The sequence below is a fragment of the Tamandua tetradactyla genome, chromosome 9 (genome assembly GCF_023851605.1).
Source record: "Tamandua tetradactyla isolate mTamTet1 chromosome 9, mTamTet1.pri, whole genome shotgun sequence".
NCBI classification, from domain to species: domain Eukaryota; kingdom Metazoa; phylum Chordata; class Mammalia; order Pilosa; family Myrmecophagidae; genus Tamandua; species Tamandua tetradactyla.
The window spans coordinates 34622681-34841515 of NC_135335.1; the positions used below are offsets into that span (position 1 = coordinate 34622681).

Sequence of the window (218835 nt, forward strand, 5' to 3'; positions counted from 1 at the left end):
TTCTTGCAGAGCTGGTCTCTTGGTCACAAATTCTCTCAGTGACTTTTTGTCTGAGAATGTTTTAATTTCTCCCTCATTTTTGAAGGACAATTTTGCTGGATATAGGAGTCTTGGTTGGCAGTTTTTCTCTTTTAGTAATTTAAATATATCATCCCACTGTCTTCTAGCCTCCATGGTTTCTGCTGAGAAATCTACACATAGTCTTATTGGGTTTCCCTTGTATGTGATGGATTGTTTTTCTCTTGCTGCTTTCAAGATCCTCTCTTTCTCTTTGACCTCTGACATTCTAACTAGTAAGTGTCTTGGAGAACGCCTATTTGGGTCTAATCTCTTTGGGGTGCGCTGCACTTCTTGGATCTATAATTTTAGGTCTTTCATAAGAGTTGGGAAATTTTCAGTGAGAATTTCTTCCATTAGTTTTTCTCCTCCTTTTCCCTTCTCTTCTCCTTCTGGGACACCCACAACACGTATATTTGTGCGGTTCATATTGTCCTTGAGTTCCCTGATACCCTGTTCAAATTTTTCCATTCTTTTCCCGATAGTTTCTGTTTGTTTTTGGAATTCAGATGTTCCATCCTCCAAATCACTAATTCTATCTTCTGTCTCTTTGAATCTATCATTGTAGGTATCCATTGTTTTTTCTATCTTTTCTACTTTGTCCTTCACTTCCATAAGTTCTGTGATTTGTTTTTTCAGTTTTTCTATTTCTTCTTTATGTTCAGCCCATGTCTTCTTCATGTCCTCCCTCAATTTATCGATTTCGTTTTTGAAGAGGTTTTCCATTTCTGTTCGTATATTTAGCATTAGTTGTCTCAGCTCCTGTATCTCATTTGAACTATTGGTTTGTTCCTTTGACTGGGCCATATTTTCAATTATTTGAGCGTGATCCGTTATCTTCTGTTGGCGTCTGCGCATTTAGACAGATTTCCCTGGGTATTGGATCCAAAAGTTTGGAAGATTTTTCTGTGAAATCTCTGGGTTCTGTTTTTCTTATCCTGCCCAGTAGGTGGCGCTCGTGGCACACGTTTGTCAGTGGGTCCCACCAGTAAAAGGTGCTCTGGGACCTTAAACTTTGGAAAACTCTCGCCGTCCGGGGGGTTCGCTAGCCCTAGCGGCTTGAGCCGGCCCGGGGTCCGAACGCAGGGAGGGTTGCTGGTCGCCGCAGCCCGGGAAAGAGCCCGTCCGAATTTCCTAGTCGGCCCTGGGCGACAAGCGTGGCGGGAGGGTGCCAGCGGCAGCGGCCCGCCCGAGAGAGTGCATGTTCCCCTGGAGTCACGGGTTTGGAAGGGGCCTCCCCCACCCGTCACCGTTCTCCGCGGCCTGGGGATTTCCGATCCAATTCTCTCAGTTGGTCCGGGGGGCTGCGCGTGGTGTGGGCGCCAGCCGCCTTGGTTTCAGGGGACCGCCTCTCCAATTCTCCCAGCTGGCCCGGGAAGGGGGAAGGGAGTAACTCCGGCCGCTTCCCGCCCCGCCCAGTGAGGCCCGCGCGCCTCGGCGATCTCACCCGAGCTGCTTCTCTCAGCCAGCCAGCCGTTCCAGGATGGGGTACGCTGTCTTTTTTATCTCTGTTGTGGCTTTGGGCGCTTTCTGTATCGTTTCTACTCCCCTAGTAGCTGTCCTGGAGAAGAAACTAAGATCCGCGCGTCTTACTAAGCCGCCATCTTCCAGGAAGTCTGTAAGTAGGACCTTTTGATGAGGAGTTTTCAGTTGAGATATGGCCCAGCCCAATCAGAATGGTCTTTATAGAAGAGTGAAATTCAGAGAGATAAAGAAAGACACAGAAAGTAAAAAGCTGAAAGCAATGAAAGCCAGAAGGGAAGAGACCAGGAGGTGCCACCATGTGCTTTGCCATGTGACTGTCAGCAGGCAGCCCCAGAATGCCACAGTCTTGGGGAGAAAACGTCGCCTTGATGACGCCTTGATTTGCACTTTCTTTTAGCCTCAAAACCTTAAGCTAATAAATTCCCATTGTTTAAGCCAACACATCCCATGGCATTTGCTTAAGGAGCCTAGGAAACCATAACACCATTCTCCTGTGATGAGTAGTCGGGGTGTCTCAGAGCCTGGTGGATTTAAAAATCAGATAAGGACAATGTGAAGCAAAGAAGGTGGAAATCTTATTGCTTACTTCACTTATGACTATAGATATAAAAATTCTCAATGAAACATTAGCTAATCAGTGGTATATATATTTCTAATATATATATATATATAGATATAATATATATATATACCACTATCCAGAATATATTGGAGAGCCTAAAGTCCTTATAGAAATAAATAGAAATAAGAGATATAAGGATAGGAAGAGAGGAGATAAAATGGTCGTCATTTGCAGGTGATTTAATCATCTACCTAGAAAAAAACAGCAGATATGAAAACCAAACAAATATGGATTCAGCAAAGTGCCATATACAAGAACAACTTAGTCAATTTCATTTCTGTATACTAGCAATGACCAAACAGAAGGTACTATTTATTTTTAAAATTATGCCATTCATAATAAGAATGCAGATTATAAAGTATATAGGAATTCACTTAACCAAGAATACCTTCAAAACTTTAAAACCCAAATAAACTAGATAAAAGATGAGCTGAAGTATTGCATGCTTTTTGATGGGTCAGCTTTGTTTTTTGTTTTTTTTTATTTGCTTTTAAAAAGGGAATTTAATAAGTTACAAGTTACAATTCTAAGGCCATGAAAATGTTCCAAATTAAGGCACTCACAAAAGTTTACCTTCATTCAAGAAAGGTTGATGCCATCTGAAACACCTTGTTAACTGGGAAGGCATGTGGCTGGCATCTGCTGGTTCTTTGCTCCTGGGCTCTGGTGCTTTCAGTCTCTGTTTTCTGTGTGGCTTCCTCACTTGACACATGTAGGCCTTCATCACTTGACATATGTAGGCCTTCACTTATCTCCTCTGGGGCACAACTCTGGGTTCTGGTTTGCTTAGCATCTCATGGGAAGTCACAGGCACATCTGTAAAATTGATATTTTACAAAAATGTCAATTGTCCCCAAATTAATCTGTTAATTCAGTGCAAGTACAATAAAAATTCCAGCTGGATTTTTAAGTACTCTATACAATTACTCTATAACGTATACAGAAGAATAAAATATACAAATAGTGAAGTCAACCTTGAGAAAGATAAGTAAAGAGGAGTGCCCTATCATGGTTGGAAGCTGTATGTACCCCAGAAAAGACCACGTTCTTTGAATCCATCCCTGTTGTGGGTGAGACCTTTTAATTAGCCTATTTCAATTGAGATGTGACCCACCCAATTCCTGGTGGGTTTAATCCTCTTACTGGAGTCATTTATAAGGGGATAAAACACATGAAAGAAAACTCAGAGATGTGGAAAGAGAAAAGCCAGAGAAGCTGCGAGATAGAACAGCAGAAGGTGAAAGCAAGGAAACCCAGGAGAGAAAAATTGGCAGACGCTGCCACGTGCCTTCCTATGCAATAGACGAGTCCCAGGTGCCAGTAACCTTTCTTCAGGGAGAAGGTATCCTTCTCTTGATGCCTTAATTGGGACATTTTCATGGCCTTGGAACAGTAAACTTGTAACTAATAAATCCCCATTGTAAAAGCCAACTCATTTCAGGTATATTGCATTTTGTCAGCTTTATCAAACCAAAAGATTCCCCCATCAGAAATGTAAACATGTACAAAGCTGTGGAATTAAAAACAATGAGGTACTGGTGAAAGAACAGACATTTGGGCCAGTGAGACAGATTAGAGCAGTAAGAGACAAGCCTAAGTGTAAAAACTGTATCTTTTTTCTTAACTATTCACAGAGTTTGTATTCAACCCCACAATCAATGTTAGAACATTTTCGTTATTCTAAAAAGAAAACCTCCATACGCCTTATAACCCCCTATTATTGACACTTAGCATTGGTGTGGTACTTTGTTACAATTGATGGAAGAATGTTAAAATATTATTAATAATTATAGTCCATAGTTTGCATTAAGTGTATTTTTTCCCCACATACCACTCTTTTATTGACGTCTTGTATTAGTGACATACATTTGTTCTAGTTCATGGAAGAACATTCTTATATGTGTGCTATTAACCACAGTCATCATCCACAGCAGACTTCACTGCGTTATATATGTTTTATCCTCTCGCTTTCCTTCTCGGACATACACAACCCTAAACTCCCCCTTTCAACCACAGTCATGCCCGTACTTCTGCACTGTTATTTACACACACAATTAATGTGCTACCATCACCTCTATCTATTTCCAAACATTTACAACCAACCTCACTAAAAATTCGGCACACATTAAGCATCAGCTCCCCATTCTCTACCCTCATTCTATCTCCTGGTAATCTGTACTGTAGATATTAACATACCATACAATCATCCAATTTTTACTATCAGTGGTTCACAGTATGATCATATAGCTGTGGATTTGCCGTCACAATAGTTTTGAACATTTCCATCACTTGAAAAATAAAAATAAGAACGAAAGTTTAAAAAGAACACCCAAAACATCCTATGCCCCCCCCCATTTATTTTTTTTTTGTCTTTTTTTTTCTTACTCATCTTTCCATAGACTGGACAAAGGGAGTAAGAATGGATCTTAATCTATGATAGCATGCATTATAAATCAGTGGGGATTTTTAGGGCAATGAACTATTCTGTGTGATAATGTAATGGTGGATACTTAACATTATGCATTTATCAAAGCCCGTAGAACTGTAGGACACATAGAGTGAGCCCTTATAATGTATGGACTTTAGTTAACAGCAATGCATTAACGTTAGTTTGTCAATTTTAACAAATGTACCACACTAATGCAAGATGTAATAAATCGGCAAAGTTGTTGGGGGGGGTGGCATAAGGAAACTCTAGTTCTGCCCAATTTTTTTATAAACCTAAAACTGCTCTTAACAAAAAGTCAGTGCAAAACAAATTAAGGCACGAGCAAAATAATTAATTTCATTGCATCAAAATTTAATATTAACAATCTCTAACAGTGACAAAGGATTAATAATAATATTTAAAGAACCCCCATAAATTGGCAAGAAAAGGACAGCAACCCAACAGAAAAATGGAAAAGGGTGATGTACGGAAGAGAAAAGGGAACAGGCTAAACGTCTACGAAGACACCCAACTTCTTAGTGATCAGAGAAATGCTCATTAAAATATTAATGAACTATCACTTTATACTTATTGCGCTGGAAAAAAAAGAAAGAAAAGGAGGATAGAGCCAAGAATGTGACGGGAAGAGGAGCTGCGGGAAGAGGAGCTGAGGGAACGCTCCCGCGCTGCGGGTGGGGCTCTTTCCCGGAGAGCGATCCAGGTGTACTTGGGCAAATGACCAGGACCAGAAATTTTGCAGCCGCCACGAGTCCACCAGGGGGCACGCGCCTGAGGGCGCTCCTCGCAGCGTCGCTACCTTCACAAGGTGGGGAGTTGGGCGCAGCCGGTGTGTCCATCTGGGGCGCGTTGGCGCCAGCCCCTGCGGATTTCCACGCCGCAGTAAGGAGGCGCCAACTCGGCACACCCCATTAACAGGCGTTGAAATGCTGGGGAGAGACTTCATTTCCGGCCTCACCTTCCTTACCTGTAAAACGGGGTTGATCACAACATCCTCCCTGAGTTGCAGGGAGTGGTGAAATAGGAGAGTGCAGAAAAAGGACTTAGCCCATGCTCCCTCAACGCACAGGGGAAGAACTACTTATTAATGAAGTGATGGAAGCGACCCCTTCCCCTGCTCTCCCTCAAGATGAAAACTTCTCCCTTACATCTTACAGCTCCAGCAAGGGTTAAGAAGCTTGGCTGCCAGCCTGGGAGCAAGAGCTGAAATAAACTACCAACTCAACCTCCCCTTTATCTGTGAGCAATCTCCTCACCCCTCCCCTTCTCCAGCTCTGGCTTACGGAAATGAAACCCCTCCTGGCCGAGGCAGCCCTGGCTGCATCCTAATGACTTTCCTTGCCTAGGAGATTGGGGGACCCTCCTCTCTGGCTCTCTCTGGCTTCCCCAGGTCTAGAGTCTATGGAGACCGTGGGGCTGCCCTGGAGCTGTCAACTCTGATGCGAGAGAGAGATTGGGTCATTCCAGCTCCTGGCCCTGTGGTTTGGGGAGAAAGGGAACAAGGCCTGGGGAGTGGGGTCTTGGATCTGGTAAGGTGGGTTGGGGGCAGGGGGTGCTGGCCACAGGGGCTTCTCCCAGTGGGTGTACCCTAGACACTCTAGGTCTGTGAGAACCCATCTTGGGTTAGTGCAGGATTTTTCAAACCACTGATTACAAACATTTAGTGGGTTGTGAAATCAATTTAATGGGCTGGAAGCCACATGTTTAAAAAGAGCACCAGAATAGAAAATTCTTGACCCTGGAGCCCACCGTGTGATCTCAAGTGGGTTATTTAAACCTTCCAGGCCTCAGTTTCCTTATCTGCCAATGGGGTGAAGAATAACACCCACATCATCGGCTCTTAGAGGGATGGATGACTGAAACAGAAGAGCCTAGAGAAATGCCTGTAAACCCCGTGTGAGGGTGGCCCCTCTTTCTCTGTCCTGGAAAGACCACCGTGTAGAATGTTATTTCTTCCCGGAGAAAAGCAGTAGCAAAACCATGAGGGCCCCATTCAAAGATTCGGTGTGGGTCCTGCTTTAGGCAAGAATTCAGGGGTGGCCTTGGGAGGGCATTCAGTTTTAGCAAATTTACAAGGGAGGGACAGAGCTGCAAAAGGAAAGCAAGAATCACCAGAGGCAGATCAGTGTGTGCGCAGGGCCCGGCAGTTTACAACATCCACTGGTTCTGCTGCAGCTGCTAGTGACATTGCACCCACTTTGGAGGTGAGGGGTGGAGGTGGGCGGGTGGTGGTGAAGGAGGGGGTGTGTGAAACATGCATCGCTTGGTGCACTGAGTTGGCAGCCGGCCAGGACACAACCCTGGGGCCCCCTCTGACTGACCCTACCACTGGCCACTGAGGCCCACCCCAACAATGGTCTCATTTTGGAGGTAGAGGGGAAGTAAAATAATAATTCCCCAAATTCCCAACTAATTGGCACCCTAGGGAAGGAAATAAACTTGAAAAAACACTGCAGCCTTTTTTGCAGAAACAGGAAAGCAGATCCTCAAAATCATTTAGAATTGCAAGGGTCCCCAAATAGCCAAAACCATCTTGAAAAAAAGAAGAAGAAAATTGGAGGACTCGCACTTACTGATTTCAAAACTGACTGTAAAGCTACAGTAATTAATACAGTGTGGTACTGACATAAGTATAGACATATAGACTAATGAAATAGAATTGAGAATCCAGGGATAAACCCACACATCTATGGTCAGTTGATTTTTGACACGGATACCAAGTCTATTCATTGGGGAAAGAATAGTTTCTTCAACAAATGGTACTGAGAAAACTGGAAATCCACATGCAAAAAAATGAATGGGTTCCTCAATATATACAAAAATTAATTCAAAATGGATCACTGGCCTCCAATGTTGCAGAGCAGCTAGAATGAAAAATCTGAGGTGATGCTAAGGTAACCCATGACAAACTCTGGGATCTGTCCTGTAACCACTTGTTGAAGAGTGCTTTGAAAATGATTGCTGTTTTATTTCTTTGCTTTGTATATATGTTATATTATACAATTTTTAAAAAGTTTTCAAAAAAGCAAAAAAAAATGGGTCAAGGACTTTATATTGTGTTTGTATTGTTACTGAAATGATTTAAGGCTTTGTGGTGTTGGAATGAATGTATTTTGTATATGGAAAGAAAATATCTTTTGGGGGTGGGGGGTCCAGAGGATGGAATGTGCCCGTTTGAAACTGTTTTTGTACCCCAGAAAAGCCATGTTCTTTAATCCCGGTTTAACATTGGTGAGTGGGATCTTTTTGATTAAGTTGTTTCCATGAAGATGTGACCCCCATTGAAGGTGGAGTTGCTTACTGGAGTCCTTTAAGAGGGAACCATTTTGGAAAAAGCTTCAGAGCCGACAGAGTCCACACAGCCAGAGACCTTTACAGATGCAGAAAGAAAATGCTTCGGGGCATTTTAAAGAAGCCAGGAGAGGAAGCTAGCAGCCATCACCACGTGCCTTCCCAGCTGAGAAAGAAACCCTGAACATTATCAGCTCTTTCTTGAGTCAAGTCCATCTTTTCCTGGATGCCTAAGTTTGGACATTTTCATAGTCTTAGAACTGTAAACTTGCAACTTAATAATTCCCTTCTTAAAAGCCAAAAAAAAAGTTCAAGCACTCCTGGGGATGAATCTGGCCCTGACAGCATGGGATTAACAATGTCTTCTGGACCAAAAGAAATGTAATAAAATAAGGCATCAGTGGCCAAGAGAGATCAAATAGTCAAGAGATTATTCTGGAGGCTACTTCTATGCAAGCTTCAGTTAGATAGTGCTAATTGCCATGGTTTGCTAAACCCCAACCAACATCACTCCTGTTGACTCTCAACAACACCTAGGTATTTTAGAACTTCACCTACTGTATGGGACCAAAGGAAGAGAGGTTTCCGTTGTCCAAAACCTAAATTCTCTATAGCACGTAATCTAATTCAACTTGTCCAACCCAAACAACCCAAACATCCATCATGGAGCCCAGAATAGTAATGAGGTCTTGTAATTCTGTGTAGCTTAATGTAATGCCCAGATACACCCCAGAGTATGTTGAGCAGATAATTAAAAAGTATTGGGAAAGTCCCTTGAGGAAAAGGAGAAAAAAAATATGACACTATTAAGCTTTACCACTGGGGAGACCCCTGATGATGTCTCAAACATTAGGGACTCCCAAGTCAATGGCCAAGCCCTTGACCTTGTGGCTTGCTCTTGTGAAGCTTATTTATGTAGCTGAGAAGCTATGTCTACCTATAGTTATGCCTAAGAGTTACTTCCAGAGGACCTCTTTTGTTGCTCACATGTGGACTTTCTTTCTCTAAGCCCAACTCTGCAAAGAAAATCATTACCCTCCCCCTTTGTGGAACATGACATCCAGGAATGAAACTCTCCCTGGCCACATAGGCATGACTCCCAGGGATAAGGCTCACCCTGGCACTATGAGACAGATGTTCTTCCTGACCAAAAGGGGGAAAAGTGTAACAAATAAGGTATCAGTGACTGAGAGAGTTCAAATAGAGTTGAGAGGCTATTCTGGAGGGTACTTTTAGGTAAGCTTCACCTAGATATTGTTAATTACCAGGGTTTGCCAAACTGCCAACCAAAACCATTCCTGTTAGCCCTAAAGAATACCTAGGGCCCTATCTGAGATTTTACAAAAATTGCACACACTAAGATTACTTTCAAGAAACCTACAGCCTCTAGATGGGTTCCTGTTCTAGTTTGCTAGCTGCCAGAATGCAATATGCCAGAAATGAAGTGGCTTTTAAAAAGAGGAATTTAATAAATTGCTAGTTTACAGTTCTAAGGCTGAGAAAATGTCCAGTCATAGGCATCCAGGGAAAGATACCTTGGTTCAAGAAGGCCAATGAAGTTCAGGGTTTCTGCCTCAAGTGAGAAGGCACATGTGAACACAGTAACAGTTTCTCTCTTGGCTGGAAGTGCACATGGTGAACACGGTGTCATCTGCTAGCTTTCTCTCCTAGCTTCTGGTTTCATGAAGCTCCCCGGGAGGCGTTTTCCTTCTTCATCTCCAAAGCGCTGGCTGGTGGACTCTCTGCTTCATGGTGCTACAGCATTCTCTGCTCTCTCTGAATCTCCTTCATTCTCCAAAATGTTTCTTCTTTTATAGGACTCCAGAAACTAATCAAGACCCACTCAGATGGGTGGGACATGCCTCCACCTAATCCAGTTTAACAACCATTCTTGATTAAATCACATCTCCGGGGAGATGATCTAATTACAGTTTCAAGCATACAATGCTGATAGGGATTAGAAGAAGAGGCTGCCTTTACAAAATGGGATTAGGATTAAAACATGGCTTTTCTAGGGTACATACATCATTACAAACCCACACAGTTCCTAAGACAGGTAAGTCCTGAAACCAGAGACACCAGCCTCTCCAAGAACATCAACTAGTTGCATCCCCCATCTGACATTATCCACAGCCCTTTCCAATATGTAAATCTCTTCTATAGCTATTATAATAACAAAGTTTCCAACGTACTTTGAGATTTACTACTTTTTTGTATATATATGTGCTGGTTTGAAAGGATGTATATCCCCTAGAAAAGCCATGTTTTAATCTAAATCCCATTTCGTAAAGGCAGAATAATCCCTATTCAATACTGTTTGTAATTAGATCATCTCCCTGGAGATGTAACCCGATCAAGAGTGGTTGTTAAATTGGATTAGGGAAGATGTGTCTCCACCCATTTGGCTGGGTCTTGATTAGTTTCTGAAGTCCCATAAAAGAGGAAACATTTTGGGAGATTCGGAGAGAGCAGCGAATGCTGCAGCATCACGAAGCAGAGAGCCCACGAGCCAGCGACCTTTGGAGATGAGGAAGGAAAATGCCTCCTGGGGAGCTTCCTGAAACCAGAAGCCAAGAGAGAAAGCTAGCAGATGACGCCGTGTTTGCCATGTGCCCTTCCGGCTGAGAGAGAAGCCCTGACTGTGTTTGCCATGTGCCTTCTTACTTGAGAAAGAAAGCTTGAAGTTCATCAGCCTTCTTGAACCAAGGTATCTTTCCCTGGATGCCTTTGATTAGAAATTTCTATAGACTTGTTGTACTTGGGACATTTTCTTGGCCTTAGAATTATAAACTAGCAACTTATTAAATTCCCCTTTTTAAAAGCCATTCTGTTTCTGGTATATTGCTTTCCAGCAGCTAGCCAACTGGAACAATGTGTTATATTTCACAATAAAAAATATTAAATGAAAAATAATAAATAGTAATAAAAAAGAATACCTAGGGCTTGGACAGGGACTCCATAGTTTCGTGCACTAAGTTTGCTTTCCTGTAACATATAATTCCTGAAGGGTTCCTAAATCAGATAAATCCTGAAACCCAGACAGACCAGCTTCTCCAAGATTATCAATTAATTACATCCCCCTATTTTTTAGTGTGGACACCCCTTCTCAACTTGAAAAAGTCAAAATGGGCATTGCCCAAAGACCTCTATAGATTACAAGAAGGATTAAAGGAAAAAGAGGAAGTATAACTGAGAAAATGGGATTTAACAAATGAGTATAACTACTGAATCACTCTATTAATATTTCTTCTGGCCTTCCAAGCAAAGCTAGAAGGAAAAATCTATATGGTGGGATGGTAGCCCATGACAAACACTTGTTGAAGTATGCTTTGAAAACTATTGCTTTTTTCTTTCTTTGCTTTGTATCTATTTTATATTTTGTAATAAAACATGTTAAAAAAACTGGGTCAAAGGTTTGAATAGACATTTCTCCAAATAAGACATTCACATGGCCAGTAAGTGTATGAAAAGATGCTCAACGTCATTAGCATTAAGGAATGCAAATTTAAAAAAAAAATGAGATACTGCTTCACCTCCATAGGCTATTATTTAAAAAATTGAAAATCACAAGTGTCCGCGACAAAGCAGAGAAATAGGAACCCTCATACATTGTGGGTTTGACCTGACAAAATGGTACAGCCACTGTGGAAAATAGTTTGGTGGTTTCTCAGAAAGTTAAACATTGGATTATCCACACGACCCAGCAATCCCACTCCTAAATTTCTACCCAAAATAACTGAATGCAAACTGAATGCGGGCAGATATCAGTACTATAATATTCATCACAGCAGGTTCGCAATTGCCAAAAGGTGGAAACAACCCCTGTGTCCATCAACTGATGAACGGATAAACAAAATGTGGTGCCTACGTACAATGGACTATGCATGTAGCTGGAAAAAGAAATGAAGTGCCAGTACTTGCTGCAGAACCTGTAGACAGGTTAAGCAGAAATAAGCCAAACACAAAAGGACAAATATTGTGTGATTTCTCTTTTATGAAATACTTAGAATAAATAAATTCATAGAGGTAGAAAGCCGAAGAGTAGTTATTAGGGGTGGGAGGAGGGGCAAACAGGGAGATATTGCTAAATGATATGAGTTTTGGTTTGGGATGATGAAAAGGGTCTAGAAATTGATAGTGGTGAAAGTTACACTGTACTACCAATGTATTTAATGTCAAAGAATTATCCACTTAAAGTGGTTAAAATGAGTTTTATGTTATATATATATTTTTACTACAAATAAAAATTAATGTTTTTAAAAACCCTCCCATGGCTCTGCGCCACCCCCACCCCCTTGGCCATACTCCTTCCTGTCTCTTTTTTCTCCCTGTGCCTTTGTCTAGTTCACTTTCAGTCACTGTTTAGGGTTCACTTAGATTTCACCTCCTCCAGGAAGCCTTCCCCTAAGCCCCAGGTCCGGTCCCATGTCCTTTCTGGGCTTCCAAGGCCCCCTCTCCTTTTCCTGTGTGTACATCAGCAGCTGCATCGGCAGGTTCTGGGTCTCATCCTTCCCTGATGCCCCTGGCACAGAGAAAAGTGCCCAGGGGGTATTTGTTGAGTGACTATGTGACCGATAGCCTGAGTAAGTATTGAAAGGGAGGTTGGTGGGTGGAGGTGGGGCCAGAGTGGGAAGGCCACAAGGCCTTTGTCTTTTATCAACCCTGATTGAAGAGTAGCCTGAGGCCTGCAGTCCCCAGAAAGGGCCCCAGGGAGCCCCTGCAAAGCCTACTTCTTCTCCCCCTGCCCTGACATGGGCTACCAATGCACTCACTCCTTTGTCTCATCTCTCAATCCTCATCTTGGTTTACAGGCAGCCCAAGACTCCCACTCCAGAACAGCTTCCCTCCTGGACAGCACTCTAACCAAAATCCTTGTTAAAGTTCTGGACCAGAAGCTGCCCTGGGCTGCCACCAGTTACCGGATGCTGACTCAGCCAGCAGTGTACTGGGGGTAGGTGCTATTATGCAGCCATTTTACAAAGGGGAGTTTATGCAGTGCCCCAAGGGGGGGCGTTGTTATCTAGTGGAGAAGCACCCTGAGAGCCTGTGCCTCTGAGTGGGAGATGGGAATTCTAGTCCTGGACACAAGTGGGCTCAGACGTGCCCCCCTCCCCCGGCCACCGGAGCCGCCACCACCCACCCCCAACACTCCCTGGTCCGGGAGACCCTAAGGTCAGGCTGGACCCAGCAGTGTTGGATCCAGCCCAGTGGCCCCCCAGCTCCTGGCAGCTCTGTGGTGGGCCCTTGCTGGCCACCAGCTCCCAACCAAACATGACAGGCTCTGCCCTGTCCCTATGAGGCTAATGCTGGAGCTGAGCAGGGCTGGCCACCTTGGTGACAGGAGTCACTGTCCTCACCCGTAAGTCATCTATCCAATATGCTCACAAGTATGTGCTGACCCCTAGATAGAGACACGAAACCCAGCAAGCAAAATCCATGCACTGTGTCTGATGATGACAGTGAATAAAGCACGGAGGGCCTCTCTGAGGAGGCAGCATCTAGACAAAGCCCTGAAGGAAGTGAGGGTTGAGCCCTGTGGATGTGGAAAGGAAGAGCCTTCCAAGCACAGGCCCTGGGGTAGGGGCATGCCTGGAGTGCTAAAGGAGAGCAGAGGCCCCATGTGACTGCAGTGGGGGAGCTGCGGGGAGAGAGTAAGGAGGTGACAGCGGGAGCGGTATGCAGACAATGCCACAAGACCAGGGAGTTGGATTTTACCCTGAGCCTGGGGGGAGTCACGGGAGGGTGCCAAGCAAAGCAGGGACGAGGTGGGACTTCATTTTTTGTTCGTTTTCTTTTTTTAATTGTGGAAATACATGTATAAGATTGTTCTAGTTTGCTAGCTGCCGGAATGCAATATACCAGAAATGGAATGGATTTTAAAAGGGAGAATTTAATAAGTTGCAAATTCACAGTTCTAAGACCATGCAAGTCTATAAAAAATGTCTATAAAAATGTCCAAATTAAGGCACCAAGAAGAGGTTACCTTCACTCGAGAAAGGTTGATGAGGTTCAGAGCTCCTCTCTCAACTGGAAAGGCACATGGCAAACATGGCACATCTGCTGGCTTTCTCTCCAGGCTTCTAGTTTCAAGAAGCGCCCCTAGGGGCGATTTCCTTCTTCATCTCCAAAGGTCTCTGGCTGCGTGGGCTCTCGTGGTTCTTGTCATTCTGAAGCTTTCTCCAAAAAATGTTTCCTCTTTTAAAGGATTCCAGTAAAGTAACCAGGATCCACCTGGAATGGGTGGGGTCACATCTCGCTCTAATTAACAGTCACAACTGGGCACGTCGCACGACCGTGAAGATAATCTAATCAAGTCTCCAACCTAAAAGGGCTGAATCGGGATTAAAAGAAAAGGCTGCCTCTGCATGATGGGACAGGATTAAACCATGATTTTTCTAGGGTGTATAATCCTTTCACACTGGCGCAAAGCACATCTTTCCCATCTCACCCGTTCCCAAACATACTATTCAGTGGGGTTAATCATATCACAGTGTGGCAGCCCCCTCCCTCACCACCATCCGTTACCAGAACTTTCCCATCTTCCCAAACTGAAACCCTACACCCTTGATGCACTAACTCTCCACGCCCCTCCCCTACCCAGTTACCCGTGGTCCACCTTGTGTCTCTCTGCGTTGGCCTATTCCAGCTAGTTCACAGGCATCATATCACAATGTCCGTCCTCTGGCTGTGTGCAGAGAGCCGTCTGTCTTGGGGCAAGGTGGCAGCAGCGAGGTGGAGGCTATTGCAATCCTCAGGGGAGCAAAGACGGTGGCTCGGCTCCTGTTGGCAGCAGTGAAGAGGATGAAACGCGGTCGAATTCTGGATACCTTTTAAAGATGGAGCCAACAGGATTTCCTAACAGGTCAGGCTTGGGGTAGGGGAGAAAGAGACACGTCCGAGATGACTCCAAGGTTTTTGACCTGGAAGGATGGAGAGGCTGTGTCTGAGTAGGGGAGCAGCAAGTCTGGGGAAGGCGGCCAGGGACTGGGTCTGGTCTGTGTTCATTAGAGATACCCACATGGCACCCAGGAGGACGTGGCTGATGCTGTCATCCCTGGGGGAGCAGCCCGCTCAGCTCAGGTGGGGGAGCTTCCTGGGCAAGTGACACACCCAGAGGGGCTGCAACTCGCGATGGAGGCATCAGAAACCACTGCCACCACCTGGAGAGATGGGGTGCTGGCCTGAGACCCAGGACCCTCCCCACACAGGCTCAGGGGCGTGTGGGGAAGGAGGGAAGGAGGGAAGTCTCCTGAGGACTGCTGGAATTCTCACCTCCTTGGAACTTTTCACTTGTCACCCTCATCACCTGTCGGCAGTTAATTTCAGGGGGAAACAGGCCGCTGAGTGAGAAGGGATTCCTTCCCAGTCCTGTCCCATCCTTCCCTTCACGGAAACCAGTCTCCCGTGGGTGCGCCACGACACCTGCTAATCTCCCATCAGTTCTCAAGCTCAGAGGCTCTGCAGCCCTGAGCCTTCTGCAGGCAAAAGTTATTTGGCTTAGAATTTAATGTCGCTTTATGTTTGGTCTCTCTCTTTTACAGCGATCTTGTATTTATGGCAAATCATGATAGAGATTGAAAGTTTATTTTTTGAATACATTTAAGCTGAAAACGGATTCAAATACATTTTATTGTATACCTTTCCTTAAAATGATTTAAGGTAATAAAATACCCAAGATAGTCAGTCAAACATAAAATATAAACGTTAATATAAAATATACAAATATTTGTAAAACCACAACATATTTAAAAATATATGAATATATTTTACATTTAAAATATAAATTATATACGCATATAAGTACATTTTATATTTAAGACATAAATCACCATATAAGATACATTTAATTACATGTAAATATATAATTTTATATATAATATAAAAATGGTAAAACACAAAAACATATACTATATTCAACAAAAGTATACAAATTCAAAAATGTGCAAAAAAGGTGGCAAAAATCAACACGGTGACTTAGAAGGCTTGGCCTTTGGGAACCAATTGCCCTGAAAAACAGCGCTGTGAGATTTTGCTTATGTTGATCCTTTTGTCAGAGGTAATTGCCGGGTCTGTTTTCACTCTTTGTAACATTTTGCTGCCTTATCTTTCTGGTCCCCGGGGCCTTTTCCTCTGGGAAACGGGGAGGGGCAGGATCCTCCATTTGCCCCCCCCCACTCCGCACCTCCACATCTCCACCCTCAGATCTCGCCAGGCTCCGAAGCGGAGGTCTCGTTGCCCACTAGGGGGCGTGTCCACACCGGCCAGCCTTGCACCTTCCCGGCACTTCCCTTTCTGCCCCGGTCCCCGGGCTTAGGAGCAGCAACGAATTTTGCCTTTTTGCCTAGGAAAGCTTTACCACGCCACGGCTGCCTCTTGCCTCTCGGTGCAGGATCTCATTTACCTGCCTCGACTGCCTAGTGGGGCAGGTACCAGCACTGTCCCCATTTCACAGATGAAGAAACTGAGACATAACAAAACCAGCAAAGGTCTCGTGATAAACGAGGGGCTGCTCCAGGTTGATGCAAAAATAGTGGGCACCGGGCTGGCCCCCCACCTCCACGGAAAAGCTTCCCAGCCTGTTAGGGAGCAAGCCAGGCCCCCCAGACCCTGGGGATTTACTCCTTCCTCAGAAAGGCTTAAATCAGACGCTTGGGAGAGGCAGTGCTTGAGGCAAAAGCCTGGCATTTCTGACATCAGAGGCGGAGGCCCCTCCTTGGACCTCTCAATAATGATAATAGCTATGGTCATACTTACTCTGGGCCAGACATTGTTCCATGCGCTTTATGGGAATCAACTCCCTTACTTCTCATAACAGCCCAATGATGTAGGCGCTTTTATTAGTCCCATCTTGAAGATGGGGACAGGGGCACAGAGAGGTGAATGGACCTGGGCCAGGTCACCCAGCAGGTCAGTGACAGAGCCGAGAGTCAAACCTAGAGAATTTGGCTCTACACAGGCCAGACGTGTATGGGCCAAGGGGCAGGGCTGTTGTCTCTTTTCCTGTTGGAACCTCAGGAGACACCATGGCAGAAGGGCCAGCTCCTCCTAGCTGTTTGGCATCTTGGCCAGAGCCAGGGAAGCTCCCCAGGGCCTTCTTAGCCCCCTGCCGCCCACTTGGTACCATCAGCCCCTGGTAGCATGCCACTTCTGCTAGCACACCCCCACTGATGAGAGGCTCACTCCCTCCTGGCAGCCCTGCTCTGCTCTGCTTGAGAGAAGCCTCCTTCTCCTCCTCACTCTGTTAATCCAACCTCCTGTGGGGCCGAGGGTTGCCCTCTGGACCCTCAGACCTGCCTGACCCCCACTGCTCAGGGCAGCACCAGGGTCCTTCAAAGTTGCTCTGCTTGTAGCCTCTCCTGCCATTCCGGACACAGTGGACTTCTCTGAGCTCCAAAGTCTGCGACTGTGGCCCAAGGGAGCTCAGAAGGTAGTTTTAGAAATTAACATGAAAACAGCCCTGCAGCCATGTGTGAATGCGTGCCACCGAGCTGGTGGGTCTCTGTTTCCACCCAGCCTCACCTTTACCCCCACAGGAGACCAACCCGGGTTTCCGGGGTCTGACTCTTTTAAATTTAGCTGCAGGAAAAAGCAGTTTGTGCAGGCCTGGAACGCTGAGACAATCAGCGACAGGAAAAAGTCATCCAAGGGGAGTTTTCAATGAATTATGGAGGCATTGTTCTTGCTTGCAAGGAGCCAGGCCTGCTAGTCCCAGCCCCTCTGACCCAGCCCAGGCCTTTGGGGCAAAACATTTGCCTGGAGCTGCCGTCAGGACAACACAATGTGGGCGTCTGAAGACGGTGGGGGGAGGAGGGGATACTGGAAATTCCCTGAATCCCAGCGATGGAAGAACCTTTCTTGAAAATCAACAGCAAGGGAAAACTAGCTGCCAGCCCAGGCGGGTGGCCCCAGGGAACAGGAGGAAGTCACAAGTGATATTTTGAGATATTTTCAGTCTGGTGTGATGCCGGCTGATTTTCCAAAACACGAGGGAGGACCGCAGGCTGATGGGGAAGGGGGGCAGAGTTGAGGTTGGACTGGGGCTGACCCGAGGTGGGGCCAGGCACAGGATGACCCAGTTGGAGCACTCTGCGGCTCTAGCCAGCCAACTCGCAGTCCTCTGTAGGCCCTGGAGCCCCCTTGAAGCCTTGGGAGGCCCAGGGGGATGCCTGTTAATCCAAAGACTGTTCCGGATCTTGTCTTGATGGGAGAACTTCAGAAGAATGCTGGAATTCCCCTGCACAGAAAGCCTGCTCGGTGGCCAGGCAGATCCTGCTTGCTCACCTCTCCTGACAGGGAGCTCACTACCTTTAGTGCAGCCCACCCCATTTCTGAAACAGTTCTGACTGGGAGAAACAGTAACAATCTTAATCGAGGGGACACACCAGTCAAGAAAACAGACAAAAACTCCTGCCCTCATAGAAGTGACATCCCCACGAGGGGATACAGATAAAACATGAAGCAAGTTTTATAGATTATTAGAAATCACAAGTGTTAGGGAGAAAATAAAGCAGGAAAAGAGGAGGAGTTGCTTAGGATGCAATTTGAGAAATAGGAGATGAAGGAGAAAGCTTCTCCTGACTCTGAGCTGGGATTTGCCTCCCTGGGAGCCCCCTGGATTAGCAATGGCATAGAATTAGTGGGTAGATTGGCCCTGTTTGGTCTAGGCCGGTGACCCCCAGACTGAAAAGCGCACAGGAATTGCTGGGAATCCTGTTACAATACGTGATCCATTCGGTCTGGGAATGGGACCTGAGAGCCTGTATTTCTAACAAAGCTTCCCAGAGAACTTGTTCATCCATTCATTCCACCAGCCAATGCCGCTGGCTGATCCACGGACCAGTTCTGAGGAGGAAGGGGTGAGGATCTTTGAACTCTCCAGCCACAGTTACCTTCTCTTCTCCCTCCTCTTTTCGCACATTTGCAAACAGCAGCTAACCAGGACCCTCAGAAATGACCCACCCCTCCCAAGCGCCAAGCCCTTTCCACATCCATCACACGGTCTGAGGGTGGTAACAGCCCAGACTATTATTTTCTTATTTTCTCGGACAAGTGAGGAACTGGGGGTCCGAGAGAGGAAGGAGCTATGGAGCTCTCCCCAGAACCCCCTGCTGTCAGTGCCCAGGTGGGCCTAGACGCCCGGCCACCAAGACCACCTTCCCCTCGCCCCACCCCGCACCACATCTCCTTGTCATCTCTCATCCATGTCCCCTCCTGGAGCCAGAAATCAGCCAAAAAGACCCTGCTGTGCTCCTGAAGCACTGTTTTCACTGCCACACTAAATGAGGGTCCTGCCAAGCCAGCACCCTCCTCCCTCCCTCAGCTCCCATCCACTCAGACTGGATCCAGGGAAGCCAGGAGGGAAAGGAGGCTCAGACAGCGTGAGTTATGGGCTCAGAGAGGCCCATTAGTCACTGAAGCGAGGGAAGTTAACTTGAGCTTATTAACTCTAAACGTTTATTATTCACATTGATCACCACAGCAGACAGCCCCCGCCACCCCCCACCCACCCAAAGCCGCCCGTCGCATTCTTATTTGCAGACTGAAGATCTGGGCTGAAGGTGCTTTCCCTGTTTCTGAGTCCCCAGGAAATGCACTCAGGGCTCAGGCAGGCTCAGCTGCTCTTTCGGGGCCCTGATCTGACCCGGGAGATCAGGGAGTCCTGGGATGGGTCCCCAGCTCCCGGCTGGGATCTGGGGACCCATGGATGGCACAATTGGCACCAGCTCCAACCCCAGGGCAATGAGGCAATGGCAGTGGGGCAGACTGGTGGTGAGGAGCCTGCTGACCTCTGGGTCTGCCCGGCTTGACTTCTGGCTGCGCCCCTCAGCAGCTGAGAGTGATCTTGTGCAGACTCAGAGACTCAATTGTGTCATCTATAAAGTGGGGGTGCATCCGTTCCTTCCACAGCTGTTTACGGAGTGCCTTCTACATGCCAGGCGCAGTCGGCCCTATGTTCCAGTGTAGGACCCTCTGGCCTCTGGGGATTTATATTCTGAACATGGAGTCAGATGGAAAGCAAATCGAATTAAATAAATAAACAAAATAATTTCACATCGGGGTGAGTGCGATGAAGAAACCCAAAACCCAGAGTCTAATTGGGAGGGCATTTGAGGGGGTGGCCAGTGAGGTGACATTTGAGCTAGACCTGAATGATGGAAGGGACAGCTGTGGGGAAGCCTGGGCAGGGGGTGGGGTGGGGGGGTAGCCAGGCAGAGGGGAAAGGCCCAAGCTCCTGGGTCAGGAAAAGCTCAGCGTGAACAATAATGCGACAGGAGTCCAGCTAGAGAGACAAAGCGGGAGAGAAATGGAGGCCAGATCAGGTAGGGTCTTGCAGGCAGGCCCCATTGCAAAGACTGCATTTTCTTTTAAGTGAAAGAGAGGAATCGCTGGGTGGTTTTTAGGTTGAAAAGGTCATCGAGGATATAATCCTGAACCGTCCTCTACAGCCCCCAGCTACTATGATGTTGGAGGCTAACTACTACCCCCTTCTCCCCACCCCCGCCCTCAGCTGTCAGAAGGCACCTCACCTGGAGCTATGCACCTCCTTCTCCAGAGAGCCCGGCCGGGTGGGGGTGGGGTCAGGCTGAGGCCGCTCTCCAGCCAGGACCAGAGCCTCGCTTGGCTTCTTTCTCCTGTGTCCCTCACTCCCCTGCTGAGAGCTCCTCTTCAATAATTCACATGCCCCTGGATCCCCGACTCAGGCTCAGCTCCCAGGGAGCCCGACCTAAGACACGCAGATGAGATGAAATGACGACTACAAAAGCCGAGCCTGCCGCCTGCCGCGCAGGGTGTCCTAGGGCGGCCAACCCAACTCGGTTTGCTCAGGACTTACCTGATTTCAGCACTGAAAGTCCTGCGTCCCAGGAAACCCCCTCATTCCTGCTCACCCTAGGGAACTGCTTGATAAGGTATTATCATTCATTCATTCATTCATCAAATGCTTCCTGGGTGTCTCCTTGCACCAGGCTCTGTCGGGGATGGGGGATGGGGAGGCACCCAGGGCTCCGCCTGCAGGGAGCTCACAGGTCAGACGCAGGAGGCAGGTGCAGGGTTGGTGGGTACACCTGCACCCGTGGCGGCTGCTGCGGTGGGTGGGGGTTCTCTTTGAAGGAGAAGATGCTGCACGGGGCATGGGGAGGGGGTGGTCTGGGCAGAGCACCCACCTTGGTGAGCTGTAATCTGGATGCACCCTGGCTTTGGGTCTACAAAGGCAGAGAGACGTTGTGAGAGGCAGTTTCCGGGTGGTGCCACTGGCTGTTCTCTGAGCTTCTCTGTGCCTTGGTTTCCCCATCTAGGAAGGTCTCGCCAGCTAAAAGCAAGAAGCCCGGAATGTCTGCAAAGTCAAGAACTCTTTGAGAGAGTTCTTTGAGAGGAGCTTTAGGAGGCTGAGCTGTCCTGAGTCTCTTGCATGTGTGTGTGTGTGCACGCACGCGCGCGTGTGTGTGTGTGTATGTGAGTGTTCTATGTGTACAGGGCGTTCTCCTGCAGGAAGGGTCTCCTGCATGTGTGTGGAGGAGTAGCTGTGAGTGGAGGGAGTCTCCTGGGGGGGGATTCTTTTGTGTGTAGTTGGGTGGGGTGGTACCCCATAAGTGTGGGAAGGCAGGGAATCCTTCTTCCTTTGACAGGGTGGCCTCTCACGTTAGGTGGTTGAGGCAGGACAGGGAACTGTCTCTGAGCCGGGTACCATACTGGTCCCTGAAGCTCTATGATGACCCAGACCAGTAGGCCCATTAGCTCCATTTTCCAGATAAAGAAACTGAGGCTCAAAGAGGTAGAGTGATTGGCCTAAAGTCACACAGCCAGTGGTGTGTGGTTGGTTCCAGTGCTGTCAGGCTCCACAGCCACTGAGCTAGACAGTACAATTAATTCAAGATGATAAGAGAGGCATTATTACATCTGTTTTACGCACCCCTCTGTTATTCTTTAATAGCCTCTACACTTTCCCGTATTACAGAGGGATTCATATTACAGAGGGACTGTAGAGCCAGTCTGCCTGGGTTTAGATGCCAGCTTCACTGGGCAGAAGCTGTGGGACTGGAGGCAAATTAATTAACCTCTCTGTGCCTCACATTCCTCCTCTCTAAAAGAGGAGGTCAGAATAGCACTTTCCCCAAGGAGTTCTTGTAAAGATGAAATGATTTAACATATGTAAAGCACTTACAACAGTGCCTGACATGTCATAAATCTCAGCTGTTATGGCTGTTTTTAGTATATGGCTTAGTAAAACACAAGTCACAATAGTAGAACATTGGAAGCAACCTAGGTGTCCAGCAATGGGGGAATTAGCTAATCAACCACAATTTGTCTATTTCAAGGACACCATAGTACTTAGGGCAAGGTGCTTTCAGTGGAAAGATAGGCAAATAGACTAATGCAACAGAATAGAAAGTTCAGTACCAGTACACGTAGAATCATTTGAATTATGATAACTGAGCACAGCAGGGAAAGGATGAGGCTTTCAATAACTGGTGCTGGGTCAACTGGCTATGCAGGTGGAGGGGAAAACAGTTATTGATCCCTACCTCACACCATACACCATTTCACTGAGAAGCCATCCACGTGGAGAATACTGGCCACGTGTACATCTGCACGGCACCGTGCATTTGAAACACGTAATACAGTAAGAAAACTTGAGAGCCTGGGGTGATGAAGCCACTGGCCACCAACCTTCCCAATATGTGCATGGACTCTGATGGGAAGCCAAAGTGAATCTCGGCAATGTCGGCAGCTTCATGGGAACGAACATTTTGGTCATGCTGGGCATCTCATGCAGTTGAGTGAAGGACATTATTTTGAAGGTAGCTCGCATGTCTCACCCGACCCAAGATAATTGCAGGAGAAGGAAGACGAATTTCAGGCAACAAGCCGTCAATAAGAAAGTTCCAATTTCCTTTGGAGAAGAAAGAAAACATGTTTTGTTGTCCCCCTGACCGTGAGATGGAAAAGAAAAAAAAATAACCAAGGGAAAAGTCACCCCACGCTTTCCTCGAGGCCGTGGGCCCCTACCATTGTGGCGCTGTAAGGAAGTCGGAGGTTGAGGGAGCAAAACATGTTTTCCTTCAGCAGGACATCTGTAGGAACTGTTGGAATCAATTATTGGAAAACACAAAAATAAAATAAACTTCAAGCCCATGGCCCTTCCTTCTGGGATCAGGAAAACAAAGGCCAGGGTTAGGGTCAGCACAGAACAGAGGGCAAACGTGCCAGGGAGGAGGCCAGGGTGCAGGGGAGGGGGCGGCCCTGGGAGGCAAAAGTCTTTCCGAGCCTCAGTTTCTCCCCCTGCAAATTCTTGATCTAGCACCCACTTCACAGAGTTGGGGGTAAACGTGCCATCTACTTCCTCCATAAATGTGTGTTTGGCTCCTACTCGGGGCCAGGCGGTGCAGGAATGCCGGACACTCTGATACGCCATCTTCCTCAGCAGTTGCACAGGGACTCACACACAGACGTCTAGTTTAATCTTAATTTAATGCTCTGCCAGCGCCATCTTGAAATTCATAATAATTGTTGAATAAGGGATGCCGTACTTTCCTTTTGCAGTGGGTCTCACAAATTATGCAGCCCGTTCTGGGTGTGAGGCGAGACCCGGTGATGCTGTCTGATTGCTCGCTAGGTATGTCTGGGTTTCTCTGGATCCCACTCAAGGGCGCTGGTAAATGGGAGTTGAAATGAAAGTGAGAGGAGAAGCTGGGGGATTATGGATACTGCTTCACTACCCACCCAGGGGCGTCCCAGCCACAATGAGCTCTTTGCACCTTTGGAGATGCTGCCACTGCCACTGTTTTGGGGGAAATCATCTTCATTTTGGTTTGGATAAAACCTTTGTAAAACACAGGAAAATGTCTACCAGCTAAAAGATGCCAAATCCTAATTGATTGTCTACAGTGTGGCAGATGCTTCTGCAATCATGGTACTTAATTATAGCACCTAACATTTATTGAGCAGTTACTGTGTGCCAGGCATCTGGCTAAGCACTTTAGGGCCATCGTCTTATTTTGCCTTCCTAATGGGCGAGGGTGGCAGATGCTCGAATGACCCCATTTTGTAGATGAGGAGATGGACACTCAGAGGGAAAGGGACTTGCTTGGGGCATGGAGCTGGTAAGTGGGGGGTCGGGAGTGGTGTGGGGGAAGGGGCTAGGGCTCAAACCCCAGTGTGTCTTCACGCTCCCATCCCAGACTCAGAGCTGCCAAAGCTCTGCCTGCAGCTTACCACGTGTAAATCTGTGAGTGCGATTCAGACACGGCTTCTGCCACACGTGCAAGTCCCCTCCCCGTATCCCATCACCTCATTAGAGACCCCAGGAGCTGGAGAGGGAGGCAGCTTGCAGGCAGTTCTTGTAGGGAGAGCAGTGTGTGTGTGTGTGTGCGTGTGTTTTTCCTGCAGCCTCCTCTCCGAGGACTTAGGTGCAGCCGCTGTGTGGGGGCCGTGGGGCACTGGGCGGGCGCCCAGAGTGGCAGCGTGTTTTAATGGTATTCCTGGACTAGACCTGACTCATTTCTCTAAGTGTCTGAGCTTCATGTGGGGGGAAAGCTCACCCCCAGTTATTGATGGTGCCATGACAAAGGGTCACACTTGGCTCGGCCGTCCCTCTCTGAGCATACTGCACAGATGCACGCATGCTTATTAAGCTAATTAATATGGTCTTTCCAGAGCCGCTCCCTCCCTCGTCCTCACGGGGCCTGCAGGAAGAAGGGCTCTCTACTCTGGAGAGTGAATGGGGAAAAGAAGGAGTCGGGTCTTGCATAAACTTCCATCCTTCCCAGTGTATCAGAGAAGGTAGTATTGTCATTCTTGCTGTGCAGGTGGGGAAACTGAGGAACACAGATATTGGAATGTGTGCAGAGGAGGTGAGGAAATGGCCAAAGAGCTGAAGCAGCTCGGCTTGGAGAAAAGCAACCTCAGGGGAGTGACCCCATTACTGTCCCCAGGTCTCCCTAGCATTGTCCCCACGGCAGCAGGAGCAGAAGGGTCTGGGTGTCTAGAGGGCAGAGCAGGAGCCTGGGGGGACTGGGAGCAGGGGAGGGGATTGGGGGTGGAAACCACATGGCAGGATTCTCAGACACCCAAGCTATTCCACAAGGCCTGAGCTCCCTCTCCCTGGGAGGATACAAGCCAAGGAGGGAAGTCGGACTAAACTTGTCAAGTCCTTTCCAGGGCTGCCACTCTCCCCAGCTCAGCAGGGCACAGCCACAAGCCTACCCCTTAGGACACTACTGTGCATTTGTTGAATTATTAATAATTAGCCTCTCATCTGATGAATCAGTTGGAACTGCAGTCCTTTTGGCTCTCAAAGGGTCCCAGTGCTTCCCTCAACCCCAGGCTCCACTCACCTTTTAATGAGGCCTTCGAAGCTTTAACCCAGTGTTTTCCAGAATAAAAAAATCCCAGTGCCAACCCAGGACAATTTTAACTCAGTGGGCTTGGGGCGAGGCATGGGAATCTGTATTTTTAACTAGCCCAAGAGATCCTTCTGATTGGGAGGTTTGGGTTCCAGTGTGGGCTGTGGACATGTTCGTGGGAAGAGATTTTTCAGAAAGTCAAATCATCCTTTTTCATCTGTGCACAAGTTTCCTTTTATCGGGGGGATGGAGAAAGGTGTAGGCTTCTGAGTCAGTCCTGGGTTTAATCATAGCTCCACTACTTGTCGGTGCAAGACTTTACTTCCTTGAGCCTCAGTTTCCTCATCTGAAAAGTGGGGATAAAGATACAACCTTTCCAGTGTGCTCAGCCCCCAATGCACTAAGTGTTGGTTCCTTTATAGGGTCAACATGTAATCCCCACTCTCTTCATCTCTACATCCCCGACTAACTCCTCTTAGGAGCTCGTTTCCAAGGAGAAAGACTGCCAGTCCCTGCAGGCTTGGAATCCTTTGCACTCCCTATGGAGGTGAGTGGAAGTTTGGTGATAAGCCCCAGGGATGGGAGATTCTCCCAAGACTCTTTATCCGGCATTTAGCAGATATCATCAGGAGCCCTTCTGTGCTGTGCATTGTTTTAGGTGCTGGGGAAGGAGCATCTAAATGAGCAAGACCCTCCTAGAGCTCACACTCCTGGAGCTGACACTCTAGCTGGAGAGACAGGAGGAAAATAAGTAAGTAAATGAGATGTTTCGCGATTTTGGATAAGTGCAAGTGCAGAAGTGAATTGACAAGGGGCTGGGGATGGAGAAATGGGTAAGGAAGCTTCTGAAAAAAGGTGACCTAAGTAGTGAGAGGAGCCAGCCCAGCTATCTGGGAAGGAGTTTTCCAGGTAGGGGGAACAACAGGTGCAAAGTTCCTGGGACTGGCATGAGCAAGGCAGAATCAGGGATCAAAGGGATGGCCAGTGCCAGTGCAACTGGAGCTCAGTGAAAAAGGGTATGAGGGCAAGAAGAGGTGAGTGAAGGACCCTGTCTTAGAGACGGTGGGCAGGAGAGCAGATTTATTCCAAGCACACCTTACAAGCACTTGCTGGGTGCCAGCTGTGCTGGGACTGTACATCATGGTGTCCTCACAGCAGACCTTGGGTATCAAGAAAGAGGGAGGGGCCATGTCCTGATGGGCCAAGCAGGGAAAAGGCTGGGCTTCCAAATGGTGCCAGCATTTGGACTCACAGGCTGCAGGGTCTCTGCCCTTCCCTACCCCCAACACAGACTTGGAAATGACAACCTGTCCCCATGACCCAAGTCGCTCCATGGTTAACAGGGCAAGCCCCCTACCCACCCAGATTTCTCCCCCCAGACATACACCTTTCAGAGCTGAATCCCACCAGCACCCGCACCCAGAGGGAACAGGAATCACCTGTGCCCTGCTTCAACCCTTCTGTGGCTCCACATTGCTTTGAGGAGAAAATCCAAGGTACTCTCGAAGACCTGCAAGTCCCTGCATCACCTGACACCTTGTACCACTTGCCCTCCAACCACCCTCTCTGCTCCTTGCTTTTGTTCAGATAGCAGAAGTCCTTTCCCAACTCTGGACCTTTGCATCTGCCATTCCTTCTGCCTGGGACACTCTTCCCCCAGATCTTCACATGACAATCTCCTTCTCACTCCTCCAGCAGCTTCTCCTTAGAGAGCCCCTCCCTACCACCCAGGCTGAAGAGCCCTCTATACACACCCACTCTCCATCCATCAACCATACCATTCTCAGAAATTAGCTTGTTTATATTTATTTGTATAATTGCTTGATCTGCCGCCCCCAACCATGACCTTCACTCCGTGAAGTATTTTGTTGGTGTGGTGTTCACTGCCATATCCACAGGGCCTGGAACAGTTCAGCATACAGTGAAAACCTGGTAAATATGTGTTGAATGAGCAGATAACCTCTGTAAATGCTCAAATAGCCCCCTAACGCAGGCACTCTCACAATCCCATTTCACAGGTAGAATAACTGAGGCCCAGAAAGACTGAGTTGCCTGTCCAAGGTATACAGCTAGCAAGGAGCTGAGACTTCAATCAAGTTAGTCTGACTCCAGATCCCAGGCTTGCACCATGCTGTACCTACTTAGCTCATGGCCAGCCCTTCATCCCCTCTGAGTTAACTTCAGGATTCTCATCTGCGCAATGGGTATAAAATCCCAGTCCTGCCTTTCTCTTGGGATACTGGTGAGCTTCGGAGGATGTCATGAGGCAGACTCGCCTTGTCACCTACACATGTCCACCAACCCAGGAAGGGTGGCTCTTGGCCAGACCAGCCCTCGGAAGGGTTAATGTGGCCCCTTTGTCCTGTGGTTGCCATGGGGATAGTTCCTGTCCTTCAGGAAGCAGGGAGAGCAGTTTCCTGTTTTGAAGAAGGCTTGAGGGTTGTTTCCCTCCAATCAGCCTGCCCAGAGAGGGGCAGGAAGCCTAGGGCCGGGCCGCCCCTGCTGTTGGGTGTGCGGTGGAGCCATGCCCACGCCCAGCCAGCCAGGAGGGGCTGTTGTGGAAATGCAGCCTCGGGCAAAAGACAAACAGGCCAGTGCAAGGAAAAAAAAAAAAAGACTGGCCGGAAGAGGGTGGCCCCTTCCTCCACAGACCTTGAATCCCACCCAGTGATAAAAATCCCACCCAGTGATAAAAATTCTGAGCCGGCCCTGCCCAGCCACAGACTCCCTTCCCCCAGAGCTCAGCCCTTCCTCAGAGAGTCACGGACCTGTGATCCCTCCTCAGCCAAGGCCTGATAAACAAAGGCCAAGTTCTCACCCGGCCCATGGGACCCCTGCCTGCCCTTCTCACCCCGCACACAAGACACCTCAGCCTATATGGGATACTGGCTCCCAGTTCCCACCCTCACCCCAGGACCAAAGCATTGCCCTTGACCGGCAGCTCCTTTCCTGCTCCCCTCTCCTTGTGTCAGTCCTTCTGGGTACAGGCCTGCCTCCTCCTGGAAGCCCTCCCAGCATGCATTAAAGTCCCTGCAGCCCTGGGTCAGGAACATTCAGTTCAGGCCTAATCTTCTTTCATTGGACCCTTCCAGCCTCTTCAGGTCATCCTACCTCCATTTGTGTTCCTCTGACTCACCTACCACTCAATACCATCATGGTCTTTCCACGCAGGTCTGACCATGTCTCTCCCATATACTCTTTTGGGAGAGACATGGTCTCTTTTTTGACTCCCTATCAACTGTGGGATAAACTCTTTGGCCTACCTCTGGGGGAGCTTTGCCCCACACAGCCCCCATGCATTGACTACAAGACACTTCTCACCATGCCCAATCCTGCCTTCCTCTTCTATCCCTCCAGGCACTTGCTCAGGCTGTCCCCTCTACCTAGAATGGCCACCGCTACTCCTCCACCTGGAAAAGGTCACTTGGTCTTTAAAGCCCAGCCCAAATGTCACCTCCTATGGGAAGCCTTCCTGCCTGACTTCTGAGCCAAGGCATGATTCTCATTTCCTCTAACTGCCTCAGCTCAATTCAAGCCCCTACTGTCACTCCAGAATCCCACTCTATCACTGTCAGCTGACCCCAAGTCCTTTGCTCTGATGGGACTGTGAGCTTCTCAAGGACAGGAAAAGTAAAGAGGGAAAGGCAACTATTTAATCCTCCCTGAGACCTAGGAAGAGGTCTCACTATTTCCATGTTATAGAGAAGAAAATAGAGGTGCAGCGAATGGCCCTGCCCTGGACCACAGTCAGTGCATGGTAAAGCTGGGGGTCTCTAGGACCTCCCTCCTCCTTCTCCTGCCTGGCCTGGGCGATTGCAGGGTGGGTGGTTACAGGGGGAGATGCTTGAGCTGAACTTATCTGCAGTTCCCCCCACCAATCTTGGTGGCGTGGGAAGGAAAGGGCAGCCTTGTTAGAACTCCATCCACCCCGGCAGGTGTCTGGCTTAGATTTGTCCTCCCCTGGAGCCAGGAAGGCAACTTGATTATTTTCCAAGGGGAAGATAAGCTCCAGTGGCTGATGATGTCACAGCCATGGCACTGTGGGGCAAACAGTGCAGGACTGCTGGAACTTAGGGTCAGCTGCTGAAGAGGCTGCAGGGCTGGGGTAATTTTCCTTTTAATAATATGGTTGTTGTTTTTTATCTTTAACGACAAAAGGCAAACCTGCTTCTTCTGGAATACTAGGCAGGAAGGCTTCCCAGAGGAGGTAAGGAGTGGGATGGCAAGGCAGCCAGCAGTGGGGCCCCAACTTTACAGAAGAGCTCTGGTCTTGGAGGGAAACAAACCCTTGGTTGTCACCCACTTGCCCTCCTGAGCTGGGGTAGGGAACTCCACACTGCCTCCCTGTGCTTACTGCTGGGCCCAACCCCACCACCAACCCTCCCAGCCATCCCAGGATACAGCAAGTGCTTAATAAATGCTCTCTCCTGTCTCTCACCTGCCCTGATGGTGAGGCTTGTGTGCCTCAGTTCCTGGGATGAGTTTTATTTGCTCGTAAATATTTATGGAGCACCAACCATGTACAAACATTTAAATAAGCATGATCATTTATGGAGCACCTCCTGTGTCCCTCTCCCCTGCTGAGTGCTTTCCGTGTTCCATGATATACCTCATTTAATGAGGCAGACTCTATTATCATTTCCATTTTACAGGGTCAGTGTGCTGAAGTGGGTTAGAGAGCTGGCCCCACCACTTACAAGCTGTATATCCCTGGACAAATGTCTTAGCCCCTCTGCACTGTGATAGACTTCTCCGTAAGATGGGGGTTCTAATAATGGCTCATGGGTATGTTGAGAGGATTAAATTTTTAATAAATGTGAAACACTTGAGTGCACCTAATAAGGCCTCAGCAAGCATCAGCTATGCTGATTTACAAATAGGGAAACTGAGGCTCGCGGACACAGGTCAGTGTTTTTCCCAATCACTGCATTCTACTGCCTGTTTGCAATGTCTGGTCATGGCCTCTTCTGCATGGGCCCACAGAGCTTGGAGTGCTTTTCTGGTCTTGGATAACGTGGCCACATCCAACTTTGGTGCCAGCTTAGCACTTTGCTGAGGCTTTGGGCAGGCAGGAACAGACGGCTGGGTTTTAGCTGTTTTAATAGATTTTCAGCAGTTTAAACCTGATCCACGTGCAGGGATGTAATTAATCCTCCTTCTTGATCTGTTTACATTGTGTTATGTGCATGTGTGAATGAGAGGTATGGGGGACATGGTTTTTAGGGAAGTCTGGGGGTCTTAAATGGCCCAGTGACAGGAGACTTTGATTTCAGAAGCCCCAGGGAACCCATCATTCCCACAGCAGGGATCTGAGGCATTGGAGTAGGGGATGCAATGACTGTGGTTCCCCCAGTGATGCTCTCATCAGACCGATGGGTAATGAATTGACTCTTGCGTTGCCGACTTCCTCAGACAGTGTGGGAACTCTGGAGAGCTCAGAGTGATCCTGGCCTGTTTGCCCAGTACTTGACTCAGTGCCTGGCATACAGTTGGCACTCAATGTAATCGAGGAAGGAAGGAATGCCCAGGAATGTCCTGATTCTGCCACTGTGACCTTGGGCAATGGCAGTATAACAGTGAGTAACACAGGCTTTGGAGAGAGACAGACTTAGTTTTAGTCCCAACTCCACTAGCTCTGAGACTTGAGCGAGCCTCTCAATTCTTTGACCCTCGGTTTTCTCATCTGTAAAATGGGCATAATGATAAAATCACTTCATATGGTCATAAGAAGTATGCAAAGGGCTTGGCACAGAGAAAGCACTCCATGGATGTTAGTTACCAACATTCATTGTCATTTCATGGCTTTTGCTTTCCACAACCTCGTGTCTGGTAGAGGACATCCAAGTTCTTTTTATCCCAAGTTCTTCAGGCTTTGAGACTCAGACCCGGCTGTTTCTTGGATGTATCAGAATTACAGGGACAGTTTCCTGGCTCACCTCTTCTGATGCTCCTGCAGACGTGAGCTGGTTTCTCACCATGAAGTTGCTGGTTGCTACAGGACATTTTGATCAGCCAAATAGAAAGAAAGAAAGGAAGGAATGAGGAAAAAAAAAAAAGGAGAAGAGAGGGAAGCCCTGCTCAGGGAGGCCTGACTCGTGCTAGGAATCTGTCCCCCACCCTGCCAGGCTCCTTCAGGAAAGGGAAAGGAACCTCTGCCCTCAAAACATAAAGCAAGAGAACACAGCCATTCAGGTGAAACAAGTGTTTTTTCAGGCTCCGTGTGTTCAGATTTTGGGCCTGGATGTCAGGAGATGTGGACTCTGACAATGGCTGGGGCCCTGACTCACCATAGGGCTGCAGGCCCATTAGCGTCCCTCTGGGCCTCAGTTTCCCCATCTGTCATATGGGCATAACATCTATCCTTGTGGCTTAGAGTTTGCTGAAAGGAAGAACCAAGATGATGAGAGTGATTTGGAAAATGTGAAAAACTGGGCAAACATTTTTGCCATCATGAAGAAGACAGCATAGCCTATAAGTTAAGAACTCAGACTATGTTCTCAGAGAGGATGGAGTGTGAGTGCTGGCTGGGTTATAAGGGCAGGTTATGTACCTTCTCTTGGCCTCAGTTTTTCCACCCAAGAAATGGGGGTATAATAACTTCTGTATAAGAGTAGTGGGGAGAATATACATTTGAAAGGCTCAAAAACAGAGACAGTGAAGATCATTATCCCCACACAGTTGCTTCTTTTTTGAATATTTATAGTCATTCCAACCTCCTAAAGTTAGTATCTGTGGCTCAGTTTCTTAAGGACAAAGCAAGGCCAACCTCCAGTATTAAAATCGGATGCTTGTAAAGCCACACAGTCTTTCACATCCATTTTTCTCTTATTAGAAAAAGCAAACAAAGGGATAAGCGTTTCAACTTCACAGCCCATCACTCTGCACCACCATGTGCCGTCAGCTAAACAAGTTTGGACCTGTGCTTTTTCCCAACTGGCTGTGGTGCTATTATTTTTTAAATAGGTTTCGCTTAGTTGCAAATCCCAAATTCAATAGTAGTGGAAAGGGTTTAGCAAAGAATTGAGGTCTATTCCTGTCCTCTCGTCTCTCCTACACAGGCTCTAAGGCAAAAGGTACCATTGGCCATTGATTAAATTATCTGAGCCTCCCTCTCCTTTCCCTGCTCCAGGAGTGCTACGTTCTTTTATTTTTCTTGCTAACTCTCAGAAACAATCTCAACTCTTGAAAACCATATTTTCTTTTTTCCCATCAAATACTGAAGCTATTTATCTACTCACTTCCCCATTTGGATCCAAATTCAAACCCAGACACCTCTCCCACCTACTCTACCACCAACCTCACCAACACTTCCACCTTTTCTAGTACCTCCTCAACTAACTCCACCACCTCTGTCACCTGTTATCTCCACCATCTATATCATCTTTACCACCTCCACTACCTCTAACCCACCGACACCTCCACCACCTCTACCTCTACCACCTCCACCACCTCCACCAACTCCACTTCCACCACCTCAACCAACTCCATCTCCACCACCTCCATCAACTCCATCTCCACCACCTCCACCAACTCCATCTCCACCACCTCCACCAACACCACCTCCATCAACTCCACCTCCACCACCTCCACCAATTCCATCTCCACCACCTCAACCAACTCCACCTCCACCACCTCTACCTCTACCATCTCCACCACCTCAACCAACTCCATCTCCACCACCTCCACCAACTCCATCTCCACCACCTCCACCAACACCACCTCCATCAACTCCACCTCCACCACCTCAACCAACTCCATCTCCACCACCTCAACCAACTCCACCTCCACCACCTCCATCAACTCCACCTCCACCACCTCCACCAACTCCATCTCCACCACCTCAACCAACTCCATCTCCACCATCTCCATCAACTCCATCTCCACCACCTCCACCAACTCCATCTCCACCACCTCAACCAACTCCACCTCCACCACCTCCATCAACTCCATCTCCACCACCTCAACCAACTCCACCTCCACCACCTCTACCTCTACCATCTCCACCACCTCAACCAACTCCATCTCCACCACCTCCACCAACTCCATCTCCACTGCCTCCTCTACCTCTACACCTCTACCACCGCCATCCATCCCAATATCACCACCCACCCAACCTCCTTCCTCTCTCCTACTACCTCCTCCTCTACTTCTCCCACTTCCACCACTTCTATTACCGCACCACTTACAACTCCACTTCCTCTTCTGCTACCCCCTTCACCTCCAATACCACTTTTACCACTTCCCACACCACCTCCATGACCCCCGATAGATCCATGAAGTTTATTAAGAGCCTGTTAAGTAATGCAAAATATGGCCATAGCTTTTCTGTTTCAGAGGCAAAGGTTTTTCTCTAGAAAAGGCTGGAAGTCTAAAGACTCTGTGGCTCAGAGATGGAAAGGACACTTGACAGGATCAAATTTAATTCCTTATTTTGGGGGAAACTGAGATCTACACTATGCCCTTGCCTGAAAGTATCCATCATCCAATTCCATAGGGTGGGCATTAAAAACAATGATAAAACTTGTAAACTTGGTTAGGTATGTGAAAGTACCAGGGGAGTGCGAACATGCTGTATAATATTTTTCATAATGACAACAGCAAATGAATCGGTTCATGTAAAAATTCATATTGGGCCTTCACTCATGTTATGTATTTTTAGTGAACATCTAATATGCACCAGGAATTCTGCTGAGTGCAGGTCCCCAGGTATCTAGAAACCTACCAACCATCCAAAAATGTATTGATAAGGAGACAGAGCTCTCACCTCATTGGGAATCTGGGGAAACTGTGATATCCTTTCTCTATGTCAGCACACCTTGGCAGCACATCTGGCCAAAAAGAAACAAGGAGGTGTTTCTCCAGCTATACTGTGCATATAAATCATCTGGAGATCTTGTTCCGGTGTGGATTCTGATTCAGTAGGTCTGGGGTGGGCCTGAACTTCTGCATTTCTAAGAAGCTCCTGGGTGGGGCTAATGCTGCTGCTCCATGAACCTCGCTTAAAGCAGGGAGGTGCTTCATTCATGCAATGAAGACATCTGATTACCTGGGACCAAATGGACTAAAGTCTGCATCAACGATCTCTAGGTTCAGGGAGACACAGCCAAGGCTTTGAAATGCCTCGTTTCCATTTGGAATTATGCCTCGGTGCCAAGACCCTAGCATTGCCTCTACCTCTCTCAGTCCCAGAAAACCCAAAGTGATCCCAGATGGTGGTTTGAACCAATATCTTAAGGTTTTATTCCAACACATATTTTTAGAGGATCCACTAAGGGCTGGGCCCTGTTGCTAGGGGTCAGGGCTGCAGGGATGAGCTGGGCAGATGCAGTCCCTGCCCTCCCAAGTCATCAGCTGGCAAAGAGTCATTTCTAGGCTTTTCTTCCCCATTTGATGGAAAGGAAACGATGTGGAGGGGAGTGGTGGTAGAGGGGGAAAGGAGTGTGCTCCAGGTTTTCCTCCCCTAACCCCTACATCATCCAGCCTAGAGCTTTGGATATAGTAGATACATCGGCTAAATTACCCAAAATGAATTAGAATCTCCCCTTCCACACAGCGTGCTGGAATTGCTGAAAACCCAAACCCTGGCACTTAGTACACTCACAACAAAACTCCTAAATGACTGAGCCACTTGTTGAGCTGGGTGTTGGGTACACAGAGATGGATGGGCAAGGACAGCAGCAGGGTCAGGAAATTCCACGCTCATACTTGGCTTATTCAGTTTCCTCAACTGGAAAATGGGAAAAATTTTTGATACCAGTTTCAGAGGGTTGGGGTGAGGCTCAAATGAGTCAACATGCAGGGACAGTGTTTGGCACCATGCCAGGCGCACAAGAGGTGCTCAATAAATGTTAGCTGCTGTTATTTATGAAAGATGTGATCCTGACCCTCAGCACGTCACAGCTGCTGAAGGAAGTTCTTGATATGGCATTAAAAGTCATCAGTCTCCTGGCAATGTGGGACAGAAATCCTACAATGAGCTGAGACTCAGCATCAAGGGATTGAGAAAACCTTCTCGACCAAAAGAGGGAGGAGTGAAATGAGACAAAATAAAGTGTCAATGGCTGAGACGTTCCAAACAGAGTTGAGAGGTTATCCTGGGGGTTATTCTTACGCATTAAATAGATATCACCTTGTCAGTCAAAATGTAATGGAGAGGCTGGAGGGAAATGCCTGAAAATGTGGAGCTATGTTCCAGTAGCCATGTTTCTTGAAGATGATTGCATGATGATGTAGCTTTCACAGTGTGACTGCGTGATTGTGAAAACCTTGTGTCTGATGCTCCTTTTATCTACCTTATCAACAGATGAGTAGAACATATGGAATAAAAATAAGGGGAACAAATGTTAAAATCAATTTAGATTGAAAGGCTAGTGATCGATGAAAGGGAGGGGTAAGGGGTATGGTATGTATGAATTTTTTTCTGTTGTCTTTTTATTTCTTTTTCTGAATTGATGCAAATGTTCTAAGAAATGATCATGATGATGAATATGCAACTATGTGATGACATTGTGAATTACTGATTATATGTAGAACGGAATGATCATAAATTGAGAATGTTTGTTTCCTGTTGTATTTTTTTAAAAAAATTTAAAAATTAATAAAAAAGAAAAAACAAACAAAAAAAAGCCATAGGTCTTTCCTTTCCACTTCTCCAACCCTCTCTGAGGCCCCCCAAGAGCTCCTAGGCTTCCCCCATCCCAGCATCTGTATCCAGGTAGAGGTGGCAGAACTATCTGCCTACGTCTGTTCAAACCAGTCAGTCCTGGGAAGGTGCCGGCAGGTGTGCCTTGAGTGAAAAAGAAAGGCTCCTTGTCAACCAGGTCTCCTTTTCCATGTCACTTCCAGGGAAGCCTTCCTCCACTGCCCATGCTCTACTCCAGTGGTTCTCAAACTTTGGGTTGGTAAAAAGTCTGGAGAGGGTACTGAGAATCTGCATTTGCAACAATTTCCATGCCGGGGGAGGCACACCTGGAGAGCCACTGCTCTACCTCATTACCTTGGTTTATTTCCCTCAAGGCACTTATCACCATCCGAAATGTTATTTTTCATTTATTTGTCTTGCGTCTCTAGCGACCTCTTTCTATCTAAGCTCTTTGAGGGCAAGAATGTGAGGCTGTCTTGTTCCTATGCACAGTGCCTAGCATAGGACTTAAATGTCCGAGGTTGAAAATAAAACCCAACTCGCCGGCCTTCCCCGGCCAGCGGCCTCATCCCTTGAACCTCGCGCGGCTCACCAAGTCCCCACGGCCACGGCCCCTTTAAATGTTCACAGGGCTGCCTCGCCCCTCGACTCCTTGGATCCCTGACTGAGCAAAAAGAAAAAAAAAAAAAAAAAGAAAGCAAAGCTTCCTCTTCGGAGCGGGAGGAAACGTCTAGGAGGGGGAGCCGGCAGCGCGAGCAGCAGCGCGGCGGCCAGAGCGCAGCGCTCCCCACGCGGAGTCCAAAGCAGACGCGACGCCCGGCGCTGCCCCGGCCGCGGCCCCGCGCTCGCGCCCCCTCCCTTCCCCGCCCCCTCCACCCGCGCGGTCCCGCCCCCGAAGGCTCGCGCCCTACGCCCCCCATTTGCCCTGCGCTCCGCGCGGACTCCCGAGTGGACGCGTCGCCGCGCGCTGTCCGGGCCGCCGCCCCCGCACGCTCTGCGCTCGCGCCCCTGCCCCTCCCAGGAGGCTCGCGCCTCGCGCCCCCACTTACCCTGCGCGCCGCGCGGAGTTCGGCGCGCGCCGGGGGGCGGGGCGGGCGCGAAGGGGTGCGGGCCCCGCGGGGCGGCCATGGAGTAAGGCGGCGCGCGGGATCGCGCTCGGACTGACCGACCGACGGACGGACGGACGGCCCCGGGCTCCGCGCGCTGGAAGATGAACAGCGCAGGTAGGAGGGTCCGCGCGCCCTCAGACGCCGAGGAACGCGCGCGAGGGTTCCCGGCCGGGCGCTCCAACTTGGAGCCCGTGGGGTGCCGGGCGCGAGCTGCCGAGAATCCCCCGATTTACCCACCCTACGAGGCCTCGGCCGAGGTATGGGCGGGGTCACCTCGCCGAGGAGACATCCTGGTCTCGAACGCCCCCCGAGCGAGGGTCCCCTCAGCAACGGAGAAAGACGTCCCCTTCGCAAAAGCTAGTTGGCCGCGCGTTCTCCACACCCCGAACTCCACACCTCGGGGTCCCCGCGGAGCCCTCGTGCGCCCACCCGGCCTCTGGGACCCGTCCGGAGCTTTCCATCACACCGGGGTCTGTTCCTAGTCCTCCGGGACCCGGCCCGCCCTTACGCAATTCCTCGTTCGGTTTTCTCTCCCCGGCCCTCGGGACTTGGAGCTCACTCTCCGAAGGAGACTAAAAAGCCCTTAATTATTTTCTCCGCAGCACACCCCACCCCTCGCAGAGCCCTGGCCCGGGGCCGCCTTTGTGCCTCCCCTCTCCAAGGACCCAACGCCAAGCTCTTGGCCCAGGCTGAGCCACTCTCCGGGCGGGCGCCCCCCACCCCCAATCCCTCGGGTCCCTGCTCAGGAAATCTGATTCCCCCCAGCTCCTCCGCCAGTTCGGGGATTCCCTGAACCCAGAATGGGTTGGGAAAGAAGCCTTAGTGATGGCTCCAGAGGAGTGCCATTGAACAGATTTAGAAACTGAGACTCAGAGACGGGCGGGGCCTGGAACCCATTTCTCAGTCAACGGGAAGGGCCGAAAGTTCCCTCAGAAGCTGAGTTTGCAAGGAAACATTTCCAGCGAACTTCAGCTGCCTGCCAAGAAGGCATCGCCACTCTTTTCTCTATTTCCCTTAAAATTTAGCAGAAGGCAGCCCCCACCCTGACCAACCCCTGTCCAAGCCTTACTCCAAAACACACATCCCTAAAGAAACAGGAAGCCACCATTTTGGCTGTCCTGGAACCATATCCTACCGTCCTGTGAGTATGTGTGTGTTTTATGGGGTTTCATTGTTGTTGTTTCTCTTTTTAAATGTTTTTAGTGAAAAAAAAAAATCGTTGTCTTGGGAGTGAAGTGCGGGCGGGAGACATTGGCTGGACTGATCTGACAAAGGAGCCTCTTGGGGGACGTGGGAGTGTGGTAGCCGCATCCTGTGTCCAGGCCCTTTTGTTATGGTGCATGTGGACCCTTGGCATTTAGTGTGGGTCCTCAGATCCCAGGAGCAGGGTTATACCGCTTTGTGGGCATGGAGAAGGCTGGAGGAGGGTGGGAGCCTCCCAGCCAGCTGCACGCTGCTTGGAGAAAGGGGGCCTCCGGCTTGAGCAGCCACAGCCTGGATGGAGCCAGGCTAGTTTTTTCCGACACCCCTAATAAAACTCGGTTTTAGAACAATGGTGAGAGAGTTTCCAGTTTCCCACCCGGTTCCCTGCATGAGACTTGGGTGAGCCCTCCTTCCTCTGAGAACTGGGAGTTGGAGTGAATCAAAGGAAACTTACAGACAGGTTTGGTCCCAGGAAATCTTAGCAGTTACCGCTCTTGGATCTGGCTGTCTGATACTGGTTTCCAATATAAGCCCAGTTACTCTTTCAGTGTGGCCACGGTGCTAGCACCCTTTTGTAATGATTCCCCGTTCAGTCATGTAGCATAGTGGTTCACAGATTTGTGGGTTTAAATCTCAGATATTTAGTCATGTGACCTTGAGTAGGTTTGAATCTCATGATATTTAGTCATGTGACCTTGAGTAGGTTTATTAACCTCGCTGTGCCTCAGTTTCTTCATCTGAAAAATGGGAGTGATAAGAGCTTTCTCATTGGATTTTCATGACTAAAAATAATTCATGTAAGGTGCCTAGAACAGTGCTGGGCACATTAAAAGTAACCAAAATAAAACTAACTTACTATGAATCAGGTATGACTTTCAAGAGTTTTCCTTGTATCAGTGTATTTAGTTTTCACAGTAACCTTACGAGGTGAGTATTATTTCTGTTCCCCATTTTATAGATAGAAACACTGAAGTTTTGGGATTTTGTGGTCACTTACTTAATATAAGGGGCTGAGAGAGGATTGAAACTCAGACTGTGCAGTTTGAGATGCTTTTTTTAATCCAGTGCCTAATATTTAGTAGGTACCCAGAAAGTGTTTGATTATTGACTTTGCTAGGCATCTTACATCTATTATTTCCTTCAAACTTCTTAACAACCTTATGAAAAAAGAGTATTTCTTCTATCTTACCAAAAAGGAAACTGAGACTCAGAGAGGCAAAATGATGTGCCAGAGCCACATAGCCAGTGAGTAGCGGAACTGGGATAGAATCCAGAGCCCTTGTTCTTCCCAGTAGCATGCTGTCTTCCCACTAGGTGCCCTGTTGTGGATCACTGGATGAGGTTAACAGCAGCCTAATTAGAAATCATCAGGCTTTGGCTCGTGCATTCCAGCAGGTACCCATGAATGAAAGTTAAATTAAGATGCAATTGGAAGGTGAAATTGGAAGATAATTACTCTTGGAACATATGGTTATGAGAGTTTTAGGGGGAGTGTAGTGAACTGTGGTGGAAGCAGATTCCAGGACTGAAGTATTGGATATTTCGGGCCATCATAAGAAGAGCCATATATATAGTTGGCCAGAGCAGAAGGTGCTTGCTGACTCTTGGGTCCAGTGCTCTTGCTTTACAGATGGGGGAAACCGAGGCTCAGGGAGGAGAGGGGACTTGCCCAAAGTCACATTTTCAGTTAATGGCAGAGCTGGGAGTGGTCAGGATTCCTGACTCCCAGTCCAGTGCTCCTCCCAATATCTCCTCTAATTGAATCAGTATGTAGATGACAGGGGAGCAACAAGCATGAATGTGTGAGTGACAGATATTTAATTAAAATAGAGAGGGAAAATACAAACTGATAGCAGGGGGGATGGCTGGAGATAATTTCTATCACCAGAAGCTGTTAAAAATCTCTTCCCCCTGTCATTGTGGTCCCCCCTCCACCCGCTACACCCTCCCAACCCATCCCCCAGTTAACTCTTAGCATCTTGGCTTAAATGGTGTTCTCCATTTGAGTTGACTTAAGACATAACAAATTTCTAGGAGGTGCTGGCAGTTGGTAGCTCAGGGTGAAGAGGGTATGACTTCCAGGGTCTGGGATTATAGAGAGAGGGGGGATGTTCATACAGCAGGTAGAGCGACTCAGAAGAGTGCAGAGGGCCCACTGGCCACTTCCACTCTGGGTTTTTAGGCGTTCAGAGGATTTAGCCTAACCCACAGGGAGGAAATCCCAGCTCTGATTTGTCCTGTAATTTCCCCCCCTTCCATACCCTTAGTCTGCTATCTTTATCATACCCCCAAAATGTTTTTGCTTTTGCCTGCCTCTGGGCCTCTGCACATGCTATTCCCTTTACCTGGAATGCCCTAGCCCCAACTTCTTTGCTGATTGTGAAAATCCTCTGTGTCTTTCAACCTGTATGTTGATGTTATCTGATCCCTCAGTCCTTTCTAGGCAGGTTTGGTTTGGGACCCAGGTAACCTTATACACTGAGGTCAGGGCTATATCTTTTTTTTGTTTTTGTTTTTATTTTGAGACAAGGAGAGAGGTGGGCAAACCTGGAAGCTCATACTCTCTTGATGTTCTTAGCACTTCACAAGTATCTCCTCCCCAGTTTCTGGTCTGACTCCTCATTTCATTGGAGGTGCCAGGGCTCCCTTTTTGGTCTCCTCTTTTCTCTGACCACAGTCATTCCTTTGGTTATCTCCCAGGCTTATGTCCTAAATTCCATCCATATAGTGGTTACCTCCAGCCAGACCTCTGCCCGGAGATGGGACATCCAAGTGCCTTGTTGACATTTCTTCCTAGATATGTGGTAGATAGCTCAGCTTTAACATGTGAAAAACTGAAATCCTGTTTTCCATCCCCATCCCCTGCATCCTTTCCCCTCTCGATGGCAACTTCACCCTTATAGTTGCTCAGACCCAAAAACTTGGCATCGTCCTGACTTCCCTGTTTCTCTTATACCCCATGACCAAACTGTCAGCCAATGCTGTCAGCTCTGCCTTCATATTCAAAATCAGACTCCTTCTCACCACTTCTCTCTCAAGCCTCCATTGCTGGTCTCCCTGCTTCCATAGCCACTACCCAACTTTATTTTCAGTGCAGCAAAGAGTGTGTGTGTCCTTCCTCTGCTCAAACCCCTGCTTCCCACATCACTCTGAGGAAAACCAAAATCCTCCCATGGCCCACAAGGCAAATTCTACACCCTCCCTACCACCCCTCCGACTTCATCTACTTAACCTCCACTCCTCCTGTATCCCAGCCATCCTGCCCTCCGTGCTGCTTCTTGAACATACCAGGTGCAACTCTGGCTTCCCTCACCTCTTTCAGATCTTTGCGCAAATGTCCCGTGAGTGAGAACTCTCCTGGTCACTCTGTTTAAAATGGCAAAAGACAAAATGAACAAACAAAACCAACATCCACTCCTAATCTTTTTCCCTAGACCTTATCATTGCCTAATATCCACTATGTAATGTACTTGCCCTTTTTTATTGTTTATCTCCCACCACTAGAAAAATAAGGTCTGCAAAGGCAGGGTCTTTGTTTCATTTTTTGATGTTGCCAGACTCTAGATGAGTGCCTGGCACATAGTAGGTGATCAGTAAATATATGTTGAATTGGATAAAAGTAAACTGAATAGGAGTGAATAAAGTCAACCATTCACTTCCTAGTCAGTTAGTACTTCTGACCCTCATCTAGATCTATCCCTGCTGGCTACCTGTTCTTTCTGGTCTGTTTCCCTGCATTTTACCCTTCTTTGCCTCATTTGACGCTGGCATCCTGATTCCCCACTATAAGGGTAAGTGAAGACAGAGATTCAGGAGACTGGACCGGGAAACCCACTTTCTACCCAGGCCCTGCTCTTGACTCACTGGGTGACTCCAAGCCAGTTGCTCGCCCTTCCTGCACCTCAGTTTTGTCATCTTTTAGTAAGGGGTCAGCAAGACCTTTCCAATTCTGGCATCCTTTGATCTAAAAGGGGATGCAGGAAAAACACCCTGAGCTTCAGAGCTGGACACACGAGATGGACGCTGAATATTTGTCATTCTTAGGGGATCCTCTGGGAAAGGCATTTTCTTGCAGAATCACGCCTCAGACGCCCACCATAACCTTTCCCGAGGAGACGGTACCCACAGATCGATAGCTTGATTGGATGAAGGATGGGGTGGGGGGGGGGGCAGTACAGCCAAGGTAATGGTCGTTTTTCATGGCCGTCTGTTCCTCTGTCGGGTCTCATGGTGTCCGTGTTAAATGCCACCTGTTTAGGATGAGAAATGAGAGTCCCCACCCTGAAAGAATAATTTCATGCCAACACCTGACACCTGATGTTGAGAGCTTGAAGCCACTGTTGCATAATTTATCAATGTAGAGCAAGACTCATACCAGGGAAAGAGGTGGGGTAGACGAAGTTATCAAAGTGGTAATAGCTATTGTTCATTGAATGCTTCTTCTGGGAAGACCTGCTACTAAGCACTTTTAATATAGTTTTTTTTATCTCCACAGTAACTCCTTGAAGGTAGGTGCCAGGGTCGTACCCATTTTATAGATGCAGAAAATGAGGCTCAGTTTCATCACTTGTAAGTTGCAAAGCCAGGATTTGAACCCCGAGCCAACCAGGCTTGAAAGACTTGCTCTGTTATACCCATACTACCAGTTGAGTGAGGCTTACCTGTTTAGGCTTCAAATTTTTGTGTTTGTTTCCAACTAATTTGGACAGATATTTTTCTAAACTCTGACATTCTAGATTGCTTATGGAAACAAGGAGCTGGAAATTACCTTCATCATTTTGTGAAAACTCTCGGTTATTGTCTGGGTGATGGTGGCTGGCCTGGACTTTGATTTAGATGAATGCGAAGTGGGCTAGGGAATTGATGCAGTGATGACTTCTGACTACTACATACTTTAGCCTTCAAAGTGTTTTATAGTTGTGCCTCCCTCATCTCCCTTTCTTACTGTCAGCTACCCATTCTTACAACTGGCAGGGTTCCTGCTCCAGGTGATTCCCCATCCCAGCCATGGGCTGGGAAACCAAGTAGCCAAGTTCTTTAGACTTATGTTCAGAGTACAAGTAAGGATGCTCTGAAATCTTGGGCCCTTTTGGGAATAAGGTGCATGAACTTTATTTTTTATATTATTGCTACTCCTGGCCCTTTTTGTTTCCTTTGGGGCCTCAGCTGAATTTTACCGCTGTCTTCCAGTTTCGGGAATATGATACTGATTTTGGTTTCTGACCTATTGAAATTGAGGTGCCAATGGGACTGTCCCATGGTGCTGTATAAAAATAGAAGATGTTGTGGCCAGAACGGTAACCACCAGTGTGCCGACTGAGCACTTAAGATGTGGCGAGTCAAATTGAGGTGTGCTGTAAATGTGAAATCCACATTGGATTTTGAAGATGGCATATGAAAAAGGAATGTCAAATAGCTCAGTAATTTTTTATACTGATAACATGTTGAAATGGTAATTTTTGGAGTTGTCTAAAATATATTGTTAAAATGAATTTCACTGACCTTTTTCTTTTTTTTGCTTTTTTATGTGGCTACTTGAAAATTAGTAATTACACCTGTGATGACATATGCGGTTCACACTCTATTTCTGGTGGACATCCCTAGATTAGAAATTGAACCTTGGATGGAGGTAGGATGTATATAGGGGTTTGGGGGCCTTTAAGTTAGATATAGGCATTAAGAACTAAGGACAAAATTATGACCATGACTGTGAGGGGGGGGGAACAAGGAAAAGGAGTGACAAGTTCATATTATCATTCAATTGGAAGAGTGAAGGAGAAGGAGCCAGTGAATGACAGAAAGGAGGAGTACATGAGAGGTAGGAAGAGGATGAGGATAAAACAGTGTGGTGACAACCAGTTTTCATGAATGAGATCAGCAGTATTATTTGCTGCAAGGATATTACTGGGGTTGAGATGCATGGAGAGAAGAGTTTACTGCCAGAGACCTGCAGGGCCTCTGCTCCATCTCACCTTCTGTCACCAGCTGAGCTGGCATTCTGGAGCCCCTTTGTGCCAAGCTCAGGCCTCACTGGGGATGAAGCTAGGAGATGAGATTGAGTTGAAAGGGAAGCCCAGAAGTCCTAATTCATGGGCATTGGGGAGCTGTGCAGCCTTTTTGAACTGGAGGTGCCAGGATGAGGTTGCATTCCTAGAATAAGCTCACTTTGCCTGCAGGGTGGGAGGGGGCTTGGGGAATACGGGCAGGATGCAGAGAGGCCAGGAAAGACACATGCAGGTGTGGTAGGCCTGGCTCCTGGCAGTAGAGATGCTGAACTTGAAAGTTGGTGATTATTCTCTTGATGCTTCCACTTATCCAGATCCTTCCCATCCTGCAAAATTTAGCTGAAATTCCACCTTCTCAGCCACTTAGCTCTAGCTTCTTCAATTCCTGTTGTGTTTATAATTTGCATCTTTTACTCTTCCATCTTCAATAGATGTTCAGTATCCACAAGATATAAGATCTTTTGCAGATGTAGACATATAATGTCTCCCATGAAATTTGGATGCAGGGCAGTTAGCTGGTCACCAGCCCCATAGCATGTGGAATTCCCTTCTGACTCTCAGAAGAGTTATACGTCACTGTCACAAACTTTTGGGGTGTCACTCTTGAAGGGATGAGATAATGACTCTTGAGGGATCATATCCCAAGGGGGCACAGCTCTGTCCTTCGTTTGTGCTATTACTGGGTTTTCGGCAGAGGTATTCTTCTCTTCTTGATCCGGGAGCCCCTTTATGTACAGTGTTATGTGTTTGGATAGTAGGTATCTAATAAATTAGCTGTAGAATGGTTGTAAGCTCCACGCAGGTGGCAGGGATGGTGATTGTCACGTTCAGCATTATCTCATGAGTACCTGGTACACAGCAGGTGTTTAATAAATGTTTTTGTCATTAGACAACAGCAGTCACCTGAAAGCCCTCATTTAGGGAGCATGAGATTTTGTTCAGTTGTATTTCATTGGCCAGACTGTGTATAAGAAGGGTCTGTTCACATGTTGACAGAACGAATCTTGAGGGATTTTTAAATGCAGTTTTATTGAGATATGTTCATACAGCATGGAAACCATCTGAAGTATGCAATCATTGGCTCACAGTATCATCGCATGGTTGTGCATTCAGTCCCAGGATCAAATTTAGAATTTTTGTTACTCCGAAAAATAAATAAAAAGAAAACCCTAATTCTCCCATATTCATTCCTCCATATTATTGACCCGTAGTATTGGTGTGGTACATTTGTTACTGTTGGTGAAAGAGTATTAAAATATTATTGTTAACTGATAACCCATAGTTTGCAGTAGGTACATTTTCCCCATACACCCCTCTATTATTAAGTCCTTACAGTGGTGTCATACATCTGCTCTAGTTCATGAAGGAACTTTTTTATATTTGTACAGTTAATCACAGACATTGTCCACCACAAGAGTCACTGCTTTACGTTCCCACGTGTTTCCTTCTGGTGACATGCATGAGTCTGAACTTCCCCTTTCCACCACACTCACACTCCGTCCAGCACTGCTACTTATTCTCCAGTAATGGGCTGCTGCCACCTCTGTCCATTTCCAAACACTCAAGTTCACCCTAGTTAGACATTCTGTATCTATTAAGCAACCACTTCCCATTCTTTAGCCTCATTCTGTCTCCTGGTAACCTATGTTGTATATTTTATGTCTGTGAATTTACATATTACGATTAGTTCATATGAGTGAGATCATACAGTATTTGTCCTTTTGCGTCTGACTGACATCACCTAACATAATGTCCTCAGGGTTCATCCATGTTGCATGTATCAGGCCTTCATTCCTTCTCACTGCTGAATAATACCCCATCATGTGTGCACACCACGTTTTGTCTCTCCATTCATCGGTTGATGGACCCTTGGGTTGTTTTCATCTTTTGGCACTTATGACTAGTGCCACTGTGAACATTGGTGTGCAAATGTCTGTTCACAGCCCTGCTTTCAGATCTCCCAGGTGTATCCCAAGTAGCAGGATTGCCAGGTTTGTGAGACAACTGTATACTGAGCTTACCTTCAGGGATTTTGAAGATTATGGTGGAAGGATAAACCTAAGACACAGCGTGGTAGCTTGGATTCACACAAGTTAGGGGAACCATCTTCAGTATTCCCTTGCAGCTGGTATATGCAGGAGAATATGAATGGAAATAAAATTAATTCTACTTTTTTGCCCTTCTTTTCTCTATTTTTGTCCTTTAGATTCACCCAAGCCACCCGTTGCTCCCAAGCCAAAGACTAGCAGTCCGCTCACACCGTTGGCGTCACCCAAATTCCCTTCATCACCCCGATCTGATAGTCTCCACAGTCCAAACTCTGGGCCCAGGGGGCCGAAACCCCCCATTGCCCCTAAGCCCAGGCTGGCCGCCCCCAGCGAGTGGCGAGCCAGTGTTTACATGAACAACAGCTTAAACGCCTGCAGCAACGGGAAGCTGTCCTTCCTAGACCGGGCGCTTTGCGAGGGGCATCGGTCCAGCCCAGGGCACCCCGACTCACAGGTACATGAGGACTACATCGTGGCCCCCAGGGCTGCGCTGGGAGAGGATGGGCCCGTGAACCGGGGCTGCACCGCGGACGAGGTACCCGGGGAAGAGGAATCCGGGCAGGGAGGCGAGCAGGGCGATGCTGAAGGGCCAGGGGCCGCAGAGGAGCCGGCAGCCCCAGCCGAAGTGACGCCGAGCGGAGAGTGTGATGAAGGCATGGCCCACACCCCTGTGGGGGAAGAGGGACGTGAAAATGACCCAGGGACAGAGGAGCCCATGTTCCCCTGTGAGGAGGAGGAGAAGCTGGTGAAGGAACACAATGTGTACAACCTGACAGACCGGGGGACTTGGGATGGAGAGGAGGTCTTCCAGAGTGAGATCATCTTGACCCATGTCGAGTTAGGGGAGCCAGCAGCCCCTGGTGAGACATCTGGGGCCCCCGAAACTCCCAGGGAGGCGGAGGAGGTTGGCGAGAAAGGCTGTGCTGATGCGGAACCAGACCCGCGTGCAGATTCTGACTGTCCCCCCGAGGCGGATGCTGAAGACTCCAGCGAGGACCCCCCCGAGAAGGAGGAGTTGGCCACGGATGGCGGGGAGGCAGGTGTGTCAGTGGGAGACCCTGACGTGTCTGAGAAGTACGAGGATGTCACGGGTGGTGGTCAGGCTGATGATGGACAGCGGGGCCAAGATGAAAAACCCGACCAAGGAGAAACGACAGTCACCCAGGAGGTCGGAGGAGACCCTCGAGACAACGAGGACCCGGTGAAGGAGGAACCTGCTGAGGAGAGCTGCCAGATCGTTCCTTTCGAGAATGAAGGTGCCGATGGCTTTGTGGCTCCGCTTGCAGGAAGTCCCTATGAGTTCTTTCCAACAGAAAGCACCTCTTTTTGTAGCGAAAGCTATTCTCCCTCTTCTGAGTCAGCAAAAGACTTAGAGTCTGAGCAGAAATCGAAGTCGGGGGCATGTGCCTGGGAGGACCCGGTGGCTGGAACGTCATGCGGTCAGCACGATTCCCCGGAGGATGGAACCTGCGAGGGTCCCTCTGTCCCTGACGTGGTGGTCTTCGCAGAGGGCGATCCTGATGAGGAGGCAGCAGATGACGCTCTCACAAACCCCTATGTGATGGGAGTTGGCCCGACATGCCAGGCAGACGGCGCGCACCCCGGAGGACGGGAACCCTCCGAGACACAGGTTGGTTCAGATGTCGTAGACGGTTACGGCACGAAAGAAGGAATGAACTCTGATGCTGAGAGCAGCCTGCTGCCCCTCGACAGAATAAACCTCGTCACGAGGACCCGGCCCCACTCTGGGAAGGTGGCTGGCTACGTCCCAGAAACTGTGCCAGAAGAAACGGGAATAGAAGCCAGCTCGTCAGCCGCTGGCAGTGGAGGAACCATTGAGGAGGCAAGAAAGAAGGCTCTGTCGTTGGAAGGGAAGCCCCTGGAAGCCAGCAGGGCCTTGCCGGCAAAGCCCAGAGCCTTCACTTTGTACCCTCGGTCGTTCTCCGTAGAAAGTCGGGAGATCCCACTTTCCATGTACCGTGAGCCAGAGGGGTCTGGGCTAGATGACCACAGAATAAAAAGAAAAGAGGACAATCTTTCCCTGCCCTGCGTGATTGGCTCCTCTGGAAGTTTCTCCCAGAGAAACCACCTTCCCTCCAGCGGCACCTCAACGCCATCTTCCGTGGTCGACATCCCGCCCCCGTTCGACCTGGCCTGCATCACCAAGAAGCCGATCACGAAGAGTTCTCCTTCCCTGCTGATCGAGAGTGACTCCCCGGACAAATACACCAAGAAGAAGAAGTCGTCCTTTAAGCGGTTCCTGGCGCTGACGTTTAAAAAGAAGACAGAGAGTAAAGTGCACGTGGATATGCACGTGTCTTCCTCCAGGTCCTCTTCTGAGTCCAGCTACCACGGACCTTCCAGGATTCTGGAAATTGACCGCAGGAGCCTTAGTAACTCGCCCCAGCTGAAGTCTCGGACTGGGAAGCTCCGGGCCTCCGAATCCCCCTCCTCACTCATCTTCTACAGAGACGGCAAGAGGAAGGGTGTCCCTTTCAGCAGGACGGTGTCCAGAGTGGAGTCCTTTGAAGACCGCTCCCGACCTCCCTTTCTGCCCCTGCCACTCACCAAGCCGCGCTCCATCTCGTTCCCCAACGCTGACACTTCGGACTATGAGAATATTCCCGCTATGAACTCAGACTATGAAAATATCCAGATCCCGCCCCGGAGGCCTGCAAGGGCTGGGACTTTTACAAAGCTGTTTGAAGATCAGAGCAGAGCTCTGTCCACGGCCAATGAAAATGATGGCTACGTGGACATGAGCAGTTTCACTCCCTTCGAGAGCAAACAGCAGAGCACAGACCAGGAAACAGAAAGGTACCGTGAAATCGCAGTTTCTTTCTTGCTCGGCAGGTGGGACTATGTGAGAGGTGGTTTAGGTGTGGATGAGGGAAAGGACTTGGCTTCTTAGCCTCAGGCTCTCTTTCTTTCCAGCTGTGTGACTTGGGACGAGTGGCTTTACCTCTCTGAGCCTGCATTCCTTCACCTGTGAATTGGGAATCATGCTGTCTCCAGGCAGAGTGTATCAGATGACAGCAGATAACCCATGCAAAAGTGTAAAATGCCAAATGTGGTACAAGTGTAAGCATTTGTATTTATAGTATATGGGGGCTATTTCTCCCCTCTCCTAGGTAGATGGCTTTGCTATTTCCCTCTGGGAAAGTCAGCAAGAGAGAAGGTACTGGCAGTCTTGCCAAACTAAATATCTTTGCCATCAGGAAAATACCCTAAATTGAGATTGATACGTTTTTATTGTGTAAATATACACTGCATTGAATAGAGAATGAGGAAAGACAGTTTGTTTAAATTGTTTAAAGAGCTAAGGGTGCCGTGAGCTAAATTTCTGAATGGAAGCCTTTAAGAGGTACATCCAAGCTGATTTGGGGGTGGGGAGGGGTGGAGACTGATTCATGTTGGAAGTGAGTGTGAAACACTGAGGTTATTGATAGCCCTGGAGGTTTCCTGACTCCACCTTCCCAAGAGGACTCAATGCCCTTATTGATCATCCCAAGGGGATAATTGCCAAATCTTGCTGTTCCTTGTACATTGTGGATGCAACTTAAAGGCATGTGATTAAGCCTCAACCATTTGTACACTTTGGGGGCACCTGATCTGAATTGACGGAAAGTCAAAATTGTTGTGATTTAAAAGGGGGTTCTTTCCCCAGATGTGCAGTAACTAAAACCAATTCTGCATAGCTGTTGCTTCGAGGAGTTCCTTGGAGGCCTGCAGTAACTATAGATAAGAATGCTTAGCAATTAGCAGTAGCTGTTGCTGGAGTATATATAAGTGCTAGAAAGTGTTTGGATGGTTTATTCTTTTGAGTATTTTGCATAGTTCTCCACCCTGCCTCCATCTTCCTCCTACCCCAAATCTGAGCAGTGCTTTAGTTCTTTCTAGGATAAAAGGATTTGTTTGCTGAGCCAAGGTGAACACCAGTGCGCCTGAAGGGCAGAGTTTAATTTGGTGAATGTGAATTTGTGTAAGCTTTAAGAGGGTGTGGGAGGCAAAGCCAATGGGTTTATTGCATTAATAGTTATCAGCAGGGTTTGACAAGACCAAATCCTAGCTGAGTGCCTCTTGGCACCCCTAAAAACAAAACTAAGCCTTGAAACCATAAGCTCTCTATGCTGAAAGGTACCTCAAAGGGTGTATGGTCTCTAACAGGTGGTCACCCATTCTTTTCTTGAATTCCTAAAGCCACAGAGGTACGTCCTAAACTCCCTCTTCTGTTGCTAGGTACTTTATTATTAGGGAATTTTTCTTTCTACTTGGAGCAAAAACTATCTCCCTCTTATATCCACTCGTGCTGGTTCTGCTCTCTCAAGCCCGGTGAGTGAGCTCATTTCCTCTTTTATGTGATAGACCTTCAGACTGAACTCTGTTTTCATAGCATCAGGGAATTTTAGAACCGGAAGGCAACTTTCAGACATCATCCGGTCCTGTTATAGAAGAGGAAACTGAGGTACAAAGAGGGGAAGGGACTTGCTTAAGATCCCTCAGAAAATTAATGAAGAAATTACTGTTAGGACTCAGATTTCTGACTCTTGGTTCATTAATTTGCATTGAATTACATTAAGGGACTCCAGGTCTGGTTGTGCAGGTTGAGCACTGTACAAATCCAGGGGCACCATTTACCTTTTAATCTGTGGATAGAGCCCCCTGGAGTTGTGCATTGCACAGGCTGCTTGATCGTATGCCAGGGCTGTATTACCTCAATCTGTAAAAAGTTCCCTTAATCCAGATTGACATGACAAGGAGATAAAACATCCAAGAAAATGCTAGTGGCTCCCACATCTTGACTCTTTACTATGTGCCAGGCACTGTGCTAGGTGCCTTCGCCACATCATCTCACATTCGATGCTTAGACCTGAACCTGCTCACTCTGAATTTCAGAAGCTCTGCTGCTCCACTCTGATGATATTTCACTGAAGGTTGGACAGACTGGATTAGGTCTCCTGTGCAGGAACCCAATCCTTTTGGACATCAATCAGTGAGCATAGCTTTCCTCCGCTTTCCTGCAGGAAACACATGGAAGCGAAAAGGAAGACAAATCCCTGCATTGGGCTGGAACAGGTCTGGGCAAGAAAGGTTTCAGACACTTCACGTTGAAAGGCAGGAATGACTGGCAGCTGGAATGGGGGCCCATTGCCTCATCTGAATGGGTGCTTTGAGTATAGAGTGGAGGGGCTGCTGCTCTTTTGAGGCTTGTGCCCAGGGGTGCTCGGGATCCAATGGGATGAAAGGGTGGGGAGGCAGTTCCTTCCTCCTTCCGCTGCTTGCCCTGCCCCACACCTTGCACCGAGTGTGAGGATCAGAGGCAGAAACCAAAATAAATATAAACAGTCCTGACAGGGCACGGGACAGTGCTTGGGAGGTGCAGGTTCTAAAGCCTAGTCACACACTTGTCGTGGAGCTTTTGGAAAAGGCTGGGCCACGATCTCTTTGTCTATAAAATGGTAAGGTTGCAGCAGATCTATTATTTCTCAGCCATTAGCCCTTCTTGGAACCCCTTCTACCATTTTTGTTGCACCACCTACATGATTGTTACCTTATTATTTTTCTTAAAACAAATCCGTCTTTTTTGCTTAACAAAAATTTAGAAAGGAAACTTTATGTCAGTATTAGGAAATGGAAAACCAGTATCGTTGGCCATAAATAGAGGGCAGTTATAAAAATAAGATACTAAGAAGAATAAAATAGCACTGATAAAATCTAGCTTGAGGTAATTACTTGCCAAGGCTGTGAATTGGAGGGCTGGTCTCTTTGTTAAACAGGGAGATGGTGATGTTGGAGAGGTGTTAAAGACGCTTTGGTACCACACCGAGACTTCCTACTTGACCTAATCAGAAGGATTCAGAGGACTGAAAGGGCACAGCTCTCTCATGGTGTGATTCAGCATTATTAAACCCAAGTCTTTTTTCCACTAAAAGTACCTCCCTTTAAGAAACACAAAATATGTGATAGAATTCAAAAAGCCCTTAGAGACCCCTAAATCAGCAATCAGCAGGGTTTAATGGAAGGTTATGAAGTTTCTCCTATGTAGTTACTTCCTTTGAGATTTGTACAGTAACATTCTTACTAGCAATCTCATACTTTATAAAATAAAATTATATAAATTATTGCTATGTACATTTTCTCCATGGTTCACAATAAAATGTTTTGTTATCCTTTGGTTTAAAATGTTTCCCCCCGAACATTCTTTTTTTCTTGAATTGGAAAAGGAAAAAATTTTTTCAGTGGTTATCTAGTTCAACATCCTTAACTTTTCAAATAGGCTGTTTTATGCTATGCTCTCAGTCAGACAGTGCTCTTGGAGGGATTTGTACGTATTTGTGTGTGTGTGGCAGAACCCAGTCTTTACTTCTGAATATCTCACAGGACCTCAGTATGTGTTTGCACACATGTTGAATGAATCGGTGATTTTGAGCTTCACAAAAGGGGAAAGAACTAACATCGATTCAGTCCCTATCTTGGGCAGCACAGTGCTAGGTGCTAAACATACAATACTGATTAGATACCTTTTTTTTTAAATGTAAAACAGCATGCAAGCTGGCTTGTGGGTGTCTCATTTTAATTCTCATAATTCTTTGGTTTTGTTTTCCACGTGATGGTTTTATTTTACTATACATGAGCACAGATCCATGATGCTACTTTTTCCTGACATCTTACTGTGAAAATGTTCAAACCTACAGACAGGCCGAAAGAATTTTACCATTAACACCCGTACACCCACCACCAAGATTATACCGATAACGTGTTACTGCTTTGATTTTTTTCTCATATCTCCCTCCATCTCCTTCCCCATGCACTAATCCTTCTAATTGTTTGCATGCGTTTACAGTGGCTTTTAATATTTACAATAGGATATTGCAGCCAAGGGAGACTGAGAGGTGGTACAGCACAGTGGTTTAGCACATGTGCTTTCAAGCCAGGTTTCCTAGGTGTGGTTCTTTGCTCCCCCACCTGTTAGCTGTGTGACCTGGGACAGATTACTTACCCCTGTATGCCTTGGTTTCTTTATCTGTAGGTGGATGATAATCATACCTGTCTCCTAACGTCATCAAGGCTAAATGAGTTAATGTCACACATAGTAAAATGATCACCAAGTATTAGCTATTATTAAGTAAATGTGACAGAAGCAGGATTTGAATCCAGTTCTGTCTGATTCCAGAGGTGTCGGTGAGAATCCTGTCCCATTCGCTGTGGGTGACTCTTTCTCCTCCCCTCTCCTAGCTCATATGAGTCATCTTCTGCATGGTTAGAACATCGCATCGGTAACAGTGGCTTGTTGGATGTGGGAGCTTAAGCTGTGGGGCTGTGAATATCGGCTTTGCCTCTGAACTCCCAGCTGAGGTTGGTTGGGGGTGCAGACCACAGCTTGTGCAGTATTGACTTGGGATCATCAACAGCCTCTTACACCATGAGCAGCAGCACCAGGGGTTTTATGGTCCCAGGCTCCTAAGAGTAGAATGCCTGTCTCTGTGACTCTGACCGTAGCTCTTATCTCACTTGTATCTCACAGTGAGTTAGACAGGGTAGGACTTTCCAGCCTGCTTTCCAGGTAGGAAAGTGATATGAACTCTCCCCCATTGCACAGGTAGTGAGTGGCCACACTGAGATTCAAACTCTAAGTCGGCCTGTCTCAGTCCAGTGATGTGTCTGCTAAAATCCATTTTCCATAATTGAAAAACGCCGCATTCTGTGGTGTTCTTGCAACAGCTGTTTTGGTGTCTCCCTTGCAGGAGACAGGGTGGGAGTGCAGCCACCACCAAAATGCTGGCTTTGCTTATTGGTCCAGATGGCTCAAGGGAAAGTAGAAGGAAGGACACCTTCCTTTCTTTTCTGAAGGCTGGTGGGTTTGATGTTCTTTTGGCAACACATCAGTGATTCTTATAAGCTTTCCTAGAACTTGCTAATGAGGTACTGAGATCGGCTTACCTCCCCTGTGCCACAGTGGGGAACTGTTTGCCTCCTGTGGCCAGCTGTGCCAAGGAGCACCCAGGACCTCTTGGTTTGAGCATGCCATCTGTTTGGATCCTCCTGTTCATTAGGGGAGCGTCAAATGGTCAGACCCACCCAGAAGGAGCAGCGCCTGTGTGTATATAGCCTTATAGAGAGAGCTTTGGATGGTCCAAGTTCTAGCATTTCAGGACTGCACTGAGTGGGAACCCACCTGCCCCTTTCTCCTCTCTCAGCCTGGGGCTCTTAGAGAGCTGTTTGTTTTGGAATGCAGTTCAGATTACCTGCTCAAGAGTTTGTTGGCTAGGCCACCTTATATAAGATGCATATGAGGATAAGGAATGGGAAAACCCAGGTGATTGAATGTTTTGGCTAACTGATGATGACCATACATTTACTTCTCATGAGAAACAGTTATTTGACCAGTTCTGGGCAAGGAATTGTACTGGGTGAAGTGTGGGAGGAGAAAAAGGTGGACTTGCAGTCCAGGGGTGTGCTGGTTTAGAGCTGTTATACACCCCAGAAAAGGGCAGGTTCTTTTACTATATTCCTGTGGGTGCAGAGCTATTGTGGGTGTGACCTTTTGATTAGGTTGTTTCATTTGATTTGTGACCCACCCAATTCAAGGCGGGTCTTAATCCTTTACTGGGGTCCATTATGAGAGTATAAAGGGCTCACAGTGAAAAAGCCCAGAGAGCCTAGAGAGAAACACCCAGAGAAGTTTGGAGAAATTTTAGAGAGGAAAACCTCAGGAGAAGCAGGAAAGGACCCGTGGAAGCTGAAACAGCCTGAACCTAAAAGCAATGAAACTTGGTAGTGAAGGACCAGCAGGCACCAGCCTTGTACCTTCCCATGTGACAGAGGAACCCCAGACGCTAGCAGCTTTTCTTCAGAGAAGGTATCGTCCTGTCGATGCCTTAATTTGGACATTCTCATGGCCTTAATACTGTAAATTTGTAAACTAATAAATTGCCATTGTAAAAGCCAACCCATTTCTGGCATATTGCATTCTGGCAGCTTTAGCAAACTGAAATGAGGGGGTAGAAAGAAGGCTTAGACCTACATCACTGAAATGCAAGATAGATCCAAAGAATAGAAGGCAGGAGCAGGGGTGGGTGGTAGGGGAGTGGTTTCCTGAGCATGGAAGCTAAAGGTAAAGTAGGCTGTGGTCATTTGAGGTGGGAGAGAAAGCATTTCAGCAGAAGGACTGTGTGAGGAAAGGGATGGAGACCATTCAGAGAAACATAAGGCTATTGCATTTAGAAGCTAAAGCTGCGCTGAAAACAATCTTTGTTCAGAAGGTACCTCGTCATCTTTATTCTGGAAAACAGTTCACATCATCTGCAGAGGTGGAGAATATAGAGAGGGGATTGAGTTAAAAGGCTTTACTGGAGGTGCATTCGAACAGTTGTAGAGGAAGGCCAATATAGGGGACCTTCACTATCTAGGAGACACTTGTGATGGGTCTTGACAGATGAATAGGAGTTCATAATGGAGACATTCAGTCCAGGAGGAGGAAAAAGTTTGTTAAGAGTTTGGAGGTAAGAAAGTACCTTGAAGTGTTCAGGAGATGGTGCTTGATATACATGGCTCTGGAATGAAGTTGGGAAAACAGTTTGGACCCCAACTAAGAAGTGTCTTGTAGTTAGGTTTAAAGAGTTTGTACTTGATTTCCTTGACAATGATGAATCGGCAGTGATTGCTAAACAGGGATGTGACATGACTGGGATCCTGCATTGCCATGGATATTTTGTTGGCAGGGTGGCAGGTGCAAGGGATGGAGAGAGAGGAAGCTGGGAGATGATGAGGACCAAACCAGGGAAAGACAGGAGTTCTGTCCCCAGGATGCCCACTGTAGCCCCGTTCTGCCCCTGTCATTTGATCTCTGTGGCTAGTTTGTGTTTGCCTTTGCAGTTCTATTTTTCTTCTTTATTTTATCTCTCACAGTCTTTCTGGTCCCAAATAAACAAAAGATTTGGAGTAGTTTCTATTAAAAGACATAGTAGAAAAATAATAATAATTAATCCTTTAACATAAAAGGTAAAGGATACAGCCCGTTTTGGTTTGCTAAAGCTGCTGGAATGCAATATACTAGAAATGAGTTGGCTTTTGCAGTGGAAATTTATTAGCGTACGAATTTCTAAGGCCTTGAAAATGTTCCAGTGAAGGCATGGAAAGGATGATACCTGGACTCTGAAGACAGGCTGCTGGCATCTGGGGTTCCTCTGTCACATGGGAAGGCACACAGCCAGTGTCTGCTGGTCCTTCCATTTCCAGGTTTCATTGCTTTCAGCTTCTGGTTCCAGTGACTTCTTTTCTGAGCTTCTCTGGATCCTCTCTTAGCTTCTCTGGGGCTTTTCTCTATGAGCTTCTCTTAAATTCATCTGTTTTAAAGACTCCGGTAAAAGGATTAAGACCTACCTTGGGGCCACTCCTCAATTAAAATAACCTAACCAAAATGTCCTATCTAAAACAGGTCTGCACCCATAGGCATGGTTTTAAAGAACATGGCCTTTTCTGGGGTATATAACAGCTTCAACCACCACACATCCTGGATATTAAAGTTGGGGGTGGGGTACAGTTGTAAGGGCAATCCAGACCAAGAACAGAGACTGCAATGAAAGTTCTGAAAATCAAGCCCAAAAATCTAGCATAAGAATCCCCTCTCTTCCCTGTCAAGCCCGCAACATAAGAGTTTGAGCATAGAATGCAGTAAATATTTTGCTGATGTGATTCCCTGAGAGAGTAAAACTTGAATTTTATTATTATTATTTTTTTACAACTGTAGACAGTGCTGTAGTAACACATATACACATCATTGTAAAACAGAGGTGATTTACATCTTCATCTATAAATCCTTGGGTGGGAACATGGAAGAGTTGCAGTTGCAACGAAGCTTACAGCTAAATAATTCCTCTGATGCTGGGAGCTGTGTGGCTTGATTTTTGGCACATCCTGGCTGTGGTATTCATTGGTATCTTTTTATCTGCCTGTAAGCCAGGAGCCTTCCTATTATTATTACGTTTTTGACGAATGAACTCACGCAGGGCTTTCATTAAGTTTCATTGAAAGGACCTGGAAATGCCATAAAAATTATTGTAATCTCAAAACCATCACATACTAATGCACGTGGCTGTGCTGCTTGTTGAAATTGACTGATGAGAATATTCAGTTTTTAATTTTCTGACTTAAAATAAGACCATCTGCGACTGTTTTTTTTAGCAATAATTTTTAATTAAATGCAATAAAATTTACAGGGAAGAGCCCTAATAAGAAAATTGTGTCAGGAACACACTTATTGTAACATTCCTTGTGTAATATGAAGGCCCCCAACTATTTTTTTTTTCCTTGCTGAGCTATAATGTAGAAAAAATCCTGATTAAATGTTAATCACGATGTGGTTTTACCTTCATAAATTCGGGGTTTCCCACAGTGAGAAGTGTGGAAATAATTCTCACTAATAAAAGACAGTCATGTTGTGAGAGCTCTTGGTAAAATGTCAGTGGCAGGTCTCCTTGACCAGCTGAGCCCTGGAGGAATGAAGTCTTTGTTCCCTCCTGAATCTGGACAGTGCTCAGAGTATTTGGGCCTCACTTATATCCCCCCAACCCCGCCTGTCGGGTGGGGGTAAGGGTATTATGCAGAGCATGCAGCCAAAGAGAAGAGTCACCTCTGTGTTCCATGCATTCCTCCAGTAAATAGTATGAAGCTCCTGCTTTTTGCCAGGCACTACACAATGAGCTGTGGAAATAGCAGCAGACAGACTGACAAGGTCTCGGCTCTCACAGAGCTGACATTCTACCAGGGAGAGGCAAACTGCGAACAGATAAAGTAATAAGTAGAGGAAATAATTATAACTCGTGAAAAAGAAGGAAAAAGAGCCATGTGCTAGAAAGGGACATTTTAGACAGGAAGGCTTCTCTGAGCAGGTGACATTTGAGTGAAGCCAGAGTGATGATGAGACACCGTCAGGGGGAAGGGCATTCCGGGGAGAGGGAACAGCAGGGACAAAGGCCCTGAGGCTGGAGGCCCTCATGGGATTTGGGGTGAGGCAAGGAAGCCAGCTAGGTCTGAGTGCAGAAAGGACAGTGGTGGGAGATGAGTGAGCAGGAAATTTTAGTAAAATATTTGGATTTTATTTTAATGACAATCCATTGGAGGGAAATGCTTGGATCCAAAAATGTTTGAATTACCTGAACTTTTCAGACCATTTCATGGGACATGCATGCTTAGGGTCAGAGATAAGGAAATAATTTGAAAATGCAGCAGAGAGTATCTGCTATTCAGAATGGTTCTCAGGGTATAAGGAGGTGTAGATTTAAGTCCCAGCTCTGCCGCTGGCTATGTGATTTTGAGTATCCAGATATCACGCCGCCCACCTATGACTACTCTGAAATGGTTTGGAGTGAGTGGTTCTGAGTTCCCCATCTGAGTGCACTTTATAGAAAATAATGACAGTTTGGGGAACCTAGAGGAGATTGGCCAGGCCAGACCCGAAGGGCATGGTAGGCAATAAAACTGGAAAGATTCTTGAAAAGAAATGTGCTGAATTTAGACTTGTACTCCCTATGTATGGAATTGATTCTATCCTTTGAACAGTAGGGAGCTATTGAAGGTTTTAGAGTAAAGGAGTAATACAGTCACTGAGCTGTCAGGAGAAGTCAAAGAGATAATGCCCATACAAGGGCTTTGTCAGGTATGAAAAAGTCATACTGTTGATCTTGTACTGTGCTGGAGCAAGCAGGCACTGAGGCTTTCTTGAGCGCTCACTCTGTGTTAGGCACTGCCTTAAACCCTTTACATGTATTAACTTGGATAATTTTAACTGATAGAGAGCCTTTTGTTCTCTACACTCGACAGGTAAGGAAACTGAGGCTCAAATAGTTTAAAGGGTTGAAGGTTACATGGCTGGTTGGTAGCAAAGCTGGAATTCTGACTCACATGGTTTCCAGCACACATGCTCCCATGCAAGGCCCTTTCTCACCTTCTGTGCATTATTTCATTTCATACAAAGGGATGCTCACCTATCCAGTTTTATATGTTTTTCATAGATAAGGAAACTGAGTTTCAAAGTTGTGACATGACTTGTAAGCCAGTGACCGATTGAGCTACAACTGGAAGGTAAGTCTCTCTGTGTTTGGCGTTTACCCTCTTTCTGGTTTAAGAGTGCCCCCGCTGGAATTGACACTGTAGGTGCCAAAGGTCAGGGCACACAATGGGGTCTGAAACTTCAGAATAGAAATGTCCTTATTATAGATGTTCAGAATCAAACAGCTTACGATGACTGTCCACTTGCTTAGCTCCACGTGGCCAGGGCATGATGTAAAAACTACATAGGAGAGAACAGTGCACAGTAATGCAGTAACAATCAAAAGGGATAATATTATGCAGGAGGTTAGTGCTTCCTTTGATTTCCTGGCTAGGCTCAGGAAGGGGCCCTTGGGAATTTATCATCCGTGCTCACGGTACTCCAGGTCAACAGGACAAAAAACTCATCATAATTTCTGAGTGATGAATTAATGTGTTTCATCTGGCTCCTTGAGAATGCCCCACGACTATCTAGCTTCTTAGTGATGAAGGCAGCACTGAGCTGTGTGTCGGGGAATTCTGAGCTTGCAGCCGAGAACTGTGGTGATTCCCTGTCTTGGAGAGAACTGCTTGTTTTTTGCAAAATGAATGTCTTAGAGTTGAGATTGTTTTTCGGGATGATGTGGCTGGTATCTATGTAAACAAACCCATTCTCTACGTGCAACAGAGTTGGTCTGGAGCCCTGGATAGGGCCCAAGGGAAGTTTCTCCAGGTCAGGGCATGGCCCAGGAACTTGAAATTTCAGTCTTGCTTGTATGATTTTAATTAAAACAAAGCACACACACATACACATACACACAGAGTCCTGCCTTACATAATCTGCACAGAAACCTTAAGCTCTGCTGTACTCTGTTTTAGTGAGACTTTCTTTACACTGATAGATGGGTCTAGTGGGTCTGTCCTGTGAGGTAGTGAGCTCCCTGTCATGGTCAGCAGTCAAGCAGAAATGGAAGGAATTCTAGAATCTATAAAGAGGTTGTTGTGGCTTTCACAGGCCACAGCAGGAAATGAGGTCTCCAAGAAGACCATCGGAAAGTTCAATATCTGCTGTGAGATCACTTCCAAAAAGTACCTTGTGGTACAGTGAAATAGGATTTTCATGCCTAACACTCACTTTGTCCGAATTCTCTGAAGTGCTGAAATACTAAACAGCTGAAAAGCCAGCTCTGAGAAGGATGGCAGCCCCTGGACTCAGACTGCCTGGGGAGAGTGCAGAAGTCCTCCTTGGTCAAGGGTCTGGCTGAATTGTGGATGGGAATGTTGCTTATTTGGTTTTCTTTGGTACTCCCTCACACACTTAATCTTGATGTTGTCCAAACTTTCTCCTGCAGCAGAAAACCTTTTTCAAATGAAATCTTACTTGGAACCCCAACATAGAAAGCAAAGTTTTGACATTATGATTTTCTTTATAGGTTCAGATTTATAAAAGTTAAGAAGTTCATTCATGAGATTGGCACTTTAGGAGTTCCAGACCATAGTGCTGTAGCCTAACTAGGGGTAATGATTATGCAAAGTGGTGTAGTGTGGGGGTCGGGAACATGCTCTCTGGAGTCAGATGACTGCGTTCAAATCCCCGTTCTGCCCCTTACTAGCTGTGTGTCCTTGGACAAGCTACTTAACTTCTCTGTGCTTTAGCCTCCTTATCTATGAAAACAGGGAAAATGGCAGTACCTACCTCAAGGGGTTGTGGTAAGGTTTACAAGTGTTAACATTTACAAAGAATTTAGCACAAGCCTGGGTATTGTGTGGGTTCAGTACACTTTAGCTAGTATTATTAATACTGTGTCCATGAAGTTCAAAGCAAATATTTGTGAGTCCTCATCCATAGGAGCCCCGAGTGTCTCAAGAATGCAGTTTGAAAACTGTTTGAAAAACCTCATCCTATATAGTATGGGCAGGCTCCTTTTTATAAATTTTTTTATAGTAATACATATATAATGCAAAATTTCCCATTTTAATCATTTATAAGTGAATAATTCAGTGGTATTAATTCATTCACTGTGTTGTGCTACCATCACCACCATCCCTTACCAAAGCTTTTCCATCACCCCAAACAGAATCTCTGTACCCACTAAGCAATAATCCCCCATTTCCCTCACCCCCTGGCCCCTGGCTACCTCTCATCTCCTTTCTTGCTCTATGAATTTGCTTATGCTAGATATTTCATAGAAGTGGAATCATACAATATTTATCCTTTTGTGCCTGTCTTGTTTCACTCGGAATAATGTGTTCCAGGTTCATCCATGTTGTAGCGTGTATCCAAATTGCATTCCTTTATATGGCTGAGAAATATTCCGTTGTGTATATTTAGCACATTTTGTTTTTCCATCATCTGTCAATGGACTCTTGGGTTGTTTCCACCTTTCAGCTATTGTGAATAATGTTGCTTTGAACATTGGGATAGAGATATTTGTTTGAGTCCCTGCTTTCAGTTTTTTTTTGGTCCTAGTAGTGAAATTACCAGATCATAGGGAAATTCTGTATTTAACTTTTTGAGGGCCCACTGACCTTCATCTTTCAGTAAGAGTTATCTGTCAGATGCACACATTTATTTATAGTCTTTTTCATCAATTATTTAATCAGTTCTTTACACAGGCCTGTGTTGGCACAAGAGGGGAGTTGGAGAGATGGATGGTGGTCCCTGCTCACCTTTTAAAACCAGATCTCTTGTTCTGTCAGGGAGAGGAACCATAGGTATGGCACATGAAGAAAGTTGAAGGAGTAAACAGCCCCTAGGTCCTAAGCTCCTGGGTTACTGTGCTCCCTGCCCACCTGATTTAGGAGGATGGGAATGATGTGACTGGGGTGGGGGGAAGCCATACCCAGCAGCTCCCATTCTTTCCCAGGTGTGGCACTCACCGTTTCATATTGTCACCTCATTCATTGTCACAATTGCCGCGCGACAGCAGGCTCATCAGCCGGTTTCACAGGTGAGAAAACTGAGGTTCCAAGACCTCCTGTGACAGGACAGGCTCCTGGAGGCAGATGTGCTCCATCAACGGAGGGAGCCAGGTGGAGAGCCTCCCTCACCGTGGCTGCCCAAAAGAGCCAGGGAAGCCCGTCAGAGAGGCTGCCAGAGAGGATCCTTTGGTAGTTCAGAAAGCTGGAGTAGAAAACCCAGGAGGTCATGAGAAAAGAACCTTGATGTAGCGGCTACATACTTGTACACTGCGCTTCATGATTCACAGGGCTTTTCCATCCCCTTCAGCAGTGTTGGTTCTCCCACCAGCCACCCTTTGAAGTAAGCCCTTCACGCAAAGATCCAAAGAACAGCAGCAGGGATCAGGCAGAGTTGCTTTCTGTGTGGGGTCTTGAGCCAGCCATTTTCCTGGATGTTTCTCAGTGTCCTTGACTGCAAAATGGGGATAATGAACAGTGACAAGTATGTGTTAAGAATAAACCACACCAGATGATAGGCACAGGTTTTGGCCTGTAGTAGTTCTTAGTGGAATTTCATTATTGCTCTGATTATGATGATTTTACCTAAAAGGAAGAGGGGCAAGAAGGCCCCTGTAAGGCTGAGCGCTTGGCAGCTCTGCAAGGAAAGTCATTACCAAGGAAAATCATGGCTTGAACTGAGACTCTCATAAAAGTTTCATGCAATAAGTTTGCTCTCCTGAAACCTCTAATTTCTGGAGGGTCCTTAGGTCAGATAAATCCTGAAACCCAGATGGACCAGCCTCTCCAAGAGTATTGATTGATCACATCCTCTGGCCTTTAGTGTGGACACCCCCTCTCAACATGAAAACATCAGCACGGGCATTGCCCAGAGCCCTCTATAGATTGGGAGAAGGATTAAAGGAGAAGGAGGAGGTACAGCAGAGAGCATAGGATTTAACAACGAGAGTGACTGCTGAATCCCTCTATTAGTATTCCTTCTAGCCTCCAGTGTTTAGGAGCAGCTAGAAGGAAAAATTTAGATGATGGGATAGTAGCCCATGGCAGACTCTGGAATCTGTTCTTTAATTACTTGTTGAAGTGTGTTTTGAATATTATTGCTTTTTTTGTTTGTTTGCTTTGTATACATGTTATATTTTACAGTAAAAAAAAAAAACACCCAGCACCGAGGGCTTGGGAAGTGGCCGTGAGGGTGAGTGATGACAGGCAGGCTAGGACTGTAGGCTCATGGTAAACTTGTACAGGATCACATGGCTTGCAAGTGGCAGAGCCGGGGTGAAACCTAGGGGCATCAGCACCGAAGCCACTGTACCTTGTGGCCCCTGAGAAGTTGAGGTGAGCAAAAGCTTGTCCTTAGGACTGACCTGGGGCAGGGTGTGGCAGGTCCCGGGCCACACCTGGAGCCCTGCTCTGGTTGATAACAGAAGAAAGGAGGGTGATGTCATGCAGCTAAGAATTGTCCTGGGCCTGCACTTCCCTCCCGGGAAGCTCCTTGTAGATGCTACAGCTGTTTTCCAGGGAGGTCCCTGGTCCAAGCCCAAGTTTCCTTGTGGGCCTGAGGCCAGGGGTCAAGGCTGGGTTCAGAGCCGTGGAGTGAGTCACTGGTTTCGCAGGATCAGAAGGTTTAGGCCACAAGGAGTGGCCTTCCTTGTCCTCCCCGAACCCACATGACTGGGCCCTAGGAGGACCTGAAGTCTGCATCCAGAGCCGGCCACCTTCAAGCCCTCTGGTTTTTGGTCTCTCTTTGACCCGCTCTGTACCCTAGCCTTGGGAGAGGGAGACTCAAGGTAGCACCTTACAGAGGAGAAAATTGAGGCCCAGAGAGGAGAGAGAGAAGTGCTGGGATTTGTTTCCTTGGTTCCTCTTTCTGCTAGACAAGCTGCTGCCCTTAAACATGCATAAGACATTGGAGAGGACAGTGCTGAACCCAGGAAAGGGCGTGGCACTCTAGTGGGGGTACTGCCAGACGTTGTGTTAAAATATTGGAAAAATGTTGGGAAAATACTCTGGAGTAGAGAGGCTTCTTTGTATTCCTCAGACCCTAGTGGTAAGCACTGCCTTTGCAGACCTCCTCCCATGCCCACCCCAGAAGCTGACCATCGTCTCCTTTGCCCGCCTGTCTTGTGTATATAACTGTCTCCTTTCATCTCTGTGTCCCTGGCATAGGACTTAGCACCCAAATGATGCTCTGTAGAAGTTTGTTAAATAAAGGAATGCGTTCTGGAGGCCAGAGGGCACTGTGTTATCACAGAAGGACATGTCCCACCCTGACAGGACTTTGATTCCATAGACTCTTACCAAGCCCTTTGGGTGTGCTGGGCACTGGGGCAACAGGAGAAAAAAGCCAGCCGATAGCCCCTGCCCACGTGGAGCTTACAGGCTGTTTGGTGAGACAGACCGGAGATGCCTGATTGCATCATTTGTTATTTAAATTAAACCGATGTGTGCTCTAGAGAAGCGCAGGGAGTTCTAAGAGCTTCTCACAGGGGCCCTGTCCTAACCTATTTGTAGCCAGAGAAGACCTCTGAGGAAATAATTCTGGGGCTGGGCCCTTTAAGTGTGAGAGGGAATTAACTGGATGAGGGTGGGAGTGTGGGATTGGTGGAGGAGTCAGGAGCGTAATCTAGGCATCCCAGCTCTTTTTTGGCATCTTTTACCAATGTGATCAAATCCAGGCTTCCGGCAATGAGGGAGTCAGACAACAGAATTCTTCAGGATCCTGACAACATGTAATTTAAAAATATATCCATAGACTCTGACCATGGAAATATTTGTAAGCCTCATGGATAGAAAGCAATATTCAGACCAATTTAGTGAGCATTCACTGCACATCTACAGAGTGCCAGCCCTTATAGAATTGGGAGTTGAGACTCACAGATGTGGCTCAGACTTGTGTCTTGGAGGGAAGGCAGAGCCATAACAGCTTGTTCCGTGTGATATTAAGTGTAATAGGAAAATGAAGGACATTCTGCCAGCATGGACAGAGCAGCCAAATGCTTTGGAGGAAAGGCTTTCCCGAGGAGATTTCAAGGTTCCACATGGTCATTTGAGTTGAGCTTGAAGGGTGAGTGAGAGTTTGCAAGAAGAAATGTGGGCAGGGCCTTCTGCAAGAATGGACAGCTTCCCAAAGGCACACACGGAGGATGGGTCTGGAGTATGTGAAGACTGAGAAGCGCAGCGGGAGGGTGGCCTGTGACAGGGAGTAAGGCAAGGTGAGGGTTTAGTTGCGAGCTTAAGGCTTTGAAGGACAGAGTGAGACGCCTGGCCTGGGACTCGCTTTCTGCTCCTGGTGCCTTTGCTGGACCGTCCCCTTCCTTTTTTTGGTCTTCATCAAAACGATGTGGGGTTCAGCCTGAGACTCCCTCCCCCACAGTGGGAGAAGGGGAAAGTGTGTGTGGAATGATGCCTTTTGAGGCTGGGGTCTGTGCTACCTCCCAATTATCCCTGGAGGGGTGACCACTCAGCTCAGAGGGTGCTTTATTCTCAAGTTGCCTTTAATCGACAGTGCCTTGGTGACAGGCACAAATTACTTTCCTTTGAATAGGCCAATTAGAGCTAATAACTGAGTGTGTGGGGGGGAGGGGGGTAGTATATTTAGGAGCATTGGCCCAGAGCTAGCCTTCCTTGGGTTTGTGGCGTGGATTGGAGATGCTTTTCAGAATCCTGGAATTTCAGTTCCCATCCTGCCTGCCCCATCCTTACGTCTTTGGTCTGAGGGCTAGCTGGTTTTGGATAAAGTCCAGCCTTGTGTGGACCCTCCTCCCTGAGATGGAGTTATCCTGGGAAGTATTTGCAGGCTCTCTGTATCTAATGTGAATGACTGATTTACAGTTTAGTTTGGACTTAGAGCCTTGGCTCTCTCTCTGAAAGTAGGAATTAGTCTCCAGAAGGATCCCATTCTACACCTGGGCTCTTTGGCGCTGCCTCTTGCTGTGTGATAGATTTGCTTCCACTTTCTGGGCCTCAGTTTGGGCTCTTACAAAATGAAGGGTTCAGGCTAAGTGATTTCTAAAGGATGTTCTGAGCCTAGGTTGACATTGTTAGTTTTCTTTTGTTGCCATAGCAATCTACCATAAGCTTAGTGGCTTAAAACAACATCTGTTTATTCTCTCACAGTTCCGTTGGTCAGAAGTCCAGTGTGCTCACTTGGGTGCTCTGCCTGGTTTCAGCTGAAATCGAGGTGTCAGCCACCTGGGCTTTCCACTGGAGGCTGGGGAGAATCTGTTCCAAGCTCATTCAGGTTGTTGGCCAACTGCATTACCAGGCGATTGTAGCGCTGAGATCCTTGTTTCCTCTCTGGTTGTGAGCTGGGCGCCGGCTGCCGCACCTAGAGGCTGCCCACGTTCCTTTTCATGCTTTCCGTGTTGCTCCCTCCAGCAACAGCGAGCCAAGTCCTCAGACTGAGTCCCTCTCTGCCTTTCTTTTCTGGCACATCTTTCTGACGCTAGCCAGAGAAAATTCTCCGCTTTTTATGTCGTATGTGATTCGATTGGACCCAATCCAGAGTGTCCCAATCCTGGATCCTCCCCCAGTCATAGAGGTCTGTACCCTTAAGCGTACCTGCTAAGTCCCTTTTCCCACGTAAAGCTAAATAGTCACAGGTTCCAGGGATTAGGGTGTGGACATCTTTGGAGGGCCATCCTCCCTACCACAGTCCACCCTCTGACCTCAAAGACTTAGCATCCATCCCAAGTGTAAAATACTTTCACTCCATTCTAAGGTCGCCAAAGGGGCATCACCTAAAAAAAAAAAAATCTCATCTTAGTCTTATTAGCTCAAAAGATCCCAATCTCATCATCTAAAGCAAGTATAAATGAGACTCTGGGTATGATGCATTCTGGGGCATAATTTCACTCTATCTGTGGACCTGGGAAACTAAAGAAAGTAATATCTACTCCTCAAATACAGCATAGAATAATAGTTATAAACATTTCAGTTCAAACAGAGAAAGTGGGAGGTAAGATGGAGTCAAATGACATTAAAGGGGGCCCCACATCCATCTCCTAAAACTGTGAGGAAAAACATAACAATAAGTGGCTTTCCTAGCCCCTCATCCTCCTCCTTACCTCTGCAGGCAGTGGCTGATTATAAGTACACTCGTTATATTCTGGCCCCATCTTTGGGGTCTTGACAGTATATATCTTCACAGCTCTGCATCAGTTGATTAGAAATAAAAGGGAATTTAATTGAAAAACAGCAGAAAAGGTTTCAGTAAGACTTAGAGGATGTTCCCTATGAAAAGGGTTTGTTAGCACCGTAAAGGAAAGGAAAAGAAAAGCACGTGCTTCCAGTACCTCTCTTTTCCTTTTTTCAACACCAGGAATTGGGAACTGCGTAGGCTTTGGCATTAGATTGACTACTCTCTAGCTCTGTGGGATTAGGGAATTCATTTTACCTCTCTGAGCCTTAATCCTCTCATCTGTAAAATGGAGATTTTACTGTTGTACCTCATAGACTTGCTGTGATTCGTGAAAGGTGTTTAGTAGACTTTCAGCTCTTTGCAAGTAGTAGCTGTATTTGGAGGCTGGGTGCTACTTCGTCTGTGAGGTGCCCACCTGGGAGGGGTGGTTCCCAGGACGCTTGGCTGCTGCTTGGGTTTCCTGAAGCTTCTGGAATGCAGTATACCAGAAATGGTTGGCTTTTACAATGGGGGATTTATTAGCTTTTAAGTTTACAGTTCTAAGACTATGAAAATATCCAACTCAAGGCATCAAAAGAACAATACCTGAACCCTGAAGACAAGCTATTAGTATCTGGGACGCCTCTGTCACCTGGGAAGGCACATGGCCTGCATCTCCTGGTATTTCTCTCCCACTTTTCGTTACCTTCAGCTTTCTAGTTCCAATGGCATCCTCTCTCAGCTTCTCTGTGTGTCTTCTCTTAGCTTCTCTGGGGCTTTTCTCTATGAGTCTCTTAATTTCATCTTTCTGCTTCTGTGTGTGTTTTATCCTCTTAAAAAGAACTCCAGTAAGAGGATTACGACCCACCTTGAATGGGGTGAGTCACATCTCAATTGAAATAACGTAACCAAAAGGTCCCACCTACACTAGATCTGCACCCTCAGGAATAGGTGGAAAGCACACGGTCTTTTCTGGGGTACAGGACACTCCAAACCACCACAGCTCCCGTGGGCACCTCCTCCTCTTCCTTTGCAATGACCCACCCTTGTCCCCCATGACAGTGATTAATTGACAACTGTCTTGGGGAATACGGGGCCATGGAGAACACTACAAAGGCCGGAACTCTAGCCACCTAGGAGGAAATAGTGCTACTGGGATGTCCAGTGGGAGTGAAATTTGGCCAGTCCATTTTGGTTCAAAAATTTTATAAAAGGTAATGTGCTCTCTAAAAATTCAGGTCTGCGGTGATCTAAATCTCACACTACTGTCCTCCTGTTTTCCAGGCCCCTCCCCAGATACGTTATGCACGTATGAATGTACGTGGGTGTTACTATCCCCGTCTGGGACCCTCCACTTTCTCAATACACTGATGGAAACAGTTGGATACACTGTTCTGGACCTTGGTTTTGTCACGTTAGAGATTGTTGTTCCCTCTAAGGCATCTAGTTCTGCCCATATTCTTTTTTTTTTTTTTTTTTTTGGACAGGAATCTTTTTTTAAAAAAAAAAACATTTTTAATTGTGAATATACAAAAAAGCAGTAAATTTCAAAGTACGATGTTACAAGTAGTTACGGAACAGAGTTTGGTGTGGGTTACAGGTCCACAGTTTTGTTTTTCCTTCTAGCTGCTCCAAGATACTGGAGACTGAAATCTGAAATCTGATACTCATTTGTTAAATCCTGTCTTCTGTGTTGTAACTCCTCCTTCTCCTTGGATCCTTCTCCCAATCTTTAGGGAGAATTTGGGCTCTGCCCAATTTAATATTTTCATGTGGGAAGGGGTATTGATAATGTGAGATATAGGGATGGAACTAGTTATGCTCTGCAATGGCTGGCCTCTCTGGGTTTCAGGATTTTGGAACCCGTTTGGAGGTTGTACGTGTCTGGAAAGTAGTTACAGTGCATGGAGCCTTTGTAGAATCTCAGGTAGAGCCTTAAGTGTTCTTTAGGGTTGATGGGAATAGTTTTGGTTGGAGTTTCACAAACCCTGGTAATACAGCAATTATCTAGTTGCAGCTAATATAAGAGTAGCCTCCAGAATAACCTCTTGACTCTGTTTGAACTCTCTCATCTACTGACACCTTATTTTGTTACACTGATCTTCCCCCTTTTGGTCAGGAAAGCATTGTCAGTCCCACAGTGACAGGGCCTGTCTTGTCCCTGGGCGTCAGGCTCACGTTGCCAAGGAGACTTTCACCCCTGGATGTCATGTCCCACATAGGGGAGAAGGTAATGAATTGGGCTTAGAGAGAGGCCACATCTGAGCAACAAAAGAGGTTTTCTGGCAGTAACTCGCAGGTGTAACTTGATAGGTAGACTTAGCTTCTCTGTTACATAAATAAACTTCATAAGAGCAAGCCTCAGAATCAGTGCCCCCATTCTTTTTAACAGCTGCAGGGAAATCTAATATCTGGTCACCTATTGATGTTTATTTAGGTTGTTTCCAATCTTATGTTACTCTCAAAATGGTACAATAATCGTGCTGTATACATATTTGCACACATAAATGAACATGTCTGAAGGTTAAAAAACAGACAAACAAAATCAGTCCCATCATCCTAACATCGCTCTCTGCGTTGGGTTGTGTTTTAGTCGTGTCATGTGACTGTGTAGTTACAGGTGTGTTTAACATGGACATAGTCATTCTATGTATAAAATCTCCTATCTTGCTTTTTAAGCATTTAACTGCATGTTATAAATATTTGTATTATCAAATCAACTAAATTGATTAAAATGGCCCTGAGACAGTATAGGCTTGCCTCATTTTATTGCACTTTGCCTTATTGCACTTCACTGATACTGTATTTTTTAACAAGTTGAAGGTTTGTGGCCACCCTGCATTGAGCAAGTCTTTTGGCATCATTTTTCCAGCAGCATGTGCTCACTGTTTCTGTTTGTCACGTTTTGGTAATTCTCACAATATTTCAAACTTTTTCATTATTATTTTATCTCTTATGGTGATCTGTGATCAGGGATCTTTGATGCTACTATGTTTTGGGTTCCATGAACCATGCCCATAGAAGATGGTGAACTTAATCTATAAATGCTATGTGTGGTGAACTTAATCCATAAATGCTATGTGTGTTCTGACTATTCAACCAACTACAGTTGAAACTTTCTGGAAAGGATTCAGTATTCTAGATGCCATTGAGAACATTTGTGATTCATGGGAGGAGGTCATAATATCAACATGAACAAGAGTTTGGAAGAAGTCGATTCCAACCCCCACTGATGGTTTTTGAGCGTTGAAGCCTTCAGTGAAGAAGTCACTGCAGATGTCGAAGAAATAGCAAGAGAACTGGAGTTAGAATTGGAGTCTGAAGATGTCACTGCATTGCTGCAATCTCATGATAAAACTTTAACAGAGAAGTGGTTGCTTCTTAGGGATGAGCAGAGAAAGTGGTTTCTTGAGATGGAATCTACTCCTGGGAACATTGTTGAAACGATTTTAAACTTAGTTGATTAAGCAGCTGCAGGGTTTGAGAGGATTGACTCCAATTTTGAAAGAAGTTCTACTGTGGTAAAAGGCTATCAAACCACATTGTGTGCTACAGAGAAATCTTTTGTGAAAAGGAGAGTCAATTGATGAGACAGACTTCATGTCTCATTTTAAGAAATTGTCATAGCCACCCCAGCCTTCCGCCACCACCACTCAGATCATCAGCAGCCATCAGCATCGAGACAAGACCCTCCACCAGCAAAAAGTTTATGATTCGCTGAAGGCTCAGGTGATGGTTAGCATTTCTTAGCAATAAAGTGTTTTTAAATTAAAGTATGCACATTTTTTAGCTATATTGCTATTGTACACTTAATAGACTACAGTATATTGTAAACATAACTTTTATATGCACTTGGAAACCAAAAACTTGTGTGACATGCCTTACTGTGGTATTTCTTTATCGTGGTGGCCTGGCACAAACCCACGATATCTGTGAGCTATGCCTATACTGCACCCTGTTCTGCCGATGCAACAGGGGCAAGTTGATCATATAAAATATTCAACCAAATGTTTATACCCCAAATCCAAATAAGTGTGCCCTTTCATTATGTAGTTCCAGGGTTGGAATAGTTTGCTGCTTTGTAAAGAATGCTCAGGTGAATGTATTTGTCATTAAAGCTTTTTCCGGGTTTAGGTTGTTTCCATGGGAGAAGTGTCGGGGTGGAAGGGTGATGCCTGTTGCCAGAATGCTCTCGAGGGGATGCAGTGATGATTGTCTAGGCCTGCCCACTCGGACCCTCCAAAAGCTGCGGTACCGCCAGCAGCAGTGAAGGTGCTTGTCATTATACTAGGGATGATTGTGAGCATGACTAACAGAAGTGAAATTTGGGGAACAATCACCATAAAGTGCTGCCATGTGAAGAAGGACTCTGTTTCTGAGCTGCTTCTCTGGTGCGTTTTCAGAACGGCTGTTTAAACGCTGCTCCGCCATGGTTTGGGTCAAATTATGGAGGGTTGTGGAGTGGAAACAGGTTGATGTGAATAATTCAATATTCTGAGACACAGAAAGCATTACTGGAGGGAGAAAGGAGATGAACAGGCTTAGTTTAAGAGAAGACTTTTTTTTAGGATAAGATTTCTGGTGAGATATGGAAAAAGTCAGCTGCTGAAGGTCAGGGGACTAGCTGACAACTGTCCTTTTCTCCCTTATCTGGAAAGGACATGGCTGGGGGAGGGGTTCCAGGCCCATCTCCTATGGATCTGAGCAGAGAGTAAGTGCTGTCACTATACAAGGCTGACCCCACAGGTGTGATTGAGGGGTACCTGCCCCCCAAGTAAACCCACTCCTGCCTGCCTCCCAGAGTTCCCAGTCGCCTGAAAACACCTGCTCTTGGGGGTTTTGACCCTCCCCTCTCCTTGCCCCTATGCCGAGGGGTCTCAGACCCTGGCCTTCCACAGTCCTCTTTCCCCCAAGAAGACTTGGGCAGTTGCTGAAATCCAGATGCTTGGCTTCTGTTTGTGCTTGGCACAGAGTTGGGCCTGACAGTTAAGTCTGGGATGTGCTTTTGTTTTGGAAAGGCATCCCGGCTCGGGCAGCTGCAGCTTTCTGGGACCCAGTGAAATATAATTATACGTCCCCATGTTGAAAATGCCAAGTTGTCCTCAAACCAACTACTGGTTCCCAGCCAGGCCCTTTCCACCATTTCCCTGCAAGGAGTTGAAGGGAGTTTCTCCTTAGCCTTAAGCCTCAGGGTTTTGTCCCTCACCTCATCAGCATTTGACCAGCTGCTTAGTGGCCGGAAATGATTTTACTAGAGTGCAAGGAACTTTAAAGTGTTGACTCCTTCCTGTTCACCAGTTAGGTACATGTGCAGCAGAGGCCAGCCTGCTCCCCACCTGAACCCACCGCGCTTCATCTTCAGCTCGAGAGGCCATGCTCTCTCCCTTCCCCGCCCTCCTCCTTTCTGGTGCTCCACCCCTAAGGCCTTCTGCACCTGTCTCCATTCTCCATCCCTCCACTCCCCTTTATATCCCTTAGAACCAACCAAATGGAATCACATCTTGTTCCCTTAATGCCTCCCGAGCTTTCCTGCCACTGATTTGCCCCTGCGATGTTTTGTGCCGAAATGCTCTTTCAGTTTTTCTCCTCATCCAGGTTCTTCCCAAGGGTATAATGTGTGGTCTCTTTTAAATACCACCTTCTCCCCTAAGCCTTCACTGTATCGTTTGGCAGCTAGTGATATCTCTTATATCATTTGAATGTTCCCATCAGTTTATCTAACCTTCTCTAATAAAATATGCAACTTTTCTCTTTGTTCCCTGTTTTGTGGCTGTGTGCATGTTATTGTGATATCGTTTCCCCTTTAGGCCGTAGACTGCTTGCGAGCAGAGCCCCCTCCCCCTCCTCCCCGTCCTCCCCCCTCCCCCATGGCTAACTCAGTAACATGCCAGAAGGGTTGGCTGGGAAGCTGTGTGTTGCTTGGTGGACAGACAGATGGATAGATCGACAGACCGGTGGCTGTCATCATCATCTTGTCTCAGACTGATTTTTCCATTGAAAGCACCATGCTCTGCTACCTCCCCCCATCTTCCCCTACCATTAAAGTAGAAAACAAAAGTATACTTTCAAGTGTTGGTTATAGTTATCAAGTAAAGTCTTAGGTTTCTTGTTCTTCATTAAAAATCCTGAGCATTGAATGCTTTATGTTTCTCGAAGTAAAAAATAGAGTCTAAATCGAGTTGCCTTTTTCTCATGTTTAACATTTTGCTTGATTTATGTTTTACTTTTTGGATGTGGCTTTTGATGAAAGGAGGGTTTCCTGTCTAGAACTTAGCACAGTTCCTGGCATATGGCAGGATCTCCATTAAGACCAAGCTGTCTTGCACTATAGATGACAGTACAAGAGTGCCAGGGTCTCTGTGGCTTGGGGATTGCCTTACATGTGCTAAAAGTAGGGTTTGAACTTGGGAGGAGAGTGAGCCTCATGTGCTGTGGCCAGATACCCTCTCTGCCATGGTCTTTTCCTCTCAGCCTGGTAATCGGCTCTGGGCTCTCTGCTTGCCTCTGTAGCCCTGCTCTTGGGGGCTGACAGCGAGACCTGGCTCACACTGCTTTCGACCCCAGGATGTAGCAGCAGGTGTTGCATGCACAGCACCGTCTGGATGTCATGTAGCCCCACTCAGAATGCCAAGCTCTGATGGGCTGTGCTGGGTCCACCCTGCCTCCCACTCTCGGTGAGGTTACCGCCAGCCCCTCCCCATGAGGGTCCTGTTTCCAATGGACAAATCACCCCAGCCCGCTGGTTGAAAGGAACCCAGGATGCTAAGGGTCTGCTCTCAGTTCTGCATCTCTGCCTGCCCAGAGGACTTTCCTAACCTCCTTTCGTCCTCACAACAGCTCTGGAAGTTGGAGGAAAGGGATTCCTGTTCCTACCAGATGGGTGGAGAAACTGAGGCTCAGTAAAGAGAAGAGACTTTCCCATTGCTAGGTAAGCTGAGATTTGAACCTGACTCTTCTGACCATCTCAGCTACAGCATTTCTCAAATTTTAATATGCCTAAAAGTCGCCTGATAAAAATGCAGGTTTCTACCCTAAATAATTGAAAACAGGACTCAAATAGTTACTTGGACACCACTATTCATAGCAGTGTCATTCACTATAGCCGAAAGGTGGAAACAACCCAAGTGCCTGCTGACAGAGGAACGGATAAACAAAATGTGGTCTTATCCACGCAGTGGAATATTGTTTAGCCCTAAAAAGAATGAAGTGTCTGCCTTTCATTGTCTGCTAAACCCAAGTAATTGCGGGTTCACTATGAAAGTCTTTCAAAAGAATTTGTTCTCAACCTGCGTAGCCAAAAATCTTCCTCATCAGTCTGTCCTTTGAGAACAATGTCCTGTCCGTGGATCAGGAAAACAGAGCTGCGTCTCATCCCTGGGGAGGGGACGGTGGTCAGAGATTGGAGGCTGCACTTCAGAGGGCTGAATTTGTAGGGGCAGGAGAGTAGTAAGCAAGGAACAGAACTTTAGAGCTCCGACCTGGGAAAAGAGGGTCCAACGAAGTCAGGGCCTCCATGAGTTTAGGAGTCCAGGAGCTCAAGCAGGTGCAGCTGTCAGCAGGTAGCCCTAGAGCTGGCCACAGTAGGGCTGGGGCTCAAAGATGAAAATCGAAACAAAACGTGATGCTAAATGAAAGAAGCCAGACATAGAAAGACAGACACTGTATGATTCCACTGATATGAAATACCTAGGATAAACAAATCCACAGAGAGAGAAAGTAGATTAGAAGTCATCGGGGCTATGGGAAGAGGGGATGGGGAGTTATTGCTTAGGGGGTACAGTTTCTGTTTGGGGTGATGGAAAAGTTTTGGTTATAGGTGGTGGTAATGGTAGTGAACAAGGTGAATGTGATTATCAGCACTGAATTGCATACTTGAAAATGGTTAAAACGTGGTTTTATATGTTACCAGAATAAAATTTTCTTTAAAAACCTCAAAGGTTAAAATGAGAAACTTTTATGTTATATATGTTACTATAATAAAAAACAGTAAATATTTTAAAATTTGTATTTTGAATATAGTTTCAAACTTACATGACAGTTACAAAAGTCATACAGACTCCATACAGAGAACTTCCAGCATACCCCTACCCATCTGATACCCAAATCTGCCAGTTTTAACATTGTGCCACATTTGCCTTACCCGTCCATCCATCCATCCGTCTGTCCATCCATCCGTCCATCCGTCCGTCCATCCGTCTGTCTGTCTGTCCATCCATCCGTCCATCTGTCCGTCTGTCCATCCATCCGTCCATCCGTCCGTCCGTCCGTCCATCCATTTTCTGAGCGTCTCAGTGTAGGCTGTATGCATCATACTACTTGAGTACTTAATACTGCCAAGCATATTTCCTAAGAACAGGGATATTCATACGTAAACCATCTTAAGTATATTATCAGGTTCAGGAAATTTAACGTTGGCATAAAGCTTACATTCTATATTCCAGTTTTTTCATATGTCCCAATAACATCCCTCTGTACCTTTTCTCCTCCCTTGCTAGATCCCATCCAGGATCATGCATTTAATTGACATTGCCTCCTTAGTTGCTCTTTCTTTTTTTTTTTTTATTAAATTCTGGGAACATATATGCAATGTAAGCTTTCCCATCTTAACCACTCTCAAGCCTACCTTTTGGTGGGATTAATCACACTCACAATATTGCCATATGCTCACCACCATCCATTACCAAAACGTTCCCATCTCCCCAAACAGAAACCATACAAACCCATTATGCATTAACTGCTCCAGCCCCCTGACCCCCTACCCCAGGCAGCATGTACTCTGATTTCTGTCTCTTTGAGCTTGCACATTCTCTGATATTTTTCCAGTTTGTTAAGGTTGCCCTATGCCAGTGCTCTCCTTTGGAGTTTGTCCATGTAATTAGTTTAGAGAATAGCTTGAGGTTAAAGCATAGTGGCCACCCTGATCCTTTCTGTGCATGCTTCTTGTCTTGGGCATGTTCTTGTGGCCCTGCAAATTCCCCTTCTTATGTGGTTCTGAATGCCCCCTCTTCCCTAGCGAACAGTTGTCCTCAAGGTTCTGGGCACTGAGTTGTATGTCCCACAGCAGCAATTCCTTGCCTCGGGAGGCATGACTTTCCCATCAGTTTATCTAACCTTCTCTAATAAAGTATGCAGCTTTTCTCTTTGTTCCCTGTTTTGTGGCTGTCTGCATGTTGTTGTGATATCGTTTCCCCATCAGGCCTTCAGCTGCTTGCGAGCAGGGATCCCCCTCCTCCCCCCGCCCCATGTCTAACTCGGTTGTGTAGGAGAGCTTGTTGAGCTGCGTTCTACATGCAGGGCACGGACTGGGACTGTGAGTCCTTCAGGCCACCACCAGACGGATTGGGCCAGATGTACATGCCCCCGGTATGTGCACGAGGGCTACCCTGCTCCCTCCTCACTGGCCAACCCCACACGAAGCTGGTGAGCAGTGGGAGAATGGTCAGCCAGGTGCCACGAAATCCTACCGCCAGCCTTTTTTCTTGATTTAGTGCTTAACCGTTAACTGTACTCCTTTAACTGTTTTCTGGAGCTTTGAGAAAGATGTTTCAGACAGTTCTTGTGTGTTCAGTGCTTCTGGGGGGACAGAGCCCTGATGTGTCTCACTCATTTGGGTTGTGGCTCAGGAATCTAGGTTTGTCATGGAAAACGAGCACCTTGGGATTCCTACTGCCTGAAGCATCTTGCTTTCCAGTGAGACCGAATTAGTTTAAAACCCTGGCTACACAGTTTACTAGCTGTGTGATTTGGGGTTAGTTGCTTCATGTCTCTGAGCCCCAGATTTTCTTCTGTGAAATCGTGTTAATACTCCCTACCTCCCAGACTTATTGGATAACTAAATTAGATAGTGTATATAAAGAGCTAGCCCAGTGTTGCGTGCAAATAAAAAATAAATACCAATTTCTCCTAAATAGGGTACCTGTCTTCCATATCTTTGCTTGTATCATTTTTTCTTTCCTGGAAAGTGTTTCTCTCATTGGTCTTCAATACTTTCTAAGGTGTGCAAGGAATTCCACAACCCTGTATTTTGGAGTAGCTGGGAAGGACAGGTCTCTACCTCAGGTAGGGCTCTGTGTCTCCTAGGAATTGAAAGTTAATAGAAGTTCTGCCTTAGCTCACTCAGAAAATATTTGGAGCATCTAGATTTAATTTTGTTGTTACCGATGTTTTCCTTTTCTGTCACTCGTGCATATCAACGAAATCCTCCTAATAGTCCCTACTCACCCCCCCCCCCCCCCCCGCCCCGGTCATTTCCCTTTTAGCACTGCTAAAGGCAGATAAGAACTCTCTCATTCCATACTGTGGATTGGAACCTACTGCAGGAAAGGTTTCATCCAGCTGCTGTCTCCTGTTGTCCTCAACATGCTGGCCACATCCACTCATAAATGATTTACTCTTGCAAGTTAGGATGAAAACTAGTGAAGCCCCTTTCAAGAGATTACAGATGGGACATCCAGACTCTCATGGACCCTCCGGTTTCCAACAAGATGGTGCTTGAATATCTCCAGGAACAGGGATATCTCCGGAAACAGAAAAAGTGAGAAATTTTTTCCCCATGCAAGACTATTGCATCATCACACAGTTTTGTCTGTTAGTTTCTCTTCCAACTCTGAGAAGTTTGGGAAGTCTCTGTAAACCAGGGAGTTTGGGAACAGGTGGTACAGGCAGGCGGAAGGTAGCCGAGCTCTGATTCCTGAGACAGGGATGGGAGCTCCCTCATTCAGACCTATGGAGCGAGGTCACTTGGTGAGCTTTGTATCAGAAACAGGATGCCCAGTGCTGGGGCTCAGGTCAAGGAGGAGGGTCAGGAGCTGTGATCACAGTAGCATATTATGTTTTATAGAACTTTCCAGCTTGGAAACTGCTGTAATACACTTTATAATCTTATCCTGAGAAGCTGACTGGGATCAGAATTAACATCAAAATCTGGGACAGGCTAAGACAAAAGTTGGGGGCCAGGTGGCCCAACATGTAGAAAGGGGGGTGCGGGGATGAAGAGCTGGGCTGGATATAATGCAGAGCTGAGAGCCCATTCCGCCAAGCTCTGTGGTTCATTTAAGTCAAGTTGTCTCTCTCTTATACAACTCTTCCCGATTTGATGATACTTCAAGCTCATTTCATACAAAATTTTACTGTTGAATCATTAATGAGGGGCAGATTTATCATTTTAATTGAATGTGTGTTGACAGCTTAGATCTCCAAGAGGAGGAAAGTATTTCATACCGGTGTTGGGATGCAGGGTTTCCTCCATGGAGAGCTGGAAGACGGGATTTGGGAATATGGGGCCAAGGGAAGAGGGCACCGTGCCATCTCGGGACCCTGTATTCCAGCTCATTGCCTGGTTTCTGAGGCTTCCTTTCATGTTCTGTGTCATGGGTGGTTTTCTGAGCCTTCCGTTGTTGTGGTCTCTGTCCTGGACATGTGGGAAGAGGGCTGCGCCAGCTGGCATTGCAGCCAAACTCTCAGAACCCTTATTTCAAAGCAATTAGTGGCAAAAAAAAAAAAAAAAAAAACACCCGTAAAAAATGGGGAAAAAAAAGCAGATTTAGTGCACAACTGGTACATACTTCTAGATACCCAGCCACAGGACCCCCCAGAATGATCACATGATACCCCAACTCCATGGGGAAGTCACCTCACATGCCCCCAAACTGGGCTCAGAGTTGGGACCATTGTCCCCCATGGCTCCTGCAAGGGAAAAAAGAGGCGTTGTCATACAGAGGAGGGGGAGTGCCTTCTCAGTGACAGGGCCAGAGGCTTGCGATCCAGACCCCTCCTTCCCCCTGTTTTGCTGTGGAGTCTTGGGCAGGTCCCCTGACTTCTCTGGGCCTATTTTTACCTCCCTCTATTGGAGGTGATGCCTACATAACAGGTATGCAAACTTTAGAGTGCTGTATAAATCTTTGCTGGGCAGTAAGGAAAGCCTGCCCAGCCCATTCTTACAGGCCTAAAGGAGGCTGAATTTAGGATCACCTCTCCAGAGATAGCATGCATAGTTTCTTTTTTTTCCTTAACTTTTTTATTGGAAAGTATAACATGTATACAAAGTAAAGAAAGAAAAAAAAAAACAATTTTTCAAAGCATTCTTCAACAAGTAGTTACAGAACAGATCCCAGAGTTTGTCATGGGCCACCATTCCACCATCTCAGATTTTTCCTTCTAGTTGCTCCAAAACACTGGAAGCTAGAAGGTATATTCATATGGTGATTCAGCAGCTATACTCATTTGTTAAATCCTCTCTTATCTGTTATAACTCCTCCTTTTCCTTTGATCTTTCTCCCAATTTGTAGGGATCTTTGGACAATGCCCTTTCTGACTTTTTCATGTTGAGAAGGGAGGGTGTAATTAATTGATAATCTTGGAGAGGCGGGTCCCTCTGGGTTTCGGAATTTATGCGACCTAGGAAACCTCTGGGAATTATAGGTTCCAGAAAAGCAAACTTAGTGCATGAAACTTTTGTAGAGTCTCAGATAGAGCCCTAGGTGCTCTTAAGAGTCAACAGGAGTGGTGTTGGTTGGGGTTTAGCAAACCATAGCTATTAGCACTCTTACTAATGCTTACATAAGAGCAGCTTCCAGAATAGCCTCTTGACACCATTTGATCTCTCTTGGCCTCTGATGGCTCATTTTATTATGCTTCTTTCCCCACTTTTAGTCTGGAAAGCTTTGCCAATCCCATGGTGGCAGGGCCAGTCTCATCCTTAGGAGTCATGCCCCATGTTGTCAGGGAGATTTTTACCTCCTCATGTGCGGGAGGAGGGTAATAGTTTTCCTTGCAGAGTTGGGCTTAGAGAGAGAGAGAGAGGCCACATTTGAGCAACAACAGAGGTTTCCTGGAAGCAACTCTTAGGCCTTGTTAGGGCAATCTTAGCTTTTCTCCTACAGAAATAAGTTTCATAAGGGCAAGCCTCAAAATCAAGGGCTTGGGTTGCACAGGTGGTTCCGTGGTGGAATGCTCGCCTTCCGTGCGGAACACCTAGGTTCAATGCCTAGACCAAGCATCCCCCCGAAAAAAGTAATTGATTAATTAAATTTAAAAAAACCAAGGGCTTGTCCCCAAGGATTGAGAGTATACCCAGGGTTTTCCAGATGAGAGAGTTTAATAATTCTATATCAGTCTATCTATCTATCTATCAATATTTTTTTCCCTTTGGCTCCTCAAGGGACTCTACCAATACTTTTTTTGGGGAGTGGATGGTCCGGGAATCAAACCTGTGTCTCCCACATGGAAGGTAAGTATTCTACCGCTGAACCACCCATGACGCCCAAGGCCTTTAATTATCAGCCCACCATAGTCTGAGATGTATCCAGATATTACTTTAAGCTATAGAGAATTACAAGGCCTTGTTCCCATTCTGGACTCCAGGAGTTTGGGCTGTTTAAATGAGCTATCCAGACAGGTTGATTTAGATTATAAGCTATAGAAAATTTAGGTTCTAGACATAATAAACCTTTCTGCCTTTGATCTCATTAAGTAGCTGAAGGTCTAGAGTACATACATTATCATCTTTTATCCTGCATTCTAAATTCCCTTAGACCTTGTATTCCCCCGACTAGAATGTAAGTTTTATGAAAGAAGGGACTTTGTGCAATGCTTTGCCTGTAGAAGGTGCAGAAAATAATTATTGAATGAATGAAATTTAACTGGAATCAAGTGCAGTATTTCTAACTATGTATGTTTAATTGGCTGTGGAAGGACATAACCCTGTGTTCAAAGTTTTTATGCAGTCAGCTTGTATCTTTTGTTTGTGTTTTTGTGTTAAACCTGTAAACAATTTTATATAAATAAACACTGGGCCTAAAATTAAAAAATAAATAACTAAATTACCTTAGACCCTGCCAGATTGGTTGGTTGGTTTTTTTTTTTTTTTAACATTTTTATTGTATCGTATAACAGATACACAAAGCAAAGAAAGAAAACAGCAGTAGTTTTCAAAGCATTCTTCAACAAGTAGTTTCCCAGAGTTTGTCATGTGCTACCATATGATTCTCTCAGATTTTTTTCCTTCTAGCTGCTCCAGAGCATAGGAGGCTAGAAGGCAGCTATAAGGCTTAAATATTTTTTTATCACCACAATTGACTTTTTTCCTTCTTTTTTTGTGAAAAATAACATATATACAAAAAAGCTACAAATTTCAAAGCATAGCACCACAATTAGTTGTAGAACATATTTCAGAGTTTGACATGGGTTACAGTTCCACAATTTTAGGTTTTTACTTCTAGCTGCTCTAAGATGCTGGAGACTAAAAGAGATATCAATTTAATGATTCATTTGTTAAATCTTATCTTCTTTATATAACTCCACCATCACCTTTGAGACTTCCATCCCTCTTTTTAGGGGTGTTTGGACTATGGCCATTCTAAATTTTTCGTATTGGAAGGGTCTGTCACTAGTATGGGGTAGGAAGATGGAACTTGCTGATGTTCTGGAGAGGCTGGGCTAGGTTTCAGGACTTACCTGGACCAGGGACCCATCTGGAGTTGTAGGTTTCTGGAAAGTTACCCTAGTGCATGGAACCCTTGTGGAATCTTATATTCCTCTAGGTGTTCTTTAGGATTGGCTGGAATTGTCCTAGTTGGGGGTTGGCAGGTTATGATAGGTAGCAATGTCTACCTGAAGCTGCCTTAAGAGTGATGTCCAGAGTAGCCTCTCGACTCTATTTGAACTCTTTCTGTCACTGATACTTTAATTACAATTCTTTTCCCTCTTTTGGAGATGGGGTTAGTTTTTAACTCTAATTGCGGCCTGGTCTCTTTTTTGGTTACTTTAGCTGTTATATATAGCTATGCTAGCTTTCAGGGCTGCAGCACTCTATTTCTGGGTCTTAGGTGTCGTAGAGTTACTCAGAGTTTCAGGGAAATACCAGCTGATGCACATACGCTTCAGTGTCTCAGAATCTAGAAATACATTTACAACTTCGGACTAAGCCTGACTGCTATAAGGGCTTACACTCTGGGCTCCAATTTTCTTATAAATATTTTCTGAAAGAGACTTTTGTATATTTGTTCTTTTGTTTCTGGCTTACTTTGCACAACATATTGTCCCCAAGGTTTACTCAGTTAATTGTGTGCTTCTCGATGTCCTTCCATTTTGTGGCTGCACCATATTCCATCTTATAAATACGTCAGTTCGCCATTCTGCTTCTCAGTTATTGTACCCTTCGGTTGCCTCCATCTATTGGGCATCATGGGTAATGTCCAAAATAAACAAACCGTGTCTCTTTTTTTAAGCCGTTTTATTGAGATATATTCACATTCACATATTATACAGTCCATCCAAAGTGTACAGTGGTTCACAGTATCATCACATAATTGTGCATTCATTAGCACGATTATTTTTACAACATTTTCATTACTCCAAAAAAAAAACAAAAAAGAAACAAAATCCTGAACAGCTCACCCTCTTAGACTTTTTTCTTTTTTACAAACATGTCTTATATCTAGCTTGGTTATTATGGTAGTTAGGTTCAGGTGTCAACTTGGCCAAGTGAAGGTCCCTAGTTCTGTTGCATGGACATGAGCCAATGGTACGTGAACCTCATCTGTTGCTCATTACATCTGCAGTCGGCTAGGAGGTGTGCTTGCTGCAGTGATGCTTGATTTAATTGGCTGGTGCTTAAATGAGAGAGCTCAACGTAGCACAGGCCAAGTACCTCAGCATACCTCATCTCAGCACTTGCAGCTCAGCCCAGGCCTTTGGAGATGCAGAAAGAAATTACCCTGGGGAAAGTTGTTGGAACCCAGAGGCCTGGAGAGAAGGCCAGCAGAGATCGCCCTGTGCCTCCCCACATTAAGCAAGAACCTCAGTTGAAAGTTAGCTTTCCTCTGAAGAACTAACAAAATAAGTCCCCTTTTATTAAAAGCCAATCCGTCTCTGGTGTGTTGCATTCTGGCAGCTAGCAAACTAGAACAGTTGTACAATCGGCAGCACTCTCAATTTTAGACAATTTTTGTTGACAAAGAACCGACAAACACAGCATTACCACCCATGAAATCAAAACTACCCCTTATCACTTGTTTCCCCCCCCCCCCGCCACACACACACATAAAGTTTCTTTGGTGTCAGACAGATGAGAGTCAAATCCTGACTCCACCACTTCATAAGCCTTAGCTTTGTTGTCCTTTACATGGGAACAATGATAGAAACTCATATTGTTTCAAGGAGTCAGGTCAATGATACAGGTAAAGTGCTTGTCACCCGGCCTGGTGCACAGGACGCCCTCTATAGCTATATGACTAACAATATACCAAGAAAGACTTCGAGATTTTAAAATTTGAAGATGAGATTTTGTTGTGATTTTGGGGGGATCTTTGTCTCTTCCTTCAGAACCTAGTGTATTAGCTTGAACGTCTGCCCTTGCTTTCCTACCCATTGTCTCATTTGATCTCTCAGCAGCCCAGTGGGGTAGGCAGAGCAGGGATTTTAATCTCCATTTTGTAAATGAGGAAACTGAGACCCGGAGCAGGGATGTGGTTTTCTTTGAGGTTACAGGATGAGCTCCAGGCAGAACAAGAGTTTCCCAACTCTAAGAAAAATACTTCTAATTCCAGACTGTTTTGAGGTTGGAAATCTCGAGTCTAAAATGCATCCCTGATGGGTTGTAGTCTGGAGATCTGGGCCAGTCCTGGGTTGAGCTTCCAGTAAACATTTTAAAACAACAATGACATTGCTGATATGGTGTAGACACTGTTCTAGGTGCGTTATATGTAACTCCCCAAATCCTTACAGCAGTGCAGTGAGGGTCGTACTGCCATTGACCTCATCTTACAGATGAGGAAATGGAGGCATGGAGAGGGAGAGGAACTTTCCCAAGGTTGCAAGTGGCAGAGAAGCAGGTTTTGAAACCCCAGGCAGGCTGGTTCCAGAGTCTATGCCCCCTACCCACATTCTGACCTTCAGGGACGCCCTTCAGGGACTCAGTGTGTGGCAGGCAGAGTATGGAAGGTATCGGGGTGTGGAGATGAGCAAGACCTGGCTCTGCATTTTGACCACAGACTTGCTATGTGGTCCGGGGCCTGCCTTTGCTTGTCTGCAGACTGAGGGTATTGCACTGTCCAGCCTTGGCGAAGGGTGGTGTTTCTCTAGGTCCCAAGGAAGGTCTGGGGTGTGGAGTGGCCGGCTGAGCCCCGGGCCAGCCATTGTGTGGTGGGCTCTGCCGGCTGGGGTGTGGTCCTAGCACTGCCAGGCCCTCCCCAGGGAGGAAGTGTCCTGTGTTTACAGGAAATGCAGGACAAGGCCTGGGAGGTGGGTGGAGGAGGGGCGGTCGGCCGCAGACGTGTCTCGGCTTTGGTGGGGCCAAGGGTGGGTGCCCCTGATTCTAACCCCAAGGACGAAACTTTTTGTTGTTGGCCAAGGGAAAAGTCCCACTTCCCAGGCAGCCCTTTCCTCCCTAAACCTCTTCCCTCCAAGACTGCCACACCCCGCATACCTCAGAAAGCTCCAGGGGTCAGCGCACCACACACACACACACACACACACACACACACACACACACACACACACACACACACACACACACACACACACACACACACACACACACACACACACACACACACACACACACACACACACACACACACACACCGCTTCCCCTGGTAGGCTCCTGGGAATGCTAGAAAGAGCAGAAACATTAGAAATCAGATTTCTAGACCTGGTTGTGCTACTCCCTTGGGCAAGTCCCTTCCCACCCAGGGCTCAATAACTCCCCCCCGCCCCGCTCCCGAGAAATGGGTGGCTTGCTGCAGCTGTAACTTAGATGCATGGCTGAGCGCTTTGTCCTCATGGCACCCCGTAATCCAGCTTAGAAAAGTAAGATGTGAAAAGACATCACTCTCAAGCCAGCCATTTTCAACCCTTTGATGTGGGCAGTCAGCGACAGCCTCACTTAACACTACAGAAATGTTCCTTAAGAAGTATGTGTGAATTGAAATTTTGTGAATAGAAGTCCTATGTTTATTTTTAAAGCCTGACTATTGGAAAGGGAACTAACATTCACTGAGTCCAAACCAGATATCTGGCACTCTATTAGTTGGTCTTACATACTCAACTTCACCCTCCGTGAGATTGCCACTTGCTGGCTTACGTAGCCTTGAGCAAATCCCCTAACTGCTCTGAGCCTTAGCATTCTCATCTGTAAAAGGAGAATGATAGTTTGCTGTTTCCTAGTCTGCTCTTTGCCCTCAGGAGTTGCCTGAGCCCTTGTCTCCCCATCTCCCATGTGGACTGTGGCCAGCCTACTCTCTGCTTTCTAAGCCTGTGTATCTCCCACCCGTCTCTGTTCCCGTCTCTAGTGTCCCTCGCGCACCACCACCCTGACTACCCCTGCTGAAACCTCTCTCTGGTTGTTTCGCCAGCCCCTCTCCCAACCTGCCTTCCCTCATAGTGGATTCGAGCATCTCTCCTCTCTGTGCCTTTGCATAAACTTCCCTGGCAATGTTCTCTACGACCTTATCCTTTGACTATCTGCTCTTCAACCTTCACAGCTCCCTTCATGCCAGAATCCTCCCCGGGTCCTTCCTCTACATACGCACACAGATGTAGGGGCCCCTGTTCCATCCCATAGCATTACCGACCTGTCTTATCTTTATCTGTTTGTTTCCCCACCTGGCTGTGAGCACCTCAAGGTCAGATAAGGGGTATTTTTTCCACCTCAGTATCTTCAGTTCTAGGCATGAGACAGTCAACAAAGGTTTACTGAATGTGCAGTATGTGCAGTATGTCAGATGAGACTATGCAAGCTGCAGATGCTCTGTCTACTTTAGAGTGCTGTGCCTGTGGTGGCAGATGGATGGCCTGGATCTTCAGGTATGCCTGCTCAGTAAATCCTGCATCTGTGTCTGTTCATGGGTACAGACTGGGGTGCAGCTGGAGGTGTTTCCCCCTACTGAGTCAGTTTTAAAATCAGGAGGCATTTGTTGGCTGTCTGTTAGGTATGTGTAAACAGAGCACTGCCAGCTGGTTGGAAGGAGTTCACAGTTTAAAGAGGAAGAGAAAACCTGTGAAAAGCTAAGACCACAGAGGAGTGCCCACGGGCACAGAGGTGCCTAGAATGGAGCTGGGTCTCCGCAAGCAAGTGTGGTTGAGCAGATTCCAAAGCTGTTCAGTTTGGGAGTCTTTTATAGAGAAAGAATAGCAATTAAGAATATAAAATAATATATAGGTGTTCATCAAAAAGTTGACCATGAAATTACTACATGCCTGACAATTCCACCCTTAGGTATATGCCCCAAAGATTTGAAAGCAGGGACTCAAATGGATACTCCCTACCAGTGTTCATAGCAGCTTTATTTCCAATAGCTGAAAGGTGGAAGCAACTCAAATGGCCATCAACAAATGAATGGATAAACAAATGTAGTACATACGTACACTATTCTAAATAACTATAAAAAGGAATGAAGTTCTGATCCATGCTACAACGTGGATACGTGGATAAACCTCAAAAACATTATGCTAAGTAAAATAAGCCAGACATAGAAGGACAGATATTGTATGATTCCATTTATGTGAAATATCTGGAATAAGCAAATTTATAGAAAGTAGATTAGGCATTACCAGGGGCTTGGAGGATGGGGTATAGGGAATTTTTGCTTAAAGGGCACAGAGTTTTTGTTTGGGATGATGAAAAGTTTTAGTATTGGAAAGAGGTGACGGTAGCACAACATTATAAAAGTAATTAATGCCACTGAATTACGCATTTAAAAATGGTTAAAATGACAAATTTATATATATATGTGTGTGTCACCACAATAGAAAGAATAGAAAAAATAATGCAGGGCCTTGAAAGATATCCTCGCAAGTATGGGGCCTGCAGCTTAAGCTTCAGTGGGTTCATGGTTGATCTGCTTCAGTGTTCAAGGAAGGCTTCCTGGAGTAGGAGGTGAGATTTGAACTGGGCCTAGAAAGCAGGTTCATTCAGCCAGGGAGACTCCACTAGGCATGGTAGAATCAGATGCAGCTCCTGCCCTTGAGGAGCTCCCCATCTATTTAAGGTGGTTTTATAGAATCTTAGTGGCCTTTGTAAAAAGGGTAGCCGTCTTCTGAAAATGCTTTATCTCTTCTTGGGATAAAAGAGGCAGATGGACCTTAGCTTATAAAAGAGACAGATGGTCTTTAGCTTGGTAAGACTACAAGATCAGCATTGTGGTGTGTGTGTGTGTGTGCGCGCATATGTTTTGTGTTTCTGGGTCCCGTCCTTGTCTTTGTGACCTTGCCTTGTCCATGAGCATTAGCATGTGTGTCGCTACCTGGCTCTGTGTGATTGCCTGTGTGTCCACACATGACCCACAGGGCTCTGTGAGTTCCATAAGACCGTGTCCTCCTGTGTGCCCAGAAGCACTGTGGAGGCTGTGCATGTCCTGACACCCCTCATGCATTTCCATGCCTGTTTCCCTGGCCAGACAGAGGCATGCACTAGAGCTGGAAATCCTGACTGAGTCCTCTCTGCCCTAGCGTTGTCCAGCACAGAGAAGACAATGACCCAGACCGATGAGTGTATCCTGCTGTGGGGAATCTGTTTGGGTAAGATCAGTGGAGGAAGAAGGGTGGACATTGGGCAAGGCATTGAACTTCACAGATGCTCAACTTTCTGGGCTGAAAAGTGGGGAAAAAATGGTGTGACATACTTTGCTCAGTGCTCAGGAAATGTCACCTACTGCTACCAGCAGAAGCAGTATAGACTTGCAGTTAAAAGAGTAGGTTCTGAAGCCAGATTCCCCGTGCTCAGATACTAGCTATGGACTTAGATCCTCTCTGTAGCTCTTTCCCCATCTTTAAAGAAGGGATATTAATACCCCCATGATACAGTTATTATGAAGAATTCATAAAGCACCTGGCATATAGTAATTGCTCAAAAATGCCAACTTCTCCTTCTTCCATTGCTGCTGCTGTTGCCTTTACTACTACCGTTATTACCGGCTAGCTGTGTCCATTTGGAAGGGAGGGTCATTGAGATGGGGATTGTTTTTCAGACCACCATCCACTGAAACCACAAACTGCCCCTGTCATACCGCCTGGAAACTTCATATATGATTATAGTTTTAAAATTATAGAGGCGTTCATGAGCTCCAGCCACTGTATCTTCTCTAGCTCCCCCAACCTGTCTGACTCCCCTGTGGCCTGGCCTTCTCTGGAATCTCAGAACAGAGATGCAGGAGATGAGAGTAGTCACGTTTTCTACTGTTTTTGGCCAGGGTTAGGTAGAGTCCATCTTGCAGAGAGAACCAAGGCAAGCCTGGCTGCCAATTTTTCAAGGCTGTGGGTGAACTAGATCCAGCCTGTGCTTTCTCCCACCCCTCAGCCCACTTCCATATTGGAAGTAAAAGTAAAACTGTGGCCTAATTAACAACAAAGCTTATGTATCCATTAAGACTTGGCTGGCTACAGTATAGCCAGGGTGGCAGTGCCTGCGGATGCTGTTTTGAAAAACTCAGCCACCGATGGTGTTGAGTCCTCACCGAAGGGCTAATGAGAAGTCACGAAAATTAAACTGAGATAGGACAGAAATAATAGGTCTGTCATGGAACGTGTGTTGAACCATTCACAGAGGACAGAAATGAGTGGCAAACTCATGACTCCTACCCTCAAGGAAGGGGGTATATAAGTAGCTATGTTTAGAAAATGTAAGCAGTGATGGAGTCCGTCCATCACTGCTTCAGTGTTCAGGGAAGGCTTCCTGGAGGAGGTGGTATTTGGGTTAGACCGTGAAGGGTGAGTGGAGGAGGGGGTAGACAGAAATTCTGGACCAGACTTAGAAGAGGCCTGAAGCTCCATGAAAGTAAAGAGGGTGTGCTTGGGGCATTGAGTTGGTGGTTTGGATACATGCGATGGTCGATGATACCAAAGATGGGACAAAGGACAAAGGAAGCTGAGGACAAAAATCCTCAGCTTCACAGAGTTTGGCCACAGAAATGGCCAAAATATTGAGGTCAGTGGTTATGGGTAGGCCAAGGCCCCTGTGCCAATGGTGTAGCTGCTGCTGACACTCAGAAATGCAGGCCCCTGCCTCTGCTGCCTACATGGGTACCCCTAGTTACACTAGGAAGTGACTGTTTCCCAAAACCGGAGAGACCCTTGCCCTTTGGAGGCTGGAACTCTGCTTACACATTTTTTCCTTTATGTTACCTCTTTATAGTAGCATGCCATTGTAGGAGGCTTCTGTAGATCTTTCAAAAGTTTTAATTTTTTTTTCCTGGACCTCTGAACCTCAATTGATTGTCTGAAAATAAAGCTTTCATAGACAGTCATGTGGGTTTTTATTTCTTTTTTGGCTAAAAAAGCTGTAGTGTGTTTGGTTGGGGTTTGGAAGAGACTGAGTTGGAATCAGAGAAAACAAAGTTCTTTGAAAATCCATATAAAACCGCTTCAAACCACTAGGATGACTAAAATAAAAAAGACAGTAACAAGTGCTGTAAAGGATGTGGAGAAATTAGAGCTCTCCCACATTGCTGGTGGGAATGTAAAATGATGCAGTTGTGTAAAACAGTCTGGCAGTTCCTCACAATGTTCAACATAGAGTTACTGAATGAACCAGCAGTTCTACTCCTAGGTATATACCTGGCAGAATTGGAACTTGTGTCCACACAAAAAGTTGTGCATGAAGCACATAGCAGCATTGTTCACAGGAGCCAGAAAGTAGGGGAAAAATAACCCAAATTTCCATTGATAGATGAATGGCTGAACAAAATGTGGTTTATCCATACAATGGAATATTATTCAACCATAAAAACAAATGAAGTTCAGATCCACATTACACGTGGATGGGCCTTGAGGATAATCATGTTGAGTGAAATAAACCAGACACAGAAGAATAGATATTGCATGATTCCGTTTGTCTGAAATGTCCAGAATAGGCAAATAGAGAGAGACTGAAAGTAGCTTAGTGTTTTCCAAGGACTGGGGGTTGGGAGAATGAGGAGTGACTGCTGAGGGTACAGGTGTCTTTTAGGGGTGATGAAAATGTTCTAAAACTAGATCATGGTGATGGTTGCACAACTCTGAATAAACGAAAAAGCACTGAATGGTACATGAAATTTCAAATGTTGTGGTGTGTGAATTATATCTCAATAAAGCTGTCATAAAAAGGAAATAAAAGTATAAAGCCACCGTCGTTGGATTTTAAGGGGAGGGGTGGGGGCATCACAGATCAGAGGTTAAGGATGACCTTTTGTTTTTATTTAGTGAAAAATAGAAATTGTGTTTTTTAAAAGCCTCTCTTTCGATCATGTTTCTGGGAATCATTACACACACTATCCCTTGGCTGACCCTGGGTGAATGATGCATTCTGTCCAAGAGAGAACGAGGTGAAGCCTCACTTGCGAGCCGAGGAGGCCCTGGGCAGTCAGCTGCTCTCAGAGCCTTGCCCCCCAGCCCTGGGATGAGTGCTTACAGGCCTAAACGTGTGGCTTCACATCGCTGGGTGTCTTGTGCCTTGACCAGTCAAGCCCAGCCTCCCTCCTCGTTACAGATGAGAGGTGCCCAGGGACAGTCACGTCACCCAGATGCACAGTGGGTTAGCGGTGAATCCACAACTCCCCGGGTCTCCTCCTGGGCTCTTTCTACTCCTCAGATTTCCTCTGTGCCACATCACAGAAGGATATTATCTGTGTTTGTGAATGTCTCAGGTGTCCCTTTGAGGGAGGGAGTGGGACATGGGAAAGTTAAGTTTTGAGCTGCAAGGAACCATCAGAACAGCTGATGCCCCTGGGAAAGGTCCAAGGAATCGTTTGATTGAACCGGGATGTGTGCAGAGGCTGCCTGCAGGGATAGAGGGTGAGCAGGGAGTAGGAAAGAGATGGGTTTGAATGTTGTGGGGAACGCCGGTTTGGAAATCCCTGATTTTGCACTCAGCCCTCCTCTCCATCAGAGTCCAAGCTCTTCTGGCTCCACTGCTAATTTGAATTCTCATATTCCCTAGGTCAGTTATCCTGTCTCCTCCATCTCAAACTTTCCAGCTTCCAGGGAGCTCACTCAGCCTTGAAGCCCCCTTCCCCTCCCTTCTGGGCTGGCAAGCTTCAGAAAGTTCCCAGCCTGTATGGGAGGGGCTGGAGAACGGTCCATCTGCAGTCTGGCCTGGTTCACCCATATCCTTGTAACTGTCAAGGACAGAGTTTGGGGTCAGAGCATAAGCTGAAAGATTCCCAGAGGGGATGCATTCTTGTTTTTTATGAGTTATTAGGCCATTTTGGCTGTGTTGGGGTTTATGGCTCCCAGGGAGTGTTGCATAGGATGGAATTTAATGGGCACGATTGGAACCACACTGAGCTGGATGATAAAGTGCTAGTCTCCCCATGTGGATGCACACGTCCTTTCCTGACTCCAGACTGCTGGAAAGGGCTGGGCTCATTCTCAAGGTTATTTAAGGTAACGAGCTCTGTGAAGCTTTAATTTACGTCCCCTTCAAAGTAGAAGTGGACCCAGAGGGAGGACACAGCTTTTTGCAGACTAGGCTTGGGGATTAGAACTTGGCCCTTTCGCAGGCTCTTTTGGACTGGCCAGAAAGAACCTACTACATGCCAGGCAGTGGCTGCTTTCACTGTCAAGTTCTCATTTAATGCCCCATTTTACAGATGAGAAACTGAGAGTTGTGACTTACCGAAGGTCGCACCGTCATGGTCTTCTCTATCTGATGCCTAAATTTTAGGTCACTTGGTCCCTAAACCTACAGTACTGCCTGCATGTCCATTTGCCTCTTGTCCCCCGCTTGTCACTCCCCAGATAGAGCCCTTGAGTGCTGGGGACATACTACCTCTGTAGTAAGCACATGCCCATAGCAGCCCACTAATCCTTTTAATTATTGAGATAAGACAAAGAAGTTCTGTTCTTCCAAGTTGTTTCAGACTTCTTCCCTTATCCATATTGCAGTAAAGTTTCAGACCCTGGGTCCTTGTTTGGGGCTTAGGAAAGCATGGCCACTGAGTCACTCCAGCAAGATAACAGGTATTAACGAACTTATTAATTGCAAGGCACTATAGAGTTGGGGGCCTTTTTACTGGTTTTCAGCCATCCTCAGCATGAGCAGGTAGCAGGTAAAATACCACTTAATGGTAGGGTGGGATTGCATTCATTGTAATAATTCTAATTCTAGTCTAATTTGTCTCATCTGATGCTAGTGATTATGGAAATAATAACAGCGACCCTCTAATGAGTACTCTTCCAAGCAATATTTGCTGCATCATTTTCTTTAATCCTCTGAATAACCTATACCTGTGTTGTCATCACCCTGTTGTACACATTAAAAAAAAAAAACCCTAAGGCAGAGAAAGGAAGTACTGGGAAACAAACCAAGCAGTCAGGCTTCAAGCCCACTCTCTTAACCAGTACTTTGCACTGTACTTTCTTTGAGGCCAGAGAGTACTTTAGTCATTTTTTATTCCTCTGGTGTTAGTTCCATTTAATAGTCTAATCCATATTTATTGAATGAATGAATGAGAGAATGGGTGAATGGGAAGGATGGATGATGGGGTGAGTAGATGGCTGAGTGGGTAGATGGAAGGATGACTAGATGGGATGAATGGGTGAGTGGATGGATGGATAGATGAGTGAATGAGTAGATGGGTGGGTGGTTGGATTAGAGGACTTTCTTGTATATAGTATATTCATAGGTTCAAAGAAGCCGTCTGGAATAATAGTTCATTTAGTTATTATTTTGCTTTTAAAAAGGAAATTTATTAAGTTGCAAGTTTACAGTTCTTAGGTCGTGAAAATGTTCAAATTAAGGGGTATAGAAAAGATACCTTAACTCCAAAGAAAGGGCCGATGAAGTTCAGGTTTTCTTTCTCAGCTGGGAGGGCACATGACAACGTCTGCTAGCTTCTCCCCTCGTTTAATAAGGCTGCCCTGGGGGCATTTTCTTTTTGCATCTCCAAAGTCTGGATCTCATGTTGGCTGTGTTGGCACTTTCCAACTTGGTTCCCTCTTAAAGGACTCCAGTAAGCGCCCCCACCTTGAATGAGTGGAGAACATCTCCATGGAAACCACCTAATCAAAAGGTACCACCCGTAATTGGGTGGGTCACATTTCCATGGAAACAATAAAAAAGATCCCACCCAACAATATTGATTGAGGATTAAAGAACATGGCTTTTCTGGGGTACACAGCAGTTTCAAACCACACAGTAACTCCCAACACTAGATCAGTCTTTGCTAAGAGAAATTCATACTTATGGTCAATGAAAATCCATCCTTCATTCCTTTTTGTGCTTATCACTGTGATTGGAGCATGCCAGAGTTAGAAGGTAACTTGGAAACCATCTAATCCAGAGGTTCTCAAACTGGTGTTTCTATTTATGCTCTCACATAGTTTCAAGAGGAGGGAACTTTGAGACTTTCCATTTCTTCCCAGAAGTAGAGAGTTGATGCTATATTAATATGACTTCCCAGTCATCTAAAAGTTTTTTACTTGTAGAGTAAAATATTTCCAACTTGCCCAGTATTGATTGTCTTCATTAGTTAGAGCTCCTTGAGAACCCAGGTTTTGTCCATCTCATTATGTGGAACCTGGGTTTCAGCAGCTGAAAGACTTGCTTCCTCCTGGCTCAGTAGCATTCTGGTGGGCTGGCAATCCTTGGGATTCTTCCTGCTCCCAACACGTGGCAATGTCCTTAACGCTCTCTCTTCTGAGTTTCTGCTGACTTCAAGCTTCCTGCTTCCTCACTGTGGCTTTCTCTCCATTTAGTTGTTTTTATAATGGGCATTTGACTAGAGACTCAGGTGAACAGAGAATGTCTGTTTTCTCATCACCGTATCCCCAGTCCCTATATAGTACAGGGTCTGGGGCACAGAAGACTCTTAATAGATATCTTGAATGAATGAATGAAAAGCCAAACAGACAGGCACTAGATATTAAAAAATATAGACCCTTGCAGCCTTCCTTGGACCGTCTTCCCATCTTGGAAGTTTGTATTGACAGATTAGGGGGAGAGATGGATGTGACTCATGTGTAATTCATAGGTGTCCCTTGTTTGTCCCCAAGGGATACAGGTTTTACTAGGACCCATCAGGGCATTTGAGCAAAAATTGTTGAGAGCATTCCTCAGATCTGTTTTCTTCCCCTATATTTGGAGGTCCCTGTACCTGTCAATAAACACCAAAGATCTGTAGGAGAAGCTGTGTTGACACTTAGGGTCTCAATAGCAGAATGTTTTAGTTTGTTTATTTAACTGATGACTTCTGTCCAAGATAGGGTCCTATTGATACAACTTTCATTGACTCTGAAAAGGCACTGGATTATACTTGTTCTCCTGTGTTATGAAAGCAAATTTTCCATTGTACTATATCCCCACTTGATGTGTTCACAGTCCCTAAATAGGACAGTGAAATAAATGAGCCAGAAATAGCAGGAAATCTCCCGAACTCTTGTCTCCTGACTTCCGCTTTAATGGCCTTCCTATAAAACAGAAGTCAGAGGAAGAAAAAGGATAGAACAAAGGGCCATTAGCATGGGCCACATTCCTAACCAAAGCTGAGAGTGGATTGAGGACAGATGGTTGGTGAATGAGAAGTAACCAGGTTTGTCTCTGGGGAAGTCTGCACAGTCCAGTGGTGACCAAGATCATTGTAAGTGATACATGGTGAAATATCTCATTATAGTTTAATAACTCTACAACTTATTTTGAAATGTTGAGAATATACATTATGACTTCACAGATATTATTACTTTATATAATGCATAACAAATGTTAAAAATGGGTTGGCTTATGGTGACAATGGTTAAGTTTTCATTTGGGATTCCTTCTCCCTCAGTCTCAGCCCCTGTGGTCGGATGCTTCTGACTCTGTACCTCCCTGCCCGACAGAGACTCCCACGCCCCTGTGATTTGTTCATGCCCTGGGACTGTGGTTGGGACACCAGGATTGCTAAACTGTTCTTGAGCTGCTCGAACTAGGTGGGAAGAAGCGTTTGAGGATGAATTTAACATAAAGGAAAGCAGATGGAGAGAAACAAATTCTAAATTGTACTTGCCCTGAATCCTGAATCTGACCATGCTTAAGTCGGATATATTCTTGGACTTTTCGGTTGTGAACCAAAAATTCACGTTCTTGTTTAAGTGGAAAAATAAAAAAGCTTGACTTAAAGAAAATGTAGGTAAATAATAGAACAGGAGAATACAGGTAAGGTAGAGCTGAAGATAGGCAGTGACCCAGGTGTGGGAAACACCCACCAAGGCAGGGTTAGGGACGGGGGAAAAGGAGATGAGGAGAACTAATATTTATTGAGAATTATTTTGTATTGGGCACTGTTGCAAGTGTCTTGCATTATTTAATTCATTGGCTCCTCCCAATAGCCCTATGATTCAGGCACTACTGAGACTTGGGAAAGTTAAATATTTGAACCCAGATGACTTAACTTTAACATGTGAACACTGATTGCTGAGCTCTACTACCTCTCAAAATAAAATAACCCAACAAGAAAAACAAAGCCCCCTGTATGTACCCTTGGCCTTCAGACACAGCTCCATTTATCAGTGCACTGACTGAGTCTGCCTCTGCCTCTGTTTTCATGCCTCTAAAATGGAATCAAGTGTAGGGAGTTGGTATCTGCAGAAGCAGTAACTATTGGTACAGATTTGCAGTGTGACCTTGTGGCAGCCTCTTCCCCTCTTTGTGGGGGTCAGCTCCGATGAGCTGAATCCCCAGCGGTCACCCATGGCCCTGCTTGGTAGAATCCAGCCCTGTCCTGGCTTCAGGCAGAGTCTCCAGCTCCAGCAGGGTCCAGCAGTGTTTGATGCTGGGAGGCTTTGGAGGCAGCTGCTGCAGGGGCTGAGGATGCCTCCCTTTCCACTGTCCAGTCAGGCAGAGCCTTGCTGGTCTGGGTGAGCTGGAATACCCCTGAAACCATTTAAGTAAGGGGTGATGCTGTCAGATGGGGTTTGTGATGGTTGATCTGGCTTCCAGAGGACAGCCTGGGATTGGAGAGAGCATGAAACATCCAGGAGAAGCACAAGGGTGGCTTGAATCAGAGACGCTGTGATGGTATTGGGAGTGGAGTCGGGGAATGTTAAAAGTAGGATTGGGATGGGATTTTACTGTTCCAGTAGGTGCTATGCAAGGAAACTCCTGGGTTTCTGGCTTTTTGTTTGGTGACACTCTTTGCTCCACTGGAGGCCTGACTGCGAATCCTTTCCTCTTTCACATGACTTTCTAAGAAAGGTCTGTGGTAAGGAGGGAGTGGTGCAGGGGCACAGTGAGCGGTGCCATCCCTCACCATTACCACTTCTTCTCCACGGAGCACTGTGGGCTCCTGCTGGGACCTAATGTGGCCATTTTTCTTGGAGGGACAGCAGAGCTCCACTCCCTGTCTGCTGGCCAAACAATTGCAAATTGCTTACAGGTAGCTATGAGGGAAGGAGGGAGGGAGGGCACAGTGAGACAGTTCTCAGGGCCCTGGTCCGCACACTTTCCTGACCGTGGTTCTGACTTCTGCTAGGCAAGTGGGGTGGACCCGACAGCTCCTTAGTGGAGGAATCTGGTGGTTCCTGGTGGTGTGGAAACTGCAGCAAAGGAAGTGTAGGGTGTTCTAGGAGTTGGGGAGATTCTATTCTGCTCCGGCAAAGCTGATGAGAGTTCTTTCTTTGTACAGCCTGGTAGTATATGGCTTGTTGCAAAGTAAGTTGTTGATGTGATAGTTTGAAAGAAAAGACAAAGTAATTTTTTAAAAAAAATAAATAAGCAGTCTGACCAGAAAAGTAGCTTATTGAATAATAGGTCAGGGTCAGGGCTCAGCCTGGGGACAGGGTAAGGGCCCAGCCTGGGTCGGGTCGAGGCTCAGCCTCGGGTCAGTGTCGGGCTTAGCCTGGAATCAGAGTCAAGATTCAGAATGGGATCACAGTCAGGAATTAGGTTCAGGGCTCAGCCTGGGGTCAAGATCGGGGCTGAGCCAGGGTCAGGGTTGGGGTTCAGTCTGGGATCAGTGATGAGGGTCAGAGTCAGGGATTAGCATGGAGTTGGGGTCAGGTCAGCCTGGATCAGGATCAGAAGTCAGCCAGGGTCAGGGTTGGGGCTCAGGCCTTGCCATAGCAGGCCACCCTGTCCCTGACCTTTCTGGCCGCTCAGCCCCTGTGTGGGCCAGGGATGCCTGTTCTGCTCTGCCTTAGTTGCTTGGAGATAGGTATTCCTAGATCTGCTCCTATGATAGTTGAAATGGAGCTCTAGGATGGCCCCTGGTTCAGCTCGTTTTCTTCTCCCTGGATCCCCCCAACCCAGCCATACTTGCCCACCCCTGACCAGGGCCAGAGGCAAGGACAGTGTATCCTGCCTGCATGTGGGTGAGCTAGACCTGACCCGGCCAGGCTGGCAAGTGGATACTTCCTTCTGTCCTCCAATCCATCTATCATTCGTAATCATTTTATCCTGACATTCCCAGAGGGCAGGAATAAGTATTTGGTAAGAATTTAATCAGTATTTAATGAGACTGAATACCTGGATTTTGAGTATGAAGTTTAGTTGTGTGAGAAGTTATTTGGGGCCACATGGTCCGTGGCAGGAGTGAGCCTTTGAAGGTTTCTGAGCTGGAGAGGAGTATGATCTGATCTCAGGTAGAACAATCACTGCTGTGTGGTGAGGAGGGCTGGAGCAGGGAATTCTGTTAGGAGGCTGCTGGAATGGGACCAGAGCCTCTTCAGTGGTTTAGAAGTTAAAGAAAGGAGAATCCTTCTGCCCTGGTTTGGGTTTTACCCTTACAAAGTCTGGCTCCTGTCCCCAGTCTCTCATAACTGCTCCCTCCCTCTCTTACTTCCCATCAGCCACACTAGCCTCTTTTTTATTTTTGGTTATTTTCTGTTGTTACTGGCCTCTTTTTAATTTCTTTTATTTATTTATTTATTTATTTAATTTTTAATACATGGGCAGGCACCGGGAAACGAACCCGGGTCCTCTGGCATGGCAGGCAAGCATTCTTGCCTGCTGAGCCACCGCAGCCCGCCCTCTTTTTAATTTCTTGAACATGCCAAGCTTTTTGCTGCCTCAATGCCATTACACATATTCCTTTCTGTGTCTAAAACCATTTCCCTGTGCTGTCCCAAGGCTGATTCCTTCTCATCCTTCTAATCTCATCTCAGAGAAGCCCTCCCTGGCCTAATGAAGTGGTTTCCCCACTTGTTGTTCTCTGTGAATTATCATACTTTGTGATCATGGAGTGGTAGTTCACAGGACAAGGACCACATCTACTTTATTCACTGGTATTTTCCCCATTGCCTAGCCCCATGCCTGCCGTAAAGCAGGCAGTCAATAAGTATTTATTGAATGCCTGTATACATTATTTAAGAGTCACAGTTTTAGAAACATGAGATTATTATCTCACCTGTATGAGCTTTCTAAGCATTGATCCTCACAGCACCTGCTGGGAAGGTGGGACAAGATTCATTATCCCCATTTAGCTGAGATGGAAACATATCCTTAGATTTGTGTCTTGTCCAGTCAAGCTGATGGCATGGCTAAGACAAGGGGCTCATCCCAGGCTGCATCACCATGTCAGAGATCCTTGAGGGCTAATTCTGCTGTCTGACCTCACCAGCCCAACCCACGGGCCTGTCATATTTGACATCTCTTGCCCTCATTGTAAATTATTTGAACCTACTTTCAGCCTTCTTTCAGTCTTGCAGCCTGCCGTGGGTCTATCGGGGAGGCATGTCTGTCTCCTCCCAGGGTTCATGTTGGTTCTTACTCATTTTTAAGTCCCCACAAGGGCTCAGAGCTTTGTCCACGGGGGCACTCGTTCGTGGCTCATGGCATTGCTTCAGAGTTGGCCTGTTTGCTTTGCCTTTGCTGGACAAGGAGCCCTAACCCTCTCTCTCCCTTTCTCTGATCGCAGCGCCTACACAGAGCCGTACAAGGTCTGTCCCATCTCAGCAGCAGCCCCCAAAGAGGACGGCACATCAGATGAGGAGTGGGGAAGCTCAGAAGAGGAGGAGAGTGCTCCAAGAGACCCCAGCCTCACCCACAAGGTAGGGAAAACCCTCTGGGCAAGGGGCTAATGGGATGTAGAGGTCAGAGGTGTGAGGGGTGGAGAGAGAACAGGAAAGGGTCTACTCCACCTCATCTGGATGCAGACAGCTGGCCATGAGCTCATTGTAGAGGCTGAGTCCCTCAGTAGCTGGGGCTACAGCTTTAGGAGCCTGGCCATCATGGCTGCACAAGAGCCGCTACTCCTGCCAGCGTCCTCCTGGGTTTGAAGAAGTTTGGGTTTTCCAGAGCTCTTGGGGAAGAAGTAGAACAGAGCTGTCTGGTCTGAGTCAACACAGGCCAGGATTTCCTAGGCCTTGGCTTCCTACTCTGAGGGTCGTCTTGAGTGTGAGATGAGTTGAGGGATGTAAATGAGCTTCACTAACTTAAAGCAGAGTTTTAGAATGAAAGCTGGTTTCCTCTTACCACGCAGCAGTGCTCTGAGGGGCTGGGGCTGGTGGAAGGGGTGTTCCTGGAGTAGGACGGTAAGCTGGGCCCCGAGTCACACGGGAGACCCAGACCTTCCTGTCAGCCATCAGTGCATTGCCCCTCTGGGCAAAACAAGACAAAAAAGCAGACACTGAAGAGATTATGTGAAGATAAAGAAGTAACCACAAAATGCTGCTGCTGCTGCTGATAATGTATGTGTGCTCATGAGCAGTCCAGCTTCACTTCCATTCATTTCCATGGTCTTAGTCCATCCACACAACCATTCTCTGAGCCAGGAATTGTTCCCCCACATTTTACATTTGCAGAGCAGGCTGGAGAAGTGAAGAGCGTGTCCAGAGGCACACAGCTGGCACACAGCATCATCACCCAGGAAACATCACAGGGCCAGGGATGTAGACCATGCAGGACCTCACTGCTGCAGGGTGGCAGGCTGGGAGGACAGAGACCTGCTTGAGGTTCTCCCCATCCCATCTTCTGGATCTCTGTCCCGTCCATCAGAGAGGCGCTGGGGAGAGAATCACAGCCTCCTTACATGACAAACCTCCCTTCAGGCAGTTTGTCACATTGATTAAAGAAGAGCACTGAACGTGGAATCATTCAGCGCAAGTGCCCCACACTTTCAAGTATTTTGATAAATGGCGATATCTTTCATTTTGTTTTCATACACTTAATTTCTTTTAGAAATTCATCTGTCTGTCCAATATTTTCATAAAGTTATGTACCACTGAAGAGGGATGGAGTGAGCTACACTGACTCCTCCTCTCCTTCCAATTCCTTCTCCCTCTATTTCCTGCTTCACCCCTTCCGCTATACTCTTTTCCCTTTCCCTTATTTCCCTGCATCTTCCTCTCTAGACAGAGTAAGCGCCTGCTCTGTGCTGGGCACCCTCCCAAGAGCATCCACATTGGTTATGACAACTTCACAGTAGGTGCCATTGTCCCTGTTATACCATGGAGGATACAGATGTTAAGAGAGGTTAAGTAATTTACCCAAGGTCACACTGTTCCTGATTGATGGGTTTTGGACTCAAACACAGGTCTGGCTGGCTCCAAATCAGGTGTCATTTGTTTTTCACTGCATTGCTTGGGTGAACTTCTCTTATCGCTCTGCTCCTCCCCTCCCTCTCAAGAAGGAATTACTGGTTTCCTGTGGGGGAAAGGGAGGGGAGCCTTGAATTGGTGGTACCCCTTTAAAGCTGATGTGGGCTTTCTGAGCATCCCTGGAGTCATGAAATCTGGAAGCAGAAAGAGATAGTTATCATCAGGGGTTCAACCTCTGCTCTGGGAGTTGGGCTCTAAGAGATTCGAAGGAGTCTGTTGGAGCTGTGATGCTTTCCATGTGCAACTTCCTGTACTGTAGGGTCGCCCGTCCCTACTGTGGTCACCAAGCTCTCTGGTAACCACTTGCATTTCCTTCTCTGGCTGCATTACTGCTGGCAAGTCTCTTCAAGGGACCTCAGTTTCCCTGTCTCTAAAATGAGGCATTAAAAATAACTGCTGGGGGCGGGCCACGGTGGCTCAGCAGGCAAGAATGCTTGCCTGCCATGCCAGAGGACCTGGGTTCGATTCCCGGTGCCTGCCCATGTATTAAAAAAAATAAAAATAAAAAATAACTGCTGGACTGTGGGAAGGTTGGAAGAAAACCCAAATGTGAAATATCAGTTACGTAGTAGGAGGATAATAATGACCTGTTGCTTCTGAATCTGGGAGGCAGAAGGGGAATGGAGAGAAGAGAGGGTCTGGCCTGCTTTGGACCACTGTGAAGAGATGAAGTCCTAGGGTCCTGGACTTTGGTGGTCTTCTGGGGCAACTTCTCAGCCTTTGGGTCTCCAGCTTGCTAAGGAATAGGGAGCTTGTAGGAGGAGGGTAGTGTAGGCAATAAGAGGTTCACACTCTGCTACCTGAGTGACCTGGGCAGCTTTACTTGACCTCTCTGTTCTTCAGTTTCCCCTTCTGTAAAACCAGGATAGCAATAACAGAACCTACTTCAGAGTAGTTAGGAGAGCAAATAAGTCTAAGGAGACCTAGAACAATACCTGACATGCAGGAAAAGAACATGCAAAGGTCAGAGCTAACAGAATGGAAAGACAGCTCACCTAAGCTCACATAGTACTCGACAGTGACATTGCCAGGGGTCCTGGAACCGAGGCAGCTCCTGCCTGGGACGTGCAGTCTTAGATTTGTCCTGCTGAGGCCAGAGCCAGGCAGAGCCAGTTGTCAACTGGAGGTGGGGTCTGTGAAGGGAGCCAGAGTCAAGAGATAGGAGCACCCTGTGATTCTAGGAGCAAAGCACCAGGTGTGGGGGTCCAGACTCCACTGACTTGGTGGCCAGCCAGTTCATTCTCTGGACCCAACCTTCTCATCTTCAAAGTGAGGATTGAGAATCCCTGACCTTCTTCTCTCTCATCCTTCTTTATGAGGCTTGTGAGGTATATACTAAGGTTGAAATCACCTTTAATAATTAAATTTTTTCTTTAAGCTTTTTGTTTTGAAATAACTTCAAACTTACAGGACAGTTGCAAAAATAAAGCAAACCTCATACAGGAAACACTGACCTACCCCTATCCCTGCAGAAACCCACATCCACCAATTTTAATATTTTGCCAAATTTGCCTTATCATTCTGTCCATCCATCTCTGTATCTATCTCTATATATCTGTATATACATACATACATAGATACATACATTTTCCTTCTTTCCCTCCTTCCTTCCCTCCTTCCTTCCTTCCTTCCTTCCTTCATTCCATCCATCCACCCACCTACGTACCTACCTATCTACCTATCTGTGTATCTATTATGTATCCATCCATCCATCTCTCTGTCCGTCTGTCCACCTATGAATGTATGTATGTATCTGTCTGTCTATCTTTCTTCTGAACATTTTTGAGCAGGTTGCACACATCATGTTCCTTGAGCACTAATACTTCCATGTACATTTCCTGACAATAAGGATATTCACTTATATAACCATCTTGAGTGCAGTCATCAGGTTTAAGAAATTTAAGGTTGATATAAAGTTTACAGTCAGTATTCCAAATAAAAATTCATTTTAATTGCACAAATCGTGCTTTACTGAATTTTCCCTGTAAAGTATTAAATAATTATAAATAAGGGTTAACTCCCCTAGGATACTCGTACCTATCCCTATCACCTCAAGAGGAAATTGTGGTATGCAGTTTGGTATGTGTCCTTCCAGAGTGTTCTACAAATGTGATGAAGAGTGAAAAATGGGTTACATTGTTTGTGGAGTTATTTTTACACAGAGAGTATCAGACAGTAGTGATCATGGGGTAACTCGGTTGGGTTCTTTCAACTGTATCTTAAGAGATATTCCCATGTCAGTTCATAGGGCTCCAGGTTTTTTTTTTTTTATTTTTTTAACATGGGCAGGCACGGGGAATCAAACCCGGGTCCTCGGGCTTGGCAGGCAAGCACTCTTACCTGCTGAGCCACCGTGACCCGCCCTTTTTTTTTTATTAATTAAAAAAATTAACTAACATAACATTTAGAAATCATTCCATTCTACATATACAATCAGAAATTCTTAATATCATCACACAGATGCATATTTATCATTTCTTAGTACATTTGCATTGATTTAGAAAACAAAATAAAACGATAATAGAAAAAAAATTAAAAAAATAAAAAAACCTATACCTCAGATGCAGCTTCATCCAGTGTTTTAACATAATTACATTACAATTAGGTAGTATTGTGCTGTCCATTTTTGAGTTTTGTATCCTGTCTTGTTGCACAGTCTGTATCCCTTCAGCTCCAATTACCCATTATCTTACCCTATTTCTATCTCCTGATGGTCTCTGTTACCAATGACATATTCCAAGTTTATTCTCTAATGTCGGTTCACATCAGTGGGACCATACAGTATTTGTCCTTTAGTTTTTGCTAATCTCACTCAGCATAATGTTCTCTAGGTCCATCTATGTTATTACATGCTTCATAAGTTTATTCTGTCTTATAGCTGCATAATATTCCATCGTATGTATATACCACAGTTTGTTTAGCCACTCGTCTCTTGATGGACATTTTGGCTGTTTCCATCTCTTTGCAATTGTAAATAATGCTGCTATAAACATTGGTGTGCAAATGTCCGTTTGTGTCTTTGCCCTTAAGTCCTCTGAGTAGATATCTAGCAATGGTATTGCTGGGTCGTATGGCAATTCTATATTCAACTTTTTGAGGAACCGCCAAACTGCCTTCCACAGTGGTTGCACCATTTGACATTCCCACCAACAGTGGATAAGTGTGCCTCTTTCTCCACATCCTCTCCAGCACTTGTCATTTTCTGTTTTGTTGATAATGGCCATTCTGGTGGGTGTGAGATGATATCTTATTGTGGTTTTGATTTGCATTTCTCTAATGGCCAGGGACATTGAGCATCTCTTCATGTGCCTTTTGGCCATTTGTATTTCCTCTTCTGAGAGGTGTCTGTTCAAGTCTTTTTCCCATTTTGTAATTGGATTGGCTATCTTTTTGTTGTTGAGTTGAACAATCTCTTTATAAATTCTGGATACTAGATTTTTATCTGATATGTCGTTTCCAAATATTGTCTCCCATTGTGTAGGCTGTCTTTCTACTTTCTTGATGAAGTTCTTTGATGCACAAAAGTGTTTAATTTTGAGGAGCTCCCATTTATTTATTTATTTATTCAGTGCTCTTGCTTTAGGTTTAAGGTCCATAAAACTGCCTCCAATTGTAAGATTCATAAGATATCTCCCCACATTTTCCTCTAACTATTTTATGGTCTTAGACTTAATGTTTAGATCTTTGATCCATTTTGAGTTAACTTTTCTATAGGGTGTGAGATATGGGTCTTCTTTCATTCTTTTGCATATGGATATCCAGTTCTCTAGGCACCATTTATTGAAGAGACTGTTCTGTCCCAGGTGAGTTGGCTTGACTGCCTTATCAAAGATCAAATGTCCATAGATGAGAGGGTCTATATCTGAGCACTCTATTCGATTCCATTGGTCGATATATCTATCTTTATGCCACTACCATGCTGTTTTGACCACTGTGGCTTCATAATATGCCTTAAAATCAGGCAGCATGAGACCTCCAGCTTTGTTCTTTTTCCTCAAGATACTTTAAGCAATTCGGGGCACCCTGCCCTTCCAGATAAATTTGCTTATTGGTTTTTCTATTTCTGAAAAATAAGTTGTTGGGATTTTGATTGGTATTGCATTGAATCTGTAAATCAATTTAGGTAGGATTGACATCTTAACTATATTTAGTCTTCCAATCCATGAACACGGTATGCCCTTCCATCTATTTAGGTCTTCTGTGATTTCTTTTAACAGTTTTTTGTAGTTTTCTTTGTATAGGTCTTTTGTCTCTTTAGTTAAATTTGTTCCTAAGTATTTTACTCTTTTAGTTGCAGTTGTGAATGGAGTTAGTTTCTTGATTTCCCCCTCAGCTTGTTCATTGCTATTGTATAGAAACACTACAGATTTTTGAATGTTGATCTCGTAAACTGCTACTTTGCTGTACTCGTTTATTAGCTCTAGTAGTTTTGCTGTGAATTTTTCAGGGTTTTCGACATATAGTATCATATCATCTGCAAACAGTGGTAGTTTTACTTCTTCCTTTCCAATTTTGATGCCTTGTATTTCTTTTTCTTGTCTAATTGCTCTGGCTAGAACCTCCAACATGATGTTGAATAACAGTGGTGATAATGGACATCCTTGTCTTGTTCCTGATCTTAGGGGGAAAGTTTTCAATTTTTCCCCATTGAGGATGATATTAGCTGTGGGTTTTTCATATATTCCCTTTATCATTTTAAGGCAGTTCCCTTGTATTCCTATCCTTTGAAGTGTTTTCAACAGGAAAGGATGTTGAATCTTGTCAAATGCCTTCTCTGCATCAATTGAGATGATCATGTGATTTTTCTGCTTTGATTTGTTGATATGATGTATTACATTAATTGATTGTCTTATGTTGAACCATCCTTGCATACCTGGGATGAATCCTATTTGGTCATGATGTATAATTCTTTTAATGTGTTGTTGGATTTGATTTGCTAGAATTTTGTTGAGGATTTTTGCGTCTATATTCATTAGAGAGATTGGTCTGTAATTTTCCTTTTTTGTAATATCTTTGCCTGGTTTTGGTATGAGGGTGATGTTGGCTTCGTAGAATGAATTAGGTAGTTTTCCCTCCACTTCGATTTTTTTGAAGAGTTTGAGGAGAGTTGGTACTAATTCTTTCTGGAATGTTTGATAGAATTCACGTGTGAAGCTGTCTGAACTTTTCTTTTTAGGAAGCTTTTGAATGACTAATTCAATTTCTTTACTTGTGATTGGTTTGTTGAGGTCATCTATTTCTTCTTGAGTCAAAGTTGGTTGTTCATGTCTTTCCAGGAACCCGTCCATTTCATCTAAATTGTTGTATTTATTAGTGTAAAGTTGCTCATAGTATCCTGTTATTACCTCCTTTATTTCTGTGAGGTCAGTGGTTATGTCTCCTCTTCCATTTCTGATCTTATTTATTTGCGTCCTCTCTCTTCTTCTTTTTGTCAATCTTGCTAAGGGCCCATCAATCTTATTGATTTTCTCATAGAACCCACTTCTGGTCTTATTGATTTTCTCTATTGTTTTCATGTTTTCAATTTCATTTATTTCTGCTGTAATCTTTGTTATTTCTTTCCTTTTGCTTGCTTTGGGATTAGTTTGCTGTTCTTTCTCCAGTTCTTCCAAGTGGGCAGTTAATTCCTGCATTTTTGCCTTTTCTTCTTTTCTGATATAGGCATTTAGGGCAATAAATTTCCCTCTTAGCACTGCCTTTGCTGCGTCCCATAAGTTTTGATATGTTGTCTTTTCATTTTCATTCGCCTCGAGGTATTTACTAATTTCTCTTGCAATTTCTTCTTTAACCAACTCGTTCTTTAAGAGTGTGTTGTTGAGCCTCCACGTATTTGTGAATTTTCTGGCACTCCTCCTATTATTGATTTCCAACTTCATTCCTTTATGATCCGAGAAAGTGTGTATGATTTCAATCTTTTTAAATTTGTTAAGACTTGCTTTGTGACCCAGCATATGGTCTATCTTTGAGAATGATCCATGAGCGCTTGAGAAAATGGTGTATCCTGCTGTTGTGGGATGTAATGTCCTGTAAATGTCTGTTAAGTCTAGCTCATTTATAGTAATATTCAGATTCTCTATTTCTTTATTGATCCTCTGTCTAGATGTTCTGTCCATTGATGAGAGTGGTGAATTGAAGTCTCCAGCTGTTATGGTATATGTGTCTATTTCCCTTTTCAGTGTTTGCAGTGTATTCCTCACGTATTTTGGGGCATTCTGGTTTGGTGCGTAAATATTTATGATTGTTATGTCTTCCTGTTTAATGTTCCTTTTATTAGTAGATAGTATCCTTCTTTGTCTTTTTTAACTGTTTTACATTTGAAGTCTCGTTTGTTGGATATTAGTATAGCCACTCCTGCTCTTTTCTGGTTGTTATTTGCATGAAATATCTTTTCCCAACCTTTCACTTTCACCTATGTTTATCTTTGGGTCTAAGATGTGTTTCCTGTAGACAGCATATAGAAGGATCCTGTTTTTTAATCCATTCTGCCAGTCTGTGTCTTTTGATTGGGGAATTCAGTCCATTAACATTTAGTGTTATTACTGTTTGGATAATACTTTCCTCTACCATTTTCCTTTTGTATTATATATATCATATCTGACTTTCCTTCTTTCTACACTCTTCTCCATACCTGTCTCTTCTGTCTTTTCGTATCTGACTCTAGTGCTCCCTTTAGTATTTCCTTCAGAGCTGGTCTTTTGGTCACAAATTCTCTCAGTGACTTTTTGTCTGAGAATGTTTTAATTTCTCCCTCATTTCTGAAGGACAATTTTGCTGGATATAGGAGTCTTGGTTGGCAGTTTTGCTCTTTTAGTAATTTAAATATATCATCCCACTGTCTTCTAGCTTCCATGGTTTCTGCTGAGAAATCTACACATAGTCTTATTGGGTTTCCCTTGTATGTGATGGATTGTTTCTCTCTCGCTGCTTTCAAGATCCTCTCTTTCTCTTTGACCTCTGACGTTCTAACTAGTAGGTGTCTTGGAGAACGCCTATTTGGGTCTAATCTCTTTGGGGTGCGCTGCACTTCTTGGATGTGTAATTTTAGGTCTTTCATAAGAGTTGGGAAATTTTCAGTGATAATTTCTTCCATTAGTTTTTCTCCTCCTTTTCCCTTCTCTTCTCCTTCTGGGACACCCACAACACGTATATTTGTGCAGTTCATATTGTCCTTGAGTTCCCTGATACCCTGTTCAAATTTTTCCATTCTTTTCCCTATAGTTTCTGTTTCTTTTTGTAATTCAGATGTTTCATCCTCCAAATCACTAATTCTATCTTCTGTCTCTTTAAATCTATCATTGTAGGTATCCATTGTTTTTTCCATCTTTTCTACTTTATCCTTCACTTCCATAAGTTCTGTGATTTGCTTTTTCAGTTTTTCTATTTCTTCTTTTTGTTCAGCACATATCTTCTTCATGTCCTCCCTCAATTTATCAATTTCGTTTTTGAAGAGGTTTTCCATTTCTGTTCGTATATTCAGCATTAGTTGTTTCAGCTCCTATGTCTCATTTGAACTATTAGTTTGTTCCTTTGACTGGGCCATATTTTCAATTTTCTGAGCGTGATCCGTTATCTTCTGCTGGCGTCTAGGCATTTAGTCAGATTTCCCTGGGTGTTGGACCCAACAGGTTGAAAGATTGTTCTGTGAAATCTCTGGGTTCTGTTTTTCTTATCCTGCCCAGTATGTGGCGCTCGTGGCACACGTTTGTCCGCGGGTCCCACCAGTAAAAGGTGCTGTGGGTCCTTTAACTTTGGAAAACTCACCGTGGGGGAGGTTCACCAGCCGAAGTGGCTTGGAAGAGTACCAGCCGGCTGGGGGTCTGAAGGTGGGGAGGGTCGCCGGCCGCCGCAGCCCGGGAGAGCGCCTGACCGAATTCCTAGTCGGCCCGGGGCGCCAAGCGTGGCGGGAGGGCGCCAACCGCCGCAGCCCAGGAGAGTGCACCCTTCCCAGCCGGACCGGGGAGTCACGTGTTTGGAAGGGACCCCCCCGGTCACCGTTCTCCGCGGTCTGGGGATTTCCGACCCAACTCTCTCAGTTGGTCCGGGGGGCCTCGCGTGGTGGGGGCACCAACTGCCACTGCCCGAGGGACCACCTGCCCAATTCTGCCAGCTGGCCTGGGAAGGAGGAAGGGAGGGACTCCGGCCGCTTGCCGTCCTGCCCGGGAAAGCCTGCGCCCCTCGGCGATCTCCCCGGATCTGGTTCTCTCAGACAGTCAGCTGTTCCAGGATGGGGTACGCCGTCCCTTTGATCTCCGTCGTGGCTCCGGGAGCTACTCTATATCGTCTCCACTCCCCCAGTAGCTGTTCTGGAGGAGGAAAGGTGAGGGTGGGAAGGCTGTCGAGGATGGTGGCGGAGGAGCTGGTGAAGGCGGAAGAAGGCATGGTGGTGGTTTGAGAGCCGCCGGAGCAGGAGGTGAAAGGGAAGGATAAGATGGCCGATGGAGCGCCGCCAGCGGAGAAGAGGGAAGAGGAGGGCTGGCTGGCTGGTGGCGGGAGCGCCGCCGGCGGGGAAAGAGGGAGAGGAGGGCTGGCTGGTTGGCGGCGGGAGCGCCGCTGGCGGGGAAAGAGGGAGAGGAGGGCTGGCTGGCTGGCGGCGGGAGCGCCACCGGCGGGGAAAGAGCTGGACTTTTCTTTTTGGGAAGCTCTTGAATGACTGATTTAATTTCTTTACTTGTGATTGGTTTGTTGAGGTCATTTATTTCTTCTTTAGTCAAAGTTGGTTGTTCATGCCTTTCTAGGAACTTGTCCATTTCATTTACATTGTTGTATTTATTAGCATAAACTAGTTCACAGTATCCTGTTATTACCTCCTTTATTTCTGTGAGGTCAGTGGTTATGTCTCCTCTTCCATTTCTGATCTATTTATTTGCGTCCTCTCTCTTCTTCTTTTTGTCAATCTTGCTAAGGGCCCATCAATCTTGTTGATTTTCTCATGGAACCAACTTCTTGTCTTATTGATTTTCTCTATTGTTTTCATATTCTCAATTTCATTTATTTCTGCTGTAATCTTTGTTATTTCTTTCCTTTTGCTTGCTTTGGGGTTAGTTTGCTGTTCTTTCTCCATTTCATCCAAGTGGACAGTTAATTCCTGAATTTTTGCCCTTTCTTCTTTTCTGATATAGGCATTTAGGGCAATAAATTTCCCTCTTAGCACTGCCTTTGCTGCGTCCCATAGGTTTTGATATGTTGTGTTTTCATTTTCATTTGCCTCGAGATATATAGTAATTTCTCTTGTAATTTCTTCCTTGACCCACTGGTTGTTTAAGAGTGTGTTGTTGAGCCTCCACGTATTTGTGAATTTTCTGGCACTCTGCCTATTATTGATTTCCAGCTTCATTCCTTTATGATCTGAGAAAGTGTTGTGTATGATTTCAATCTTTTTAAATTTGTTGAAACTTGCTTTGTGACCCAGCATATGGTCTATCTTTGAGAATGATCCATGAGCGCTTGAGAAAATGGTGTATCCTGCTGTTGTGGGGTGTAATGTCCTATAAATGTCTGTTAAGTCTAGCTCATTTATTGTAATATTCAAATTCTCTGTTTCTTTATTGATCCTCTGTCTAGATGTTCTGTCCATTGATGAGAGTGGGGAATTGAAGTCTCCAGCTATTATGGTAGATGTGTCTATTTCCCTTTTCAGTATTTGTAGTGTATTCCTCACGTATTTTGGGGCATTCTGATTCGGTGCGTAAATATTTATGATTGTTTTGTCTTCTTGTTTAATTGTTCCTTTTATTAGTAGATAGTATCCTTCTTTGTCTCTTTTAACTGTTTTACATTTGAAGTTTAATTTGTTGGATATTAGTATAGCTACTCCTGCTCTTTTCAGGTTGTTATTTGCATGAAATAACTTTTCCCAACCTTTCACTTTCAACCTATGTTTATCTTTGGGTCTAAGATGTGTTTCCTGTAGACAGCATATAGAAGGATCCTGTTTTTTAATCCATTCTGCCAGTCTATGACTTTTGATTGGGGAATTCAGTCCATTAACATTTAGTGTTATTACTGTTTGGTTAATACTTTCCTCTACCATTTTCCTTTTGTATTATATATATCATATCTAATTTTCCTTCTTTCTACACTCTTCTCCATACCTCTCTCTTCTGTCTTTTCGTATCTGACTGTAGTGCTCCCTTTAGTATTTCTTGCAGAGCTGGTCTCTCGGTCACAAGTTCTCTCAGTGACTTTTTGTCTGAAAATGTTTCAATTTCTCCCTCATTTTTGAAGGACAATTTTGCTGGATATAGGAGTCTTGGTTGGCAGTTTTTCTCTTTTAGTAATTTAAATATATCATCCCACTGTCTTCTAGCTTCCATGGTTTCTGCTGAAAAATCTACACATAGTCTTATTGGGTTTCCCTTGTATGTGATGGATTGTTTTTCTCTTGCTGCTTTCAAGATCCTCTCTTTCTCTTTGACCTCTGACATTCTAACTAGTAAGTGTCTTGGAGAACGCCTATTTGGATCTATTCTCTTTGGGGTGCGCTGCACTTCTTGGATGTGTAATTTTAGGTCTTTCATAAGAGTTGGGAAATTTTCAGTGATAATTTCTTCCATTAGTTCTTCTCTTCCTTTTCCCTTCTCTTCTCCTTCTGGGACACCCACAACACGTGTGTTTGTGTGCTTCATATTATCATTCAATTCCCTGATCCCTGTTCAAATTTTTCCATTCTTTTCCCTATAGTTTCTGTTTCTTTTTGGAATTCAGATGTTCCATCCTCCAGTTCACTAATTCTAACCTCTGTCTCTTGAAATCTACCATTGTAGGTTTCCATTGTTTTTTTCATCTCTTCTACTGTATCTTTCATTCCCATAAGTTCTGTGATTTGTTTTTTCAGACTTTCCATTTCTTCTTTTTGTTCATCCCTTGCCTTTTTCATGTCCTCCCTCAATTTATTGATTTGGTTTTTGAAGAGGTTTTCCATTTCTGTTCATATATTCAGAATTAGTTGTCTCAGCTCCTGTATCTCATTTGAACTATTGGTTTGTTCCTTTGACTGGGCCATATCTTCAGTTTTCCTGGTGTGATTGTTATTTTTTGCTGGCATCTGGACATTTAATCAGATTTCCCTGAGTGTCAGACCCAGGAGGTTGAAAGACTTTCCTGTGAAGTCTCTGGGCTCTGTTTTTTTTATCATGCCCAGTATGTGGCGCTTGTCTGTCTGCGGGTCCCACCAGTAAAAGATGTTGTTGCTCCTTTATTAATGCCACTATTGGTGTTTGGTTGGACCCAGTCCCTGCCACTGTTGGAGACTCTCTCCTCTCTCTCCGGGCAGCCGCCTGTGGGGAAGGGGTGCCAGCCGCTGCCTGCCGCTGCCTGCCGCGGCTTGGGGAACTCGCTGATCCGAGACTTGTAGCCGGTCCGGGAAGCCGCCTGCGAGAGGCGGGTGATGGCCACCGGCTGCCACGGCTTGGGGAACTTGCCTCTCCGAGACTCTAAGCCGGTCCAGGAAGGAGGGAGGGAGGGGCGCCGGCCGCCAGCCGCCACGGCCCGGGAAAGCGCGCGCCACTCGGGGAGCTCACCGCAGCGGAGTCTCGCGTCGGTCCAGCCAGTCCAGATTGGGGTACGCTGTGTGTCTGGTCCCTGCCATGGCCCCGGGAGCTGTTCTGCACTGTTTCTGGTCACCCAGTAGTTGCTCTGGAGGAGGAACTAAGACGCGTGTACCTTACTAAGCCGCCATCTTGGCCCCTCTCATCATCCAGAATGGCGAAGATTTAAGACATCAAATATTTAAGTATGACATTTCCAAATAACCTATTTTGGTTATTTATCCCCAGATAACCTTGATAGTTTAGGGAGATGGGCTTCTGCGGCTGAGTAGGCTTTTTCAGTCTGGGAAGATATCAGTCACGCTTCTCTCCAGGTTATTTTTTAACTGCTGCATAGTATTCTCTTTTATGGACGTGCTGTAGTTTATTTAGCCATCTGCCTGCTAAGGGGTATTTACTGTGTTTCTAACCTTTTTTGCTCTCCTGGCAGCTTCGCAGTGACGATTTTCTCTAGGGTAGATGCCGAGACGTGGATCGGTGGATCAAAGAACAAGCACATTTTTTACCTTTTAGTGTCTGCTGCTAGATTGCACCCTTGAGAGACTGGTAAAGTGTACACACTCAGTGTTCTGAAATTACTGAGCAGAATCAAAGAGAGGCTTTGAGACTGTGTGATCTTTCCCAGATCCCCTTTTTCCTATAGGATTTTAGTGGTGTAAGGGGTTGGGGAAGATCTTTGTTTCCTTACTTTTTTGTCTTCCACTGTTGTCTGAAGATCCTGTTTCTTCCTAAGCCAAAGACCTCTGCTCTCTGTGCCTCAGTCACATCCTATGGGAAACGGGACAAAATTTCCCGTCTCCTCAAAAGAGTAGACCTTTAGAAGGTGTGAAGAGTTAGTGGACCAGCCCCCGTGGGGCCTCAGGAGGAATGGCTGGGGGTGTGGTAGTGAGCCCCACCCTTCCCAGATGTTTTGGGGTAACCAGGCCAGCAGGGGAGTGGTTTCTGGAGCTGGACAGGAAGCTGAACCCAGCTGGTCTACCCACGTGTCTGACCTCTCCCACTCCCCCCACATAGGCACACAAAGGGTGTAGGCTGAAGAAAAGAGGAGAGGGAAGGAAAAAAAAAAAGGCTTAAAAATAGATTTGGTTGGGAAAGGAGACATTCAAAGGCTGGCTGGCTCCTCAGGCCTCTCTGATAATGAGCCCAATTTGCAGACTGATGGGGGACTTTTCGATCTAAATACCAGGTCCCCCAAGACCAGCCCAGGAGCCAACATTCCACGTAGCTGCTCCCTTGCCTGAGTCTCCTGGCCACATTTGGGGCAGACTTTTCTGGTCATGATGCCTGGCTAGGTTCCTTGCCCACGCAGGTCACATCTTCCACAGCTGAGACCACACGCCGTGCCCTTCCCAAGACTTCTGCTCCTGCCCAAGGTACCATTAGCCTGGGCTGTGGCTGTTTACCTTTGGGACCCGGGCCCAGGGAAAAGGTCCTTTGTTGTTCCTTCTACAACTCCACCTTGGCCATCCACTGGAGCCCCTGCCACAACCCTTGGGCTAGTCTCCAGCCTGAGTAAAGTCTTTATGTGATTTCTCTACGCCACAGGCTTCTGGACCAAGTCATGTGGTCATTGCCTTGCATTTCACTTGAGATTGCAAGATTGCCTTGCAATCTCACTTCTAGTCCCAGGGGAGGAAGTTCTAAACCTTTGTCTGCTTCCTCTGGCTGCAACCCCATTCTGGTCATTCTTGGAAAACATTACCCTCTCTTCTCTAACATGAACATCTTCCCCATCTGTATCTGCTCTCTCTTAGTCTTCACTAAGTTACTCCCCCAGCCCTCCTCTTGTTTCAACCTAAATTCACTTACTTAACAAGTACATATTGACTGCCTGTTCAGTGCCAGGCACTCTTCTGAGACCCTCAGACCAAGTGCCTGCCCTGGAAGAGTTTATATGCTGACAAAGAGGCGAAGAATAAGCCAGAATGCCAAGGGGGATTTAGGTCTCCCTAAGTGTGTAAGAACAAAATGAAACAGTAAAACACAGTGATGGAGGTTTGTGCAGAACTCCTAGAATGAGGAGAGGGGAATTTTAGACAAGGAGATCAAGAAGGCCTTCGTAATGAGGAAAAAAGCATTTGAGCAGGGAGTCAAATCGTCTGAGGGAATAAGTCACGTGAAGATCGAGGGACAAGAGCATTCCAGGTGGGGAGAGCAACAGGTGCAGTGGCCCTGGGGTGGAGAACAAGCTCCAGGCTGGAGTAACAGGAGATGAGTGTGGTTGAAGCAAAGAGAGGAAAGGGGAGCAGAAAGAGATGGGGTTGGAGAGGACCTTTGGGTCTGTCTTCAGCCCACAGGCATAGTCAAGTCTTTTCCACCTTCCTGCCTCCTTCACAACTGTCATCCATGCTGCAGAATCCTCTGCCTCCATGCACCAGGCTTCCGTCTACTGGTGAGCCCTCCTCCACGCTGTCCACCTCACACCCCACCTTACTTGGTCCCTGAGCCTCACTTTGAGCCCTCCTTGGAATCTCCTGTTTTCCTTCGTGTCCTTTCCTGGTTGTCTTCCCGTTTCTCTTACTGTCCAGCTCTGCTGCTCCTCCACATTAGGCTTTTCCCAAAGTCTGACTGCCCCCAGCCCTCAGGCAACCCATTCCAGGCCAGCTGTCAGCTCTACACAGATGATATTCATAGAGCTGAACTTCTGGCCTGACCCCTCTCTGGAGCCCCACACCAAAATTTCCACCTGCCCTTTTGGGACCTTCTTAGAAGTGCAGCAGACACCTTAAACGCAACACACCCTAAACTGAGCTCGTCATCTTCCCATCCTTCCAGTGTGCTTCTCTTGTGTCTGTTATCCTAGCCCATGGCCCTGGATTTGAAAGATTTGAATCCCTGGGATTTCATCTTCTATTGCTGCATCTTATTCCTGATTTTTAAACTAAATTTTAATTAACACCCAGGCCTTTTGCCAGGCATCATGACAGATACAAAAAGGAGTTTTGTCTGTTCTTTAAACCCACCTCAGGGCCTTTGCACTTGCAGTTTCCTCCACCTAAAACACTCTTCCTTTGCGTAACCAGCTCCAGCTTTCAAGTTAAATGCCAGCTCCTCAGAGAGGCCTCCTCTGATCTTCTGCTATTTCTCTGTTGAAACATTCCTGTTAATTTCCTTCCTTATGCTTATCTCAGGCTGTAATGATGTTTTGTTTGTTTGTTTACTTGTATATTGCTTGTCTTTCTGCATCAGATTAGCTCCAAGAGAGCAGGGGCTATGTTTGTCTTATTCAGATTGTGTTCTCACTATCTGGCACATAAAAAAGTATTCAGTAAATATCTCTGAATAACCTAATAAGTAAATGAATGCATTAGACTCAGTTTCTGCATAAGTAAGGAAACATGACTTAAATGCATGACAGTTTAGTAAAGTAAGAACATTTGTTTGGGCCAGTATAATTTTCTTTGCACAATAAGTGGCAAATTGAGGAATGAAAAAACTATTCATGTAATAATTTTAAGCTGTACATTTTATGTTTTCTGTACTTTTTTGAATGTTATATCCCATAATTAAAAACAAAAAAACAGAGCAAACAAAGGCAGCCCTGAGATAGAACAGTTGTGATGCAACACCAGAGTGAGTTCTCAGCTATGTGAGGTGAATGGTGAGCAGTGTAAGAGTTACAGGCCTTAGGAGCCAGTGCAGTCAGGGAGGCTTCCGGGAGGAGGTAAGGTTTGAGGTGAGTCTTGATGGAGAGTAGAGCTCAGTTTAGTGGGAGGGCAAAGGAGGGTTTACAGGAGGCAAGAATAGATAGGACAAAGACGTGGGATCCAGCCAGTGGCCGGCTTTTGGAGGTCCTGGCTGGTCCTTTCTTGAACCAGAGTGAGATGGTGAGGATAGAAGGACTGCATCTTGTATGAGCCACATACTGACAACACGTGGTTCTTCCTGCTTGTCACATGAAGGGAGCTTGCTAATCACAGTCAAATTCCTTTCTTAGGATTCTAGAATGTGGGAGAGCTGAAGGGGCACTTAGAGAGCACCTTGTCCTACAGGAAGGAAAACTGAAGCTTGTAAATGGGCTGTCATCTGCCTGGGGTTTATTCAGCAAGTTGGAAGCAAAGTCAGAAACAGAGTCATGTCTCCTGATAACCTCATTTGGGACTTTCTAAGACAACATGCTGCTTCTGTTAACGTATCACACACTTTAGCCAGAAGATTGAGAAGACCAGAGATTCTTTCCAAAGAGTATTCTAAGTAACCAGAACAAACCCAGACTCACAGCAGTCCATCTTCAGGAACGAGAATAAGGGAGGGGGTCAGCTTGAACCTGGAAGCCAAACCACTCTTTGGTCTTGGGGGAAGCTGGCCAAGGCCTCAGTTTGGTTTTACCTTCTGTCCTTCTTTGCCCCAACGGGCAGTGGACTGTCCATCTCTCACTATCCTGATCCCTTCCCTGCCATGGGGAGCCCAGGCAACAGCTGGTATAAAAAATGAGCCTGCTCTCCCTGTGCTCCTGTCTCTGAATTTTCAAGCAGCCCTTGAAGGCTGTGCTGGAAATCCTGATCTCAAGTCCAAGGGTGAGGTTGACGCCCCTGGCCGTGGTACCAGAGGAGCTTCCCAGCCCAAGTTCTCCAGGAGTCTGGTGCCACCTGCATGGCTGGCATCCTGAGGACTCTCCCTTCTCCAGAAGCAACTTCAGAATATAGTCTCAGAGGGGTTCCCAAGATTACATCTCCAGCAGCTCCCCTCCCTGGGACCCTCAAAAAACTGAAGACTCATTGTAAATACTTCCCCAGGGTTTGGAACAGCCATGAAAGGTAACTTTCCCTCCTTCTGTTGTGAGTGCTTGGGTTATTGTTTTTAGAGCAGCTGTGTGGCTGAGGAAGCTGGCAAATTTGGGGCATGGGGGTGTCTTCCTTGGTGCTCTGCCCACTCCAGCTCCCAGATTTAGTGGGTGACCTAGAGACGGTTATTGGGACGGTGGGGGAGTTGTGGGTGCAGGGAACTACACGAGCAAAGAAAGCCCAGAGCGGAGAAGAGTGGGATGAATTGAAGGCTTAGAATTTTGTTCCATATGGCATGAAAGAATGCAGTGGAGGTGACTGGAAGGGGTCTTTTGGGCTGGGTTGCACACAAAGGGCCTCTTTCTGAGGAATGAGGGGCCACTGGAGGGTGTGAGAGATACAGATGTGGTCACCATGCGGCGGGATGGGGCCGGGTGAGTGGAAGTGGAGCGCTGGTGAGTTCACAGACAAGTTTAGTTGGGATGAGGGTAGTGGGGTAAGGGCGGCAGGGAGAGGACAGGGAGTTTCAGTCCAGGATGGGAAACTAGAAGCCCAGAATTTCAGGGGTAGAGCGGTTCTGAGTTCAGAAGGGAGCAGAAAACTGAGCCAGACACAGACCTCAGGGACCTGGGCTGGGGGCTGGGTGGGGACTGGAAAAGGGTGGAAAGAAAGAGGCTGTTGTTCCAAAGCCGAGCAGATGTAAGTGCCAAGAGGCCCTCAAGTAGGGAGATGTGATGAAAGAGTGAGCTTGTTTCTTCCTTTTCTCCGCTAAGGAGAAGGATTGCGTGCTCTCGGACACACGGGGGGCCCTTCTGAGGTCGGGCGCTTAGGACTGGGGTTCACGGTTCTGCTTCTCCAGAGGCTGCAGAGAGCCTTGTGCGATACTAGTAATAATAATGTGATAATGACAATAATAATAATGCAAGATGATAATAATGATACAGTAATAATAAAAGGACGATAATAATACAAAATACAGTAATAATACAAGATGATAATACAATGACAATAAAATAAGACAGTAATAATGCAAGGATGATAATACAATAATAATAATACAAGGATGATAATACCATAGTACAATAATATGAGGATGATGATAATATAAGGATGATAATACAGCTCTTGGTTAATGCTGAAGAGATTTTCCATGTGCAACCCTACATGGTCTTTTTGACAGCCTCTAAAATAGCCATTTTCAAACTTCTTAGTCTCAGACCCGCTTTAGTGTCTTAAAAATTACTGAGGACCCCAAAGAGTTTTTATTTGTATGAATTATATCTATCAATATCTATCATACTAGAAAGTGAAACTGAAAAGATGTTAAGACATTTATCTGTTAAAAGTCATTTAAAAATAACAATAGTAAAACCATTATATGATAACATAACTATCATTTTTTTATTAAAAAATAACTATTTTCCCAAACAAAAATATTAGCGAGAAGAGCAGCATGGGTTTTACATTTCTGCTTGTATCTTCAGTGTCTGGTTTGATGGTAGACAGCTGGTTCTCAGCTGCTTCTGCCTTCAGTCTGCTGGAACTGTTGTTTTGGTTGATTCCATGAAGGAAATTCAGACTCAAGCAGATATGTAGTTGGAAAAGAGGGGCCTCACAGACTCCCTGATAGGATCCTGAGGAACCCCAGCGGTTCTCAGGCCATCCTTTGAGAGCTGCTGCTCTAGGAGGAGACTAAGCACCTGCATTTCGTAGTTGGGGAGACTGAGATGGAGACAGGACCACAGACCCCTGCCTCTTACTGTGATGCATCGACTAACTGTGAGGTTCCCTGAAGGAAGGACGAGCCCTCTCCATCTGCCCCGTGCTCAGAACAGCCCAGCATTGAACCAGCAAGTTCATCTGGGGTGTGGGGAGGAAGCACTGGGCTGGAGGCGATGATAAACCCCTAAACCCCCGGGCCGCAGGCAGAAGGGCAGCCCGCCACCTGGCGGTAACAGTCCCCAGCTTCTGTCTTAGACAAATGATAACAGAGACCCCGGTGCCCCCACCCCCCAAGCTCCTGGGAGGAACTGTGTTCCCAGAAGTCTGTCCCTGGACACTGCCGTCAACCACGGAGTTCATTTCCTGGTTAAACAAACATCCATATTAAATGGCCCAGTTGGGCAACGCCCAGAAACACTTTCAGAGGAGAGCTTCGGGCACACGGCTTGGCTGAGCCGCCTGGATCCGTCTGGGGAAGACACATCCATCATCAGCAGAGTCCTAGCGGGACTGCCCTTGCAACCCACCCAGAGTCTGCCCGTCTGGCAGGAGGGACGTGCCGAGGGGCCCGTGCCCCAACCTTACCAGAAGTCTGTCCCCGGCAGCTTAGAGGTTGTAACAATGGTGATGACAATAACTCCTCATTGTGGGTCGGGCGTGCCCATACCATCCATCATTCTATCTTATCCTTGCACTGTTTTCCAGAGGGTAAACTGAGGCATCTGAGAGTTGCTTGCTCAAGGTCCTGCAGTCTGCTGTGGCCTCGGCTGGCATGAGCATATAATTCTGAAGTCAGAGCTGAGTACAGACAGTGCCGCTGCCTCCTGGATTGCTAGACTGCCGTGTGGGCAACAAACAGGGGGTTCCCAGTTTAAAACACTCACCATCCCTAATGAGCGTGAGTCTCTATTCACAGAGTGCCTGCTAAGTGCCAGGCACACTGCTAAGGGCTTGGGCTTTGGGCCGGACTCCCTGCATTGGAGTCATGGCTCTGCCTGAATCTTTGCTAACAGTGCCTCACAGTGCCATGAGCAAAGGGTGGGACTTCTGTGCTTCAGTTTCCCCATCTGTAAAGTGGAGATGATAACAGTACTGATCTCCTAGGTTGTTGAGAGGATCCAGTGGGCTAAGGCATGTAAAAGGCTTGGAATTTTCCTAGCACATAGTAAGTGATTGATAAATGCTCTATTTTAATATATTACTAAGTAGGCATTATTATTGTTGTCATCATTCTTATTATCCCTACTTCACAGATGACACTCAGGGAAGAAATAACTTGCCTGAGGGCATGAGGATAGGAAGGGTTGGGGAACCCAGGATTTGACCCCAGGTCTTCTCACCCCAAAGCAGATCCCTCTGTGTCCTCATTATGGCAGGGGAGAATCGGATCACAGGCCTATTTCATTAGCGTGTTGGGGGTCGTCTTGTCCTTTGTCCTCATTTAGTGAAGCAGCTGAGCTTCGGCTCTCCTGACTCCCATCCTTTCCCTACATGATAATTCTCTTTATAGAACTGTCGTCACAGAGTTTCTTAAGTTGTTTCGGGCCTGACCTGGCAGAATAAATCTTGCTTTGTGAGGATTTTGTCTGTGCCGCCTCTTCACACCTGGGACTCTGCGGGAGCCCCTGCACTGGATGGTACCAGCTCCTCTGGTCCTCCGTGCCCCACACTGGCCCTGCAGATGGAGTGGCCAGACTGTGAGTCATGATTCGGCACCCCTGGAAAGGCAGGAGACCAGGTGAGGGTTAGAGAGAGGCCTTAGCAAGCCTCATGATTTTCCATCCCACTCCTTGGATGCTGGGACACCCCAGCCAAAGAGGCAGCAGTGAGTGAGGAAAGGAAACTAACCACATGCCCAAGTTTAACCTCCACCTGGGCGTTATGAGCGCCTAAAATGCTTTCTTAGCTGAGAAACTATATTAGGTCTGGATTAGCTAGGGAATGGAACTCATTTATTAAGCACTTTCTACGTGCCGGTTACTATTTTCATTTCATTAGTTTATTCAAATATTTATTGAGCATCTTCTGTGCACAAGGTTAATAATAGATAATGCGACTATTATAAAGAAAAATGCAGCAAGATAAAGAGCTAGAGCTGTGGTACTCAACCAGGATGAGAGTTTGCCCCTCAGGGGACATTTGTTAATACCTGGAGACAACTGGAGTCAGATGCTGCCAGCATCCAGTGGGTAGAAGCCAGGGATTGCGCTAAATATCTTGCAATGTGCAGGCCAGCCCCACAACGAGCTCTTGGGTCCAAAACATCAATTGTGCTGAGGCAGAGAAACCCTAGGGTAGAGAATGACTTTGGGTACTCTTTAGGTAGCGTGGTTGGAGATGGCCACACTGAGAACGTGACTTTTGAGCAGAGACCTGAAGAAATCAGGATCTGGAGAAGAGCATGATAAGAACAGAAGGGACAGCAGGTGCAAAGACCCTGAGACAGGAATGTGTCTATCAGGAAGACCTGTATGTGCAAGATCTGGTGATTATTCTCCACCATTATTTCAGATGGAAAAAGCAGGCTCAGACATGATAGTTGACTGTTTACAAGTGTTGGAGCCAGGATTTGAACTGGGATGTGCCTGACTGTAGAGTCCATTTGCTTTCCACTCTCTCCGGCTGCCATTGTCAGCTGAGTAGCTCACTCTTCATTTTATAGCTGAGGGCTTTCCCCTACTTGACTCTGTAACGTATTTTTTCCTTTTTCTTTCCCTGGGTCCATGGTTCTGTTCCTGGTGCCACCTTAGTAACAACAACAATAACAGTGACAGTGAATACTTCTGTAGTGTGCATACTTCTGTAGTGCACTGCTCCCAGTGGTTTTATATATATATATATATATATATATATATATATATATATAAACTCATTTAACTCACAATAAGCACAAGTGATACTTACATACCACCATTACCCTATTACATCCATTCCTCAGATAAAAAAATTTGAGACACAGAGAGGTTAAAGGACTTGTTCAACTATTAAGAGACAGGTGGGATTTTTTTTTTTTTTTTTACTTTTTTGTTGTATAGTATAACATATACAAAGCAAAGAAATAAAAAAGCAATAATTTTCAAAGCACTCGTCAACAAGTAGTTACAGGACAGATCCCCGAGTTTATCATGGGCTACCATACGATCCTCTCAGATTTTTCCTTCTAGTTGCTCAAGAATATAGGAGGCTAGAGGGCTTAAATATTTTTTTTATCACCACAATCTTCTTTTTTTTTATCACCACTAAAAGATATATCAATGTAATGATTCAGCACCATATTCATTTGTTAAATCCCGTCTTCTCTGTATAACTCCAGCATCAGAGACAGGTGGGATTTGAATCCAAAGTTCCAGAGTGATCTTAGCCACAAGTGTACACAATTGCTATTTCAGCAGGTAGTGAGTTTCCGCCTATCAAGTGGACCCTTCTGTTGACCAGTGGTTCCTCAAGTTAGCAACATACAAGGTTCACCACAGAAGGGAATTTAGAGGGTTACTACTTTGTCCCATCTGGGGGCCTGGTACAGGGTCTCACCTGGAAGCGGTGGTGGAACTGGAACCAGAGCCCAGGTGTCCCAGCCGAGTACCTGCTCCCCTCCCAGCCATGCCTGCCCTTTCCCGGTGTCCGCCTGCAGATGCCTGTCCCAGCCGGGTCTGGTATCTGCCAGGATTGGGGCTGTAGAGAAGGGGCCTGTTTGTGGCAGAAAGCCCAGGCATCTGCCTCAGCTTCTGTCCATCCTTCCTGTTTACAGACAAAAATCTCAGTTTATTCCCAGATTTTACAGGTACGGAAATCAGGGCTCAGATGGGTTAAATAGCTTAACCTGCTGAGGTCATCCAGCAGGGTTAGTGCTGCTCAAGTGAAATCAACATTCACTCATTCACTCATTCATTTATTCATTCATTCAGCAAAGCAGAACCTACTGTATAGCAGGCACTGGTCGTACAGAGAAATTCATAGTCCTGGCCCTCCAGGGGACATGACATTGCCCTGCAGCAGGATAGGTGTCACGAGAGGAAGATGCCCCAAAAGAATACCTAACCCGGCCGGTTCAGGGAGGGGGAATCAGGAACGACTTCTCAGAGGAGGTGACACCATGGCTAAATCTTAAAGGATGACTGGAGTTAGGCAGAGAAGGGGAAAAGGATACTGAAGAACCAGCATGTGCAAAAGCAAGAAGGTAAGAGAGAGCTCACTGTCTTCAGAGAACCACAGGCTGTTCAGGATTGCTGGGGCACGTGTGGGGAAGGCAGAGGGCATGGAATCACGATTGTGGCCATTTATTGAGCGCTTACTGTGTGCCAGTGTTTGGGTTTGCTAATGCTGCCAGAACGCAGTATACCAGAAATGGATCGGCTTTTACAAAGGGGATTTATTAAGTTACAAATTTACAGTTCTAAAACCATGAGAATATCCAAATTAAGGCATCACCAGGAGGGTACCCTCACTCAAAAAAGGCCGATCGTGTCCAAGGTTTTTGTCAGATTAGAAGGCACATGGTGATGTCTCCTGAACCTTCTCTCCTGGGTTGGTTTCCAAAACGGTCTCTCATCTCCTGTGAGTCCTTCTGGCTTCTTCTGGGGCCTTTCCTCTCTCCAAGCATCTGTGGGTCCTCTCTTAGCTTCTCTGGGGCAAGCTCTGAATTTCATCTCTTAGCATCTCCAGGGGCATTTTCTGTCTTCAGGCGTCTCTCTCCCCCGTGTCCTTTATTTGGTTTCATCTCTCTTAAAGGACTCCAGCAAGTGAATTAAGACCCCTCCTTGAATGGGTGGGGTCACATGTCCATGAAAACAACCTCATCAAAAGGTCCCACCCCAAAGCAGGTCTGTACCCACAAGTTTGGATTAAAAGAACATGGCTTCTCTGGAGTACATAACAGATTCAGACCAGCGTAGCCAGGCACGATGCTGAGCCCTATCTCGACAACTCTCTGAGTTATATGCTTTTAGTATCAACATTTACTGATAGGGAAACCTAGGTACAGAGAGGTCAGTTAACTTGTTGAAGATCACATAGGTAATGAGTACCAAGGAATGGACCAAGAAACACTTGAAATTAGCTTCAGGCCACGTGGTGGCCCCTGTAAACCTGATGTTTGTGGAACAGGGGTCTCCCGTCTGCTGCTGCCTCCACTGATTGCCTGCTCCTCCCCATGGCTCTATTTCCTCCCGCAGGTGGAAGGACAGTCCAGAGCGCATGTCATCGCCCAGGAACTGCTGTCATCAGAGAAAGCGTGAGTCCCCAGGCAGCTGCCTGTGGCCTTGAACTTGTAAACAAAACATCACCCCTCCAGGGCTTATGCAGGATGGAAATTAATGCAGACTCAACCCTCTTTCCCTCTGCAGATATGTGGAGATGCTCCAGCACTTACATCTGGTGAGTTAATCATTTTAATTGTCCGAAACTAATTGCCCTTTTACAAGGCCGTGATATAAGAGGCAGAAAAGCAATGAGGAGACAGAGGTGAATTCCATTAACAGAGGCTTTGGCAGCAGGCAAGCATTCACCCAGGCTTTTCAGGAAGTCTGTCTCCTGGTTAATGTATAGCACTGTTTGCTGCAGGTTTGCCTCCCTGCTTGGGTGTGGGGTATATGTATTTGGGGACGTGCTGAGATTCCTGGAAGGATGTTTGTGGTTTCCTCAGCTCTTTGGTTGAGGAAGGTGGGAGGAAGGCAGCTGAGGTGGTTCTGGGCCATGGTGGTGTGTGTGAGTTCCTGTTACAGGTTTGTGTACCTGTACACGTGTGTGTTATATGTTCAGGTCTGAAGGTGGTGCGTTTGCACAACGAAAGCAGATGGGAGTAGGCAAGAGATATTTTTCCCATCCCCCCAGAATTGGGGGAATAAGGCCTGAACTAGTGGTGAGAGAGAAGGAAAGAAAGGCCAGACTCAGGGACTGACTGGATAAATGGACAGTATGACCACCTCTGGGTACAGCCACCCTTCGTGACTCAGAGACTGCCCGTAAAGTCTTCCTCTGCAATTGATTTGATTCTGTTCAACAAATGTGTTTTAAACACTTGTTGAAAATGGAGGACCAGACAGGTTTCTTTTCCAGGAGTTGTCTAGGAGTGGTTGGTGGGCTCAAGGAATCTGGGAAAGCTTCTCTGAGGAGGTGACATTTGGGTCATCTCAAAGGGGGCAGTAAGGAAGAAGGGCCCTCAGGCAGAGGGAGCTGCAAAGACATGGAGATGTGGAGAGCAGGTGGACTCTGCTACCTCAGGCCCTGTGACCGCTCCCTGCTCCCCTGAGCTCTCTAAGCCATTTGCAGTCTAGGCGAACAGTTTAGCATTTGATTCTAGCCTGCTTTGTATTTCATAGAATGTCAGAGCCAGGAGTGTCCATGCTGGTGTACATGGAGGTGTGTTATGGAGGCTCCGATGGGTGACTCGGCCAGGAGAGCCAGGAGGAACCCCTGGGTCTCCTAACCCCCAGCCCAATGTTCTCACACGTGAATCCTGCATCCCCAACTGCCTTTGGAGCAATTAGGTCAGGGCCTATCTCTGCACCAGAGTATCCAGAAGCAATCCAGGCCTCTCACTAAATCCAGCTGATGTCCATGTCAGTAGCTTCACCCTGAAATCGCATCCCACATGAGCAGACAGCACCCGGGTCCCAGAGAGGACAGGGCACTGCTGTGGCCCTGCACTCCCAGCCCCTCATTTTTGCCCTTCACAAAATGTGGATTATTAAACTCAAAAACCCTCAGGTATAAAATGTACCAGCCACTCCCGCTTCGCGCCTAAAAGATCTTTTTAGCAAGGGCAGGAAGTGTCACTCTCCCATTTTTTCCTCTTTCTCACTTGCTCCTGAGCTGCCAGCATGACAGAGGGGCTGGGCCTTTTTTGTTTTATGACTTTGTTAAGAGGGTTTTAACTAGGAAACTTCCATCTGTGATTGTGCTGCTTCCTGCCAGTTGGAAAGATGCTGAAGCTGTTAGTAATCCATAAAAATATCCTGAGGAGGGGAGAAAACAGAGAGAGAGAGAGAGAGAGAGAGAGAGAGAGAGAGAGAGAGAGAAAGAAACAGCTCATAAAAATCACAACTCATAACCTAGTTGCGGGAAATAGCGGTCTGGGGCTATTTTTATGATGTCAGTGCTTAAGACCATAGAGTGGCTGAAATCCCCCAAATGTGACCCCAAGTCCTAGCCAAGGGTGCTAGTGAACAGACTCATAAACTTTGGGACATTTTCCACTGCTCCCCAACCTCGGATTTATCCATGGTGGTTAAGGTTGGCAGGTTAGAGCTCCGAATTTCTCCTTAGAGATTTGATGCTATTGAAACCCCACGACTCCCCAGGGACCGGGCAAGGTGGACTTTGCATTCCAAGCCTCTCGGCTGGAAAGCCTCCTGGCTCTTTATGCTGTGTTGGGGCTGTGTGATGCTTTGACCTCTGCATTTGAAATTCAACGCTGGGCTTGGTAAAAGGTAGATAGCATTAACTCAGCGGTCACCCAAATTTAAATCCTATTGGTCAAGATCCTGTTTGTTTGTTTGTTTTATAACCTCTTAACCAAGACTACTTTTTTACATTTTTAAAGAGTTGAAGGTGGGGAAAGCAAAGAAGAATATGAGACTGAGACCGTATGTGGCCCACAAAACCTAAAATATTTACTGTCTTGCCCTTTACAGAGAGAGTTCTTTGACTTCTGGTTTAAAGGCTTCCAGCCATAAATACATTCATCTGTCTGTGTGACCCATCACTCACCTGTCCGTCTAGCTAGGTATTCGCACACTCTCTGTCCTTTCGTCTGTCCATGCACCTAATGGCACTTCCATTGCCCATCCATTCCCTAACCCATCTATCACTCAGTTATCTGTCTGTCCATCAGTCTGTCCCTCCATCCATCCGTCCATACAGACATACATTTATCTATCTTACCCATTTCTTCTGGATGGAATGTCTTACGGGTATTTCCAGTGTCCTAAGCACTGATCTAGGCCTTGGAGCCCCAAAGATGAATAAGGCCCAGGACCTGCCCTTAAGTAGGTCTCTCTTTTGGGGGAGGTGGGGCTGGAGATAAAGAGGAGAAATTGACATGTGAACAGAACAGTTAAGCTCCTCTGTGGTTAGTATAATTGCACAACTGTAGTTTTGTGCAAAATCTGCAGGAGCATGGAGGGAAGAGAGAGACCGGTTTCCCTGGGAGTATCCATCCAGGAAGGTTCACCCGAAGAAGTGCCATTGAGATGGACTTTGAAGCAGTTCACCGGGCCAGGGCCACGATGGAGCTGGGCAGGGTGGTCAACATGGGCAGCGGTTCCCAGGCCTGAGAGGACACAGTGTGGTTGCAGAATGGTACCTTGTCACATACGGTTAGAATATCGATGACTTTGGAAAGAGAAGTTGGAGGCAGAATCAGAGATCAAGTGATTGGTCCAAAAACAAGGCTAGGACCCAGTTGAGAAGTCCCTAAAATGCCAGGCTGAGGAGCATATGTGTTCCTTATATAGAGTGAATAGTTAAGTTTTTTGTTGTTATTGGAATTTTGAGATCTGTTCACACGTCACACAGACCCATCAGAAGTGTACGATCGGTGGCTCACCATATCACCACATAGTTGTGCATACATCAGCTTGAACAGATGTGGCTCTTGGGTACCTTCAAGCCTCTGTTTTCTCACTTAAAAAATCTCTCTCCCAGCAGCAGCAGAAAATTCCTACCATGGGTCACCCCTTTGGGCTGAGGCATTGAACGCCTGTTCAGAAGCCATTGTGCTCACTGGGAGAGGTAACTCTGGAAGCTATTGTCACTGTCCCATGCCCCAGGATAATTTTCCTCACCCAAGAGGCCCTCCCCTGACCTGACTTCTGTCCACCTCTCTGACATCACCGTCTAACACTATCTTCTTAACTCACTTTAGCCACTCTGGCCTTACTGTTTCATCCTTCCCATCTCACAGCTTTCTTACCTGCTCTTTCCTCTGACTGGAATGTCCAACCCCGGATATTCTCAAAGCCATTTCCTTCTCTCCTCAGGTCTCGACTCAAATGGTACCTCCTCAAATAAGTGGCACTGCAAAACTCAGTGTCATAAAACAGCCATTTTATTATGCTCACAGATTCTCAGACAAGACCCAGTGGAGACAGCTTGTCTCAGCTCTGCAATGTGTGGGTGACTCAAGGACTAGGAGCTGGAATCACCTGGAAGTGCCCCCTTCCCTCACTGGCTGCTGGCCAGAGCCCGTGGTCACTCTGCATGGGCCAGTTTGGGATTCCTCACAGCAAGGGGGCTGGGTTCCAAGAGCAAGTATTCCAAGAGACAGCAAGGAGGAGATACATGGCATTTTTATGACCTAGTCTCTGAAGTCAAGAAGCACCTCTTCCACTGTACTGTATGGGTCAAAGCAGTCACCCAGGCTCCAGGGGAAGGGCCGTAATTTCCACCGTTCAGTGCCAGGAATGTCAAGTCACATTGCATAAAGAGCATGTAAGATAGGTAATATCGTTGTGCCATTTTGAAAAATACAATCTACCATTGAAGTCTTTCCTGATGATTCTGTGTCAATTAGGAATTGTGTTTGACTGCTAGTAACAAAGACCCAGTTATGATGGCTTAAATCATTTAAGGATTATTCTCTTGTATGAAAGAAATCTTAAAGTAGGAGGTCTGGGTCAAGTTTGGCAGCTCCACTAAGTCTCAGGAAACAGGGTTCTAGCTATCTTTCTTCTGCTTCCATTTCTGAGTTTCCTTATGAATGCAGGGTGGCTGCTGCAGTCCTGCCATCACTTTTTGTGTCCCAGGCAGAAGGAAGAGAGAAAAGTTCCACTTGACAACTTCTACTTACGTCTCATTGGACTCTCCTAGATGCAAGGAATGCTGGTCAGCTGCAGGCCAACTGATCTAATTTAGGCTTGGCTGAGTAGAGTTGCTTCTTGTGTGTTTATTTCGGGGCCCAGGCTGAAGAGGCAGCAGCTACCTGAGGAAAGTTCTTCCCCTGATGATAACAGGAGAGCAAATGGAAACACTACGTGGTTTCTAAGATTCATACTCACAACCAGCACATCATTACTCCTACCTATATCCCATTATTAGCCACAACCAGTACCTTGGCAAGGCAAGGGACAAGAAGAGGCTCTCCCTGCCCTGTCCCCAGCCCCCCTACCCCCACCCCCCACCCCCAGCGATGAGGCCATAGCAAGGGTGTGGATGCAAGGAGGGTGAAAAATTGTAGCTGTAATTCTCTCTTCCACACTGTCTCTCACACTTCATTTTGTTTTCTTCGTAGCACTTTTCACTATTTAAAATCATCTCATTTATATATTTGTTTACTTATTATGTCATATTTTCATTTTCATTTTCATTCGTCAAGATACTTTCTGATTCCCCCTTAGAATTTCTTCTTTGACCCGTGGATAAGAAGTATGTTGCTCACTTTCCAAATATTTGTGGATTCCCCAAATTTCCTTCTGTCTTGATTTCTAATTTAATTCCATTGTGGTCAGAGAACTCTTTCAGTAGTTTCAATGCTTCTAAATTTACTGAGACTTGTTTTACATCCTAGCATATGGTCTATCCTGAAGAATGTTTACATGCGCTTGAAAAGAATGTGTATCTGCTCTTGCAGGGTAGAGGGTTCTGTAGATGTTAGTTAGTTTAAATGGGTAGAAAGCATTGTTTGAGTTTTCTATATCCTTGCTAATTTTTCTCTGGTTGTTCTGTCCTCTATTGAGGTTAGGGTATTGAAGTCTCTGTTATTGTGAAATTGTGTATCTTTCCCGTAAGTTGTCATTTTTCACATCATGTATTTTGGGGCTCTGTTGTTCGGTGCTTGTTTACCATCTGGCTTCCTCACTAAACTCAGCTCCTTGAGGGCCAACAACTTGATTGTCTCCCTGTTCCCAGTGGCTTGTGATGCCTGGTACAAAGTTGGTACTCAGTAAACATTTGTTGAATTAGTGAGTGTTAGAATGAGTCATTGCAGCAGTCTTACTTTATTCATTCGAAAATATTTCTTGAGGTCCCCTCCTGCGTGCCAGGCACAGTTTGTGTACTCATAAGCACATCAGTGAACAACAGAGGGGAGATCCCTGCAAATCTAGAGAGGGAGACAGACATAAAAAGGAACGATATTGATCCACTGATGGGGGACATACAGAATTATAGAGGTTCAGGGAGGCTCCTGACCCAGTCTTTTGGGGATCAGAGGATTCCCAGAGGAATGCATGTTTGAGCTGAGACTTTAAGATAAGGAGGAGTTAGCCAATTGGGGCTACATTGAGGAAGGATTGTTGTGGCAATGGGGTCCGTATGTGCAAAGGCCCAGAGGCTGGTTAAAGAATGGTGTGTTTGAAAACTGAAGGAAATGCAGCCTGGCTGGAGAGGGAGAGCAGTGAGGGGCAAAGCAGGGAGAGCCTTGCAAGCTGGGTTTGGGGTTTGGACTTGATCCTCAAGGAGACTGTGGGGAGGCTGTTGGGTGATCCTGGCGAGAGGGATAGCAGACTGGAGTTAGAGGAAGGCAGTGGGAAGGGAGTGCTACAGGCAGATTTGAGGACTGTGGTGACAGAGGAAAAGGTCCAGACTAACCCCAGATTTCTGCCTTGCCGATTCACTGAGGTGGCGAGTATTAGGGGAAAGAGGAGGGCATCAGGCTAGGTTTGGGGGAAGATGATGAGTATAATGTAATCTTGCTAAGTGTGCGGGGCTTTTAGAAAAGGTACCTGAGTGGTCAGTGGTCTTTAGGGCATGGATGTGAATCGAAAGTGGTCAATGTAGAGATGTTACCTGAAGCTGCAGGAGTGGGTGGAGCATCCCCAGGGAGATACAGGGTGAGGAGAGAGCTCTCTCTACACTGCCGGGGAAACATGTGCACCTCAGTACTGCTGGGTTTTGATAAAGGGGCTGAAGGGACATGGGGGGGGGTGTGTGGGAAGGAAACAGGTACAGAAATGCAAACTGGTAGCTTTGTGGAACTTCCCTGCATGCATTCCACAGATAGCACCAGCCCTCCTTGCTTTCTGGTGGTAGCCACGTGAAAGGGTGTCAGCAGAGCCCCAAGATAGAGCCAGACTTCTCAGGATGCCCCGAGAGGGAGGAAGCGTGTTAAAAAGTTCTCCTTTATCACTGTGTAGAAGTTTAATTTGGCTGTGGCTTTAGTGCTGACATGATTGAGACAAACTTAGAATCTGGAGTGCCTCTGCTATTAGTACTTTCATGAGTTTATCTAAATTGGTGTATTATCAATTTGGCCTCTCCAGTCCCCTCTTTCCTCACCCAGATAACTCTCACTTCTTATTAAAGTCCATGCCAGATGTGCTATTGCTATGGGAAAGGCAGAGAGCATTTGTTGAGCTCCTGTTGTATACTTGGCACTTTGCACACATTATCTCATTTAATTGCACATAACATGTGCTCAATAAATATTTCTAAGATCATTGAGCCAGTCTAAACATGAGACTTAGACCGAGATCACACTGCCAGTGACTCCAGTGCCCTGAGAATAGGAGGAGGTGAATACATGTGGAATAGTCTAGTTAGGTGATAGAGGAGTCCTAGGAGGGAGGAATCAGTGTGAGCTTGAGGAATGAGGTCAAGGAAGGCTTCCTGTAGGAGGTGGTATTGTGATGGGGATTGATGGTTGGAAAATAGGGGCAGCAGTAATAACTAACTATGCTAAGGGCTCCTGAGGGCAAGGGCTCAGGAAGTGGCTAGAGGCCAGTCTTCAGGCCTGGAATGGCATGCCCCAAGGTATTTCAAAACAAATTTATTGGATTTGAGGACTTGAACAGGACGTAGTGGAGGTGGTTTAGAGAAAGTTGGTCTCTTGGGGCGGGTGGAAGGGGGCAATGCTGGGGGACCAGAAGGCTAATGCAGACCATTCCCCAAGACAGCCTCATATGCTGGAGAGGTTGATGTGGAGCCTAGGTGAGCTGTATTCCTCAAGGGCTAGAGACCATGCCTGTCTCTCACCTGTACCCACATCTCCGCAGATGGTATTAGTAAATAATTTTTGAGTAGGGAAGAACCTGTTTCTGTTTCTAATCTTTACTGGGCTGTTCCTAGCTGAGGTGAGCATATTGATGTTTGGGGGAAATCAGAGGGAAGCATGTACCTCATTCAAGATGAGGAAATGTGCTTTATTTCCACTTGAACTGTTCAGAAGGTGAGCTCCCATTTGGAGGTATGCATGCAGCAGCGGTTGAGGAGATCTCAATAGAAGATATTCCTATTCCAGGCATGAGGGATCTTCCCCTCTTTATTTTCATATAGTCCAGGAAAAAAATTACTTTGTGACTTTGAAAAAGTCTCTTCATCCTTAATCCCTCAGTTTTCCCATCCTGAAAAGTTTGGGATAAGCCCAGAGCAATGACACAGAGAAAAAACGCTTAGAAAGCTGTGGTTCTCAAAGGGTGGTGCCTATTCCAACAGCATCTGTACTATGTGGTAACCTGTGAGAAATGCAAGTTATCCAGCTCTGTCCAAGACCTATGGAATCCCAGATGGGGTCTAGCAATCTTTTAATAAGCCTGGCAGTGATTCTGATGCCTGGTCAACTTTGAGAACCACTAAGTGGATGCTGTGGCGAGGCTGCAGCAGAAAGGGGGACTAGTTTGAATGGCAGTCAAGGAGTCTCCCTTGGCTCTGAGGTCAGAGGAAAGCATGGAACTGTTTGGAACAGAGGTGAAAGCAGTGGGGAATCCTTACTCTCCTCATTCCTCCAGGGGCCTCAGAGAACTGTTTTTCTTTTCTTTAATTTTCATGTAGGTTACATGCAACCAAATGCTCGAATCACAAGTGTACAGCTTGAGTTTTTATAAACTACGTATACATTTGTAACCACCCTACCCAGATAGAACTTCTCCATCATCCAGTAAGGTTCTTCGGTGCCTTGTCCCAATTAGTCACCCCTTCCCAGAGGTGACCGCTGTTTTGATTTCTACCACCATTGATCAGTTTAGCTGGTTCTTGAACTTCATGTGAATGGAATTTTGAAGTATGTACTCTTTTGTATCCATTTCTGTAGCTTGACATAATGTCTGTGAGATTCATCCAGGTTTCCATGTATATCAGTTTTTCTTTTTATGGGTATACTGTGGTTTGTTTATCTGTCCTGTTATTGGGTGTTTGGGTGATTTCCATTTTGGACTATTATGAATAAACTGCTATGACTGTTCCTATGTATGTGTCTTAGGGAACGTGTGCCCTCATTTCTCCTCGTTGCATACCTAGGAATGGAACTGTAGGGCCATAGGTAAGCATAGATTTAGCTTTGTTAGAAACTGCCAGAGTTTTCCAAAGAGGCTGAAGCAATATGTGCATTTCTACTCCCAGTGTGTAAGAATAACCGTTAATCCCCAACCTTGCTAACCCTTCATATGCCAGTCTTTTTAATCATGGCCATTCTGGTGATTTGGAAGGGATTTGTCATTATGGTTTTAATTTACATTTTCCTGATGAGGAATGAAATCGAGTATCTTTCCTTCTGTTAACTACTGCATTTGGAAATACTCTTTGAACAGAATCTTTTGCTTAGTTTTATAATTGGGATATCTGTCTATTTCTTATTGATTTGTAATTCCTTATATATTCTAGATTCAAGTCCATTCTCAGATACGTGTATTGTGAATAATTTCCCAGTTGGCGGCCTCCCGACTTACCTTTTTTGAAGCATCTTTATTGAGATATTACTTATTTACCGTGCAGTCCACCCATTTAAAGTGTACAATTCTCTGGTTTTTATTGTGTTCACAGAGCTGTGCAATCTTTCTGCATTCAAAAAATAAAACATTTTCATCACTCCAGAAAGGAACTCCACATCCCTTCGTCATCACACCCCCTTTCCTAGAAAGTTGCCATACCTCCAGCCCTAGGCGGCCACCAATCTAGCTTCTGTTTCTACAGGATTTGTCTTTTCTGGATATTTCTTATAAGTGGAATCATACAGCATGTGGTCCTTTGTAACTGTTTCTTTCATTTAGCATGTGTTCAGGATTCATCCGTGTTGCAGCAAGTATCAATACTTCATTCTCTTCAGGGCCAGATAATATTCCGTTGTATGGGTGCACTACATTTTATGTTATCCGTTCATCAGTTGATAGATATTTGGGTGGTTTTGACTTTTTGACTATTATGAAAATGCTGCGGTGGACGTTCTTGTAGCAGTGTTTGTGTGGATATATATTTTCATTTCTCTGTGGTAGATATCTACTTGTGGAATTGGTGAGTCCTGTGGTAATTCTTTAAGGAACTGCCAGACTATTTTCCAAAGTGGCTGAACCATTTTACATTCTCGTCAGGAAGGACAGAATGGCAGTCAAGGAGTCTCCCTTGGCTCTGAGGGCCTTGTTATTTCTTTTTTATTATATCCATTCTAGTGGGTATGAAATAGTATCTCCTTGTAATTTTGATTTGCGTTTCCCTAATGACTAATGATGTTGGGCATCTCTTCATGTGTTTATTGGCCATTTGTATATCTTCTTTGGTGAAATGTCTGTTCAGATGTTTGCCCATTTTTTGTTTTTGAGGTGAAATTCACACAGCCTAAACTTTTTTTTTCTTTTTGAATTTCAAAGTACTTTTTAACAATTAGTTATAGAACACATTTTCAAAGTTTGGTGTGGGTTACAGTTTTACAATTTCAGGTTTTTCCTTCTGGCTGCTCCAGGACGCTGTAGACTAAAAAAGAAATATCAATATAATGATTCAGAAGTTGTACTCATTTGTTAAATTTTAACTTCTCTGTTATGAGTCCTTCTCCTCCTTTGAACCTACTTCCAATCTTTTTTTTTTAAGATTTAAAATTCTTTATTCTTTAATGTAGTGCATGATTACATTAAATTTTTTTCATCATGTAGCTGTGCGTTTATCATCACAATCGACTTTTTTGTGAAAATTAATATATATACAAAAACCAATAAATTTCAAAGCACATCGCAACAATTAACTATAGAACAGATTTCTCTGCTATGCACATAAGCTTCACAAGAGCAAGTCTCCAGATCAAGGGACACATGGCCTAAAATAAAACATTTTGAAGCCAACAATCAGTGGCATTTAGTGCATTCACAGTGTTATAAAACCACCACCTCTGTCTGGTTCCAAAATATTTTAATCACCCCAAAATAAAACCCCATTCCCATGAAGCAGCCACTCCCATTCCCCCTTCTTGTCAGACTGTGGCAACCCCAATCTGCTTTCTGTTTCTATAGATTTACCTATTCTGGGTATTTCATATATGTGAAAATATACACCATGTGACCTTTTGTGTATAGCTTCTTTCTCTTGAGAAACTGGGTAGCTGTTTCTTTTCTTTCCTTCTTTTAAGGTTCTTCCATGTTACAACATGTTATAACTCTCTCCTCGGGACTTGGCACAGGGTGGGTACTCAGAAGATATTTGTTGGGTGACTAAGAGAATGTGTGCTGGGTATCTTGTCTCCTCCTTCCTGTTAGTTACTTTCACACCGCTGTGCTACCATCACCACCATCCATTACCAAAACATTTCCGTCACTCCAAATAAGAACTCTGTACATTTCAAGTCTAACTTCCTAGTCCCTTTCCCCACCTTATCCCCTGGTAACCTGTATTCTAGATTCTGACTCTCTGTGTTTGCTTACTCTAATTATTTCATATCAAAGAGAACATAGAATATCTGTCTGGTTGTATCTTGTTTATTTCACTCAATGTGTTGTCTTCAAATTTCATCCATGTTGTTGCATGCATCAGAACTTCGTTACTGCTTATGACTGCGTAATACCCCATCATGTTTATATACCATGTTTCCTTTGTCCATTCATCTGTTGATAGTCCTTTGGGTTGTTTCCACCTTTGCCTATGATGGATAATGCTGCTACGAACACTCATGGACCATTATTCATTTGAGTACATCTTTTCAGTTCTTTTGGGCATATACCCAGGAGTGGAATTAGTAGGTCATGTTAGAATTCTGTTAGACTTTCTGAGGAACCAAACCTTTGCTCATTTTTTACTTTTTTTTTTTTCATTTTTAATCTTTTCATTGTTAAGTTATAAGAGTTATTTATATATTCTGGATACTAGGCCTTTATCAGATATATAGAGATATATACTAGACCCTTATCAGAAATATTTACAAGTATTTTCTCCCGTTCTGTGGGTTTTCTTTTCACCTTCTCGATAGTGTCACCCACAGACACATGCTCACCCATGGTACCCAAACCATACTCAGATTCTGAGTCTGTCTTCCAGCTCTGGGCCTTCGCACATGCTATTCCCTCCATTTGGAACACTCTCCCTCTTCTCTCAGTTTAGATGGTGCCTCCCTGGCAGGCTTTCCACAGCCAAGTCAGGTCCTCCTTTTCCGACGTGCCTCACCCCCTGTGCTTCCCCCATCACACACTTAGCCCTGTGTTGAGATCATCTTTTTACTTATTTCTTTTCCTCCAGATTGCAAACTCTCTGAGGCAGAACTGGGTCTCTCCTGCTCCTGCTCTCTCCTTGGGGCTTAGCACAGGGTGGGTGCTCAGAGAATAGTTGTTGAGTAACTAAGGGGATGAAGGCTGGGTATCTTTTGCCTCCTTCTTCGTTTTGAAGTGGATGCCAGGACCCCCAGGTGCCATGAGTGGTCAGAATTATTGAGACAGCATAAACCTTTCAGGAAGTGGCGGATGGTCCAGCTGGCCCACGCTTCCAGCTGATGCCTGGGTTTTGAGAGCGGATGTTTGTGGCGATTCTGATTATGCTCCAATTTTTAGAATGAGTCATATTGGCGATGGCTGTCCTGCCCATGGGGATCGAGTCGCTTGGGTGAGAATTAATTACAGATGAGAAAAAAGGTTTCAGAGCAATTAATATCTAACTCCTTGGAGTGTGATGCAGACAAAACCATCAGTCTTGTCTTTGCTTGTCCTTCCTTTTATCTCTCTCTCTCTTCAGCTGGGTGGCTGCGGTGCTCTGAGTTACAGGGCTCTGGGCCAGGCTCCCCTGTGACCTATTCTCCTTGTTTGCTAAATAAGGATCGTGTGGCCAGTCAGTCAGCAAACAGTCGAAATCACCTTCTCTAGGTTGCACGCTGTGCTGGACTTTAGAAACTTAGGAGGAAACAGAACATATGAGTTCCCTGTCCTGAAGATGTTGTATTGAAAATATGATTACAACTAGCATGTGGACAGCACTTTATAGTCTATAAGGCAGTTTTACTCATCAAGATGATCCTTTCAGCAATCTCATGTGTTGTTGGTGGTGCCGTGATTCCCATTCTACAGATGAGGGAGACTGAGGCACAAACTGAGGACAACTTGCCATAAGACACTTAAACCTCAGGCAGATTAGATGAGAGACTATGTTGAAAGTCTTCTGCCAATTAACTGCCCAAGCAAGAGGGAGTATGTCCTTATCAGGACCCAGGGCATCTTCTTTCTTTCTCTGGGATGCCAGAGCTGAGAAGACCCTGCAGAGCTGTAAGCCTGGGTCCTAAGCATGGAGACTCACAAGGAAAGAGTGGGAGAGCCCACCTGTCCCAGGTCAGCAGAGAAAACCTTTACTCCAGGTTCAGAATGACCCAGTGGTCCCAGAACCAGCTATGAGTAGAATAAGAGTTAAATTCCATCTCCCTCTACCTACCCTCCCCACCAGTTCTCACTTGTAACTCCTGCTTTCTCCACCCTCTGAAACATGCTTTCAGGAAAGGCTCGGTAACTCATGTGCAATGAGATTTGGTTTCTGAGTATAGCTCAAGGACACATGTGCCTTGAGCTCAGAGAATCCATTCATAGATTCAAGATCCAGCACCTAAGAATTTCTGACCTTCCTGATGAGGCTGAACTTGTCCCAAGATCTTCATATTGCACTGGACTGGGCCTGCTGGGGGCTGGTCTCAGGCAGGAACCAGCTCAGCCTCCATTCTTGGGACTGAAAGCCAGGGTGGAGCCATCCTCTCCCCAGTTCCCGGCAGGGCAGGTCAAAACAGCAGGAGGTCAGCGAGGGACAGGATGAGGCGTTTAGGAAGCTGAGACCTTTGTAACGGCTGCATCTGCTATCCTCTGGCCAACAGCACAGACAGCAACCTCTTTGCACATGTTTGAGGAGCAGGACGCTAGATATCTCGCTCCTTCATTCTATACCTTTTGTGTTCTGTGTCTCACTCACCATCAGTCCCTCCTTCCCTCACTAGGAGGAGAGAAGAGTGGGGGAGCTTTCTGGAGGAGGGGCTGGCTGCCCAACCTCTGAGGCACTTTGCCCTTTCAGATCTTGGAAGATCTTTTCCACGTGGAAAAGAAAGCCTTTTCCACAATGGCCAAAAATTAGAAACAACCCGAGAGCCCATTGATGGATGATGGATAAACAAAATGTCACATATCCATATGCTGGGATATTATCCAGCTGTAAAAAGGAAAGAGGTCCTGATACATGCTATGAAATGGATGAACCTTGAAACCGTTGTGTTGGGTGGAATAAGCCAGACACAGAAGGACAAATACTATATGATTGCACTTATTGAAATATCTAGAATAAGCAAATTCATAGAGGCAAAGTAGGTTGCAGGTTACCAGGGAGAATGGAGAATTATTGTTTTTCTCCGTTCCCCCTGGTAACCTGAAATTAAGTGTCGTAATCAATAGTGAGTTTCCCTGTCAGGGTAAGAAATCAGACATAGGCAGAGTGTTCTTCCTTCATGTGTGCTGTAAAGGTGATTCCTTCCTGACTTGGGCTAGACCGCAGGACCTCTGATTCTGAGATTTTCTGATTTGTATTGCTTGCTCTGCAATTCAGGGTCACTTCAGGAGCCTGTGCGTTTAAAACACAGAGCTGGGCCTCACGCAAGAGCAGGTATATTTGAAGACGAAGTTTCTACGTGTGTGTGAGGAAGATGTTTAATATTCTTCACGATTTTAATATTTATTAAATTTATTTTCATCTTTAAAGTCAGTTAAATGGATAGAAGTGATGTTAGCACATGGTGGTGAGTATAATTAATCGTGATGAACCGTGCATGAGTGTGGTGATAGGAGAAGGTTAGCGTCATGTATGTCCACAGAAGGAAAGCCAGAGGTTAAAACATTGGAATGTGTAACACGGTGAATCTTGTGGACAGTGACTGTGACTAATGACACAAATATTTTTTAAATTTCTCCGTGAGTGAGAACAAATGTAGAAACTGTTAGAAGGAGTTAATCGTAGAGTGGTATATGGGGAGGGGGTGGAGAACGCACTTACTGCAAACTAGGGACCACAGTTAAGGGAATGCCTCAGTATTCTTTCATTAACGGTGACAGATGTACCGCACCAGTGCTGGGGGTCAGAGATGGGGGAGGAGGGGAGGGTGCAGGAAGTTCTGGGTGGTCTCTCTTTTTTTCATTTTTTCCTTTCTTCCCGGAATAATGAAAATGTTCAAAAATTGATGGTGGTGATGCATGCACAACTATGAGATGATGCTGTGAGTCACTGACTATATGCTTTGGATGGATTGTATGGTGGTGTATGAATATATCTCAATAAAATTGCATTACAGGAAAAAAAAGCAAATTAGTCATGATACAGAAATTTTAGAAAGCGGAGACAAAAAGCCAAAAGTCATGCCTAATTCCTTATCCCTGACACAGCCACTCCTTGGGATTTTGTTGTATTTCCTTTTTTGCTTTTTCCTTTGCTTATTTTTTGTACAACTGCATTAATGCGTGAAACAGCTTTGTACTCCTTAATTATTTCTTAGCCCTACAGCACGAATACTTTTACACAGTCACCATCGTCATCATTTTTAGTGACTTAGTATTCCTTGGAGCAGACACACTATGATTTCTTTAGAATTTGTTTTGAAACAACATGGTGCATGAACCTCTTCAGAGATGGATAATTATAAAGCAAGAGCCTTGTATCTCTTTAGAGAAGAAATGGCCCAGTTTCCCACCCACCCATTTATGATGAGCAAGCAGGAGGGGGACTGAGCTTGCTTTCAGCCCTGCTCTGTTAAGTGAACTGTGTGGGGTGCTCTTTGGGCATTAGTTAATTCATCTCCTATGAATCTGCAGTGCACGTTTATAGATGAGAGGGGTCTGCAGACGCTGGTCACGACAGATGGCTGTCGTGTGTGGGTGGGGCCTGCCTAGCTGTGCCCTCCCAAGGAGGTCTTCCTCTCAGCCCCATCAGCTGTGGGTGACAGGCCTTTGGGGTTTCGGTTTCAGGATTTCCACGGAGCTGTTGTGAAGGCCCTGGATGAGATGGACCAAGAGGACAGGGACCCATTGGCCAGAGAGGAGCTAAGGCGCGGCCTGAGTGAACTCCCAGCCATCCATGACCTTCATCTGGGCATCTTGGAGGAGCTGGACGAGAGGCTGCTACACTGGTAAGCACTCCCCAGGCCTCCGCCCCCATTTCTGTTGTCCTGGGTTGGGGGGAAATGCATCTCTATTTGACCGATGGTTTTAATCATTTGCGCAAAGTAAAACAACTGTGCAACAGCAGAGCTGGGAAACCTCCCCCAGGAGGGAACTCCACCAGCCACCTCTTAACCACTCTGCTGATGGCAAGGCTGAATTCTCACTGTTACATCTCCCTCCCTGCTGCAGGGAGGGCCAGCAGAAGGTGGCCGATGTCTTCCTGGTTCGCGAGCTGGGGTTTGACCACCACGCAGCCCACATCCTACAGTTTGACCGGTACCTGGGCCTGCTCAGCGAGAACTGTCTGCACTCTCCCCGCCTGGCAGCTGCTGTCCGTGAATTTGAGGTGGGTACTGTGGTCCTGGTCTGTGGATGCTGGGGTGGCAGCAGGCACTCAAGGATATAATGCACATGGATGGTCAGTTTGAGGCTGGGGAGCAGCAGGGAGACCCCTGGCTGGGAGATGAAAGGGTAACTCGTCAGGAGCGAAAACCCAGAACCCAGAACATCCACAATGTTGAACAATTTGATGACAGCTATGTAGGCCTCGGCTATGGCAAGGATCTCATTGGCACTTCTGTCCCATTATAAAAGCACAAGCCACACTGGGATCTGGGCACTAGGGTGAGCAACGGGGTTACTGGCACTGGCCACAAACTGGGAATCTGTTAATGGGCAAAAAAAAAAGAGAGAGAGAGATTGAGAGAGGCTTTTCTCTATTATAAAAATTGAGGCACGGAATGCAATGACCGCCCTCTTACCATGTAGAGGAAAACAGATGCTGTGAGGGGAGGAGAGTGTTGCTCTCAATTTCCTGTACCCCACTCCCTGCACCTTTACAACAATCTGATTCTGCCTCTGATTGAGTTTAGGTCCCTTCCTGCCACCTTGGAAACCTCACTTCAGTGACCACCTCTTTCAGCCTCTCCCACCCTAAAATAAAAATTGAGGGCAGAGCAGGGACTAGGAGAGGAGTATTGCTGAGTGCATCACCAACTGTGGCCTGAAGCAGTGAACACAGACAGCAGGGTAGGGCTAATCTGAGAGGGCTTCCTGGAGGAGGGGAGCCCAGTTTTGAAAATGTGAAAGAAGTTCAGATTGGCCAGCACGAGACGTGGCTGGTATGGCATATGTGGGATGCTGTGAGCCTGGTGTCTGAGGCAGTGGTCTCTGATGGAGTCTTTTCCTCTTCTGGAGAACAGCAGAGTCTGCAAGGAAGTAGCCAGAGTGTGAAGCATCGGTTGCTGAGGGTGGTTCAGCGCCTCTTCCAGTACCAGGTGCTCCTCACAGGTGAGCTCCCAGGAGGTCAGGGTGGCGGAAAGCCCCTGAGGAGTGGATGGAGATGACAGCAGAGTTGGTGATGATGGCACGGAATGCAATGACCGCCCTCTTACCATGTAGAGGAAAAGAGATGCTGTGAGGGGAGGAGAGTGTTGCTCTCAATTTCCTGTACCCCACTCCCTGCACCTTTACAACAATCTGATTCTGCCTCTGATTGAGTTTAGGTCCCTTCCTGCCACCTTGGAAACCTCACTTCAGTGACCACCTCTTTCAGCCTCTCCCACCCTAAAAAACAAAAACCCAAGACCTTACCCTCCTCTGCATTTTCTCCTGTCTCAGCCAGGTGACTCCTTATTTCACTAAAACTTCAAAGCCCTCCCATGGCCAGAAGCAGTGGGCACTTTCAGTCTTGTTGGACCTCTCTTTGTCTTTTGCATTGACCACCTCTGCTTCTCAAAACCTTTTCCTCCCGGAGCTTCTGTGATACACTCTCTTTACGTTTTCCTCCCACCTCTCTGGCTGCTCCTTCTTCATCTCCTTCGATGGCCTCTCTTTCTCCACTCCTGTCAGTGTCAGTGATCCTTGGGGCTCAGCCCTTGGTTTTGCTTTCCTTCCCACTCTGCAAACTCTCCCCAGGGGCTGGAACCTTCTTCCCCATTTCCACCTGTCAAAGCACCTACATCTCCATTCTGAGCTCCAGACTCATCTACCCAAGTGCTTCCCAAATGGACAGAGCTCCTGCCCTGGGAAACTGACACTTCAGTGGGGAAGGCTGATGCTGCACACATAAGCACACATGTAATTTCAGGTAGTGATGGTGCTGTGAGAAATGTACATTCAGGCACAGGAATAAATAATGCGTTCATCTAATTCAACAAATATTTATTGGTCATCTACTGTGTACCATGTACCCAGCCCTGTGCTTGATGCTGGAGGTATAGCAGTGAATTAAGCAAGTTAACTCCATGGCACCATGGAATTTATATTCTAGTAGGGGAAACAGACAAACAAATAAGGAAATAAAAAATAATAACAGCGATAAGAACTCTGATGAAAAATAATGCAGGTGAAGGGGATAGAGAGGCGCAAGGCCCCTGCAGTCAGGGAAGTCCTCTCAGAGGAGGTGACACTGGACAGAGATTTCTATGCAGTGAGGCCATGAGCCTTATGAAGATACGGAAGAAGAGAGCACCAGGCAGCAGGAATAGCAAGTACAGAGGCCCTGGGGTAGAACCAGCTTGGAAGGTTCAAGAAATAGCAAGAATGCCAGTGTGGCTGGAGTGGAGTGAATGATGTGGGGAGTGGCAGGTGGAGAGGCACCAGGCTAGAACCTTGTGGAAATAAACGTGCTAAAGGTTTAACACGTCATACTCTGCTGTGTGGATTTTCATGTCATCTTCCCCAGCAGACTGTGTGCCTCCTCAAGGCAGGGTTTCGCCTTGTTCGTGTCTGTGTCCCACAGACATGGTACAGTGCCAGGCCCACAGCAGGCAGTCCACATAGATTTGTTGAACGAGGGAGTGGCTAGCACTGGTGGGGGTGATGATGGCCTGGAGTCCTGGCGTGTGCCATCGTGGTATCGTGCTGCAGCTAGCAGGGGTGACCCATTCTTCTGGAACTTTCCTTCCATCTCTGGAGAGAGAAGGAGAGGGTGGTCGCAGTTGTGGACAGGAGGTGGCCTCACCAGAACAAACTGACTCCTGGCTCTTGTCCTTCCTACAGACTATTTAAATAACCTTTGCCCAGACTCGGCTGAGTATGACAACACGCAGGGTAAGTCTACAGTGAACCAGAAGAGAAGGGAACACATTCCGGTTTTGGTCCCCTCTCCCCCAGCTCTGGACTCCACAGCAGTCCCCAGGCCCAGGAATAGCCCCCTCTGCACCCGCTGGACATGTTCTGGGTATATGAAGCCTCGGGAATCTTTTTAGATGGTCCCCTCTTTGCCTCAGCCATAGGGAATCCCACAGATGAGCTGATACTCAGTCGAAGGAGGAGAAAAAAGTGTCCTGAATTTGATCTGAAAAGCTTCCCCCTGTCTCCCTATTTTGTCCCAGTTCTGTGTGACTGCCCCTCCGTATGGTATGCCAGGTCAGTCCCTGTTTAAAAATACTCAGTTCACAATCAGGGAGACTGAGGCGCAGGGTGATCAAATCATTGTCAAGGTCACTTAAGCAGTAGTGGCCGAGAGCCGGGGTGGGGGCTGAGACTCAAACACCTGGTGGGGGACACGGGCACCACCTACTGACAGGGTTCTCCGGCTGCAGCAGTGCCAGGGAGTGAGTGGGGCAGGGACAGAGAGGGAACTTGGCTGGGGAGGAAGCGAGCTTGGCAGCAACTACCCGGCTGTCTGCTCTGCTTCACTCCTCAGGTGCACTGACGCTCATCTCCAAAGTCACAGACCGTGTCAACGACAGCATGGAGCAAGGGGTAAGTCCAGCCATGGGCACCTTCTCAGATGTGTGTTCCTGGACCCTCCTCTAGCCCTACCTGGTGATACCCCACTTCTAGAGGGCTGCAGGCAAACCACCTGCCTTGTGGGACCCTCCCTTCAAAGAGCTTTGGATCCTGACTCTGATACTTGCTGTGCGACCTTGGGTACTGCATGTCCTTCTCTGGGGTCAGGTTCTCCATTTGAACAATGGGAGCGGCTACAGACTTGATAAGTATTGCCCCGACTTTGGTCTAAGACCGTCTGTAGTCAGTGCATCTCAGATCTACCTAATCAGAATTTCTGGGGGTAAAGTCCAGAGATAAGCATTTTTAATGGTTTGAGAACCACTAGAGTAAGTAGATTCTTAAGTGCATTGGTTCTGACAGTGTGAGACTCTGTGTTGTTAGACATTGATCAGGAGTTTCTGCAGGGATGGCAGACATAGCCTGGGTTTCTGCAGGACTGGCAGACATAACCTGGGTTTCTGCAGGGATGGCAGACATAGCCTGGGTTTCTGCAGCGATGGCAGACATAACCTGGGTTTCTGCAGGGATGGCAGACATAACCTGGGTTTCTGCAGCGATGGCAGACATAACCTGGGTTTCTGCAGGGATGGCAGTCATAACCTAGGTTTCTGCAGGGATGGCAGACATAACCTGGGTTTCTGCAGGGATGGCAGACATAGCCTGGGTTTCTGCAGGGATGGCAGACATAACCTGGGTTTCTGCAGGGATGGCAGACATAGCCTGGGTTTCTGCAGGGATGGCAGACATAACCTGGGTTTCTGCAGGGATGGCAAACATAATTCCTCCTGCCAGTTCCATTTAAGTGGTGGCCATGGTTATTTGGGTCCACATAGCTACTGCTCCGCTGAGCTGTAAATATGCTAAAGCTCTGTGTTAAGAATGATTCTGAGGCTGAGTCTTAGCTCATTAGAAAGCGTTTCCAAGACACAGAAGGGGGTAATGAAGTTGTTCCCCTTTGCTTTGGCAGATTCACAGAGCATCCTGACAGTGAGTCACCACAGACAAATAAAAAGAGAAGAGAAACAACATTTATTGCACACCTACTATGTGTTGGGTCTTATGTTGGGGAACTGGAGATACAGAGATAAGACAGGAGTCCCAGCCCTTGAGGGAGTTACAGCATAGTGGACCAGTAAATATATGAACACAAAGAACCATAATAAATATTATGAGAGAGAGCAAAAATGCTACATGTTCTAAGAAAGGAGGCAGCCCTCCCACCTGGGGCTGTGAGAAGAGGTGGTATGAGAGGTGGCCCTATTGAAAGGATTTGTACACAGGTCTGGAAGGAAGAGTAAACAGAGATGTGTCAGGAGGAGGGCAAAGGCATGGGGATAAGAAAAAGCATGGTGAGAGTCACCTGCAGAGCTGGGAGATGGGGACAGTGTGTGTGAGGTAGGGCAGGAGTCAGGGAGGAGAGGTTGGGGTTGGCTGGTGGAGTGGGGAGAGCTGAGTGTGGAGACTGAAGCCAGCTGGATATGGAGAAACAGGCCAGTTTCCTGGGGCTGTTTTCAGGGTGGGTCATCTGGTCCTCAGCCCTCCCCCTCTTGTCCACCAAGCTCCCTGTTCTTTGTACACACAGAGAGATTTCACTCAGCAGAGCTCCAAAATAGAGATGCTTTGAGATCCTGGTCACGGCATAGCAGGGTTGGGGGTAGGGGCTGGGTTCTCTTTCATTCCCGTTAGCCTCGGCCATCTCTGCCTCCAAAAAGAAAAACTAGGTCAGGGAGGCATGTATCCTCCCTCCTACGGGTAAGCTCATGCATACAGCCCCCTCTTGGAGGAGAAACTGGAGGAGCTGACAGCCAAATGCTATCCTGCCTTTCTCCAAGGCCAGGGTTGCACCGGGAAACACAGACTGCTCGTTGTCTCCCAAGCCAGCTGTGGACAGCTGCAGTAGGGCCTGCTCAGGAATAGCTGTCCCCACCCTAGGCTTTCTTGGAACAGGCAGGGACTGTGCCTGAGGCGTGGCCTGGTGGTCCAGATAAACCCCGGCCCACAGACAGAGCTCAATGACTGTGAGATGTGGTGTTCTGGGAGGCTGGGCTGGGGCCCTGCCTCTCCATCCCCACAGCCACTACCCCAGTTTAGGCCTCATCCCCTCCCCTTTGGACAAGTGCCACAGGGCCTTCCAGCTTCTGGAACAGCCCTGACAAATCATTCTCTACCTGGCAATCAGAGTGGTCCTTTAAAAGTGTTTTATAATGCTATTTCACCTTTCTGACGAGCCTTTTGGGCCTTCACATTGCCTTCAGTAGAGTTTGGAAAGTACTTATTGGTGAGGATCAAAGAAGGCTTCCTGGAGGAGGCAGCATTCACCACTGCCAGAACACCTCACCTAGCCTAAGCCAGAGTTATCGTCTATAGGAAGAACCCATGCTCCGTCAACGCACTGATCCAAAATGGGGTCCACATACCTACCTGCCACACTGCTTGAAATGCTGCCACCTAACTCATTTGGATAGTGCTGACAGCCAGACCAAAATGTGAATGTGTTGTGTAAGGAGAATCTAGTAACAGGAAATTGCTGGCTCTGACACGAGATGATCAAAAAGCTTCTGGGTGCATGACTTTAGGAGCTGAGGCCCAGGAAGCCCTCCCCCCATCCTGTATCCTCCCGTCTTGATGGAAGACAGGATAGATGGGAACAGTCAGAAGACAGGCTGCAAAAAGTCTTGAAAGTAGGAAAAGTCATTTCCACTAGCTTTTCAGGAAAGGTTGTAATCGATTCCCACATACATTCATGCTCATATCAACTGCACCTACTAAGTACTCACTATTTGCATGACATGGCACCAGGTGTTTTATCAACATGATTCCCCTTCATTTTTTCACAGTGACCCTACAAGGGTTATCAGACCAGTTTTGCAAACAAGGAGCCTGAGGCTTGGAGGGATGAGTTGCCTTGCCCCAGATCTGCTGCTGGACTTGAAGTCCGTCTTGTTGAACCACCAGCCCCGATCTCCTTGTGATGCCCCCAGGATTCAGACCCACCGCCACACCTTGCTCTCATGAGCTCACACCTGCGTGTCACACACAGCACCTGTCTGGAGAGCTGGTTGTTGTTTTTTTTTAAATGAACCTAACATATGCACATGTAGGCGTGGAGGCTTGAGGTTTGTTCCAGATTTGACCGCAGTAACAACTCCTTCAAAGACTAGCTCAGAAAGTGGATGTACCTTAGTTCTAACTACAGGTGCTCAGAGAATAAAAATCATCATTCATCTAGTTACAGGATCAAGCTTTCCAGGCGTTGAAGCTAATTAGCCACTAATTGCCCTCTTCTCTGCAGTGGGCAAGTAAAATATCTCCCTCCACAAGACAGCACAAGGAGGCGTGGTAAAATCTGAATGTACCAATTTTCTGAAAAAGTCCTTATTTCCCCTGTATTTTTTAATAGATCTGATTTTTTTTAAAACCACTTTAGATTTACAGAAAAATTGAGAAGATAGTGCAGAGTTCCCAAATATCCCCGATCTGGTTTCCCCATCATTACCATTTTAGTCTGTTACATTTGTCACAATGAATGAATCACTACTGGTATGTTATTATTACCTGAAGCCTATACTTTATTTAGATTGCCTTAGTTTTTAGTTTTTTTCTCAGGTTTTCTCTTTTCCAGGATCCCATTGCGTTAGTTGTCATGTCTCCTTAAACTCCTTCGTCTGTGGGAGTCTCTTGGTCTTGTCTTGTGTTTGATGAGCGTAGCAGTTCTGAGGAGGCCTGGCCAGGTATTCGGTAGGATGCCACTCCATTGGAACTTGCCTTATGATTAGTCTGGGGGTATTGGTTGGGGGAAGAGGATCACAAGGTCATAGCCCATTTCATCACCTCGTATCGAGGATATATACAGCCGCATGATGTGTGACTGTTGATGTTGACCTTGAGCAGCTGGCTGAGGTCGCGTTTGTCACGGTAGGGTCATGTGCCCCCCCCCAACCCCCATACTGTGCTTCTTAGAAGGAAATCACTAATCCACACTTAAAGGAGTGGGAAGTTACGTTTCCCCTCCTTGCAGGTGGAGGGCTACATAAATTATTTAGAATTCTTCTGCATGGGAGATTTGTCTCTTCTCCTCTCTTTATTAATGTAAACTCAATTATTTATTTATATCAGTGTGGACTCATGGATATGCATTTTACACTTTGGGCTATAATCCAGTACTGCTTTGTTTATTTTATGGCTCAGATTGTTCCAACTTTGGCCACTGGGGGCTCTTCCAGTTGGCTCCTGGGCTCCTTTCACATACCCCATCCATATGGGCTTTTTGTTTTTTAAGCATTTCCTTATTTTCTGGGACTATAAGATGTTCCAGGCTCATCTTATACATTTCCTGACCTAGTCCTAGAATCAACCATTTCTCCAAGGAACCCTGGTCCCTTTAATTGGAGATCTGGCACTAAGTGTGCTTTTTGCTATGGGTATTACTGCTTGAGGTCCTTTTGACTGACAGAGCAAAGAAACGTGTGTGTGTACTAAGCAAATCTGTATCTATATTAAGCTAAACATGAGTGTTTACTGAAGTCTCCAACTCTAATCCATTACCACATGGATCATTCTAGCTTCCTCTCCTGACTTCTCTGTAAACTCCCCCTCCAACAGTGGGAAACCTGGCGCATTATCTGTTACCCATTCACTTAATTTGTTCAGCTTACCTTCATATTTGAAGTGTGTTTTTCCTGGTTATAGAAATTTGGGTCGACTGATTTTTTTTTCTTTCAGTACTTTAAAGATGTTGTGATTCATAACTTTGTCTTTCTTTAAGTAATATGCTCATTTTATCTGACGGTCTTTAAGATCTTTTTGTATTTGATTTTTAGTAGTCCAACTACATTATGTCTAAGTATATGTAGGTTTTAGTGGTAGTTTTTGGATGGTGTTTTTATCCTGTGCTTCTTTGTTCTATGGTTTGTTATCTTTCATTAATTTTGGAAAATTGTCAGCTAGTATCTCTTCATATCTTTCTTCTGCCCTATTCTTTCTGGGACTCTAATTACCCATATATTCAGTGTTCAATATTGTCCTGAAGCTCTTGGATCCTCTATTCTCCCCACCACCCACCCACCCTTTTTTTTTTTTTTTTTTTTTGCAGGCAGGAAATTTATTGAGAGACTTCATGGAGGGGGTCTGAAGACTAAACTCTGTCCCATTTGGGAAGGACAAGGGAGGATCATTTATAGCAGAGGGACAGAGGGTTTTGGTGGGTGTGGGGAATTGGCAGTTTCTCATTGGCCATTTTAATCTCCCTACCCCCTTTTATCTCTTTTTGTTCAGTGTAGGTAGTCTCCACTGATTTATCTCCTATTTCATTGATTCTTTGTTTAGCTGTGTTCAGTTTGCTGCTAGACCTGTCAAAGGAATTCTTCAGTTCTGATGTTATGTTTTTATGTCTAACATTTCCACTGAACTCTTTTTTGTAGTTCCCATCTCTGCTAAAATTCTCCAACTGCTCATGCATATTGTCCATCTTTTCAACTAGATCTTTTGACACACTAGTCATTGTTACTTTAAATACCCTTTCTCTTAGGTCCAGCGTCTCTGTCACCTAGTATGGTTTTGTTGAATGCTATGTCTCCTCACAATGAGTTGCTTTTTTTTTTTTGGTTTCTCATCATTTTTAATCAAATTCTAAACTCTATGTATAGAAGAACTGTAGAACTTGAGGTAAATAGCATTTACAACCAGAAAATGGCACACCTCTTTTTGGAATACAGTGGTCTGTGCTGGAGGTTGGCTCAATCTCGGCAATAGTTGAGCTGGCCTTGGGTTTCACTGTTGCCTTCATTATCTTCAGTGCACCACACCCTTCATGGCTTCATGTTCCTCCAGCAGGGAGCTGCTGTTACTGGGTGTTTTTTGTTGGAACCACAGTACTAGGGAGTTTCTTGCATGTTCTGCTCTACCTTCAGCTTTTATCATTCCCTGCACCACAGAAGGGGCCCCCTCCCTGTGCTCTTATCCCTTCTCAGACATAGACTCCTGTTTCCTGTTGCTCAGTGCTAGACTCGTGGGGGGCAAAGGAAGATTTCTGAGTTTCCTGGACAAACCTCCATCTTAAACAAGGTCTGTGAGCCAGGCTTGTTTAGCATCCCTGGCCCTCTCCTCTGGGGCAGCCACACTCTGCCTGGTATCTGCGGCAGGTTGTTCTCGGACCAAGGCAGTGAATTCTTCTGCCCAGTGTGCTCAGATGACCAATTCTCCAAGACACTGGGGTTTCAAAGAAAGAAAACGTTTATTACTTGGTGCGTAGCAGATCAGATGGCCTCTAAGCCCAAAATCTGCCTCCCTGAACTGCAGTAATTCTGATACTTTTATTAGAGAAAAAGATGGGCAGCGTTTAGGGTAATGAGCACAGTGGCCCCAGATGATATGATTAGAGGGCATCTTATTATTGAGCATGCGCAGATTGATTACATGCTTAGTCACAGGACATATGTAAGAAAATGGTGGCCTTAGTATGATGATGGGCATGATTTTTAGTATTATAATGAGGTAAGGTCACTTATAGGTTAAAGTCTAAGCTACTGCACATGTCAGGTGGGCCTCCTTTGGTTAGATCGAGTCTTGGTTATCAAGATAACTTTGGACTTGGGATGGGTTAGTTCTGGACTAACTCAAAACCCTTCATTAAAAAACATTAGGGGCTGTCTTTAGTGATTATAAGACTCCAAAGTTGAGAAACTGGATAAATGGATACAAAGAAGGTTAGTCACAAGGTTTTTACAATCACAGGCAGGAGGTAAAAATTATACAATCATTATCAGAGATCAAGGCAGCTGAATTACAATGTAGAGATCTAGGGTATTTCCCTCTGTCTGTTCCAAATACACCAGAAAGCAAAAAGAAATATCTGTATAATGATATCTATATATTCGATATCTATATCAAAAAGAAATGTCTATATAATGATTCAGCAATCAAAATCTCCCTTAAATCCTGATTTCTCAGTTACATGGTCTTGGGCAGTTTTCTGCCCCTCCTGCAGCAGCATTGGGCCTCTGTTTTGTACTGGTGGGTGGTCCTGGGCCCAGTGGATTTATTTCCTCTCCCCTAAGGGCAGGCAACTTTTGCTTCTATCCTTTCCCCAGAAGCAGCAGGTCTCTGCCTGGACCCTGAAGGTGGGATGGTTTCCTGCCTCTCCCTCAGCGCTGAAGCTTTTTGCTTGTGTAAGAGAAGGGCCTGGGGAAGTGGAGAGGGTTTTGAGCCAGTTTCCCCAACCAGTAGCAGCCTGCTCACCTGTACCGCCAAAGGTGGCTCTTTCTGTTCCGCTCTGATCCAGTCCTTGGGAACTTTGGGTGGAGACTGCAGAAGAGAGCTGGAAAGTGAGTGCGAGCAGCCCGGCTCCTTGTTATTCTAAACTGTCCCACTAGCCCACTCGTGACCTTTAAGAATTCATTAACATTTTAGCTGCTTTCTTTTTACCCTCTTTTATGCCACCCACCTCTTCTTCCCCTGCATGGCAGAAGGTGTGACAGCTCCTGTTGTATCTCCTTGGAGGGGCTTGGATTTCTTTGAAATTCAGTCCCCTTGATTGCCTTGTGTCCACAAACTCTCGGATAGACTTAAGAAATGTTATGATCTTATAGATTATCTGGCCTTTTCTCACTGTTAGGGCTGGAGCGATGTTCTTTTGCAGCTTTCTACATCATAAGCAGAAGCGGCAGTATTATATATATATTTTTTTTAACTTTTTTTTATTTAAAAAAATTAAACAAAACATTTAGATATCATTCCATTCTACATATACAATCAGTAGTTCTTAATATCATCACATAGTTGCATATTCATCATTTCTTAGTACATTTGCATCAATTTAGAAAAAGAAATAAAAAGGAATAAAATGATAATAGAGAAAAAAAGGACTATACATACCATACCCCTTACCCCTCGCTTTCATTTACCACTATTTCAAACTGAATTTATTTTAACATTTGTTCCCTCTATTATTTATTTTTATTCCATATGTTCTACTCTTCTGTTGATATAGTAGCTAAAGGGAGCATCAGACATAAGGTTTTCACATTCACAGAGTCTCATTGTGAAAGCTTTATCATTGTTCAATCATCATCAAGAAACATGGCTACTGGAACACAGCACTACATTTTCAGGCAGTTCCCTCCAGCCTCTCCACTACATCTTGAACAACGAGGTGATATCTGCTTAATCCGTAAGAATAACCTCCAGGATAACCTCTGGTCTCTGTTTGAAATCTCTCAGCCATTGACACTTTGTCTCATTTCACACTTCCCCCTTTTGGTCGAGAAGGTTCTCTCAATCCCTTGATGTTAAGTCTCAGCTCATTCTAGGTTTTTTCTCAATCCCTTGATGCTGAGTCTCAGCTCATTCCAGGATCTTTGTCCCACGTTGCCAGGAAGGTCCTGGGAGTCATGTCCCACGCAGAGAGGGGGAGGGTGGTGAGACTGCTCATCATGTTGGCTGGAGGGAGAGGCCACATCTGAGCAACAAAAGAGGCTCTCTTGGGGGTGACTCTTAGGCCTAAATTTTAAGTAGACTTGACCTATCCTTAGTATTATATATTTTTAATTTGTTAAGTTTTATGCCCCAACACAAATGACTTTTCAAGGTGATTTCTCTGCACCCAATTTCTGCTGGATTAGCTAACCTCTTGTGAACCTGCACGAGAAATCATGCAGGGCTTTTGTGAAACCATGCCCATAAAATGTCTAGTATGGCTTTCTACATACAGTAGGTACTCAGACCATGGTTGGAGTTATTTTTAGTTTTGTGGGGTGCTGTGCAGAAGAAAGGGAGGCATGTCACTTTACGGGTTTAGGATACCTGACAAGGAATTCCCAGGCATGCTTGTTCTTCTAAGCATGGGGTTTCGGGGAGTGCAGAACCAGATTCTTCCAAAATGTCCCGCCTTGGGCATCTGTCACCACTTGGCTACTGCAGGGTCTGGGTGCCCCAGGCCGTAGAAGGGATATGGGCTTCTACGAATGAGCAGCGACCCAGAGACAAGTAGAGGACGGCTCAGAGAGGCCACAGGACCTCCTCAGGAGTGCCAGAGCTTGGCTTGGCATCCTGCAGACCTGGGCTCAGGCCCCATTCCTGCTGCTGATAGGAGGTGGGATGTGGGGCAAGGTCTTGCTGGGCTCCTTTTAGCTTAATCTGAAAAGGAAACAATGCCGTCCCTTATAGAGAAGACCCTTTACCTTTGACCTCTCCCCCTCTCCTGCTCCCTCCCACAGGAAAACCTGCAGAAGCTGGTCCACATTGAGCACAGCGTTCAGGGTCAAGGGGATCTCCTCCAGCCAGGAAGGGTGAGTGCCGCTGTGGGCAGGGGCAGAGGGCTGGCTGGCTGGCAGGCGGGTGAGGCTCAGATAAGCCCCATTGTTCTGCTGGGCTGGCCCCAGACAGGCCTGGCTGCAGGTGCTGTTTACCCATGGAGGGAGGGAGCTGGGGAGGGTCGCGCTCTGCTAGGCTCAGCCCATAGGCTGTCTCCCCAGGATTTTCCAACCATGCATCCCTCTCTGGGAGTGTAAACAAATGGTGCCAATTCAGTGTGCCCTGAGATTCTCTTCACCCCCCCGAGGAGAAGAGACATTTCTCCTCTTCTCTTCGTATGTTTTTTCATTTGGAATTTCTGGGAAAGCAGGAAAACTCTCACAAGAGCCCCAAAAGGCCCCTGAAAAATAGCATTCTTCAAAAGGCAAGTTTATTCACTTTTAAGTTTCTAAATGGAAAACATAAAACTCAGCTCAATAAATAGTCAAAAAGATGTTCATTGCCTGATAGGTCCATGAAGGTCAACAGACAAAGGAGTGAAAGGATGTGCTCAGGAAGCAGTCTGTAAAATCACACATAGTGTTTTGGCCTAGGTTGTCAGTTCAGTAAATATTTTTAAGCATCCATTTGTAATATCCAGAATTAAATGGGCCGCAGAGACTATTCACAGGTCTGCTGCTGCATTAGCAAACCTTCAAAAGCTCTGTTCCGAATGGACTCCTTGTGGTGGCAAACCAGGGAGGGAGTCATTGTTTGAAACACTTTTGTGGCCAGTGTCTGGGGTTTGGTCCAATACTTGGTGAAGCGGAGATGGTGCACTGCTTTCAGCAGCTGCTCCAGCATATGCGCAGCGTCCCTGATAAGCGGGGCATTCCCCCATGGCTTGGTCTCTGATGTTCTGGCGGCACTGTTTCCTAAGTCTCCACTCGACAGACAATGAAGAGACGATATTGTGTCCCCCTCCCCCCCTTTCCCCGGGACACAGGGAGACTCAGTTTGATCACTGAGGTCTGCTTCTCTTGTCATAGGAGTTTCTGAAGGAAGGGACACTGATGAAAGTAACAGGGAAAAACAGACATCCCCGGCACCTGTTTTTGGTAAGTACCTGGCTCCCAGACCCAGCCTCAGGGCTGTCTGGTTCTGTGAAACTTCAGGCACAACCACAGGGAAAGGAAGAAGAATAGAACAGAGCAGAAGCTTTAAGTTGGAGATCATTCTGTATGGCTGAGCTTTCCAGAAAGCTGAGAGGTTAACCCTTAGAAACTTCAACCCTTCATTTGTTTATTATTTGAGTTATTTTGCATGGAATATTGCCAAAATGCAATTACCCATGTCCCCATCTTAAACATCCTAACACCAGGAAATTCTTAAACTGGGAATGACTGTCTGGTTCAACTGTGTTATTTTTTTTATTGATAAATATTATATATTCACATACCATGTCATCATCCAAAGTATACAACCAGTGGCCCACAATATCATCACATAGCTGTGCATTTATCATACAATCGAATTTTTTCTTTTTTGTGAAAAATAACATATATAAAAAAAGCAATAAATTTCAAAGCGCATTGCAACAATTAGTTGTAAGACAGATTTCAGAGTTTGATATGGGTTACAGTTCCACAATTTTAGGTTTTAACTTAGAGCTGCTCTAAGATATTGAAAACTAAAAGAAATATCAATATAATGATTTAGCAATCATACTCATGTGTCTCCCACTCTTTAGATGTATTTGGGCTATGCCCATTCCAATTTTTTCATGTTGGAAAGGTCTTTTGATAGTATGGGTCAGGGGGATGGAACTAGCTGATGTTCTAGAGAGGCTGGTCCCTCTGCATTTCAGGACTTACCCGGTCCAGGGACCCATCTGGAGGTTGTAGGTTTCTGCAAAGTTACCCTACTGCATGGAACTTTTCAACTGTGTTATTTAACGCATGAGAAAACTGAGGCCCAGAAAGGAATGTTGACTTGGCCATGTCTCCCAGATGTTGGTGGCCCAGAGGGAACCCAGGCTATCACCCCAGCCCAGCACCTCTTCCATTATACAGGAAACAGAGAATAATATTTTTGTTGATTTACATCCACAGTCTTCAGTACCAGGGTTGTCCACACCTAGGGTATAGTTTTATCAGCATTCTGGGACTGGTGAGCTACAAGCAGCTCTTACCCCCAGTCCTGTGACCCCTAGGTTGCTGGGTCTTCTGAGTTCTTCCACCTGCTGGGTGTAATTTTTCTCTCTGCTCCTTCACTTTTAGCTGTTGTTTCTTGTGACTGTCAGTAATGGCAGCCTCCAGCAGCCTCCGTGTGCTCTGTATCTGCTGTCGGCTGGGAAGCCTGCCTAGTTAGAGTTGTGTGAACATATCCATTAATGGGATATTATTCAGCCATGAAAAGGAATAAAGTTCTGATGTGCTACCACATGGATGAACCTGGAGTGAAACAAGCCAAACCCAAAAGGACAATTATTGTATGCCACTTAAATGAAATATCTAGAGTCAGCAGATTCACAGGGACAGAAAGTAGATTAGAGGTTACCAGGGTCTAGAAGGATTATTATGTAATGGGCACAAAGATTCTGCTTTAGGTGATGAAGAAAATGAGTAATGGAAGGTGTTGATGGTAGCACGACATTGTAAAAGTAATTAATGCCACTGAATTGTACACTTAAGAGTGGTTAAATGGAATATTTCATTTATTATTGTTGTAGACACATATATCCACAGTAAAAATTTGAATAGCTGAATAATTATTACTATTATGTAATTATGATTAAATACATCTATGTCTTAGTTTGCCTGTGCTGTTATGACAAATACCACACAACAGATTGACATAAACAACAAGCTTTTGTTGTCTCACAGTTTTGGAGGCTAAAAGTCCAATGTCAAGATATTTGGCAGGGCTTGCTTTCTCTGAAGTCTGCAGTATATCTGGTGATGGTCATGCTCTGACACGGTGATCTCTCCCCTTGTGTCTGCTCTTCTGATTTCTCCTGACCACTGACTTCTCCCTTCTCCCTCGTAGCTGTCTGGTTTCATCCGAATTTCCACTCTTTATAAGACCTCCAGTAAAAGGATTAAGACCCACTCTAATTAAATTTGGCCTCATCCGATAGAGGCTCTTCGAAGATTCTGTTTACATACGAGACCACACCTTAACTAATTGTTGCTTCTTCACAAGGTCGTGTTTACAAACGGGTTTATTCCCACAGGGATGCAGATTACGATTAAGAACGTGATTGTGGGGGGCACGATTCAATCCCCAATGATATATGTAAACCATCTCGTCCTCCTCCTTCTCTTCTTCCCCTCCTTCTCCTCTTCCTCCTTTTTCTTATTTTTGTTGTTATTATTATTATTACCATTATTATTTTGGGTTAGTTTTGCAAGCACCAGCTAAGGTGGAGGTTGTTTCAGGGAGAAAGTTGAAACATGTCATAACAGTCCGATTAGGAAGAGAAGACGCTCATCGGAATTGGAGATGCTTGTGATTTGAACCTAGAATTTGTTACAGGAACTTAAGAGAAAATGACTGTGGGGGGTGCGGGGAAGAACTGTGTGTGAAGTCAAGTAGGTAGGCTCTGAGTAGGTGTCTACTCGCATTTCCTGAGCACTCTCCATGTGCTGGGTATGGAAACAGCTGTACATCACATTCCGTACCCTCAGCCTTTATAGTCTAGTGGGAGAGAGAAACAGCTCAACGGTTTTGGATATAGTTGTGAGGATGTTATGGAGGGAACCTCGGGGAACCGTGGGAGCAAAGAGGAAGACCACGGAGAGTCCAGGAATGAAAGGACGAACGACAGTAACCTCAGCAGGTGACACGTGCCAAGCGTTTACTGGGTAACGTGCACTGTGCTGATCAGTGTTTTATGTTTGCTGGAGGCAGTGGTACCTGCGTTTGTCAGGTGGGCAGAGAATGGGTATTTCGGACAGGGGGAACAGTTTAAGCAGGGTCCGGGGGCGTGAGACGTGTGTGTTTGGAGGACCTCTTTGACTCTCGTGAGACCTTTGGCTGCAGATGGGCCCTCCCACTCAGTTTGGGTCTCAGCATGTCCCTAATAGAGGGGCCACTTGAGGGATGAATTCCAGAGAGGGCTGATGGTGCTGAGTCGTTCACTCTTCACAGGAGGTTCAGAGATCCTGAGCCTAGCCAGAAGGCCTGTCTGCTGCTGCCTGTCTGTGTTTACCTGGGCTTTGGTGGCTCATGTCTGGGGCCTTGGCCTGAATTCAGTGGGTCCCTCTGCTCCACAGGAATCACAAGGCTAACCAAGTTCAGAATTTCTTCTCCTTACCCTTGCCTCTTAGAAGAGTTATCTTTTACCTCCCATGCAGAATGCTTCACTCTGGCTGGTTGGTGCTGCAGTGCAAGGGAGAGATTTGGCTATAAGCAAAAGGAGATTAGATGTCCTGGGAGGAACTTTGGAAGGGATCCTAGAGCCGAGAGTTCAGATTTGAGTTCTCAAAAGGAGCTTAACTCTCCCAACAGATTCTTGTATCCCTTTCTCTAGGTGGTTTTTTACTTCTTACACATCTCCAGTAATGGAAAGTTCACTCCTGGTTTAACATTCATTCATTCTATAATTCCTTATCCATTTATTCTACAGTTTCTTATCCATCTCCTTTGGTGTTCCAGTATCTATGCTGGATGTGTGGCCCCTGCCTTGTTATGGATCTTGGGGTCCAGTGGAGCAAGTAGTCCTTCATTCCATTTTAGAGTCTAAATATTTGAAAACTTTTTCTATGGAGTAGAAATTTGTCTCCTTGAATTTTGGGGCATCTACATGGTGATGTGTCTGACTCAACTGCTTACATCCTCTGAAATCCTTGATGAGTCCCAAGCATGTCTGAGCCTCGGGTTTCCCACCAGCAAAGTGGAGATACTGATTGGTTCTGAGAATTAAATGAGAGGACTTATGTGCCTGGTATGGAATAAGAAGTGTATTGAGTGATAATTTCCTCCTGACAGTTGCCCCCAAAGATCGCAGCTCTTCCTTCTGCCTAGAGCTGCAGAGCTCCTCAGCTTCCTCTGCCCTGTCACAGCCCTGCAGAGCCTTGGAGCCCTTGGCTAGGTCCTCCCGAGTCTGTTCTTCTCCAGGATGAAAAAGGGAGGTGGTACAGGATGGTGGCGAGGCACGTGGACTTCAGAGCCAGGCGGCTGGATTCATGTGCCAGCTCTGACACTTCTCTGAACATATCCATCACTTCTCTGAGCCTCAGTTCCCTTATCTTTAATATGGGGGCAGTAATGTAAGTGAGGGAAGCATGTAAAGCAGCAGCTAGAGCAGTGTGAGCTCTATCCTGATCCTCTAGCCGGTGCCCCATCTGGCCACCTCCTGTGGCCATGCTTGGCTTGTCTCTGCCCCTCTTGCAGGGAACTCAGATGCCGGGCACAGACTTGGCATTCAGTCTGTACCTCACCCAGTCTCTTCTGCCGTGACCTCCATGATTCAGCCACTCGGAGTTGGTCGCCATCCCTTATACTTACAAGGCTCTTAGAGAATGGCCCTTCTCTATCCTGCAAACTCTGGTTCATCCTTCAGGCCATTCTCAAATGTCACCTCTTCAGGAAGCCTCCCTCCCTCCATCCCTCCCCACTTCCTCCCGCCCCCGGCATGTGATGTGGTCCTTCATCACAGCTTTTCTCTCACCCAGTCATGATGCTAGGCCCGTGTCTCTCAGATTCTCCATTATTATTGTGCCGTAAGCCTTCCCAGGTCTGAACCTTGGCCTCCTTCTCTCTATCCCAGCACAAGAACTGCCACTTAGTAGGTATTAGTAAGTATCAGGTGGAATGGGTAGATGGGAGAAGCTGGACAGACAAGTTCTTGAGCCTGGGAGCCCCATGACAGGGCGCTTTTAAGAAAGAGTGTTTCTTCCTGTAAGGTGCTAATTCCAGGAAATAATCTTGATTGCAGAATAAAGTTAGGGCATTGTCCTCCCAATGCACAGGGGTTTCAGCAATGCTGTGGAAAGGTTCCCACTAAGACCCAATGTCCCCTCCAGCCCAGAACAGATGAACTGGGTGAGAGAAAGGCTGTGATGAAGGACAACACCAAATGCTGGGTGTGGGGAGAGGGAGTATGTGGGGAGGGATGGAGGAAGGGAGGAGGGTGGGAGGCTTCCTGAAGAGGTGACACTTGAGCATGGCCTGAAGGATGAACCGGAGTTTGCAGGATAGGTGGGGGGTCCCACTGGTGGCCTGTTACTATGGGAAATGCCCCGTCTTTCATGAAGAATTCCTCCTCTTCCCTCCACAACTGGGCTGTAAAACACCAACTTTAAAGATTGCCAGAGAATTACCACCAGGTCCTGGACATTAGGACGAGAGTGGACATGAACCACTGACAAAACCTCAGGATGCTAATGGCAGTTACCATGGCAGCAGATGCACGAGGGACAGTAGCAGAAAGCCCAGGACCGCCCTGGGTGAATCGCATAGATGCGTTGCTGAGGGCTCGGAGGAGTCTGTCACCAAGGCTCTGTGCCCAGATTTGGTCATAGTCCCCAGTTTGATACAGCCCCCCTATCGCCAATACACACACGCGCACACACACACATAGACAGACACAAACATACGAAAGAAACACACTCATTCATTCAGAATGCTAGCTCTCCCACCTGTTAGCTTTGCAGCCTTGGCCAAGATGCCCAGTCTCGCTGTGCCTCTCTGAAATGGGGGCGATGGTAATATTGCCTGCCTGATAGGACTGGAGGGGTGACTAACTGAGATAATTCATGTTGGATGCTTAGCCCAGAAACTGGCCCGGAGTAAGGGTTCAGCATTTGGTACCTGTTGTTATTATTAGGGTAGATCAGAAAGAGGCTTTGAAAGACCACTAATACAGGGGTCAGCAAACCACAGCCCACAGGCCTAAGTCGGCCTGCTACCTGTTTTCATTAATAGCGTTTCATTGGAACACAGCCACAGGGATTTATGTACGTAATGTTTGTGGCTCTTTTGGCACTGCAAGGCAGAGTTGAGTAGGTGCAGGAGATTGAATGACCCACAAAACCTAAAATGCTTGCTATCTGGCCCCTTGGAAGCACGTTCACTAGGCCCTGGCATCATCTCCCCACATTTAGAGATGGGGAGGCTGAGAAAGAGGATGTGATTGCATAAGTTCCCACAGAAGGTCAGTGTTCAGGCCAGGACTGGCACCTAGGTCTCCTCCAGTGCTGTAGCAGGGACCTTGGGGTCCTAAGAAGAGCTGGTGATGGGAAAACTCATCCTCTCTGCTCTCTCAGCAGACGGTATCTCAAGAGGGAGAGGAAGGGAAGAAGGCCGCGTCCCGAGTTCTGGCTCTGACCCAGACGTTAGATCCACTGTCCTGTTCAGTCTCACCCAGCCTTAGTTCACGTTGGCGTCACTGAAAAGAGGGCTCGCTGTGGGTTGGGCATTCCCTCTCATGTCCATGATCAGCTGAGGGTAGTGGTGTCTCCCCGTCACGGGTAAGGAAGCGGAGGCTCAAAGAAGTGAGAGGGCGGGTCCCTCATCACACAGCTTGGTCAGAGCAGGGTCAGGCTTTACAGCTTCTGGCACCACCCCAAGTATGAACAGCTCTTCAAACTTGGAACCTTTTAGTCAAAACAGAAATGCTCTCTCCTAAGGCGGTGAAGTGACTGGCATTACATTTCCTCCTGTCTGCCCTGCATGGACAGGAGCTTCCACGGGTCGTTGAATACCTTCTGTGCCAGGTGCTAGAGGTGCGGCACTGAACGGCCACCCGGTCCCTGTCCTTCCCTCCCTCCCTCCTTCCTTCCATCCCTCCCCCCCATCCTCCTTCCCTTCTTCCCTCTACTTTATTGAGGTTTAATCCATATAGAGAAAAATGCAACATTAAGTGTTCATGTCAGACACACATCACTACATAAACACCCCCTAGGGCAAGATACAGAACATCTCCAGCCCCCCCAGTCCTCTGTGTCCCCTTCGTACTCCGTGTCCCCACCCCTGCCCCAGACAACCGCTGGCCTGGTTATATCAATTCCTTTTGCCTCGACTTCATATAAATGTAATCAAAGAGTGTCCGTACTCGTTTGTGTCTGGCTTCTTCCGTTCATCACGTTTTTGAAATTCATCCCTGTTGTTGTGTGTATCAGCAGTTTGTTCCTTTGATTGCTGTGTAGTGTTCCATTACATGTTTCTACTATACTTTGTTTATTCATCCGTCTGTTGAGAGACATTTGGATTGTTTCCTGTTTCTGGCTATTACCAGTAAAGCTGCTGTGAATATTCTTGTGCATGACTTCAGGTACGCATGTGTATTTATTCCTCTTGAGTATATTCTTAGGGGTGCAGTTGAAGGGAGACTCATGCTCACCTGGGGGGTCACTGGCAAATGCAGGTTACCTCCATACCCCAGAGCTCAGTGACTGCCATGGATGGGACCCAGGTGCAGCCTTCTGGGGCCAGGAAGTGCCTGACAGGTTTTCCTTTTCTCCAGATGAGCGATGTACTCCTGTACACTTATCCCCAGAAGGATGGGAAGTACCGGCTAAAGAACACATTGGCGGTGGCCAGCATGAAGGTAAATGACTGATGCAACGTCCCAGTGGGTGCCTGGGGGAGAGGAGATCCCAGGGAGAAGGAGATGACATCCCTGTTTCTTCTAGGAGTGCACAGACCAGCTGTGAAGACTGAGGTGCTAGGAAATAGTATTAAATTGCAGGTTGATGCTATAGATAGTTCAGGGAGGGAGGCTTTCCTGGAAGAAGGGAGCCAAGTTCCTTGGAGTGGATAATATTTGAACAAATGGACACAGGAGAGAGGGAAGGATATTCTATCCAGAAGGAGGGAAACACATGAGAAAAAGCTTGGATGTAGGAAACAAGCAGATGCTCAGTAAATATTTCTAGAGCAAATGGAAGAGAGATACTAACCCAGCTGGAAAGTCTCATGGGTGAGGCCAGAAGGACAGGCAAGGGGTTCTGTGTGATCCAGCTCAGCATAACTTGATCCTGAAGACAACTGGGAGCTGATGGGGATTCTCAAGGGGTTAAAAGATGGAGGATTTAGGAAATTAATTCTGGCACAGGGGAATGGTGAGGCAAGAGAAAGGATCAACAGGGTGTTGTGATTTCCCCGGGCTGAGATGAGCAGAACCGTGAGAGGCATTTTAGGAGTCTCTCTGGGCTCTTTAACGTGGAGAAAGGGAAGAAAGAAGCACCTTTCTCAGCAGGAAGGTTTGTTCCCTTTTTAAACTACGGGATCCCCTGGGGAGTGGACATGGGACACCCACTCGTGCCGCCTGACCGTGCGCCCAAGGGGCTGCCTGGCCTTCCTGGGGGCTGGTCTGTTGTCTGGCAGCCAGGGCCCTCCCAAAGCACCTGTTGCCAGAAAGCTCTGCCCTTTATAGATGAGAAAACTCAGGGTCAGTGAGGGGAGCAGGCCCCTTCGTCCATTGACCTCCAGGACAAGGACAGGGTCTATGGTTGCTTCCCCTATCCCACTCTGACCAGGGCTGCTGTTGTTTTCCAGGTGAGCCGCCCCGTGATGGAGAAGGTGCCATATGCGCTTAAGATCGAGACTTCAGAGACCTGCCTCACTCTGTCCGCAAGGTACGGGAGGTGGGATGGAGGGCTTAGGACAAAATAGTAAAGGTAGAAACATAACAAACGCTGCATATGTCATCATTTTTATTTTGGTATCTTTTTAGGTCAAAGGACTTACTTTCTTGTCAGTTTCTTAAATAGTTTTAGGTGTCCTCTGAGAATCTGATAAAACTATGGCTTCTTTCCCCAGTAAATTATGCACATAAAATTTTATATATGACTTCAGGGGGTTCTAGAGCCTATTGTTTCAATACAACAATAACAATATCTCACATTCATAAAACTCTTCACGGATTATCGGGTCTTTACAGCAATACACCAAGTTTCTTAGTTTCCCTGACGGCTAGAACAAATACAGTGGGTTTGCTTAATGATAGAAATGTATTGGTTTCAGAGTCTGGATTGGCTTTCTCCAGGAGTCGGTATCTTCTGGCTGGTCGGCAATCTTGGGGTTCCTTGGCTTTTCTGGTCCATCACTTGGCAATGCATGTGGTGGCATCTGCTTTCTCCTCTGGGTTCCCTTGACCTTGGCTTCTGGTTGGCTGCTCTCCATGGCTCCTCTCTCCATCTGGCTTTCACTCTGCTGATCAAGGACACTAGTAATCCAAATTAGAGCCCAGACTGATTTGGTTGGCCACACTTTAACTAAAAATAAGGTCTTCAGAAGGTCCTATTTACAGGGTTCACACGCACAGGAATGAATCAATGTTAAGAGCATATTTTTTCTAGAGTATATATTTCAATCCCCAACAGCAAGTAACAGTGTTTAAAAAGTGCACCTTGGTTTATAAAGTGCTCCGTCTGCTTTCGTACTTTAATGTATGCAGGTAAGGGGGAAAACTTGAGTGAGCATTCACTTATTTTTCTCTGTTTGGTGGCACAGGGGAGAAAATAGAATGTGGTCTTTCCACCAGAAATGTCTGCCTTTTCTCCAGACCCTCAGGTTGTCTAGCCTGCTTTAAAAACAGGTGCCTTAGAGCTTACCCTTTTCCCTCTTTCAGGGTAAGATCAGCTCTAGGGGCTCAGAATGCCAGGAGGTGAGGCTTCATGCAGAGATGCAAATGGTGGGGAGTGGGACAGGTTTCCAGCGGCTTGAGTGTCTCATGTGTGACACTGGACGGGCAGTGGTGGCCTTTGTGTGAAAGCATGTCCTTCTGCACACACATGGTGGGTTCTGGGTGTGAAATGGGACACACGCACACACACTCTTAGGGATGCATTTATTCATTAAACATTTATTAGCACCTCTTTGGTGCCAGGTCCTATGCTGAGAACACAGATGATTTAGACCTTTATCTTTTTTGCTCAGGAGGAACCTGTGCTCTAGTTGGAGAGTTGCAAACTGGTTATAATATGGAACAATGACTGTGGTCATAGTTAATACTAGCATCGACAACAGTGGCATATATTGACCCAACCAGCCCCAGGCATGGAGCTAGCTACTTTGCAAGCAGGGCCTCCTTTAAGCCTCATCCCCCCACCCCTCATGGAGGGGAGAGTTGAGACCTAGAGGGAGGGTGCACATAGCTATGTGAAGCACATCTGGGGTTTGAACCCAGCATGGTATGACCCACAGCTCTTACCCACTAAGACCTACTGCCCGAGGGGGTGAAATGTGCCCTGGAGATTAGAAGGAGTAACCATCCCCTCAGGGGCAGTGAGGGAAGGCTTCCTGGAAGAGGTGATGCCTGGGCTGGGTCTAATGGGTCTCTCGGGGTATAGTTTCTGTTTTCCCAGCTGTGAGATAGGGACAAGCCCTGCAGGGAGGCTGCGCATCTCCCCCTAGGCAGTGACGAGGTCAACCCACTTTCCTGCAAGCCCAGATCCCTCACACTATAGCTCCTGGGGGACAGTGAGACCCAGACATCTCCATTTACGGTTATAGCATCTGTCTGCCCACCATGCCAATTTGGCCCTACCTGCCAGAAGGAAGGCCACCTGCTAGACCGGCCGGCTTTGCTCCTTATCTGGTGCAGGCCTTCCTGGGGCTGGCTGCATTTGATGAGAAGGGTAGGAGCGACACCCAGTGGCCGCTGTGAGGATTTCCACCTGGCCGCCAGCCCCAGCGCACTGCGCCACCCCCGGGTTTTTTTCTCACAGCGCAGGAAACCCTGTAAGGCACACCATGGGAACTTAGAAAGTCTGTTAGTGGATGAGTGAGTGCCTGGACAGTTATATGGGAAAATGAGGAGGGAGCCACAGAGACTGCAGACGTTGCCCTTTGTCAGCTCCCATCCACCACTTTGCCCTCCTGGTAGTACCCAGGGCTCTGTCCCCTGAGCCCACCCCACTTAAGCATGGGCCCACAGAGTTGCCCCAGTGGGGGGCCAAGGGGCTGTAAAGCCCTCTGAGCCTCCTACTACCCCTCGCTTTTACACGGGGCTTTGCCATTTGCAGAACACTTTTGGGTCCCCCATCTCATTTCATCTTCACCACCCTGTATATTGTTGTTATCCAGGTGAGGAATCAGGCCCAGAGGGCAGATAGCTGCCCTTGGTCACCCTGTTGATAGATGAAGGTGCTGAGATTCTGGTCTAGGCCTGGTGCCCTGAAGCTGGGATTGGGAGGCCAGGAAGAAGGAGGCAGCCATGCTGAGAGGAGATGGGAGCACGCTCCCCGTTCCTGCCTTTGGCTCACCTGTCTTGTGCCCGCAGCTCCTGTGCGGAGAGAGATGAGTGGTACAGCTGTCTGAGCAGAGCCCTGCCCGAGGACTACAGGGCCCAGGCTCTGGCTGCATTCCACCACAGCGTGGAGGTGAGTAAGGTCGAGTGGGCCTGGCCTCCCTGGGTCCCCTGGTAGGGGGGCTGGGTATGGACAGTTCACCCCTAAGTGGCCTTGTAGCTCCCTTCCCCAGGCCTGGGCCCCCTCCTCACTGCCACCCCCCACCCCATGCTCCTACCCCAGTGCAGACACTGACAGTGTGTCACTGCAGCCCCTTGTGCCACAGCACCCCCAACTGTAGACTCACGGCTCTGTTCCTAACCCCCAAGGTTGGGATCCTGCAACATGACGGCAGAGAAGGTTTTCAGAATTAGGATCCACCCCACCCTATGCACGCACACATCCTATGGAGAAGGAAACTGAGGCCCAGTGGGTGGGGCTTACTTGGCCACCCACCCAGCTGGCCTCCTGCCTGCTCTGCTCACTGATTCTGCTGTTCCAGATGCGGGAGAGGCTGGGGGTTAGCCTGGGGGAGAGGCCGCCCACCCTGGTGCCCGTCACACACGTCATGATGTGCATGAACTGCGGCTGCGACTTCTCCCTCACCTTGCGGCGTCACCACTGTCATGCCTGCGGCAAGGTGAGTTTTCCTGTCGGGGGCAAGGGCATGCATGGGGCTGGGGCCAGGTAAGACAAGCGTCCCTGTTCACCTGGACATTCAGAGACTATAGAGCAGGGCATGCCTACACCAACCCTTAGGCAGGAATTTCTACTTCCATACAACTGGGTCCATTCCACTGCACTCCCACATCCGCAGAAGGAAAGAGCATGCATGCTCTCTTACTTTGCCAGAGCTGCTGTAACAAAGGACAGCAGGCTAAAAAACAGGAATTTATTGCCTCGCAGTTCTGGAGATGACACTTCTGATTCAAAGTGTCAGCAGGGCCACGTTTCCCTCCAGCAGTGGCTCACCGGCCACCTCTCATGCGCCTTGGTTTGTAGCATAAGTCAGTCTCTGCCTCTGCTCTGTGGCTGGATAGCTCCTCCTGACTGTTCCAAATGTCCTCTCTTTATGAGGACACCAGTCATAGTGGGACTAGGACCAACACTAATACAGTTTGGCCTTTAAAAATTGCATCTGTAAAGATCTCCAAGTGGGACCAGGGGTTAGGACATGAATGTATCTTTTTTTTTGGGGGGGGGGTTCCATGGAAAATCCATAACATATGGCTGTTGTCCTGGGAGAATAAAAGTATAGTACACAGTTAAGGACCCAGAGTCATCAGAAAAGCAGGTAAGCATTTGCATAGAAGCATGGTGCAGCCCGTGCTGAGAAAAGCAGGGGCATGTGGCAGAGTCCCGTGTTCCAACCACAGGGCTCCCAGAGGAGGTGCAGGGGGATGAACATGGCAGGGAGGAGAGGGTCGTCTTTGCATCCACGGAGAGGATGAGGACCGCTCAGACAAATGTGTCCGACTGGGCCTGCAGATTGTGTGCCGGAACTGTTCGCGGAACAAGTACCCTCTGAAGTACCTCAAGGACCGGATGGCCAAGGTCTGCGATGGCTGCTACGGGGAGCTGAAGAAGAGGGGCGGGGACATCCCGGGCCTGATGAGAGGTGACTTTGGGGCCACTCCCACCTTTGGGTCTGGGCCGCCTGGGTGGCTTCTCCTTGGCCTACGGTTCCTGCCCGGGACCCCTTTCCCTGGGACAGAGCTAGTCACTCTTCAGAACCAAAGCTGCCCTTGAGAAGGAAATGAGAGTGGTTTGAACTTACACTGTGGCACCATTTCCCAAAATCGTGGTTCCCTGGAAAACTGTTAGATGTTCCCAGAAAAAGGGTTCTAAGGCCACCTGGGTTTTGGAAGCACAGGGTCGAACAGAGTATCTGTGAAGGGGACAAGGTGGCTGGTGGTTCTCACGTTCACTTTCCTGCAGACCCCTTTTTGTCAGGAGTGGTCAGTAGGCCTTTGTCCGTGATACCCTTTTGGGGGGAGTAAGGTTTATGTGACTGATAAGCAAAGCATTCCAGGGGCTGGGAAAGGAGCGGGGCCCTCCAACAAAGGAGCTTCAGGCAGCTGAGCAGGCCCTTGAGAGACTGTACTGAAGGGAAAAGCTTTCCCAAGTAGAGCCAGGCTGGAGGGAGAGGAAGTGCATCCTGGACCCAGAAGCAGAGTCTGCCCGTCCCTTCCTTGGGGTCTCCCTGAGGCCATGCTCGAGGACCTGAAGAAGCGGTAGCCAGTACCCTCCAACCCTCACAGCCTCTGTATCAGAAGGGAGTGCACCCATCTTTCTGGCCAAACTTTTTTTTTTTTTTTAATTTTTATCATAGTAACATACATATAACATACCATTTACCATTTTAACCACTAAGCTTACAATTCAGTGGCATTAATTACATCCCGTGTTCTGCTACCATCACCACCATCCATTTCCAAAACTTTTCTGTCACCTCAGCAATAACTTTGTACGCATAAAATGATAACTTCCCTTCTGCCACTCCAGCCCCTCTACTTTCTCTCTCTATGAATTTGCATATTCTAAGTATTTCAGTAAGTGAAACCATGCCATATTTGGCCTTTGTTATTTGACTTATTTCATTCAGTGTGATTTCTTGACGGTTCATATGTGTTGCAGCATGTACCATGACTTCATTCCTTTTTACATCTGAATAATATTCCACTGTAGGTTTTACCACAACTTGTTTATCCATTTACCCACCAACTTTTGTTGCTTCCACCTTTCAGCCAGGTGCAAGTATCCTTTTGCAGCATCCCTGCTTCTAGCACTCTTGGGTATATATACCTGGAAGTGGGATTGCTGGGGCCTGTGGTAATTCTATACTTACCTTTCTGAGGAACCACCAAACTGATTTCCACAGTGGATGCACATTACATTCCCACCAGTGTAAGGGTCCCTATTTCCCTGCAGCCTTGTCAGCACTTGTTTCTTTCCATTTTATAATAATGGCCATTCTGGTGGATTGTACTTACCCCCCACGGCAGGGCTATTGGGAAGGCCTGGGAGCTCTGATTTTACAGGAGTCAGCATTTTAAGGAGGATGTGTGTCCATCCATGCCAGTTCTCACCTGGCCTTCCCTGCTACTTCTCTCCACTGCAGAGCGGCCTGTGAGCATGAGCTTCCCCCTGTCCTCGCCCCGCTTCTCGAGCAGCGCCTTCTCGTCCGTCTTCCACAGCATCAACCCCGCAGCTTTCAAGAAGCAGAAGAAAGTCCCTTCGGCCCTGACTGAGGTAAGGCAGGTGGTGGGGCTGCCTCAGGGGGAGGCAGGGGTCTGGGGTTCAGTGTCCTGTGGGGTGGGCACAGTCCGGCTTGTATTCTTCAGACCCCTCCCTAGCCAGGCTTTTCCTAACACAGTCTTCCCAATGGGAGAGAGTCGGGGTACAGGGACTGACTCGCCACCTTGTCTCTCCCTTCCAAGCCTGTCTCCCTGACATGACTGAGGCGGCTCTGGCTTGGTGGCAGAGGACAGGGTTGAATGTGGTTAGATGTGGTTGAAATGGTTCATTGTGGTACCAGGAGACTTTGTTCCTATCATTCTTTCCACCTCTCCCCTTTTCCTCCTTTCTTCTTCTCTTGCCCTAGCCTAGATCTAGAGATGTCCCCCAGAACCCCCCAAGTGTCCGGCACAGACAACGCGGGGTCTCCAAGTCTAAAGGAGCTACTTCTTGGGTTGGTTCTCTCACATCAGGCCATCTGAGCCATACTGTTTTCTCACCCTGGGGGTCTCAGATGGGCTCAGAGTCCTGGGACTCTGCAGGAAACCTCAGAATGGCCAACTTTAGTTCCATTCTGCAAACTAGGAATCATTTGTGCTAGTTGCAGATAGGACCAGATTATATGTGTGCATTCTAATCACAACCACACACAAATGTGTCCCCATGAATATACAACCTGTTAGAGAAACTATGATCAGCTGTTACCAAGTATTGCCATTAATATTCATTATTGAGTAGAAGGTGGCAAGTGTTTAAAAAGCATTATGGGATGAAAATTTTAAGTGGGTACAATTCTAACCATTAAGCAAGTTCCTTTTTCAAATTAAAAATCTGGAAGCTCATACATACATGGTTAAAAAAAAAATCCAGAAAGGCATGAAAGAGTGTATGATGAAAAGTGAGTTTTCCTCCCTTAGTCCCACTCACTGGAAGTAACCATGTTTAATTCCTTTTGGTCCTCCCAGGAATTGTCATGCCTATACATGATACAGTTGTGTAGTTATAGGTGCGCTTTTTAAACCCAAAGACAACATACTGACTTTCCTATACATTTTCCCTCCTAATATATCTTAGAGATCATTTTATATGAGCTCATACACATAAGTCTTAACGCTTTTTTTATATCATATGCTGTACCATAATATAGTTAACCAGTCTTTCCCACAAATTAAGAAAAGACCACCCCCCTTCACTTTAACGGTGGTCCACATGTGCTGAAATCTTAAACCCCAAGTGCTCCTTGGGGCAGTTTGAGAACGACTGCTCTTTCCCAGAGAACCAGAGGACCTTTCTGAAGGTAGGCTACTCTGATCCCGGTGCCATCTGGATATGCCCCAGTTCAGCCCTCTTGGTGGTTTTGTCGAGTGACAACCTTTTTTTGGCATGGGCAGGCACCGGGAATCGAACGCAGGTCTCTGGCAAGGCAGGCAAGAATTCTGCCACTGAGCCATCGTCACACCGCCCAGGAATGACAACCTTTGTTTTATCCAGCAAAGACTACACTCAGTGGTATCTGCAGAGGCCCTAGGAAAAATTTGCCTCCAAATATCCCACCCTCTTCCTATACCACCAGTTGCTCCACTTCAACAGTTTTAAGACCTGCTTCCCATAGGAAATCCTGTCCCAGGAGCATCAGTCAGAAAGGGAGTTTGCAGAATTGGTTTTCCGGTTCTCTGATGTGCTCAGTCTACTAGCTGTACCTATCTCACTTTGTGGTGGTGCTCCAGGACAGTGGGTAGGGAGTGGGAGAGAAAGCCAGGGTTTGCTCTTAGGAATCTTAGAACCTTTGGTAGGGGCAGGATTGAATACCAGGCTTCTTTCCTGGTACTTCTCAGAAGTGCCCGAGCTGGCTGTGGTAGATTCCTTTCTCTTACTGAGCTTCATTGTCCAGTAGTAAAAGGAGTTCTGGACTACTCGGTGAGAGATGTGAATTTTTCCCCGCTCTTCAGCCGACCAGGGATTTGACCTTCAGTATAGCCCTCCATTCCTTTGCAGTTTCCTCATTGATAAAACAAGGAGGTGAGATGGAATATTTCCATGCCTGGCTTTCTTCCTCTAAACATCAGATTAATATTTCTTGACCACTTAGTGTGGGCTGGGCACCAACCAAATTAGTAAGTGGTAGAGCCTGGGCTGGAACCCCAGACTGGGATTACTCCAAACCACCGCATAAAGCCAGTCCACAGAATAGTAATAACAATAATATTACTAGGAGTAGTAGCAATAGTAATAAAACTCTGTACACCCCTGTTGGGCAGGAGATGATACATATAAAAAATCTTTTAGGTAAACGGTACAAAGAGGGTCCTTCCTTAAATGTAAGAAAGATATAAGCTGAAAAGTATAAGAGTCACTTTTAGAAAGAAAAACCTTTTGCCTGTGTATCTGCAGTTTCTTGATTTGAGGAGGTGGTTAGGGGAGAGGGAACCAAGGAATTTAAACACCACTAGAGGGCAGCACTGCCGAAGGCAAACTTTGACTTGCATGTTTCCTGGGTCCAAAACCATATTTAGTAAATCCTGTTTAAGACCTTGAAGTCATATTTTGCTGACTTTGGTGCTGGATGGGTCATAAGATCTTATCCAAGTACCAGATTTCAAAGGTAGGATAGGTCCTCTGACAACTGGTTTACAGTGCCACTTTGACTCTTCTGGAACTATGTCCAGTCCCCCTGGTCAGCCTGACCTCTCTGCTTACCTTCTAGGTGGCTGCCTCTGGAGAGGGCTCTGCTATCAGTGGCTATCTGAGCCAGTGTAAGAAAGGCAAGAGGCACTGGAAGAAGCTCTGGTTTGTCATCAAAGGCAAAGTTCTGTACACCTACATGGCCAGCGAGGTAGTGCTTGATTCATCCTTTCTCCCCTGTGTCCTGTGAAGCTGGCACATTAACCTCATGCCTCTGAATGTCCATCTTGGGTCTGTGTAACGTCCTGCTAATGTCAGAACACTGTGGGCTCCAAGATGCTGGGACCCTGTCTCACTTTTATCAAGCCTTTACTGAGCAATGTTGTAATCCGAGTGTTGCAGTGGATATACAACTGCATATCAGTTCCAAATATAAGGAAGTTACGATGCCTTTTTGGGGAGATGATGGAATAGCATGCAAACGCATGTGGTGAAGTGTTTAAATACCACAGGCCCAGCATCTAGTACAATCCAGGTCCTCCGAAAAAGAAAGTTCCTTTCCACTTTCCACTTCAGTCATTTAGGATAGAATCTAGCAGCTTGGCAGAAGCTATTGAACTTTCAGTCCAGTTTGTGTTTTTGTTGTTAGGGAACTATGTATCACCTCATGGTAACTCTTTTATGAAATAAAACTTAAATTTATATTTGTATAGAACATCTTACATTTATGTCTACCAAATCATAGGTGACAGAGCCTTAGAAATCAAGCCTGCTTCTGGAGTAGAAATGTATGGGGTTGTGTTCGTCCTCCAAGGAGGCTGTGAAAGATATCCACCTCCAGGTCTCAATCTGGTGGCTTCTATGGGCTAAATGAATAGGGTACTTACATGCATTCTGACAGGCTGCAGACCCTATTGGGATGGGCACGTGGGCACAGGGCTGGGCTGTTCTTCCCTGCCCACAAATGCTGGAGAATGTGCAAAAGGCACCTTCTTCTTTGGGGGCACAAAGCTTGGCTCGGAAAGGACCTGCAGCTTATGACAGTTGCAGTCGTCCCTGTCCGCAGGGATCACAGAGGCCTGTAGGGAAGCAGATAGATAGTGGGAGGGTACCCACGAGGTGTAAGCCAAGCCGGCTCTGACAGCCCTTTGCTCACATGTCCAGGGATTGGGCTTTCTGCTCTGAGGAGAATTTTGATCTTCTCAGAACAAGGTGAAATTTGATACTTTTCTGCAGCCTAGAGCAGCATCTTCTCAAGAAGGGCTTCCACAGGACACACCCACAGGTGTTCCTTTAAAACTGGGTTCTGAGGGAACCCCGAGTAAGCCTCATGCCAGGACTTCTTAGAACCTCTGGTCTACTGAGGCACACTGGGAATCTCTAAGACTCGGTGGTTTCCCAAGCCAGCCTGGTTGCAGGCTCTTTCCTCACAAAGCACAGTGCAGAACTATTGTTGCACAGAACACACTTTGGCAAGAAATTTGGCTCAGATAAATGAAGGTTAGTGGTATTTAAATAACCACCAAAGATAAGTGAATCCTGTCTGAGAACAGAAAACCCAGAGTCTCTTGGTTCTGAGCAACAACTGTCATGAAAGTATCAGCATAAGTTGATCTTAAAAGATGAATTTATAGCTCTGCAGCAGTTGTTCCCAGCAGAGGAACTTACGGAACTTCTCAAAAAATCTTTTCCAAGGTCTGGAAAGAGCTTTCAAATTCCATCAAAGAAAAAAGACTAGAATAAAATGGTCAGGACTTTTACACTGTCTGTGCTAAACATGAACCCATCATGGACTCTGAGGTGACAAACCCAGTGCAACTTTCTGTTCACTAACAGTCCTGGGAGAAAGTAAAAAGGGTATTGTTTAGACTGTCAAAAGTATATAGCCATCTTTATATTTATAAAATTATAAAAAAATTTTTTCTTTTTTTTTTTTATTAATTAACGGAAAAAAAGAAATTAACCCAACATTTAGAAATCATACCATTCTACATATGCAATCAGTAATTCTTAACATCATCACATAGATGCATGATCATCGTTTCTTAGTACATTTGCATCGGTTTAGAAGAACTAGCAACACAACCGAAAAAGATATAGAATGTTAATATAGAGAAAAAAAATAAAAGTAATAATAGTAAGAACAAAACAAAACAAAACAAAACAAAAACCTATAGCTCGGATGCAGCTTCATTCAGTGTTTTAACATGATTACTCTACAATTAGGTATTATTGTGCTGTCCATTTTTGAGTTTTTGTATCTAGTCCTGTTGCACAGTCTGTATCCCATCAGCTCCAATTACCCATTATCTTACCCTGTTTCTAACTCCTGCTGAACTCTGTTACCAATGATATATTCCAAGTTTATTCTCGAATGTCGATTCACATCATTGGGACCATACAGTATTTGTCTTAGTTTTTGGCTAGACTCACTCAGCATAATGTTCTCTAGGTCCATCCATGTTATTACATGCTTCATAATTTTATCCTGTCTTAAAGCTGCATAATATTCCATCGTATGTATATACCACAGATTGTTTAGCCACTCGTCTGTTGATGGACATTTTGGCTGTTTCCATCTCTTTGCAATTGTAAATAACGCTGCTATAAACATTGGTGTGCAAATGTCCGTTTGAGTTTTTGCCCTTAATTCCTTTGAGTAGATTCCCAGCAATGGTATTGCTGGGTCGTATGGCAATTCTATATTCAGCTTTTTGAGGAACCGCCAAACTGCCTTCCACAGTGGTCGCACCATTGACATTCCCACCAACAGTGGATAAGTGTGCCTCTTTCACCGCATCCTCTCCAGCACTTGTCATTTTCTGTTTTGTTGATAATGGCCATTCTGGTGGGTGTGAGATGATATCTCATTGTGGTTTTGATTTGCATTTCTCTAATGGCCAGGGACATTGAGCATCTCTTCATGTGCCTTTTGGCCATTTGTATTTCCTCCTCTGAGAGGTGTCTATTCAAGTCTTTTTCCCATTTTGTAATTGGGTTAGCTGTCTTTTTGTTGTTGAGTTGAACAATCTCTTTATAGATTCTGGATACTAGACCTTTAGCTGATATGTCGTTTCCAAATATTGTTTCCCATTGTGTAGGCTGTCTTTCTACTTTCTTGATGAAGTTCTTTGATGCACAAAAGTGTTTAATTTTGAGGAGTTCCCATTTATTTATTTCCTTCTTCAGTGCTCTTGCTTTAGGTTTAAGGTCCATAAAACTGCCTCCAATTGTAAGATTCATAAGATATCTCCCTACATTTTCCTCTAACTGTTTTATGGTCTTAGACCTAATGTTTAGATCTTTGATCCATTTTGAGTTAACTTTTGTGTAGGGTGTGAGATATTGGTCTTCTTTCATTCTTTTGCATATGGATATCCAGTTCTCTAGGCACCATTTATTGAAGAGACTGTTCTGTCCCAGGTGAGTTGGCTTGACTGCCTTATCAAAGATCAAATGTCCATAGATGAGAGGGTCTATATCTGAGCACTCTATTCGATTCCATTGGTCGATATATCTATCTTTATGCCAATACCATGCTGTTTTGACCACTGTGGCTTCATAATATGCCTTAAAGTCAGGCAGTGCAAGACCTCCAGCTTCGTTTTTTTTCCTCAAGATGTTTTTAGCAATTCGGGGCACCCTCCCCTTCCAGATAAATTTGCTTATTGGTTTTTCTATTTCTGAAAAATAAGTTGTTGGGATTTTGATTGGTATTGCATTGAATCTGTAAATCAATTTAGGTAAGATTGACATCTTAACTATATTTAGTCTTCCAATCCATGAACACGGTATGCCCTTCCATCTATTTAGGTCTTCTGTGATTTCTTTTAGCAGTTTTTTGTAGCTTTCTTTATATAGGTTTTTTGTCTCTTTAGTTAAATTTATTCCTAAGTATTGTAAATGGGATTCGTTTCTTGATTTCCCCCTCCGCTTGTTCATTGCTAGTGTATAGAAATGCTACAGATTTTTGAATGTTGATCTTGTAACCTGCTACTTTGCTGTACTCATTTATTAGCTCTAGTAGTTTTGTTGTGGATTTTTCCGGGTTTTCGACGTATAGTATCATATCGTCTGCAAACAGTGATAGTTTTACTTCTTCCTTTCCAATTTTGATGCCTTGTATTTCTTTTTCTTATCTAATTGCTCTGGCTAGAACCTCCAACACAATGTTGAATAATAGTGGTGATAGTGGACATCCTTGTCTTGTTCCTGATCTTAGGGGGAAAGTTTTCAATTTTTCCCCATTGAGGATGATATTAGCTGTGGGTTTTTCATATATTCCCTCTATCATTTTAAGGAAGTTCCCTTGTATTCCTATCCTTTGAAGTATTTTCAACAGGAAAGGATGTTGAATCTTGTCAAATGCCTTCTCTGCATCCATTGAGATGATCATGTGATTTTTCTGCTTTGATTTGTTGATATGGTGTATTACATTAATTGATTTTCTTATGTTGAACCATCCTTGCATACCTGGGATGAATCCTACTTGGTCATGATGTATAATTCTTTTAATGTGTTGCTGGATTCGATTTGCTAGAATTTTGTTGAGGATTTTTGCATCTATATTCACTAGAGAGATTGGCCTGTAGTTTTCTTTTTTTGTAATATCTTTGCCTGGTTTTGGTATGAGGGTGATGTTGGCTTCATAGAATGAATTAGGTAGTTTTCCCTCCGCTTCGATTTTTTTGAAGAGTTTGAGGAGAGTTGGTACTAATTCTTTCTGGAATGTTTGATAGAATTCAGATGTGAAGCCGTCTGGTCCTGGACTTTTCTTTTTAGGAAGCTTTTGAATGACTAATTCAATTTCTTTACTTGTGATTGGTTTGTTGAGGTCATCTATGTCTTCTTGAGTCAAAGTTGGTTGTTCATGTCTTTCCAGGAATTCGTCCATTTCCTCTAAATTGTTGTATTTATTAGCGTAAAGTTGTTCATAGTATCCTGTTATTACCTCCTTTATTTCTGTGAGATCAGTAGTTATATCTCCTCTTCCATTTCTGATCTTATTTATTTGCATCCTCTCTCTTCTTCTTTTTGTCAATCTTGCTAAGGGCCCATCAATCTTATTGATTTTCTCATAGAACCAACTTCTGGCCTTATTGATTTTCTCTATTTTCATGTTTTCAATTTCATTTATTTCTGCTCTAATCTTTGTTATTTCTTTCCTTTTGCTTGCTTTGGGATTAGTTTGCTGTTCTTTCTCCAGTTCTTCCAAGTGGACAGTTAATTCCTGCATTTTTGCCTTTTCTTCTTTTCTGATATAGGCATTTAGGGCAATAAATTTCCCTCTTAGCACTGCCTTTGCTGCGTCCCATAAGTTTTGATATGTTGTCTTTTCATTTTCATGCGCCTCTAGGTATTTACTAATTTCTCTTGCAATTTCTTCTTTGACCCACTCATTGTTTAGGAGTGTGTTGTTGAGCCTCCACGTATTTGTGAATTTTCTGGTACTCTGCCTATTATTGATTTCCAGCTTCATTCCTTTATGATCCGAGAAAGTGTTGTGTATGATTTCAATCTTTTTAAATTTGTTAAGACTTGCTTTGTGACCCAGCATATGGTCTATCTTTGAGAATGATCCATGAGCACTTGAGAAAAAGGTGTACCCTGCTGTTGTAGGATTGTAATGTCCTATAAATGTCTGTTAAGTCTAGCTCCTTTATAGTAAAATTCAGATTCTCTATTTCTTTATTGATCCTCTGTCTAGATGTTCTGTCCATTGATGAGAGTGGTGAATTGAAGTCTCCAACTATTATGGTATATGAGTCTATTTCCCTTTTCAGTGTTTGCAGTGTATTCCTCACATATTTTGGGGCATTCTGGTTCGGTGCGTAAATATTTATGATTGTTATGTCTTCTTGTTTAATTGTTCCTTTTATTAGTATATAGTGTCCTTCTTTGTCTCTTTTAACTGTTTTACATTTGAAGTCTAATTTGTTGGATATTAGTATAGCCACTCCTGCTCTTTTCTGGTTGTTATTTGCATGAAATATCTTTTCCCAACCTTTCACTTTCAACCTATGTTTATCTTTGGGTCTAAGATGTGTTTCCTGTAGACAGCATATAGAAGGATCCTGTTTTTTAATCCATTCTGTCAATCTTTATCTTTTGATTGGGGAATTCAGTCCATTAACATTTAGTGTTATTACTGTTTGGATAATATTTTCCTCTAACATTTTGCCTTTTGTATTATATATATCATATCTGATTTTCCTTCTTTCTACACTCTTCTCCATACCTCTCTCTTCTGTCTTTTTGTATCTGACTCTAGTGCTCCCTTTAGTATTTCTTGCAGAGCTGGTCTCTTGGTCACAAATTCTCTCAATGACTTTTTGTCTGAGAATGTTTTAATTTCTCCCTCATTTTTGAAGGATAATTTTGCTGGATATAGGAGTCTTGGTTGGCAGTTTTTCTCTTTTAGTAATTTAAATATATCATCCCACTGTCTTCTAGCTTCCATGGTTTCTGCTGAGAAATCTACACATAGTCTTATTGGGTTTCCCTTTTATGTGATGGATTGTTTTTCTCTTGCTGCTTTCAAGATCCCCTCTTTCTCTTGACCTCTGACATTCTAACTAGTAAGTGTCTTGGAGAGTGCCTATTTGGGTCTAATCTCTTTGGGGTGCGCTGCACTTCTTGGATTTGTAATTTTAGGTCTTCCATAAGAGTTGGGAAATTTTCAGTGATAATTTCTTCCATTAGTTTTTCTCCTCCTTTTCCCTTCTCTTCTCCTTCTGGGACACCCACAACACGTATATTTGTGTGCTTCATATTGTCCTTGAGTTCCCTGATACCCTGTTCAAATTTTTCCAATCTTTTCCCGATAGTTTCTGTTTCTTTTTGGAATTCAGATGTTCCATCCTCCAAATCACTAATTCTATCTTCTATCTCTTTAAATCTATCATTGTAGGTATCCATTGTTTTTTCCATCTTTTCTACTTTATCCTTTCACGTCCATAAGTTCTGTGATTTGTTTTTTCAGTTTTTCTATTTCTTCTTTATGTTCAGCCCATGTCTTCTTCATGTCCTCCCTCAAGTTATCGATTTCATTTTTCCATTTCTGTTCGTATATTCAGCATTAGTTGTCTCAGCTCTTGTATCTCATTTGAACTATTGGTTTGTTCCTTTGACTGGGCCATATTCTCAATCTTCTGAGCGTGGACCGTGATCTTCTGCTGCTGGCGTCTGGGCATTTAGTCAGATTTCCCTGGGTGTCGGACCCAACAAGGTTGAAAGATTTTTCTGTGAAATCTCTGGGTTCTGTTTTTCTTATCCTGCCCAGTAGGTGGCGCTCGTGGCACACGTTTGTCTCATGTGTTTGGAAGGGATCCCCCCGGTCACCGATCTCCGCGGCCTGGGGATTTCCGATCCAATTCTCTCCGTTGGTTCAGGGGGCCGCGCGTGGTGGGGGCGTCAGCCGCCGCGGCTTGAGGGGACCCTGTGGCTGCTCGCCGGCCACAGCGGGCCCGGGGAATTCGCCACCGGACCAGGAAGTTGCCCGCGGGGGAGGCGTGTCGGTCACCGTTCGCCGCGGCCTGTGGAATTCCCCACCGGACCAGGAAGCCGCCCGCGGGGGAGGGTCACCGCGGCTTGGGTAGCCCTCTGATCCGAGACTCGTAGCCAGACCAGGAAGCCGCCCGCAAAAGAGGGGCGCCGGCCGCCTCGGCTTGGGAAACTTGCCTCTCCGAGACTCTCAGCCGGCCGGGGAAGGAGGGAGGGAGGAGCTCCGGCCGCCACAGCTGCCGCTGCTCGGGAAATCGCGCGCCGCTCGGGGATCTCACCGCAGCCGAGTCTCGCAGTCAGACTAGCCAGTCCAGACTGGGGTATGCTGTGTGTCCATTCCCTGTCATGGCCCCGGGAGCTGTTCTGCACTGTTTCAGTTCACCTAGTAGTTGCTTTGGAGGAGGAACTAAGACGCACGTACCTTACTAAGCCGCCATCTTGGCCCCAGAAATTATAAAAATTTTTAATGTAAAACATTTGAAAGAATTTTTCAGTGAAAGCTCATTATACCCAACAATTTTACTATATAATTAACATTTTGTTATGCTTGCTTTATCCCATCCTATTTATTTATCCCTCTAGCTCTCATCAAACCATCTTATGTTTTTGATGCATTTCAAAGTGCCCTTCCTCCTAAGAGGTCAATATTTTTTTTCTTTTCAGGTACAATTTACATATGATGAAATGCACAAATCTTATACTATTTGATGAGTTTTGACTACTGCATCTGTATTCATTTCCTGGCTGATAAAACAAATACCTTACTATGGGTTGGCTTAACAAGAGGAATTGTTTTAGAGCTTAGAATGGTTTCAGAGCCTAGAAGATTTGCTTCCTCCCAGGGTACCTTTTGGCTGGCCAGCAATCTTTAGGGTTTCTTGTTTTTTTCTGTCACATAGCAATGTACATGGCAGTATTTCTTCCTCTTATGGGTTCCACTGATTTCCAGCATCTGGCTGCTTCTCTTTATTTCTCTTCTGGGTCCGGTTTCCTTTGCATATGAGGACTACACCCATATTGGATTAAGGCCCATTCTCATTCAGCTTGGGAACGCCTTAACTGATAACATCTTCAAAGGTCTTATTTACAAATGGTTCACACCCACAGGTTCAGGGTTGGAGCCTGAGTTTGCCTTCTGTAGGAGACACAATTCAACCCCCATGGCATATATAAATCCTCACTCTCACCCTGTACCCAGAGGTTTTTCCACCATTGGTTAGTTTTGCCTCTGAGATTTTCATATAAATGAAATCTTATGTGACTTCTTCCATTCAGAATGTTTTTAAGTTCATCCGTGTTGTTGCATATAGCAATAGCGCATTCCTTTTTATTGGTGGGTAACACTCCATTTTGTGGATATACCACAGTTCATTTGTCAGTTGAAGGACATTTGGGTTGTTTCTAGTTTGGAGCATTAAAGCCATTTCAAATATTTGTGCAGGTTTTTGTGTGAGCATTAAGTTTTTATTTCACTAAATTAAATATCTAGGATTGGTATTGCTGGATCATAAAATGGATGTATGCTTGGTCCATAAGGATTTGCCAGAGCTCTTTCTGAAAATGATTGTACCATTTTATACTCCCATGAACTTGCATGAGGATTTGAAAGGTCTAAGATGTTCCACATTTTTGCCAACATTTGCTGTTGGCAGTCTTTTTAATTATAGCCTTTTTGTTGAGGGGGGGTAGTTGTACCTAAGTGTGGTTTTAATTTAGATTTCCTTAGTGACTAATTATACTAAGCACATGGTATTTTTTATGTGCTTATTGATCATTTATATCTCTTTCCTATGAGGCAGTAATTAGATCTTAGGCCCCTTAAAAACAAACAAAAAAAAAAAGGTTGTCATTTTTAATTGGATTATAGGAATTTCTTTATGTATCCTGAATACCCAATCCTTTGTCAGATAAATATTTTGCAAATATTCCCTTCCAGCCTGTGGCTTGCCTATTCTTAATGTTTTATTTTTTTTCATGAACAAAAGTTTTTCACTTTGAAGTCTAACCATCAATGTTTTCTTTTGTGGCTATTGTTTTATTTGTCCTAAAAAAAACCTCTGTCAACAGCAAGTCACAGAGATACTCTCCTATATTTCCTCTTGAAAACTTTATGGTTAAATTTACATTTAGATCTACCTCAAATTAGTTTTTGTGTATATTGTGAGATAGGGGTAGAGTTTCTTTCTTTCTTTTTTTTTTTTTTCACTTATGGCTATGCAGATGTTCTAGCAGTATTTGTTGAAAAAACTTCCCTTTCCGTGTTGGATTATTTTGGTGTCTTTGTTAAACATCAAATGACTGACTAAAGGATCTGTTTCTGGGCTCTCAAGAGATTTCATTGATTTTATCAGTCCTCTTGCAAATATCATATATTGCCTTGATTCCTATAACTTTTACAGTAAATTTTTAAGTCAGGTTGTATAAATCTCCCAACTTTGTCCTTCTTTTGCAAGATTGTTTTGTGTATTCTAGGTCTTTTGTATTTCCATAGAAACTTTAGAATCAACTTGTCAGTCTCTTCCCCCCCCCCCCCCCCGAAAAAAAAGCCTGCTGGTATTATGATAGGGATTGTTGAATCTGTAGATCATTTTGGGGAGAATTGATATCGAGTCTTCTGATCCATGAACATGGTATGATTCTTCATTTATTTAGTTCTCCTTTTCTCTTATATTTTGTAGTTTTTAGTGTAGAGGTTTTGTATTTGTTAAATTTATTCCTAAGTATTTTCTATTTTGAATGCTATTGTAAATGGAGTTTATTTTCCAGTTGTTTATTGCTAGTATATATATTTTAAAAATCAGTTATCTCATGTCCTTGCTAGAATTATTAGTTCTAGTAGTTGTTTCGTAATCAAACATATCCTTTTCAAGTACGGATAGTTTTGAATCTTCCTTTCTGATCTTTGTGTCTAATTTCTTTTCTTGCCTTGATGCAGTGGCTGGGCTCTCCATTTCAGTGTTGAACTGGTGAGTGTTGTCATCCTCTTGCCTTGTTCCCAGTCTTAGGAGAAAAGTATTCAGTACTTCACCACCAAGTTTGATTTTGGCTGTAGTCATCCTGTAGCTGCCGTTTGTCAGGTTGAGGAAGTTCTCTTCTGTTCCTGGTGTGCTGAGTATATCATGAGTGGGTATTGAGTTTTGTCAAATGCTTTTTCTGACCTAACAATCTTCGAAAACTGACTCTTACAAATTTGATGCACTCCTATTCCTCCTCTTCCCACAACCATCCTAATGTGCTTGATTCATTTTATCTTTATGTGCATTTGAGATGTATATAATTTTTAATATACATAACTGAGTATATCTTTTAATTAAAATCTTTTTTCCACTGAGCACTGTTTTAAAGATCCATCTGTGTTCCTCTGGATACATCTCATTGAATTGTTAGCAGCTTTGTAGCACAGACACTCTGAGTGTCCCTTATTTAGGCACTGTGACTGAGGATGTGGGGGAATTCATACAGAAAATGCTCTCAGAGATAGCTCTGGAAAACTAACCAAGTCATTGACTAATCAAGTCAGCACAAAGATTAGACAGTGGTTGTGAGTCCAAATTCTGGCTCTGCTCTCCCTAGTTATGAGAGCTGGGGGAAGATATCTACCTTTTCTGAGCCTCAGTTTCCTCTTAGAATGTTGGTGACACCTGTGATTCTTGTGAAGATTAAACAAGAATGTGCAAATACTTGGCCCCTGGTAGGCTGTCAGGATATGTTAAGTTTCTTTGCTTCCTCCTGACGGGTCCTGATGGGGAAGTAGGGATGGAGAATTTATGTGGTTATTCTGCAGATTCCAAAGGATGCCCTGCACAGAGGACTCTTCATGCATCTTAAATTGAGTGTAACAGTAAGTGCTAAAGCTCTTGACTGTATTTAATTTAGTTTTCCTTTTGCCCTCTGCAGGACAAAGTAGCCATGGAGAGTATGCCTCTGCTGGGTTTCACCATTGCCCCAGAAAAGGAAGAGGGCAGCAGTGAAGTAGGACCAATTTTTCACCTTTACCACAAGAAAACCCTATTTTATAGCTTCAAAGCGGAGGATACTAATTCAGCTGAGAGGTACCAAGAAAATTAATGCTTTATTTACATTGCTTCCCTCTCCAAACTAAATGAGTTGTTACCCAGGGGGTTAGCTTCGGTTCTTCTCCAGGCATCATATCAAGTAGGATTTGAACTGTAGCAGATAGCGGAACTACCTATTCCTGGTCAAAAGAATTTTTAGACTATTGTGATTCATTCATACAGACTTGCATTGATTGAGCAAGTTTTTGCACCGTGTTCCAGACCTCTTGCTAAGTCCAAGGAAACAAATGTGAAAATGGCATGGTCCTTGCCCTCAAACTAATAGTGATCAAGTTCAATCAGTTATAGGTTCTGTCGACAGAACTACAAAACCAAGTGTCCTCTTTCTTTCCTTTTACAGGTGGGTTGAGGCCATGGAAGATGCAAGTGTGTTATAGCAGTTATCAAGTATGTGGACTCAAAATAAACTCTTGGGTTGATATGTGGAGACTTCCAGAAGCTAATCCGTGTCTCAACTCATCTGGACACACATTTGGATTCAGCATGGGGCTTGACCTTTTTTTGCTGTAACTCCCTTTCTTTCACCTTCACAAGTGGAACCCTTTAGGAATATTTATGGACCTCTTCTTTTCTATCTCTGTGTTCTTCACCCCGTCATAAACCATTTCTTTAACCAGCAGTGAGTCAGGATTTAGTGACATGAAGACAGAGAGACCAGCAGAAAAGTGCATTTAGATAGGCAGGCTCTTTAGTACAAACCAGCTTTTACAATTTTTATTCATGGTAAATATTATCACCTTTCATGTTGATTTGGGTGCCTCAGATGAAAAGAGAAACAACCATAGAAAACAGCTACTCTCACTGAAAGCACTTTATTATTTTACTGAGCTACAACCTCCAGTTTTGTTTTCCATGTGATTTACTTAAGTAAATAACAGATGGAGTCCTGTGGACTAACCTGCCACCAGTTCTATAGCAATGGTGCATGTGAAATTGACCCATGGACACGTGGCCGTGGCTTGTCACTGCCTAAATGAGTGATGCTTGGAAGGCCCTCGGTATAGTGGAGGGGCCACTCGCCCTTGTAGGAAGAGAAGGTCTTTCCCATCACGTGACCTCTGCTGCCATAACTTATTGAAGGAGAGATTCATTCCTTCCCGCAGGAGTCCTCAACACTGCACCATGCTGGAAACTCAGCCGTTGGCAGATCCAGCCCTCCCCAGAGGTCACCGTAAACCCCTCTGAAGAGTCAAAGTCTACTTTAATTTATTGTGTGCCTTCCTGTGTTTACCCACACAGGAGCTGAAAATGTTACTTTTATGGAAACCTGTGCTTATTTTAGATATGGTGACCCTCAGCTGTATTACTGAAGCCTTTTTAGTTTTTGAAAGAGCTAGAAAGAGCAAACGAGATATAATCAGAGGTGAACTCGTGGTAGAGGTGAACTCGTGGTTTTAGCAGATGGCTCTGGACACAGAGGGAGCGCAAAAGTAGTGGCTTGAAGATATTCTCTGAATGTCTTGGGGCTAAATCATCTCCCGTTGATGACTTGCTCATTATGCTTGACAGTTTTTCACATAAAGCAAGGGGTGTGTGGGGGGTGGGATTCCTTGTTACACTCATTGCAATAAAAAACAATTGTATTATTTTCTGATAACCCATCCCCACCCTCCACCCTCCTGCTGCCCCTGTCCCCCCCCCCCCCAAAAAAAAGCATTTGCGACAAACCTTTTGTAAAAAGCACCATCTTAAGGAGTTATTTACATTAAATATTTTCAGGGGAAAGTTTTTCTAGTTTGCAATTCTTTTAAAAATGTTTGCATTAGACATTTAATTTGTGATTCAACCTAACAAATTTAGGTAGGCCTCTTAAATTTTTGAGGGCTTAATTCTAATTGAATCATTTTCATCATTAAATGTATTTAAATGAGCCTATTAGACCCTCTGAACTTTTAAAAAGCACAGCAAGACCTCAGTACCAGGCTGTGGGAGTTTCCCCCCACTTGTCATGCACGGCCCTGCATTGTCAGTTTATGAGCACCAGACAGGATTAATGTGCCTGAAAGTCTTTTCAAGGCCCCTTTCACTTTATAATATCCCATGTTTGATACTCTGTAAAAAAAAAAAAAAAAAAGGTTATAGTGCTTTCATTTCTTAGTGAATGTTACCTTAAAAGACCATCTGGATTATAAGTAAAACATCTGAATGGGTTTTATGAAAGGAAACCAAGAAGGGCCACCAAGTCCTCCCAGCCCGTTTTTACTGGGCAAGGCTTCATGTGTTTTACTGGATCTTTTTTTCACATGTCCTTCCCTTGGTTCTTTGTGAATGCATTTCTGGCTAATTTCTACTGGCTGACTTTGCTTGTTGCACCTCCCTTACCTTCCTTATCATCCAGCCCATTTCACACAGTTGTGTCATTCATCTCTGTCAGGGGCTCCTGCCCTGAGTCATGTGGATGGTGCTGTAGCATCTTCTCTGAAGCTCTTCCCAAAGGCTGGAGAAGGGATGGCTTGACACCATGGAGATGCTTCCTGAAGACTTCCCCTCTGTCTGCTTTGCTCCTGTGCTTCCTGGGCTCACAGTAGCCCCCTGCTCACTCCTCCAGCAGAGACTACAGTGATCAGGAGGAAGCAGGCTGGACTGTGCCAATGCGTGGCCCAGGAATTAGGAAACACAGGCCCTGGGCAAGTGACTCACTTCCCTAGCTCTGAGCCTTAGTTTCTTCACCTGTGAACTGGAGACTATTCCCGTGTCTCTCCAAGGGTTGAGGTGGTAAGGCTCAGTGAATGTTTGTGAAAGTGGTCTGAAAAACAAACTGAATGAGTGGATTAGGTATTATTATAAAAAGTAAAAATAAAACCACAGGTCCTGTTCTCTTACAAAAAACAAACAAACAAACACAAAAAGACCTTCCTTCCTAACTATGAAAATGGAAGGGAGGAGAAACAAGGCCTGGAAAGGGTCTGGCACAATTAGGTTCTTTTTCCCTTCTGTTGTTTTAATTACCTCCCCCAGAGCTCTTCCCATGTGGATCAGAGGCTTCTGCGGGTTGGCCTCTGCCTGCTTTGCAAAATTAATAAAACTAGATAAAATTAGGATTTTACTGAAAGCAAGCATCACTTATTTGACATTACAGTGGCTTTGAACTATCTCTGCAGACTTTGTTTTTCCATCTGGATTGATCTTGATAAATAGAACTCTTTATTATTACTAACACAATGCACACTAGAAACAAAATACAGTACTATCAGTGGACATCGAGGTCCTAATAATTAATCAGAAATGTGATCTTGAGATTTTCTGGTCAGGCTGACTGAATGACCAGTTCATTTTCAAGTGCAGTCTGAGTAGAGGTGTGCAGTGAGGGGGCTTATGCTAAATACCCCCAGCTGATATGCTAAATACTCAGTCTTCAGTGACAGAGGCATAACATGGTTAGTTAGTGTTCCTTCATGTTAGTTGGAGTTCATCTTATCACTGCTAAAAATGGCCTGAAGAGTTCATTGAGGCTTCTGATCATCCAAGCTCATGAATAAGACGCTCCAGGGTGCCAGTCCCTCACAGAATCTTTGGATAATTGTCAAAATGTGGCAGAGCCATCTTCAAAACTCCAGAAAACAGAGGGTTGAAGTTTCTGGGTGAATGCCAGATCAAGAAAACACAAGTTAAAAAAAAAAACTGTAGGAGAAGCTCTTGGTGCCCTTGCTGGTCCCTTTCCCACCCCCTCCGCAGCAAAGTTTGGAGTCAGCCTGCATTCCCATCATGGGTCCTTGGCCCTGTTTTGGAGGGAGCAGAGTAACCTTTTGATGCACATAGTGGGGTGCCTGTATGTTGGTGCCAATCTATCGGGTGGCAGACTAGAGGACTGGGCCAGGAATCTCATCTCTGCTTACCCTCCCAGGATTTGCCCTGCAGGCAGAAGCAGCTTGCTGGCAGCTAAAGCAGTATAAGAAACAATTAAGTTGAAGTGGCACGGGACAAAAGAGTATCCATCTAAGAAATAGACTACAGCAACTCTTTCTACCACCCCCCCATCCCCCCACCCCCACACACACACTTCTCTACTTTCAGGGCAGTCTATCTCATAGGAAGTAGAGCTGATATTCAAATTCCTGTTGGCCAGGGAATTCCTACGGCCAGGAGCAAGCACAAGACCAAGACAAGACCCAGGCTCAGCTCAGAAAAGACAGACAGGACCCTGTACTTTACTGTCACTGCTGGCTGCTCTTGATAGGAGGGCTAAATTCTGAAGGACAGCACCAAACCAAGCAAAACCAATTTGCAAAGACTGTGACAGGTGGAGTTTTTGGTTTTTTTCTGCTGTGGTTTGTTTTTGTTTGCTCCTGACACTCCAGGAAATCTTTGTCATATCACTAGCTGTATACAAACTTAAGGAACAGAGAGCTCAGGGACTAAGTCCCAGAATTAACACACTAAAATATACAGTGTGTGACAAGCCATTCCAAGACAAACAGAAATGATGGTCCATCCAAAGGAAAAAGGTAAAAGTCCAAAAACCATAAAGAAAGAAAACCAGACTTCGGACACACTGGACAAAGATTAGTTTTTAACTTTTGTTTATTGTATAATATAACATATATACAAAGCAAAGAAAGAAAAAAGCAATAGTTTTCAAAGCACTCTTCAACAAGTAGTTACAGGACAAATCCCAGAGTTTGTCGTAAGCTACCATCATCATCTCAGATTTTTCCTTTCTAGCTGCTCCAGAACATTGGACGCCAGAAGGAATAAATTTTTTTTTATCATCACAATTGACTTTTTTTTTCTTTTTGTGAAAAAATAACATATATACAAAAAAGCAATAAATTTCAAAGCACAGCACAACAATTAGTTGTAGAACAGGTTTCCGAGTTTGGTATGGGTTACAGTTCCACAATTTTCAGCTTTAATTTCTAGCTTCTCTAAGATAAGGAGACTAAAAGAAATATCAATACAATGATTCAGCAATCATACTTGTTTGTTAAACCCTACCTTCTCTGTATATTTCCACCATCACCTTTGGTCTCTCTATCCCACTCTTTAGGAGTATTTGGGCTATGACTATTCTAACTTTTTCCTGTTGGGAGAGGCTGTCAGTAATATGGGGTACGGAGATGGAACTAGCTGATGTTCTGGAGAGGCTGGCCCCTCTAGGTTTCAGGACTTACCTGGTCCAGAGACCCATCTGGAGGTTACAGGTTTCTAGAGAGTTACCCTAGTGCATGGAACCTTTGTAGAATCTTCTGTATTGCCCTAGGTGTTCTTTAGGATTGGCTGGAATGGTTTTGGTTGGAGTTTGGCAAGCTATGTAAGTAGCAGTGCCTAACTGCAGCTTTAAGAAGAGTGACTTCCAGAGTAGTCTCTCGACACTATTTGAACTCTCTCAGCCACTGATACCTTATTTGTTACACTTCTTTTCGTCAGGATGGCATTGTTGATCTCAAAGCACCAGGGCCAGACCCATCCCTGGGAGTCATCTCCCATGCCGCCAGGGAGACATTCACCCCTGGATGTCATGCCCCATGTAGGGGAGAGGGCAACGATTTCACTTGCAGAGTTGGGCTTAGAGAGAGTGAGACCACATCTGAGCAACAAAAGAGGTCCTCCAGAAGTGACTCTTGGGCATACCTATGGTAGGCTAAGCTTCTCTGCTACATACATAAACTTCATAAGAGAAAAGCCTCAAGGCTATTGTTTAATTAGCTAATTAAAAACTAATGTTTGGCACATATCAGGGGTTCTCTGGTGGTAAAGTTTAATAGTTCCATATTCTTTCTCCCATCCTTCAAGGGACCTTGCCAATACTTTTTGATTATCTGTTTAATATATGCTGGGATGTATCCAGGCATTACATTAAGCTTTACAGGATTAAGGGACCTCATTCTTATTCTGGGCTCCCTGTGTTAAGATTGTTTAGATGAGCTATCCAAACAGGCTGAGTTAGATTATGTGCTACAGAAAATTTAGGTTCCAGACAGAACAAACCTTTCTTCCTTTGGTCTCAAAGAGTAAGTGAGGTTCTAAAATGTAGACAATGTCTTCCTTACCCCTGTGTTCTGAATTACCTTAATCCGACCTGATTGGCTTTATTCTTATCTCTAAATACCAGGTTATACATTTACAAAAGAGTCTCTCAAAATCCAGACATAATAATGAACACTGGACTAAATGTGACTGCTATGAGAGCTTACAATCTAGGCCTCTATTTTCTTATAAGCATTTTCTGAAGGAGACAACACAATAATTGCTCTTTTGTTTCTGGCTTATTTTGCCTCACCAAATTCGACAAAGATTTTTTTTAAAAGTTACCTTCATCAATAAGCCAAGCCCTTGATCTTGAGGCTTGCTCTTCTGAAGCTTACTTATTTAGCAGAGAAGCTAAACCTACCTATAGGTATGTCTAAGAGTTACTCCTGGAGAACCTCTTTTGTTGCTCAGATGTGGCCTCACTCTCTCTAAGCTCAACTCTGCAAGTGAAATCACTGTCCTCTCCCCTACGTGGGACATGACATCCATGGGTGAATCCCTGGCGGTGTGGGAGATGACTCCCAGGGATGAGTCTAGCCCGGGCACCGTGGCATCAACAATGCCATCCTGATCAATATACACATTATGGGAATCCCAGAAGGAGAAGAAAGAGAGAAAGTAGCAATAGGAATAGTCAAAGGCACAATGGCAGAGAATCTGCCATATTTAATGAAACACATGGATATACACATTCAAGAAGCCCAGTGAACTCTAAGCAAGACAAACTTGAAGAAAACCATGCCCAAACACATAGTAGTCAAATTGTCAAATGTCAAAGACAAGGAGAGAGTTCTGAAACTGCAGGAGAAAAGCATCATGTTATGTATAAGGGAATCTCAATAAGATAATAAGAGTAAGTGCTGATTTCTCATCAGAAACCATAGAAGCAAGAAGGCAATGGGATGAAGTATTTTAAATGCAGAGTGAAAACAATTGCCAACCAAGAATTTTATACCTGGTGAGACTGTTTTTCAAAAGTAAGGGAGAGATCAAGACATTCCCAGGTGAGTAAGAGTTGAAGGACTTCATCACCACTTAGACCTGCCCTATAAGCAATGCTACAGGGAGTCCTTTAGACCTGAAAGGAAAGGACACTGGACAGTGGATCAAAGGGGCATAAAGAAATAAAAACCTCTAGTAAAGGTAACCATATGGATAATGAGAAATGCTAGTAATAGTGTATTTTATCTTTGTATGTAACTCCACTTTTTGCCTCTTACAGGATCTAAAAAGCAAAAGCATGCAAAATAAAGAGAAATCTATGGTTCTGGGATATAATATATAAAGACATAGTTTGTAACAAGAACAAGAAAAAAGGAGGATGGAGGGGTATAGGAACAGCATATATGTATGCTATTGAAGTTAAGTTGGCATCAAACAAATGTAAATGTTACATATTTAGGATGTTGAATTTTAGCCTATGGTAACCCACAGAAAAAAATACATGAAAAATGTATACAGAAAGAAATGAGAATAAGCTCAAAGTAGTACAATATAGAAAATAAAATATATATGAAAGTACGCATTAAGAGGAGAACTGAGGGACAAAAAAAGGTATGTTTACAAAGACCAAATATCAAAATGGCAGAATAAAATCCTGCATTATTAATTCAGTTACTGAAAATGTACATGGATTAAATTCTCCAGTCAAAAGGAGAATAGATTTTAAAAATCCAACTATATGCTGTTTATAAGAGATTCACCTTAAATTCAAAGATTAAAGTAGGTTGAAAGTGAAAGGATGGAAAATATATACCAATCAAATAGTAATCAAGAGAGAACTGGGGTAGCTATATTAACATCAGATAAAATAGACTTTAAGTCAAAAAAAAAGTTAAAAGGGACAAAGAAGGTTAGTATATACTGATAAAGGGATTAATTCAACAAGAAGACAACAATTATAAATATACATGCAACTAATGTATATGAATGTACATTATGTATACTTTATAAAGTATATGAAGCAAATATTGGCAGCTTTGAAGGGAGAAGTAGATGGTTCTATATGAATATAGGAGACAAATATACCACTTTCAATAATGGGTAGAACTTCTAGACAGAAGATAATAAGGAAATACAAAACATGAATGATACTATAAACCAATTAGATTAAACACAGATATACTTCACCCAAGAGTAGCAGAACTGTACATGGTTCCCTAGTACACATGGATTATTACAGGTTAAACCATATGGTTAGGTCACAAAACTAGTCTCTATAAAGTCAAAGTAGTAAAATCATACAATTATCATCTCCAGCCACAATGGCATGAAGCTAAAAATTAAATAACAGAACTGGAAAATTAACAAATATGTGGAAATTAACACACTTTTAAAGCAACCAATGGGTCAGAGTAGAAATCACTAGGGCAATTATGAAATACGTTGAGGAAAATGAAAATGAAAATATACTGTGCCAAAACTGATGGGAAGTAGCAATGGCAGTGCTGAAAGGGAAATTTATAGCTATATATATGTACATTAAAAAAGAAAGACCTCACATCACAGAATTAACCTCACAATGGGAGGATCTAGAAAAAGAAGAGCTTTAACTACACCCAAAGCAAACAGGAGGGAGGAGGAAATAACAAAGAGTAGAGCAAAAGAATTTTAAAAAATTGAATTAATAAAACCCAAAGTTAATTATTTTTAAAGATCAGTAAAATCAACAAAACTTTAGCTACCCAAAGAAAAAATGACAATACAAATAACAAAAATTAGAAATGAAATGGGTAACATTACTTCCAAACCCACAGAACAGAAAGGTCTATGAGTAACTGTACACTAGCAAACTAGGTAACCTAGAAGAAATTGACAAACTCAGAAACACACTAAATACCTACACTGACTCCAAGAAGTAAAAGAAAACCTCAGCAGACCAATAACAAAGATATGGATCAATAATTTTTTTTTTTCTTTTAGCAGCATTTATTGCCATGTACTCTGCCTGGCTCAGTATTGGGCATGAAGAAAACACCTCAGGGTAAGAGGCAGTGCCCTCCCTGGAAAGAGTTCAGCCTCGTGGGGGAGCTGAGCAAGGTACAGAAGCCTCACACTCAAGGGGCTGCCCTGCATTTGACAGAAGTGGACTTTGGGTCAGGGAAGGCTTCCTGGAGGAAGAGGCGGTGGTATGGGCTTGGACCAAGCCTCAGGCCCCCAGGAAGCCCTGAAAGGACATGTGCTTGGGTCTGCCCACAGGACGGAGGCTGATGGAAAGTCCTACGTGAAGTACCAGGTCATTGGTAAGAACCATGTGGCAGTGCCGACGTACTTCTTCAAGGTGCTGATCCTGGAGGCAGCAGGTGGGCAGATTGAGCTCCACTCCTATGTGATGCCCAACGCACCTGTGGACAAGGCAATCCCACTGGAGCGCTTCCTGGTGCCCATTGAGAGCATCGAGAGGGCCTCAGGGCTGCTTTTTGTGCCAAACATCCTGGCGCGAGCAGGCAATGTCAAGGCCATCACTGCTGGTAGCAAGTGAGGGAGGCAGCAAGTTATTTTTGAGACAGGTCTTGGCTATGTCTGTCCCAGATGTCTTGTAGGAACCCCTGGCTTCAACGCTGCTGTTTCAGTTTCTTGGGCCAGAGAGAACCTTCAGCTGGGCCTGGCACCTGCCTGGGTGAGGCCAGGCTGCAGGGCAGACAGGGAGATGAGGATGGCTTCCTCAGTGCGGATAGTGCGGCTGCCTTGGTTAGGGCAGGTGTTGATGTACAGGTCGAACAGGACACTGGGTTCAGCCACCTCCAAGTTGGGATCGGCTTCACAAGTGAATTTTACCAAACATTTCAAGAAGAATTAACATAAATCCCACTCAAAAATCTCCATAAAATTGAAGAGGAGGAAACATTTCCTAACTCATTCTATGAAGTCAATATTCTAATATCAAATCCAGAAAAAGATACCACAATAAAGAACATTACAGATCAATATCCTTATGAATATAGATGCAAAAAAAAAAATCCTCAACAAAATATTTGCACACTGAACCCAAATGCATATTAAAATCCCACCATGATCAAGTGGGATTTATGCTAGGTATGAAAGGATCATCATAAGAAAATCAATTAATGTAATATACATAAATGGAATGGGGGGGAATGATCATCTCAATTGACACAAACATTAGTTGTCAAAATCCAGCAGCCCTTCTTGATTAAACCCACAGCTAACATCATACTCAATGCTGAAAGAGTTAAATCTTCCCTCTAAGTTGAGGAACTAGATAAGGATGACCTCCGTCGCCACTGTTTTTCAACATTGTATTGGAAATGCTAGCCAGAGCAATTAAGCAAGAAAAGGAAAAGACGTGAATTGGAAAAGAAAAAGTAAATTTCCCTACTTGGAGATGACATGATCCTATACTTAGAAAGCCCTGAAAAATCCGTAACAAAGTTATTACAGCTAATAAATTCAGCAAAGTGGTGGAGTAAAAGAGCAACACACACACACACGATCAGTAATATTTCTGTGCACTGATAACGAAGACTGTGAAGAGGAAATCAAGAAAAATAATCCATTTACAACAGTAACTAAAAGAATCATCTCTCTAGAAATAAATCTAACCAAGGATGTAAAGGACTCGTACACTGTAGAAAACTATAAAACACTGCTAAAGGAAATCAAAGATCTAAATAAATGGAATGTTAAAGGATCAGAAGACTAAATATTGTTAAGATGCTGTTTTAGTTTGCTAATGCTGTTGGAATGCAATATACCATAAATGGATTGGCTTTTGTATGTAAAGGGGGCTTATTGAGTTACAAGTTTATAGTTCTAAGGCCATAAAAATGTCCAAACAAAGGCATCCAGAGGTAGATATCTTGACTCAAGAAAGGCCAGTGGCATCCAGAACACCTTTGTCAGCTGGCATCTGCTGGTCCTTTGATTTCGGGTTTCAAACAGCTTCCCTTGGGGTATTTTTCCACATCTCCAAATGTCTCTGGGTCGGCTCTAAAATTTTTCCGGAATGATTTTTTTTCCAGAAGGGTCCCAGTATGTAGATTAAGGTCCACCTTGAATGGGTGGAGACACATCTCCATGGAAAGCACCTAGTCAAAAGGTCCCACCCACAATTGGGTGGGCCACATCTCCATGGAAACAACTTAATCAAAAAGATCCCACCCAAGCAATAGGAATGTCCCAGGTATAGGTTAGGATTGAAAGAACATGGCTTTTCTGGGGTACACAACCTCTCAAACCAGCACAGACATCAATTTACCCAAAGCAATTTACTGATTGAATGCAATCCTAATCAAACTTCCAACAGCCTTCTTTGGAGAGTTAAATTTATATGAAAGGGTAAGGGACCGTAAATAGCCAAAAACATCTTGAAAAAGAATGAAATTGGAGGACTCACACCTCCCAATTTTAAAACATATTACAAAACAACAATAATTAAAACAGCATGGTACTGGCACAAGAACAGACATATAGACCAACGGAATCAAACTGAGAGTTCAGAAATAAACCCTCACATCTGTAGCCAACTGATTTTTGACAAGGGTGCCGAGTCCATTCAATAAAGAATAGTTTCTTTAATACATAGTGCTGGGAAAACTGGATATCCATATGTAAAAGAATGAAGGTGGATCCCTACCTCACACCATATAGCAAAAATCAACTCAAAATGGATCAAAGACCTAAATGCAAGAAATAAAACTACAAAACTTCTAGAAGAAAACATAGGGAAGCATCTTCAGAACCTTGAATTAGGCAATGGTTTCTTACACTTTACACCAAAAGCATAAGCAATAAAGGAAAAAACAATTAGGACATCATCAAATTTAAAAACTTTTGTGCACTGAAGGGTTTCAACATGAAAATAAAGACAACCTTCAGAGTGGGAGAAAATACTTGGAAACCACCTAAGTGATAAGGCTTTAGTATCCAGAATATAAAAAGAACTCCTATAACTCAACAACGAAATGATAACCCAATAAAAATAAGTGAACAAATGAGAAAATAGAGAGTTCTCCAAAGAAGATACACAATGGCCAATAACCACATGAAAAGATGCTCAGCATCATAAGTCATTAGGGAAATGCAAATCAAAATCATAATAAGATGCCATTTCACAACCACTGGAATGGTTGCTATTTAAAATAATAATAATAAGCATTAGAGAGGATGTGGAGAAATAGAAATGCTCATTCATTACTAGTGGGATTGTAACATGGTACAGCCACTGTGGAACCCAGTTTGGTGGTTCTTCAGAAAGTTTAGAATTACCATATGAACTGACAAGCCCACTTCTAGGTATCTACCCAAAAGAAATGAAGCAGGGACTCAAGCAGGTATGTTCACATTGATGTTGATAGTGGCATTATTCACAATTACCTAAAGATGGAAGAAACTTGTGTCCATCAACAGATGAATAAACAAAATGTGGTATTTTGATACAATGTATTCACCTCTAAAAAGGAATGAAACTATAACAAGGAATGAAATTGTGATGCAAAATGGATGAACCTTGAAGACATCAAGTTGAGTGAAACAACCAAGTCATTAAAAAGATACTGTACCATCTCACTGATATGAAATAATGAGTATATGCAAATTCACAGTCAGAAACTAGAACACAGGTAACCAGAGGCTAGGATGGGAGTAGGGAATGGGGAGTTAATGCTTAATGAGTACAGTTTCTGTTTGAGGTGATGGAAACGTTTGGTAATCAATGGTGGTGATGGTAACAACATTGTGAATGTAAATAACACTACTGGACTTATATATTTGAATGTGGTTAAAAGGGGGAAATATTAGGGTACATATATAGGTAACTAGAATAAAATTTTAAAAAAGTAAGCTGGAAAAAAATTCATCTAGTCCAACCTTAGTGTCATCACTGAAAACAAGTGATGGAACTTTTCCAGTGATGACTAGAACACAGGCCATAAAAGCTGCGAGTGGTTGAACTAAGCCAGGAACCCAGGTTTCTTTCTGCTACCAGACAGGGTTAACAACGTACTAGAATATTCTTCTGTTAATTGATTCAGCCTTTGTTTTATGACTTCAGCAGCAAGTAACAGGAAACCAACCTCAAACTAGTATAAACGATAAGGAAACTAGCTCAACAAAAGGCAGTTCAAAAGCAAGGCAGTTTCTGGGTTAGACAGTATCCCGAAGGACCAAGTTCTTTGGGTTTCTCTGACCTGCTGTCCATAGTGTCAGCCTGAATTCAGAGCTGATTCCCAAGAAGTTGCTCCATGAGCACCACTGATGGTTGGGGCTAGAGGCATCCCTGTTCACATCCACCAAGAAGGGGAGATTGGCTTCCTATAGTTTGCTCTTTCTCAGAATCATCCTGCAATCTTCACCTCCTACCCCCATCTTCCAGGTTCACAACTTATTTCTGCCCATCCCTGAACCAGTCACAGGAAATTGGTCACTGTAACTGGCACAGACCAATCAACAGGGGTGGGGTGGTACTGGAGATTCACCCACAATGCCCACTCTCTGGATCAAATCTTCTGAAAAGAATACTATGTTTTGAATTAACATAGTGTAAGGGCTGTGTGCCTCGCCATGGATTTGGAAGATGATAGGTGCTAAAATGCTTACAGGGCATAAAGTATCAGTGGCAGAGAGAGTTCAAATAGAGTTGAGAGGTTACTCTGGAGGTTGCTCTTACACAAGCTTAGTTAGAGATTGCTACCTATCATAACTTGCCAAAACCCAACCAAAACCATTCCAGCCAATCCTAAAGAACACCTAGGGCAATACATAAGATTCTACAAAGGTTCCATGCACTAGAGTAACTTTCCAGAAACCTACAACCTCCAGATGGGTCCCTGGACCAGATGAGTCCTGAAACCTAGCCCAGCCTCTCCAGAACATCAGCTAGTTCCATCTCCGTACCCCATAGTATGGGCAGCACCTTCCAACATGAAAAAGTTAGAATGGCCATAGCCCAAATACTCGTGAAGAGTGGGATAGAGAGACCAAAGGTGATGGTGGAGTTACACAGAGAAGGTAGGGTTTAATGAACAAACAATACCTACAGGGCAATTCATAATATGGTAATTATTTACATTTATTATATGCTCATGAAACATGAAGTGATATTGGGGAGGCTGATTTGATGTTATTGATCTTTTAAGCTCCTAGTCAAACATCATTGTTAAATCAGCAGCCAAACAATGCCGACCTCTCTCAAACTCTCAGACCTTAATATGATCATTAGCAACAAAAAATAGCAAATATCTGTGCACAAAGTGCTATAACTAAGTACCTTAACCTTGTTATTTCATCTAACAGTGTGCTGAAGTGAGTTCTATCATTGTCCCCATTATACAGAGGAGGAAATCTGTCATTAGAAACCTTGGCCAGGGTCATATTCACAACTGGTAAAGCACAGATTAATAGCCAAACTTACTCTTTTTTCTTTGATATTTATTTAATTTTTTAATCGTGAAATATATATACCAAAAAATAATAATTTTCAAAGTGCATTTTTTTGTGTGTGTATGTATGGTTTTTTTAATTAATTAACAGAAAAAAAAGAAATTAACCCAACATTTAGAAATCATACCATTCTACATATGCAATCAGTAATTCTTAACATCATCACATAGATGCATGATCATCGTTTCTTAGTACATTTGCATCGGTTTAGAGGAACTAGCAACACAACAGAAAAAGATATAAAATGTTAATATAGAGAAAAGAAATAAAAGTAATAATAATAGTAAAAAAAAAAACCTATAGTTCAGATGCAGCTTCATTCAGTGTTTTAACATGATTACTTTACACTTAGGTATTATTGTGCTGTCCATTTTTGAGTTTTTGTATCTAGTCCTGTTGCACAGTCTGTATCCCTTCAGCTCCAATTACCCATTATCTTACCCTGTTTCTAACTCCTGCTGGACTCTGTTACCAATGACATATTCCAAGTTTATTCTCGAATGTCCGTTCACATCAGTGGGACCATACAGTATTTGTCCTTTAGTTTTTGGCTGGACTCACTCAGCATAATGTTCTCTAGGTCCATCCATGTTATTACATGCTTCATAAGTTTATCTTGTCTTAAAGCTGCATAATATTCCATCGTATGTATATACCACAGTTTGTTTAGCCATTCTTCTGTTGATGGACATTTTGGCTGTTTCAAAGTGCATTTTAAATGTAATTACAGTATAGATTTCAGAGTTTGGTATGGGTTACTATTCCACATTTTCAGGTTTTTTCCTTCTAGCTGCTCCTAAACACTGGAAGCTAAAAAACACATCAGTATAATTCAGCAATCATACTTGTTTTTTAAGTCCTATCTTCTCTGCTATAATTACTCCTTCTCCCTTAATCCTACTCCCAATTTATAGGGGTCTTTGGTCTAAAGACCCCATTCTAACCTTTTCATGTTAAAAAAGGTGTCAACAAAATAGGGCAGGGAGATGTAATTAGTTGTTACTATAGGAGAGACTGGCCCCGCTGGGTTTCAGGAGTTATCTCGCTCAGGAACCCTTTCGAGGTTATAGGTTTCAGGAAAGTAAACTTAGTACATAAAACTTCTGTAGAGTCTCAGAGCCCTAGGTGTTCTTCAGGGTTAAAAGGAATGATGTTTGTTGGAGTTTGACAAACCATGGCAATTAGCAGTATCTAGCTGAAGCTTACATAATAGTAGCCTCCAGAATAGCCTCTCAACTCCATTTTAACTCTTTCAGCCCTGATACCTTACTTTTTTTTACATTTCTTTTCCCCCTTTTATTCTGGAAGGCACTGTCAATCCCTTAGTGCCAGGGCCAGGCTCATCCCTGGATGTTATGTCCCACATAGTGGGGAGGGTAATAATTATCCTTGCACATTTGGGCTTCTCTGAGCAACCAAAAAAGTTTCCTGGAAGCAACTCCTAGGCATAATTATAGGTAGTCCCAGCTTCTCCACTACAGAAATGAGTTTCATAAGGGCAAGCCTCAAAATCAATGGCTTGGCCTATTTTCTTGGGAGTCTCTAATGTTTGAGAGAGTACCAGGGATTTCCCAGATGAGAAAATTTTTTATTTCCATATTTTTTCTCCAGTCCTTCAAGGGACTCTACCAATAATTTTAAATTATCAGCTCACCTAGTCTGAGATGTCTCCAACTATTACATTAAGCTATACAGAATTACAAGGCCTTGTTCCCATTCTGGGTTCCATGTGTTTGGGTTGTTTAAATGAGCTATCCTGAGAGGTTGATTTAGATTGTGTGTTACAGAAAATTTAGGTTCTAGACACAATAAACCTCTCTGCCTTTAGTCTCATACAGTAGGTGAAGCTCTAGAGTACATACACTATTATCTTTTGCCCTGTATTCTGATTTACTTTACTCCCAACCAGATTGGCTTCATTTTTATCTCTAATTGAAGGCTGATCTCTTTTTTGGTTACTTTAACAGTTATTTTATGTAGCAATGCTGACTTTCAGAGCTGAGAATTCCAGCTCTGAATGTTAGGTGTCATAGAGGCACTCAAAGTTCCAGGGAAATACCAGTTTATACACATATAGCTGTGTCTCAGAATCTAGAAATGCACTTAAAATTTCAGAGTAAGTATGTGGCTGCTATAAGAGCTTACAATCTAGACTCCAATTTTCTTATAAGTATTTTCTGAAAGATACTATAGCATATTTGTTCTTTTGCTTCTGGCTTATTTTACACAGCATATTGTCCCCAAGGTTTCTTCAGTTTGTTGTGTGACTTATGATGTCATTCCTTTTTGAAGCCGTTCAGTATTCCATCACAGTTCGCCTTTCAGCTTCTCAGTCATTGTACCCTTCCGCCCCTCCATCCACTGGACATCTTGGATAATGCCCAAAATAAACAAGCCATATCTACGGTGTCCTCAGTTGGTTGTACAATCAATAGCACTCCCAATTTTAGACAATTTTCTGGTCCAAAGAGACAAAGAACTGATAAACACAGCCTCACCAAATATCAAATCAAAACCTCCCCTAATCTCTTGTCCCTCCTCCCGTTATTTACCCCTGGTGTTGCTGTGGTACTGTTGCTGTCTTCTTGTAAAACTATAGACCATAGCATGCAATATTAGTTTCCCCCCTGTTCCCCTCTATTACTGACTCTTTGTACAAGATCAAACCTTTGAAGTTCATGCAAGAACTTCTTTATAACTGCTGAGTAATCGGTGGGATGCATGGCACTATACATCCCCTTTCAATCATATTCACCTTCCATATGGCAATGTTACTTATAAGCCTACTAATTAGCTACCATCACTTCTATCCATTCCCTTACATGAAGTTCAAGCTCGTTGGGTAATCTTTCCCGTCTGTGTAACTCTAGGTCCCTGTTCTAGTTTGCTAGCTGCCGGAATGCAACACACCAGAGATGGATTGGCTTTTAATAAAAGGGGACTTATTTTGTTAGTTCTTTAGAGGAGAGACAGCTAACTTTCAACTGAGGTTCTTTCTTACATGGGAAGGCACAGGGTGGTCTCAGCTAGCCTTCTCTCCAGGTCTCTGGGTTCCAACAACTAATATTGCATGCTATGGCCTATAGTAAGCAGGAAGACAGCAACAGTACCACAGCAATACCAGGGGTAAATAACGGGAGGAGGGACGAGATTAGGGGAGGTTTTGATTTGATATTTGGTGAGGCTGTGTTAATCAGTTCTTTGGACCAGAAAATTGTCCAAAATTGGGAGTGCTATTGATTGTACAACCAAGTGAGGACACGTAGACATGGCTTGTTTATTTTGGGCACAGGGTGGTCTCTGCTGGCCTTCTCTCCAGGTCTCTGGGTTCCAACCCTTCCCCGGGGTAATCTCTTTCTGCATCTCCAAAGGCCTGGGCTGAGCTGTGAGTGCTGAGATGAGGTATGCTGAGCTGCTTGGGCTGTGCTACGTTGAAGTCTCTCATTTAAACACCAGCCAATTAAATCAAGCATGATTCATTGCAGCAGGCACACCTAGCCAACTGCAGATGTAATCAGCAGCAAATGAGGTTCACATGCTATTGGCTTATGTCCACAGCAATAGAACTAGGTACCTTCACCTGGCCAACCTAACTACCACTGAAGGTAATGGTTAACATATCACATCTATGATAGTTTACAAGAAGACTTATATGGGGAAGGAAGCCATCTTACCCTTGCCACACCAGTTCTAGGAGGGAGAATGTGTTCAGTGAACATTTTCTGATTCTTGGGTGACTCCACCACGGCTTCTCTTCACAGCATCCCAAAGGAGAGGGATCTTCAGAAACTAAATCAAGCCAATGAAATGAACGCACAGCCCAGAGCCAGTGGTGATCAGAAGCCACAGTAGCTGTCTGGGGTGATTTCATAAATTTGCAATACACTACAGCTAGAACAAGGACCATTACCATACCAGCCAGTCGGAGTGGAGGTGAAGAGCCAGCCTTGGGGACTGCAGCGTCGGTTCAAACCCCCTGTCTGCAGCCTGAGGCTGTCAGACCTAAATTGAGTTCATTTCCTGTACACAAACTTGGCCGAGGGTTCCTCTGCAGTGGCTCAGACCTCTCCTCCTGGGATTTCCCTCCTTATAGTCTATCTAGTTTTCATAGATGCGTCAGGAGATTATGCAGACAGGTTGGGAATTGGGGTTAAAGGTATCTGGGAAGGTTTTGTAGAAGAGGTGGCTGCCCCTTGAAAAATGAGTACAAACTTAGTTAAGTCATCGGTAGTAATCTCAACTGGGTTGTCAGACTGAGAGACTGTGGGAGAAGTGCCAATTTTCAAGACATAGCCATAGTGTATATTCAGATCCTTGGCTGAATAAGACCCAAGAGTGTCTGAAAATGGTGTCCTAAGGCATGAGAGAGCTGCAATTACTATACAGACAAGATGGCAAGACACCTTTTAGCATCTGACACCATGCCAGACTTTATAGGAGAAATGTATGGCTGTTCTAGTTTGCTAGCTGCCAGAATGCAATAATACCAGAAACGGAATGGCTTTTAAAAGGGGGAATTTAATGAGTTGCTAGTTTACAGTTCCAAGGCCAAGAAAATATCCCAATTAAAACAAGTCCATAGACATGTCCAATTTAAGGCATCTGGGGAACGATACCTTGGTTCAAGGCCAACGACATTCAACATTTCTCTCAGCTGGAAGGGCACATGGTGAACATGGCGGCGTCTGCTGGCTTTCTTGTGGCTCTACCAAAAAGGGACTCTCTCCAAAATGTTTCCTCTTTTAAAGGATTCCAGCAAGCAACTCCACCCTCAGTGGGTGGAGACACACCTCCATGGAAATCATCTAATCAAAAGTTACCACCCACAATTGGGTGGATCACATCTTCACAGAAACCATCAAGATGCTCCCACCCAGCAATATTGAATGAGGATCAAAGGGCATGGCTTTTCTAGGGTCCACCACAGATTCAGACCGGCACAATGGCCAAGGTAGAAAATACTGGGGGGGGGGGGGGGGGGGGGGGGGGGTTGGGACCAGTCTAACTGCTGGCTTAGACACAGGACTACTGCAAAGACAGTGCCCTGCTAGAAAAAATGTCTGCTTCCGCAGAACTGGAGAAGATTAACAACCCTGTGAACATACTCATAATATCCTGGTGATCAGTGAGAGATTCTGCAGAAAGAGTGCCTTATATGGCTCTTCCTCTATGGATAATCAGATGTTGTCAAATAGGAAGGGGTATTTTACAGAATGAAAACAAGCCTCATTTTCATTCTCTACCTTCATCACCTTTATGTGTGATCTTAGAGAGGTAGTGGGAGAGGCTGTACTTCCGAAAGAGATGCTTTTAGGAAATAAAATCTATATTAAGAGAGCATTATAAGCAATTTATTTTTATTTTTTAATTTTTATTGACAAATTTTCACCACATACAGTCTATACATGGTGTTCAAGTTTGCTAGCTGCTGGAATACAATGTACCAGAAACAGAATGGCTTTTAAAAACGGGAGTTTAATAAGTTACAAGTTTACAGTTCTAAGGCCATGGAAATGTCCCAATTAAAACAAATCTGTAGAAATGTTTGATCTGAGATATCCAGGGAAAGATACCTTGATTCAAAAAGGCTGATGAAGTCAGGGTTTCTCTCTCAAGTGGAAAGACACATGGCAAACACGGCATCTGCTAGTTTCCTCACCAGGCCTCTTGCTTCATGAAACTCCCTGGAAGGAGTTTTCCTTCTTCATCTCCAAAGGTCACTGGCTGGTGGACTCTGTGGTTCTCTTGTCCTTCTGTCGTGGTTCTGAAGTTCTCTCCTTGATCTAAAAAAGGACTCTTCAAAATGTCTCCTCTTATATAGGATTCCAGTAAACTAATCAAGACCCATATAGAATGGGTGGGGACATGTCTCAATCTAATCAAGTTTAATACCCACAATTATTGAGCCACATCTCTGTAGAGATAACCTAATTAAGTCTCCAACCTATAGTACTGAATAGGGATTAGAAGAAACTGTTGCTCCACAAGATTGATTAGGATTAAGATATAACTTTTTTGAGCTACATAAATCCTTTCAAACCGGCACACATTGTGTACAATCAATGGCTCACAATATCATCATACAGTTGTGTTTTCATCACCATGATTATTTTTAGAACATATGCATCACTCCAGAAAAAGAAATAAAAGGAAAAAACTCATACATACCACAATCCTTACCCCTCCCTCTCAATGACCACTAGTATTTCCATCTACCCAACTTATTTTACCCCTTATCCCTCCTATTATTTATTTTTTATCCAAATTTTTTTACTCATCTGTCTATACCCTGCATAAAAGGAGCATCAGACACAAGGTTTTCAAAATCACACAGTCACACTGTAAAAGTTGTATGTATTGTTACACAATTGTCTTTAAGAATCAAGGCTACTGGAACACAGCTCTACAGTTCCTGGTACTTCCCTTTAGCTGCTCCAATATACCATAAACCAAAAAGGGATATCTATATAATGCATAAGAATAATCTCCAGGACAACCTCTCAACTCTGTTTGAAATCTCTCAGCCACTGAGCCTTTATAGTGTCTCATTTGTCTTCCTCTTTCTCAATCCTATGATGCCAGGTCCCAGCTCATCCTGGGAGTTCGGTCCCACATTGCCAGGGAGATTTACACCCCTGGGAGTCATGTCCCATGTAGGAGGTAGGGCAATGAGTTCACCTGCTAAGACTGAGAGAGAGAGCCACATCTGAGCAACAAACGAGGTTCACTGGGGGTGACTCTTAGGCCTAATTTCTTTTTTTTAAATATTTTTATTATAAACAACAAACAAACATTCTTGATATGCAAATATTCTTGACATGGTTACAATCAATGGCTCACAATATCATCATATAGTTGTGTATTCATCACCATGATCATTTGCATCTCTCCAGCAAAAGAAAAAAGAAAAAACTCACACATGCCATACTCTTTACCACTCACTTTCATTGACCACTAGTATTTCAATCTACTCAATTTATTTTAACCTTTGTTCCCCCTATTATTTGTTTATTTCTTATCTATATTTTTTACTCATCTGTCCATACCATAGATAAAAGGAACATCAGACACAAGGTTTTCACAGTCACACAGCCATATTGCAAAAGCTATATCATTATACAATCATCTTCAAGAAACACAGATCTACAGTTTCAGGTACTTCCCTCTAGCTACTCTAATACACCATAAACTAAAAAGGAGATATCTATATAATGCATAAGAATAACCTCCAGGATAATCTCTCAACTGTTTGAAATCCCTCAGCCACTGACGCTTTATTTTGCCTCATTTCTCCCTGACCCCTTTTGGTTGAGAAGATTTTCTCAATCCTTTGATGCTGAGTCCCAGCTTACTCTAGGATTTCTGTCCTACATTGACAGGGAGGTTTACACCCCTGGGAGTCATGTCCCATGCAGAGACAGGGAAGGCAGTAAGTTCAATGCCTGTGTTGGCTGAGAGAGAGAGAGGCCACATCTGAGCAACAAAAGAGGTTCTCTGGGGTTGACTCTAAGGCCTAATTTTTATTTTTAACTTTTATTATTGTTATAGTATAACATATATACAAAGCAAAGAAATAAAAAAGCAGTAGTTTTCAAAGCACTCTTAACAGGTGATTACAGAACAGATCCCAGAGTTTGTCATGGGCTACCATATGATCCTCTCATATTTTTCCTTTTAGCTACTCCAGAATACAGGAGTCTAGAGGGCTTAAGTTTTTCTTTTATCATCACAATCAACTTTTTTCCCCTTCTTTTTTTGTGAACAGTAACATACATACAAAAAAGCTATAAATTTCAAAGCAGAGCACCACAATTAGTTGTAGAACATATTTCAGAGTTTGACATGGGTTACAATTTCACAATTTCAGGTTTTCACTTCTAGCTGCTCTAAAATATTAGAGACTAAAAGAGATATCAATTTAATGATTCAGCATTCATATTCATTTGTTAAATCCTATCTTCTCTCTATAACTCCACCATCACCTTTGATCTTTCTATCCCTCTCTTTGGGGTGTTTGGGCTATGGCAATTCTAAATGTCTGATATTGGAAGGGTCTGTCACTAATATGGGGTAGGGAAATGGAACTAGCTGATGTTTTGGAGACGCTAGGCTAGGTTTCAGGACTTATCTGGACCAGGGGCCCATCTGGAAGTTGTAGGTTTCTGGAAAGTTACTCTAGTGCCTGGAACCCTTGCGGAATCTTATATATTGCCCTAGGTGTTCTTTAGGATTGGCTGGAATAATCCTGGTTGGGGTTAGCAAGTTATCATAGGTAGTAAGGTCTAAATGAAGCTTGCATAAGAGCAACCTCCAGAGTAGCCTCTCGGCTCTATTTGAACTCTCTCTGCCACTGATACTTTATTAATTACACTCTTTTCCCCCTTTTGGTCAGGATGGAATTGTTGATCCCATGGTGTCAGGTCTAGATTCATCCGTGGGAGTCATCTCCCATTTCACTAGGGAGACTTTCACCCCTGGATGTCCTGTCCCACGTAGGGGGGAGGGCAATGATTTCACTTGCAGAGCTGGGCTTAGAAAGACTGAGGCCACATCTGAGCAACAAAAGAGGTCCTCCAGAAGTAACTCTTAGGCATGCCTGTAGGTAGTCTAAGCTTCTCCGCTACTTACATAAGCTTCACAAGAGTAAGCCTTATGATCAAGGGCATGGCCTATTGATTTGTGTGTCCCTAAAGTTGACACAGTATCAGGGAATTCCCTGATGGTAAGATTTAATAGTTCCATATTCTTTTCCCTCTCCCTCAGGGGACTTTGCCAATACTTTTTGATTATCTGTTTAATATACTCTAAGATGTTTCCACACATTACAATAATCTATACAGGATTAAAGTACCTCTTTCTTATTCTGTTCTCCCTGTGTTTCAATTGTTCAAATGAACTATAAAAATAGTTTGAATTAGATTATGCACTACAGAAAATTTGAGTTCCAGATCAAACAGACGTTTCTTCCATTGGTCTCCAAGAGTGTGTGTAGTTCTAAAACATAGACACTGTCTTCTTTACCCCTATGTTCTGAATTACTTTAACCCCAACCTGTTTGACTTCGTTCTTATCTCTAAATATCAGGTTATATACATAAAACAGCCTTTTACAATCCAGAAATAATAATCCCCACTCCGGACTTAATGTGTCTGCTCCTTGTCTGCTCTAAAAGCTTACAATCTAGGCCCCTGCTTTCTTATAAGCATTTTCTAAAGGTGACCATACCATGGTTATTCTTTTGTCTCTGGCTTAATTTGGCTCACCAAATGTCCCACATGTTCATTCACATTGTTGCATGCCTCATGATTTTGTTCCTTTTTTGTAGCAGCACAAACTTCATTCCTAAGTATACACCATTGTTCGCCAATCTACTTCTCCGTCAGTGCATCCTTCAGCCACCTGGCATTCATCAGGCATCATGTATAAGGCCCAAAGTCCACAGCTCATCAACATTCTCAATTTTAGATAATTTCATTGTTCCCAAGAGAAAAGAAAACCAATAAACACACCCTCACCAAACAGGCAATCTAAACCTCCTCTTAACTCTTGTCCCTCCCCCCATCATTTATCTCTACTTTTGCTGTGGTAGTGTTGATGGTTTCCTTTTGAACACAGCACATAGCAGGCAATAGCAGTTTTCCCCCTGTACCCTGGACTTAAACACTCTTTATACAAGAATCGTATCTTCGAAGTAATTCTTGTGAGGATTAATTCATATTTCTAGTGTGAGTCAGTGGAACATGTAGGTCTATACAACCCCTTTCAATCTTGTTCATCTTCAATATGGTAATATTACTTCTAGACCTGCTAGAGAATCACCTTTGCTCCTATCTATTCCCTTACATTGGAGTTCAACCTCATTAGCTAATGGTTCACCCATCTCTAGCTTCTATGTATCTCTCAGATCCTTATACTCTGTATTATAACCCTCTGATTATACCTTTATGCTGGTCATAAAAGTGGACTCATACAGTATGTATCCTTTACTGTCTGGCTAATTTCACTCAACATTATATCCTCAAGGCTCATCAATCTCGTCATGGGCTTCAGTCATCATTTTGTCTTACTGCTGCATAATATTCCATCCTATGTACATACCACCTTTTGTTGATCCACTCGTCTGTTGATGGGCATTTGGTTTGTTTTCATCTTTTGGCGATTGAGAATAACGTTGCTATGAACATCGGTGTGCAAATGTCTGTTTGTGTCAACTCTTCTGGGTATATTCGTAGTAGTATTATTGCTGGGTCATAGAGCAACTTGATATTTAGTTTCCTAAGGAACCGCCAAACAGTCTTTCATAGTGGCTGCACCATTATACATTCTCGCCAGCAGTGCATAAGTGTCCCAGTTTCTCCACATCCTCTCCCACATTTATAGCTTCCTGTCCGTTTAATAGCAGCCATTCTTATAGGTGTGAGGTGGTATCTCATTGTAGTCTTGATCTGCATTTCCCTTATAGCCAGTGAAAATGAGCATCTCTTCATGTGCTTTTGAGTCATCTGTATCTGCTTTTCAGAAAAATGCCTATTCATGTCTGTAGCCCATTTTATAATTGGGTTGTCTGTTCTTTTGTTGTTGAGTTGTATGATCTCTTTGTATATTTTGGAAATAAAACCTTTGTCCAATATTTAATTTCCAAATATTTCCTCCCTTTGAGATGGTTGCCTCTTCACCTTTCTCACAAAGTCTTTTGAGGTACAGAAGCATTTGATTTTGAGGGGTTCCCATTTATCTATTTTTTCTTTTGTTGCTTGTGCTTTGGGTGTAAATTTTAGGAAGCTACCTCCTATTACTAGGTCTTGAAGATGTTTCCCTACATTTTCTTCTAGAAGCTTTATGGTGCTAATTCTTATCTTTAGGTGTTTGATCCATTTTGAGTTAATTTTTGTGTAGGGAGTAAGATAGGGGTACTCTTTGATTCTCTTGGCTATTGATATCCAGTTGTTCCATGTCCAATTGTTGAAAAGACTATTTTGTCCCAGTTCAGTGGATTTGGGGGCCTTGTCAAAAATCAGTTGACCATAGATTTGGTGGTCTATTTCTCCACTCTCAATTTAATTCCATTGGTCAATGCTTCTATCTTTGTGACAGTACCATGCTGTTTTGACCACTGTGGCTTTATAAAGGATTTAAAGTCAGGGAGTATCCATCCTCCCATTTCATTCTTCTCTTTTAGGATGCTTTTAGCTATTCGGGGTCTCTTTCCCTTCCAAATGAACTTAGTAGTTAGCTTTTCCAAATCTTCAAAGTAGGTTGTTGGAATTTTGATTGGTACTGTGTTGAATCTGTAGATTAATTTGGGGAGAATTGACATCTTAACACTATTTAGCCTTCCTATCCATGAGCAGGGAATGTCTTTCCACCTATTTAGAGCTCCTTTTAGCAACGTTGTCTTGGGCCTAATTTTTTTTTTAATCTTCTTTGGAATTGCTTATTTTGTTTTTTATTAATTTATTTTATTTATTAAACATATCAACAAACATTCTTACCATATGATCATTCCATTTTACATATATAATCAGTAATTCACAATATCATCACATAGTTGTATATACATCATCATGATCATTTATTAGAACATTTGCAACAATTCAGAAAAAGAAGTAAAAAGAAAACAGAAAAAAAAAATCATACATACCATATCCCTTACTCCTCCCTTTCATTGATCACTAGCATTTCAATCTACTAAATTTATTTTATCATTTTTTCCCCTATTATTTATTTATTTTTAATCCATGTTTTACTCATCTGTTGATAAGGTAGATAAAAGGAGCATCAGACAGAAAGGCTTAATTTTAAGTAGGCTTAGCCTATCCTTTGCAGGGATAAGTATCATAGGGACAGACTCCAAGATTAAGGGCTCGGCCTATTTTGATTTGGTTGACCCCACTGCTTGAGAGGATATCAGGAATTTTCCAAATGGGGAAGGTGAATTTTTCCTCCTTTCTCCCCATTACCCCAAGGGGATTTTGCAAATACTTCTTTTTTCACTGTTCAAATCACTCTGGGATTATTTGGGGCATCACACTAAACTGGACAAACCTACAAAATCTCATGCCCTATTCAAGGTTACATGTACTTAGGGTGTTTAAATTGTCCATGTAAGTTAAATTAGGAAATGCACTTGTCAAAATAGAAATTTTGTACTTAGGCCTAATTTTAAGTGGGCTTAGCTTATCTAAGCAAGTCTTTTTTTTTAGCTTGGAGCCACGTCTTTTAAACTGGGCATAAATTGTGCAATCTATTGAAAGGATCACAACCAGCTCCCCACTCCCAACCCCTGTATACATATACATGCAGAGAATGGAACAGAACATATTAGCATGCGTCCACTGTTCTTTTTTTTTTTTTTTTTTTAAGTATTTTGTTTATTTTATTATTTTTTGTTTGTTTGTTTGTTTTTTACATGGGCTGGGGCCGGGAATCGAACCGGGGTCCTCCGGCATGGCAGGCAAGCACTCTTGCCCGCTGAGCCACCGCGGCCCGCCGCGTCCACTGTTCTTAAAGACCATTTCATGAAAGATTTGTTTTGATTATATGTGTAAGTGTGTGTGTATGTATATTTGTATTATATACTGATTGATGTAAAATGTACTTATAATCATAAATTATGGTCAAAAAATTTTCAAGTCACTAGTTAAAAGTTCCAAGTAAGGGAAAAAAAAGAGCACAAAATTACATTTAGATACCAAATGAGCCAAAACAAGACTAATCTAAAGTAACACTTGGAAATGTAATGACATGTGTCCAGTTTTATTTTTGGAGTGGCTTCAGAAATATAAAAGGGAGTAAAAGTATTCAGTTTATGTTAAAGCTAAATAAATTCTTTTGAGGAAGAAATGGATGCTAGGGCAATTAAAGGGAGGCCCTATTATTAGTATATTTAAATTATAAATTGTAAAAATTTTTCAGGAGCTGAGAGTTGCAAATTATAAAACTTTAAAATATGCCAAGAGCTCCTAAAGCATATTTTCAACAGTAACTAGTACTCTGGTTATATAAAGATTCCCTTCTCAAGTGCAAATGGCCCTAAATGATCTCAAGCTCCCTAAAAAATTAAAATGCCATCTTCACTATACAGCTTCAGAAGTATGCAACTCACGTTCTCTCCAAAGGTAGACTCAAGAGGAAGGGTTGGAGGATTTAGACGTAATTTCCCAGTATATTCATCAACAGCTGTAAAATCACTAACTCTGTCTTAGAGTAAAGGGGGGTAATAACCATATGTTCATTAGAACTCTTCTAAATAATAGATATGAGTAGGAAACCAGGATGTAAAAGAATTGTCATATGAGTCTGTGTCCCTTCAAATCCAGTGGCCTTATTTAACAACCCCCAGTGTTACCATAACTAGAATTCATGAATGTATAATGGCGCTATCCTGTTGTGAACAGCATACATGAAAAATTAAATTACTTCTTGATCATCACAGTAATTGGCTTATGCCCTAAAGCATGAGACTTGATTATTCCAACATGTATAATTATGAACGTTATTATAGGCATAAAATTAGACAGCTCTTTTAAAAATACAGCTATAATACCTCCTCAGTGTGACCCTGAATCTTATTTTATGGAGTCAGGTGAAAAATGACCATTGGTTTTCACTCTAACAATCTCACTAATTTCTCTTATAGCTCATCCTTTCACCTACTTAACAAGGATCCTCCATTTTCACAATTATCAAGATATCATTGTCTCATCCTGTGGTTCCAGCTCTAACTGCCTGGGATCAGAAACAGCTTCTCTTACAACAAAAAAGAGAAGGTTGAGAAAATGGCATTTTAAATAACATCTTTTTATGAAGCATTTCTTTTTTCAGATAGGTCCCTTGACATTAGTTAAGCTTTCTTTGTGAAAAAATTTTAAGGTCTTTTTCCTCATTATTTAGGAAAGCTATAAGGAGAAATTGTTTTGTAAAAGATATAACAGCAATTTCTTGCAATTCTCTCTTTTGGAGAAAAAAAACCACAACAGAAAAGATTTGCTAAATAGTGTATTTTAAATTTTTTACAAATTTAACATAGCATAAAAACATTTAAAGCTGCCTATTTACTTAAAGTGCTCAAGCTAGGGCTTCAGTCAGGAGCTTTGAGCTTTAAGTTTCAGCAGCCTTGTTCATGCTTGGTTTACCACTTAAAAGCCCTTCCACATGCTTCAGGGGTGTGAGGGTGGGGCACAAATTGGGGTCCTGGTCAAAAGCCCCACAGTCAGTGATGGCAAATCTGCAATGTGGCAAATACTCTCTATTCTGCCACCTGAAGGGTTATTAAGTTCTAGTCATTTTGGAAACGGACTCCACTGATTGAAACCATGATACATGGTTGACTGATAAATATTGACAGAGAAATGCTGATTGCCTAATAAGTTCTAACCAGAACATGCATCTGTGTACAAATCAGATTTAATGTTGAAACTTGCAGCCTCAAGAAACACATGATGATATTCATCTTCAGGATTAGTTAGCTGGAAAGCAAGGCTAGTAGGATGAAGATTGTTTATTGTTGCTAGAAATTTTCATTTGACTGTCGCAATAAAGTTGAATGTTGTATAGGTAAGTCTATGAGAATTCTAAGAGACTTTGGAACACAGAAATACCCAAGAACTATTTTACCAGTGACACCAGGCGTGACATAATATTGAACACTTGTATGGCTAGTTATAAGCAGCTCACAATCTGAGGACTCAGGGACAAAAAACTTAATTCTCTATAGCAGAAGCAGTAGAGAACAGATGAGAGAACAATGAATGGATTGCTCAGAGACTAGGAAAGAGTTCCTGAAACCGACTGCTAAGTTGAGGCTTGACATCTGAGGAGGAGGTTGCCTTACAGGGAAGGGTAGGGGAAGGGTGGAGGTCATTGGAGGCACAGGGCAGAATGAGGGAGGTGTGGCAGTTGGACATTGCTCGGCAGTGTTGTCAATGTTGAGGGAGGAAGTCACAAAAGTAGATGAGACAAAAGCTATTTAGGGCCAGATCATTTGGGCCATTGAATACCCTGGTCCAGCTATTTGGAACTTATCCTATGGTTACTAACGGACTGTGGGAGCCATCAAATACTTTAAAACAGGTGGGTGACAAGAACATGTTATTTTCTAAGTATGGCCACAACAAATCTTCTCCTTCCTGTCTGTTCTTCTTACAATGTGACCTGACATTCCTCCCATTGAGGGATGGGATTTATATCCCTTCTCCAGGAACCTGGACAGACTTTGCAATTGCCTCAACAAGTAGCAAACAGAGGAAATGACTCTATGTGACTCCTGGGGCTAGGTCATAAAAATGGTACCTTGTTCTTTTGGGAATGCTGATTCTTGAATGCACCTGCCATATTATAGGGAAGCTTAGATGAGAGACACGGAGAGGCCACATGTAGGTTGTTCAGGCCAACAGCCAGCATCAACCATTAAATGAGTGAGGAAGACTTTCAGAAGGCTCCAGCAATTGCCATTCCACTGTTTGTCTATAATCACAAGAGCCCCAAGAAAGAACCTCTTATCTGAGTCCCCTACAACTGCAAGATAATAAAATAATTGTTGGCTTTTAAGCCACTAAGGTTTGGGAATAGATAACCAGAAAACATGCATTCTTGGGTCCCTCCCAAAACCCACAAAAATACAGCAAAAAAGAAACAAACAAACAAAAAAACCCACAAGGACAAAGAGAATACAAGAGAAGGCATATGGTATGAGAAGCAGTATGGAAGACATCAGCCCATTTTTTTGAAGATTTGCATAGACAAGTGGTAGCTGACTTGGCAAATAAGAAAACTAAAACGAAAGTACTTACAGATAGGGATGTAAGCGAGATGCGAGCTTTTTTGGGCCACTAACCCTGGAAAGACTTGGTAACTGGAGGCACAAGGTATCCTAGAACACCAGGGTGTTGGCTGGGACTTTTGAAAACAGAATTGGCTCAGAGTCTATGTAAGAGGATATGAGACCCTCAGATCCCCTATCCCTACTCCATACAACTATGTGACTGCCTTCCCCACCCCGAACAGGAGATAGAGGGTTTAGTATCTAGAAAACCCAAACTAGAAGACACTGGGGACTCAGAGACAACAGACATAGCTGAGTATGGGTACTATACGTCCCCGAAAACAGGACAAGAGTCTACACACTCACCAGCAGAACTCACCACCTCTTACTACTGAGCATCCAGACTTAACCCCAGGCACACAAGAGACGGTTGGATCCAACTTCTGAACACAGACTCGTGTTTCCTGCCAAGTTCCCTCTCCATGATAGATACTATAAATGCTCAATAGTAGTAGTAAAAAAATTGTAACGAATTCAACAGTGTTCTTATTGGAAGACTACCAGTAAGATGGACCGATCTCAGGGTAGCTGGAGAGGGCCCAGCGGGCAGGACTTTCTGTTGCTCTGCTCAGGAGTTTGGATTGTATCTCAATGCTGAGAGGTCCCAAATTGGTAGCCCAGACTCATGTTTAAAGAGAGACTGTTAGGCAAGCACAGTTTAAAAATCATTTAAGGAGTTGCCAAGTTTTAAAGCTGAGATTTACAGATTTGGATTTCTGGCTTCTCCTTAAGAAATCTGAAGGCACACCACCTCTGAGTCTTATTCCGGGCACTGATAAGGGGCTGTCTCTTTAAGTGGGTAGTGAACTCTACAGTTCAACCATTCAAATACAGTGTTTGCTTTAGCCAGCTAACGTATAAATTATCTGCCTGACCACCTTTTTCACTTCTGCCCTATGTGAAATGTGGACCCAGTGAAGGCTTTAAATATACATGAGGGATAGGAATGTCTTTGTTTCAGAACACTCAAGTAGTAGCACGAGGTAGAAGAATGGATGGATAGATAGGTGAATGGATAATGGAAACCGTGGTTGAAGGAACTGGTAGGGGAGTGGAAAGGAGTCAGATTTTAGAGTAGAACCAAATGGATTTGGTGGTGTGAAGACTCTCAGCCAGGTTGACAGTGTACCCAGAGTCTCTATAGGCCAGAAGAATCAGAGTTGCACCCCATCTCTCCCTGAGGCAAAGGGCAGGGCTCCAAAGAAAAGCACAGAAGGGAAAGAATTCTCCAAAGGACCTGTGGCCTTGAGATACATCTCTTGGCCTGCAGTGTACAGACTGCAGAATCTCTCCTTTAAAAAACTTTCAGTCTGCCTGAGTGGAGAGGCCACACATCAGCTCTTGAGATGGCACTATGCTAGTAGAGAAGTTCCCAGGCCTCAAGACTCAGTGTTCCTAGTTAGGCAATATTTAAAAGAAAAAGAAAAAAAAGTCCTTCGGAGCAATCCATACTCTCAAACCAGGTGACTATGGGCAGGTGCATTTTTATCTAAGATAATCTAATTTTGCATTAGATGCTCAAAGGGGTTCATGCCTCCTCCAAATGCCCAAGAGCTACTGCTCTAAGATGTGTGAGTCAAATACAACTTCGAAATAACACTGTCTCAAGAGCAGAAGCCCCAGAGTACACAGAATCCAGACTAAAGGGGCTGGCCGTGAGTAATAGCCTTTCTGTACCTGTGGGAAGGGGATGGGGAATGCGCTCTACTGCCATTCCTGGGCCAGGTCTCACCAATCAACAACAGAGACAGACATTTCTCTTTTCAGGAAGAGTAAGGGACATTTATTGAGAAGTTGAGACCTCCCAAGGGGCCTTCTAAGGTGAACTAGTCTGTGCTAAAAGCTTGACTCTAACAGACAATCAAGGAGGTGAGAGGGGAAGAAATAACTGTTAATAAATGCTCCACCACTTGCTAGCTATGTGAACTTGGAGAAGTTATTCTCTTCCTTGTTTCACCTTGACCTCTTCAGCTATGAAAACAGGAAACCATCACCTATTCTTCCCTGGATTATTGTGAAGATTAAACAGGATAATGTGGAAGGTACAAGAATCTGGTATTCAGAGGTTTTCCATATGCACACTCCAAACTCTTAAAAAATAAGACTAATAGAAAATCTTATGCAATTTAAAAGTTTATTTTGTAAATAAGTCATAATTACATAAACCATATAGGAAAGAAATTCTGATAAAATGATCATATATAAGTACCCGCCCATAAGAAAGAATAATTAACACGAAGACGTACATAAGTATTTATGAAGGGCTTTAAGCCTCCCAGTCTATGAGAATACAAAATTATCAAAAACTAATTTACATTACAAAAAAGGAAAATCATTTTTTGCATCACAAAAGCAGTACACTTACAAGTAAAAATTTCTGCCTGAAAATAAATTTGAAAATTTAACATATCCACAACTTTTTGTTTTTTTGGAGGGATTGCATGGTCCAGGAATCGAACCCGGTTCTCCTGAGTGAAAGGTGAGCATTCTACCACTGAACCCATATACACAACTTTTGTTTAATCAAAATCTGATTTTCACTGACATTTATCATTTAAATATAGATAAATAACTTTGGATGGCAAAAACATGCTTACTCTGCTTCATACAAAACGAAACTGAACGATTGTTCCCACTCTCAAGGAGTTCACAGACTAGCAAGAGACAGATGAGTCAATCAATCAGCAATTGCAGAACAGACTGGTGTTACTGCTCAAATTATTCAGCAAAAAAATTAAAGTATTGATACATACCACAATGTGGATGAACCTCTAAAACATCTTGCTAAGTGAAAGAAGGAGGACACAAAAGATCACATATTGTATGATTCCACTTACATGAAATATCCAGAACAGATAAATCCAGAGACCAGAGCACAACCTGGTAGTTGTCAGGGGTTGGGGAGAAAGGAGACTAAGGGCAGGGGGAAAAGGGGAGAAATTACCTAATGGGAAAAGGATTTTACATTGGAGTGACAGAACTATTTCAGGGCTAGACAGAGGTGGTGGTTTGTAAAACACTGAATATACTGAATGCCACTGATGTGTTCACTTTAAAATAGTTAATTTTATGTTATGTGAATTTCACCTCAATAAATTGAAAAAAAAAAAAGCCTGACCAGAGGTCATGGGGGCCAGAGGTGGGAACACCTGGGTCTCACCCAAGAGTACTGTGCAAGGAGCCAGAAATCCCAGATTTACAGCCCAGCTGGAAGAAGTCACCAAACCTCATCTTCACTGAGTTCATCTGTACAAATGGGAACAATGATATAAATACTGTTCCCTTTAATTGTAGCTGGAATAAGCATTCATTCAATAGATGCCCAATTCATATTCACTCTGTATGAGGTATTTGTTTAAGGGCTGCAACAGAGACAGAAGAAACTTCCCAATAAAAGGCTCAGTCTGGGTACGTGCTGAGATAATGCACATACAAGGGCTTGGTACTGCTAGGTAGAGCACCCCTCCCACTGAGCCCACTGACTCAAGAAGGAATAAGCGCCAGGTGTAGTCAGAACTTAAAAAAGAAATTCTCCTAAGATGCATTTCAAAAAGAGAAATATGTTTGTTTTGTTTTTGCTACACAGGTTTGGAATTAGATAACACACAGGCCTGGAGTGACCTCGAATTACTTGTGATACTCAGCAGAAGCACTGTTGACAAGCTTACTGCTTCAGAACCTCTGGATGCCTGGCAATTCTGAAGTGCACCCTTCCTAGATCAAGAACCCTTTAAAGGCTGATAAATATGATGTTAAGAGCACTGTTAATGCAAATGTGGAAGGTTCTCATTAACAGGAATTGAATAAAAGCAGCAAAGTGAAAGTATAGCTAGTGTAACACAACTTGTATTTTGGGGGGTTATTAAATCCATTAAGTGTTACAAAGTTATGGCAAAATGTTCTTTCTAACATAGCTCTGTGATAGTGCTGACCTAAGCTTTCAGAGGTCTGTTACCTGCTGATATTGCATGCAATGTGTGTGTACATATGCATTTGTTTTCAGAAGAAAAGCTGTTCAAACTGATCATGATTATGAACCCTTTCTACTATACTAAACAACTACCCTTTAACTGAAATTTTACTGAAGACTACTATAAACAGGGCAGACAGATGCTGCATGGTTTAGGGAACAGAATTTAATGTCAAAAGACATCAAAGGCCTGGCTTCCCTTATTGCGCCTATAATATTGGGCAGTTCCCACACATCAGTAAGATGGAAATTAACAGTGCCTTGGTTCATGAAGCTATCAAGTATTAATTGATACTAGAAAACTATAAGCTGCCATAGAAACATTAGTTACTGTTTGATATTTTAAAATCTAGTACAATTGTAATGTTTCAAAAAAAACCCAAAAACTCATTGATGAATGAATTTGTACACTATACCTAGAAGTATTAATATTAAAAAGCTTGATTTTTGGAAAAGGATACATTAACCATAATTTGGGCCATATTTGCAAGGATTTTTCATCAAAATATTGTGTTATCTCAGCAAAACTGTGAATGTAAATAACACCACTGAATAGTACATGTGGATGTGGTTAAAAGGAGAAATTTCAGGTTGTATGTATTTTACCAGAATAAAAAAAAAATTTAGAAACCATAGACCTGTACCACAATGAACCAAATGTAAACCATGGACCGTAGTTAATGGTATAATTATAAAAATATTGCCCCATCAACGCAACAAAGATACCACACTAATGGAAAGTGTTTCTAATAGGGGAAAAAACTGTGTGTGAAATGGGGGGGAGGGCAGAGGATATGGGAACTCTGTACCTGTTGCACGATTTTTGTAAACCTACTTGTTTAAATCACACACACACACACACACACACACACACACAGTTACCTCAAGCACATACCTAGATCTTTCTGAGTCTCACCCAAATCATCTGTGAGATAGGGAAATTCTTCCTGCCAGAAGATTTGACCAAATCATCTCCAGACTTCTTCCAGCTTTCGGATATGTGGTTCAGCATGACATTACAAATTCTGCTCTGTGCCCTACTTACTTTCTTACAAGTTGAAAGCAAGGGGGAAGGCAAATGGGTGTCTAAAACATCTTCTATTGAATAAAAATATTATAAGATATGGGCAAAATACTCAGCTACGATTACTCTGAAACAAAAAGCTCAAGTGGCTACTATTCGACAGTCATAACAAATATGGACTTGGAGTCAGTATTTATTCCTACTAAAAAGTGCAGGAAAAAAAATCAGTAAGTACAGGATCTGCAGCCTACAAAGCATCCTGATGCAGTTGACTCTAGCTTAAACACTTCGGGGCATCTAGGATAAATAAATAACTGGTCGGCACCTGCCACGCAAGTCAAAACCACAACTTAAAAAAAGAAAAGAAAAATATCTGAGGAAAATCTACAACCCGAGATGTTTAAGATCAAAAGAGGCAATTTTCTTTATATAAGCTAAGCATTTCTGCTAAGAGTCGCTTTACGTGCACTTATGTGGTCACCATTTACTATTTTCAAATCACAAGGAGGAAGGGCAGGGGATTACAACAGATTTGCATCGTATGTCTATGAAACCCCCCCTCAAATAATACAGTTTGCAAAGTTTCAAAACTTTACTGGACACTTCCAGAAGCTGGCGTACCCTGGGACCTTTAGAACCGAAACAAAATCACATCTGTCCCAAATAAGGCACAGGTGGTTCAATACCCATTCAATAAACCACCCATTTCCGATCTACAAGCGCTCCTCTATGTGGCTGGGCGAATCCATCACGCCAATTAGGCCCCCCGCATCTTCAATCAATAAACACTTCCCGAGCTTCGCAAAAATCCTCCACCTCCACCTCGACCGGACAACACAGCGGGACCACAGTCCCCACCGGTCCCCCGGGGAGGGGCGGGCTTGGAAACGAACAACGGTACTCGGTGTGCACAGCTT

The 218835-nt window shown here is 44.8% G+C and overlaps 1 protein-coding gene and 1 long non-coding RNA gene across 4 annotated transcripts; both read left to right on the forward strand.

Moving 5' to 3' along the window:
* Positions 1 to 25693: 25693 nt before the first annotated feature.
* Positions 25694 to 27555, forward strand: LOC143646040 (uncharacterized). Its single transcript, XR_013157237.1, has 3 exons — positions 25694 to 25790; positions 25902 to 25994; positions 27262 to 27555. It is a non-coding gene; the product is annotated as an uncharacterized LOC143646040 (long non-coding RNA).
* A 9455-nt stretch (positions 27556 to 37010) lies between these two features.
* FGD5 (FYVE, RhoGEF and PH domain containing 5) lies at positions 37011 to 184353 on the forward strand. 3 transcript variants are annotated; one of them, XM_077116435.1, is made up of 21 exons: positions 37011 to 37108; positions 46409 to 49067; positions 99120 to 99252; positions 123964 to 124022; positions 124135 to 124165; positions 139891 to 140051; positions 140275 to 140431; positions 141288 to 141375; positions 143089 to 143139; positions 143738 to 143796; positions 153039 to 153110; positions 154104 to 154172; positions 161525 to 161608; positions 162559 to 162638; positions 165287 to 165386; positions 165796 to 165933; positions 166782 to 166911; positions 168415 to 168545; positions 171235 to 171363; positions 182553 to 182707; positions 183072 to 184353. In XM_077116435.1, the coding sequence occupies exons 1-21, from the start codon at positions 37096 to 37098 to the stop codon at positions 183106 to 183108; spliced, it is 4536 nt and encodes a 1511-aa protein (XP_076972550.1). In that variant the 5' UTR covers positions 37011 to 37095; the 3' UTR covers positions 183109 to 184353. The 3 variants fall into 3 exon arrangements, with proteins under 3 accessions (XP_076972550.1, XP_076972551.1, XP_076972552.1); XM_077116436.1 differs by having other exon boundaries at positions 141291 to 141375; XM_077116437.1 differs by lacking the exon at positions 37011 to 37108 and adding an exon at positions 37750 to 38135.
* The last annotated feature ends 34482 nt before the right edge of the window (positions 184354 to 218835 follow it).

Excerpts from the sequence above, each read along its gene's own strand:
- FGD5 (XM_077116435.1), top strand. Across the intron at positions 141,376-143,088 it reads GTACCAGGTGCTCCTCACAG|ACTATTTAAATAACCTTTGC; the intron begins GTGAGCTCCCAG and ends TCCTTCCTACAG. Across the intron at positions 168,546-171,234 it reads TCCCTTCGGCCCTGACTGAG|GTGGCTGCCTCTGGAGAGGG; the intron begins GTAAGGCAGGTG and ends CTTACCTTCTAG.